Below are 288,358 nucleotides of genomic sequence, written 5' to 3'. Positions count from 1 at the left end.
AGGGGTAGACGTTCAGTCGGTAGTGCGCAGGAGTACATACGCAATTAATAACATCTTGCGAAACCTATTAGCGAGCCCGACACTGCTTTTACGTCCGTAAACGTAGTTTCTCCACCTCTTCAAAAAAAAAAAAAAAGGTTAGCGTCAAGATAACTGCCGCTAAATCCCACTTGCATTCAAATACAGTACGTTTGAAAAGTTTCTGTGCACTATGCTTTAAAATTATGATTCATTCTGTTAGGTTAGTTGCCCTGTGAGTTCGTTTGGCGTTGCTCAGTTATAAACCAAGACCTCAGTTGTTGGGTTGTGATTGAAGGTGCTTCGTTTCGTTTCGTGTTATTTCGTTTATCGGAATCAATGTTTATGAGAAACGTAACAGCTCTGTCAGTAGAGGGACCATTTTTCTAGAACGCATTTTTCTCTATGAACATGTCTTTCGTGAATTTAGTGAATCACAATTTTTCTGAAAAATTTCTAAATACTCCCGTTCCTCACCGGAATGCAGTTCGAACTCTTAGTGAAAAAAGTCGGGTATCAGGCTCTGTTAAAGACGCTGATCGAAGTGGAAGACCACCTAAACTAAACGAATAAATGCTGCTTAATATTTTAGATGCTATGGCCTTAAGTCCAACAAAGTTGACGCGTAAGTTAACACAGCAGCAACACATCGAACTTGTTACTGCATAAGCTGTAAGAAAAGAACTCAAACTTTTCCCCTACAAAGTCAATGATTTGATGTCAATTGATGTTCAAATTTCAATGGTTTGAACATTTTTTTTTTAACCAAAATTCCTTAGGTATCCTCCTCAACATTACGTTTTTACGGCTAAAATGTGATTTTATCTGGGAGGGTATATTAATTCACAAAATGCATGACTGTGGTTGACAACTAATTCCCATGAATTACAAGAACAAACTTTAACAAAGCGATAATTGGAGTCTGGGTCGGTGTGAGTAGAAACTGCATTTGTGGGTCCAATATTTTTAGAAAATACAGTTAATAGTAATCGTATGTGCTGTCTTAACAAAATTCATTAGTCAGTTAACGGAAGAGGAAATGAATCTCAGTCGGTTCCAACAAGATGACGTCACAGCACATACAACTAACAGGTCAATGACCTTTTTACGAAATATCTTTGGTGAACGAATTATTTCGAGAGGTTTTTGGCCTGTACGATCTTCCGATCTGTCTCTCCCAGGTGGGGGATGTCTGTCTCTATGGGGGGGGGGGGGGGCAGCGAAACAAGTATTGTATCGCAATAGACTACGCACGATTGACGGACTAAAACCGCAATAATGATATACGTACGAGACATTTCAATACAGCTACTGGTTATGGTGTTTGAAAATAATATGAAACGTGTGTAGTGTTATATTGATATTGGATGAGGTAATTTTCAACATCATTTATAAACTATTCCAGTTATTGTAATATCCGTTTCTATAAAATAATGAAATAAAAATTAAAAATGTTAATTATGATAGTTTCATCATTACACTTCCATAATTCCAATGTACAGCAACTTTCTAAACATACTAGAAGTATGTTATATTAATGTTAATAGAAGTAAAGATATAAAACATTTAAATTAAACTGAATAGTGAATATATTTTTTTTCTTAAATAGTGCTAAAGCTGCGTAAAAAAGTATTTTCTTAGTACATAACATCATAAAAATGTTCTAAATATTTTTTTTTAAATATTTATACGTATATAAACTGATTTTATTTATGTATATTCTACAGTATTTATAGTAATTAATACTTCTATACTTATATATTATTTATATTATCATTGAGACTAGTTGTATCACAGGAAAGTAAAACGTTACACCTTACCTAACTGGAACCATTAAAGTAAATAGAGAGAACGATCTTAGACCCCCCCAAAAAAAAAAAAAAAAAAAAAAAAAAAAACAGAAGAATACAGACTGAAATCCAACCAAGAACTGTATAAAGAAATAAAGGATACTTAAAAAACGAAAAAAGAAGGATAGTGAAATCCCTAGGTTCATGTTTACAGAATGGACGAACAGAGACTAATAAAAAGAAATATTCGTTAAACTCTGGTAACAAAAGAGCAACAAATGGGGTACCTACCTGCGTACCTACAACAAATGAAGAAAGAATTACACAACCTTGGAATTCATGAGCAGGAAATGAAAGAAAGAAAGCTATTTAGATAAAAAAACACGAAGTTTATTTTGAAACAGTGAGGAAGGAAAGAAAATGAGTCGGAAGCCAAAGTGAAATGGTCGAAATAGAGAGAGATCAAACAGACGAAATGAATGAAATAATTGGGAAAAAAGAAAAAGAAATCAGAAGAAATTATATTTGCTTAATCCGTAGTAATCACAAAAAAACACTGATTTTAAAAATAAGCATTAAAAATTATAAAAAAAAAGTGTTTCACTATTGTAAGAATTTTGACTTTGTGACGTCAATGTCAGATACAAAAAAAACTATTAACAACTTATTAACTCTTTCTTTCGGTATACACTATAAAAATTCTTAATTTAAAAAATGGATTAAAAGAATAATTTTTTTTAAAAGTAATAATAATTAATTGTTCAACATTAATTAATATTTAACTGTAATAATTATTCAATTATTAATTAATAAAAATATAAATTAATTATTTTAATTAAAATATTTAAACTGATTAAAATTTTTAGTTTTATTTTAATTTAAAATATGGAAAAACTACCCATATTAATAAAAACCGATTGTAGGAAACACAAAAGACGATGAATCAATTCCTTGAAAAAATTATTAAAAAAAATTCAATAAGTAAAGATTACTAGAAAGCGTTAGCTAAGGTTTTCTAGAATTTTGGAATATTTATTATTTTTCCCAGCAAACCTTTTTTTAAAGTTTCGCATGAGAATACTATGAACGTTTGATTTTAATTATGTTACAAATTGTTACGTTATAAAAATTCGAAGTAATGCAAATGATAAATAAATTTAAGAAATATCTCCAAATACTCGTATTTAGATTTTATCTTTGATTATTTGAAGGGCCAAAAAAAAAATCATTTCAAAGGTAACATCATTTTGAGTAACTATCTAAATCCTAAATATTTTATTATTCCTTTGATATCCTCTTTTTTTCCTAACGGAAAAAAAAAAGCCTATTAAATGTTTTTATTACAAAAGGATTTTGACAATGAGGTAGGTTGAGGACACGAGGCATTGAGAAGACCTAGTCCCGGCTATCCGGGTGGAGCTGCTGGGAACGGCATAGCTGAGCTCAATGTGGCCATTCAGGTGGTTAGAGGAAGAGGCAACCCCCCTCCTAAAGTGCTGAGTTATGCTAACAGCGGATCCGGCCTTGGGAGGGAGGGTTGACTGGAAGAAAGGAGGAGGGAGAAAGAGAAGATAGAAAAAGTAAAAAAGTAGGTAGGTTAATAAAGTACGAAATGAAGAGAACTGAAAACGAATAGATGAGAAGAGAAATTTGTAGCAGAAAATTGTAGAAGTAAACTCGTAGAGGTGTTATATTAGTGTGTACTGTATAATTTGGTGAAATGTTGGCAAATTGTAAAGGGAAACAAGGATTGAAATTTAAATTTTGATAGCCAAGAAAGGTTATAATAATTATTTTTGGATTAAAGGATTAGCATGTAGAACAAATAAATGAATGGAATATAGCGCATGAAATTTGTCAAATAATTTTAAATTTGGAAACAAAAATCATCCCTATGAGGTTCTTGGGATGCGAGTTCAAAAGTCTTATGTGGACACCACATGACTTCCTGCTATGCCAATTAAATTACATATACACTTTTTTTTAAAAGGAAAAGTACATACAATTTTGTTTCATTAATAAATAAATCAATTCATTTAAATTAAAAAAAAAAAAAATTAAAAAAAGGAGATGAAGTTGATTCGAACCGATGTATCTTCGCCTTGTAAATTCTAAATATTTCATTAATTAAAATTTTATTTAGTTATAACTCTGAAACCAATGAATGATAAGTACCACTTATCTCGTTAAAAAGGTCTCAATGAGGGCTTATTACTAGTTAAGAAAAAGTCCAAAATCCAAATCTTTTTTTAGATTTTGGGCTCTTTTGGACAATTCTGGTTCAATAGATTGCAATCAAAAGGAGAGGTGCGCAACGAGATGTTATAATAGTCCTAAATTCAAAATCTCAACATTGTACGGGTAATCGTTTTTGAGTTATTCGAGATAAATATATATACATACGTACGTACAAACGTCATGCCGAAAGTAATCAAAATGGATTCAACGATGATCAAAATGTATATTCCCGCTGAAATCTGAAAACCGAAATTTTTCGCAATCACGATGCTTCCTTTCCTTCGTAAAAGGAAGTAAAAAAGATTAACATAAAGATTTTTACTTTGTACAAAATAAAGGAAATATTGCGATAATGAAAAATTTCGGTTTTCAGATTTCAACGGAAATTTCCATTTGACCATCCCTGATTCCATTTTGACGATATTCGGTGTGACGTCTGTACGTACGTATGTGCGTATGTATCTTGCATAACTCAAAAACGATTAGACGTAGAATGTTGAAATTTTAGATTTAGGACTGTTGTAACATCTAGTTGTGCACTTCCCCTTTTGATAGGAATCGACTGAACCAAGTATCCAAAACAACCCAAAATAAAAAACAAATTAGATTTTGGATTTTTTCATAACTGCAGTAATAAGCTCACATTGAGATCTTTTCAACGATATATCATAAGTTGTACGTTTTTTCATTGGTTCAAGAGTTATAGCCTAATAAAATTTTAATTAATGAAATATTTGGATCTTATAAGGAGAATGCACAACGGTTCGAATCAGACTTCATCTCCTTTTTTTAACTTTTTTTTTTTTAAATTTAAATATATAGATTTACTAATAATTATTCACCTCTAATTGTAAAAAAAAAAAACTTTTACAATAAATAATAATTCATTAAAAATATATATATGAAAAAATATCAGAAGTTATTAATGAAATACGTAACATTTTATGAACTTTTCATATTAAAAATATGTGTATATGTAAATTAGTAAGCGTACAAGTAAGTCATGTTGTGTCCAGATTAGATTTGGTGAAACATCTGATAATTCGTTTTTATTTTCATTTTGTTGATGGTTACATCATAATAATTTAAAAAAAAAACATAGTATTAGATACAAATAAAATTTACATTTATTTAAAGAGTAATAAAGGGACTTTTACTCTATCCTAATATTTCGATAAAATTGTTGAATCAATAATTGTATAAATATTTGATGTTAATAAAAACTAATATTTCAGCAGTTGTATAACTGTCCACTTTATTAAAGAATTGTAGGATCACATCTCGCTTTCAAATGGAGTAACTATAACGAAGTGCGGTAAAAAAGTGTATATATAATTTAATAGGCGTACAAGAAAGTCATGTGGTGACATTCAGACTTTTTAATACAGAAACCTAACACCTGATTAGTATTTATTATTAATCAATAGAAGTAAAAACTATTTTTGCGCGCTTTTTTTCTTTTTTTTTTTGAATAATAATATTAAAAAATATTTAATCAAACTATAATTTTATTTAGGATAATAGAAGATTAAGAGATTTTAAAAGTCCAGTTTTGGAGAGAATTTTATTATTAATAAGAATTCTATCGTTTTTTCTTCCCAAAGCAGAAGCCAAGAGTTATTCAGAAAAGCAATTTCCAGCAATTTTCCTATCGAGAACAAAAGAACCACAATACTTAAGATAGATTATTTTATTTCAAGTAGAAAAATGTTGTTTACATTTGGTTTTATTTATCTATGTTTGTAGTATTGTTTTACTTCGTCAAAAGAAAGGAACCCCATAGTAATGGGAATATTCACTAAAACCTCTCCTCACTGACTACATCCTGACCACAGTACGGGAAAATACTCGCCTTGTGATGATTCCGGTCGCCCAACTATCCCCTCCGTTATTAGACCCTCTATGTCTGATTACATATCACAGCCATTAGCTTGGCCTCCATCAGGATATCACCGATGAAAATTCCTCGATAGACGTTTCCATCAGTGTTTTAATTCAACTTTACTATCGTCTTCACTGTAGGTTTGTTTCAAAAAAAAAAACTTCGTTCATCTACTCTAATTTGTAGCCAACTCAACTTATTAACCGTTTCACGAAAACGCGATCCCCGCACTCACACTAACACAACATGGAATGCCCACCTTACCCCACCATACGGCCCATCTTACGGTATTATCACAAAAATCTATGTTCTTGTGATCTCCAAACCCACAATTGCTGAACACACGCCTCAAAACCACTAGAATCGTGCGGTTTTTTCTTCGACTCTGAGGCCGGACCTTTTTTTTCTGTTTAGCCTCCGGGAATCATCGTCAGGTATTACATTAGAGGATGAATGAGAATGATATGTATGAGTGAAGTGTAGTCTTTTACGGGCTCAGATCGACCATTTCTGAGATGTGTGGTTAATTGAAACCCAACCACAAAGAAGACCGGTATCCAAGATCTATTATTCAAATCCGTACAAAAGTAACTGCCTTTACTAGGATTTGAACGTTGGAACTCTCGACTTAGAAATCAGCTGCTTTGCAAAGATACGTTCATCTTTAGACCAACCCGGTGGTTTCTGGGGCCGGACCTCTTAATATGAATACAACCCCAAGGGAATTGAGACAGGTTTATTCACCCCTATACTTCTTCCGCCATCTTTGTTCAATTGATCTTAACCAACATCGTGGATACTGCGTGCCACGATCGTTTGGACTACAGTATAATCGCAATGATGTTCTCTCTGGAAAAGCACACCGAATTCTCTCCGGATGCTTCCTTATACTGCAGAGACCTATCGCAAAGTAATACCGTGGGTTTTGAGGTATCTCCTCTCCATAATAATCTCATTGCGTAGGGGATCTTAGCGTCCGCGCGCACTGGTATGCCTTGAAAGAACTAGGATAACTCGTACCTCAGTTCCGCCGTATTTTCGGTACAGCTATCTCTGAAGATCAGGTATCAGTCTGTATGACCATCTGTCTTTCGTTGAGTGATCCCATTTTTCCTGCCTATAAGCGATGCTTCCTTATCCGCCTCACCCGTTTTTCTTTCCTCTTTCTTCCGAACGATTTTCGTTCTCTCTTTCCAGGAGCGAAAGTCTGGCCTTATAGCATAGCTAAATCTATATAAGGTTTTGTATTTAATATTATTTGTAAATGAAATAAAACCTCTTATATTTTTATCAATGGGATGTTACTACGTAACATGAGCCTAAGCTACGCTATTTCTGTATAATGAGAAGTTTATTAGAAGTATTTAAATGAATTTAAATAGTTTTAAAAAATGCTTACTTAAACTGTCTTACTTGTGGAAAAATTTTCTATTTATAAATAAGTAAATGAACTTTAAAATTATTTCTATATAAATACTAAAATATGAAAACCTCTAGAATTTTTTTAAAATTTAAATATGAACGTAATTAAAGGATATGTTTCTATTTTCTATTTTTGAGTGTAATCTTTTTTATTGAGTGTGTTCTTCTGCTTCGCTAGGCCGGCTCAACAATCAAGTATTACTCACCTCACGGGAGTATACTTGCGATTATAATGAGCCTCCCTGCCTACCGGCAGTACGTCTGGCATATTCCAGATCGATCTTTTCCTTATTTTCATCTTGCCTCTGCCTCGAATCTCTAAGGCCAGGGACACCGGGCTCGACTATGCCGTTTCCGGAGCCTGCCCAGCCGCCGGGTCTCGGTCGTTATGTTTTTTTTCTTAAAGTAACTTCTCCCGCTTTTTGTAATCCACTATCTCTGGGTGAATTATATTTCAACAAGTGAAAAATAATTTTCCTGCAACACATTTTTATATTTAATATCTTTCAACATTCATTAATCAAAAGACACATAAAATAAACGTAAGATTTAATCTACCCAGTTGGTCTAATGGTAAACTCGTCGTCGAAAATCATCTGATCTCGAAGTCGAAGTTCTCAGTTTCAAATCCTAATAGAATTAGTTGCTTTTATTCGGATTTGAATACTAGATCGTGGATACCGGTGTTCTTTGGTAGTTCGGTTTCAATTAACCACACGCCTCAGGAATGGTCAGCCGGAGTTTCTGCAAGGCTACACATTTTCCGGTAGAGTTACATTAAACTGATAAATTGCTAGTGTCATTAATTGTTGATGCGACTATAAATAAAAATATTTAAAAAAAACTTAAACTTTCAAATACCTTTTCTAATTGAAAGACATCCTGCTAAGAGAGAGATAAAATGCCAAGTATATTCTGAAAATTACTGAATATGTAAATCACATTTAATAAAAAATACATATTTAATGAAAAAAAATTGCGTTTTCTTTAATATCGATCGGTGTTAAAGGCATTTCTTTCTTAGAATCCGACATAATTAACAAAAGAATAAACAACAGTGTAACACAGATATATAGTTATCAATTGGTGTACTTTCAAATTAATCACTCTTTCTAACTATTGAATCGAATGAAAACAAAAATAAAATAAATAAAAAAATAACAGGTGATATATTAAAGAAAAATCCCTTTCGGCACGCCAGAAGGCGGAGGTATTTTTCACCGGTGCTAAGTAGCGGATACAAAAGATTTCCACCTTAAAATTTAGAAACGCTTCAAATTTACACAATACGACAATGCTTGCATGAGAAAAAAGTTTCACATGTTTAGCATACGACAAGCTCCTTCTTCTTACAATTTCAGCAACATTTTGGTCATCCCTTGTCGTAAGGATTAGTCATATCAAAAATTGTTTCAGACAAAGATTTTAGGTAATGTTTAGAGGACTAACGACCACTTTAAACCGATTCGATATTGTGCCTATTAAGGAAGGTATGATGTTGGTTCTTCAAAACCAAATTTTTTCAAACCAATGGGCCAGTGGTTGTGATATCAAAAAACTTTATTTACGTAAGTTTTAGGTCTTTATCCAAAAAATAGTAGAAATTTTAAAGGAATTCGATATTTTACTTCATAAGAAAGTTATAGCGATTTTTTTTTTTTCGAAAAAGCCCCCCATTATCATTCCCATGGTCCGACTTTGGCCGGTAACGAACTCGACCGAGATTTTTAAGAAACAATTTGAAAGTGATTGACCCAAAATTACTGAAGTTATCGTGTCCACAAGAAAAGGAAATATATATATATATATATGTGTGTGTGTGTGTGTGTGTGTATATATATAAACTTACAACTGACGATGGTTTCTGAGGGATGTGAAACGCGAAGATATGTCGAATAATGGTACCCATTTACAAGTCTTTAAAATTGGATAATTCATTTGGAAAAAAAAATTTAAATAAATAAATACATTACATAAAAAGTATATAAATAAAATAAATAGTAATAAATAAATAAATAATAAATAAAAATAAATAAATAAATTAATATTTATGAAAAATAAATAATTTACGTAAAAATAAAAAACAATAATTTAGTTTTAATTATTAAAGATCTTCTACTGATTTTGAATAAAAGTCCATTTAAACCATGACCGCGTTTATATTAAACATCGGACAGTTGTCTGAGCCCCAATTTAAGTTCGATAAACATTTTATAATGTTTGGGGCTCTTTTGCATCTATCACTCAAGTCCTGTATATGTAATCCCCATGTAAGGGATTTATCCAATAATAGTCCTAAATATCTTACATTGTCTTTATATTGTATTGGATTATCATCAGTTGTCAACGCAGGGCTTTGATGAGGAATTCTCTTCCTACAAAAGTGTACGCAACACGTTTTTTCTGGTGAGAATTGGAATCCGTTATTCCTTGCAACTTCATTTAAAGCATTGATCGCTCGTTGGAATTTGTACCTCACCATAGCAGTCTTGCTGGCACACACAATTGCCAGATCATCAACATAAACGCTTTTGCTGATTTCTGCTGGAATGGCTAATATCAATTTATTAATGGCAATGGTAAACAAGGGTACCGCTCAACGGCGAACCTTGTGGTATGCCATTTTCCAAATTTCTTACAGATGAATATTCGCTACTGACTCGTACTTGGAAAGTACGGTCATTCATGTAGTTGCTCAGTAAGACTGGCAGGTTGCCACGAATGCCCCATTCATGTATCTGGAGCATTATACCATGACGTCAGGACATATCGAAAGCCTTCTGAAGATCAAAGAAGACTCCGACACAATGTTTCCTTGTAATAAAGCTGTTATATAATGTCCTCTAAGCTGATCATTTGATCAGTGGTAGAATGGTATTGCCGAAAACCTGTTTGATACGGTGATATCAGGTTTTCTTTTTCCAAAACCCAGACGAGTCGATTATTAATAATTTTTTCCAGTATTTTTCCCATAGCACACGTCAAAGAAATAGGACGATAGCTATTGGGATCTGTTAAATTTTTATTTTTATTTGGTACTGGAACAACATGAACTTTTTTCCACTGCTGCGGGTACGTTCCATCCCGCCATATTTGATTATAAAGTTTTAACAATCTGCGTTTTGCAGTGGTATTCAGCTGCCTGATCATATTATAATGGATTTCATCCGGACCAGCAGCTGTGTTACCTGCTTTTTCCAACGCTTTCGCGAATTTTTCCATTTTAAATGGTACATTATATGAGTAATTATACTCAGTTCTAAAATTTAGTAGACCTTCGAGTTCTTCTTTTTTGGTTCGAAAACCTTCCTCGTAGTTGGCCGTTCTGCTGGCCTTTTCGAAGTGATTGGATAACAGCTCTGCAATTTCATATGGATTGTCTTTTATTTCATCTTCATCTTGAAGGCTAGTTATGGGAACAAAATCATTACGCCCACAAATCGCCTTCACTTTCCTCCAAACATCTGATGCAGTAGTAGTTTTGTCGATGGATGACACGTATTGCTGCCAGGATTGTTTTTTCGAGTCTATCAGAAGACGTTTTGCATACGCCCTGTATTTCTTAAAGGCAACAAGATTTTCTATACTAGGACGCTTCTTAAAGGGGTTATACGCCCTTTTCTTTCTTTTTATAGCTTCACTTATTTCATCGTTCCACCATGGAACGGGTTTCTTGGTAAGTTTCCCAGATGTTTTGGGAATATATCTCGATGCCGACTCAATTATTGCATTTGTTATGGCGTCGACATCGTCTCCGATAACTCCAGTTGTTTCTGGGAGTATCGTTCTAGCTGTGAAGCTCGTCCAGTCTACCTTTTCAAATAACCATCTTTTAGGGATGGGATATATTGTTCTTGTAACATCAGTTACAATTTGCACCGGGAAATGATCGCTTCCATGCAGATCGTCTATGACATGGAAGCTGTACCGAAAGAGATATGAAGCCCTATCTTTTGTGCTAGGTTTTGAAGGCTCATGATTTGTGTTTTGGCTTCTTGAATATTATTTGCCAAAAGAGCGAGTTCATCTGCAAATCCTAGGCAATTTAGTGCGATGGAGTTTTTCTTAGTACCCATTTTTATATTCTTGGGATTTATTTCATACCATTTTCTCATGACAAATTCGAGGGCGCAGTTAAAAAGGAGTGGTAAGAGGCCGTCTCCTTGCCTCAATCCAGTTTTTATGTAGAAGGGTTGAGAGAGTTCACCTCTGAATTTCACTCTGGACTGGGTATCGGTTAAAGTTAATTTTACCATGTTTACGAGTTTAGGGTGAAGGCCCAGGTTTCTCAGAATATTCAGCATGGATGGTCGGTGTATACAATCATAGGCCCTTTTAAAGTCGACGAAGGTGATTGTTAGTTGTTTTTTCCGTCTTTTATATAAGTCCATCATAAGTTTTAGGGATATTATTTGCTCCGGGCAACCTCTCCAATTATATTATTATATTCAATTATTTTTATTCTTTTGTCGTTTTACTAAGACAATAAGTTTAAATTTTAATTGATCTCAATTTTTATTAATTAAGTTTTTGTTTGTAAGAACTTTTATTTATTTATTTATTTTGTAGGAACGTTTATTTACTATTATTTATTTAAAAAATAATTTTAATTTTTATATTCCCTTTTTAGAAATATTATACAAAATGGCTCATACCTGCACACAGGTTATCCTTTATAGATATTATCTTTAGTAATTATATGTTTTAATCCCTTTTTTATTTCATATTTTGTACAAGGGAAATAAAGGTTGTTCATTCATTCATACTCACAATTTCAATTCACTTTGGCTTCACCAAATCTAGGATCATTGGGGATTATATATATTTCAATGACTGCGATTAGTTTTAAAAAAAACTTATTTTCGAATTTTTGATCCCGAAAAATTTTTAAATCGTATTTTAAGAATGATTATTTTAATTATATAAATAATTGTTTTAGTAGTTTTTATTTACATTCATTACTCTCTTTGAAATAATATTAATATACATTAAACTTACAATATTTGAGTACTAATAACGTATTCATATATTATTCATTTTGTTTTAAGTATAGTTTCACTCATTTAATGTTCATAAAATACATTTAATGTACATATATGCATGCGCACGTACACATACATCAAATACAATTATCATGGGTTATAGCGAAGTAGTGGAAATAAAAGGAACATATGAAAAATGTATGTTGTTTGGTAACACATTATACAACGATATGCGTTTTCCACTTCAGTTTAAATACTAAATTTGTCTAACGACTAATTTAATTATATAATTTAGCTAGTACGTATAAAAATAAATTATTTTAGACAAATTTACGATAATTATAAAAATTTAATGTTAATAAAAAATTATAATAATAATAAAATCCCTTTCGGCACGTCAGAAGGCGTAGGTAAATTTCACAGGTGCTAAGTAGGGAATACAAAAGATTTCCACCTTAAAATTAAGAAACGCTTCAAATTTACTCAATACGACAATGGTTGCATGTGAAAAAAGTTTTACATGTTTAGAATACGATAAGCCCCATTTTTTTTACAATTCCAGCAATATTTTGGTCATCCCTTGCCGTAAGGGTTGTCATATCAAAATTTTTTTTAATGCATAGGTTTTATGTAATGTTTAGAGGACTAATGACTACTTTAAACCGAATCGATACTGTGCCTATTAAGGAAGATATGATGTTTTTGTCTTCAAGACCAAATTTTTTCAAACCAATGGGCCAGTGGTTGGTGATATCAAAAAACTTTATTTTCATAAGTTTTAGGCCTTTATCCAAAAAAATAGTAGAAATTTAAACGAATACGGTATTTTACTTAATAAGAAAGTTATAGCAATATTATATTTTTTTCGAAAAAGACCCCCCCCCACCCATCACTCCGACCACCGCAAACACCATTGGTTAGATTTTGCCCATTAACGAAATCTACCGAGATTTTGATTGGCTCAAAATTACGGTAGTTATCGTGCCCACAAGAAACTAATATATATATATACAAAATACAGACCTTTTATATATATATTAAATTATTTTATTAAAATATATCTTTATTATCTTTAATATTATTTTTTTATTATTATTTATATATATATATATACAGACCTATTTCTAAAATGGTGGGTTGGCTATTCTTTTTCGGATTCTACTTGTAAAACTAATAAAAAAATATCCTTAGGAAAAATGGCAATTTCTCCTTCTTTCTCCCACTGTCCCCATTTTGTTATTTTTATACAAAAATTTATAACTCAAGTACGGTTAGACGAATCACATTAATGTTTGGTAAGCGTATTGGTAACAAAATTTTACATTTAGCAAAAAATCAGGACTTAAATACATTTGCAAATTACACAATGGCGGCCATGTTTATTTTTCAATCCGTTATATCTCCATTAGTTTTATCAAAATGTATGTTATTTATTAAAGTATTAACCCTTTTATTTTGAACAAAATGACATTTTATTTTTTTAAATCGGTTAACAAATAAATAGTCGAAATACGGCAGAAAATTGATGTAATTTTGTGTCTGTTTTCATGTCCTCCACTTTACGTTCAATTTCATTAAATATTAATTGCTTTTATTTATTGTTAATTCTAGTAAATTATTGTAAATTAATATTATATTAAGCAATAATTTTCTCACAACAATAGACATAATAATTATGACACAATATTATATAAATTTTCCGCCGTAACTCGGTTATTTGTGAACCGATTTTAAAAAATAAAATATCATTTTGTTCAAAATAAAATGCTTAATATTTTAGAAAAAAAAACATAAATTTTGACAAAACCAATATTATGGAGATATAACGGATTGAAAAATAAACATGGCCGCCATTTTGTTATTTGCGAAGATATTTAAGTCCTGATTTTTTGCTATTTTAAACCTTTATTGTGAAGACGCTTACCAAATATTAATGTGATTCGTTTATCCGAACTTGAGATATATATTTTTATATAAAATTAACAAATTAGCGGATTGTGGGAGAACGAAGGATAAATTTCCATTTTTCTTAAGGATTTTTTTTTTTTTTAGTTCTACAAGTAGAATCCGAAATAGTATAGTCTGCTCACCATTTATATATATATATATATATATATATATATATATATATATATATATATATATATATGTATATGAAAACTTTTGAACTCACGTTGGTTGTGGGCTCTGGGGAGGTGTGAAACGCGAAGATATGTCGAAATTTTCCGGTAATCGAATCATGGCACTCATTACAATAGACAGTTTTCTTATGAATCTACCAAAAATCAATAAATAAATTATTAAAATATTAAATATTAGTGTACTGTACTCATATACATAATTTACTGATGGCACATTTATGACTGTTACTTATTCTATCAGCTCATCAATTTGTACGACTTTTTATCCAAATAACTTAACTAATACATAAAAATTTGACTACATATAAATTATTTAATATGAATACAACAAAAAGTAGTGCGATTTCAATTCAATTTTTAAAAGAAATCAATATTTTTTTGTAAGATGACAACTTAAACTGTTTTTCAATTTTTAAAAAAAACCCGTAGAAAACAACGATTTGAATACGTATTAGTTTTTATTTAATCCGCTTTAGGAATATGAATTCCTCTTACTATTATTCTTGTTTTCGTCTCCAATCCTATATTTATATAACTATAAACATTGGATAAATCTTTTTGTATATTTAATATACGTAAAACTTAATCAGTGTACGTTTTACTCGGATATCCAGTTTTCCAATAGTAATTTTACTTTATACTGAAACAATTTAATACATTTAATATCTAAATGTATGTCCTTTTGTCCAATTCCTTTAAGAATTATGGCAGGAAATGAACGATAAAAAATAATTATTTTCTGTCATTTTCGTAATATATATTTATTACAACTATTTATAGATCTATAAATACTTTTTTTAACTAATATTAATGAATCATTTATTTAATGATGTTAAAAAACATTATCTTTAACTGAATTACATCATTCAATTAAAATTATCAGCTTTAATATTTTACTATTCACGAGAATAAGACTGGATTTTTTTTAAATTTATGATAAGGATAATATTAAAATATTTTAGTTTTTTCGATTATTTTTTAATAAGGTATATATGATGCATTTTGCGTGAGTGCTATCCAGTTTTAAATAAACTGGTATATAATAAAGACTATCTTAATTTCTAAGTGTGTTATTATTTAATAATAATGATTTAAATAAATGATCAATTATATAATTTCTTACAGAAAATAGAAAAGTAAAGACTATATAAAATAGGTAATGTTCATGAAGTCTTTGTAAACGATGATGGTTTAGAAAAGAAACTGTACTGAGAAAATAAAAATAAGCCTATCTATTGGGAAAAAAGCATCTGAAAAATTAAAAGGATTACTGACAGCAAGAAGAATCCTGTTTGAACTGAAACGAGTGTACATTTTTTTTTTTTTTTTGTTTGGGGGCAAAAAACGCCTGTGCGTTATCATCGCCCGGATTTTTCTTTAATAAAAAGATAAAATAACTCTAAAATAATAAAACTTATAAGGTTTAAAATTAATATAAATCATATAATAAAAATTTATTAAAACAAAAGTCAAAAAAGTCAAATAAAACTCAAAACTAATATCGCAGACGGAGTCTTTAAAATATAAAAGTTAAAATAATAGAAAAAAGAAACTATATAAAACTTACCTAATTCCGATAGATTGAGACGAGTATACAGAGCTGGCTATTTTTTCGTTTTACGCCCTCCCACTTTTTTCACATAAAAATGACTTAGTACTGTATGTTTTATAATAATCGATGAATAAACCATTAGAGAAATACCGTAGTAGTTTTATAACTCAATAAAAATAACCCAATAATATATTAGAAAAAAACACATTAACTTGCTGTTTTATACCGGTCATTTTAAATATTATCCATATTAACATATTTTATATATCAAAAATATAAGCATTATTGCTTATAATTGTAAATATAATCTAACCAAATTTAACCTATGCTCGCTTCGCTCGCTAACCTTGATTAACTAACAGTAATGTTTTGAATAATAAATTCAACAATTATTTATTATTTAAATAATCAAAATATTACTGTTAATTAGTCAAGGTTAGCAAGCGAAGCGAGCGTAGGTTAAGTTTGCTTAGATTATATTTATAATTTCTCTGCAAATAACTCCAAAACCCACTGATTTGAAAGAACTCTGCCTATCTCTTTTTGAAAATGAGGACTCGTCTACTTCTACCTTCATTCCTGGACCATCTACCTTTTTTTGGGTTTTTTTAATAATTATTCAGCACACACCTTTCTCAGGTATATTTTCCAATCCATTATTTCTTCGCTTAACATTAAGCGACGGTCGCTTTGCTCGCTAATCTTGACTAATATGTTTAAAATGATCGCTATAAAACAGCGTGTTAGTATATTTTCTTCAATGTTTTATTCATCATTATTATAAAACGTGCGATATTAAGTAATTTTTATGTGAAAAAATGAGATAAAATTGGAGGGCATAAAACGAAAACGTTCCCAGGGCTGTCTTTCTTCGATCCAGGAAGTTACCTCCCTGGATCTCCTCATTTAAAAGGGGGAGGTGATGTACAGAAGAACGGGTAAGGCGGATGGGTAGGCACCACTTGTTTGCAAGTGGAAGGAGAGATGGGATCAGTCAACGGAAGGGAAATTTAACCCACAGACTGATCCCAGACCTCCAGAGATGTCTGGTTCGCCAACAAAGGTAACTGGAGTATGAGCTCACTCAGTTCCTTACCAGTCACGGGTATTTCAAGGATATTTGTATGCGCGAAGACCCTCCGCGTAATATGATTATTACGGAGAGTAATAATAAGGTTGCCGTAGAACATACAGCTACACTTATGTTCTTATGCGACCGGTTCCTACAGGATAGGGAAATATACAGGAGGGGATTCGTCGTGCTTATCAAAGAAAATATTATTGGCGCTATGCTGCAGATCAAATGATCGTGGGACGTGGTGTCCACGATGTTGGTTAAGATAATACAGGCAAAGATGGCGGTAGAAGTTCAGGAGTAAGGAAATCCTCCTGAATCTTTAGTCGGGCTACGTTTACATCAAATCAGATCCGCTCATACGGTGGAGGTAACAAAAAATAATAAAAATTGAACTAAGGAGTAGGTCTGTCGAATGTTTTGTATGAAGTTTGACCTCAGGATATACATCAAATATATAAATAATTAAAAAAAGGAAGAGAAATTGCCTGCATAATTTTGAAATACAGTTCTGAAGAAAAATTGAGGAAATAAAACCGATGGATAAAATAAAGAAGAATTGGAAAGAATATGAGAGAACCAAATTTGGATAAAGTAAAGCGATGAATAGGAAAACATTTTTTTTATCGGTGTTGCGGAGAAATACCATTTAGTACTCCCACAAGGGGGAGAGTGTCGGACTCGCACGGGTTCGGCTAGATGTTATAATTAAGAGCTTATATGTGCCCGCACCCTACCAACTAAAGCTCTTCATTTACCGTTCCGCCCCACCCGAGGTCGAATCAGCAATTAAGCGTAGCTCAACCCCGCGGTGCCTTTGAGCTCGGGGGGGGGGGGGGTTCATACAAAACATCTTGGTTGGTTCATATTTTTCGTACAAATTCTATTCGATGAAAATTCATAGATGGAATAGAAAACCAAAAAAAAGAGAAGAGGAAGAAAAATAATGCTTAAAGAAATTTAGAAGGAAAAAATTATAAATAAATGATTGAAGATAATTAGGACCGGGAAAAATAGATAAAACTATCAGAAGACAAGTTTACCAAAGAAGAGAAGCTAAATAAATTATTAAAAAATTGTTATGACAAAATATTAAAAGCGTATTAAAACCATTCTGTATCTTCATCCATCATTCCCTTGCATATCCAGCAATATTTCTCACAACTTAATTAGGTATGTGGTTTGCTTTATTGTTAATAACTCTACAGTTTTACCAATGAGTTCATTTTAATGTATTTTTAAAATATGTCATTAAAAGAACTGGAAAAAATTAATTTTTGTAATCTTTTTAACTTAATAATCATCAACTGGTATACTACCTGGCGGAAGACCTACCCATTTCTGTCCTACGCCTTCCCCTTCGTCACCTTGTTGTTTCCAATCTTCATCTCGTTTATTAACTTAATTATTTCCTCCCTCACTTCTTTTTTTCTTCTAATAACCCATCCAATGCATATCAAGATTCCACTCCTTTTCTCCGCATCTCCTAACCAGTTTCTTTTTCTTTTGTATAATTCCCGCATAGTTGCTCTTTCTTCTTTAATCCTGTTCATTATTTCTTCATTTCTTTCTCGATTATCCATTCACTTATTTTCTCCATTCTTCTCCATATCGAAATCTCAAAAACCTTAATATAGTCTCTCCCTTTTTTTCTCATCGTTCATGTTTCACTTTCATACTACAAGATACTCCATACATAGAATTTGGCTAACCTCTTTCATAACTCTGTGTAGCAAAATTCTGTAAGTCCAGACTTTTGCTACACAGTAATTCCCTCTTCTTACCGAACGCTTCCTGTACAATCGCTGTCGTTCCTTTTGTTTTCTTTGCACTCATGCAGTTCTCTATTACCATAGTATCCAGATATCTGTAAATTTTTACTTTTTCTATTCTTCTGTCTCTTGTTTTCACCACTAAATACTCCTTGTTATTTACTTCCATTTCTTCAGCTTTTGCTGTGTCTATTTAACATTTATATATAAGTGTAAATAAATATATTTATATATTAGGAGAATAATCATCATCTTGGTGTTGTACCTTGATTAGATATAATTTTTCTAATCCAATATTAGTGCTAATTCATGAATAAATAAGGCTTTGTAATTTATATTTAATTTATTTTTATTTGAATATGTAACATATATAATACTATTTAACAAATAACCAAGAAACGGCAGAAAATTGATGTAATTTTGTGTCTGTTTTCATGTTCACCACTTTACGTTCAATTCCATTAAATATTAACATTTTTCAATTTATTGTTAATTCTAGTATTGTAAATTAGTATCATACTAAGTAATAATTTTCTCACAGCAATAGACATAATAATTATGACACAAAATTACATAAATTTTCTGCCGTAACTCGGTTATTTGTTAACCGATTTAAAAACATAAAATATAATTTTGTTCAAAATAAGAGTTTTAATATTTTAGAAAAACATGCATTTTGATAAAACTAATATTTATAAAAACATAACAGATTGAAAAATAAACATGGCCGCCATTTTGTAATTTGTGAAGGTATTTAAATCCTGATTTTTTTTTGCTAATTTTAAAACTTTATTATCAAAAGACTAACCGAATTTTAATGTGATTTTTTTATCCGAACTTGAGATACACATTTTTATATAAAAATAAGAAAATAGGGGACAGTGGGAATATGGGCCATTTATATAAATAGTGGGCCATTTTTCCCAAGAATATTTTTTGTTTAATTTTACAAGTGGAATCCGAAAAAGTATAGCCAGCCCACAACCATCTTAGAAATACTCTGTATTTATATATATATATATAAAATATTATTCTTTTGTAAGGTTTTATATGCAATATAACTGAACCGTATATATAAAGTTACGTTGAGTCCATGAAGAAAACTAACGACTGATGAATGAAGTGCGGAGCCGGCTTATATAGCGAGTACGAGTGTACCGCCAGAAGCTGAGTGCTGTATGGAGCCGAACGAAGCGTTAGGAGCTGTGTGCAATAAAGCCGTGTGAATCGTCAGAATCGAAAGGAGCCGAATGCATTCGAAAGGAGCTGTGTGAACTGATCGAAAGACCTTTAAATTTTAAAGTCCTTCTGAAATAAACTTTAAATAATATACAATGAAACCGAGTCTGAACAATATTTAATTTTTTAATTTAATTTTTCTTATTTCCTAAACACATTCTAAAGAAAAATTAATTATAAAAGTACGTAGTATCAACGTGCAAAAGCAGTAAAAAAAATTCGTTTATCTTTCGCTCATTTTGGGTGTCTTCGCATCAACAGAAAACATCAATAATTGTTATTTTAAAATAATTTTTCCAAATACCATTTCTTTACAATTGTAATAAAGGGAAGAAATACAGAAATTTACCTATTTTATATAATCTTAACGTATTGTTTAAACTTTTTCAATGATTTTTGTTTTCCGATTACTCTACATAATTTTGTTCTCTCAATATTCAATTAATATTATTATTTCAGTTTTAGTAAAAGTGAATTGAAAATTAATTTAGATGACATTTCTGTGCTATCATTATCAAATTTTAAATGTTTGTTGACTATTATTATTAGCATCTATAAATTTAATAACTTTTCAAGTACATAAGGTATGATTTAATTTATCAAGTTTTTTTTAAATTGTTACATCTTTTAATTATAAAAAGGTGTCATTTATTAATCTTATCTGTATATTTTCATTTATGTTAACGACATTAATAAAACTGCAAATGTGTTCTTGAAATATTTTTTGGCCAAAAAGGAGTGTAATATATGTATGATTGTTCTACCAAGCAGCTTAACGACTGAACCGATTTAGATTATGTCTCCGCGTTGGAATCCTTACGTTACCGGAAGTGTCATAGACTATATAAATTTGTATATATATTTTTTTTTGTGCTTGGTGATATCGCCGCATAAGCTTGAAACTTGTGCGTGGGATATGGAAATGGAATTTTTTAGCGTATAAAAAATGTCATCCCTGACCTAGATTCGAACCCGGGAGCTCTAGATGAAAGGCCGAGACCCTACCTCTCCGCCATGGAGATCGGTAATATTTAAATTAAATAAAAAATTATACAATATTCAAATACTATATACAAGATTGTCACCCGCACGCTCTTTAATTATCCTATATTAGTAATTTTATACATATATATATATATATATATAAATGAATTTTTGTTTGTCCCGTATTTGTTCCTATACCATTGATTCGATTGCGATGAAACTTTGGTGAGTTGTTGTGTGTACGCCTGTGGAGGTTTATCAATTAGTTCAGATCCGGTACGTGGCGCAGGGGTCGAAATATTTCGAAAAATTGTATTTATGGTCTGATTTGGCTCGTATTTAGAATATCTATCAGTTACGTGAAAATAAATATTTTTGCAAAACATGGACCCGCTAGGTGGCGCTGGGATCGTGATATTTCGAAAAATTGTATTTATGGTCAGACTTGGATCATATTCAGAGTATGTATTAGTTACGTGAAAAGAAATATTTTTGCAAAATATGTGCCCGTTAGGTGGTGCCGGGGTCGAGATATTTCGGAAAATTGTATTTGCGGTACGATTTGGCGCATATTCAGAATATCTATTATTTATGTGAAAAGAAATATTTTTTTGCAAAAAAGGGATGAAGGGAAATAGGAAAATGTCAAAGAGGGGAAGGGGTGAAGATTGGAAGAGGGGAAAAAGGGAAAGGTTAAATTTTGTTATGTTCAGCTTTTTAATTTTTTATCAAGCTCTCATTTGTTCGTTTAATCTATATATATATATATATATATATACTCAAATCTAGCGATAATGAAGCGTTACTGGGTGAGCTAGTTATCCTATATTAGAGAACAATGTTTTTTTTTTTTGGAATTCGTGTTTTTTAATGTTTAATATTTATCTCTTGTTTCCATATGAAAGTATATAATTGATTATTTACCTAGTTTTACTAATTACTAGCTTTTTCCCTTTTTTTTAGTTTAAAATAACTATTTCTAATTGAAATAAATATTAACTTCAAAAAACCGATTAGCGGGGGAAAAACGCTGTACTTAAAGGATAAGAAAAAAATTTTTGTCTACTTTATAAATTATGCTTTAGAAAATTTTGAAAAGTTTGGAATTGGTTAGTCGAATGAGTGTAAAAATTAGTCAAAACGGTTAATCTTCTTTATTTCAGGAACGAAATAAAAGTGTTTAAGTTAACAGAAAAGGGATTAAATAAAAAGCTAAGATTATTTTAAATTTTTACCGATATGAATCGAGTTCTAAACTACATAACACCGACAACGTTGTTACGGGACTATGCGAAACATTTTTTTTTTTTTTTTTTTATTAAATCTAAATTAATTTCAATACTATTCTTCGGAATAGTTATAATTAATTAAGAAATAAGTATACTTATGGAAATCGATACAAATAATATATCATTATTACACTACTCCACTTTTGTATAGCTTTATTAATTCAGGTTCCCTAGACAACTGCGTCACTTGTTTGTATAGTTCATGTAGCTAGTTACTCGTATATACGGTTTGCTTAGTTAGGTTTGTGTTGTTAACCAGAATTCATCAATATAATGGCAGCTGGGAGACTGTATCGAGGAACCGATAGGTTAAAATATAATTGGTTCGGCCTTCCCTTATTAGAGATAAGCAAGCTTTAACCCTCTACGTCACCCGGACATTGGAACTGTCAGCCTGAGGCTGGTCAAAGCAGTTAGTGAAGTGTAATAATTATTTAGCTTACTGTATATTGTCAGAAAATATTGACATTTTAAATAATATATAGAAAAAAAAATAATAAACTTCATTTACGCAGTCCTTTTAATCACGTCCTTTGCTAAAATCGATGGTAATATCTTTTTAATCGTATTTTAAATACTATATAATATAATATCTTATAAACCTTTATTTCAAATATATTAATAAATTTTTCAAATTTGTTAAAATCGTATTAAAAATTATGTAAGTCAATTTGTTAACTTTATTTTCACGAAATTATTCGACTGTTAAACAATAAAGGATAATAGAGATTCCATTGAAACATTATAATATTTTTATACATTGTTTACATTAAGTAGTTTTGTTAAAACGTTCAATGTTATAAAAAAAATTAAATTCTTGTTAAGCAAAAAGTTTGTTATACTTAATAAAAAAAAAAAAAAAACGGCAGTTATAATTTTCGATTTTGTAAACATATTTTTTAACCAAATCTTTATTTTTTATAATATGAACCCTCAGTTTATCTAACGGATTTTATACTATAAAAAAAATCATGGAAACTTTTTCAACATTTAATTTTAAAGTATTAAACAAAGTTTATTTAGATTATCGGAAGGTAAAATTTTTAGATACTAAACTTTTACATTAAAAATAATATTAGTAGGAAAATTCTACGGGGTGAAGGAGGGGATGAAAGAATCTCCTGTGGTGTTTCTCCTCCAAGAGGCAACATAAAGGAGGTAACAATAAACAAAAAATTATTTCTAATTATTTATTGTTTAGTCTAAAAGATAGACTAATCAGATTTGACCACGACGTTTTGGCCCCAATGTAATGTTAGGCGTTTATTTATGTATAGCTAATAGCCTTAGCACCATTAAAGTTTGTTTTACTTAAAATAAAAAACTACATAAATGCGTATCCGTTTTTAAAGTATATTTATAAAATAACGTTAAAATTAATGATAAACATTTTTTTTAATGGCTTTTATTCATATTACGTCCCCTATCGACGTGATTTTACATCCCCTACATGAGCAAATGGTTTAATTTATTATTTCTCAATATAACGAATAAATTATTTAGTTGCTTTACACTATTTGTTTTTCTTTCCTCTGCTCTCCTAGGCTGGATTTGCAGCCAAGTTTAGCTCAACTCAGGAGAGTGTTCTTTAACTCAAACGAGCCTTCCCGCCTACCGGCATTATGTCCAACACGGCAAGTCGGCTCGCCGGTTTGGATCCTGATTCTTCTATTCGCCTACCTCAAATGACCGGTGATGGGTGAATCGGGCCATAAAAAAATACTTTACACTATTTGTTCCAGTATTTTTTATGGCTGTAATGCATGTAAAACGTTGTAATATAAGACAAATAATAATAACTATTTTATTTTCAATAAAATCAAATATTACTATCAAAATTCATTTAGATTTCTTAACGATAGAGTTTAGATAACACTAAATTATTGAAATTAGGTATATGTTAGGATGCATCTTTCAGAGATTACCAGAGAAATACGTAATTAATTAATATAATGAGAACAAAAATAAATCATCAGTTTAATACCAACTTAAAAGAGACGAAAACTGCTATTCCCTACAAACGTATGGTACAACATATTATCCATTAAAAACACATAGAATTCCACTCATTGACATATTGACTCTAATTACTGTAATCAAATTTGGACAATTAAGCAGTCAAATATAGAAGACAAATATATCACATAACAATCGATATCATCACATCAACTCTCTTTATCTCTTTTTTCTGTTTACCCTCTGGAACTACCGTAAGGTATTACTTCAGAGGCTGAATGTGGATGATGTGTATGAATGTAAATGAAGTGTAATCTTGTACAGTCTCAGGTCGACTGTTCCTACGTGTGTTTAATCACATCATGTGTATAACACATATATTGAACAACATGAAAAGCTAATACGATTAACATAAATTTATCAAAGAACTCAAGTAATCATGAAATAAAGACACAGACCATCAAGCCTCATAATAAGCATGTCAACTGGTCAATCGACAGAAAAAACGCTTTGGATCATCCACCTCAAATATTCCTCCTCAAAAGGAGAATTTTTCTCGCATAATAAGTTCCAGCTTTCCTGTTATTATCAGATATTAAGTTATAAATCAATATAATCGTTATAGAGCAATATAATCCATCATACGATCTTTTGAAATTTTCAGTTTTTGAAAGGGACCAATAATTTTTCCCTTTTTCTTACCAGACTGTACGATAAGCTTACCTCCATTCTCTTATGATCTTTTCCAAGACTACACTAAAGAGTAGAGGAGGCAGTCCATCCCCCTGAATGGCTCCTGCCTTGATTCCAAAAAGAAAAAAGTTACTGGTTTTATTAATAAAGAAAATTTAGAGAACTAGTTGTTTAGTTTCATGAGTAAATAAAGTACATATTTTTTACTTAAAATATTATTTTTTTTTTTATAATTATTATTATAAATAAATAACGAAAATTTACCTTTAAAAGTTCAGCCGGATCGAAAATTGATACAATCTTTTCTTTCTCTCTAAAATAAAACGAGTTTATCTGAAAAATAAAATAAAATTAATAATTAAGGTGTAATCCTAAATAAAAATGTAGATTTATAACAATCTGTAAAGATTAAAATTGAAAAAGGGTTTTTCCCATAAAATATTTTTAAAAATAATCAAATAAAACCAATTTGAAAAAATCTACAAAGTAATAATAGTTTATAATACTATTAAATCATCTTAAATTTCGAGTGAATAAAATTTGTTTCAAGTAAATTAAATAATTATCAAAGCCTACTATTTTACACCGTTAACAAAAACGTCAACAATTTTACAAAATTTTTCTTTTTCAACCAATCCAGCAAGTACAGAATTAAAGAAACATTCTTACCTTTTCCTTTACATTAGAGCGCTTTCGGGCATAAGCCCATCCTCAGGAATGTTTTCTGATTTATCTTCATTTACATTTACACACGACTATTATTCAACACATTTACACTTTGGTTATTTTTGTAACTGGTTCTTGAGTAAAATACAAGAAATTTTAAACATTTACAGAACATACATTTGCTCAGTCAAGAATTTTAAAACATTTACTAAAATTTACAATTAAAAGTTAATACAGTACTCAAGATCGTATAAACATACGTAGTACATTATACAAAACAAATGAGTAGTGCCTTAACATAATGTAAAGCAACATATTGAAAGAAATTTTCAATAAAATTGGGTAAATTTTAGAAAAACTTTTTTTAATTTAATTGCAATTTTTAATAAATTTTAATAATGTTTTATTTTTTTTTAATTTTTGACTGAAGAAATATTTAAAATTTCTTGTATTTTACTCAAGAACCAAAGTTATAAAAAGTAACCAAAGTGTAAAGGTGTTGAATAGTAGTTATATGTGTAAATGTAAATGAAGATAAGTCAGAAAACATTCCTGAGGATGATGTTATGCCCTAAAGCGCTCTAATATAAAGGAAAAGATAAAAATGTTTCTTTAATGTGTACTTAGCAGATTGGCTGAAAAAATTCAATAAATATATATCCATTATATATATATATATATCCAGCTACTGCCTGTCTGGGTGTGTTTTATAGGCAAATACAATTACCACTACGGCTTGCCAGGCCTGACGTAGTTTCAATATAAGTATAAATGTACCGGTAAACATGTTGTCTGGAACAGACTCAGGTCGACCACACCTGAGACTTGTAGTTAATTGAAAGCCAACCATCAAAGAACACCGGTATCCACAGCCTAGTATTAAAATCCATATAAAAGCAACTGCTTTAACAAGGACTCGAACCTTTGAATACTCGACTTCAAAAATCAGCTGATTTTGCGATGACGAGTTTAACCACTAGAATAACCCAGCAGTATATATTTACACATATATATATATATATATATATGTGTGTGTGTGTGTGTGTGTGTGTGTGTGCGCGCGCGCGCGTGCGATATTATAATTTATCTTAGTTAGTTGTTGAAAAGGTGTAGGATTATATGACAGAAAAGCTGAAAAAAACATTAACAACTACAAATATTTCAGCATATGAATAATATTTTAAATAATGTGACGAACTTAAATATTAAGATGTAATTTTTTGGGGGAAAGGTGAAGACATTCCCCCAAGTTTTTCAAATGAAAAACTTAACAAGAAGAATTCTTAATGAAATAAGACTGTTAATGATTTTTATTTTACTTCTACGGTAAAGACAAGACTTTTATAAATTCAACAGAATTTAGATTTAAAAAGGGAAAAAAACTAAAATTATCATATAAAGAAATGTTGGTTTTATAGACAAACAAACAGAGAACTTAATTACAAAAAAAATAAATTCAAATTTATATGGAAGTTAAATAAAAAAACTTTACGGTCTATGGGGAGACTATCATCAATAAAAAGGATTGAACAGAAGAAAGATATAGAACTTAAATGGCTGGGTCAAGACTGTTCTGGACCGAAAGGAAAGATCATTTCGCATATGACCACTGGACGAACAATAGGGAATTGAAAAAAGTAGTTGGAGAGACGATCAACGAGATTATAACAAATTTTCAAAAACAAAAAAAATAAATATTGTTTTACATGGATGATTGTATATAAATATGCATTCTGTAGATTATTCAAATGTGAAAATTTATAAAAGCTACAATGTGTAATAATGTGAAGAGATATCAAAAATGTTTTTGATATCGTACAAATATTCATTCGATTTAAAAAAATAATAATACTTTTTATATTTACATGAACGATAAAATGTTATAAAAACTTCAAAAAAACAAATCTCGTTTGCTCTTTTTGCTATGAAAAAATTTATATTACAAACTGGAATTAAAAATCTAATACTGAAAAATAACTTCTATCCTCACGAAAATTAAAAATATGTGAACTGTATGTAAATATGTAATGTAGATACATTATACATTACTTAAAATACATTACTTTTTGTAGTATTTTTACAAAAAGGACAAAAAGTAATTTTTATTTTATCCGTTAAACCGAGAAACAGAAGGAATCAGCACTCAAAACACCATTAAATATTTATGTTTAAAAACATCTGATTTTAGATTATGTCATGAGGTAGACAAACCCTAGTGGTAGTGAAAAAAACATAACACTAATCAATAATTCACATGACACCCGTCAGTAATATTGTTTTAATTTTTTTATTTTAGTTCTTTCGATTAGATCTTTTTTGATCTCGTTGTATTTCTTTTCTTCTTTTCATTTTATTTCCGTTGTTTCCATTACTTTTAGGTAGATTTCTTAAGAAAGCTACTTATTGTAAGGATACCACGGAAAACCTCAACGTTTCGTCCAAGATGTAGGACTTTATCAAGACAAACCAGTAATGACCAAATGAATTGTATTAGAAAATTGTCTAACTTATATATATATATATATATATATATATATATATACATACATACATTTCACTTCCATGTGGAGATGATAACTGCCGTAATTTTTCGCCAATTACTTTCAAATTGATACATGAAATATAACAACCCAAAATCTCGGTCAAGTTCGTTAATAAGCAAAATGGGGATGGAAATGGGAGGTGGCTTTTTTGAAAAAACAAAATATCGTTATAACTTTCTTATTAATTAAAATATGGAATTCGTTTAAAGTTTCTACTATTCTTTGGATAAGAGCTTAAAACTTATTTAAGTAAAGTCTTTTGATATCACCGACCATTGTTCCACGGGTTGGAAAAGATGGGGATTCGAAGACAAAAGAAATCATACCTCCCTTAATAGACACAGCATCGAATCGATTTAAAGTGGTCATTAGTCTTCTAAACATTACCTAAAATCTTTGTATGAAAAAAATTTTTGATATGACCAATCCTTACCATAAGGGATGACCAAAATATTGCTGGAATTGTAAGAAGATCGGGGCTTGTCGTATGCTAAACATGTGAAACGTTTTTTTACATACAACCATTGTCTTATTGGGTAAATTTGAAGTTTTTCTTTACTTTAAGGTGAAAATCTTTTTTTATCCCCTATTTAGCACCGTTAAAATCTACCTTCGCCTTTCAGCGTGCGAAAGGGATTTTTTTATTTTCCGACATTACGGGTTTTTGGTGTTCTGTAATAAATTTTCTGGAGCTGTTCTTTGGTGGTTTTCTTTTTATCTAGTTTGAAATCCTTAATTGTTTTTTGAAACCCTATTCTATTTCTTATTATTTATTTCCAATTTTTACTTAGTTTTTCTAGTTCTTGAGTTTACTTCCCTGTAATACCCTATTTTTGTTTTTCTATCTTTCAAGAATTAAATAATTCTTTTGTAAGTCTGTCATTTATTCATAAATATGTCAAAAAACCCACTCTTCTTTCCGTATATTCGTTTCTAAGTCTTTTATTTCTTTGTTAGATTTCAGCCTATAATCTTCCTCTATTCTTTTGGGTTCAAAAACGTTCCTTGAGACTCTTCGTTTGTTCTTTTAATAAATTTCTTAAATTAAATTTTCCAAAACACTCGCTTGCATGTAAGGATTCTGAGCAAATTACTGTTTTGTAGTGTCGTAGTTAAGCTTTATAGCTTAAAAATTTATTTTTGTAAAGTACGCTGTCAGTATATAAATTATTTCTATTTTACAAATCCAACTTCTAATCCCTTCTTTTTCGAGAACAGTTGATATTATTATGTTCCCGAAATATTATAAATTTGGTAACCTTGTTTATATTTTGACCCTTTTCAAAGATAATTCTTCTACATGGTTATTTATTGGTTATAAATTCTGTTTTGTTCACAGGACTTTAATAATATAATTTTTTGCTGTTTTCTGCTAATAGATGTACCGATTATCATTGAAAATTTTATAAAATTTTACTTTCCATTCGCTATTATAACCTGCCTTCTAACCATAGAGCTATTTTATAATTTTTGTTATTAAAATAATATTTATTATAATACTTTCTGTTAAGAACACTACGATTTCTAAGTTGAGTACTCTTTACCTTTCTTAGCTTCATTCTTTGTTGACGCGTTTCAGAATAATCCATAGTCAAAACTTATTGTACTGGTACATTTACATTTCTTTTAGTCTTTATTTAACGTTTAGTCAACGCCCCTCCCTTTATTTGACGTCATGCTTAATCTGATCTTCTTGTTTATTTATTTTAAACCGTTATACTTATCTTTTAATTTTATTTTTCTATTTCCTGTTTTCAGTAAATTGAGGTTCTTGAAAAAGACATCCGCTTGATTATTTATCTCTTAGTTTATGATCGTTTTATTGTTATTTTTTGGCAAAGGCATGTGGACGCACCGCCTTATCGCGGATATAGAGCCGTGGGCCAGTCGGGGGTTTGGTGAGCTGAACTACAGGCTCACGCAATTCCTGACCGGCCATGGGGTCTTCCACGCCTACCTATGTGGTGGTGGACGGCGAATGACCCCTGCTACCCTGACTATGGCGATCCGGGACCCCGGAACATGTGGTGTTCAGGTGCTCGTAGTGGGAAGAATACCGCCTAGTTTGCTTAGCGATTATCGAACCGCTTCCGGGAAAAAGACAGAAAAAATGTTGATATTTCTAAATTTTCTAAAATGTTCATTCTTCTTCCTTTAATGCAATTGTGAATTAATTTCATTGATTCTTCCATTTTCACTGAAGTATATCCTATTATTAAATGCGTTGCATAATTAGAATCTTGTTATTCATCTAAAAGAGAGAGATCTAAAAGATCTCTTCCTATCTAGATCAGGTTTTGCAAGTAATAAGAAATCAAGAAAAGATATAGAAAAAAAAGAAACCGAATGACGGTTTAAATGACAGTATCTTGAAGACAAAGGAGAAAAGAAGAAGAAAAGTTCCCTTTCATCCGGGTTCCTCCTTCTCTCCAACAAATTCAATCAATTCAAACTGATAAGCTTTTCTTTTTCCTGTTTAGCCTCCGGTAATTACCTTTTAGATAATACTGCAGAGGATGAATGAGGATGATATGTATGAGTGTAAATGAAGTGTAATTTTGTACAGTCTCACTTCGGCCATTCCTGAGAAGTGTGGTTAATTGAAACCCAACCACTAAAGAAGACCGGTATCCACGATATGATATTCAAATCCGTGTAAAAGTAACTGACTTGAACGCTGTAACTCTCGACTTCCAAATCAGCTGATTTGGAAAGACGCGTTCACCACTAGACCAAACCGGTAGGTCCGAACTGATAAGCTATAATCAGCTAACCGTGCATCTCTCGACATACTTAACTATAAAGTTGAAGTGTGTATTCATACCGGAATATTATCGTTTCGATCCACGAAACGGCTTTCATAAAATAAAGCAAATTGCTCCAAAGAATATGAAAACAAACAGAGAATGAACACTTCCACCAGTAATTACTCTAAAAAGATTTTAAAAAGTCTATAATCTAGAAGGACCAAACTACATCCTTCCATCTTTCCAATCAGTAATTCTAATTAACCACCAATATTGAACTGATTTTGACAGAATGTTTGTGCACTTGTAACAATGTTTTTTTTTAAATTATTCTGGAACAACAGTTTGGTCAAGCATAAACCATATCCCAAAGTTTTTTATTAGAATTCAAAGCAGTGTTACAGTTATTTCTTTGATAGACCCTTCATATACTTATTCGTCTTATGTTTATTGTTCTCGAAAATTCCGAAATGTTCATCCGGAATAATTGTTTTTATTATAGGGGATGAAAACGTCAAACGAAGGTAAATCAGATAAATAGGGGAGATGATCCATATTAATAAAGTTACTTTAGTAAAAATGTCACGTATAATGAATGTGTGTGGACCAGAATGTCCATGTATAGTATCCAATTCTTTTCTGCTGATAATGGTCGTACATGACTCATGCGATCAAGTGAACGTTTTTAAGACATGCAAGTAAAATTCATCATTAATTGTCAGATTCGCGAAAAAATCATAATACATCATTCCACGACTATAAAAGAAATCGATGACCACCATGGTCTTGATTTTCTTATGAATTCTACGATTTTAGATGCGTAGCTTACAAACCTCTTTTCGTTCTTCACTCTGTGCTTTTGTTTCTTAGATGTATCCATAAATCCATGACGCACTTTCTGTCAATAAATTCGTAAGGTTTGCACAGTTCAACTTTGCAATAATAAACACGTCGTTTTACGATCAGAAAAAAATACTCTCCAGACCTCTCTACCTAACCACAATGTTGAGAAACGAAATTATGGTTTCAATCCAATGATGGAAAAATTTCACAAGAAAATCGGGAGACAAAGGAAAATAAAGGGATTCGCTTCAACAATGACACTGTCTCTAAATACAGTAAGAACCAGTGATTAATAGTTTTGAAGGGTTTTTGCATCCAACTTCCGCACGTTGAAATCATTTCCAAAAATTACTTGAAAATTTTCTTTACTGACTGAACTGCATATTAAGCGATAATTCATATTGTAATGAAGCGGTCAAAAATTAGTAAACCCACTGAATTCTTTCATCGACAAGAAACCTTGTCTCATACTGTCTTGTGCCATCATCATCAATTCCCCTCTCGCTTTAAAGTCACCGTTTAAAGCGGTGGACTTGTTTAGTTCTGCACTTCACAGCTGATGTAACATCTCTTCAACTTTTAGCTCGTTCTTTCCGAGTTCACAAGGAATTTCTTGTTAATTTCCTCTCATTTCAAAAGGACGCCTTTCCACAACGTAAAAAATATTTTTTCAACTAAAATTAAAACAAACCGCCATCGTATTCCTCATAAATTTGCAGTGGTCGACAAGGCTTCTTATTACTCTGCCACATGAGACATCTACACTATTGCTACTATCTCGTGTAACTACCATTATTAAAAAAAAAAATCAGTAGTGAGTAAACAAAGTTATGGATATGCGGCACATTTTTTTTTGGGGGGGGGAGGTCAGAGAACTGTCACACCCCTTTCGCTACGTATAGTTTGCAGGTAGTAGCTAGAGTTCTAAGGTTCAAATCCCAGTAAAGGCAGTTACTTTTATACTGATTTGAATACTAGATCGTGAATACCGGTCTTCTTTGGTGGTTGGGTTTTAATTAACCATATATCTCAGAAATGGTCGACCTGACACTGCACAAGACTACTACACTTCATTTACATTCTTACATATCATCCTCATTCATCTTGTAAAGTAGTAGTACCTTATGGTGATTTCGGAGGCTAAACAGAAAAAGTAAAAAGGTAAATTTGCATGAGTACACCGTATGAGGTATGTAGGATGAACCATTCTACAAGTATGAGGTATGAGGTATATAGGACGAAACACACAGTCTTGTGTTTTGCTGTTCATCTTTCAGCTTTGTTTCTCACACTTAATTTAGTATCCATTTTGTCTTTAATTATTCCAGGCGTAAAATTTAACACCAGTCCCATAAACCGAAAAGCATTTACAATATAGTTTATGAATTTATTTAACATTGTAATTCTTATTGCACAAAACATTTTTCTTTTGAATGAAATATAATTTTATGTTTGACAAATTTAGAAGAAACAATGAACGGCATAGACGAAGTACTACGCAAGAACTACCACATGAAAATATACAAGAACAAAACGAAAGTAATGAAATGCAGTAGAAATAACGAAGATGGACCACTGAATGTAAAAATAGACAAAAGATTACGGAGGTAGAAGAATTTTGTTATTTGGTAAGTAGAATTACTAAAGATGGACGAAACAAGAGCGATATAAAATGCCGAATAGCATAGGCGAAACGAGGCTTCAGTAAGAATAAAATTTGTTAACATCAAAAATTAATTTAAATGTCAGGAAAAGATTTTTGAAAGTGTACGAGTATGTTTGGAGCGTAGCTTTATATGGAAATGAAACTTGGACGATCGGAGGACCTGAAAAGAAAAGATTAGAAGCTTTTGGAAATGAGGTGTTATAGGAGAATATTAAAAATCAGATGAGTGGATAAAGTGACAAATGAAAAGGTATTGTGGCAAATTGATGAAGAAAGAAACATTTGGAAAAATATAGTTAAAAGAAGAGACAGACTTATAGGCCACATACTAAGGCATCCTGGAATAGTCGCTTTAATATTGGAGGGACAGGTAGAAGGAAAAATTGTGCAGGCAGGCAACGTTTAGAATATGTAAAACAAATTGTTAAAGATGTAGGATGTAGGGGGTATACCGAAATGAAACGACTAGCACTAGATAGGGAATCTTGGAGAACTGCATCAAACCAGTCAAATGACTGAAGACAAAAAAAATGTTTGAAAAAATTTCAATAACAAAATCATAATGAAATACGTTTTCATTTTGCTGTGTTTTTAATTTTATTGCATGTTGAATGTAGAAAAGGACATTTTTACAAAATTGTTTAATATAATTTTTAAATAAACCAATCTGCTTACAAAACCATCCCTACCGAAATATAACTGAATAATATTGCAGATCTCATAATTTGATATATTTTTTCCCTTTATTGACTGTTTGCTTTGAAATGAATTCTATTTATTTATTATACTAAACTTTTATATAAATAAATCGACAAATATTTTTTTTTTCATTTTATTGCTGTTATTATAATACTGTTTGTTTCAAATTCTAGAACAGATATTTTTAAGTTATAATCCGATTTATAAACCAATAATGACTTGGAAAATCTGCATAAATGATTTACATACTGATCAATATGAGTTAATTAATCTAGTTACTGCATATCCAATTTTATTGTTGTTACAGCGTCATTCATCCAACTGTTTGTTTTCTGTTACTCACCCCTTACCACATGTTTGAATATATAGGAGCGAGAACAATATCGTAAAAATTTTCGCATAAAATTAATAATGTTACAGTATATAATTTGTTATAATTTTTGTAATATGGAATCGTAAAATGTACTTAAATGAAGTTTAGAAAAAAAAATTTTTTTTTAATTTTTCTTTGATTCTACAAAAATTATTTCAGCATTACTATTTGTATTTATTATATATATTGTAATTTTACATATTATGTATATTTTATAAAATTAAGAAATGTAACAACTAAGCCGATAAGATTTAAAATAAGGAATTTTTGTCGATTTTTTTTTAACTTATATTAGTTTTGTCGTAGCAGTTTCTTAACAAATTTTACCAGTGTTTATCCTACCAGTCAATAAACAGATCACATAAAAGCTATGGACTTTCATTAACAAAAAGAAAAAAAATTAAAAAGTATTAAATATATAAGCATTAAGTATAAAAGAAATTTCTTAGTCCAGTTATTATAAAAAAAGTCCCAGATTCATATCTGACTGACTAAACTCCTCTGCACGGACAAAAAGCGGGTATTTGGTGTGGCGAGTATATCAGGTAGGCGAATTTTCATGACATTTTTTCACGACACAGTGAACACTGAGTGCTACATACAGATGATGCAACAATTTGTAAACGTTATATATGCAGATCGGCTGGCTACACGTGATTTTAGCAGGAAAATTCTACGGCTCATACAGCCAACAACACTATGACTTTCTTGGATCAGTGTTTTCATGGATAAGTGATTTCAAAGGGATTATGGCCCCCTCAGTCTGATTTATCCCCTCCTGACTTTTTCTTGTGGGGATATCTTAAAAATGCTGCTTACAAAACTCATCATTACCCCGTTCCCGAATTGCGGAGTGAAATTGAACGATGTGTCGCTGCAATTCCTCAACAAACTGTGCATTTGTTTAAGAGAATGCAATGTCGTATTCAATTATGTGAATCGCACATTGGAGGCCACTTTCAACAACTATTATAATTTACTCTTTTTCCCATAAGGTTGCATCACTTTTTGAACACTCTGTAGGTTATTTATTTATACATTTTTTATTTATATGTAGTGAGATTAATGAAGTCCAAAAGTGATAAAAATTCCTGGGAGGGTCATAAGAAAGCTACAGTTAAAATTTCGTGATGATTGGTTCAGTAGTTTTCGCGGTTATCGGAAAGAAATGAAAAAGACGTAATCTGTTTATACAGGAGTGAGATGAGATAATGTCATTCACAATAAATAATCGTTTACTTCAAACTATCGTAACGAATTATTAAGGTAATACAATACGGTAATCCTGTTTATTTGAAATAACTGCATTTTCTTCATTTTTATATACCACTGTACTGATTGAGAAATAGGTATAGTGATTTAAGTGGTTTTTATATCCAAATATAACATCCAATATTTCATAACCAGCTTCATAAAAACTTTCTTGTTTGTAACTCTTCCTTTCTACCTCTCTTACTACCATCGATTTTAAATTCTTTTCGTAGCGAATGCATTATCAATTTATTCTTTCATTCTTACATTCTCTGTCATAGGATTGAGGTTTCTTTTCCTTTAGTGCTTGTTACCCTATTCACTGAACATAATTCGATAGAATCATATCTCAAATTCTTTCGCACTTTTATTAAATTTATTTTGCTCTTGCAATCCATATTTCACCGTTGTAGATCAACACATTTTTCACAAAAGTTCTTTAACAATCTTTTCCTCTATATTAATTTATTTATATGAAAAACGTTTTCTTTTCAAAACCATACTTATCAGTTTATCATAATAATCACTTCTTTTGTTTGTTACTTCTTTAATCTGATGTTATGATATTAATTATATACTCATATATATGTACCTATGAGTTTATATATATTTTAACCGTAGTTTAATATGTAACAAGCTGTTTGTTTTAATTTTAGCTTCAAAAAATTTATGAAGCTATTTCGTTGACCTCATATTAAGTAGATTTGTATAAAAACATAGTTCTAGACATTCCCAGCTTAACCTCATGAAACCCTACAACAATGAGATATTTCTGATACACACACAACATAAATTTAAAATATATTTGTTTTTTGTCTTCAGTGATTTGACTGGTTTGATGCAGCTCTCCAAGATTCCCTATCTAATGCTAGTCGTTTCATTTCGGTATACCCCCTACATCCTACATCCCTAAAAATTTGTTTGTACATATTCTAAACGTTGCCTGCCTGCACAATATTTCCTTCTACCTGTCCCTCCAATATTAAAGCGACTATTCCAGGATACCTTAATATGTGGCCTATAGGTCTGTCTCTTCTTTTTAGTAAATTTTTCCAAATGCTTCTTTCTTCATCAATTTGCCGGAACACCTCTTCATTTGTCACTTTATCCACTCATCTGATTTTTAACATTTTCCTACAGCACCGTATTTGCGGTGCAAAAATAGATTGGAAAAAAAGTAGATTGGAAGAAAAGCTTCCAATCTTTTCTTCTCAGATACTCCGATTGTCCAAGTTTCACATCCATATAAAGTGACACTCCAGACATATACTTTCAAAAATCTTTTCCTGACATTTAAATTAATTTTTGATGTAAACAAATTATATTTCTGACTGAAGGCTCGTTTCGCCTGTGCTATTCGGCATTTTATATCTCTCCTGCTTCGTCCATCTTTAGTAATTCTACTTCCCAAATAACAAAATTCTTCTACCTCCATAATCTTTTCTCCTCCTATTTTCACATTCAGCCGTCCATCTTTGTTATTTCTACTACATTTCAATAATTTGGTTTTGTCCTTGTTTATTTTCATGCGATAGTTCTTGCGTAGTACTTCATCTATGCCGTTCATTGTTTCTTCTAAATTTGTCAAACATAAAATTATTTCTTTCAAAAGAAAAATGTTTTGTGCAATAAGAATTACAATGTTAAATAAATTCATAAATTATATTGTAAATGGTTTACGGTTTATGGGACTGGTGTTAAATTTTACGCCTGGTATTGGTTATTTATTAGATATTTTTTACTTTTCAATGCATTTTTATATTTGTTTATATATTATTCGCCGCCCCAAAACCGCGGTCGCGAATAGGTACCACCAAATTGTAAGTTCAATATTCCCTGTCCTTTCAAGAAAGAAGAATGAGGGAACGAGCCCAGCAGCCATCAGCCCAGCAGTCCCAAGCCCAGCAGTAACCTGCCCAGCATGGAAGAAAGAAGAAACCTACACTTTCCCCCGTTCAGCCCTTCGGGGCCTCGGGAATACTAAAGTTAACGGTATGTAACTTCGGTTACTACCAATTCTCGGAAAGTGCAGGCCAAAGAAGAATGAAGAGGTCATCGGAAGAAGAAGAGGGAGAAGAAGAAGATGAAGAAGAAGAAGGAAGACCCTCTACTCGTCCCAACATCACGGACTGGAGTCCGGAACAGAGCCCAGCAGAGATGCGTCCTGAAAGGCAGCCATAACAGAAGTGGATGAAGAGCTTCTACACAACCCTTCCTTTAAAACTTACATAAAAATTAACACAAATCAGCAATTGCGACTCCTCCGGAAAAGGGGGCGCATTGCTCCCTCCATATAGTTAGTGCCCCGTTGTGGCGTATTCCTGCTAGCCTATGAAGCGTTAGCACCGAAAGGACTTCAGTGGACGGCCTAAAGGGGAATTACGTCGCGGGAGGACAGGTTGCATAAGCCTAGCCTTCCGCGGACGGCCCATAAAATGGGTTCGATAACGCTGGTTTAACAACGGATTGGAATGCAATTAAATCCGTTCTTAAAATACTAAATATTAAATAAAACAAAACTTGAAAAATTAGACCCGTCACTTAAAATAAACCTTTTAAAAACACGCCCGATTAGAATCATCCAGCAGCAAGGGACTCTGTCTAGGTTCTGCGATCCGTAGGGAGAATCTATAAACTCCCGCCAACTTTGCATTCCATTCCATTATATATTATACTTTTTGTTTAAAAATTCTCAATTTGATTTTATTCTTATTTTTTACTTTTTAGAGGGTTTTTCTAATTTGTTTCCTTTTTTTATTAATATTAATATTAGTTAAATAAAAACTTTTTTTTTTAAATAATTTTTTTTATGTAATCAAATATATTTTTGTAATTTTTTTGTTTTTTTTTTGTATTTTTTTTTTCAGTCTAAAATCGCTCAAATTTGAAAAGGGAAGTGTTACTAAGAAGATAATAGGACATGGTTTTAAGTTTTATATACACATTTTACATGAGAATTAAGTCTAGAGGTAAAAAATTAATAAAAATATGCTATTTCAGTTTATTTTTTCTTGAATTATTTAACGATAATTTTTAAATATGAAATAAAATTTTGAAATAAAAAAAATATTACTGAACACATCTTGAAATTTACTATTGTTATAGAATGATTGGTTAAACTCATCGGAAAAAAATAGAACGTGACTAAAATCGCTTTCTTGTATAATAAAGATTTATAACATTATAAATCATATACTTACCATATTTCTATCGTTGATTAGCAATACTTTTTATATACTTATAAAACAATTATAATAATTTATTGCTTATAATTAATGTCCTACGAAATCAGTTTAATTTACGACATAATAGTAATATTACCAATAATGTATTCTATAATTGGTACCCAATAATTTTTAATATAAATAAAAATATTAATGGCATATATCAAGAGATAAATATTTGCATTTTCTTAATATAGTTCATGACAAAATTATAACATCATAACCCGTAGACAAAAAATTAACGGTAGCTGTAGAAAATTTACACGATAAAGAATTTTTTATCGTAACCCAGTAATAAGAAATTTACAATTGTTGTTGCAGAAATAGTTTATAATATATCATATTCGGTGACCTTAATTACTGGTTCACCCAATTCCTGACCGGTCATGATGTTTTTAAGACGTATTTCCATGCGAGAAGAAAGGTTGACGACGAGAACCGCCCTTACTGTGGATTCCTGGAGCATGTAATCTTTTCATGTCCGAGATGGTTAGTGGACAGGAGGAAGTGTGAAGACGTAACAGAAGTTATAACGGTGGAGAATATTATTACATGTATGCTTTCGAGAGTCGAATATTTTGAAGCTGTCTCCAAGTTTGTTATCGGGGTAATACAACGTAAGGATCAGGAGGCGAGGGGGTAAAAGACAGCTACCTATAGTTGCCGTTCGTTCAGGTTTGTCTGTATGAGCGGTGGCGATGAAGTTGGGGGACTGAGTCCCCTAAGCTGTGTGGGGTTTTACGAATGTGGAAAATATCAAGGAACCTGTGAAAAGACTCGAAACCGGTGGGGGAAGCCAGTAATGATGTACCCCCATTAGAGTGGGCCAGATATGAAAAGACCCGGAACAGGTAGGGGACGCAGGAAACGTTGTACCCTTATTAGAGTGGGCAAGGAAAACAGAAAGATCCAACCGGCGACCCGACCTGCCATGGGAAGGGTCGTTTGAATTAAAGGACACCTCTGTATCGTGCGATGCTTAGCTGAAGGGCCGATACAGGAAGACAAAAAAAACCTACTAAAATTAATGATAGTTGTCAGATTGTCATCCACCAAACATTTCCACAGTTCTATCTTGACCACAATTGAGTTAAAAAAGTTTAAAATGTATCCAGCAGCAAAAAATAGAGGAAATTTAAAATGCGAAAACTAGTGAAACAGTTTTTCTTATTTTTTGTATACTTATAAAAATGACTTAAATTGTTGATTTTAATACCTCGGGGGTTTAATGGGCTATTAAACCCCTCTGGGCTACAAAATTGAAGGAGGGGTGATTCAAAATTCAAAACTACTAAACCAGTTTATTCAGTATCATGCTTTCAGTACATTTAAGCAAAATATTCTTTTATTAAATTTATCGTAATTACCGTGTGAAATATTTTTGTATTCAAGGCTTACAACAGTTTCTATATTATGCAGGGGTTTATTTAGGATAGATGTAAGGGTCAACTCGAGTAATGGCGGCCGAATACATAGCTGTCCTGTATAGTAAACCAGAATATACGTCTAATTATTTGTTAATATAGTACTCGTTTAAATTCCAGTAACCTATAAATTTCAAATATAAATCTAAATATTATTGCTGTTGGGGCCGGGGCCACATGTCCTCAACCTGTCGCGGGACTGATCGCTCGGCGTTGTGTTATAATTGCAGGCAACCGGGTCATCAGCGGGCAACTTCTGGGAACCCGCGTGTATGCGTTATTTGTGGGAAGACGGTTCACCGGACGGATGAGTATGCTGCTCGCGAGTGAATTGATGTCCTGGTGTTTACAGGCTTTGTGGAAGGTGACTGTTGCCCAGTGTCTGGCTTTTCAGTTTCTCCTACGTGGGGACATTCCGGTTTACTGCAGTACCGTGAACGGTGGGGTAGCAAAGGGGTGCTGGACAGCCCCTTGTGGAGTCGGCGTCTGTCCACGCTTGGCTGGGTGGCCGTCGATGATGAAACACGGGAAATCTGGTGTACCGGATCTGATAAGACCGAGTCCGGGCAGGTGCGACCTGTATCGCGCTTGTTAGGAAAAGGCGCTTGAAAGACCGAGTCCCGGCGGAGGTGACCTTCGGGTTGGCTCCGTTTGAGGTAGGCAATGCAAGACCGAGTTCCGCCTTTCAGGGTGGGGTCTGGGCACTACTTTGTCAGACCTGGTGGCTTTGCACTGGGGTTAGAGGCAGGGCAAGGAAATTAAGATCTTACCGGCGGGCCTGCCTGTAATGCCGGACTTACAGCCGGTAGGCGGGTAGGCTCGTTAGAGTAATGGACATTCCCCCGGGCTGTGTTTATGCTTCACGTTGATCCAGCCCGGGAGAGGAGATGAAAAAAAATATATATATAAATCTAAGTAGTTTTTTTTTCATTCTGCTTTAAATTAATCAAGATACATAAATAGTGTAAGCAATATAATTAAACCACATAAACAGTCATTTTTTTTTGTATATGTTAAATAACTAATAAACAATGCTCCAAGATATAAAAAAAATACAAAAAAACAAAAAAAAATTACAAAAATATATTTGATTACATATAAAAAATTATTTTTAAAAAAAGCTTTTATTTAACTAATATTAATATTAACATTAATAAAAAAAGAAAACAAATTAGAAAAACCCTCTAAAAAGTAAAAAATAAGAACAAAAATTGTTCTCGTACATAAATTGTTATTATTAAATAGCTAAAATGTTAGCCTCCGTGGCGCGAGTGGTAGCGTCTCGGCCTTTCATCCGGAGGTCCCGGATTTCAAAACCCGGTCAAAAAATAAAAAAAGCTTCAATAAAATCAGAATGTTTCGGAACGGCGAACACACATCTAACCTTCCCTTGTGACAGTTTGGTAGATCAACCAAGCCGTATGAATTATTTTTTTAATATTATAGATTCGTCGTTACTATTTCTAGAACATCATTTCTATTGTTAGGTTAATTAAAAAATACCGTAACATAAAGATCAAAAGGTGTAACAAGGTAGAGATACAATATGAACACAAAAAAATGTAAAAGCAGTCGTTTTAATTCTCTTTCAACAAAGCTGCAACATATACAAGAAGACTTCCAAAATGTCGCATAAATAAATACATTTTTAAAACACAAAACGTAAAACTTTTTAAATTTCATATAAAACCTAATTGAACTCCATTTATATCCTTTTTTTATTGCTGAAACACTCGAAGGGCAATATTGATGTATAAAATAGGTTTTGGTTTAAAATATAAGTTTTGATTAAAACGGTAACGTATTCAAACGATTATGATAAAATTTATAATATTTTAAGTTATTTTATCAAACATACCCCGTTGGTGTGATTATTTAATTAATAATTTAAGAACCCACTTACTAATTCTTTTCTATATACGATCAAGCGCTTTCAGAATAATATTCTATCATCAGGAACTTAAAAAAATATTATAATCTTAATAAAATTAAAGTTCTTCGCCACGTAAATTTTTTTATGTAATAAATTGTAATTTTATATTAACTGTAGTATATATTATATATGTAATATTATATTATATGTAATATAATATAACAGGGGTTCTGTTATATTACATAAACAAATTTACATGACGAAAACATTTTAGTTTTATTAAGATTATAACAAACAAATTTTTAAGTTACTGATGATGATTTTATTCTGAAAGCGCTTGAACGTATATATAAAAGAATTGTGGTAAATGGGTTCTATAATTATTAATATTTTTAATATAAAAAAAAATTGATGTAGACACCACATGACTTCTTTACACGCCTATTAAATTACATATACACATTTTCTGCTGCACTTCAGTTAAATTTATTTCATTTGAAAGTGAGATACGATCCTCTAATTCTTTAATAAAGTGGGCAGTTACAATTGCTGAAATATTAGTTTTTATTAACATCAAATATTTATACAATATTTGTATATACAATTAATACACCAATTTTACATGAAATATTAGAATAGAGTACACGTCCTTTTATTACTCGTATTACTAGCTCAGTATTATTCGTATCTTCGTGAGTTGCTGTTTAACAAATGTTTTATATTTCTGGTATGTCGTATAAACAAAAGTTAATAATAATTAAACTATTCCGTTTAGTGAACTCCTGAATACTGGTTGCAAATGTTAATTTCGACCTTACGGTGTAAAATATTCAGATTTTAGTATTGGATTATTTGGTGAATAATCAAAAATGAAAAAGAAATAATCATACAGGAAAAAGAAACATAACACGAAGAAATATATCTCAAAATATGACAAGAAGATGAATATGAAGAGGAAGAAAATGATAAGAACAAGTGGAATATATGTATGAATGTAAATGAAGTGTAGTCTTGTACAGTCTCAGGTCGACCACTCCTGAGATGTGTAGTTAATTGAAACCAACCACTAAAGAACATCCGTATCTACGATCTAGTATTCAAATCGCAAACACTTGGATTAAAGTACAAAACAGTCAATAAACCAACGCTGTCGAAAATATATACGACCAATTATTTTTGAGTAATGAGCTTTATAAGTATAGTTATAAGTTACCTACAACAATTAGTATAAGTAATGACTTCAATCTTTAACAATAGTATTTTCCTAGCAGAAACATTAATTTTATTGTTTTCACTTTTTTACCCCACTGTAGCGAGGTTGGGGCGAAAGCCCCAAGTTAATAGTTATAATGGATTCAATTTGATTAAAAAAAATTATCATGCATTTATATTAGCATATATATTAATATTAAAGATGCTAGATGCATATAAAATACCTAAGAACAGCTGGAATTAATCATTGTTAACAGTCGTATATATTTTTATATCATAGAAATTAAAAGCATAATTTATATCCTTTATAGTGTTATAACTGTTGTAAATAAAAAGTGCTAAAAGTCCATCGTACACTTTTACATTTCTTGAATTTCATATTCAATGTATAATAGCCCCTAAGCTACGAATTTTAAATACAATTCGTATTATATATATATATGTGTGTGTGTGTAAAGAGAAGAGAGAAAGAGAGTGTGTGAGTGAGTGGTTTGTAGGATTGTTCTACCTTCACAAAGCAAAAATAAATCAGCTATAAAAAAATTCACATATTTGGTTTTATATTACTCGCATGCCGGATGTAATTTGATTACCAAGTATGAAATATCCATTGTATGTATGAATTATTCTACGTTGTTATTTAATAGATAGAATTTTAATTTATAATAAAACGTAAATTATTTAAATAATTTTGTCAGCGGTTATCTGACAAGTGCGGTTAAGTTAAAATGTTAGTTATTTAAAACCACATATTTAAAATTCAGATTAAAAGGGAATTAATTTTAAAAAGTTTATACATAGTGATATTTATAATCATAAATTATAAATGTTTAAATCCCGGACAGGCTTCATATTTTTCCTACCCTAAAAAGTTTATTTTTCATACAAAAAAAATGTATAGGAGTTGTAATTGGAAGTCAGTCAATAACTTCCGAGTGTAAATAAATAGATATTAAAAGCAGTACAACAGATTTTCTGTTATTATTACTTCCCCGTCTAGATAGCGCTATAGCTCATGAAGAGAAAGTGTTGTAATTGATTCAATTTGAGCATACGCGGTTTTCACCGGATCTTGACGTTTTGACATCTAAGGAACACAAAGGATTGAAATTTTCCGGATGTTAATTTTCGTATTTACATGTATGTGTTTAGTGTTATTTTATAAATTACCTTATATTTGCAGAACTGCTGGACCGATTTTGACCAAACATGATCAGATTACTTTTATATTTGTGGCATTTATGCCATTAAACTTTCAACCTAAGAGATCGAAGGAGTGAGACTGTAGAGCAAGGTCACCCTCAGTATCTCGAGATTTCGCCTAATTAAGGTCATATTTTTCTTAGGCACATTTGCTAACGATAAAAAAATAACAATATTTACAAAAAAGGAATTAAAGGTATTACAAAATCGCATCCTCACACCAAAAAATGCACTAAACTAGGGGCTAAGTGGGTAGCGTCAATAGTACCCTCTGTCACCACAAGGAGCGCTAAATCAAAACCATTACAATTATATATGGAAATGTTTTTAGTTTTAAAAGCCATCTTGACTAGCTATAAGTCTTGATTATCGATTTGGTCATTTTGACTTTTTTCATACGTATATTCCAGAATTTTATTGATAGAATAAAAATGTATTCTATCTATATTTTTTAAATAATTTATTTCATCATTGGCTATTCCAACAATTATTTCAACAGCCGATTCCAACAATTATGTTTTTTTATTGCATTTGAACAGCAATAACCATTTAAATAGTAAATGAAATATATGTATATGTCATTATATAACCATGTCTTATAAATTTCCCAATGAAAAATATTATTTTTTTTATGCGTTCTGCTGTGGAAACGCACGCGCTGCACAGTGAGAATATCATCAAAACGTTTTCCGAATAGAATTCGAGGCGACACAACCTTTGCTTCGATATTTTGGTGCTTACATAGCACTAGATACATAAAAATTACTTCTACATAAAAATGCAGTTCTGGGATCTTTTTTTCTAATTTTTCAGGTCAGATTTCATATAAAATCACTAAATTTACTCCTTAATTTGGATCCCAAGAATTATAGTCTGCCTTAATTTTACCCAAAGCGCCGAAATTAGTGCGAAATCTTTCGCCAACCGACACTCGCTAACAAAATGTTTCCAAACCTATGTTTATATCAACTTTCTCCTTTATTTTTGCCAGTAAAACTTCTCCTGAAAGTTTGTTGCACTCTTTGCGACTCGCTCTGAATATCAACAACATGAGCTAAAAACTTAATTTAATACCACTTCTGAGTCGGTATTTCTACTAGAATCTATGCAGAAAAAATTATTCCCAAACTTGTAAACGTAGTTACGACTTACATAAGTGTGGGTAAAAATCCTTATTAAGCCATCGGTTAAATTTTATTTTTATTTTTATTTTATTTCATACTAAAGATTCTATTATACAAGTATCAACGTTAAGAGAACCTTTTGATTACCAATTTCTCATTTTAAATAGACTTCAATACTAAATTTCATACAAACTTAAATAGGGTGTGCAGTTTATCATCTAACTACTGTGCAACAACGTAAGAGACACAAACGTAAAACGTTTTAATTTTTGCGACTGGCTTGTTAAAAAGATCGTATAGGCAGATAGACCCGATGCTAAATTTCATGTCAGACGAGGCACGGTTTCATTTATCTGGACATGTTAATTACCAAAAAAAAAACCAGGTATCAAATGACTAAAAATCCTATTCGTTTATTTGAGCGTCTACTTCAAAAACTGGTTTATGGTGTGCTGTCTGTAAAATCGTATTGTGAGGGCCATAATCTTTGACCGGACTGAGAATGCAGAAGTGGACCGTAAAATTTTTGAAGAATTCTTTGCTCAGTTAATAGATTGCAAAAAAGAGTACGGCTTCTTCCAGCAAGACGAAGCAACGTGTCACACATCAAATGATTTACTAGCACGCGTTCATGCAACCTTTACTGAAGAACAAGCTGTCATCAGAGAAGGCTGGCCTCCACATTTCCCAGATTTGTCGAATTGCATTTTTCCTTTGTAAGAAAAAGTATTACTACGGTCATTTGCCTTTTCCATAACAAAGAAAAAAATTTCTCTCCCTCCCTGACAAAAGAAAAAACTAACTACATATACCAATCTTATCAAAAAATATCATCTAAAAATAGACTTATCAAAGGATATTAAAAATTCCAAAGAAAATAAGATGACACGGGTATAAAGGGCCCTTTTGAAAGCATTTTAAAAGCACACAAACCATTTTGGGTACTGACTGACTTAATTTTAACGAAGGCGTAAAAATTAGGGCGAAATCTTTCGCCAGCTGATACTCGCTAGCAAAGCATGCAACTTTCGCTAGCAACTTTCTTTTTTTATTTTCATTAGTAAAACAATTTCCGAAAAGTTATTACATACTTCATGAATCACTCTGTATACAAATATCAATCTGGAACGTGATTGGTAGTAACGGCTTGGTTAAATAAATATATTGTTTAATGTAAAATTATTTTAACAAGGATTTGTTTTTTTTTTTATGCTCTAGTGGTGTTAAATAAAGTGCTTTCGATTAACCAAACAATAATGAAGTAGGGAAAATATATATATTGAACAGTAACATTTTTATTCAATTATTTATTTTTAATGAATTAGATGGAATCACAGATAATTGACATGTTTGATAAATAGATTTATATTTATGTACACAGCTATAATTTTTTTATAAAAAAAAATTATAAATGTCCCTTAAATTTATTATTTAATTATATATATATATATTTTTTTTTTTTTTAATCAGTATTAGTCATAATAATTCTTTTCTGATAAGTTTGAAACTTAATAACTAACTTCATAAAAATTGTACATTTTATTTTATTCCCCAATCTCTTTTGCTGATAACGGATAAAATTTCAGTTTGAAATTGATTTTTTTTTAAACTGTGAAGAACTAAATCAAATTTACACCCGTATAAAACACATAATTTTTTTAAAACTTTTTTATTAAAACGGATTATAACTAAACTTTTCAACTCTTAATTTAATTTGGAAGTTCTTCAACTAATCGTTTTTTGGTGTACCATTTTTAATTAGAAATATATTAAATTACCCGTCCAATTTATGTTGTTTTTTAAAATTATTTTTTACAGTTATTTTTTAATTAACGTGTAAAAAACGAGATGTTCGTTTATAATATATATTTAACAGTACGTAACTTCTTTATGTTCGTTTAAGACTTATTCTTTACAATGGACCGATTTCTATAGTTATTTATTAATTTTATTTTTCTAGTGGTTCTTCGTAACTTTTATTCAAATAATTTAAATGGAAATTTCTAGAACAAAAAATTATATCGTCTTTATAAACGATATGATGATATTCAGTTTTTTCGAAATCGTTGCTTACAATGATTTATGTAGCTTAATGATACATACTGTAACCTGATTTTATACTGATATCTATAAAAATGTAAATGTTCGTTTGTTTAAAATCTTAAATCTCCGAAAGTTCTCCATCGATTGCTTTGAAATTTTGACACAACGTTGCATTCGAATACGCGCGTGTTTTTATATACATACTATTGTATCATAGTATACTATTGTATACATAGTATGTATATACATACTATTGTTTTTATATACATACTTATGTATCTAAGATGTTAACACCTGTGACAGGTAAAAAAAACAAAAAAAAAACAGCGCTATATGTTGAACGTAAAAGCAACATACGCTATACTAAATATTTTACGATTCCATTTCAATGTTTCCGATATGTGGATTGTAGACTAAAAAACTACTGGACCGATTTACGCGCAGGGAAAAAGGAAGAAAGGGAAAATCGGAAAAGAGAAAAATCTAAAAAGGTAAAGGGAAGAAGAGGAAAATGGAAAAAAGAGAAAAGGGGAAAAGGAAAAACGGGAAAAGGAAATGAAAAGGGAAAAGGAGAAAAATAAATTTTGAGGGGGAACAGGAAAGAAAAATGGGTTGAAGGGAAGAAAAAGGAAAGGGAAATAGGAAGGAATATGGGTAAAGGGGAAAACGGGTGAAACGGAATTTGGTACAAATGAAAATCGGAAAAGAATAATGGAGAAAGGGGGAAAGGAAAAGGGGAAAAGAAAGGTAATAGGGTAAAGGGGAAAAAGGGAAAGGTTAAATTTTGTGAAGTTCCATAATGTTAATTTTGTTAATGTTTTATCAAACTTTCAATCGTGTTCATTTAATCTATATATATATATATATATATATATATATATATATATGTATTATATAAAAAAATGTAGCAATAGCGAAGCATTGCCGAGTCTGCTAGTAAAAAATATTTTCGTGCAAAATTTAAGATAATTCTATCGAAAATTTAAGTAAAAACGCTGGTAACGTATTACATGACTTTCCCATCTATTAATAATAAAAATTAAACAGAGTTTTTTAATAACCAAACAAAAAAAAGTATTCATATTTTTAAAGGCGGGGAAAAAAGATTAAGAAAAATCTTTCTCAGAATATTCATATGTAGAATAAGCTTAAAAAAGTTTATTAAGTTAATTTTTCTCTAAATCTATCTAAAGAAAATAAGAAAAAGAAATTTTCAAAAGATTTTCTACACTTATCCCGTGGTCTATAATTTTAAAAAAATATAGACGTCTCTTGATAGCTCTATATTTGAATCATACATTTTCAAAAAAATGTTTGAAAAATATCTGAACCGAAAGAAGATAGAGCAAAAGAACAAAAAACGTAAATTTTAATTTTTAAAGAGGTGTTGATTTTTTTAAAGTTTTGATTTCGTTTCGGCCACTATGGACCACGTTAAATGTCATTTCTCATGTTCCTTTTCCTCTCTTCCAAGAATTTTTTGTTTTCAGGAAGAACTCTATTTCCTCTCCTCTGACCATATATGATTTTCCTTTCTTTTTTTCGTGATCTGTTGGGTTGTTTTTTATACGTTTTTCTGCGTAGTATTAGTTCCTTTTTGAAGTTATAGGTCGTTTTGTATCTCTTTATATCAGTTATTCTGTGTTTTTCTGTTTTAAATAAAATTCAAAATTATCTTATATATTCTATCTTTTATTCATACTTCTAATATATTCAAAATATTGTAAACTTCTTTTCTTAAAGATTGCAATGATTTCCTCAGTATTTATTTATATATATTTTTTTTTTCAATACATTTATTTATATTATTTATAAATGCAGTGCAGATAACTAGTTTGTTTTAATAAAGTTCTCTCTAAAATGCCTGTGAAGAAAATCGAAAAACATCCTGATCACCGTAGAGGAAGTCACCCGCCTTGAGACGATCCCGGTCGCCACATCACCCCCTCCGTTCATAGCTGATGGGGTTTACCGGAGGTGGTCTTTTGGACCCTCTAAACTTGATAACACAACATAGTCATCAGTTTTACTTCTGTCAGGATGCCACCGATGCAAATACCTCCGCAGATATTTCCATCAGTGTATTTACACAACTTACTTTATCCTTCGTACGATCTCTTCCAACCACGACCATGTACCGTAACTTAAAACTTTCAACTAACAAATTAACAGATTTGCGGAAGCGAAATCCCGACACCTTCCTCTAAAACCGAAGGTTTCACACAGAAACTCTTCCTGTATCTAACTTCAATTAGATTATGCGCTCAGATCATTACTTGGTTGAGTCTTTAAATACAAAAAAAATTTTCTCATACCAACAATACAAGTGTTGATCCAACGACAATATTGTCCTACAATTCAATTTACTCAAAGTCTAAGTTAAAAATCAAGAAATAAATTCTTAAATTAAATAAGCCTCTAATGAAAACATACCCTATCTCTATTCGCCCTGGCCCGCTTTCAGGAGCGAGATCGATGCCTACACCCTCCCAAACCGCAGCTCCATTACAAAGTTCTCCACACATCAATCTCATACTAACAGGGAAACGTCTACCCTAAAATGTCTCTGAAGAAACTCGAAAGAGCTTTTTTGCGATGTCTCCACTCCCTTTACGATTTTTTTTTTTTAAATTAATGTTATAAATGCTCCCACACTTATATAAATAAGTATACTCGTATATATTTGGGCCAAATTTGAAGAAAATCGTTTCTGTCAATCCTGAGATATAAGGCCAAAAGCAGTGTAGCACATACATACCTATATGATCTGGTTGGACCCTACAACGTAATAATAACAATAGTATTAATAATACTAAAGCGTTCTGCCCAAAGGCAGGTTTTCACATGGCCGCCTCCATTCTGCTTGATTCTGTACCATCCGTTTCATTTTATAGTAACTTCCTTCCCTTTTTATATTGTTTATCATTTTCATTCGTCTCCGACCTCTTGCTTTCCTCCCCGTTACAATTCCTTCCAATGTCGTCACCAACAGGCAGTGACGTCTCAGCCAGTGTCCCAGCCAGCTGCATTTTCTTCTTTTTAATATTTCAATAATAATCACGAAATCTTGAGAAACTGAGGGTGACCTTGCTTTATAGCCTCATGGCCTCTTAGGTTGATAATTTAACGTTATCAATGCCCCATAAATAATACTAATTTGACCAAGTTTGATTAAAATCGGTCCAGTAGTTCTGGAGATATAAAATTTTTTAGAGTGCGACACCTTTCTTTTTCCTGTTTAGCCACCGGTAACTACCGTTTAGATAATACTTCAGAGGACGAATAAGGATGATATGTATGAGTGTGAATGAAGTGTAGTCTTGTACATTCTCAGTTCGACCATATCTGAGATGTGTCATTAATTGAAACCCAACCACCAAAGAACACCGGTATCCACGATCTAGTGTTCAAATAGAGTGCGACACTAAACACATACAAGCGCACGCGTACATATGAACATGCGGAAAATTTCCACCCTGTTCTTTGGGTTCCTTAGATGTCAAAACGTTAAGATCCGGTAAAAAACGCATATGCCCAAATTGGACCGATTAAAATACTTTCCCTTCTAACGCTATGGCTCTGCTATAGGGCTAGACGGAAAAGTAACAAGAAAATACACAACTCAAATGTTTTACTCTCCTACTGATATAATGTGATAAAATATACACAGAGTGTACCACAAAGTTCTCCCGGAACTTTCTTAACCTATTTTACTCGTGAAAATAGTGGAGAGTTCACATAAACATACATCCTAAAATGCTTCGTTTGAAAATTATGGGTAGGTAAATATTTTGCACTACAAAATATCAGTTATCCCGGTGAAAAGAGATCGTATTGAAATTTTTAGGACGTTAATTAAGCAGCAAAATTAATGATTTCTTACGGTTTTTAACCTGAAAAATCTAATAAAGGAGATCCCAGAACCGTATTTGCAATATTTTAGAGAAATTTGGGGTGAAAGACCAATAAATTGGGATAAAAGAACCTGTTTTTTTTTTTTTTTTTATGTTTGACGTACAATAATTTTGTTAAATAAGTAATAAATTCATAAAACTTTCAAATAAAACTGATAAAGAATTTAATCCTAGACAAAATGGTGTAAGATAAGATAATTTTCAATAAATATTAGAATTTACAGTTCAGTTTATAAAAATAAAGAAAATTTATAATTTAAAAAAAACTTTTTTCTGTAATTTTTAATAATAATTATAATTTAATTGTTATGTAATGACAGAGTAAGTTTTAATGTTGTTTCATATATAGAAATACCATAATTTGAAGGCAATAAAAAGAAATTTATTACATTTATAACAGTTTAATGATTTCATATTTTTGGATAATTGATATTTTTTATAACAAAATAAACAAATATTAATTTTGTTCTATCTCATTCATTATTTTATATATATATATATATATATATATATATATATATATATATATATATAATTATAACATTCCTACATGGGTTGCGTCTTTATTTAATAATAATTATCACAGAGTTTGTAAAAATAAATATTACTGAACAATTAATTTTTATTACAGTAATTATTTTTAGAAAAGATTGATAAGTACTGTCATATAAAAGGATGTATAAATTATATATCAGTAATCCTTCATTCACTTACAATGATTTTATTACTTTTATAATCGTTATTATTATCTTTTATACATTATACATCTTCATGGTTTGTTTAAAGATGTTTTAATTATTTTTGTAAGTAATTAAAGTTATACATCTTATTAATGATTTATCATCATTTTAAGTGAAAATAATTTTATAATTAAGGAAATAATCTTTTTTTTTAAATTACATCATAAATTTTATTAATAATAAAATAAATCTTTAATAATAAATCTAAGTTAAAATTATTTCGTTTCCTTATAATATTATTTCTTTTTTTCTAATAACTAGAGAAATAATATCACATGTAACTAAATCGAATGAAGTATTGGGATCGCAAAAAATTTCGGTCTTCAAATTTCATCTCCTTTTCCTTTTTTCAACTATGTTTTACTTCCTTGTACAAAGTAAAGGAAGTATTATGATCGCGAAAAATTTAGGTTTTCAGATTTCAACGGAAATATCCATTTTGACCATTCCTTAATACATTTTGATTACTTTCGGCGTGACGTCTGTACATATGTATCTCGCATAACTCAAAAACGATTAGCCGTAGGATGTTGAAATTTTGGATTTAGTACTGTTTTAACATAAAGTTGTGCACCTCCCTTTTTGATTGCAATCGAAATTAAAATTAACATTTTAATTAATGAAATATTTGGATCTTAAAGGGGTGGTATATCGGTTCGAATCAAATTTCATCTTTTTTATTTTTTTTAAATTTATTTTTTAACATTTTTTTTTTAATTAAATAATTGATTTATAAATAATTCTTAACCCGTGATTGTGAAAACATTATTACAATAAATAAATATTCAATAATAACAATGAAAAAAGAAAAAAAATGAAAAAAATCAGAAGTTATTAGTGAAATGAAATTTTATGCACTTTTAAAAATGTGTATATGTAATTTAATAAGCATTATTACATATGTAAATAGATTTGGTGAAACATCTGATTATTTAATATTAATTGAAAATTATAATTTACAGTCGTATTATTTTTTAATTTTCTAGTTTTATTTCTGTTTAATTTTATTTAATTATTCTGGAATTTCTGTTCAATTTTATTTACATTAAAGTTAATTACAGAGTGACTGAAAAAATAGATCCTCACAAGAACAACATATACACTGAGGCATACATGCTCGATGTTTAATAAATTGCAAAAAACTCTTAATCTTTTAGTTCATTGCTCCTCCGATATTTTCAGACAATAATCTCCCTATGTCGAAGTTGATCATCATTTTGTTTATTTGTTTTCTGTTGCCAATTATTTAATCGCTCTTTGGTTTGGTATATTTCTTCTGATCGTAATCAATGTACACGTTCTCTAGTTTTCAAATTTTTTTCCCTTTATATTCATAATCCTCTCTTAATCTTTTTATTCTTTCCTTGATCGTAACGTTTTCTTCTTCTTTGTATTTATCATCTTCTCTTAATCTTTTTGTTCTTTCTTTGGTTTTAACATTTTCTTCTACTTTATATTTATCATCTTCTCTTAATTTTGTTATTCTTCCCTTGTTGTTTTTTCTTCCTCTTCATATTCATCTTCTTGTCGTTTGAGATATATTTCTTCGTGTTATGTTTCTTTTTTCTGTATGATTGTTTCTTTTAATTTTTCATTATTCACCAAATAATCCAATAATAAAAAATAAATATTTTATACAGTTAGGTCAAAATTAACATTTGTAACCAGTATACAGGAGTTCACTAAACGGAATAGTTTAATTATTATTAACTTTTGTTTAGACTATGCACCAGAAATATAAAACTTTTGTTAAACAGCAACTCACGAAGATACGAATAATACTGAGCTAGTAATACGAGTAATAATGAGACTTTTAATCTACCCTAATATTTCATGTAAAATTATTGAATTAATTGTATAAATATTTGATGTTAATAAAAACCAATATTTCAGCAATTGTGTAACTGTTCACTTGAATAAAAAACTGGAGGATCGTATCTCACTTTCGAATAAAATAAGTTTAATTGAACTGCTGCAAAAAAAATGTATATATGTAATTTAATCGGCGTACAAGGAAGTAATGTGGTGTCCATATCAGATTTTATTTCTTTGTTATCAAGGTTGAATAGTTTATTAGATTGTTATTGGGTAGTGATATATTTTTATACAGGTATTTATACCTTAGAAGTTTCACTTATACAGGCTATCGTTGAAAAGCTCTCAATGAGGGCTTATCACTGCAGTTAAGAAAAAGTTCAAAATCCAAATGTTTTTGATTTTGGGCTTTTTGGACACTTTTGGTTCAGTCAATTGCAATCAAAACAGGAGATGCACAACTAGATGTTAAAACAGTTCTAAATACAAAATTTCAACATACTATGGCTAATCGTTTTTGTGTTATGTGAGATACATACATACGTACGTACAGACGTCACGCCGAAACTAGTCAAAATGTATTCAGAGATGGTCAAAATGGATATTTCCGTGGAAATCTAGAAACCGAAATTTTTCGCGGTCACAATACTTTCTTTATTTCGTACAAGGATATAAAAATAAACTTCTTGGTCAAAATTTAAAAAAAATATATATATATATTAAACTTTATTTAATTCTTGACTGCTAAAATTTTTTATTAAAATGTATACGAATGAGTATTAAAATACCAAATTAATATTTTTGCAAGATGGAGAAGCTTCAAAAATTAGAAACTTCAAAAAACATTTTTATGAGAATAATTAAAAATTCCATAGATTAAAAGTTTTCAATTAAAAGTACATCCCTCTGCCAGTAAATTATAAAAAAATTATTTTGGAAAAATAATTTAATAAGGTTAGAATACTTGTTCCTAATTTAATTTTTAAAAAAACAAAAAACTTTGTACTTTGTTAATCTCAAAGTTAGTAACTTCAGACTAGATAGCCTCTTTGAAAATTCTTGCTACCAGCCTTAACTCCACTGTACTGTTAGTAATGAGGTAATCAGATAGAGCTACTCTTCTTTCTTTTTGTGATTAGCCTCCGAAACCACCGTAAGGTATTACTTCAAAGGATGAATGAGGTTGATATATGTGAACGTAAATGAAGTGAAGTCTTGTGTAGGCTCAGGTCGACTATTCCTGAGATGTGAGGTTAATTAAAACCCAACCATCAAAGAACATCGGTATCCACGATATGGTATTCAAATCGGTATAAAAGTAACTGCCTTTATTAGGATTTAAACCTTAGAACTCTCGACTTCGAAATCAGCTGATTTGCGATGACTAGTTTACCATTAGACCAACCTGGTGGGTTAGATAGAACTATTGTGTATCAATATGTTTACGGTTTTCAAACTTAAATGTGTAATATTATTACATATATAATTTATTATACTATTTATTTTCTTTACTTTTTACTTTTTCTCTTTAACCTTTATTGCATAATTTGGAGAATTATATATCTTAAACTATTTTTCAAATTTTAGTAAAAAATTATGGTAAAAAAATCATTCAGTCGATCATCAGATCGACCCAGCATTACCAAAATTTTTAGTGAACATCGATATACACGTAAATACGTAATACAATAATGATATACGAGTGCATAAAGCAATATATGCAGTACGTTTGTATAAATTTACAGGAATGATTTCATGTAAACATTAATTTTCTGTTTTAAATTTTACTTTCCCGTCTATATTGTGCTATAGCAGAACTTTTTTCCCTTCTAGTTCTGCTGAAAGGGAAAATACTGTCATCGGTCCAATTTGGGCAGATACAATTTTCAGTGGATCTTAACGTTTTGACAGCTAAGGAACCTAAAAAACTTAAAAACTGAATGGAAATGTTTCGGAATTTAATGTTTGTATACACATGTATTCCGTGTTGACCTCTAAACCACCTTATACCTCCAGAACTACAGGACCAATACTACTGTGTGGTATTGATATCATTAAATTTTCCACAATTTAATTATCAGATTTTTTTTTAGATTTAAAAAAAACAGTTTTATTTTTTCTAATTAAACTTTTTTTTTCCAAAACTACAAACAAAAGTATACTTGCCAAACTCATAGCATAAAAATTTAACTGTTGTAATTTAAAATAATAATTCAGAAGCAGTTTACATTTATTTATCATTAAAACTGTTAAAATTCAGCTATTGTTAAAACAGGGTAAATTTTTCATATAAAAAAAATTGATTGCTTTAATTAGAAATAAATCTATTACTTGAAATATAAAGATTATGCGAATAAATTCTTTTAAAAATTATATTTCTTTGTTTTAATTATTTTAGAAAATAAAAAATTATTTTTATTATTAAAAATGATTTGCTAATATTACTACCTATTTATTCATGTTATGTAATTGCATAATATAAATTTTTGCCTATTTTATTGTTTTTCGATATCAAATTTTATTTACAATGAAATTTTATTTGATGTGTCATTATTTTATTTTTAATCTGTAACCTTATCGCAAAGAATGTGATATTTTTAATGTTGATTACATTATGAGTTATTCCATGAATCTCGTATTTCTTATACAAAGTTTTTTTTTTTAAAATACATTGCATTGTATAACTTGATCTCACATATTAGACGAAGTGACTGACGTCTTTTGGGGATTTCTATTTTTTTAGGAATATTTCCTAAATTACTTTTTTAATTATAAAAATATATATATTTGCTAATATCATAATACTGGATTCTGCTCAGTAAATAGGTTAGTAATTAATTTAATAAACTTTTATCAATTTTAATTGTGTGTTAAGCGGGCTAGTCGTTTAAACAAAAAGTAAACCAACTTTAATTTTTTATTTAAAATTTTAAAGTAGCCTTTTTTTTAAAAAAAAAAAATTGAAATAAATTTTGTTTCTTTATAAATATAATAATAATAAACTTATAGTATATTACAGTTAATAAATAAAATAAAAAAATAGTATTTTAAAAATGATGTAAAGGTGTAGCAGAGCTATAGCTTTAAAAGGGAAAGTATTGCAATAGGTTCAATTTGGGTATAAGCGGTTTTCATCGGATCTTGAGGTTTTAACACCTTCTGTAACCAAAAAAAACGGATAGAAAATTTCCGGATGTTCGTATGTATGTGTGCGTGTGTGTGTTCGGTGTCGCACCCTAAATCACTTTATATTTCCAGAACAACTGGACCGATTTTGACCAAAGTTGGTCACAGATCACTTCTATATATGGGGCATTGATGCCATTAAATTTTCAACTTAAAAGGTCAAGGGGGGTGAAGCTGTAAAAAAGATCACCCTCAGTATCTCGAGATTTTACCTAATTAAGGTCATATTTTTCTTAGGCGCATTTGTTAACAGTTAAAAAAATAATATTTGCAAAAAAAATTGTAGAATCGTACCCCACCCCAAAAAATGATGTAATTAAACTAGCGGCTAAGTGGGTAAACTGCATCAATAGTACCCCCTCTTACCACAAGGAACGCTGGTGTAGCACTAACTGACAGGTTAGTCACATCCCGGACGGACGTTGACTTTTTCACCGCGGTGAACCCAGACCGCGATGAACCCAGAAAGATGTGCGTAATACCTAAAATATTACGCGAATATTTTGCTGCGGGCCCAGCGACTCCTCTTGCTGGCTGTTATAGGCCGTTAAATACCCCATTAGTTCTAACATGGATTGTCTGTTTCCTCAAAAAATTAGCCACAATGATTCAACTTGTCCCCGTTGACATGTTCTGTAAGATAAGGATTATCCTTTCTTTCAAAACCATCACGTAGACCTGTTTAATGTCTAAGATTACTGCAAGGAGGTGCTCCTTAGAGGCCTCATAGACATCTATCGGTGTAGATATTAGCTGATCCGTGGGTTCTGTGAACCCGTATTGGTATGGGGAGAAGAACTTAATTCCGTCCAGATGCCATTTCAGTCTGTTATGTATTATCTTCTCCATCACCTTGCAAAGGATGCATGTTAAGGCAATCTAACGGTGGTTCTCTGCCGAAGTAAAGTCACGTTTGGGCTTAGTCACAATGGTGACCGTAGACATCCGGAAACATCCCTTCCTTAAGAACAGGAGATGTAAGAAGAGGTGGTGGAGTCCTTTATCCGTTGACTGCCGTTTGAAATAATATTTTATCAAGCCCTGGGCAAGAAGACTTTAGATTTACTTGACTATCCTATTTGCTAGATTCGCTCAAGGTTAAATGGGGGTTCAACTTTCGGTTGACGTTAATATTAAAAATTGTTATTAATATAATTATGAACAGTTTCTTCTAATTCAGTAGTTACATTTCCTTTAATTAAATTTAATATAAATCTTTCTTTTAATCTATTTGTCTTATAATTTATAAAAATAAAGTTTTCAAGAAATATTAACATCGTAGCTAATACACAAAATTGTTATAAAATTTAACGCTAGAAGTTTTATTAAATCAGCAGTAAATTATCTTTCCCAAACGTTTTACAATTATTATTTTATTATTTAAAAATACATTACATTTTGTTTATTTTCACCTCCTGAACGAAAATTAAAATTGGTAGTTAAAAGTTTAATTACTTCTTTGTTAAAGCATTTCTGCAAAATCTTTTGTTGTATGAAAATTTAATGTAAAATGATGATCGTTTTTAAATTGTTTTAATAAATAGTTCTTTCAACTATGTACGTTTAATACATCAGTTAATTTTATATTCTAAGAAGTAACAATAACATTTCTTTAATAGTATTTCTATTTTTATTTATAATTAACAATACTTCATTTTTATTTGTTTTTATAATGATCATTTTGATTTTTTTTTTTTTTTTTTTTTTTAACTCATGCTAATTTCAATTAAGAAAAATCTAATATATTTTAGAACGGTATTATTGAAAAATGATATTCTGTTCTAAATATCAATACTTATATGATATGAGTTAATATATTATATATACTTTTTTAATACAATTAAAATATATGTTTATAATCTGTTCACTCGGTACAGTGAATAGATTTATTAAACATCTTTAACCGACTTGAAAAATAGTCTAATAGCAATTAACTACTACTCTATATTCCATTTATTCCGGCTTGCACCCTGTTGTTCAGACTCTTGTTTTATCTCCTCGTTATTATTTGTAAAGGTAAATAAATACAATCCAGCCGGCCTCTGTGGCGCGAGTGGTAGCGTCTCGGCCTTTCACCCAGAGGTCCCAGGTTCGAATCCCGGTCAGGCATGGCATTTTCACACACGCTACAAATCATTCATGTCATCCTCTGAAGTAATGCTTAACTGTGGACTCGGAGGTTAAAAAAAAAAATAAATAAAATAAATACATAATCTGTATAATTCTTCTTACTCACTCATTGTAAAATAAATGAAGTTGTCAATATTCAGCTAGTCTTGTCAACAGTTGAGATTTTATACAAATAATAATGTAACAATGTCATTTTTCTTTATTATTCAATATTAACTCAGAGCTCATACAGTCAACATGACATTTCATTAACAATGTATTAAAATTATGGAATCATTAAAGATTATTTATAAGTATAAAATGATAAATGTCTTAATTTATTAGTTTTTAACCGGTTCCGAATAATAGAACCAGAATGATATGTTATTCGACGAACAACGTAACAGATACCAATGGATGATAGTAACGTGTGAAAAAACTGTCATACTTGATCGATACTCGAACCCAGAACAACTGGATGAAAGACAGACACGTTACCATTCCGCCTTAGATATCTCTTCTCTTTAAAATAATTAATTGATTAATATTTAAGTTGAAACACTTTTTTTTTTAAATTGTTTGAAAAAGAAATTAAATAGTATAAATTTAAAAAAAATAAAGATATATAAATAGGATATATTTATTCTGTTTTGTTCTACTGGCACGATGTTGTATATATATATATATATATATATATATATCTATATATATATATATATATATATATACACAACATCGTTGTTATATATATATATATATATATATACAACATCGTTGTTATATATATATATATATATATATATATAACTGTTTTATGAACATAAATATGTGTATGTGTTTTTGTGAAAAGTTATTATTTTAAATAATATCTATACTGCGTTGAGGTACCTTGTAGAATGAAGAATAAAAAAAACGTTGCGTTTGTGTGAGTGAGTTGGTCATGAGTCACGTCCCGTAAATCAGTACCGATTCACAACGCGACCATATCAATATACTACATAATCATTACTCGTATATTATTCACCATATAATTAATCATATAATTGCGGTATAATATTTATGAAATGTTATATCTTCTCAATTCTATTATAATCAAATCTCGATCTTGATCTTTTCAAATAATCACTCTTCCTTTTTTCGTATTCAATTTTTGAATTTAAGGTTCAATTATTGCAAAAGGTTTCGCGAATTAAAAGTAATTTTATTGTACATAAAACTGATGAGTTAGCAAGCTCCAGTGCCAAAATCGTGCTTCGATTACCTCCCTATCATTGTGTATTCAATCGAGTTAATTTGGGGACAAATAAAAGATTATATAGCGTCAGGAAATACTGCTTTTAAAATATCTGGTGTTACAATTTTATGCTTAAAGCCATCGATAAAAAAGGCCAGCAGGATTGGAAAAACTGTATAAAACATGTAACGGATTCTATTGAAATAAATTATTGGGAATCGGATAATATAATGTAAATCCGTATTTTTTCAATCAGACGACGAAAACTGAATTGAATTTATTATTTGTTTATTATCATAGATATTTAATCTAAAATATTAGTGAAATTTTATTGTTTGTAGGCAATTGACAATTTCATTACTCGTAAAAAACGCAAATAAAATGTCGTAATTTATTTTTAAAATATATATATAATATAAGTTTTATAAAATTTAATAGCGCGTGGTTACTGATAATTATCGTCGCGTAGTTTCTTTTAGCATCAGGATTTACGGGAGATGCTTGTGAATCGGCCGCCTGAACACTCGTACGCGCGGTCTGTTTACTTGAGCTCTCTCTAACTGAATAAGATATAAATTGGTTTTACTTTCTTAAAGAAGCTACTTTTAGCTAAACAAATAAGGAATATTCTTTCTTAAAAATTAAAAATGAATAAACTTTATCGTAATTAATTTGAAATAATCCTGTAAAGAATCTTTATATACAATAGCCACATAGTCAATTTATTTTAGTTTATAAAATACATTTTTTTTTTTTTTAATTTTTTTTCGTTAACTAATTATTTTACAATAGTAAGAATATTCATATGACACAATCCAATGCACCTTCTCAAGAAACCAAACAACTATTCAACAGATAAATAATTATAAATATATTCATTTTTTAATTATCACAAACTGGAAAATCCTTTTTTTTAGATAATTAGTAACACTTCATAAAAAGCAACAATCTAAAAAAGTCAATCGCTCGTCTAAATACGTAGCCAACAAGTTGTAGTTTTTGTACATCTTGAAAAAATGTTTTATAAGATAGACGAATTTTATGCAGTAGCTCATCTCATTTTATCATTATTAAAAATCTCACATTCCTTTTGATAAGATTATAGATTAGAAATAACATGACACATTTAGGATCAATAAAATATCCTATAAAACTAGAAAAATTTTTTATTACTTAGTTAAATAACAATACAACTAAATATATAATTCTAGTAAATAATTTTCGTTTTAACAAATATTTTCGCTTTAAACATTATTAAAACAAATAGATTTAATTTTTAAAAGATTCTAGAAAGAACATTAGGGTAATATTTATATATATATATATATATATATATAGATATATATATATTTTTTTTTATTTATTTTTTTTTTTTTTTGAGGCCACATTGGACCACTTTAGTCATCCATATTTCAGTTCCTCTTGAATTTCCCTATTAATCTGGCCTTTCAATTTTCCCAGTATTTCTTCATTCTATCAGATCGTTGCTTCCTGACCTCGTCTGTGACCTTCACTTTGTTGTACCTTTCTAATTTTTTAACGTTGAATCTATTGTTTTGAAGTGCGTAGTTAATTTTCATTTTATTACAGGCGTCCTCAACCCTCAAGTCAATTTCTTGAAGATCTGTTTAGATTTCTCTTAACATATTTTCCTCAGGTTTTTTTGTTAATATTCCTTGTGACCAGTTGTTTTAAAATTCGGTTTTCAGGCATTCTTAAAACGTGGAAAAATGGGAAATCCTTCGTTTTTGCATTGTACTGAGAATCGGGTTGACTTGTTGGTAGACTGTTGTTTCTTTTGCGGTAATTCGCCAGACTCCATTTTTTTGATAATAAAAGTTATCAAACAAGTTCTGATAATTCGCCTTTCTGTTTTAAGTAATTGGTCCGTTTTACTTTCATTCTTAATCTGAAAGATTAACTACTGTGTTATAACGGTTAAATTTAGATTTTATTGAGAGATATTTTTTATTGTGTTTGCCAAGTTAGACTTTGTGCTGTTTTAATTTTAGTTATTCTGTTTTTCTGTGTTTGTTTTTCCTTCAATCTGCAATAGGTGATTTCACCTATTGAAAAAGTATTTGAATTTTTTACGTATTTGAATTGTTCACTTATTTTTATTTCTTTATCGTTAACTTTGATTTTGCTTACACAGAGGGAATCCATTGCCATTATTTCTGTCTTTTCATAAGAAATTTTGAGCCCAATCCTTTGGGAAATTTTTCTAGAATGATGATTTGTTTTTTTAATCTCTTCCAAGCAAGGCCAAATCATCAGCAAATCCTAATATAATAGTTTTTATTGAATTTTTACCTGTTCCTATTATTGTTTTAACGGGATTTTCCTTTTGCTAAATTTTAATCATGTAGTCCAGTGTAATATTGAATAGCAGTGGGGAAAGTCCATCACCTTGTCTCAATCGGGAAGGGTTCAGATTTAACCTTGGACTGTGTATTTGTTAATGTTAATTCTATCATTTTCACCAATTTTGGGTCGAGCACATAATTTCGTTGGATCTCTCAAATTTGATTTATGAATACAATCATATGGCTTTTTAAAGTCAATGAAAGTTATAAATAATTGCTTTTTTGTTTATTTTTAAGTTTAAATTTATAGTAATAAAAATAAAAATATTTATTTTTTTATTTTAATTATTATTTTCTTAATGTGTACGTAACAAAATTTGTTCAACTTGTGAACAATAAACAACTTCCCACGGCCCAATGAGATAAGATAATATCTATGACACGTAAATGAAGTGTTGTCTTGTATAGACTCAGGCCGACCATTCCTGAGGTGTGTGGTTAATTAAACCCCAGCCACCAAAATAACCGGTATCTCCGGGATACACTCTGTCTAGTATTCAAATCTGTATAAAAGCAACCAATTTTTATTAGGATTCGAAACTGAGAACCTTCGACTTTGAAAATCAGCGGTTAAAAAAAATATATATATAATAAAATATAAATAATATAGAAGTAACTACCCGGGTGTCTAGCCAGGGAACTCCGCCACTGGAACCCCACTGTGTTCATTATCCTCATGCTTGTAAGAATAATACTGATGAATAAAAATTGAAGCCTGTACATTTTATAAAAACTATCAGTTTACTGTCATTTCTTCAGAACAACAGTTTGATCAGCAAACGACTCGAAAATTTGAGCACTTTGAAACGTGCAGTTTTCAGAATAGTCGGCTCCTATCTTAAATATAGTAGTTATAATAGTTTACTCGACAAATACAATAAGGAGATGACCGTACTTCGTTTTTCATTTTCATTTTTTTTTTGTTTTTTTATTTTATATTTTCCAGAAAAGTGATAGGAAGAAGGTACAACCAGTCACATTGTACACACACTAATAGTGGTAAAGGATGTGTTTGCTGCATCTTTCAAGATACTTTTCTGGTTAACCGAAAGTGAATTCAGAAAAAACAGAGACATTATTTTTAGAAAATTTAATTTCAAACACTGAAAGCTGTCTCCGAATTCGATTTGACAACGATTAGCCGATAGAAAATTTGTATCTACAAAACAAATCGAAGCATTCATTTATTAGTCTATCGTAAAAAAAATTCAATTAATTATCAACTAATTAAAATTATTATTGTATTCTTACCCCTATAACTTCATCATTTCTTCCACATACCCACCTAATTAAAATTTGGAAACATTTTTTTTTTTACCTCTGGGTCCATTGGGTTAGGTATGGCTTCAGAGGATGAGATTAATGAGTTTTAGTGTGTGAAAATGCCATGCCTGACCTGACGGGGATTCAAACCCGGGACCTCCGGGTGAAAAATTTATCCACAAATCTAAATAAGGAAAATTTAATTTTAAATTAAAACATACTTTTGTAAACACATATTCAGAAATGTATTCTAAACAAGGATAATTCTTTACCTAACCATACAAAAAAAATAATAATTTCTCGTTAAATGATTTAATTTTGCGTCCTTATAATAATCCCATTACAGAATATTTTGAAGTATTTTTCCTTTTAGAATTCATTTACATAAAAACAATTAATAAGAAATATTAGTTAAAATTTAGAAGAGTATTTTTATTTTTATTTTTTTATTATTCCGGAAAGCAAAGTTAAATAATATTAATTTTATTTATATGAGAATGTTCATTGTAAAAGTTTTTGACATACATTAACCAGACGGACTAATTAATCTGCCTATGTCTGAGGAGAGGAAAAAACAATAATGTACCAAGAGTTTAAAAAAAGTTTTATAAAACCAGTGAGATGTATTTGAAGCCATCTGAGTTTTTCACAAAAAGAACTTTATTTGTCATAAATCTAAGAAGATAATCAGAAAATATTTCTAGTTCTCCAAATAGAATTATTCTAAATATAAATTTTATTAACATTACGGCATCTCTAATAAACACTAATCTAAGTATAATTTGTTATTTCTCAGAAAAAATATAGACTATCTCTGTTGCTGTGTAGTCCCGGCATTTTGTGTGGCGGTTCCGATTTCGAATACCGGTCAGCCATGGCATCTTTTCATAAGATACCAATTTCAACCGAGCTAACGACCATAGCTGTCGATTCCCACTCTTTCATATAAAATAAAATAAAAATTAAAAAAACATTTTATTAAGATATTTTCTTCATACAGAGAGGATAATATATTGAATTATTTGACCGTTGGAGATATAGTCTATAAGAGTAATTCAAAAATTGCGCGCCGCGGCGCCCTGGGGAGCCGCAGCCTCTTAACAGGGCCGCCGCGTAATATTGTAAAATATTCATAATTAATTGCTTCATAATTAATTGAACCAAGACATTTATAATTATTAATTTAAAGTTAATAAATTAAAAAAATAATGAAGATACACGAGTTTTATTTATTTTTATCTCTGGCGCCATGGAAAAATTTTAATTGAAAATGGGCCCCGCGACTCGGAAAAGTTTGGAAACCACTGGTCTACAATTTTAAATGAATAAAAATTCAAGTACATTAATGAAACCGTTTATTTTAATATTATAAACTAAACAGTGCATAAAAAATCGTTTTCAGCTTTTGAAAACTAATTATCCTCTTTGGATTGATAACCCACCCTGAGATGGAAAAATTTATTCATCTTTTTTTTAACGTATTAATTAGTCTCTATTTTTTTTTAAGAAAAAAAAGAATAATTTTTATGAAAAGGTGGTTGAGAATTGTTAGTAAACTTATTAAATTTAGGTCAAATCATACTATAATTATTATTTCATTTACTTTATTAACAGAATCACAGCACAACACGACCACAATGATGATGTCTGTAACCATCCGAAGGTCTCACAGATAACTAAACTGATTTTCCTTGAATCAATTTCATTGTTCTAATTGTTTTATTGAGATCGGTAGTAAAAGGGAACAAAGTTATAGATTGGGGAGAGGGAAATAAAAGAGAAGGAAGGAAAGAACAGTCCCTAGAAAGCTCCACGTCATCAGGCCAATGAGATCCTTCATTATTCGCTGTAGAAAAACCTTCGCGATCTATTAATATTATAAATGTCGTGAATGAATAAAAAAATCTTTTTCTTCGTAAATGCGATCCGAAAATGTTTTAAATATTAGCTTATTACACGACTGTCCAAAAAGAATTGTAATTTATTTAGGGTGTATGTATTTATGTTTGTTTCTCCGTAGCAGCTCAACCGCCAAACCGATTTAGATGTATGACCCCGCATTCGAATCCTTACGTTACCGGGAATGTCACAGGCTATATATATATATATATATATATATATATATATATATATATATATATATATATATATATTGTGTGTGCGTTTAAATACAACATTTAAAAAACTTGAAAAACTATAATATGAACAAAATTATCACCCACACGCCTCTTTAATTATTCTATATTAGTAATTATCCAATACTAAAGAGCAATGTTTTTGTTTTTTTGGCAGTTGTGTTTTTTAATTTTTAATATTTATTTCTTGTAAACTGTTCTATAAAACATTCTCGATCTAACATGTTTCTTTTTTCAGATAAAAGCGGTCTCATTTCAAAACTCAGAGCAGTCAGGTGAAGTCCGCAAATAATCGTCTTGAGCTTTTGGAACAATCGTTACATAACGAAAAAAAATGTATTTCAGGCTTAGGGGTTCCAGAGTCCCTGTGCATCATCACCCTAGCCCATCCACTCCAGCGCGAACGAACTACGGCTCCGCAGGAGGCTGTCCATCCCTCCTTGCTCTCCGGTCTAATTCTTCACTTAGCAGATGGAATATTTAGGACTTTCTCAGGCTATTCTGTCTTCGCATCTGACTCCTTACTCTTATAAATACGGGTACCATACGAGAGATGGAATCCCATGTTTCCTCATAGTAAAGCATCTTCTCTATTATATTCTCTAGTATGAGAGGACTCAGATGTCTGTAATTATGCCTCAAGTGTTCCCAACGTAAACAGTAGAACACAACGTATTCCACGCCATCCAGGTCTCCGCAATATGGACACGTATTCACTCTCTTGAACTTGTCGAGATATTAGCGGAAACAGCCGTGGCCCGTCAGGAACTAACATCGAATGACTTAGTACTGAAATAATAATGTTTTTGAATTTTTTCTGTAAATTTGTTTATTAATGAAAAAAATAATTTCGATACTGCAGTAGGATATTGTTATAGCAACTTTATTTTGAAGGGCCCATCATGCTAAAATATTGGATATAACGACCGATGAGACTACAAGAAGGTAAAAAAGGAATTTGTGTTTTAACATAATATGTAAACTACATATTCTACAAATATATAGGTAGAATATAAGTTCTAGGGGCTGAAAATATTGTATACGGAAAAGACCGAAAAATTCATATTTCCCGCGTTTTCCTCGAGATTGTAAAGTCGTATGTATTGTTGTTTTAAAAATCTCGTTATAAATTAATATAGAAAGTTTGGGTTTAATATATATTACAGTTTTTAAAGATGTTTTATAGAAAATTATTCCAATCTAACTTCAGGTGTTTTTTTTTTCATTTGCCAAACTATAGCAATAATGACTTGAATCTTTTCATCTAGACTCTCTAATTAATTAATTTCCAATTCATTATATTATAAAAATGGTGCATTGTTAATATAGGATAAAATGAAAACAATAGACAAAATGTAAATGAATTGATTGAACTGCTACTAGGGGAAATAATATGGGTTACAAGAGTATACTATCCTTACATTCAGCTATCGATATAGAAGCTTCTGGAATTTTGAAATAATTTTTTTTTTTTAGCTTAGTTTGGTCAAAGAAATTTTAAGTACCATAATTTCGTGTAGAAATAACCCTAATTTTACAGCATCTTTTTTTATACGTATAACGATTAAACTAACTCAGAATGCAAAATAGTAGCCGTAACAGTGCAGAAATATGTACTTATTTGCCAATTTACAAACATTCCAGCAAAATACAATATATATATTGTAACACGATATTGACCAGGGTAACGGATCTTTTCCAATTAAGAAGAAGGAAAAAGAAAACAATCATGAAAAAAGAGTCTAGAAAGAACTAAAAGGGGTCCTTTTAATAATTCGTTCTTAGTAATATAGACAATGGCCCCCTCCAAAATTTGTTATTTGACCAGAAGAGTTACCGGACCGGAATAAAAATTTATAAAAAAATATAAGGACGCCGGCGATGAAAAGTTCAACTCTTCAACAATTAAAGAGATAAGGTGGATACTGGTTCTGCAGGCCAGGGGATATAAATACTGCCAGGGACCAGCGAAAATAGCGAGTAATTCAGTGAGGCTACGTTCGGAGCAATCGTGATAACAAGCGATAAGAGTGGGTAGTTTCGCAAACCCAAGTTCGATGCGGTTGCGGTGACAGCGTTAACAGTAAGCGTTTGTAACAACGAATGAAGAGAACGTAAGCAGCTTTTCTTCTTTTTGTTCTGCAACATTAGTTGAATGCAGAAAGTTCAATAAGTTATTGGTAAACAGTAGTGAAAGTGTCAGTATTCTACTAATTCATGAAGTTAGGGTAGTTTTACTGTTTTTTTTTTTTTGTTTTTTTTGTCTTCAGTCATTTGACTGGTTTGATGCAGCTCTCCAAGATTCCCTATCTAGTGCTAGTCGTTTCATTTCAGTATACCCTCTACATCCTACATCCCTAACATTTTTTTTTACATATTCCAAACGTGGCCTGCCTACACAATTTTTCCCTCTTACCTGTCCTTCCAATATTAAAGCGACTATTCCAGGTGCTGTAGGAGAATGTTAAAAATCAGATGGGTGGATAAAGTGACAAATGAAGAGGTATTGCGGCAAATAGATGAAGAAAGAAGCATTTGGAAAAATATAGTTAAAAGAAGAGACAGACTTATAGGCCACATACTAAGGCATCCTGTTTTATTGTAAACAGTAAAATTTATATGACCTTTAAACTTTTCTAGTGTTATCTTTGTGTTAATGCAATATCAGGTTCTAGTGGTCATTATAATGGTTTTACTAAATTAGACTGTATTCTGGTTTTTATAGTTTAACTAGCTTTAAAAAAATCTTTTCCTTTTTATTTGAATTGCTACTTTTTATGTTATATATCACTGTTTTTATATTGCCATTATTATTATGTTTTGAAGTTATACTTCTTTTGGTGAGTTAGGAGAAACTGATCAAAGTGTATTTTCAGCAAGTTACGGAAGTTGCGCACACCGATGTAACACACCATGAAGATTTGCGCAGGCCCAAGTGGATCAGTTTGCACGCACATTCGTGTAATGTCAAATTCAGTCAGTTGTTCAATGCAATTAAGTGATTAGCACGGGTTGTAAATATAACAAATATTGTGTCGTAATAGATATATATTTACATATGTTTTTATATATACGGATTTCTGAAGCTGGATATTTTAAACTGTGATATTGTTGTTCATATTCAAAAACTTTATTTATATTGCAGCGTATATTATTATTACTTTTTTTTGTGAAAATTGTGTATAAAGATTTGCGGTTTTATTTATGTAATATTTTTTATGAGTAAAATTATATTTTTTTAATGACAGAAAATAGTACACATCAGATAGATTCTTGATTTTGCAAAAATAATTTTAAATTTATCAAAAACAAAATTTTTGATAAAATACACTATTATAAAATAAAACTATTTGTATCATATTTTTCATATCATAAGCCGCTGATAACCCTCGGGCCTATTCAATCGTCATCCGAAGACTTAACAGAACTAAATTAATCGAAATATATTCGATGAACTTTGCTTTATATAAAACAAATAATTCAATACTTTTTAAACTGTATAAAATAAATATTAATTTAATTGTTATTTATTCAATATTTTATTCGTATTTAATGTCGTCTATCGATCGTTTGACTCGGTTCAAATTTGTTTAAATGCGTAAAACAATTCTCTTTTAATCACGCCACAAGTATAACTTCTTACGTGCGTATATAAGTACACACAAACTTTTTATTAAAATTGCTTTAAAAAAAATTGTATCTATCTATATAGTTATGTAACAACAATAGTGATAGCATATTCAACATAACAATATAATAATTAAAACAAAGCTTTCATTTGAAAAAATTACACTTAATATGAAGGATGAATCTGATGTGCTTTAACGAGTTTGTTAATATCAGGCTCGAATTTACGTAAACCAGCCGTAAGTCCCCGCGTTCGGTAACACTCAGTCAGTTTCTCTTTTTGATTAGCAATGTTGCTGCAGCACTAAATCCACATTCAGGTAAATACGACGATGGGAATGCTATCAGAAATCGTTGAACGATCAACCATAATTCAGTCTGCAATTGCGGGATTGGCTTTTGGAGCCAAAATTCATGGTAGTCATTCTTGAATTTTATTTTTATTTCTTCGTTTGTTGTCAGTTGTATAAGTTGTTGTAAATGGGATGATCCTGGTGTGTTGACATTTGAAAAAGAAGCCAATACTAAGTCTGTAGTAGGTATTTAATTTTAGTTTGAAATATCAGGAAAACATCTTTTTGCCTTTTTTTGTTATATTTTGCTTTTATGTTTTTAGGATAAATTATATTTATAAGAAATTTTTGTTTGTTAGTCTTTCGATGTTCACTGTTCAACAAAGATGAACTGCGAACACGCAACAATATATATATATATATATATATATATATATATATATATATGGATTCATTTAAAAAATTTCAACATATTTCGATTTTCCTTATACGATATTTCAAGCAACGTTAAAAAATTTATTGAAAAAAAATTATTCTATTGAAGTAAACAAAATAAAATTATTATGATTTAAAAACACTTATTATACAGTACTGAAGATAATAGAATAAAAGGACCGCCCATGAACGAAACTCGTTTTCGACAACAATAGTGATTCTCAAACTGTTCTACAATTCGACCCCCTGGAGTGAAGCAATAAATATCTATCATAAGAGGTAATTCTGAATGTTATGTACAAAATAATAAACACTTTACTAAAGTAACTTGAACAAAATATTAATTGAAAAATCAAGTATTTTGTGAAGGACCGGCAGATGGTAACTATTTGTACTTTTGCAGATTTGTGATAGTGTTAAATTAAATTGCTAATTAAATAATATATCCCTTTATCTACGAACAGAATTAACATAAAATAATTTAATGATTTAATTATTTCACTAGTCTGGCAAAACATTTCAATCACTTGTTTAGCAAGAAAATAATAAAAATCTATCGATTATATTTTACAGGAGTACGAGAGGAGAGAGAGAGAGTTCTTTTTATTATTTACTAGCAGACCCGGCAATGCTTCGCTATTGCTAGATTTGATTATATATAGATTACACAATTGAAACTTTGATAAAACATTAACAAAATGAACATAACGGAATTTCACAAAATTTAACCTTTCCCTTTTTCTCTTTTATTCTTTCTCCCTTTTACCCCTTTCCCATTCACCCCTTTCCTTTTTCCCTTTTCCTTTTCCCCATTTTACAATTTTATGTTTCCCATTTTCATTTTTACCACATTCCCTTTTCCTTCCCTGTTTCCCGATTTCCTCTCCATTTCCCTTTCCAACCCCCGTTTCTCTTTCCCTTCCTCTTTCCTCCTTTTCCCTTTCCATTTAATTTCCCTTTTTGTCTTTTTCCTCTTTTTTATTTTTCTTCATTTTCCTCTTCTTTACTTTTACCTTTTCCGATTTTTCCCTTTTTCCCCACTCGTAAATTGGTCCAGTATTTTTTAGTCTATAGCGGCCACACATATCAGAAACATTGAAATGAAATCGTAAAATATTTAGTATACCGTGTGTTGCTTTTACGCCCAACAGATAGCGCTATTTAAAAAAAAAAACATTTTTTACCTCACACAGGAGTGGCATTTTAGGTTTATAAATAGTAGGTACATAAAAACACGCGCGTATTCGAATTCAAGGTTGCGTCAAAGTTTCAAAGCAATCGGTGAAGAACTTTCGGAGATTTAAGATTTTGAACAAACGAACATTTACAGTTTTCTTTATATAGATAATAGGTTAGACAAAATAATAGGTTGATATCTAATATAATAGTTATTGTAATGGGTAAAATAATTAATTTTTGAAAAACACGTTATCTGATAGCGGTTCAAACCCGGGGACCTCCGAATAAAAATCAGAGACGCTATTGACTGACGTTAGCGACGCATATTGGTGATCATTATTATCATCATTAATTTCATTCTTAGGATGTAACGATATCCTTAGAATGATATTTTCATTATTTTCTGAAACTTCATTTTCTTCCATAATATATATATATGGATATGGATATATATATTTATTTATTTATAGTTATATATAAAACATAAATCTTAATTTTTCCTAGCAACTTTTACTAAGATTCGTATTCGTACAAACAATAATATATAAAAATTGAAATCTAAAGTAAATTAAAACAGGAGATAAATTAAAATAAAGTGATAATGGATAGATACAATGTATGAGGCACTTATCAAATTGTTCTCTTAAAAAAGACTTCCTATAAATTGTGGGATAGTCTCTCCTTTTTAGATGGCTTTATTTGATCGCATCCTTTCGAACTACTTCTTAGGAATGGCAACAAGCATTTATGTATCATTACATAATATGTATGTAATAAATATTAATAAATAAATATGTAATACACAAGTATTACATATTTATGTATCGTCGAATTCATATCATGACCGAATATGAGTGATTTCATAACCAAAATCTTATTAATGATAGTATAAACCCCACTGAGAAACTTGGATGATGAACAAAGGGTCACAAATCCTTATTGTTTAAACAAGAAGTTTTCTCCTGAACCTTAAAGATTCAGATTGCATTGTTTTTAGACTCCCACTTGAGAGTAGAGTAGTGAAATATAATAAAACAGTTCAATTGGTTAATTTTCCCACTGGAAATATCTTCATCATCTGTAAGAACCAAACACCTTCAAAAACAAAGAAAAATTTCAATTATTGAGCACAATCTGAGCGACCACACGGAAACAAGCGCCTTACCATCCCCTTAATTCCAGAAAGTCCTGTAAGAACCGTCCTTTAAATGAAGTGTTCCATTTACTATATCATATTCCTGAATGTCTTGAATCCTCTTCTTTAAGACAATAATTGTTTATTGATTTACTTATTCAAAAATAACAGGGTTACGCTTTGTAACAATTGCTGATGGATGATCATGAATTTTTTAGAATGTGAAAAATATCCCTGACTGGACTCGAACACAGAACCTCCGGATGGAAGGCGGAGATGCTACCACTCTGCTACGCAGTTCGATAGAGCAACATAATAAAATTTGAAACGGTAGCACTATCGGCTATAATTCCCTTGGATGGTATTTTACAAACGACAGGAAATCACCCAGTATTTTCACTTTCTAGACCCATTCTCTAATTCCACATTTGAAATAATAAAATTTAATTAAAAATTAAGGAAATAAAAATTTAATTTTATATGATTACTAGTTTGAGGTATTAATGTAACTACATTAGATTCCTTTTTTTAACCCGTAACTTACTTCCTAGCTTCACTAATAATTACCTCCAATACCAATCACAAAATGCTAAGATTGATTCTTATATAATCATTTAAGCTCCATTTAATTTGTTGAAAAATGAACTGTTGTGTAGCTACGTATATGAGGTTTCGTACTCGTATTTCTTATTTCTTCTAAGAAAAATATGTAGGATTTTCTTTCAGAGAAAATTAATACTAATCTAGGGAAAGTAAGAAAAATTTAAATCTCATAATTTCCATGTCATGGTCAAATTTTCCCTACTTTCTTTCAATGGAATGAAGCCACGCCCGCTATCTCGCTCTGAAAAAACAAAATCGACTTTTATTATCACAGAACTGACAGGGAGAATAGATCATTTCTTCGCTTCACGATCAATTTCTTTAGTAGCCAAAATCTTTGCTTAATTACCCCTAAAATAATTTAGGACGATAATATATGTATTACTCATTACTTTATATTGTATTAGTAAACTGTAATGCTTTATTTCTTTCAAAAATATTTTTAATTACAATAATATTACAAGTACTCAAAAAAGCAAGACCTGACAGAATGAAGTATTGGGATGCAATAAAGAAGAAAAAGAAAAGGCGAACCAGAGTTGACTAATGTGGTTCATTGTGACCTCAAAATAAAATATCACAAAAGGTTTGAAAAATTTTTAAAAACTTGCTTTATACATTTTAGTCATACATTAATCAAATTATGGGACCCCAAAAACCCCGCATAGCCGTTTTTCAGATTTTGAAATTTTTTATACACGTACCCTTAATTTACTCCCGTAAGGGGATATTTGCAAAAGTAATTGTAGAATATTGTATTGTCACCTGACCTTAGTAACTGTGCAAAATTTAAGTACTATAATCGGTCCAATTTGGACGTATATGCGGTTTTCACCGGATCTTGACGTTTTGACACCTAAGAAAACCGAAACACCAAAAAAGCTGGATGGAAATTTTTCCGATATTAATGTTCATGTGTTGGCCTCCAAATCACCTTATATCTCCAGAACTATTGTACCAATTTTACTAAACTTGATCAGATTATTTCCATATATAAGGCATTGATGCCATTAAATTTTCAACTTAAAGGTCAAGGGGATGAGGCTATAGAGCAAGGTCACCCTCAGAATCTCAAGATTTCGCCTGATTAAGGTCATATTTTTCTGAGGCACATTTGTTAACAATATTTGCAAAAAAAAATTTTTTTTGCAAAATCGCACCCCATCCTAAAAATGCTCTAAACTACTGCTACGTTCTGATGTTGCAGGTGAGCGGTAGAATTAAATAAATTAATAATAATATCTAAAGTGAAAAAAAGTAACTCGGTCTGGTTGGGTCTCGGACCCGATCGCCCGGTTGAGAGTGTATCTGGTGTGTTAAGCCTCGCGGCTACACCAGTCTGCTGACTGTTCAAACGAAATTTGTTCTATGTAAGTTGTGAAATTATATTATTTTAGTTAGTGCCGACCGTCGCCGTTAGGACCGCCTCGAATTAAATATGGTATGCGCGCGCAAGTTTAGTTAGAATCATTAAATTATATAAACGAAAAAATATTATATTTAAATAAACTGAAAAATATTTTTAATTAAGTTTTGTGCATTAGAAACAACCCACAGTTGTAGGAATTACCCGGAAAGCGGCTTTACCCGCGTGACGGAAAAGTCCTGTCAGTTAAAACTGGTTTGTCAGTTTCTTTTTTTTATTTATTTCCCCAAACTTAAGTAATATCTCCATTGATCAAAATAATGTTTACAGGTTTATTCCTGGTTTTTTTTTTTTTTTAAAAAAAACATTGACTAGTTATTATTCCCGTAAAATATGGTAACAAAGCACGAACAGGGATTTTTGGCCTAAGAGTTAAAACTTTTGCAGTAGTTTTAAGAAAGATAAAAAATATTTGTTGCATTTAAACTATTCTTTTCATTCTTGTTTAACGTTTCTATTGCTTAACAATGTTATTTTAATTTCACTGTAACTCCATCTTTGTTAGATGAAAGTTCCAACACTCTGTTCCTTATATTTATCTTAAAGAAATATATAAAAGCAAAAATCTTTAATTTAAAAAAAAAAAATTAGGATTTTATACTGAAATCGAAATTCAGGTGGGTCAGTTAATAAGCTATTAAAGTAACATAAATCGGTTTACGAGTCCCTAAGTTTAACATTTTACATGTAAAAAAACGGTAGCAGATCGATCTAAAAACAAAAATATTTTATACAATTCAAAACGTATAGTAGTAACAAATGATATTAGGAGTTTAAATATTGTAATTACTGCAGAATATAAACTTCAATTTGAAGTAAAGATCCGATTAAGTACCTATTCAGCTGCTTAAATTAAATAAATCTGATGTGGACACCACATGACTTCCTTGTTCGCCTATTAAATATGCACATTTTTTGTTGTACTTTTTTAAACTTATTTCATTTGAAAGTGAGATACGATCTTCCAATTCTTTAATAAAGAATTTTTTTGGTTATTATTTATTGTAATTTTTTTGTTTTACAATCACAGGTTAATAATTATTAATAAATCAATATATATCTTAAAAAAATTTTTTTTAAATAAAATTAAGCCGGATTCGAATAGATATGCCTTGTACGTGTAAAATCCAAATATTTCATTAATTAAAATTTTATTTGGTTATTACTTTGGAACAAATGAAAATAAGTACCACTTATGATATATAACGATATATCATAAGTGGTGAGAGCCTATTAATAATAAGCTCTCAACGAGGGCTTATTATTGCAGTTAAGAAAAATTCCAAAATCCAAATTGTTTGGATTTTGGGGTATTTTTAACACTTTTGGTTCAGTCGATTGCAATCAAAAGGGGAGGTGCACAACTAGATGTTACAACAGTCCTATATCCAAAATTTCAACACCCTACGGCTAATCATTTTTGAGTTATGCGAGATACATACATACGTACGTACAAACGTCACGCCGGAACTAGTCAAAATGGATTCAGGGATGGTCAAAATGGATATTTACGTTGAAATCTGAACGTTTAAATCTTTACTTCGTACAAGGAAGTAAAAAGATATAGGAAGAGCATGTATTTTTACGATCGTTTAAATTTTATTAAAAGACATTTGTTATGAAAGGGTAACTGTACCTCTTATGACGTCAGTAAAATGAAACTACATTGTAGTCAAACGTATTTAATAAATAGTGACGGTAATTTCACAGAAAATGTTGAAATTCAAAGCGGTATGTCTCATGACATGCTGTCATTGATGGGTAATTCAACCTGTATTTCAAGAAAATTTTTAAGTGGTTTTACCCGATACCAAAGAGGAATGTGGGGTAACAATATGATTGCGGATAAATGATACAATGGTAAGGAAGGAATGGTAAGGAATGGTGTAAAAGCTATAAAAGCTGTCAACCTTCAGTATAGTTTAACTGATCCAGCAAAGCAAGAACATGTTTTTACTATTTATTATTATTATACATGTTTTTATTAAATTACTATTATTATTTACTCTAAACAATTTTTATTATATTCAGAGGAGGAAGTAAAAACAGGCAAAATATTATCCGCTTGCTTTATGGTGCGCAAGCGTACTGCCGGGTTAATTATTTGCAATACGATTCTTTGTCAACGGATTTTTACAAATGAAGTGTCATTTTCTTAAAAATAAAATGCGTAATAAATTTTGTAATAAGTAAAAATTTTATCAAACAAATAATTACAAAGATATTGAAGATTAAATATTAAGATGGCCGCGATTTTCAAATTTTTGAAGTTGACGATTTCAAAATTTTTTATTCTGTAGAATAAGATTCTTGTTATAGATTTCCCAAATATAATTAAAATAGGTATTCCCGATTCGGAGAAATATTTTTTTTGTTGAAAATTACAAAATGGCGTTCAAAAGGAAAACAAAGCAAAATAGGATTTATGTCGATATGAACTGTTTTGTTCCTTTTGGTGACCTGAATCAGTACCTGAAGTTCGTGGAATACATCGCGGAGCAGTCCTTTCCTTCTTTTCCTGTTTAGCCTCTGTTAATTACCTTTCAGATAATACTTTAGAGGATGAATGAGAATGATATATATGAGTGTAGTCTTGTACAGTCCCAGTTCGACCGTTCCTGAGATGTGTGGTTAATTGAAACTCAACCATCAAAAATACCGGGTGTACACGATCTAGTATTAAAATCTGTGTAAAAATAACTGACTTTACTAGGACTTGAACGCTGGAACTCTCGACTTCCAAATCAGCTGATTTGAGAAGACGCGTTCACCACTAAACCAACCCGGTGGGTTGTCCCGGAGCAGTCCGGGACGTATAAAAAAAAATATTTAATTTAAAAACTTGGAGATGTATTGACAGAATTTCCTTGATTGTCTTTAGACAACAAGGTCTGACGTCATAAGCCTGATTATCACATCGAAGTAAGTTGGAGAAAATGTTTTAAACTAAAATTTTTTTCTTAAATTCCGTTGTCTCTAAACATCGTAGTACTTACGATTTTTTTTAATTTAGAAAGACTATTTTTGGTTCTGGCTAAATCTCCTTCAATGAATTATAATAAAAAAATATAATATTTTGTTCTTTAATTTCCACTTATTAATTCAGTTTTATTAAAAAAAAAAACAAAATACGCTGGATTTTTGCATTGGCCCTTTGTATAATAGTTATGATGTGTTAATCTGTCTGTTTTCAATTGTTATATAGCATGCAAAACGTACTGTTAAAATTATTTTCAAAAATTCAGTACTTTAAAATGAAGATCTACCACCGAATTAAAATTTCCACAGCTAGATTAGGTAATGTATATGAAGATCCTACTCTATTCGGAAAGAGTCTGACGTAATAAAAATTGTTTAGAGGAAATAAGTAGAATATATAGGTCGTATGATGTTAACATTGTAAACATAGGATACCATAAGGGAAAAAAAAAATTGGAAGGCATCGGATATCATAATGAAGAAATTTGTTACAATAATTTATTTCAAACGGTTTACAATTCAAGTGTTTTTACAGTAGAAAAAGATATAAAAAGAAGAAGAAGACCTCTAGATCAATCGTTAACAAAAAGAAATTAATTATCCTGGAAAACATAGTGTAAAAAATCATATGAATGATTTCCTTCAATAATTATTCCAATAAAACTAATTTACATTAGATAATCCTTGAAAAGAAGAATTACTAATTACTTAATATTTAAATATTAAGAAGTGTGATGTAAATAAAATAATATAATAGAAAGGGTAAACAAAAGAAGTAATTTAAACAATCAGATTTCAACTGATGTAAATATAATGCCAACATCATGTATACGCAATTGTTTTAAACTTAGATAAATACATTAACAGGACATGTGGATACTTGTTTACGGCGGGGAAAAGGGTGAAGTTTAGATAGTACGCGACATAAGTCACGAGAATGAAATGAAAAGAGACAGAAAGTGATAGAATGGGAGATTGATAGATAGGGAGGTAATTCATAGTGTACTGTATACGATTGGTGGTAAGTAGTACTGAGACGTATAACCTTCGGTCTGCATTCAGTTGGTGGCCAGTCGCCGTTCAGTTAACTTTAGTAACCTACTGACGTTAAATTCGATTACTTATTTAACAAAATTTATTCTTTCTTTAGTGCAGTTTATCATTTTAAGATATAGTTCAAAGAATCAAAAAACAAAAAAACAAAAATGGTAAGTTTTATATTAAATTATTTATTTCTTTTTAATTATTTATTTACAATTAACAATAAGAAAATTATTTTATTAAATTTATGATAAAATAGTCATGCAATGAAAAAAATTCAAATTTTTATTTAAGCGAAAATCAATATTATGTTTAAAATAATTTACAAAATAAAAAGTTCCTAATTTTGTAGCAAAGGTTTTTCAAAGGTTATTTAAAAAAAAAATCATAAGAATGACCCCCAAAAAGTAAATAAATATATATATTAAGTAATATAAAAGAAAAATTGATGTTAAAATGATTAGATTATTTTTTTTTACCTGTCTATACTAAAAGAAGAAGGTTCTCAATTTGACCCGTTGTTAGTTTTTTTTATGCATGCTCAAACCTTATTCGTGATCAAATGGTCCCATTTCGATGACTATTTTTTGTAGATTAATTTCCTCTTATAAACCTCTGTAATTTTGTTAATAATTAAAATTGTACATTAAAAAAAAAAAAAAAAAAATTTTATATGAAACTTAAAAATAATTGAAATTTTATTAACTTGGTTGCTTAGTGTTTTAGTGTAATTATTTATAGCTTGATGCTATTATAATACTCAAAAATGTGAGAAAATCAGTTTGGAAGAAACAAAAGCAATAAGTTTCCTAATTTTAAGAAATTTTTGTGACCCTCAATAGTAGTATTTTTACATTACTTATTACCATTTTTTATTTTTATCAAGACGCAGATTTCTCGTTTATGCATTTTTTGTGAGCAGATATTTTTTTATCCGAGAAGTGTACTTTTTATTTAAAATTTTTATTAAAATTTTAAATGAAAAACCAAACGATTTTTAAAAGACTGTCAACTTACATAAACAATTATTTTCTAAATAATGAATTTTTAAATGCGAGATGAAATGAAGGTTTTGTAAATTTGTTAATATTGCTGCTTTAATCTAATGGTTCACTGATAAATTTCATCCAGGTATTACATGAGAAGAATATTTTTTAAAAGGAAATTTGCATGTTCTTAAGTAGACAACTTTAGAAGATTTATTTACTTTGTCGCTATTATTATTTGTGTTTTAATTATGTCACGTAATGATATACAACTTGATTTATACATAGAAATAAGTTGGAGAAAATGTTTTTAAATCTTGAGATAAAAAAAAAATTAATTCATATTCTCTCATTTCACACAGCCTTACTCCAAGTTCTATAATAATAATAATTTTATTTTAATACTTTTATTTTATTTTTATTCAAGACGTAGGTTTTTCAACTGTTTTATCTTTAATGGTTTAATTTGCGTAGACCGATTTTTTAATATAAATTATAAATTAAAAATAAACCCAAACTAATTTGATTTCACAAGACGCACTCAAAATCTTTTAAAAATCCCTTCTTTCTCCCGCATTTTAATGTATTTACTGAACTTGGTTTTTTATTTTATACTTTTACATTTTTTTACTAAAAACTTGTAAACTGGAAGATATTTATTATAGATATATACATATATATTATGTATAAAAGAACATGTCCTGATTGATTAATTCATCAACGCTCAGCAAAAACTACCGAATATAAATTGATGAAAATTTATATACACGTTCTTCTTACGATGTAAGTGCACACTAAGAAAAGAGTTTTTGAAATTCCGAGTTTTAAATGGATAAAATAAAGCAACAATGAAATTTACAATTTTTTTTTCTCGGTAAAAAATATAAATATCAACTTGATTTTTGGTATGTGTAATCTTCATATAAATATCTAAAAACTAATTTCTAGACTTTTTGACATCCCGAGTTTAAAAAGTTAAAATGGATTTAGAATTTTTTTTTAAACCAGCTAGTTTTATTTATATTCTCGGAAATAGAATAGTAGATATAAACTTTATTTTTAGTGCGTGTGATCTGAATGTAAATATCTAAAAATTAATTTCTAGAATTTTTGAAAAACATTTTCCTCATTTCCGACTACAATATTTGAGATATTTATTAGATCTGGCCTGCAAATACTCTTCAGATAAATATCTAAAAACCATTTTCAGGTTTAAAAAAGCCTGAAAATTTTTATGAAAAAGCCTTGAAAAATCGAAAGTTTTTTAATTTTCGATTTTTTAAGGTGTACGACAAGGCGGTTCAACCGAAACAATCACTGTTACAATATATACAAAGCAAATGGCTGCATCTCTTTCCGGCAGGGCCAGCCGTAGGTTGTAGGCAAGGTAGAGAACTAAACGCTCCTAATTTTTGGTTTTGCCGCTCCCAAAGTTTGCCTCTGTAGGAGCGGAAAAACCTCCTAAACTAGAGCGCAAAAAAATAAACAACCCACAAAAATATTTCGATTACTTTAATCTAGAAAGTAATATTATTTACTATTTATCAGTACAATGATATCATTATTGTATCTTTATTATTATTGTATATTATTATTGTATCTTTTATTGTTTTAAAGGTATATTTATATTACCTATAAAAATAATAGGTACTATTATTTGTATCTTCGTTATCGTTAGCTCGTTAAAAATGTAAATTTTGTTTTTCAGTAAAACAATTTCCCGTATATCTGTATTAATCAATCTATATTAGTATTATTGTATTAATTTAATTATATGTCATTTTTCTGATTAATATGGTTCTTTTATAATACTGTTTTTTTTTTAAATTAAAAATTTTTTTGAAGCTTGGGGAACGGCATTTTTTGGGTTTGACTACGGTGGAAAAAACGCTAAGGCTAGCCCTATCTCCAGTTACTTGATTAATAAACATTAAAGTAATTAAAAAAAAAAATAATAATAATAAGAAACGAAGTACGGTCACTTTCTAAATCATTTCATTTATCATTTATAACTAATATTTTTAAGGTCGAGACAGACTGTTTTGAAACCCACATTTTTAGATCATTGAAAGTTAAGGCATGTACTTACCAAACTGTTGCTGTGAATAAATTACAATACAACTAATAGTTTTTATAAATCGAAGAGGCTGTATTATTATTATCTTCACAAGTATGAGTTTAATGAACACAGAAAGGTATAGGGGGCAGAGCCCCCTGGCTAGATGAGAAGGGCGAATAAAACGAGCCCTGACCGGTTAAAGATTCCCTGACCGCGACGAAATTTCAAGTAACCATATAGTGCGGGCGAAGCCGTAATGGGTATATTAGTATATATGCATATATAAAGTATCGTGAGTGATTTATAATCAAAAACTACTGAACATAAATTGCTGAAAATTTAATAAATGTTCTTCTTACGGTTAAACGCACAGTAAGAAAGGAATTCCGGTTTAAAGAGTAAAAACGAAGTAACAATGATATTTACTATTTCTTTAATTTCTTGATAACAAATGAAGATAACTAGATTTTTTATGTGTTTAATCTTCATGTAAATATCAAAAAACCAATTTCTTGATTTTTCGAAATTCGACCTTGAAAGGGTTGAAAAAAGGTAAAATATTTTAGAACAATCAATGCAAATTTTTCCCATTTTCGACTGTACTAAACGAGATACTCCCTAGATTTGGGCTTCCAAACACTCTTCAGATAAATATATAAAAATCATTTTCGTGTTCTTGGAATTTCGACTTTTTAAGAGTGCGAGGGGCTCAACCAAAACTGCCACTGCTACTGCGCGTGCGACGCGACTGGCTGTACCTGTCTCCGATTACTTGACTAAAAACATTAAAAAATGAAAACTTGACCATAACGGGAAACGCAAGTAACCATATAACGCAGGCGTATCCGTGACGGGGATGCAAGAATATATATACAGAGTGTTTCTAAAATGGTTGGCTGGCTATACTTTTTCTGATTCTACTTGTAAAACTAAACAAAAAATATCTTAAGGAAAAATGGCAATTTCTCCTTCGTCATCCCACTGTCCGCCATTTTGTTATTTTTTATAAAAATGTATATCTTAAGTTTGGATTGAGGAATCACATTAATATTTTGTAAGCGTCTTGGTAATAAAGTTTTAAAATTAGCAAACAATCAGGACTAAAATAACTTCGCAAATTACTAAATTAATGGTGGACATGTTTATTTTTCAATCCGTTATATTTCCAAAAATATTAGTTTTATAAAAATTTATATTATTTACTAAAATATTAAGCCTTTTATTTTGAACACAATGATATTTTATTTTTGAAAATCGGTTCGAGTTATGGCAGAAAATTGATATAATTGATGTGTCTGTTTTCATGTCCTCCACTTTGCGTTCAATTCGATTAAACATTAATTGTTTTTATTTATTGTTAATTCTAGTATATTAAATTAGTATTAAATTAAGTAATAATTTTCCCACAATAATATGCCTAATAATTATGACACAAAATTACTACATCAATTTTCTCCCATAACTTAACTATTTGTTAACCGATTATAAAAAATAAAATGTCGTTTTGTTCAAAATAAAAGGCTTAATATTTTAGCAAATAAAATAAATTTTTAAAAAAGTAATATTTATGGAGATATAACGGTTTGAAAGATAAACATGGCCGCCATTTTGTAATTTTCGAAGGTATTTAAGTCCTGATTACTAATTTTAAAACTATATTACCAAGACGGTTCCCAAATATTAATTTGATTCCTCTATCCGAACTTGAGATATAAATTATTATATGAAAATAACAAAATGGCGGGCAGGGGGAGAACGAAGGAGAAAATGCCATTTTTCCTTAAGATATTTTTTGTTTAGTTTTACAAATAGAATCTGAAAAAGTATAGCTAGCCCACCATTTTAGAAACACTCTGTATATATATTCTAGCATCCCCGTCACGGCTACGTTAAGTGAAATAAATAATCAATTTCCTTATTCAAAATGACATACGAAATTGTCCAAAATTTAATATTATTAACAGTATATGTTTTAATATACGTTAAATACACATTTTTATTTTGTCAGAATTATGGTTCTTTAAAATTGTATAATTTCCTAAAAGTAGACCAACGTTTAGAGAAAAAAAAATCTTTTTGTATTGAAATCGATTTTTAATAGATAAATTAAAAAAATTACAAAACTTGGTTTTTATAATACCGAAATCTTTTAAAATTGTGTTTTACAAAATTATTACAGATCAAAACACAGCTGTTTTCTTTCACTGAGTAAACGATAGAAATAATATATTTTAATATAAATTGATTTAAATTATGATTAATAACACTTTATCAACGTCGAAAAGTAATTAAAAAAAAACTATTAACACAGTTGTAGTACTTTCCCGGAACAAGGCTTTTGCCGGGTACAGAGAAAGTCCTACAACTGTGGGTTGTTCTGATGCACGGCTTACACACACAACTTAATTAAAAATATTTATCATTTTATTTAAATATAATATTTTTTCGTTTATTTAATTCAATAATTCTAACTAAAGCGCGCGCGTGCATGCCGTATTTAATTCGCGGGGTGTGGCAGTACTCGTGGCGACGGTTGGAACTAACTAAACTAGTGTAATTTCACAACTTATATTGAACAAATTTCGCTTTTACGGTCGGCAGATTGGTGTAGCCGCGAGCTTAAGACACCAGGTACTGAGTCGACCAGGCGATCGAGTTCAAAATCGATCCTCACCGAGTTACTTTTTACGCTTTAAATAAGCTATTATTTACTTTTAAAAAATTAGGGTTCAAGTACAGAGATAGAAGAACGATTGCTAACATTTACAGGAACCAAACGTCAACAGTAATAATTGAAGAACATGAGAAAGAAGCCGTAATAAAAAAGGGAGTCCGACAAGGATGTTCCCTATCCCCGTTACTATTTAATATTTACATAGAACTAGCAGTTAATGATGTTAAAGAACAATTTAGATCCCAAGAAACAGTACAAGGTGAAAAGATAAAAATGCTATGATTTGCCGATGATATAGTAATTCTAGCTGAGAGTAAAAAAGATTTAGTTGAAACAATGAACGGCACGGATGATATCCTACGCAAGAGATCTACCGCATGAAAATAAACAACAACAAAACGAAAATAATGAAATGTAGTAGAAATAATGAAGATTAATGTGAAAATAGGAAGAGAAAAGATTATGGAGGTAGAAGAATTTTGTTATTTGGGAAGTAGAATTACTAAAGATGGAAGAAGCAGGAGCGATATAAAATGCCCTAATTGCACAGACGAAACGAGCCTTCAGTCAGAAATATAATTTGTTTGCATCAAAAATTAATTTAAACGTCAGAAAAAAATTTTTTAAATTATATGTTTGGAGCGTACCTTTATATGAAAGTGAAACTTGGACGATCGGAATACCTGAGAAGAAAAGATTAGAAGCTTTTGAAATGCGGTGCTATAGGAAAATGTTAAAAATCAGACGGGTGGATGAATGTGACAAATGAAGAGGTGTTGCGGCAAATTGATGAAGAAAGAAGCAATTGGAAAAATATAGTTAAAAGAAGAGAAACACGTATAGGTCACATATTAAGGCAACCTGGGATAGTCGCTTTAATACTGGAGGGAAAACTTGTACAGGCAGGCAACGTTTGGAGTATGTATAACAAATTGTTAGGGATGTAGCATGTAGGGGATACACCGAAATGAAACGACTAGCACTAGATAGGGAATGGTAGACAGCTGCATCAAACCAGTCAAATGACTGAAGACAAAAAAATTATTTATTTATTATTCTACCGCTTACCTATGACATCATAACGTAGCAGTCGACTACAACAGCATTTATTGGTGTGGAGTTCCGATTTTGCAAAAGTTGTTTTTCTAAATATTGTTATTTTTTGATCGTTAACAAATGTGCATAAGAAAAATATAAATTTAATTAGGCGAAATCTCGAGATACTGAAGATGACCTTGCTGTACAGTCTCACTCCCTTGACTTTTTAACTTGAAAATATAACGGCATTAATGTCCAATATGTAATCTGACCCATTTTGGTCAAACTCGGTCGAGTAGTTCTGGAGATATAAGATGATTTAGAGGCCAACAGTTTCATACGAACATTAACATCCGGGTAATGTCTATTTGGTATTTCGGTTTTTTGGGTTCCTTAGATGTCATAACATCAAATTCCGGTGAAAACCGCGTATGCCCAAATTGGACTGATTAAAATACTTTCCCTTCTAGAGCTGTAGTTCTGCTATAGCGGTATCTACACGAGAAAGTAAAAATGATGTAATATGTTTTTATTATTAAATTATAATTTTTTTGACCACAGTATGTATCATTATACTGATAAAGAAATAAAGAATAAAATATAATAATCGTCTAAATAATAAATTATTAATTATATTAAACTATTATGTAAAAAAATTACATAATATATATTAGAAAATAAATTTATTATAAAAAAATCTGTCGTAAAGATTATTTTATTTATATTTTTTTTATTTATACATTTTACATCTCAGTATTAAAAAAAAAATTACGAATTTATATTTTCGAAAACTAACTTTTAATTTCGAATGATTATCAAAAGTATCAACTGCTTTTAACTACCCTACGAGAGTAATAAGAGAGAAAATGATACTTAAAATGATGCCTCCGGTAACTACCGTTTAGATAATACTTCAGAGGATGAATGAGGATTATATGTATGAGTGTGAATGAAGTGTAGTCTTATACATTCTCAGTTCGACCATACCTGAGATGTGTGGTTAATTGAAACCCAACCACCAAAGAACACCGGTATCCACGATCTAGTATTCAAGTCCGTGTAAAAATAGCTGGCTTTTCTAGGACTTGAACGCTGGAAATCTCGACTTCCAAATCAGCTGATTTGGGAAGACGCGTTCACCACTAGACCAACCCGGTGGGTTGCTTTTAACTACCCTACCCGATACTACTATTCTCTCTCTTTTCTGTTTAGTCTCCGGAACCACCGTAAGGTATTCCCTTTAGAAGATGAAGGAACATGATATGTATGAATGTAAATGAAGTGTAGTCTTGTACAATCTGAGGTCGACCGTTCCTGAGATGTGTGGTTAATTGAAACCCAACCACCAAAGAACACCGGTATCCACGATCTAGTATTCAAGTCCGTGTAAAAATAGCTGGCTTTTCTAGGACTTGAACGCTGAAAATCTCGACTTCCAAATCAGCTGATTTGGGAAGACGCGTTCACCACTAGACCAACCCGGTGGGTTGCTTTTAACTACCCTACCCGATACTACTATTCTCTCTCTTTTCTGTTTAGTCTCCGGAACCACCGTAAGGTATTCCCTTTAGAAGATGAAGGAACATGATATGTATGAATGTAAATGAAGTGTAGTCTTGTACAATCTGAGGTCGACCGTTCCTGAGATGTGTGGTTAATTGAAACCCAACCACCATTGAACACCGGTATCCACCATATAGTATTCAAATCCGTCTAAAAGTAACTGCCTTTGACTAAGATTTGAACCGTAGGACTCTCGACTATGAAATCAGCTTATTTGCGATAACGAGTTCACCACTAGACCAACCCGATGGGTTAGGTACTACTGTATTATACTAATATTAGAAATCTTAGAGAAAATTAATAACAATTTAGCGTAACCGAACGTAATATGAATAACATATTAGATCATAAAATTATCTCCAAACTAGAACTTGAATCTCGGTCCTCCTTTATACCATTTAATATAATTTTTTCTGGTAAATATTTATATGTAGCTTGTAAACCCAATTTTAACACACCAAAAATGTTAATTTTAAATATTTTAAGTGCTAGCTTATACTGGTTCGTTTACCATGGTTTATCAGGTATTTGGGTCAAGGAGTAATGAGTAGCAAAACGCCTACTTGCGAGTATTTCTTTTTTTACTTTAACTGTATATATTTCTTTAGTTCAGTAATACGTGCAACATCTTAGAGTCTATAGATTGTCAAGTTTATCCAAGCGCAATTTCCGTTCTGATATTAGGAAAAAGTAGGAGTAGGTAATAATCAAATTTTTATGGTGAAGGATATAATTACGCTTAGAGTTGTGTTTACTGTTTTCTCCTACATACTTTTATCATTTCCTCTTCTTTGTACCTCTACTTACTAATAATTAATCCAACCCTATATACTGGAATTCATTTTCTAATTATTAAAATAAACGCTTCAATAAGTCTGAAAAATTAGTTGAAATGATTCAGTCTGGAACCTTGAAATATCTATTATTTAAACAAACAATATCAAGTATTAAAATACTGATTACGTTGTCACTGTTTGATTTTAAAAATAGAAGGCCTGTATGCCACACTTTATCGAACGATTGGAATATATCAAAAAAAGCTGTAGAGAATAAATTGTTTCTTTAGTTAGAAAACTTAAAAAAAAATAATAAATATTCCTAAATTCCAGATATCTTGTATGATGCTCACTACCAGGTGATTCAAAAAGGTCTTTTCAATTTTAAAGGCATATAAAAATTTATTGGGATAACTTACAGATTCGGTTGAGGTCTCATTTCATAGCAAAATACATCAAAATTTGACTGAAGTAATTCATTAGTACCGAATTTTCCCACCAGTGCTGTCACAGTGTTGTTAAAAACGGATACATTTATTGATGCGAAACGTGCACGCTGTGCGTTTAGGTTTCAAGATTTGCAGTTAACAAATACAGTTCAACGTAATTTTTGTAAAGAGTACAGTACAGAGATTTTCCTAGAGAGAATGCAGTGGGAAGTACGATAGGCATAAAATTTACTCTTGGTACCAAACGTTTGAGACAGGTTGTTCTTCTTCCATACAGGACACCCGTTCTTCTTCCAGGAAGCAACCATAAATGATATCGTGTATCTTAACCGTTTAAAAATTTTCTAATTCCTCAGTTAGAGAACGATGACCAAATTGGACGCCACTACTATCAGCAAGATGGGGCACCAACCAGCTAGAAGTCCGAGATTTTCTTAATATTCGATTCCAGGTCGGGGGATTGGTCGTGAAGATCCAATTGCACGGCCACCTCGCTCCTCAGATTAAAATTTTTTCTTGTGGGGTTTAATTAAAGATCGGGTTTATGTACCATTTTTGCCTGCTGATCTTGTCGAGCTAAGACTTCGAATTAACGCCGCAGCTGCAGAGGTAATGTCCGATTTGCTTGCAACAATCTGAAATGAATTCGCCTTTAGGTGGGAAGTATGTCGTATTACAAATAGAAGGCATATCGAACCAAAGTGCTCGTGCGAAGAATACTGGCTTGTCACCTGCGTACATGCTACCTTACACCAACGCTTCTACAGGTTGATGGGATGCGTTCAGCATCTTTTCTCGGATGGTGCTTCGAACCAAAGATGATGAGTAACGGAAGAGGGGTTTCTAGCGGGAGATATCGGAGAGCCTCAGCTCAGGGCCGGTATGCCCTGGTGTGCTGGCTCTGATGATCAGCTGGGGACTACAAGTACGAAGCGTGACGCTTTCTGCTTGACGACGATCATCTGGACCTGACGTCATTTAGGGGAGGGAGTCAAGACCAAAGTTCCGGTGGGGGATCTCTTTAGGAACTACCCATTTGAGGTATAAGTCACTCAAAAGACCGAGACTCAGCCCCTGAGGTGGGGATGAAGGTTACGGCATTGCTGAATATGGAGTCCCCTCGCTGGGGGTTAGAGGTAGGCATAACGTAAAAGATCCAACCGACGGGCACATCCGGCAAAGCAGGTCGTGCTTTGCCGGATGTTCAGCTGGTGGGCGGGAAGGCCCGTTAGAATTAAAGGACACTCCCTTGGACTGCGTTATACTTAACTGTGGATCCAGCTCAGAGGAGAGGGTATATTAAAATATAATCTATGAAAAATATACCCACCGGGTTGGTCTAGTGGTGAACTCGTGATCGCAAATCAGCTGATTTCAAAGTCGAGAGTTCTGAGGTTCAAATACTAGTAAAGGCAGTTACTTTTATTCGGATTTGAATACTAGATCGTGGATACCGGTGTTCGTTGGTAGTTGAGTTTCACATCTCAGGAATGGTCGACCTGAGAACGTACAAGACTACAACACTTCATTTACATTCATACATATCATCCTTTGAAGTAATATCTTACGTTGGTTCCGGAAGCTAAACAGAAAAAGAAACTATGAAAAATGTAAACTGACCTCTATTTTGGTTAGAAATGTTATAACCCAAATGTTTTACGAGAATCGTACATACAAATTTTTTTTAATGTCTTTTACGAGTAATATGGTGTGTCACAGCCCTCCCTATCTATCATTTCCATTTAAAATTTTTAAGATGCTCTTCCAAGGTGAGCTGCAGTTGTAGTGGTGGTTGTTTTCTGAATTTCATTTATCTATATTAAACTGTTGAAAAGTTATTTACGTGTTGTCACATTTTGTTTATATGTATTCTGTGAACATAAATTCCGTATTTAACTACCATAGAATGAATTTATCGCTGTAAAAATAAAAAAAAAATTTTAAACAAAGGTAAAAGTTCTGATTAGATATTACATCAGAAATTATTATTAAATTACATAAGTATAATAAATGTACAAACGCATAATTGTATAAAGTTTGTTAATTTAATAAAAATAGTAGTTTTAACAGAAGACCACACGTACAGCGCTTACAATGTTCTTACACATGTTAAATGCAATACCCAAAATGGTGTTATGCCGACAGTTCACAAATTCATAAAGAACAAATACATTAATTCTATTACAGGGTAACTAATACAATTAGGAGTGATGTGGTTTCCCTCTTCATCCGTTACCAGCTATAATTAATCCCAACGATAAAATTATTAGTTTGCTTTCATTCGTTCACTGACCTTTTGTAAGATTTCAACATGGTTTACGCTGTTGGAATTAGGTAGGTACCGGAGTCCATACGTGGATCAAATCAGGGGTATGAACTAACGTTAAGTTCATTAAGGCAACTAGGAGTAAATCTCGTTATTGCGTACAACATTTTTGTGGCATATTATTTATTAATTCAATTTGCCTCAAATATTATGAGATATTTACATGGAATTGACTCTGTAAAGTGTAAAACTAGGCGCGGGGTTCGGCTTCCGCGTACTCGGCTAGCTAGTTCAGAGGGCAACGATGTAGGGTATTCAAGATATCCGTATGAGGCCTGTAGCGAAGGCAAAAGCTGAGTTTAAAAATCACCGATTTAAATCTCTACTGAGGTATTTACATCGGTGGCAATCCAACTCAATCCAATGTGGCAATATCCAATTCAAGGTGCACTTTCAATATGCTGCTAAAAAGGTTTGTTCCGCTTTCTTCGGTGTACGGATAGCAGTTCATCCCGACTGGGGGCTTAATTTCAGAACCCAGCTTCTCCCAATCCAGTTGAGAACCCAGCGTCTCCTATTGTTACCTGTAATTGGAGCATATAGGACTACCTCTCGACTGGTAGAAATCCAGATTATAATAATTATAAATTGAAATTTAAAGAACAGTTCTGTATAAAATATACATGAATTATTTAAAATATAAAAACTAACAGTTAAATCTACAGTATTTTTTTAACATTAGAAAAATATATATTTCTGACATCATCACTAAGATTAGTGTGAAATAGTATGAGATAAACTGTATTTTACAAGAAAATTTATTTTAAAAGATTTAAATATGATTTTATAGGATTACATTCATTACTACTTTTATGGCAATTAGTTACAAATGAACTTTAATTAAACGTAAAATTTCATTTTCTCGAAGCATAAAATAATATTAAAAAAATAAATATATGTATGCAATGCAAATTATATTACTGTATAATCCGAAAAGCATTAAAACACGTGTATTTTTTTGTCTTATAGAATCTGTATGAGAACAAGGACACATTTGTTGGTGATGGGAATGTAAAATGATAATTATACTCTTCGTAATTATAATTTTAAATAACATAATTTCTTGAATACATTAATTTTATGGGATCTCGTTTTAATCAATTTATTACACATCTAAATATTTACAATAAAGATAGCTGTCATTTTATTTGGTATGATTTATAACTTAGACCGATAGTGAAAATAAGCTTATTAAAATACGAAATCCGTACAAATTATAGCAATTCCAAGATAAATAAATTCATGTTATTTCCGTTCAAAAGAATTTAGTACGTATATAATTTGGCAGAGTTTAATGTCTTACTTTCTACTATGAATTTCTAATTTAGAAAATTTCTTTTTATTTACATTCATCAAAACGTCTTTGATTTATGTTTGTTTCTTTATTTATTTAATTCATTCATTTATAATGTATCGGTAACGAAGTAGTAGAACTTAATAATTTTAATGTGCTTTGTTCATTTTTCTTTATACTTTATTTATACCTATTCTTTCTCAGATAATTTTATTATTAACAAAAAAAAATTGTGAATTTTTTTGTAAGATATAATTGATAAACCATTTAGTACAGTTATTTACTTTTAGTGTAGATCTGGCTAACCTACCGGGTAGGTCTAGTGGTGAACGCGTCTTCCCAAATCAGCTGATTCGGAAGTCGAGAGTTCCAGCGTTTAAGTCATAGTAAAGCCAGTTATTTTTACACGTATTTGAATACTAGATCGTGAATACCAGTGTTCTGTGGTGGTTGGGTTTCAATTAATCACACATCTCAGTAATGGTCGAACCGAGAATGTACAAGACTACACTTCATTTACACTCATACATATCATCCTCATTCATCCTCTGAAGAATTATCTAAACGGTAGTTACCGGAGGCTAAACAAGAAAAAGAAAAAAGTGTACATCTGGATGAAATGTTTATAATTTAGTTTTGATACTTCCTCACGCCATCCTATTCTGGTGGAAGTGTTTTTCTTTATAAATCTGGCTAAAACAAACTTTGAAGAATTTATTTCTGCTGGATAATGCAATATTATTAATCAGTAATGTGGTGATTCAATACTGGGTAAAAATATATACAGATATCCCAAAAGTTTGTGGGCTGTATCCATTATTTAAAAAGGGGATATTTGGCTATCCTTTGAATGAGTCTCGTTGTCTCCTAACGGCCCCTTCATACCCATTATCCTCAACCATTTTTTCTCGTAATTAAGTTATACGTTTACAAATTGGACGTTCCAATACTGTTATTATCCTTACTATATTGAGGATGTCAGTATCTGAGAAACCTGTAAATTTCCAGTGTTATCTAAACTTTCTTTTTCCTGTTTAGCCTCCGGTAATTACCGTTCAGATAATGCTTCAGAATTTAAATGAGGATGATATGTATGAGTGTAAATGAAGTGTACTCTTGTACAATCTCAGTTCGACCACTCCTGAGATGTACGGTTAATTGAAATCCTACCACCAAAGAACACCGGTATCCACGATCTAGTATTCAAATCCGTGTAAAAATAACTGACTTTACTAGGAATTGAACGCTGGAACTCTCGATTTCCAAATCAGCATTTTAGGAAGACGCGTTCACCACTACACCAACCCGGTGGGTTAGTGTTATCTAAACTGAGCTGCCTTTAAATTAACCGTTTTTACTTTCCCGGCTTCAGATTTATTATTGCTGCTGCAGAAAAGATATTAAGGGAAAGTATTGCGATCGACCGAAGTTTTGATTTTCGGGAATTTTGCAAATATCAACGTTTCAAGGCCGTCTTATCCAAAAAATAAATTATCGAAGATACATGTGTTGTCCTGTATTTTGATTAATATCTCACCAAAAATGCTTCAAAAATTGTATGTAGATGGAGCATCGATGATAATAAATTTTAGAAAAAATTTTAAAATGGGGAGGGATAATCTTTGCTAGTTTGAATTTTTATATAATGTATGTAGACAATTGAACTTTACGATGAACGTAAAATTAAAATGAGTGTTATCTGAAGTTGTAAAGTTTTGAATAAACCGAATTTACGGGTGGGAAAATATTTAATATTATTTCTAAGCTTTTAAGTTTTTGCTTTGTTTCTAGAAAACCCATCCATCTAAATAGTTAAAATTTGGCAACATATATATCCTAGCTTTGAGCTTATTTTCGACTCCACTGGATAAGGGGAATCACAGGACCCATTCTTTTTTTTAAAAGTAAACTTACAATTTTTCAGCCTGCATTTACATTTTATTTATAATTAATGTAGATAGAGGTAACTTTTTCAAAGAAAGGGCAATTTTTAAATTGTTTATATCTGTTTTTTTTCGCTGTTATTAAAAATACTATATCAAATTTGTGGCAAGCTAGTGAGTCAAACAATATTCAAAATCTTTTATTTAAGTTTTTATTTATTTATTTTAGCAATTGTCGTTTAAATACTGTCTCATTTTAATTATAAAAATGTCGTCATTCGGTCAAGGAGTCAACTTAAACTTGACATGTTTTTATTAAGATTTTTCTCTTTATTATACTTTAAATAATGTATAATTTAAGGTTAAAACGTCATTATATCAATGAAGTCAAATTTATACAAATTTCTTTATACTAAACATTTGTTTTTTGCTGCAGGGTTTAATTTACAGTCGATTTCAATTTCCGGAACAATGAGTAAATTCGAATACCAAAATCAAAGATGACATTGCACAGAGAGGTTTCCATTGAAATCCCTCAAATAACTGTATATGTATATGTCATTGTAAAAGACCGAAACTAGAGAATATCAATATGCTCCGGTGAATGTCGACACATACCAAATACGTCTAGAAAGACCGAAATATTTGTTTATTTGAACCTTCACCGGTATATGTCGACAAATACAGATAAGTTCTGGTGGGGTTCGAAACGATAACTGCAAAAAAAAATTGCCAACACCAATTTCTGACGTAAGTAGATTACGAGAAACTCTCGTAAAAAAGGAAGTTTAAATTTAACGTAAACTACGCTTGCTTTGCTCGCTAACTTCATCTAATTAACAAAGATATACAAATTCTATATGTTATTCTCCAACACTGAATCAAATTCACCGCATTTATAAAAAAATTTAATCAAATTTTCAGCTTTTTATAAATTGAATGGGCTAATCAGGATATACAGAACATGTTAATTGCACGGATGAACGATAACGATAAAAATGAATGGTCAGATGGTTTGTCCTTTGTTCAATTTTTTTATAAAAATATTTTTGTTCAACTTTCACATCAGGGCATGCTGAATGCGGTGATTTTGATTAATCGCCTCCAATGTTCGAGAATTACATGTACGAGTATAATTTGTATATTTAACTTTAATTAGACGAAGTTAGCGGATGAAGCGAACGTAGATAATGCTGGCTTAAATTTAAGCTTCCTTTTTTTACGAGAGTTTCTCATAATCTGCTTACCTTATAGATTGGTAACGGGTGATTTTTTTTAAAATCTAGTTACCGACTCTACCCCGACCAGAGCTTATCTGTGTTTGTCGACATACACCGGCGATGGTCTGAATAATCAAATATTTGGTTCTTTCACCAACTATTTGATATATGCGACGTTCACCGGAAATTATTGACATTTGCCAGATATCGGTCTTTCATGGTAACATATACATATCTTATACAGTATACATAATTATATACAAAAATGAATCCAAAGAACACATCAAAGTCGAACGTTCAGGACATAAAAAATAAATAAAACACCAAAAAATAGTCGTATAAATCACACAAAGAATAACTAATCAAAGAAACAAATTAAAAAACCAACAAAAATAAGAAGCGAAAGCGAAATGAAGAATTTTGACGATGCACAACACCCTAGGTAAGCTGATTCACCTCGAACTAACAGATCTAACACATGCATTGGCTTTAGGTGCTTAAAGTCCTTCTGTTATCTAGGAGATAACCATGAGCCAGTTCATATATTTATTCAGTCTCATTTTGTATCTTTTTCTGAATCGCCGTACCTCCTCTTGAACAGTTAGTTGTTTTTGCAATTGTTTTCTAAATATTACAGTATTTAAATCATTAATATTTTAAAAACCTATGGCGTACTTGAAATAAAAATCTATCAAAGATATAGTTTGGATAGTTATAACACTTTACGGCGGCTTCTTTTCTTATTCTCAAAAACCCGATTAATTTTATTGGTTCTTTATAAACATAATATCCAAAATATCTGTCGAATGAAATGAAGTTTCTCCTAATTTCTCCTAAAATACATACACAAATGGAATGCTTCTATAAGTTTTTATTTGGAATTGCATCCCGTATTTACGAGTACAAATTTTAAACATTTTCATTTTCTCATTTTGTTATAAAAAAAATTCAGCAAAAGGTAAGATAATACTTAAGAGGTAAATAAACATTTTTGAACACCGTTGAGTTTTCTTTGAGCATAATTATAGTATTTACAAAAAAGAAAAAAAAGGTTTAACTCAAATCCGGAAAAAAGTACTAGATTTATTTGGTTTTACAAATAAATAATATAATTAAATCATTTTAATTAAGATATATGTGTTTGCATATTTATTAATTTGTAATAATATTACGTTGATATTGATATTTGATTCATTAATATCAAAGTGAATTGGAAAACACACAGACGTAACTCAGATATTCTATATTAATACACGGCGAAATCATATTACTGATTCTATTCAAATAACTTCGTTACCCTATTAATTGGTATCAGTTAAGTGGATGTTAGTGTTGAATTTCAATATGCCTTCAATTACTCTGTTTGTGGGTGTGGGTTTTGTTGTAAATAACTTAAAGGACTTAGAGAATATAGCTATAGTTCAGCATTATATTACCAAATTTGACAAGAGAATGAGAGAGACTAACGTAATAGTTTCACTTTGAATCAAATGTCTTACATCAAAACATTTTGTTTAATTGAAAATACTCAGAACATGAGACACGAGATATTAATTGATATAAAACAATTTCTGGGTTTCATTCTGTATTCAGGTTTTAATTTTATTACCATTTCATTAAAAATATTTCTCTTAAGTTCTTTAAGTACTTCAGAAAAAGGGAATATTTTCTTTCCTTCTTTAAATGACAGTTTATAAAAAAAATACAAGTATCATGATATTAAAATTCGTAAAAATATACTCTACTATCTAAATAATATGATTATTAATTTTTACAAGAATAATTCAGTTTTAGTGCAATTTTTTATTACAGAGTGAACCACGAAAAAGTAGCCCCATCAACGTATCTGTGCAGACAACTGACGGTCGGAGCAATGATGGGAGGGGTGGGAGAAACGACCACATGTCTCCCGTTAGCGGAGTTCGAACGTAGAAATGTACGAACATGTACGAACCTTTGTTCCAATCTTTTATGCCAATGTCCACTGCAAACTTATGATGTTAATGTTTTCAATATTCCATATTCTAAGGGGCTACTTTTTCATGACTTACCCTGCATTAACTCTCAATTTGATTTAATTCTTATTTTTTACTTTTTTAGAGGGTTTTTCTAATTTGTTTCCTTTTTTTATTAATGTTAATATTAATTAAATAAAAGTTTTAAAAAAATAATTTTTTATATGTAATCAAATATATTATTGTATTTTTTTTTTGTTTTTTTGTATTTTTTACTTTTAATCTTAATGAACAATAAACTTTTTACATCCAAAAAACTATTCTTAATAATATTTATATCTGAATATTATTGTTTGTTCAAGTTTGTTTGTTTATTAAGATAAAAAGTAAAAATATTTATTTTTACACGTCGAAGTTACATACGTGTACCAAATTTCAATCATTTTCATACGATAGTTCATGAGAAATGAAAATTTTCAAATAAATGCATGAATTTAACGTAGGGATATTGCGTGAGGGCGTGGGGGTGGGTCATATCAAATTACGATACCGTAGTGCTGTATTGTCTTCGAAGTTACACACGTTTACCAAATTTCATTGATTTTCATACGATAGATCAAAAGATGTAGCATTTGCAAGATTTGATTATAACTAAAGCAAGTTTAATAAAATCTTATAAAAATTACATGTCTTTAACAGTCCGTATTAATTATTTAAGTACAAACACATGAAATAAGATAAATAGATTAAATATATTTAAAAAAATACCCACCTTCGTGGTTGAATAGGTAGCGTCTCGGCATTTCGTGTGAAGATCCCGGGTTCGAATCCCGGTCACGCATGGCATCTTTTGATACGTTACAAATTTACACCGGGCTAATGACTATAGCTGTTGATGTTTATTCTTTCGTAACAAATAAATAAAAATATAACTACAAAGTAAGAATTACAATTCAGAAGCCGTTATTGAAAATTATTTTTATCGCATATTTATGTACATGTTGAACGGGATGCAAATAAAGCGAATTTTTTTATTTTGTTTTAATACAATACAATTTCAAAATTTATCAACAGAATAATATTCATAACAGAAATTCTTTTAATTTCTTTTTAATTAAATTGGTGGAAAGATTTTTCACTCAAATAGTTCGTCAATTTATTAAAAATGGAAAAGGAAGTATAATAAATCCCTTCTCATAAGCCGAAGTAATGTGTTGAAAATAGTTCCGTTGATTGGTTTCATATAATTGGGAATTGTTATTTTTTAAGAAAAAGTGACCGTTCCTTTTAAAAAATATTGCACATTCATAAATATAAGCACAAGAATACGTTAACACATTTAATTATCTAAATATAGTTCTTAATCGTTCATAACTTTGGGCACCAGATAATGATCTGACAGCCTATTTCTATATTTTAAAAAATCATTGAAATTTTTTTAGGAAGCCACAAGTGACATTATACTTTATACCAAGATATATGTACGCGTAATAAATATGTAATAATGATGAAAAACTGAGCGTTTTATTAATCCGATTCAGAACAAAACAGTATTACTTGAATTTTGTTATAAACGAAATCAATTTCATCAACCCACTAGTACATGTCATGTAATATAATACCAAAAATTTCCGCTTTCTGAGTATTAAAAATACTATAATTGTCTTTAATGGGAGTTCCATCACACGATCAGCATTTTTAAGACTAAAAAAGAAACACTAAAAAAAAAAAAATATTATATATGTCTAAATAAAAGTGTTTGATTCATTTTTTAGTTTTGGTGTTTTAAGTTTAATGATAAATATATATATAAAACTTTAAGCATTTATAATTTTTAAATTAATTTCTTTCAAAAATTTATGAATATTTAATTGGAAAAAATATAATAAATAATCCTAAATTGAAGAGTTTGTTAACTCACTCTATATTGCTTTGCGTTTTTTCCTACATCCAAACATGGTCTTATTTTTATGAAAATACAAGTACTTCCATTTACATTTCCTAAAATTTATTTTCATATGTGTAAGATGTTTAGTAGATCAATATTTTAAACATATCAAACAAAAAAAAAAGAAAAGTAATAATCTTTAAAAACTGCTGTGAAATATTTCCCTTACTTTTCGAAGGGTTGTTTTTAACTTGGGCTGCTTTAAAAAAAAATCGAAATTTAAAACAAAAATATATTCTTTATATTAACTTTTTTGAGAGGTTTTTAAAAGTTGTTTTTTTAATTTAATTCTATTTTTTCAACAGATATTTAGAATAATTTAGTAAATATATTACTTGGAATTACAGTTAAACAACGAATGGAATTAATATATAAGATATAATAACACCTTTATTTTATTAAAGTTATTTTTTTCTGTTTAATTTTAAAAAGAATTATTATTTAATTATATTTTTTAAATCCAAAATTTGCATTTAGATAAAACTTACCGATTACGAAATCCCAAATGAGCAGAGGTATTTTTAACGTAAGAGTTCCAAACATACTGAATTTTTATTGCCACACCAGAAAAAGAATATTTATAAGAAAAAATCAATACGTATTAGAAATTAAAAAAATTATTTTTGATATCTATGAATTAAATTTAAAAGAAACCAAATTTAATATTATAATTTAATTTAGGACCATTTTATATTAAGTAACAATCATGTGTGACCTAGATAGTTTATAAATAATCTAGACAAATAATCTAGAAAACGAGTTTTTGTTTTACAAGTAGTCTACAGTAGTACGTAATATTTCACGCATCGAGATAAACGGTTAAAAATGTCATTAATAGATTTTAATAGTAAAAAATATTATTGATAAAATATGCTAATAATACAAATGATATTCGATATGATCTGCAATATGACATAATAACAAATCCAATAATTTAAACAGTAGACTATTCAATAATAGTCCAATTTATAATTATGTAAAAAATAAAAGTAAATCTATATAACCTCGTACATACAGTAATACATAAACCTTTATGTACAAAAAGATATAGGAAAATAAAGTTCTTAAATAATAAAAACAATTATAAAAATTAAAAAATCCCTTTCGGCACGCCGGATGACGGAGGTAGATTTCACCGGTGCTAAGTAGAGGATAAAAAAATGTCCACCTTAAATTTAAGAAAAACTTCAAATCTGCTCAATACGACAATGGTTGCATGTGAAAAAAGTTTTACGTGTTTAGCATACAACAAGTCCCATCTTACAATTCGAGCAACATTTTGGTCATCCCTTACTGTAAGGGTTGGTCATATCAAAAATTGTTTCATACGAACGTTTTAGGTAATTTTTAGAGGATTAACTACTTTAAACCGATTCGATACTGTACCTGTTAAGGGAGGTATAATTGTTTTTTTGTCTTCAAAACCCCATTTTTTCCACCCCCTGGGCCAGTGGTTTGTTATATCAAAAAACATTACGTAGATAAGTTATAATCCCTTAACCAAAGAATAGTAGGAACTTTAAACGAATTCGATATTTTATTTAATAAGAAATTTATAGCAGTATTTTGCTTTTTCGAAAAAGCGACCCCATTTCCACCCCCATAATTCGATTTTGGCCGTTAACGAACTCGATCGAGATTTTGGGTCAAATTATTTTTAGGGAACAATTTGAAAGTGATTGGGGGAAAATTACGGCAGTTATCGTATCCACAAGAAAAGTGTAATATATATATGCATATAAACTTTACACTAATACATATATATATATAGTTTATATATGCATATAAACTTTTGAGCTGACGGTGGTTTTGGGATCTGGGGGTTGTGAAACGCGAAGATATGTCAAAATTTTACGGAAGTCAAATCATGGTACCCATTACAATAGATATCTTTCTTATGAAATCTACCTAAAATCACGTCTGCCAAAAAATAAATAAATTGAATTAAAAAAAAAAAAACAATGTATGGAAAGAAAGATTAAACATCCTTATGCAGTATTTAATTAAATAATATAATGGGGGACAACTTTCAGACAATTTTAATTTGTTTAAATATATTTTTAATGTTGTAGAAATATCTTCCATCGCATTTTGTATTATACTAGCAAATACCCCGTTTAAATTTTGAAAATTGGACGATTGTTTGCAGAGGGATTGTTAAGACAGAAACCCATTGCACCTCCCAAAACAGCGCCCCAAGGTCACCCCGCTTGTTACCACATTTGATTGGTCTAGCCTCACACGAGATGATCGTATCACCTCACACGAAGTCTCCACGGATAACCCATTATTATTGAACAGAATTTTTTTAATATTATTTTATTTAACATAAATTTATTGTATTATTTTAAAAATATTTTCATTCGATTGATTTGAATCATTTAGTTCAAACTCAGCTAAAAAAGCGATAGTGGTTTACAGTTCATTAATTTAATTTATTAAAATTTGAGCTTCAACCGGTAAACCACTATTACTACGACACATATTTTTATACTTCTTTTTGGGCACTCGTGTAAAAAAAAAATAAATAAAAATAAAAATTCAACATTTTTTTATTCACAATATCTGTGTGACGTAAATTTTCCGAACGAACTCAGGCTGACCATTCCTGAGACATACGGTTAATTGAAACCCAATTAAAAAATAACACCGGTATCCACTATCTAGTATTCTAATTCCAATGAAAACAACTATTTTTATTTGGATTTGAACCTGAGAACTCTCGACTCCAAAATCAGCTGAAGATTTACGACGACGAGTTTATAACTAGTTCAAACCGATTAATTCAACATTTATTCGATGAAAAATGGGTTTAAGTACATAAAAATTGTTGGAACATTATAAAAATCAATAATTTTTAATTGGAGAGAGAAAACATAAAGCTTTTTAAAAATTAATATTTTAGAATATTAATATTTCAATTTTACTTCCTCAGCGAATATAGTTAGAATAGCTATATAAAGGGGAAATGTACGGTGATAATGCAAAAAATGGGGTTTTTTTCCAAATATTTACGTTTTGTGATCCAACTTGTTCATCTAGAGCAAAAAAAAATGTATATACGTACGTGTGTCGCACTGGTTATTTTTAGGGTTGACACAAAAAATTTTCTTCAAATTTGGCTCTAATATTTCTATATATGAGCCATCTATCATATATATTTTATCAAAAACATCGCGGAAAAACCAATTTAGAATTTTTTCAAAAGCATTAACTTTTGTTGTTAAAAAATATTTTTTTATATTTCTCTTCATTACTTAAAGTATGTATATTATTATATTCTATTCCCAAAATGAAATGCAATCTTTTTTTCATTTCTTTCATAAAAGCATTACAAAAGTTGTATCATTCTGAAGAAAGTTCCACCTCCGTATTATACATATTCAACATTGGTAATTTACCTATAAATAGAGTATATGAAATGAGGGATCTTGTTTGATGATAAACTTCTCCTCTTAGTAAAACACGTGGAGATGATAGTCAATAAATCTAGGTGAAACGTCGGTCTCTTACAATGGATGGCACGTAAGTGGTGGAAGAATCCCATTTACGGATGAAGTGTCGGGCTCGCAACAGGTTCCGCAAAATGTTATTAATTACGTATGTGTGCTGCGCCCTACCGACTAAACCTCCAACCTTGGCTGCCCTCCTCTTCCCGGTACCGCTCTTGTAGGATTTCGTCAGGAAGGGAGGTAATACGCTGTCAGGCGCAGGGAACAGAGTGCTTCCAGCCTCATTGCTCTTTGGTGACGCCCTCTAGTTACTCAACCGGACCTAGTTGCCTGCCCCCCCCGCACACTCCTACGCCTCGTGAGAATACATGACTCCTCCCACAATTTGAGGTTATTCATGATTGTCTTCGTATAGGCTGCAGCCGCCTTCCAATGTTTCTCATTTCCTAACATTATGCTCTGTTAGCATAATGTTATGCTCAGGAAAATGTTGTTTCTGTCAAGCGTATGTAGTAGCTCTTCTCTCGCTGTTTAATATCTCTGGCAAAGGAAAAATGTATGATAAGGAGTCTCCTCCTCATCACAGACCGAATAGTTATCTGCGCTGTCATGGCCAAACCTGAAGAGGCAGGCCCTGAACTTCCCCATGGCCCGCCAGAAACTGCGTGAAGCAGTAATCCAACGAGCCATTAGGCCTTTCGCGCCAGTGCCTGACATCCTTTACCAACCCATGCCTTCCTTTTGTACTCTCAACCCAGCGCTCCTGCCATTCGTTCGAGTATTTCGTCCATGAGTGTCTGAGACTCTGCTTTCTTTTCCATGGGGAACAGGGGCCCCTTCTCACGTAGTCTCATCCTACATCTAATGAGAAGTAAAGACAAGCGTGAACAAATTAATTGTAAGATCTCATCTTGAATATTCTACAGTCATCTGAATCGATAGCGAGAATACACATCTATTATTCTGAGAGTGTACAGCAGAAGTTTGTCTCGTGAATTAAGAAGAAGGTTTTATTTCCCGCCATCTCTCACAAAAGAATGTATCCGTCAACAACTCGATTTTTATCTTTTTGCTAATAGAAGACGTTTCTGGGATGACCTACATTTTTATCGTCTGCTCCTCGGCAAAACAGATCAAGGATTAAGTATTTTCATACGAGTGCCTCAGTCAATCCATAAAGCATTATAAAATTTCTCAATCTCATTTAAAAACTGATTTATCACCTAATGAAAGTTATATAACAGTAACAAATGAACTCGAAACTGATTTGACTTCTTGATTGATTGACTTCTTTGGTTCCAATGAAGTTCAAGTAGATCCTACGAAAACTGATAAGGGGAAAAAAGAATGTAAGTACTTCTTAAACTTTAATTTATTTCATCAATTGTAATTATAATTTCTAATTTGTATCTCATTACATATGTTCCGCATACAATACTGCAAAGGATTATTGTATTATTGCGGTATTGTACAATTTTTCCCGATTACGAAAATGAATATATTATTTTCCCGTCTACATAGCGCTATAGCAGAGCTATAGCTCTAGAAGGGAAAGTATTTTAATCGGTCCAATTTGGGCATATGCGGTTTTTACCGGATCTTGACATTTTCACACCTAAGGAACCCTGAAAACCAAAAATACCGAATGGAAATTTTCCAGATTTTAATATTCGTATGAATGTGTGTTCGGTGTTGGCCTCTAAATCACCTTACATCTCCAAAACTATTGGACTGACTTAATCGAACTTCACGATCAAATTACCGTCAGAATTCTTCTATGATGCCATTAAATTTTCAACATAAAAGATCAAGGAGGTACTGTATAAAAATGTTACCTTTAAAGGTTACCCTCAAGATTTCACCTATTTAAGGTAATATTTTTCTTAGGCATATTTGTTAATGGTTAAAAAATAACAGTATTTTCAAAAATGTATTTTCTTGCAAAATCGCAACCATCCCCAAAGAATGCTGTTATAATCGTGTGCTATGTTGTGACATCATAGGTTAGTGGTATATTAAATAAATGAATAATATTTAAAGTTTAAAACAGTAGCTCGGTCTGGTTGGGTCTCAAAGCAATCTGCCTATTGACTTGGTATTTGGTGCGCTAAGCCTCACTGCTCCACCAGTCTGCCAACCGTATAAACAAAATATGTTGTATGTAAGTTGTGAAATTGCATTAGTTTGGAAGTACCGACCGTCGCCGCTAGTACCGCCACATCCGCGCGAATTAAATACGACATGCGCACGGGCTTTAGTAGAATCATTGAATTAAATAAACTAAAAGGTATTACATTTAAGTAAAATGATAGATATATAAAATATATGTTGTGTGTGTAGATCTTTCTCGCGTGACCGGAAATTCCTACAACTGTGTTGTCACAATTTTTTTTTAATATAATTTTCATGAGATAAAAATTGTATATATTAATAAACACAACCTTTTTACAATAGATGTATTTTTCCATGTTCATATTTTTTTTTAAGAAAAAGATATGACATTATTCATTATTCATATTCATACAATACAGGGTTATCATAAAAGAATGGTGCGGTTTCAGTAGTTCATAGGAAGATTGTAGGGAAATTTCTAGGTGTTATATTGGTATCCCTGAAAGCCTCAAAAACCAAAAGTTTGTTTATCAGCTGTTGTAACCACAACGTCAGTTCTTGTATTGTTGTTGCGGTGAGTTTAGTGAGTTATTATGTTCTCGGATGAAGACAAAGCAAAGTGTGTTTTATTGATATCTGAATTAAAATCCGTAATTTTAGTTCAACGTACGTTCCGATGTAAATTCGGAAGAGAGCCACCACACAAAAATAACATAAAACGTTGGTTCAAACAATTCGAAGAAACTGGATCAGTTAAGAACAGAAATCAACCGGCAGACCAAGTCTACCAGACGAAACGGTTCAACTAATTAGACGATCGGCAATTAGAAGTTCTGGGAAGGCCATCTCCCGTCGAAGCGTCGAATTAGGTATTCCAAAATCAACAGTTCACAAAGTTTTACATAAAAAACTGAAATTACACGCTTATAAAATCCAGATAATGCAGGAATTGAAACCCGATGATGGCGTAAAACGTTACAATTTTGCTGTTGAAATGTCGGACAGAATAAGTAAAAACGAATCATTTTTAGAGAATATAATTTTTACAGACGAAGCTAATCCATTCATGCGAATGGATGTGTTAACAGACACAATTCACGAATATGGGTCTCTGAAACCTACACGCAATTATTGAGAAATAACGCGATTCGCCTAGAGTTAATGTTTGGTGTGGTGTGATGAAAAATCGTGTAATAGGGCTTTTCCTCTTCGCTGAAAAAACAATTAATGGAGTTGTGTATCTTGACATGTTAACCGATTATTGCTTTCCTCAGCCGGATGAACTCGAAAACATTCATCGACTTCATTTCCAACAAGATGGTTCTCTCCCGCACTTCAACGCATCGGTCACGGACGCTTTGAACGGAAAATTTGGAGATCGATGGATAGGCCGGCAAGGACCCGTACTTTCGCCTCCAAGGAATCCAGACCTGACACTTTGCGACTTTTTCTTGTGGGGGTACATCAAAAGCGTTGTTTATACACAAAAAATTCGCGAACTTAACCGCTTAAAAAACAGGATTAATGAAGCAATGACAACCATTAACGAAGAAATGTTAACTAATGTTTGGAGAGAAATTGAGTATCGTGTGAACATTTATCGAGCGACTAAGGGCGCACATATTGAAATTTATTAATTATGTAAAAAAAAATGTTTGAGACGACAAATTTGAAAAATAAAAAACAATTGCTGTAAGTAATTCTGTTTTAATTTTAACCATGTTCAAAACCGCACCAATCTTTTATGATAACCCTGTATTATAAAAAATTTAATCAGAAAAGCGATAAAATATGTTCAGTTGTTTATTAAAATATGTACTAATTAATTTCATTATGAAAAAAAAAACTATTAGTTATGGATATTATAAACTATAATCACTCATTGTTGATAGTTATATAAAAAAAATTTAATTAAAATACTACATGATTTTTTTTTTTTACTATGATAAAAATTAAGATTAAAAATATTATTGGCTATTAAACGTGCAAATTGATAACTCATACTATAAAATTTTAATGTACTTATTTTTTAGATTAGATAAAACTTTAATTTACCTTCCCTCGTAACAGCTATAAGAAAAAGTATGACGATCGATTAAATGTTGGGTGTAGCTGTTTTTGGAATCTCGACGTTTTATTAACTCCTCTTACCGAAAAGGACAAAAAATCAGAAATTTCAGGAAGGGTATATATATGTGAGTATGTTGGGGAGGCTGTATTTTGATAAATATTTCTGAACCGCATGAAAATTAAAACGTAAAATTTGAATAAAATATTTCTACACATCGGTCATTAATGCTGTTAAACTTTGAAAATAATCTGACAAAGGAAGTAGAGGGTAGACAATTTTAAAATTTCAACTTTTTTGGGGAGCATGGTACGAAAATGAGATTCGGTAGTTAACTGTGCCGAACTGTTAACTCCGAATACAGTTAACTGTATTCTAGCTGTTAACAGTATTGAAATAGTTTAATTATTTTATTAGCTTATATATTATAGAGTTTGTGATATTTATTTCCAAAACTGATTACTAAAAATTCATTGAAGTTGGAAAATTTATTCCTCAATGTGAATTCTAACTTCTATTAAATTTTGGCACGATTCGATAAGGGATAAAACCGTACCCAAAATAATTGTTTTGTTTTTTTTTAAATTTAGCTTAATATTTATAAACTAGCTGACCCGGCAATGCTTCGCCATTTCTTGATTTGAGTATATATATATATATATATATATATATATATATATATATATATACTTTATATATATATATATATATATATAAAGATTAAATAACCACAAATGAAAGTTTGATAAAACATTAAAAAACTGAACCCGGAACTTCAAAAAATTTAACCTTTCTCTTTTTCTCTTCTTCCCTTTTTCCCATTATTTGCAAAAATTTTTATTTTCACGTAACTAATATATATACTATATATGAGCCAAATCAGACATAATACATCGATAAATACAATTTTTCGAATAATCTCGACCCCAGCGCCTCCTGGCGGGTGCATTTTTTGTAGAAATATTTCTTTACATGTAACTTATATATATATATATATATATATATATATTTTAATATGAGCCAAATCAGACCATAAATACAATTTTTCGAATAATCTTGACCCCAGCGCCATCTGGTGGGTGCATTTTTTGCAAAAATATTTCTTTTCACGTAACTTATATATATATTCTGAATTAGACCCAAATCAGAAAATGAATACAATTTTTCAAATTATCTCGACCCCAGCGCCACCTAGCGGGTCCAAAATAATTCAAAAACCTTCGCGGGCGTGCGCACAGCAACTCACCAAAGTTTCATCGCAATCGGATGAATGATATAGGAACGCATACGGGACAAACAGACAAAGATTATGCTAAAATATTTCTAAGCAATTAAATCTGTCTTACGAGCTTTTGAGGTTTTAACACGTTTAGCGCCACGGCCGCCAATTGACGCTACTATGCAGTTATATTAGGGCCGTCGGCACCATATGGTGGGCATAAGTCATACGGAATGCATTTTACTTATGCTGACTTTCAGTTCAGCTGTTAATCTTTTTGTGGTGTGTTAGTTGAATGCTTAATGTTATAAAATTGTTTGTGGTCCCAAGGTTTTTCCGTTATTTTTGTAACGGCTAATATTGAAATCCCGGTTCCGTCTCATTCAAAGAGACAACGATTTAATGTTAAAAAAAAATTATCTGCGGAAGAACAAAAACATATTTTAGAAAATGCGAGTAAGAACAGTGAATTTAGCGCCGAAAGTAAGTCTGAACATGAATATTTAGATGACAGTGATGTCGATTCTGATAGTGCAAGTGATTCTAGTGAAGACTGACGTCATACTGACATTCAACTGTGCAAACTGTTCACAGAAATACTGAAATCGATTACGATGATATCTAGTAACTGAAAATGACATCGGTGCAAATTTACCTGTACAAAAAACATTCGATCTAAAACAAATACGAAAGTGGTGAGTAATGTCGTGTGGGTGACCCGTCCGCCAGAATTAAAAATAAAATGCTTTTTTTTTAAATCCTGGCGCCTTCGTATTCCCGTTTTAATTGATGGTAAGCCAATTAATTATTTTCAGCTACTAGTCGATACATTTTTTAACTTGACTGTAAATGAAATGAATAATTAATTATACAGAAGTGTTAGAACAAAAATTAATCACCTGAATCTCGTTTGTCGTGGAAGCCTATAACAAAAGACGAATTTCGCGTGTTTCTGGGACTTTCTTTACGCATGGGGAACATAAATTTAACAAAATAAAATATTATTTGTGTACCCATCGTTTAATATTCCCGGCTTTCCGTAATTATATGGGCCGGAATAGTTTACGGTAATTATAAGAGCTCTTCATTTTCGTAATAATGAACAAGCGGCAGGTAATCGTATTCATAAGATTCAACTTTTAATTGATTTTTTTAATAAAAAAATGACTAATTTGTACTATTCTGAAAAAGAATTGTGTTTAGATAAGTCTATGGTTTTGTGGCGTGGGCGCCTAATTTTTCGATAGAATTATCTGGTGTGGACACTACATGACTTCCTTGTACGCCTATTAAATTACATATAAACATTTTTTTTTTTTAAATGAAAAGTACATAAAATTTTGTTTAATTAACAACTTCCAAAAAAACCATTTTTGGGGATTTTAGGCTGTGGACACTTTTGGTTCAGTCGATTGCAATCAAAAAGGGAGGTGCACAACAAGATGTTGCAACAGTCCTAAATCCAAAATTTCACAATGCTACGGCTAATCGTTTTTGAGTTATGTGAGATACATACTTATGTAGAAACGTCTCGACGAAACTAGTGAAAATGAATTCTGGGATGGTCAAATTGAATATTTCCATTGAAATCTGAAAACCGAAATTTTTCGCGATCACAATGTTTCCTTTACTTCGTATAAGGAAGTCATAAAAGTTGAAAAGATAATGATTCAATGAGTGCGTACGTAGTACGTTGGCAAAAACTGTAATGAATTGTGAGTTTCTATCACTATGTGAGCTGACTTTGAACTAAATGGTTTGAATCAATAGAATGAACAATATTACGCAAATTTTTTACAATTAAATTTACGTTAAATAATATTAAATAAATTTAAAAAATTTCTGTTTTCAAAAAAGATTCTGGCTAGACGGGCGGGCTAGAAATTTTAATATTTTCGTTTCGAAATATTTAATCTAAATGAAATCTGCTCTTTGAAGAATAATAACTCATGCGTTAATAAACTACCTAATGTTAAATTTTTAATAAAGAATAAAAGTATGGAAAAATTTTAATAAAGATAAGAAAACTAAAAATATTATACGAGTCCATAAAATAACGTAATGTTAAACTATAAATAAAGGATATTAGGTACGTATATATTTTTCTAATATATATAAAACCACATTAAGTAAAAAGAAAAAACACACAAACAGCATGATACAGAATTACATAACGAAAATTATTATTTTCACTGTAAAATAAAATGTAATTTAATAAGTTTGTAGTTTTCCTCCTATCTCGTGTTTACAACCACAATATTATATTTAGCGCAGAAATTCCTTTACGTATTATGAAACCAATAAATACGTTTACGTAATAATAAAAATCTGATCTAAAAGGGAACTTTTATTTCTAAAGACTCCAATTGTAATCACCGTATGATAAGAGCTAAAATTTAGCTCTACACACATAACAAATACACACAGATAAGAAGTGGCAATATACAGACACCCTGTTAAAAAAATGTTGGATGTATCATTAGAAGTAGACGATAGAAAATTATTTAATAGATACCTCAAACAAATCGTACAAAAAAGATACGTAAAAATATTAGAAACAAATTACGAACAAAAAAAAAATTATAATAAATACTACATATTCACCTCCATAAATAATAATTCTAATAATATTTTTTTTTTGTCTTCAGTCATTTGACTGGTTTGATGCAGCTCTCCACTAGATTCCCTATCTAGTGCTGGTCATTTCATTTCAGTATACCCTCTACATCCTACATCCCTAACAATTTGTTTTACATATTCCAAACGTGGGCTGCCTACACAATTTTTCCCTACTACCTGTCCTTCCAATATTAAAGCGACTATTCCAGGATGCCTTAGTATGTGGCCTATAAGTCTGTCTCTTCTTTTAACTATATTTTTCCAAATGCTTCTTTCTTCATCTATTTGCCGCAATACCTCTTTATTTGTCACTTTATCCTTCCATCTGATTTTTAACATTCTCCTGTAGCACCGCATTTCAAAAGCTTCTAATCTTTTCTTCTCAGATATTCCGATCGTCCAAGTTTCACTTCCATATAAAGCGACACTCCAAACATACACTTTCAAAAATCTTTTTCTGACATTTAAATTAATTTTTAATGTAAATAAATTATATTTCTTACTGAAGGCTCGTTTAGCTTGTGCTATTCGGCATTTTATATCGGTCCTGCTTCGTCCATCTTTAGTAATTCTACTTCCCAAATAACAAAATTCTTCTACCTCCGTAATCTTTTCTGCTCCTATTTTCACATTCAGTGGTCCATCTTTGTTATTTCTACTACATTTCATTACTTTTGTTTTGTTCTTGTTTATTTTCATGCGATAGTTCGCAACAATAATAATTATATTTATAATTATTTTTAAAAAGGTTATAAAAATGTTAAATTAATTTAATACCATATACAGAGTGTTTCTTTAATTGTGGACTGGCTATACTTTTTCGGATTCTACCTGTAAAACTAAACAAAAAATATCCTTTGGAAAAACGGCAATTTCTCCTTTCTTTTTCACCTGTCCAGAAGTTTGTTATTTTTATATAAAAATTATATATCTGTTTTCATATTCTCCACTATACGTTCAATTCGATGAAATATTAATTGTTTTTATTCGTTGTTAATTCTAGTATTGTAAATTAGTAACAAATTAAGTAATAATTTACTCAGAATAATAGACTTAATAATTATGACATACTACAACATCAATTTTCTTCCACAACTCGACTATTTGTTAACCGATTTAAAAAAATAAAATATCTTTTTCTTCAAAATAAGATTCTTAATATGTTAGCAAATAACATAAATTTTTATAAAACTAATATTTATGGAGATATGGATTGAAAAATATTTAAGTCCTGATTTTTTTGCTAATTTTAAAACTTTTTACTAAGACGCTTACCAAATATTAATGTGATTTGTCATATAAATTTTTATATAAAAATAACAAAATGGCTGATAGCGGGAGAACAAAGGAGAAATTGCCATTTTTTCTAACGATATTTTTTGTTTAGTTTTAGAAGTAGAATTCAAAAAAGTTTACCCAGCTCATCATTTTAGAATATACAACATATGGTAAACACAAATAAATTTTTAATTTTTCAAATTTAAAACACAAAATAATAATGAAATAAATGGTATGTATGAAATTAACAGCAAATATGTGGTAAAAATTATAGCGGACTAACAGTAAAATAACTGATATTAAAAAAAGTATATTCTTAATTTTTAAAACCACGCTATTCCTAAAAAAAAACCCCAAAACGAAAAAAAGTTGTACTAAAATGTAAAAAAACAGTTTTTTTCAAGAGAATTACTTACAGAAAATTCCTTTAAATCAACTTCTACTTATGCACAGCTTAAAAAAGCGTGAGGCGCGCTCACATATATAACCACTTTATAATAATTAGATAGATTGTAGATTTCACCATTGTATGATGTGAGGAAATGAGTTTAATTAAGGTTAAAATATTTGAAGACACAGTTAAACCATTGCTAAGTTGAAGCATGTAAAAAGAATTAAATGTAACATGAAAAGAAAATAGTGATTTTTCTACTAAAATCAAATATAGCACCACAATCATTCACTAATTTTTTTTCTTTTAACCTCCGAGACAATCGTTGGGTATTGTTTCAGAGGATGAGTTGAATGATTTATAATGTGTGTGAAAAAGCCATGCATGACCGGGATTCGAACCCGGGAACTCCAGATGAAAGGCCGAGACGTTAGAACTCGCGCCACGGAGGCTGACACACTAATAAATATTGAACTTCAAAAATAGACCTCTAGTAATTTAAAAAATATATAAAAGATTTTTAACATAAGTAGAAAAATAATTTTGGGGAAATCATTACATATCAAAGATAAAAATAATTATGAAAAAATAAAAGAAAAAATTTACACATTAAAGAATTGGATTTTGAATAACATTCAAGTACATATAAATATTTTACTACGTAAACACTAAAGCACAAAAACACAAACTCACTTACAAAACTAGGAAAAATAAAATATGGCAGAAATAACGAATGAACACAAAGTCTCCCAAAATAAAAAAAAGCTGACAACATAGTTATAGAACTTTCCCGGAACACGGCTTTAGCCGCGTGACGGGAAAGTCCTACAAGTATAGTTTGTTTCTAAAGCACGGCTTACACCACACACGCGCTCGTATTGTGTTTGGTTTGCGCGCGCAAACACAAACACACACACAATTTAAATATAATATTTTTTCGTTTATTTAATTCAATGATTCTAACTAAAGCGCGCGCGCATGCCGTATTTAATTCGCGCGCGTGTGGCGGTACTAACTAAACTACTGTAATTTCACAACTTACATAGAACAAATTTCTGTTACACCGTCGGCAGACTGGTGTAGCTGCAAGGCTTAACGCAGCAGTTACCGAGTCGACCGGGCGATCGAGTTTGAGACCCAGCCAGTCCGAGTTACTTTTTACACTTTAAATGTTATTCATTTATTTAATTCTACCGCTCAGCTGTGACGCCAAAAAATAGCATTTTAGAGCATTTTTTGGAATGGGGTGAGATTTCGTAAAATTTTTTTTGAAAACATTCTTATTTTTTAATTGTTAACAAATGTGTTTAAGAAAAATATGAGGTTAATTAGAGGAAATCAAGAGATACTGATGGTGCCCTTGCTCTACAGTATTCTTACCCCTTTGACCTTTTAAGTTGAAAATTTAATGGCATCAATCCCTCTATATAGAGAAGTAATTTGACTAAGTTTTGTCAAAATCGGTCCTGTAGATCTATAGATATAAGGTGATTTAGTGTGCGACACCGAACACACATACGAACATTAACATCCGGAAAATTTCCATCCGGTTTTTTCGGTTCCTTAGGTGTCAAAACGGTCAAGATCCGGTGAAAACCGCATATACCCAAATTGGACTGATACAATGTTTTCCTTTGTAGAGCTACAGTTCTGTTATAGCGCTATCTAGACGGGAAAGTAAAGGAAATCAGATTTAAAACATAACCTAAAACATATAATTCATGTTTCGTTCTGCTCAGTGCTGTCAACTGAGATAAAAGTTATCAAACGATTGCTGTTAGTTCAGAGCAAATGAGAAACATATGCTTTTCAATGTTAATTGCACATATAACTGTTACACAGAACTTCAAAAACAGCCGGTTACAATGTGTCATGTTGATACACATTGCCTATAGGAAAAGATGACACTCTGTATCATAATGATACACATGGCAATCATAGAAAAAATACTAAAACATACTTATGGCGTAGTAGACAAATTACAGCAATATTGGTTGTCGGCGTAAGTGTTAAATTAGTAAAGATATTCTTCACTAATGTCCTCAACCAATGATAAATAAAATTTTGGCACATAATCTTACAGTTGTGTTTGTGAAACATTATTTTTCAATGGCGTTACTGTATACGTGACTGAAATATAAATACATTAATAAAGTACTGGTATTACAAATAATAATCGTAATATAATCTGAGGTATAATCTTATATAGTCCATTACATATTACACAAATAAATAATAAATTCATCGTTTAAGTTGATAAATTAATTTATTATTATAAGCACGAGGTATCCTCGTACTGTTCACGAGTTATTAATATTACACAATCCTATCGTAAGTACTGGTACGAATAATAACAGACATACAGAAGACATACCAAAGAGTAAAAAAATAAAAAATAATTTTATTACAACAAAATTGTCTTAGCTAAAAAAATTGAAATAAAATTGTAAACTTTACTACCATTGGTTATTTATTCTTGTATTTTGTGAAATAAACGATACATGAAAATAAGCCAAAAAAGTGTTCAAAAACGAAAAAAATCTTTTTTTTATTTTTTTTCTGCTCTTCCACTTTAAAAATCAATAACCAGGAATTTTTTTTGTTTGTTCTTCGTTTACTATGTTAAATGGAAGAACCAAAAAAAAAAAATTCCACTGAAAAAGGCACAACCAATAAAAAAATTTATTTTTTGTTGTTGGGGTATGAATTATAATGAAATTTTATTGTAATGTTAATACTAAAGATTTATTATTTAACTTTTAATAATATTAAAAGTTTAGATAAACTAAAAAAGTTTTGAAAATTTCAACAAAATTAATATTTTTAAAATTTTATCGGCATCTACACCCAAAATATTCCACCGAAGTATTTTTTTATTTTTTTTTTTTTGTATCGCTGTATAACTACTCTGCCTAGGAAGACAATAAGCAAATTCGGTTAAAAAATATTCAATAAATATAAAGATTTTTTTTCGATTATTGTGGTAGGATGAATTTTGAGGAGTTTTTTAAAAATGGTATGATAAGCATTCCCTCATGTAACCTCAATTTGAGGTTACGTTGATAATGTGTTTACTGAATAATCGAACGTGTATGTAGTGCATTGTACTCTGAAAATCAATGCGTTTCTGACTGTGAAATAGCGAAGGCGTTGGAAACGAAAATTTAGTCTTCTTATGCAGCACTGCGTAAGTTTTTTTTTTTTATTGTTAAGTTAATAAGTTTAATTTTAATATAAAGTGGGGTTATGTTTGCAAAATTTTGAAAAAAATTAGTCCCCAAATAACCTGGAGATATTGACCTCAAACTTTTACAAACAAATTTCCTTCATATACATGAGTATCTCTGTATAAAATTTTATCAAAATCGATTTATCCAATCAAAAGTTATTAAGCTTTAAACACGCCAACACGCGTACATAGTACATTTTTTTGCTATTACCATACTTTGTTTCTTATAGCATAGCTTGAATGCTCTGATACCAGGAAAATAGAAGATTGATATATCAACTATTATTTACAATATCTCTACATCAATTAAAATATTTTCTTCACATTTTGTTTGGTTGCAGACATTCGTAATTCATTTAACAATCCATTTAACTAAAATTTGACATTGACAAATAAATAAGTAAACAAATAAAAGAATTTATTAATATTTATATAGATTTAGTTTAGAATCATGAAAATTTTCTGACGTATTTTTATTTAATTTTGTTTTGAATAAAAATCAAATTTCTTAAACTTTATAAAATCAATTTACTCCCACCTAATTTTTTCCCGAATTTTCGAAGAAAAGTACGATATTACTTTCGATCGCACTGTGGGATTGGGAAGTAAAATTGATAGATTTGTTTACGTTTTGAGGTATGAGGAATACAAAAATTCCATTTATGTATAAAATTTTGTGGCTTGAAAATCTCCAAAACTACCCGATCAATTTCATTGAAATTTAAATACGCTTTAATAATAATATATCTAAAAGTTGTGCTTCTGAAAATCTGAAGAAGATAGTTTGAGTCGTTTTTGAGATACTCTCATTTTAAGTTCAACAACAGTTAACTTCAATTTGAGGTTATGTTGACTTTAGTCTTGGATCTTTTTCGGTAAGCAGGTACCACTAATTTTCTCAAAAATAACAATAAAAACGCGCATTTTTAGCTTTTATGTAACAATAAACAAACAAACCAAATAATATTTTTACCGAAAAAGACCAATTTTTAACATTAACAATCAATCTTGGATTATTAGTCTTCTATAAACATATTTTTTTTGGTATTTCTACTAGTCGATTTTATTCAAAATATACCTGAGAGAAGTCGGTACTTTTATGGAAAATGCACGCCACCAAAAATGAGATTTTTTTTTTTTAAATGATACAAAATAATATATACTATAATTATTACGTAAAATTAAGCAGGAGAAATGATGGTAAAATGATAAAGCTTAAGAAGTCTTGACAAGGTCAAGGTCGATGATGTCAGTTTCTTATCGGCTGACGGCATTTGTTTATCTTTGTTAGTAATATGTTTGTAATAAAATTATAAGTTTATAATATATAAAATTATAAATGTAATTTAACCAAACTTTACCTTCTTCTTCTTTTTCCTGCCTCCGGTATTTACCGTTCAGATATTACTTCAGAGGATGAATGAGGATCATATGTATGAGTATAAATGAAGTGTTGTCTTGTGTAGTCTCAGTTCGACCATTTCTGAGATGTGTAGTTAATTGAAACCCAACCACCAAAGAACACCGGTATCCACGATCTGGTATTCAAATCCGTATAAAAATAACTGACTTTACTAGGAATTGAACGCTGGAACAAAACTTAACCTACGCTTGCTTCGCTCACTACCCTTGACTAGCGAGCGTAGCTTAATTTTGGTTAGATTACATTATATAAACCCACCGGGTGGGTCTAGAGGTTAACGCTTCTTCGCAAATCAGCTGATTTCAAAGTTGAGAGATCCAGAGTTCAAATCCTAGTAAAGGCATTTTTATACGGATTTGAATACTAGATCGTGGATACCGGTATTCTTTGGTAGTTGGGTTTCAATTAACCACACATCTCAGATATGGTCGACCTGAAACGGTACAAGACTACATTTCACGTACACTCATACAAATCATCCTCTGAACTAATACCTGACAATGATTCCCGGAGGCTAAACAGGGAAAAAAAATTATATTTAATATTGGTTAGATTATATTTGTTATTGTATTTTGTATACTATGTATTGCAATCGTGCATAAAACACACACACACACACATATATATATATATATATATATATATATATACACACACATCAAAAAGTGTTTAATAATTATTCCAATTTTGTGCTACATTTACATTGTATTGTATTTTTATAAGCTTTTATTTAACTTGCTTTAGGAATAATCAAATCTTGCAAACCCAACGGGTTGGTCTAGTGGTGAACGCGTCTTCCCAAATCAGCTGATTTGAAAGTCAAGAGTTCCAGTGTTCAAGTCCTAGTAAAGCCAGTTATTTTTACACGGATTTGAATACTAGATCGTGGATACCGGTGTTCTTTGGTGGTTGGATTCCAATTAACCACACATCTTAGGAGTGGTCGAACTGAGAATGTACAAGACTACACTTCATTTTCACTCATACATATCATCCTCATTCATCCAGTGAAGAATTATCAATACGGTAGTTACCGGAGGCTAAACAGGAAAAAAGAAGGAATCAAATCTTGCAACTGCTATATCTTTTGATCTATCGCATGAAAATCAATGAAATTTGGTACACGTATGTAACTTCAATGACATTGCAATAGTACGGTGTTAGAATTTGGATATGAACCCCCCCCCCCCCACAACCACTACCACTACGCTAAATTCATGCATGTTGCTTAAAATTTTTATTTCTCATCAACTATCGTATGAAAATCAATGAAATTTGATACACGTATGTAACTTCGATTACAATACAGCACTACGGTGTGTAAACTGCGCCACGCTTTTATTTAACTATATATTTTCATTACTTTTAATTTTAAAATTTAATAATTATTACATTTTTTATTTATTAGTTATTTATATAGTTTATTTTTTTACTTTTCAGTGCATTTTTATATTTGTTAATATATTTATATTTTTTTGTTTAAAATTCTCAATTTGATTTAATTCTTATTTTTTTTTACTTTTTAGAGGGTTTTTCTAATTTGTTTCATTTTTTTATTAATGTTAATACTAATATTAGTTAAATAAAAACTTTTTTTTAAAATAATTTTTTATATGTAATCAAATATATTTTTGTAATTTTTTTTTTGTTTTTTTTTTATATCATTAATAATAAATATTGCATTAAAAATTATATTTTTTGTATTTATCATTTTACCATCATTTCTTATGTCGCAATTCTTATGTTGGTGGGCATAGATCACTTGCCAGATACACGCATATTTACTAGCAATAAAAATGACGATGTTATTAGCAGATTTTTAAGAAAACAACGCTATTAAATATATTACTAAGTGATTCTCGGGCAGTTATAAAGCCAAGGAAAAAATTAGTAATCGATGAGAATATGATTCCTCAGAGATGAAAGTTTATTTTTCAATAGTATATTCCCCAAAAAAGTATTCCTACACAGGTACTCGTTTGGAAGTCACAATGAATACGTATGTAGATTAATAATCATTCCATAGAGCTGATACTAGGAAACCTGTGTCATTATTATAAGACGGCAAATGAGTGAAACTGATTTGAAATAGTAGAGTAGTTTGGTACATCGATGTACCGAAACGCTTATCAAACTTAATATGCAGCGGCACTCTGGTGTACCCAAGCGACTTTCACAAATTTATTGTTTCGGCTCAGAGGTGTGTCGATCTGTTGTGAACGTATTAATTACTTTCAAGATTGTATAAGAAGAAGAATAGGAATATTTTTATAAATCTTGTGCCAATTGAAAGCTATTAGTAAAAATCGGTTTAATAATTTATTAAAAAATTCAGTTCTATGAGAAGATAATAAATTCATTAGATTATTCTCACATCATTTATTTTACGTATATAACTTTTTGTTTTATGATTCTTTAGGTTCTTGTCTTTCAATAAGTCCTTTGTATTTTGTTTTTCTTATTTTTTCTCTAATAGTAATAAACTAGTAAATAAGTGAAACAAACCAGTTTTACATATATATATATATATATATATATATATATGTGAAGTTAAATTAACTTTTAAGTTAAAAAGAAAAAAGTATTAATAACCTAGCAGTTTATAGATTTTCAATATGCAATTTTACATGTCATTACAGCAAGTTGGTAAACATTAAAATAGAATAAACAGGAAATTCTGGACATAAAATCTTTTTCTGTAGATTCTTATTTGTTCTCTTTTTTAAAATGTTAGAAAAAAAACTAGAAATAGTATATACTTCAACGACGTAAATATATGCTTCGAGTTAGTTTTCAAAATAATATATGTTTGGACACTTGTTTAGAATAATAAAGTAAGATAAAAGCCAAATGGTTATTATAATAAATATATATTAAAAAAAAACTTACTGAAAATAACTACTATAAGACTAAAAAAATAAATACAAACTAACGTAAATATTTTTAAATAAAAATATATTATAACTTCTTCTCAAAATAATTCAAACTCTTTCAAGATTTCTGAATAAAATAAAAATTATCTAAATATTTCTTTACGGTAAATATATTTTTAATTTTTTAACAATTATGTTATATAACTGAGGAAAAGTATTTTAAAAGTCAAAAGATATCTTTTACCCTGAAATTTTTGCAATTTTTCACAATATGAGTTTTTAATAAAATGAAATACTAAAATCTAAGAAAAATATATATATATTTGAATTTTTTTATGAAAAAGATATATAATTTTAATTACATAAAATGCTGATCAAAATGTTATATCGTATATGCGTATGTTCTTTATATATTTACATAAAGAATAATTCAAAAAATATGTCACATAATTTATAGACTATTCCTATCATAAAAATAATTTAAAAAAAAAAATTATAAATATAGGTTTGAAAACGCCTTGTTTTTGAGTTATGCCTAGTGAAATATTTTGCGAAGATTTCGCTCTAAAGGTCATAAAATAAATAAATAAAAGCAATAAATGAGTCAAATAAAACTATCAAAAATAATGAGGTTTTTTTATTTATTTTTTGTAATAAATGATGACTTGTTAAATACTTCATGATTATTGATTAATAATTAGTAATAAAAAAAAATTTTTTATTACTACTTATAACGATAATAATCTAAATACTTTTATAGCTTGTTCTTTCTAGTTCTTTACTGATGAATTATATATTTTTTTTTTTAATAATAATAAAAATTATTATTTTTTAATTAATAAAAAGTATTTAAATAAGGATGTTACTTAATACGTGATTCTAAATTTTGTACGAATATAATTTTTTTGTAATGCTTTCTATTTATGTATTAATGATTTGGATGCGCGCGCGCGCGTGTGTGTATATAACTAAGCTCTGTTTGATTGTATACCATAAGAACGGTTCAATCAGCAATTATGAAACTTTTTACGGTAGATTGACCAGTACAGGAATTGGATCTTTAACCCACCGGGTTGGTCTAGTGGTGAACACGTCTTCCCAAATCAGCTGATTTGGAAGCCGAGAGTTCCAGCGTTCAAGTCCTTGTAAAGCCAGTTATTTTTACACGGATTTGAATACTAGATCGTGGATACCGGTGTTCTTTGGTGGTTGGGTTTCAATTAACCACACATCTCAGGAATGGTCGAACTGAGAATGTACAAGACTACACTTCATTTACACTCATACATATCACATCCTCATTCATCCTCTGAAGTATTATCTAAACGGTAGTACCGAAGGCTAAACAGAAAAAAGAGAGGCATTGGATCTAATATATATATATATATATATATATATATATATATATATATATATATTGTCGAGTGTTCGCGGTTCGACCAGGATATTGAGAGATTATCAGACGTAAAAATTATAATTTATTTCCATAAAGACATATAAACAAAATAAATAACAATAATAATGCTAACACTGATGATAGTAATAGTAATAATAATAATGATGATCACAATACCTCATGTATATCTTATATATTATATAAAAATAAATGTTTGCTTGTTTGTCTCGTACGCGTTTCTATGCCATTCATCTGATTGCGATAAAACTTTCGTGAGTTGTTGTGGGCACGCCCTGAATGGTCGTGAGTTAGTTTGAACCTGCTAGGTGGCGCTGGGGTGGAGATATTTTGGAAAGTTGTATTTATGGTCCGATTTGGTTCACATTAAGAATATATATTAATTACGTGAAAAAAAATATTATGACAAAAAAGGAGCTGCTAGGTGGCGCTGGTGTCGATATATTTCGAAAAATTGTAAAAAGGGAATTAGGAAAATAAGGAAAAAATACAAAAAAAACTACAAAAATATATTTGATTACGTATAATTTTTTTTTTTTTTAAAAAAGCTTTTATTTAACTAATATATTAATATTAACATTAATAAAAAAAGGAAACAAATTAGAAAACCCTCTAAAAATTAGAAAATAAGAATTAAATCAAATTGAGAATTTTAAACAAAAAAATATAATATGTTAACAAATATAAAAATGCACTGAAAAGTAAAAAATACATTATATAAATATCTAATAAATAACCAATAAATAAATGTAATAATTATTAAATTTTAAAATTAAAATGTTCAGGAGGTACAAAACAAAACACAGATCCTTCTGGAATTTTTCAAAGCTAAAATTGTTTTTTGGTTACAGAGGATCATGCAAAATCGGACCCGATTAGAATATTTTTCCTTATATAATACCGGTGTAATTGTATAGATTAAAAATTATCAAGAAAAACACTATTCACGTACTATATAACAAATTTTTTTACATGTAACCTATTTTGTTAATCTTTCTAATTTTTTAAAAGTGTAAAGTATTTTTAACAGGATTTTAAAATTAATTCAATTCAGAAACAAAACACTTTTCATATTTTACCCTATACTTGTTTAGCGCTTTCGCTGATATATTTGCTTCTAAGAACATATTTTTGTACAAAAAAGAAATAAAATCTATCTGAAAAACTATTTTAACAAGTAAATTTAGTGACTGAAATAATTAGTATTATTTTTATAATTTAAAATTATTTTTATTCGAAAAACTTCATTCTTAAGAAAAAGATTACTACAAAATAGCTAAACAAAATAATAGACAAAATCATTAAGTTAGGTAATTAATTTTTTACAAAATATATTTATCTTACTCTTTCACACAAAAACTAGTCAACCGGTTGAGTTGAAATTTTTCATGAACGTAGTTTTTGTACTTGGAACTATTGCTTAAGAAATGTTTCATAGTTTCAAGATGGTGGCCGTTTTAATGGCTTACGGTAATAACCGGATTATGTTCCTAGCCAATATTCAACTTTACTATGGCTAAACTCTGAATTCATTTATCAAATCGAATTCGGAGACAAGCAAGTAAATTAGGTAATAAATGTAAATGAAGTTATTTGTAAATTAAATTTAAATTAACTTGACTTTAAACCAACTTGTTTTAAATTAAAGTTTCTACAAAAATAGTCTCTGTCTTATACAACATCTCTTTTTGTTATCGAGAAAAATCAATCAAATTTACCCCTTAAATTAAGTTTCAGAAATTTTAGTAAGGCTTTATTTTTTTACCCCTAAAGTAAAAATCAAAGCGAAATATTTCGCAAGATAAAGCTCGAAAACAAAGAGTTTCCGAACCCATGTTTATTTGAGTACGTAGATATTTTAACAATTTTTTTTTTTTAGGTATTAATAATTCCTGTACAGTAAAAATTTTATTACACAAAATCTATTTATTTTTTGTTTAAGTGAATCATTTCTAAAATCTCATCCTTTATTATGTAACATAAGGACATTCAAATATTAAAGGATTTATCACTGAAATAGAGATAGCTAATTACAAAGTTTATTTTTAACATTTGAATTTGAATTAAACTATTATTAGTTTTACAGTTATTTTAGTTTTAGTTTACAGTTGTTTCTGATGCACGGCTTACACACACAACTTAATTTCAAATATTTATCATTTTATTTAAATATAATATTTTTTCGTTTATTTAATTCAATAATTCTGAATAAACCCCGCGTGCATACCGCATTTAATTCGCGCGGGTGAGGCGATCCTAACGGCGACGGTCGGCGCTAACTAAACTAATGTAATTTCAGAACTTACGTAGAACAAATTTCGCTTATACGGTCGGCAACTGGTGTAGCCCCGAGTCTTAACGCACCATATACCTAATCAAGCGGGTGATCGAGTTCAAGGCCCAGCCAGATCCAGTTACTTTTTTACACTTTAAATATTATTCATTTATTTAATTCTACCGCTCAACTGTGATGTCACAGCATAGCTATAGTTTAGAGAATTTTTTCGGGTGGCGTGCAATTTTCCAAATTTTTTTTTTTGCAAATATTGTTATTTTTAATTGTTAACAAATGTGCCTAAGAAAAATATGACTTTAATTAGGCAAAATCTCGAGATACTGAAGATGACTTTGCTCTACCGTTTCACCTCCTTGATCCTCAAGTTGAAAATTTAATGGCATCAATGTCTCATACATAGAAGTAAACTGACCAAGTTTAGTAAAACTGGTACAATAGTTCTGGAGATATGAGTGATGATTTATAGGCCAACACCGAACATACACACGTACATACGAACATTAATATCCAGAAAATTTCCATCCTGGTTTTGGGTTCTTAAGGTGTCACAACATCCAGGTCCGGAGAAAACCGCTCATACTCAAATTGGACCGATTACAATACTTTCCCTTATAGAGCTATTGTTTTGCTTTTTTCTGATTTATAAATCTTTTCTAAAAAATATATTTCTGAAAATTCAAAATTTTCAGTTAGGTGTTTTCGTATTATATTAAAATTCATAAAAATTAGAATAGATAAATTAAGAATATAGAATTATATTTTTTAAATGAATTAAACATTTAAACATTATTCGTTATTAATCATACATTTAAGAGAAAATAAATAATAAATGTTTTTTTTTAATAATTTATTCATCGCACAGGGAATTGCAAATTGTACAGTTAAATAATAATAATAATTTTCCATAGAGCAACAAAAAATAATATATTATGTCCTTCACCTTGGATGTAATTTAAACAGGAAATAAAAATAATATGTGTTCAACTTAACAATAGGTTTCATTATAATTACATTACGAATTGAAAACCGCATAAACTTCGTTTAGTGTAAGACAAAACTTGATTAGAGGATGTTAAATCGTCAAATAAAATTTAGATATTTAGAAACTGAACAAATAATTCTAAGAAAACTCTTTTATTATTAATAATATATATTATATATAAATTTATAAAATTTAATAATTTAATTTGCTTCGCTTATAAAAATTACTAATAGATTACTTAGTTACCTATTAAAGTAAAGCATTTTCCTACTCTAAACGACCTTTAGCTGCGTACTCATTTGACAGAAATTGTAAAATGAGATTTTTATGAATATTTACAAAGTATTTATATATTTCCGTTCATTTCCACAAAAGAGACAGAGCATTAAACAGAAGATGTATATATATTAACGGGAGATAATTGTACGTATATATGGAAAAAGTGTTAATAAAGCAGAAATATGATGACTTAAAAATTAAAAATATTTTTTAAAAAAGCTTTTAACTAATATTAACATTAATAAAAAAAGGAAACAAATTAGAAAACCCCTCTAAAAAGTAAAAAATAAGAATTAATTCAAATTGAGAATTTTAAATAAAAAAATATAATATATAAACAAATATAAAAATGCATTGAAAAATAAAAAATAAATTATATAAGTATCTAATAAATAACCAATAAATAAAAAAGAAATATATGTAATAATTATTCAATTTTAAAATTAAAAGTAATGAAAATATTTAGTTAAATAAAAGCATGGCGCAGTTTTTATAACAATCTTTTCGTATAAATATTTATAGACATTTGCCGTATTTTAAAATATATTTTTTGTTTAATGAGGTTGTTTAGTATATGTATATACTTTTTTTATCTGTAATAAAATAACTCAAGTTTTAATCCTTTGATGGTTCAAATTTGCACCGAGATGACCTTTAAGAGTTAATAAGATTAAAAATAAAAATTAAATTTAGAAATCTTGCACAAAGTTATTACATTTTGACGGTAATCTGAAAAATTATTAATTATTTTATCATTATTATAATTGTAATCGTAATTATGAATTCGTTAAATAAAAATTCATAATTAATTAAAATGAAACTTTTAGCGGAAAGAGAGCGTTCAATTTGGTTTAGATTATTGGCAGAGTTCGTTTTTTCTAATTTGTTTCCTTTTTTTATTAATGTTAATATTAATATTAGTTAAATAAAAGCTTTGTTAAAAAGTAATTTTTTATATGTAATTTTATATTTTTGTAATTCTTTTTTTTGTTTTTTTGTATTTTTTTTAAGACTAAAAAAAAGTAAAAATATTTATTTTTACACATCCGTGTAAAAGTTACATACAAGTACCATAGTTACATAAGTTACATACGTGTACCAAATTTCAGTAATTTTCATGCGATAGTTCATGAGAAATGACAATTTTCAACTAAATGCATGAATTTAGCGTAGGGGTAGGGCGTGGGGCGTGGGGGTTGGTCATACAAATTCCGACACCGTAGTGCTGTATTGTCATCGAAGTTACATACGTGTACCAAATTTCATTGATTTTCATACGATAGATCAAAAGATATAGCAGTTGCAAAATTTGATTATAACTAAAGCAAGTTAAATAAAAACTTATAAAAAAGCTCTAAATAACTTTTCAATTGTTAAATACAGAAAAATGAGTTTTAGCACTTCCTCCAAATTGGTAGGGGAATCTAAAAAAAAATTCTTTAACGTAAGCAATTAATAAAATTCTAATAAGTCAAAAATCAGGGCGAAAACTACTTCCAATATCGAAAGAAAACATTTTTACCCCAATTTTTACGTTGACTGTAGAATGAAACTATATTGATATTATTTTTATCCAAATTATTTAAAAAATATTAGTGATTTTATTTTTTTGCATTGATAATTTTTTTAAAAATTGTCCTATAAACTATATATTTTAATAATATTCGAGAAAATTTTTGTGAAGATCTAAAGAATTTCGTTTAAAAATGCGCTTTGTTTTAGATTTAGTAAAACTTTTTCCGGTAGATTATTAATAAGTAAATAAAATTTAATGACAATTTTTTTAAATAGTCTTCTTTGGAGAAAAATAATTAGTTTTTAGTGAACTAATATTAATTAAAGTAAGTTTGAACGAAAGAAAAAGTTATCGAAAATTGACTTTTATTTAATCCTAAATTTGGTAGAAATTGCAGTCATTTTAAATTAGACCAAAATTTTCTTTTTATTAAAAAAGTATAATAATTTTTTAATGAAAACATAACTACTCAAAATAAACGAAAATAAAATAAAAATTGTGATATTTCACACTGGTAGATATATAAATTGTTCAAATTGCTCTTCTCCATCGCTATTTACGTAATGCGTCCTTCAATCATTGAGTGGCTTGGAATTGTTTCATTTATCTTCAGTAGCGTTACAAGATCTTCATCCGTAACTCTTTTTTTGGTTTAGAAAGTGTTTTTGTAATATTCACAATCTTCAGTTAGCATAATTACGTAAATTAAGAAATCCACAAAAAAACTCCATCAGTTTTCTGTTAGGTAATTCAAAAATACGTTTTACACTGTAATATGCACTCCTTTTATTTCTTTCAATTCTTTAGGCTTAAATATTATTTAGCTTAATTTTTTTTTTCAATTTAATGCTGATTAGCTGTTTTCAGCATGAAATATAAAAAATTTCAGTAATAATTTAAGCAGTAAATTATTAATTTATTAATTACTTTAGCTGTAAATTAGTTTTGAATATGAGAGTTTCATAATTTTTTTTTACGTAAATTATCCAACTAAGAACTTTAAAAAATATGGATATGGAAATTAATAGAAAGAAAACAAAATATTTATTCTTATATTAAAGATAAGGAGAGGATGGAGAAGTGATAAGTCGTGCTGTATGGTTCAAAAACATGGACGATGATGGCAGTAGAAAAGGACGAATTAAGAAGATAAGAAAGAGAAGTATCTACCTAAAAGGACATACGGACCCGTAAGGGAAACAGATAAGTGGAAAGATAAGGAAGAACAAACAATTGAAGCAGCTGTATGGAGACCCGCACGTTGTTGTCGTGATAAAGGGGAATCGTTGGGCGGCGGCTGAAAATCAACGCAGTATATTTTAAGAAACAAAATATTTCATGGAAAACCTGGAGAAAGAAGAAAAAAAGGAAGAGGTTTTGGAGGAGTTACAGGAGATTCTTCGGAGATCTTCGTCTTTAGAAAGATGTAGATTAGAAGTTGTAGGGGAAAGGTGTAAGAGAGCTGATAGGAGAATATGGTACAGAAGGCCAGACTCTTTAAGGCTGCATGGTAAAGAATGAAGAAGTAAAACAACTTTAATGACCATTATTCTACTGGTTTTTAATTAACTTTTCATTATTTTTTACACCACTGCCCAAAAAGGAGTGTAATGTATTTGGGGTGAATGTACCCTAAATACATGCTATATTAGTAATTATCCTATATTAGAGAGCAATGCTTGTCGGCAGTTTTTTTTTGTTGACAATCATCTTTTTAAATTGTTTAATATTTATCTCTTGTTTATTTAATTTAAGTAGTTATATTGTTTCTACAATTTCTGTGCAATCTCAAAAAGACGTTTAGTTTAGTTTAAAATTAAAAGTTTTTTCTGTTTTATTTTAAATGTATCGGAAATTCTTAACTTTTTATTTGCTTTCAGTTAAATTTTATTTAAATAAATTTTATCAGAATTAAATTCTTCATAAATTCGATTTATAGGAAATTAAAAAAAAAACAGATTTATTTCAAACCTAAAAAGATGTATTTTACGATTTTAATTTTTTGGGTTTTATAAATATTTTCTTGGAAACTTCAAAGGATATAATTCTGGAATGCACGTTTTTATGTTTAAGTTAAAGAAAATTTATCAAAAACCATTAATTTTATCGCAAAATTCATGTCCGAATTCAGTATAGCTTCAACCGAATAGAAACAAAGCGAAATTTTTCTCTAACCGTAATCCATAAATAAAACTTATCTTTTTTTTGTTTTCCGTAGGAAATGTGAATATCTGCTTGAACCAAACGCCCAGTATCCCTCACATACTGGGTGTATGGATTTCACCGCCTATGCGGTGAGATCCACTAAAAACCCACTCCCTCACGTAGGGCTAGAATTAACGTAAAGGCATAACATCAGCACCACAGGCACACCTCTAATTCACACCAATATTTTCATAACACATTCGCAACTATATACACTCAATATTTACAATTAATAATATATACAACTCAGAATTTACACTATAGCTATGCCGGCCTCAGACAACAGGAACGCGTCTCGCGGGAGCCATTGGTGACGACAATGCCGAGGCACCCCATCACCCCCCCCCCCCCGTCACCCGCCCCCGAAGGCCGTCCTCCTGGATTAGTTTAAACTGTAGTACCCTTATAAAATACCAGGCATACGCAGTCCTACCCTCACAGGGGGAGAGCATTAACCGCATGACTCCCCCCCCCCCCCACGACAAGTTCAACCACCATGCAGTATCTCCTGCCTCCCACTGGGGCACAAAAAGAAGGAGCACTTCACCATACACACATCAACAAAGTACTGGCAAGCTCCAAGCTCCTGTTTCCAATCCTGTACAGGATTTACATGATAATTTCAATCGATATTTACAATTAATAATATTAATATAATAAAATATTAACTTATCTGGACCTATCTATTGTTTATATCATTTTTTTTTCATTATTTTAATTTAAGGAATATTCATGTAAAATTTATCAGGAAAACTCAATATATTCAAGGAAATTGTGGAGGAATGTAAATGATATTTACGGAGAAGGAAAAATACGAAAATCAACGCAACAAGAGAGAGAGAGAGAGAGAGAGAAATAAACAATTGAATAGAAAGAGAGATATATTTAAACTTGTTGTACATTCTAACTACTCAAACTTTAATTGTTACTCAAATTGAGAGAGCTGCGTAGTAAAAGTTTGCTTTTAGAATCGTTAATGAAATAATGATACTAACGAACCGCTTTCCGTCTCTCTTTTCTTCTCCTTTTATAAAACATCCTTTTTCACTTTTATTCAACCACCGTACGTATTTATCTTTAGGCGTGACGTATTACTAAGTTAAAGTTTCCTACATATTATATGGAATTCCTGAAATATTAGTACTAATGTACTATTGTTATCAACGAATTAAAAATGAATGACTCAATTTTCTCACTCATATATTTCACCTCGTTTATTTCAACTCTCTTAATATTCTTCTCCCTCCAGCATTATAATTAAATTTTGACTCTTAAATTAAATGTAAAAAAAAAATTATAAAAGCTCCTAACTGCCATACACCATTTTTATGACTGGTTATTAAACAAAAAAAAATGTTTAACTCTCAGAAAGATTTTTAATGATGAAAAATTTTCCAACCATAAATTATTTATCACAAAAACCATTCTCATTAAATACGTGTTAAAATAACTCAGTGACTGTAAGTAATTTATATTTTTTAAAGCTTGTTCCTTTTAAGATTTTTTATTTTTATTTAAAAAAAGAAAAAAAGAGTTGACAATATAATAAGCCTTAGTAAAAATATAATATAGCTAGGTTACTTTCTACTTAAGAATAATAATAATAATAATAATGAGTTTTTTCTCGCTAAATATTAATGAGGTTCATTAAAAAGAATTAATAAACAATGCCTCTAATGAGATTTTTTAAGACAAGAATTAAACAAAATTATTTAGTACAAGACGCTAAATACGAAGGTCTTTCAATAAATAGAGACTATATGAAACAGCGGAAAATTATGCAATAGAATAAACTGTCTGACATTCAATTTGGCAATCCTGTTATAGAAAATATCTTCTTTTTTTTGTCTTCAGTCATTTGACTGGTTTGATGCAGCTCTCCAAGATTCCTTATCTAGTGCTAGTTGTTTCATTTCGGTATACCCCCTACATCCTACATCCCTAACAATTTGTTTTACATATTCCAAACGTTGCCTACCTACACAATATTTTCGTTCTACCTGACCCTTAAATATTAAAGCGACTATCTAGGATGCCTTAGTATGTGGCCTATATGTCTGTCTCTTCTCTTAGCAATATTTTTCCAAATGCTTCTTTCTTCATCTATTTGCCGCAACACCTCTTCATTTGTCACTTCATCAACCCATCTGATTTTTAACATTCTCCTGTAGCACCGCATTTCAAAAGCTTCTAATCTTTTCTTCTCAGATACACCGATCGTCCAAGTTTCACTTACATATAAAGCGACACTCCAAACATATACTTTCAAAAATCTTTTCCTGGCGTTTAAATTAATTTTTGATGTAAACAAATTATATTTCTGATTGAAGGATCGTTTTTCCTGTGCTATTCGGCATTTTATATCGTTCCTGCTTAGTTCATCTTTAGTAATTCTACTTCCCAAATAACAAAATTCTTCTACCTCCATAATCTTTTGTCCTCCTATTTTCACATTCAGTGATCCATCTTTGTTATTTCTACTACATTTCATTACTCTCGTTTTGTTCTTGTTTATTTTCATGCGGTAGTTCTTGCGTAGGGCTTCATCCATGCTGTTCATTGTTTCTTCTAAATCCTTTTTACTCTCGGCTAGAATTGCTATATCATCAGCAAATCGAAGCAGCTTTATCTTTTCACCTTGTACTGTTACTCCGAATCTAAATTGTTCTTTCACATCATTAACTGCTAGTTCCATGTAAAGATTAAAAAGTAACGAGAAACATCCTTGTCAGACTCCCTTTCATATTACGGCTTCTTTCTTATGTTCTTATGTTCTCAGAAAATCTCATCGGTTCAAAAAGAATTTCCATTATTATAACCTCTTGTTTATTTAGAAATGTTAACTCTTTCTGTACCGTGGAAGAACAGCCCTGTAATGATATTTTTATTTTGTTAAGGTGTATAACTGACTAAAATTTATTCATAAAAATTAAAAACAGTATGATATAAAATGTATTTACAACGCAAGTCTGTAGAAGTGAATCGAGTAATTTATATTTGGCTGGATTGCCACTGATTTTCATGGTAAAGGAAGACTAATGAAAGTTGCGAGAAACGCTTTAGCAAAGTCGCATTGATGATCTTATTTGTAAGGAAAATTTCGTAGATATTTGGGAATATTTAGTAATGATGTCAGCATGGTCCATTCCATTGTACATGATAAGCTGAATTACCGCAAATGTGTTCAAGATAACTTCCGAAACAGATGTCTCAGAATCACAAAGCCTCCCGAATTCATATTAGTAAGAAATTAAACGTAGGTATTAAAAGCGGAAATTAATTCTTTATTAGATCTCACTGGTTTACATGGCATTTCTCCCGCCTATTCGGTCGCCCTAAAGCATACGACCAAATACCTGTGCCACAAACGGCTACTGAGCCTCGAACAGTTTAGCGAACAGTATCCTAAGTAGCTCCTAGAGCTTACGTAACAGCGTGAGCAGACTAAGCGTGGTGCCATACACCACCGGCTTACGTGTCCCAACCGCTCACTTGTCATATACGAGGTGTGTGAGTAAAGTAATGAGACTGACTTTTTACTTACCAAAGTTTTTATTTTTTTCAAACCACAATATTATCCCCTTCAAAGTAGTTCCCTTGAGCAGCTGTACACCGGCGGAGTCGTTGATCCCACTCCTGGTAGCAGCGCTGGAAGGGTTCAATTGGTAGGGCTTTTAACTGGTCGGTCACAGTCTTTTGAATGTTCTCAAGAGTTCTAAAATGACGTCCTTTTAAGGCAAATTTCAATTTCGGGAAAATAAAAAAGTCACAAGGACTCAAATCAGGTGAATAGGGGGGGGGGGATTGAGGAATCGTAGGAATGCGTTTTGAGATCAAAAATTCGCTGATGAAAATGGCTGTGTGACACGGGGCATTGTCATGATGAAGCATCCACTCATCTGTAATGTCTGGTCTCACGCGTCATTTTTTCCTGAGCCTCTCAAGGACACCTTTGTAAAACACTTGGTTGATAGTTTATCCTGGAGGAACAAATTCTTTATGCACGATACCCCAACTGTCAAAAAAGCAAATCAGCACGGTTTTGTTCTTTGATTTGCTCAATCAACAATTTTTAGGTCGAGGAGATGACTAAGTGTCATCAATACATTTAAATTTAAAAAAAAGTTAAAAAAAAAATGAAGTCGGATTTGAACCAATGTGCCTTCCTCTTGTAAGATCCAAATATTTCATTAATTAAAACTTTATTTAGCGTAACTCTGAAACTGATGAAAATAAGTATCACTTATGATATAACGTTGAAAATCTCTCAATGTGGGCTTATTACTGCAGTTAAGAAAAATCCAGAATCCAAATTTTTAGGGATTTTGGGCTTTTTTGGTTCAGTCGATTGCAATCAAAAGGAGCAGTGCACCACTAGATGTTACAAAAATCCTAAATTCAAAAATTTCAACATCCTACAGCTAATCGTTTTGGAGTTATGCGAGATACTACGTACAGACGTCACGCCGAAACTAGTCAAAATGGATTCAAGGAAGATCAAAATGGATATTTCCGTTGAAATCTGAAAACCGAAATTTTTCTCGATCACAATACTTTCTTTACTTCGAACAAGGAAGTAAAATTAACATTAGCAAAAAAAATAAAAAATTGTCAAACGAAAATGTAATAAATACAACGCGACTTCATAAAAGTATGAAAAAAGAATTACAAAGAAACTGCGTGATAAGAATACAAACCAACTTGCGCTAAGTTATTTGGAATGCATTATTATTTATTATTTTTTACCATAGGTTTTCAAATTAATTTTCTTGAATTCTAATATATAAAATTCTTTGAATATTTGAATGACATCACACTATAAGGAATCTTAATAAAGTACGGAAATATAAAAAAAAAGTTCAACAATTACATTTAGAAAAATGAAATACCTTGAAACAAACTATTTTTGGAACACATCTAACTTCCGCATTAAGCCCTTATAGTGTTGTCACATGTGACTATAAAAGACATTGACAAAAAACTCCGAGCTATAAAAATCCTAACCTGAAAAATGGGCATTTAATGTTTTTAACATTTTGTTTTAAAAGTGTTTTACAGTCTTTTAAATAACTGCTCAACAATGAAAAAATAACATTTAATGCACCTATTTCAAAATGTTTTTTGAGTATGAAATGACCATACTCCAAGCCTCCATAGGGGGGGGGGGGGGCGCAAATCAAACATTTCACATAGTATCTCAAATATTAAATGACCACCTATTTTGGTTAGAATTGTCGTAGTCCAAATAATTTATTTTAAAATTCTTGATTATCAAAATTTGTTAAAACTGTTTATCACAACCCGACTCTTTCCATTTAAAATTGTTGAGCTGCCATCGTCCATGGTGGTTTTCTGAGGCTTCGTGAATTTTATACCAAAAAATAGATCGTTTTGAGATAGGAGCATTTGCTAAATTTAATTTTTCTGTACTTAACTGTTGACTTTTGACTATTTTCTACGTTTTTTAAAATATCATCATAATTAAATTAAATAATTAGGAAATAATTAATTTTATTATTTTCTGCATCTTTTATAGTTATTATAATTATTTCTAAGTATTTAATTTAAATGGAATATGTTCTTTATAAAATAATAATTATCTTCCAGGAAAAATTCAGAAAAATATAAATAAATTAAAAATATTACATATATCTATAAAATAGAATGTAATGTAAAGCTATAAATAACAGTGGTACAGGTGTATTCTAATATAAAACCACATTAAGTAAAAAAAAAAAAACAGTGTGATATAGAATTACACAAGGCAAATTATTATTTTAACTGTGAAATTAATTTAATAAATTGGTATTTTGTTCTGTTTACCTCATGTTTACATCTACGATATTATATTCAACAGAGAAATGTCTTTATGTAATATGAAACCAATAATTTCGCTTCGAAATTACGTAAAAATAAGAATAGAATCTATAAGGAAATACTCTTTCTAAAGATTACAAATCCAATTATTATCGCCTAATGATAAAGAATAAAACTTTACTTAGCTTCTGAAAAATTCAAAAGCCTAATCAGGTTTGAAATCACTAACTTCGTGGAAATTATAATAATTAATAAATTTATATATATATATATATATATATATATATATATATATGTATAAACCTTTTTATAAAAAGACTTTAGAATGTTTACTACCTATTAAAATGAATCTATACATAAAATGATTTTAAAATATTTTGGAAACTAAAAACAGAATAAATATATAAAATAGATGAAAGAGGAACTTTTAAAACCTAAGGATTAAAGAAAAGGAATGTTTGGCAATAATGTAGTTCTGAGAAATAATTCATAATCCATCGGTTTGTCGATCAAGGAAAAATCAAAGGAAAGTGGACGGAAGAAAAATGGTGCACTTCGAGGAAATAAAGGAAACTTGGAAAAGAAGGAACAAGAAATGATATAGTCGTGGTAGCCTAGTAGCCTACCGCTCTGAAAAAATTATAATTTAAGCAAATAAAGTGCTTAAAATGCATTTATAATCAGGCCATTACTATTCAAATTTTATTATATCAATTGCTATGATTATGGATTACGACCTTTAGTTAAAAAAAATAAAAAAATTTAAAAATAACTTTTTAAAAGAGATCACATACATTTTTATTATATTTTATGAATAATTTAAAAAAATATTTTCTGGTATAGTACTGCATACATTGAATTATTACTAATCACAAAAAAAAAACAACCGGATGTCTACTATCAAGTAAATTGAAAGAGCTTTTATTTCACATAATGCAAGTTCAATTGAGCTAAATAATGCAAATTCAGTTTAATTAAAATGCTTCCATTTTTATCAGTAGTTTGTTTGTAACATGAAAAAAACAACATAAATTACTAAAATAAAATTTCAATATTTTTTATCAAAACTAATTATTTACTTCTTTTTTTTATTATTTTTATTTAAAAAATAACGAGGATGATACTTAAGATCTGTATGTATATTTTTTGATATTTAAATCACACACTTTACAAAAGTATGGTTTTATCATTTGTTATTCCACATTTCAAAGATATTGCTAAACATTGTTAAAAGCCGAAAAAAAGGGAAAATATGGGAAAAAACCAGTTCAGTTTCAGATTTACGAAGGGAACTAGAGAGGCGATACTAGCGCTGAGAGTGTTATTGGAAAGAAGAATTGGGGTTAAAAGGAAGACCATTTTGACTTTTGTAGATTTACAAAAAGCCTTTGACAAGGTGGATTGGGAATTTCTATTTCAAACAATGAGGGAAATAAAGCTCGACTGGATGGATAGAAGATTAATTCTGGATCTAAATAAAATGCAGAAAACGGAGATTGAAATCAACGGCTTAAAGAAAGAGTCCAAAATAAGAAGGGGAGTTAGGCAAGGTTGCCCACTGTCACAATTTCTGTTTAATTTGTTTATTGAAAAAGCTACTGTAGAAATAAAAGAAAAAACAAAAGGAATCAGAATTAATTGATAATCCATACATTGTATTCGCTTTGCACATGATACTGTGTTACTGGCGGAATCGGCAAGAGGAATGGAGATTATGTTAGAAACACTATTTAAAGTACTAACAAAACTTAAATTGAAAATTAATGAGGAGAAGAAAAAGATTATGATTGTAGGAAGGTACAAAGGTTGATATTAAATTAGACTGTTGTAGAGAAGGTTGACAGTTTTTGTTATTTGGGAAGCACCGTCACTAGCCATAATAAATGTGCCACGTAAGTAAAAAATGAATAGCGCTGGCAAAACGAGCTTTCCAGGATAAAAAGAATATACTGACTGATAATCATATGAGTATGCAAATAAGGAAACGGTTGACTAAAACTTACGTCTGGAGTGTTCTAACTTACGGGTGTGAAACATGGATGCTTGGTAAAGCAGAAAGAAGAAGACTGGAAGCAATGGAAATGTACATTTGAAGGAGAATAACAAGATCAAGCTGGATGGATAGGAAAAGAAATTATCAAGTGTTAGCAGAAGTGAGTGAGAGGAGGTCCTTGATAAACGTTATACGAAGAAGAAGAGCGAAATTGATAGGACATGACCAGTTCTTGAAATATATTTGAGGGCAAGGTTTTGCTTAAAAAACCTTGAGGTAGATCGAGAGCAACCATCATTAATAATGTTAAAGAAGAGATGGGTCTTGGTTCATATAACGACTTGAAGAGAGAAGCGGAAATGAGAGTGACGTGGCTAAATCTACAAGGCGTAGCCTTTAGGAATGATGATGATGATGATGACTTTACAAAATGGATATTTTTTTTTAAATATTTCTTAAACAGAGATTAAATTGCCTACATACGAGTAGATGAGTGGAATATATATATATATATATATATATATATATATATATATATTGGCATCATATCGTAATATTGAATTATTGTAATAATATAATGATATAATCCATTATACTATAATTTTCTCGTATTTTTATGTGAAATTTTAAATTATTTAGAAAATAACCAGATACATTACAGAAAATAACCAGTTGCATTCTAGAGATATTTCAGTGTTTTATATTCCTTGTTTAGCCTTATCAATACTAAGAGTTTTCGTTTTTACGTTTCTTACAATCGGATTTTATTTTATTCCGACATATTTTTTTCGGGGGGGGGGGGGGGGTTATCCAAATTTCAAAGCAAAAAAAAAATAAAAAAAACTTATAAAAAATAATAACGATTTCAAAAGTTCATAAAATATCCTAGAAGTAAAAAATAATTCAGTTTCTGTTATTTATTTTTTTATGTCAAATTCAAATTAAGTTGGTAGATGTTTTTAGTTTGACTCCAAACTTACTAAAATTTTAAAAACTTAAAGAAAAATTTTAATAGTTATATATTTTATTTGTAAGATTTTTTCTTTTTAAATTTCCAACAAATAGAAAGGGTGAACAAAAATAATAGCAGGATTTTAAAGTTACTTCATATCTCCCAACTTACAGTAATAAATCACAAATAAATTGAATGAGTAACATTTGCAGTTTTCCGTACAAATTTTCAATAAGAGCACAATATTAACTGATAAGATATTTTGTCCCATACATTAAAACCTGCATTTCTGTAGTAATAAAAGCGACATCTACTTCAAATAGGATAAATCAGAAGGTAGCAAAGGCATATACAGAAGATCTATTACAAAATCCCAAAGGAAAAAATCACGTAGGGTCAAATCAAGTTATCTTGGAAGCTTCTCCAAACAAGCTGTATCATTGGGTCCATGCCGACCGATCCAGCGATTAGGGAAAACGTCATTCAACCAAACAAATACAAATTAATGCTGGTTTGAAGGCTCACAATCTAATTGCCAGATAAACTCTCTGGTCCATCTTGTTGTAAAGAATCTTGTTGTCCATTTATGCAGAATATACAAATAAGTAACTCCTGTTACGCTTGCTTCAACGAAAAAGAAATTTCCTGTAACTTTCCGTCAGTAATATTACAAAGAAAATTTTAATTTTGTGGAGTTCATTTCACATTTTAAGAGTTCGTAGCATTTTTACTCATCCCAGATACGTACATTATGTTTTTTTTTAAATTTTCCACTAACATAAAATGTCCAAATTATACGATCAAGAAAATGGACATCTTCATGCTGCAACATTTCAATTGTGAAATCGGCAAATACAGCGTAGTCGTTAAGCTTATAAGCTTGTAACAGTTATAAACGGTATGAACGCACATGTAAGCATTTCCTTAAAATAGTTCACGCTGACATTGCTAGTTTTCGGCCGACCTTCCTAACAAATATTTTAGGACTATGCAGGAAAGATTCCCTGACACGTTCAATATTTTCTTCAGACACCTTCGATCGTCCCGTATTCTGCTCTTTTCCCAGACATCCGCTCGTTTCAAACCGATTACGTCATCTACCAATGATACACATCGTTTACAGAATCATAATTAAACTTTTTGCAAAAAGCACGTCAAAATGTTTCTTACAACTACAGATTCATATTTAGCAGATTGCTAAGCATAGAAGGTTTTCTTTTGAGAAGTCTCCATATTTGTTAATGAAGTTGTCAAGCGGAAAGATAGGAAATCAATGTAGGGCCATACCCGTAACTGAAACTGACTTTTTTCCATTTTGCTTCTAGCCTTAAATCAAAATTATACAACTGATTCAAGAGATATTATAACAAATTAAAACCCCGATTTTATTTTTTGTACACTCGGTTTATAATAGAACGAATCATTATCTTAAAAAAGATAAGTAATATATTTTCAAGCATAAAACATATATGCATGACAACTGCAAGAAATCATTTGCACTTAAAAAATATTTTAATAAAAAAAAACCACAAATAATTTATTCGAAATTGTTTGTTTATTCGAAATTAAAGTTATTATTTTTTTTTAGTCTCCCCTTTATTTTATTAATTTCGGCGTTTTACGAAGTCTTTTCAAAGTCTTTTGCCATTTTTAAACCCACTTGACGTGTATTTCAAAGAAAAAATGATTTTTTGGTCTAAAAAGTGATCTTTACAGATACCCGTTTTGTTTTAGTCAAATCATTATATTATTCGTCCACATTTTATAAAAGCATCAGTACGCAGATGCACAAAAATTCTATCTGGGATATCCGAAATAGAGTTATCCTGCTAACAGTACAATGAAGAGAATAGTGTACCACATTAGGACGTCTTAGGTAAAAAGATCTGATGTGGACACCACATGACTTCCTACTTCCCCTATCAAATTACATATAAACATTTTTAAAGTACATAAGATTTTATTTCACTAATAACTTTTGATTTCTTTTCATATATTTTTTATCGTTAATATTGAATTATTATTTATTGTAAAATATTTTTTTACAATCATAGGTTAATTATTAATAAATCAATTTATTTAGATGAAAAAAAAGGAAAAGAAGTCGAACTCGAACCGATGTGTCTTCCCCTGGTAAAATCAAAATATTTCATTAATTAAAATTTGATTTGACAATAACTCCGGAACCAAGGAAAATAATTACCCTTATGATATATCGTTGAGAAGTTCTCAATGAGGGCTTATTCCTGCAGTTAAGAAAAAGTTCAAAATCCAAATGTTTTGGGTTTTGGACTTTTTTGGACATTTTTGGTGAATTCGATTGTAATCAAAAGGGGGGATGCACAACTAGATGTTACAACAGTCTAAATCCAAAATTTCAACATACTACGGCTAATCGTTTCTGAGTTATGCAAGATACATAGCTGCGTATAGATGTCACGCCGAAACTAATCAAAATGGATATTTCCGTTGAAATCTGAAAACCGAAATTTTTCGCGATCACAATACTTCCGTTACTCCATACAAGCAAGTAAAAAACCAATCGTCAATCCAATTTTTCTAAATTTTGACGATTTCAGATGCGATGAATTCATTTCACTTCTTTCTATTTAAATTATTGTTAAGCATTTCGCCAAACACCAGTGTTTTGTAACATAATAGTTCATTTTCATTTCATCCTTATTCATTTTTCTCATTAATTGTTAAAATGATTTATTCGTCGTAATTAGCAAGAACCCAATTGCAATCCATTCCAACCCTGCACATCAACTGAGCTTTCTAAATTCTGGCATTACACCAGAACACATTAAGTCTTACTTGAGCAGTTAATATAAATCGTTGGTACATATATCAATAAAATCTGTGCAAACGTTTTGGAATAAAAACGGGAAACATACGATTAAACATACAATAATATGCTGAGGTAATGGGAAAATAAAAATAAAAATATCTATATGGTTAAAGATTAATATAAATATAGTAATTTGTATTATATTGTTAATTATATGTTAATTATCATAGAATGTCAATCATATAAATTTTATCTTATATTTCTACGAAACTTTTATATTAAATTATGTAACCCATAACAAAAGTTAAATAAACATAACATTAAGCGATAAAATATTATGTAATTTTAGATAAATGCATAATTAATAAATTTTTAAAAACCAATATATGCGCTTTCCAAAATCGTAAGTTTATCAACTTTTTAATTATAAAAATAATAATTTGATAAAAACACATTATATTTTTTTTTAAAGAGCGGGCATCAGCATCTACGGGTCATTAGACCGGTGGAAATTGATAGCGTATGAAAAGATGCCATGCCTGAACGGGAATAGAACCCGAGAAATAAATGAAAATTTCAATACACTCTATGTACGTCATATTTATGTATCTTTATAAATAAAAGACAATTACCTCGTCGTCCCGCCAGATAGCCGAACTCAGTCTTTTAGGCGCCATGCCTCTAATGAGGGGACCCCAAAGGATCCCCCCCCCACCACTGGGACTCGATCTTTATGCCTTGCCTCTAATGGGAAACCTCCGAAAGGATCGCCCACCGGGACTAGGTCTTACTTTCCCCCACAACGGTACTGCAAGGAAGTCCCCACCCGATAATCGTAAGCGGGAAGACCGAGGCCTCCCTATGTATGTTTGAATAAATTTAAAAAGTTTGAAAAAAAAAGATTATATTATATACAAATTTTTCACCCGCACGTTCTTTATTTACCCTGTATTAGTAATTGTTCTATATTAAAGAGCTATGTTTTATTTTTTGGCATCCTGATTCCATAGGGGAAGACACATTCCGTGTGGCAGTTTCGGTCGCCACGCCACCCCCTCCGTACTTAGCCCTTATGGGTTTTACCGGAGGTCATCTTCAGAATCTTGGCAAAAGGCATCTCTCAGCCTCAGTCAGGATGCCACCGATGCGAATACCACATGTGATATTCCCGTCGGTGAACTACTAGGAAATAAACTCTTTAGAACAAAACAAATTTACGTCGAGTCTTTAACAAGACTGAGTGACATGAAGGAAACGAAATTAAAAACTCAACTACCTACCCGATAGGTTTATTTTTATTTATTTTATAATCTTTTTAACCTCCGGGACTACCGTTAGATATTGCTTCAGAGAATGAGATGAACTAAAATTTTTTAGCGTGTTAAAAATGCCATGCCTGACCGGGATTCGAACCCGGGACTTCCTGATGAAAAAGGATAGGTTAGAAGTTGAGTTCAACAACCAACCATAACATAAAAAAAAAAACAAGAAAAAAATAAAACTTAATAATCAAAACACTATGAAAACATCAAACCTTATAACACAAGATCAACAAAACCAAAATCCAGAAATGACCAGGCGGAACCCTAAATTTCCGTTCTCTTGCTAGGTATCCCATGGAATTTTCAACGATTACCCAATCGTCCCGGTTTTTACCAATTCTCATGGAGATCTATGTCGAGCCAACAAATAATCTCTGTGCGCATAAGTATTTTGCGCATTCGTAAATTACATAGTATGCGTCATCTACTTATCTACAATCTGGACACACACCTCTGGCCTGGAATCCTCCAGGCCAAATCACTGGAGTCTGCCTCGGAAGATGCCATGACCAGAAAGAAATTCCGTCATACACTTGTTAGGGTGAGCCCAAGAGGCGCCCCGCAAACCAAAAACATCTGGGAAGAGATCATGCATATAACGACCACCCACCCACCCTTTCCTTCATCCATCTGGCCTGTCATAACGCATTGCCATGCCGTTCTATCTCGGGGATTTTTGCCGAAGTCAATTAACATGATTTCTTAGCAACATAACGCTGCTTCTTTTCAATGCAATTAAATTTATCAGTTTCACGTCTTTGTTTGTCCGTTACCATTAATAATATTAGGTGTTGAGCCCTTAATAATATAGCTTTTAATTTTTATCCTTTCCGCTCAAGCAGGCGCCGCATATAGCATAATTGCCTCGCACACGCCCTTATACAGGTTACTCATAGTCTTAAAATAAAGACCCCAATCAGGATACCACTCGTCGAATACCAAAGAAGGCACGAGGTGTTTTTGGCAGTCGTGATTTTTAATTTTTTATAAATTTAAAACTTGTCTTAAATTTATAGAAACATTAATTTTTTTATGTTTTTAATGAAGTAACCAAAAAAACCTTGAACCTTGAAAACCTGAGAACCTTAATTCCTGGGAAAACACTTGAGAAATGAGGTAATACTTATGTATAATTTTCCATAATTTCTACTGCCTTTCTTCAAGCAAATTAAAATTCAAAACATTTAAAGCAAAAATAAAAATTTGTAATTCGTAATAAAATGCATTAGAAGATGATTTCAAATATACCGTTCTTTAAAGACTTTTTTTTAATAAGAATGTTATTTGTAATTAGATTAATGTACGTCAAGCATTTATTATTATTATTATTATTATTATTGTAACTACTTGAAGCATCTCAGCTTCTAATACGTTAAATGAAGATGAGGAAGGAAAATTACTTAATTTTCTACTAAAATTTAATAAACTTATATCACAAAATGTTAAGAGAAAATCACACTTATTATAGCGGTTGTGAGAGTTACAAGACCATATTCTCACACCTCTGCTTCATCCGTCTTGATTTTCCTTATCCTGCAAAAGATCTTAACAGACATTTTAATTAAGTGTAATACATTATAATTCTTAGTATATCTTTTCATGTCTGTTCATTTACCAAATATTTCTTCTACCCTATACTAAAATTGATAAAAATAGAAATTATACCTGAATATTGAATTTTAATGACCACAAAATGAAAAAAAAAAACATTTTATTTTTTTTTGTTGACAATTTACTTTATATTTAAACTGGAATCTTTGATATACATATCAAAATTTTGTAGCTTAAAAATTCTAAGATTGACCAGGATTTGAAACCGAAACCTTCTAGTTAAATTGCTGAAACATAATCACTGCACCGTTCGACAAAGTTGTACGGATGTTAATTAAAACCCTTATGAAAAAAAAACAATTAACAAACCAGAATGAGAGTAATAAAATATAACTTCATAAAAGTAAAAAAGAATACATAGGAACTATATGATAATAATGCAGACGAAAGTGTGCTGAGACTATCTGAGATGCATTAATATTTATTATTATTATTTGTTTTATTATAACTCACAATGTTTTTTTTCAATTTTCAATCTGTTGTTTTTGTTTCTCCTAAAATTTTGAATCCTTAATTTAACACACTTCCTGACATTGTCTAATGATGAAAGTTTGCACATTTACTAAGTTCGGATACAATACAAAATTCTACCATTACTTTTGCAAACATACTCCCGTACGGGGGTAAATTAAGGATGGAAATTAACAGTGCGGGTGTAAAGAATCTTTTGAAATAAAAATTAATCTACTAATTTAACTCGTGCAATGTATGATAATAATTTGATTAAAACTAAAAGAAAGTTTTTAAACATTTTTGTAATATAATTTATCTTAGTTTTCCAAACTAATTTTCTCGAATTCTTACTTAAAATTCTTTGAATACTTAATGAAATTAGGATACAAAGGGGTAATAAGAGTATGCAAATTCTTTAAAAAAATCTTTCAACAGTTAAACAAAGAAAAATTTAATTTAATATATCCTTCTACCTCAAAATGATCTATTTTTCGGTATCAGATCACAACTTCAAAAGCCCTTAGGGGCCCCTCATGGATAGTTACTCAAAAAATCTTAAGTAAAAAGAGTAGGGTTGCCACGTAATTTTAAAGAGCATTAGAAAACAGACAACTGACTTAATCACTTCAGATTATTTTAACTCTAACCAAAATTTCAGTCTAAAAATGTTTTTCATGGTTACTTTTAAAAATGGTTTTTAAATGTTTTAAAGTAACTGTTCAACACTGATACACTAAACAAAATTGTATCAATAACTCCTACCTCAAAACGATTAATTTTTCGTGTGAGATAACCATAACCTCACGACTCCATGGGGAAAACATTTTAGAAGTAACTTAAGTAAACGTAAAGCATTTTACTTTTTTTTTTCAATTCCTTTAAAATGAGACATCATAATCGTACACTTTCCCTTTAACAATTTTGAGTTACTCTCCTTGTGGGAGTTTGAGAATGTGGTGGTTTGTTGAATTTCAAATTTCTGTGTTTTAGTGTTGAAAAGTTATTAACAGTTGTCATACTTTGTTAACAATACTTACCCACATAACAATAGAAACAACGTTGTAATAATTTGCATATATCAATTCAGAATAAAACTTTAAAAAATCTGGTTTGGGTATCACATAACTTCCTTGTACGCTATTAAATTGCATATACACATTTCTTTTTTTTTTAAATGAAACGTACATAAAATTTTATTTCATTAATAACTTCTAATATTTTTTCATTTTTTGTTATTATTATTATTGAATTACTATTTATCGTAATTTTTTTTACAATCAGAGGTTAATAATTATTAATAAATAAAATATATTTAAATTAAAAAAAGGAGATAAAGTCTGATTGCGACCGATGTGCCTTGCCTTGTAAGATCCAAATATTTCATTAATTAAAATTTTGTTTGGCTATAACTCTGGAACCAATGAAAATAAGTAGCGCTTATGATATATTGTTGAAAATCTCTCAATGAGGGCTAATAAGCCCTCCAGTTAAGAAAAGTCCAAAATCTAAATTTTGGACTTTTTCTGATACTTTTGGTTTAGTCGATTCCAGTCAAAAAGGAAAGTACACAATTAGATGTTAGAGCAGTCCTAAATCCAAAATTTCGACATCCTACGGCTAATCGTTTTTGAGTTATGCGAGATACATACATACATACGTATGTGCGTGCAGACGTCACGCCGAAATTAGTTAAAATGAATATTTCCGTTGAAATTTGAAAACCGAAATTTTTCCCGACCACAATACTTGCTTTACTTCGTACAAGAAAGTAAAAATGATCATAAAAATAAAGAATTCATGGCTATATAAAAAAAAAGAATAAGAGACTGAAATGAGATTTTACTTGAAGTGTATTATATAGTTTTGTTTTTGAAACTAGATGTGAAATACCAGCTGTAAAAAAATATATCTGGGTTTTAATTTGTTATAGTATTTCTTGGAAGAGGTATATACAGTGTTGATTTAAGACTAGAATTAAAGAGCAAAAATAGTTTGATTTAGTTCGACGCGTGACCGTGGATTGATTTCTTAATTTTCCGCGTGATAGCGCCACTAGCAGAGACGACTCGAACACAAAGTCTTGTGTATTTTTCCGTTTATTACATGTAAATCTACAATTACAGTTCAACGTGCGTTCCCTAGAAAATTTCATTTTGATCCTCCAAGTAAAAATAACATTCGTAAATGGCATAATCGGTTTGAAAATACCGGTTGTCTGTCCGTGTAAAAGGAAGAGTATGGGACCACAAAGAATGTCTGAAGACAATGTTAAATGTGTACGGAATGTTTCCTGCATACTCTTAAAAAAAATTTCTTACTAAGGCCGGCCGCAAACAAGCAATGCCGGTGAAACAATGTGGAATGTTTTATGGAACCGTTTATACATGCGTTCTCACCGTTTACACTTGTAACAGACTTTAATGTCTATCGGCTACGCTATGAGTATCGACTAAACAATGGAACATTTCAGTATAAAGATGTCGATTTGCTTGATCGTATTGTGTTTAGTGGACAGTTATCAATTCATCTCAGCACAGAGATAACGTCCGTTTATACTCGTACAATGCGAAAGGAGCTCCCAAAAAAAAGTTTTCTGTGCAATATCCCGACGGGAAGTTTACAAGCCGTTCTTTTTCGTTGAAGCAAACTTAATAGGAATTTTTCATGCCGGTAAACAACTGATGGTTTTGTTCCTTCCTCAACTGCAAGATGAACGAGAGAATTTTACTTGACAAGTTGGTGAGCCTTCTCACTGGCTTAACTCTGCACAGGATCGGTTGTATGTCGTTTCCTTCGACCGCTGGATCGATCGGCATGTTAACTTGCTTGTTAGCATTAACTTGCTGGTAAGTTACCTATACGAAATACAAGGAAATATTATAATTGTGAATAATTTCGGTTTTCAGATTTCAACGGAAATATCCATTTTTTCTATCCTTGAAACCATTTTGACTAGTTTCGACGTGACGTCTGTACGTACGTATTTGTCTCGCATAACTTAAAAACGATTAGCCGTAGGATGTTGAAATTTTGGATTATAACATCTAGTTGTGCACCTCCCCTTTTGATTGCAATCGAATGGACCAAAATTGTCCAAAAAAGCCCAAAATCCAAACCATCTGGATTTTTCACTTTTTCTTTACTGCAGTAATAAGGCTTAAAATTGAGAGATTTTCAACGATATAACATAAGCGATACTTATTTTCGTTGGTTCCAGAGTTATAGCCAAATAAAATCTTAATTAAAATATTTGGATCTTACAAGAAGGCACATCGGTTCGAATCAGACTTCATTTCCTTGTTATTTTTTAGCTTTTTTTTAATTTAAATATATTGATTTATTAATAATTATTAACCTCGTATTGTATAAAAAGTTTTACAATATATAATAATTCAATAACAATAAAAAAAATATATATGAAAAAAAAACAGAAGTTATTAGTGAAATGAAATTTTACGTACTTTTAAAAATGTGTAAATGTAATTTAATAGGCGTACTAGGAAGACAAGTGGTGTTCATAACAGATTTTTTTTGTTATCTTACCGTCAAATCAAACGTAATGGTATTTAACTTTAATAAAATATTGAATTTTTTTCCATTAATTATATGTATTATTTATTAAATATTTTTACTTTATACAGAGAATGTAAAAATTCCTTTTTTCTGAAAAGAACGTTTTAGATCATTTTCATCGTCAAATAAACTTTCAACAAAATTAGTGAATAAAAATAAATAAAATTTTTAATTTTTTAATTGAGAATTCGGTAAATAAAATTATACTGATTGATGTTTCTCCTAGCTTAACGATTATTTTTTTATAATCTTGACTTGATAAATTCTTTAGAATAAAATCTATCAAAAAAGCATTACATCTAAAAAAAAAAGATATAACATACAACAATTTAGAATAAATTTAGAAAAAAAATTTTTTTCGTGCAAAAAAACAAATTTTTATTCTGACGTGTCATGTCAAAGATCGGTTAGTGAACAATTAATAAATATGTTGTTAGCGATATATAGCTCTAATCTGGACAGCATTTAATTAAATGATTTAATGAATGTTATTATAATTTAATTAAGAAAGTATGCAGCGGGAGAATCAGATCTGATTAAAAAAAGAATGACTAATTTAGTCGTGTGTATCCTGTTACGATGTTTCATCGTCATATATGGTAACATTATGTAAAGTCGATTAACTATATGAAAATCGATCATTTATTAACTCTTCGATGATTCTAGCTAGAATATTTGAAGTCATCTTTAATGAATCATAATCAAATATCGAGGAAGTAAGTTTACAGTAGTAAATAATTTTTAATATTCATCACATAATTAAAAATGTAATTAATATAAATGAAAAATTGATTATATCTTCATGTTATCAGAGTTCAAGTAAACAAACCGTGCGTACGAGTATCAGACAGCCGATTCACAAGCATCTTCTGTAAATCCTGATGCGTTTCAGCAACCACGCGCTATTATATTTTAAATTATTATATATATTTTAAATTTAAATAAATTAAGACATTTTATTTGAGTTTTTAAGAGTTGTTAAATTGTCCACAAATATCAAATTTAATTTCGTTTTCGTCATCTGAGTGCGACAAATCTCGCCAGTCAGTATTAAGAGATTCAACGGGAAGCTCAATTTTGTTTTCTATTATATTATCCAATCCCCCAATAATTTGGTTCAATAATATCCGTTACATTTTAACATAATTTTTCCATTCCTGCTGGCCTGTTTTATGTATGGCTATTAAGCATAAATTTTACATAAAAAATTAAAAGCTTAAATATTAAATTAAAAAGCAGTATACAAGTAGTTAACGTAAAAGCAGTATTTTCTGACGCTACGTAACATTTGATTTTTCCCTAAAATAACTCGATCGAGTTAAGTATAAAATGATAGGGAGGTAATCGAAACACGGTGTTGCCAATGGATCTTGTTAACTCATTAATTTTAAACGCGTTAAAATTACTTTTAATACGTAAAAACGTTTGCAGTAATTGTACCTTAAGTTCATCCTCTTGAAAAATCACTACTTCTCAATTAAGTCATATTTAGTTATCAATCTTTTTCCAAGACACGGCCGGAATTATTTCCTTTTACATGAATGATAAGGGGCGTTGTCTAAGACTATAACCGAATTATCTTTTAGAGAAGATAACACATCGCTATACTATTTCTCAATATATAAAATTCTTGTACTCATTACGAATCTCGTTTTAATCGAAATCGTCAACTTTTTCTTTAATTGACCTGCTGGGTTTTGTTTTCTTAGGAGACCGTAATTCATTAGTAGATTTATACTCGCGAATCACATTGTACACTGAAGCAGCAGAATCTCCACTTATGTTTATAGTTTTGTTAACGACATTTAAAATCAACACCGATGGATTGCTCTGTAATTTGCTTTTTTAAGTATTTAAAATGATTTCAAATGCGGCTTATTCCGCGGCCGCAAAAAATAATTTTTCGCGGTCTTTTTTTTTTTTGAAAAGATAACAAAAATTGTTCACTATTATCAGCTAAATCGGTACCACACAGTGTCAAAATAATGGATAACTCAAGTCGTACAGACACAAATCTGGGAATACAACTTACATTCTAGTAAACTTAAAAAAATTTCATTTATTTATTTTAAATAATATAAAGTAAATAAATAAATAACAGAAACACAAAAATTGAACACGAAAACAAAAGCGTAATCATATGAAAATAACAAGGATTTTAATAAAACTGAGAAGACATAATAAGGGTATATAATTTTTTGATTACATTGACTACTACATGGCAAATTAGTTACACGAAGAATATACACGAGTAACGATTGTAGTATGAACATAGATATGGCCGCGTTGTGAATCGGAACTGATAGAAGGGACATGACTGAGCAGAAACATCATGAAATCACTAACACACGTAACATTTGTTTATTCTTCACTCTACGAGCTAACTGAATACAGTATAAAATAATATTTTGACGAGATATAAAAACCTATAACTTTTAAAACAAAAAGTATATAGGTTTATAGAAAAACATTGTTTATAAAAATCTTAAGCAGTAATTAAAAGGTGTACTGGGTCAGGATATGTAAAGGTGAGTTTGTTCACCCGCTACAGAACAGAGACACATTAACATTATATTCTGCGTTTCTTGTAAAACTGTATAAACCTACTACAGAATTAATATCTCCTACTAAATTATAACTTACGTATTACTAAACTAGGCCTCAGCTAGAGGAAGATAGACAAGAATACAATTTTTTTTTTATTCCAGAACTGTAAATTATGTGTAATAATCTGTTTCTATCGGTATAATTGCATTAATATTTTTAAGATATTTACTGTGAGACGAGAAAAATACTGTAGCAAATAAATTTATAAGACACATTACTTTACTTTTCTGGCATCATAGCTCTACAGAAGGAAAAGTACGGTAATCAGTCAAAAAATGGAGTATGAGTTTTTTAATTTTTCTACGTTTCATGACCCAGGCCTCAAAAAACAAAAGAAGTGTTTTTTGAGGCCTTGAAGGGGGGTGATATTCATACGTACGTTAGCGTGTTTGAAGCTTAATAACTTTTGACTGAATAAACCGATTTTGATCAAATTTGGCACAGAGACTCTTGTATATGGGGCAATTTGTAGGGTAAAGGTTTGGCTTCAATTTCTTCAGGGGGTAAGGTAGATCGTTTTTGGGGTCAATTTTCTAAAAATTTGACAACCTAACTCCATTTTATATTAAGCATAGTACATGCTTTTCTTATAATTTTTGCAACCAAAATCTCCCCTTCCCCAAAAATCGAAATAAAACAATCTTTTTATTTATTGCATATTTAACCGAATCTTTCTTTATAACTTCCTAAGCAAAGTAGTAGTGCAAGTGGACCAAAAGAAATTTTGGAGGCAGTATTGAGTGTAGAAAAGCCGATCAAAGTTAAAAATATCGATTGTTTTTTTTAAACTTTTCACGAATCATTATTTTTCTATTATATGAATATAAGTATACCCATTGTCAGAAAAGTATTAGACTTTGTCAGCTTTCTTTCTTCACTGATTTAAAATAAACAAAAAATACAAGGCATTTGTTCCTAAAATTTAACACAGTACGGAGTAAAATTGCAGTGTTTGGGATTTGTTTGATTGAAATTATTATAATACTTTTCTAAAAGAAAAAAGCTGACAAAATGTTGCATAACCTTTCCATCTTTGCCGTTGATAGATTTTTATATGAAAAATATACCGTAGGTTTTTTAAATACTAATGAGTTAATTATCCAAATTTAGAATACAATCGAAAAAAATCTGATGTGGACACAACATAACTTCCTTGTAAAGGAAGTTAAATTAAATTACATATATACATTTTTTTTGCACTTTTTTAAACTTATTTCATTTGATCTTCCAGTTCTTTAATAAAGATTTTTTTTTGTTATTGAATTATAATTCATCGTAATTTTTTTTACAATCACAGGTTAATAATTGTTAATAAATAAATCAATAGATTTAAATTAAAATAAAAAGGAATGAAATCGGATTCTAACCGATTTGCCTTCCCCTTGTAAGATCCAAATATTTCATTAACTAAACTTTTATTTGCCTTTAACTCTGGAACCAATGAAAATAATTACCACTAATGATATATCGCTGAAAAGCTCTCAATGAAGATTTATTACCGCAGTTAAGAAAAAGACTAAAATCCAAATGTTTTGGATTTTGGGCTTTTTTGGACATTTTTGGTGAAGTCGATTGTAATCAAAAGGGGAGATCCACAACTAGATGTTACAACAGTCCTAAATCTAAAATTTCAACATTCTACGGCTAATATTTTTTTTAGTTATGCGATATACATACGTACGTACAGACGTCATGCCGAAACTAGTCAAAATGGATTCAGGTATGGTCAAAATGAATATTTCCGTTGAAATCTGAAAACCGGAATTTTTTTAGATTACAATATTGCCTTGTACTTCGTATTGGAAACTTACCAGCAAGTTAGTCTGCTTTTAGCGAGCCTGTGTGTTTTTTCTTCTTTTAATTTTTTGTTATAATTCAGAAATATTGGTAAATATTTTCTTATTGCTTCGAAAGTGTTTTTTTATTTCATTTTTTATTCTACATTAATCTTTTCTAATTCCATTTAACTGAAGATTATGATTAACTACCGAAATGCGAACTAATTTATTTATTTTTTATTTTATTAATTTTAATTTTATTTCCCTTGTACAAAATATGACAAAAAAAAATTATAATATATAATTAGCAAACAGAATACCTGTGCACAGTTATCAGCCATTTCATATAATATTTCTAAAAAGGGAATATAAAAATTAAAATTATATTTAAAATAAATAGGAACAATTTAAAGATCCTACCCAAACAACTTACTTATTAAAGATTGAGATCGATTTAAACTTATGTTGAAAAAGATACTAAGACGAAAAGAAAAAAATTGAACATAACAGTAGTTTAACAAATGAACACTCGCACCCATGCATTAAAATACAACATTCTAGATTAAGTAATATCAAAAAGGTACAAGAATAAGAAGATAATGTAAATATTTATATTGCAGTATACTTTTATGCTTAGTATATTTTATAAATTGGAATAAAATGAATATTGTCATATTGTTAACAATGTTTTGTAACAATACAAAATAATCCTGAATAATCTTAGTATTAATATTATGAGTACAAGTATAAATATGAATTTACCCTTAATAAGTTTGCCTTCCTTAGTTTTAATTAGCTCCGTTATAGGATTTTATATAAAAAGTTAAATCATTGTTCTGATTGGATTAGAAAATTAACTATGTATGATTTAGACAGGATGACAAAAACATGTTTAGAATAGTGATTCATGTATATTATTCATCATTATCCACTCGTCTATTTCTTTAGGATTCTTTTAGGATTCTGTTACACATAAATTTAGCTGGAATAAGATTTAGCAGAAATATACATGACGTGTCTTTTGCAGACTGTTAGGTCATTTCAGGAAATTATAAAGGTGATATTGTAACAAGACCGGTATAGCGAGCCTGAGTAACGTATTCCTACCAATTATTATGAAAGTAATATAATGTATAATACTTGGAGAATCCGAAAAGGGACAAAAAGGAGAACCCTTTTTGTAATGTATAGGTCCGTTTAACAATTGTCCTGTTATACTGCCCGCTGATAAACAACACTTCTTATACAGTGAGAAGAGACCAGATTTGGAATACATGAAAAGAAAAACCTAGGTCTACTGTTCTCATGCTTCGACTAGGGTCCGGTTCGACAGGTAAAGAGGCTAACAGTGTAAATAGCCCAGTAATACCAGTTAAAAAAAAAAGACCACCAGACCCCCCCAAACCCTCCGCGGACCATTATATTTTGTAGGGCTAGACCAGCAGCTGCATCAAGTTCAAATTTATATATAATAGGGGGGCATCTTATTCAAAATTGTCACCACCCCGGCGCACGGGCGCACGAAAAACAACCTGCGTTATGTATATCTCGCCTGCCTGCCCTTACGGCGGGCAGACATCTAATCCTTAATAGAGGTATATCGCGCTCAGAATAGTAAATCCTAAACCATACTTCTACTGACTGAGATAGTTGTGGGGCGCAACGCCCAGAGCAATCCTTCCAACCACATTTCCTTAATTCAAACCAAGTTAAATTGAATTGAATTAAGTAAATAATTAAGTGTAGGTCCAAAAATCGCCTCCGATGTCCTTTCCTTATGAGAGGACGCCCCCTTAAATGAAGGATTTCAGCCAATCCTTGGCTGAAATAGAGCGCGTCACGGAAGATAAGCTTATCAGCACATCGTTCCGTCGGGCCCCTACCGACAAACCCTCCATTGGATCGGAACGCAATCCAAACTTCACAAAACGAATAAACGTCAGCCCATTAGAATCACCCAGCAGCAAAGGACGTAAGTCCGTATACTGCGAAATGTAGGAGGGTATTGCACCATCCGACATCCTTGCGTTCCGTTCCGTTAAAAAATAATTCTATTAGAACCAGTCTACGATGCATTACGACGTCAGTCCCGCAAGGATATTTCTGCGAGGAGTTCAGGATATTTCTGTGTGGGTTCGGCGGAGTTCTGCGAACTAGTCCAGCGAGACGTACGACGATGGTCCAGCGAGGAGAGTCCTGTAAATCCCTTAAATAGAGTCCCTTAGTAAATCTAAGTGTACAAGAAATACTATCGGTGAGTTACAATAAAACTATAAGTGAAAAAAATAATGCAATAGACTTCATTGATAAATTGTTAGGATAGACAGCAAAGGTATTTGCAAGTGAACACTATACGATTGTTTGTTAAAACAAGACTAGTGGTTAAAAAGGGTTAAAACTAGCGGTTTCTTTTGTTAGTAGGTCTAATATTCTACTTGTCTACCTGGAATAAATTCCGTACAATTATTTATTTTTAACTCAATCTTTTGTATAATCTGTATTTATTATTTACTAATGACATTTATAATTATCTGATGTGTAATATTTCGATTGTTACCCTTTGTTGATTACACCCTGTTTTTATATCATTCTTACCGTTTTGATTATGTATTATGTCATATACTTTATTATATATTTGTATGTTTGATTCGTGGTTATTGATATGAAATATTATTATCGTTTACTACTATTATCCTAATTATTATTGTTATTGTAACTGCTATATTAATATTTTTGTTCATTAATTGTTTTATTATTGTCACTTATTATTATTATTATTGTATTTATCGCCATTTTATTCTTATTAATTTGTCTAGTTGTAATTATGAACATTTTAAACTAATAAAGTAATTATATAAACATTCTAAATTTTCAACCTCTCAATATCCTGATCAAGCCGCGAAACACGCGACAATACAGATGGCTTCAGATTACATGATGAATCCGGTATTAAAAATGTTTATATTTTTGTTAATATATAAAACAATCCTTTTGACGTAGAGGTATCATTATATTTATAAAAAAAAAAATAAAGCAATTTATAATAATTAAAATTATTTAGTATTAAATAAATAAGAGATTAAGATGGTACGAATACAGTTAAAACGTGGTGGACGACATATGTTAAAATTCAGTACCCAACCGTTACTGACGACCACAATTAGTCGTAGTGTTTGTCCCTGCCAACATGTCTGACAATCAAAATGATTTATAAGCATTTATGTTTATGTCCACGTGCTTCCATGTCGTTCCGCTTCCACTATAATTCCCTAGATAATTTCCACCTGACTTCCTCAGTTCTATCATGTATTCACCTTGTTTTGTATTTATATGCTAAAACTATTAACCTCGTTGTAAATTACAAATTAGTTGTGGGAAAATAATAAATTAACCGGTTGAATATATAATTATTTATTCATTAAAATGTTTAAATCTTTATTATAAAAAATTCAATACTAATTAAACACGCCAAAATTAAATAAAAAGTACATATGAATAGAGAATTCAATATAAACGATTAATTTTCGTCTTTTTTTTAAATTAAATGAAAGATATTAGGCATTTATTTATTTGTTTATAAAATTTAAATAATTTTTCACTTCCCGGCAAATGTAACTAGAAAATTATTATTAAATTAATTTTTTTTAATATTGTCATAATTTTTATATCGAGTACAACTACCTACTACGTTTTTTAGCTTCGTCATAATTAAACCAAATGTTGACGCTTTTCGGATAAATTTTATTTTTTAAAATTGAATCTATCCGTGACTATGCAATAAAGCATGTTTTGAAAATAATAATTTGAATAAAACAAAAAGTAAAAAAATTCGAATTTTATTTAGAAAAACTTATTTATCTTATATCATTTTGTTAAAAATTAATTCTTTAAAAGTTTTCTTTAAATGTTTTTCGTGTTTATTCCATATTTATCAACGTTATTGTTCGTCAAACATAAAAAATCTGATATGGGCATCATATGACTTCCTTATACGCCTATTAAGTTACATATAACATTTTGTTTTAAATGAAAAGTACATGAAATTTTATTTCATTAATAACTTTAGATATTTTTTCATAATTTTCATTTTTATTGTTATTATTGAATTAATATTTATCGTAAAAATTAAAAGAATCAGAGGTTAATAAATTATTAATAAATCAATGTAATTAAATTTAAAAAAAGAAAATAAAGTCTGATTCGAACCGATGTGCCTTCTCCTTGTAAGATCCAAATATTTCATTAATTAAAATTTCATTTGGCTGTAACTCCGGAACCAATGAAAATAAGTACCACTTATGATATAATGTTGAAAAGCTCTTAACGAGGGCTTATTACTGCAGATAAGAAAAAGTCCAAAATCTAAATCTGTTTTGGATTTTGGGCTTTTTTGGTCCAGTCGATTGCAATCAATAGAGGAGGTACACAACTAGATGTTAGAACAGTCCTATATACAAAACTTCAACATCCTACTGCTATTCGCATTTGAGTTATGAGAGATACATACGTACGTACAAACGTCCCGCCGAAACTTGACAAAATGGATTCACAGATGATCAAAATGAATATTTCCGTTGAAATCTGAAAACTGAAATTTTTTGCGATCACAATACTTCTTTTACTTCATACAAGGAAATAAAAACAAGTTTTTTTCATCCCAATTAATTGGTTTCATCCCAGATTTCTCAAAAACTACTGCAGATACGGTTCTGGCATCTATTTTATTCAATTTTCAAGTCAAAAATTATAAGAAATATCTCATTTTTTTCCCTTAATTAACGTCCTAAAATTTCAGTACGACCTCATTTTACCGGGATAGCTGAAATCGGAGCAAACTCTATCATTAGCCGTAACTCACAAAGGACATATGTTTATTATTTGAACCTTTTCCATTATTTTAACGAGTAAAATATGTTACGAAAGTCCGGGAAAACGTAGTGATACACTCTGTATATAAAAAATAGTATTAATTATCTAATAATACAGATAAGTTTAAAAATTCATTGAAAACTAAAATTAAATAATATATTCTTAATTATTTTTACGATTTGAACTCGGAGGCTGGGGGTAGGACAAATTAAAGTTAGTAATTGATGATATTTGTTTGTTTTAATTCGATAAAAATGTAATATTAATGTATTTATTTCAGAAAATAATTACCAGTTTACATAAAAAGTAAATAAATAAAAGTTAAAGTGTTAACATTTTTTACGACAAAGTATAGATTGCACAAACCAGCATAACCAGGTTGTCTACCAGAGTTTGGATAAACTCAGCATCATTTATTAGCCTTGACATACTAATACCATAATATAAGCTTTACTTTAAAAAAAAAAAATCTAGCACTCTAGTGAAATATAGGCATACAACGTGTATAAACTGATATGCGCGCGCGTGTAACATACCTGCATAAATCAATAAAATTGACCTTGATGTTAAATTAAATAAAAATATTATTATCTTGATTTTATTAGTTTTTTTACATGCTTTATTTATAGTCTCATCAACGATAATAGTCTGTAGCTACATAATTACATTTATAATTGCATAATCATAAATAATTAAACAATAAATACCAAACACAATAAGCAATAAACATTAAACTAGAACAATAATAATAAATGGGTAATAAAATATTGACTATATTGTCTATTTTAACTTTTTCTTTAATTTGATACAGATACCACGAATGTTAAAATTGAAGAAAAGCTAAAAAAAATAATTTTTAAAACGTTTTTAAGTAGGGTTTTTAAAATTTTATTTTTATAGTTTTCTATAAAAATAATTTTATAGTTTTAATTGACTACAGGTACAGAAAATACATACAGCAAATACTCTCTTTAAGAGCTGTTGTTAAGGAAATATTTTTTGTAATGAACTAATTCTACGAAAGACTGATTAGTTTTTCAGAATTCCTCTATCAATTAATACAGTTTTAAGTTTTTTATTATAAAATGAAAAGGTTGAAATTTCCTTATTACCACTGGGAAATATGTACCTTCTATTACTTTTTAATCAATGGACTTGACATTATTTCAGGTGTTATTACATAACTGTAAACGCTGATTTAGTCCTTTCTTTGAATTTTATAAATAATTATCTTTTCCGCCTACATAATAAGGACAGACCGACAATTCAACAGCAGAATATACCTTCCTTTGATTCGTATAACAGGTAATGTAATAACCAGTTAGACGATGCGTAATCATCTATATTGCAGTTCTCATTAAGAAATTCTTGGAATTTCGTACTTTGTATAACAACTTCGTAGGTAGTCCATGACTAACTGTATCAAATAATTTTTTAGTATCTTGCTTTGTGATTTATTTATTTTTTTTAAATTAAAATAATTTTGTTTGTTTTTTAGATAATAAATAACTTTTCCGGATGCAGATTTTAACTTAGAAAATATATAAATATATATATATTCTTTTTTAGTTTTAAAAACGTATATTATTTTTCTTTTAATAAAATTTCTTTAAAAAGGAAAAATATCGTAACCTCGTCGAATTTGTTACCAGTTTTAATTATTTATTTATTTTTTCTTTTTTTAGGCATATTGGATCATTTTAGTCAACTCTGGTTCGTCTTTTCTTTTAATTTTTCTTCTTGATTGCTTCCCAATACTTCTTCATTCTATCAGATCTTACTTTTTTGAGTTCTTCTGAACAAACCCTGTTATTGTTTTCTTTTTTTTATATTTTAAATCTGAAGTTTCCTTCTTTTAATATTTTTACATTGTCAGTTTTGTTTCATAAATCTTCTGTTGTGATTTCTAGTTCTTGCATATGTTGTTTAATTTCGGTTATCCAGGTCGGTGTTTTGGACATTTTCCAGTACTTCTCGACCAGTTTCGAGCCTGCTCGGTTCTGTTCTTATTATGTGTCCAAAGAAGGGGATTCTTTTCTTTTTAAATTAGTCTAGAGCTGGTTCTTCGTCTTTATATATCTCTTGGTTTGGTATGAGTCTCCATTCTCCCCCAACAGTAAGTCATATTTTATTTATCCATGTTCTTAAAATTCTTCTTTCTATTCTTTGCATCTCTACTGACTAGGAAATATTGAATTTTAGTTTGAAGAGTGTTTCGCTTCCATATGATATTGTAGGTCTGATTACAGTTTTTTTAATGTCTGAGTTTGGTATCTATTGAGATACATCTTTTGTTATATGTTGTTTTGGTGGTATTTTGCGCATATTTGAGCTTTTGTATTCTTTTTTCCAGTTTATTTTTTTCTTTGAGATCAAGTGTGATATTTTCTCCTAAATATTTAAACCGTTCAACCAGCTCAACTTTGTGTCCGTTTATGATTATGTGGTTCAATACCAGGGAATTTATGGCCATTATCATTTCTTTTCATATGATATCTTTTGATATCTGATATCTTTTCATATGATATTCTTAAGCCTATTTTTCCTGCTAGTTCTTCCATTGAAGTTCCTTGGATTCTAGCTTCCGCGATGTTATTGGCTAGAAACGCTAGGTACTTTGCAAATTCTAGACAGTTTACTTTGATATGGTTACATGTTTCCTTGCTTCAATTATTACGTGTGGTGGGTCTTTTTTGTACCACTCTCTCGTTACATATTCTAGGACGCAGTTGAAGAGCAGTGGGATAGTTCATCTCCTTGTCTTAAACCTGTTTTGGTTAGGAATGGTTCTGATATTTCTCCTCTGAATTTTATTTTGGAGTATGTATCAGTTAAAGTTAGTTCTATCATTTTTACAGTTTTGGATGTAATTCTAGGTTTCTTAGTATTTTCAGCATTGATAGTCGATGAATACTGTCGTAGGCTTTTTGGAAATCTATGAATGATGTTAGTAGTTTTCGTTTCATTTTGTGTACCTCCGTTACTAATTTGAGAGTGACTATTTGTTCAGGACAGCCTCTCCACGATTTAAATCCCCCCTGATATTCTTCCGGTTCATTTTCGAGTTGATCTTTTATTTCATTCACGATTATTCTTGAGAATATTTTATATGTACAATCTAATAGTGAAATTCCTGTCTAGTCTTCGGGGTTAGTTTTGTTCCCTTTCTTGTGTAGTAGGTGTATGAGTGCAGTAGTCCAGTGTTTAGGTAATTTTTCTACTTTCCAGATTTTTTGGAGATTTTCTAGAAGTGATTGTTTATTCTCCTTTCAAAGTTCTACCACTGTCTGGTCTTCCCCGCTTGCTTTGTGATTTTTCATTTCTTTTAATGCTTGTTTTAGTTCTTTTAGTGTAGGTGGGTTTATTTCGTTTTGGTTTGATTTTATAAGTGTGTTTGTGTTACCTGTTTTATTGTAATATATATATGTAATTTATTTATTTAAAAAAAAACTAAAACGTGTTATAATTTATGAAATATATATATATATAATTAGATATTAATACAATAAAGGAAAATTTTCGTGAGATAGTCTATCTAAATTATAGGGCAATACTAAATTTTACTAATGTGGGGAAGATTCAAAACCAGAGTCTATTTATTACTATTGAATAATACAAACAATAATGATAATAATAAAATAAGTAAATATAATAGCAGTAAAATAATAAATATTAAGCTTTCACAATATTTTATATTTCCGTTGGAAATAACATAATTGATTTTAGTTTAGTTTTCTGCCCTTATCACTCACTAACATTCGTAGTTGACGCGTTTCGGAGTATCTTCATCTCAAAACTACTTTTAACACTCGAGTGTTAGTGCTATGAAGGGCATAAAATAATACTCAAATTAAATATAACATAATAATAATAATTTATTATTATTATTACCATAACAAAATTGAGAAACAACCTGACATCTACGCATTAATCAAATACAAGTGTACATTAAAAGGAAATGTACTATCACATCTTATTATTAAGAATTTAGTCTAACAATGAGAAGCAACCATCTTGAATGAGATGATATAAAGATATGTAGAATAGAACTCTGTGTTGAAGTTAATTTGAAATCAGAAGAAGAAGAAGAAGTCGGTTTGAAGTAGTCATCTAGCTATTGAATTATAGGTAGACTACCAGTCAGTCGTACGTTTGGCATAAAGCCAACCGTATGATAAAGAGAAACAAAAAGAGAACGGGGAAATTAAACGGAGTGGGGGGAAACGATAGAAAGAGGAATCGGTTGAATATAGGGGAAATATTGAATAAAAGAGAGAGCCGATGAAGACAGCAATACTACAGAGAGGTAACAATAGAACGAGAGAGATAGGAATATTAGAAGAGAGTGAAAAAGGGGGAGGAGAGATAAAGAGAGCGATGAAATGGGAGAGTTATAGAGCAACAGGAGAGGTAGTAACTCTTCAATTGATTAATGAATGGAACTGTCTGTCAACCGGAGAGAAGTGAGCGGTGCCTAGTATGTCCCAGTTCGTTAATCGTAGTTAGTGGGAATAACATCATGGTCGTATGGCGGGTCTGTTACTGTAAATATGGTAAGTTTTCGTTTTAAATTAACGCTACTGTCATAATAATTTTAAATTCAGTAATTATAAAACGATATTTTAATGAAAGATTATATGTTTTTCAACCAAAATCCAATGAACATCTAAAACAACTCACTAAAACTGCTGTAATAGTTAAATTTATGGATTTTTTAAATAATTTATAACTTATTATTTATTACCATAAATTTTTAATCAACTTCAAAAAAGGAGAGAATTTTCAATTCAAACCGCACTTTTGATTGAACTATATCATTACTTTTCCAGCTGTAGCTCAATTTCTGTTTTACAACTATAGTTATAAAGGGAGAGTAAGGTTGTTCTAAAATTTCGATGTCGGATTTTTTGTTAATGGATATTCATATTTTGAGATTCATTTTTGAATCCAAAATATGTAAAAATCCATAGACATTTCCGGAATACGTGTATGTAAACGTGTGTTGATTTGTGTTTTGATAAATATCTCCGGTCTGGTACAACATATATTTTTCGAAAATGACTCAAAAAAAAATTGTTGGTATTAAATTTTGGAAAAAATTAACAAAGGGGGAGAGGTAGTTCTCGGCAGTTTGAATTTTTTATAGTGGTGTAGAAACCTGAGCTTTAATATGAAGAAAGTACTTTTTAATTTTTCTTAAAATTCCAAAATCAATCGGAATAAGGGGTAAAAGTATATTCAGCCCTAATCACACTATATTTATCATCAATAACACTACGTTAAACTATATATTTAGTACAAATAACTGGCTACATATTTCAGTTTTGGCCTGATTTTTTGATCCCATCGAATAAGGGGGCATTACAGCACTCACATTCCCCCCTTGACAGGAAGTCCCAGAAAGTGTTTTCCAAACTTAAGGGACTAATTGAAGACGATAAAGTTTCATATAGATAAATCAAATATTTCGCTTCCCCTCTGTTAGCCATTTTCTTTTCTTTAAATCTCACTTTTTACAAATAGCCCATTTTGATGGATCTTTTTTATATTCAGTTTCACTTTTTTCCATGTAACTAAGCGGATAATGTTTTAAATAAAAAATTACACGGCCTGCATTGGCAATTTAAAAATACTATTACTTTTTTGTCGCAAATTTATGTTTTAATTTACTTGAAAAATATTTATTTTTTGTGTGGTAAACTTTCTTTTTTTATAAAGTAATCCTATGTTAAATAAAAAATATAACTAAATATGGTAAAATAAATTAATTTTTTTTTTTAAAGTCGAGCTTAAAGTAATTAATAATACTGGATAATAATCTATGAATAATACTTTACAAAGTTTTGTTTATCTTTTTTTTAAACAATGCCAAATTAATGAGTTAATAAGTTGTCAACTGTTTTAAACTTGACACTGCATTTAAGAAGGTAAAATTAAAGACAAATTTGACAAATATTTTTTTTTAATTCTAATAGATCAATAAATATTGAAAAGTACAAAACAATTTTTACATATATGGATTTTAAGGTTTGATTACACTGATAGATAAAATAAAACTTTTTTTGTTTCTTTAAGTGTGATACCATTTCTTGAATTGCTTTTATGCATACATTACAGATCTGTAAATACAATTTTTCTATCATCCTTAGTTTTCAATAAATTACGCTTCAAAAAAATTAAGGAAAAATATAGTTAAAATCTGTAAAATTTATAATTTTGCATTGTCATACCTGTTTTAGAATGATTTCGTTGATGCTTTTCTTTTATAATTAGCCTCGGGCACATCCCGAATTAATGTCCAACAGGAATCGGCTACCATATTAGTATTCCATTTCCCATTATAGCGGCTTTCCATCACCGAAATGTCGTGGTGGAAACGTTCACCGTGTTCATCATTTACTTCTCCGAGGTTGTCCGGGATAAAATCAAGATGTGAGTGGAGGAAACGTATTTTGAAAGACACATTACATCCCACAGCTCTCTATGAAGTAAGAAGTTGATTAACAATATCGTGATAATTGTTGGATTTTATTTGCGGAGAAAACGTTTGCAAACTTCTTTAAATGAAGCCTGAGCTGCACTTTCTACATTATTTAACATCAAGAATCATCATCATCTTTGACCAACTATTTTATTTCAGGACCAACAAATATCCCTTCTTAATTTTTTCTCCAGTTACATTCGGAAATTTCTCTGATGTACAAAAATCAGGGACTATCCTTCTTCATTGCTTTTACAAAATTTTTCATTAATTCTAGCTTGATATGGAGAGGGCTAAAAATATGTTTTTGGGTTCAACTAAGAGCTCATGAATAATATTTTTCCCATCTGGAATTAAGTTGTGTCGTTTCTTCCACTCTTTCGTAACATAATATTTATCCCTGACTCGGCTGTCCCATTCGCAAAGAAAACACATATACTTTCTTTTTTTTTGTTTAACCTCCGGGGCCGCAGTTAATCATTACTGTACAGAGGATGAGATGAATGATTTCTAGCGTGCCAAATGCCATGCCTGACCGGGAACCCGGTCAGGCATGGCATTTTTCACACATATACTTAGTATTACCTAACGGCACTTACAAAATAGCAATAACTTTCAAATCACCGCATATGTTCCAGCTATGTTTTTTTATAATTTATTTTTTCAAAAATGTTTTTCTTCACATCGTATGTTTCTTTTAAATTAATTAACCATAAGCGATTGGTATCGAAGGATATTTGTTACCGTTTAAATTACACTATTAGAACCACCTTTAAACTACACTTGGATGAATCTATGAAAAGGCGCCAGTCCTCAGGTTTATGAAATTGTCCTAAGCGCAACATATACTCATCAATATTTGTGCAATAAACCGAATTATTTTCATCAATAAAGTACTGAGAAAATACTTTTTGTCGGCTTTGAAAGCCCGAAATTTTTGTATTTTTTAAAAAGTAAATTCCAACTTTGCAGTATTGATCCTAATAGTTCAGCTTGATTTTTTGATAAATTTAAATCCCTACCAATTATTTATAGCTTAAAAATTATGTTAACTAAGTTAAATAATAAAAAATGAGCTAACAAAATACAATATAGGAGCTTAAAATACTAACTATACGTTTAAAAATGAATAAAATCCTTTAATTAAAATTTACAAATTTTTCAAAAATGGTGGGTGATAGAAAGATTTTGAGTTCATATTCGTTTTTAGCATCAAAAAACAGTTTAAAATCATGTATCGCATGTTAGGAAACAAAAATTATGTTTTCAGTGCACTACCATCGCAGTATCGAATATTCAATAATATTCTATTTTAATTTTAGTTTGTCCCTTCAGTTGGTGCTGCGATCAAATTGAGAAAAATATTTCGTAATTTTGTGTTATTATTGTGTTACAAAAAATCGCGAAAACAGTTTTTTTAATAAATAAGAGGCTAATAAATCAGATGGAAATGTAAACAAAGGAAAACCAATCATATCAATGCAAGATGGCCGCTATCAAACACAACGACCAATCACAAAGAGCCCGTATGGCCGTTGCTAATGTAAACAAAATCACAACTGATTAAGTAACAAGTAGGCAGCACTGCGATCGCGTTTAGAATTGTGCGCGCATTGAGAAATATTATATTATTATTTATTGAAATAACGTTTTAAAGTGTAATTAAAAAATATACATTGTGCGAATTTGTAAGGTACAGTATTGAAGTGAAAATGTTTTTTTAATTTATTTATGTGTTGTTGATCTTGGGATGGTTAAGGTTCACAATTGGGTCCGGTAGGCAGCGTGTGGGTAGGCAGAGCTGCGATCGCGTTTTAGAAGTTTTTTTTTTAATTTTTGGTTTATCAGTCAAACCCGCTAGTTGGTGCTGCGATCGGATTCTAGGATTTTTTTTTTATTTTGTTGCTTTTTGAACAGTAGCTTAGTGTTGTTCTTACATTAAAATTCGTATTTTTAACGAACTACTGTGTTTAGAGAATAGTTTGAATTAAATCCGATAGGTAGTGCTGTCCTGACAATTGGATTTATTTACATTCTGAATTTTATAAAGTTAAAGGTGAAATTTTATAAGGTTCCGTAATGTTTTGTAAGTTTCTTAATGTTCAGTATTAATTGTAATGATTTTGCAGCCACAACACTTTTCGTTAAAAAATTATTTTCCACTGAATACTGCGATTAGAGAGTGGTGTGAATTAAATCCGATAGGTAGTGCTGTTGTTTTGCCATTTGGATTTATTTACAGTTTGACTTTTATAAAGTGAAAGGTTAAATTTTGTTAAATTGCTAATATTCAGTTTTTAAGGTTTTATGAAACTTTCAATTGTTGTCATTTAATCTGTATGTATACTCAGATCTAGCAATAGCGAAGCATTGCCGAGTCTGCTAGAATTGCGTGCTTATTGAGAATATTATATTATATTATTATTTATTGAAATAACGTTTTAAAGTTTAATTAAAAAATGTACATTGTGCAAATTTGTAAGGTGCAGTATTGAAGTGAGTATTTTACATGATTTTACATGATTTTTCATCAATTTTAATGATGTATACACGTGCACTCAATAACAATCAACCTAACCTACAAATTTAAATTGTCAGTTCTCATTTGATTCTATGCAAATTTTGAAGTATTGAACGGCTCTTTGAAAATAAAAATTTAAGTTTGTAAAATAAAATATAACATTTATAAAATTAAAATATAAGTTACTTATAATATAGTTTAAAATATATTTAAAAAATTGAATTAAAAAAGTTTTCTAAAATTAAAAATAATTTGCAATTATCTAAAATTTGGTAAACAGATGTTAAAATAAATAATGAGGAAAATGATAAAAATTTCTACTAAAATTTTAACTACGTTGCTTTTTTACAGTGCTTTAATTTTTTTATTAATTGATTAACCGTTATATGGTTATGAAACATCAAAATTATTAAATTAAAAAAAAAATTTGTAGGAGGTACTTTTTTGGAATGATGTTAAGTGAAAATTAGTAATAATGTGGATGAAAATTTATTAATTTTTTACGACGTTTTGATTTTTTAATTCAATTTTCATCGGACATCTCAATATTTAGTGAAAATAAATATTAACCATACTACACATAATTAATCAATAAATCCATTACAATAATACAGCAATCACAAACTGATAATATCATACTAATAGTATATTTTAATGAAATTTAGAACACATTCCTGCTAATTTTAACTTAAGTTACTTATATTTATGTGTGTGCATTTATTACAGAATAATGCCGTGTCAGGACAACGTCTGTCGGGTCCGCTAGTATATATATATATATATATTTTTTCATGTGTACGTTGCAATCTCTCTTAAACTAATGAACAATAAGCAACCCCATGGCTAAATGAGATGAGAATGACATGTATAACATGTAAATGAGGTATAGTCTTGTATAGTCCTGAGACGTGTGGTTAATTGATCCTCAACAAAAAAGTATACCGGTATCTACTATTAAGAATTCAAATCCGTATAAAAGCGATTAACTTTTACTAGGATTCGAATTTCAGAATATATTTTATTTTTTTATACAGGTGTCCGACGAAGAAACTGAGAAACATTCAGGACACGTTCTACTCGTGAAAATAATGAAAAGAATTCAGATAAACATTCAGAAACGCTTTGTTTTTAAGTTAAGTTTATAGGTTCGTTTTACTGTGTAAAACGAAACTATATATCGTTTTACACAGTGAAACTGTATATTTATAAGCATGGTCATTTCCATTTACTTAACTGTAATATTTTAATCTTAAAAGAAAATAAAATATGAAAAGTTATAATTAGTTGCCTCTAGTAAAAATACAATTTCTTTAAAATAAAAGTAGTTATATCCATATACGAAACGTATTATGAAGACTGTTATTTGTGTTCAAGGCAATAAGACAGTTTTTTTATTAAAAAAATAATCCATAGTAGAAATGTGACTAAAATTATATAGGATGATTAAATGTTAAGTGAATTCCTACTGTACGTCCACAACAAAGATTTCATGAAATTTTAGATCGATATCCACCACCATTTCTCTCTTTCTTTCTATATAACATATTCTCTCTCTATCTCTTTCTCTTTTCCTCCTTCTTTGAAAGTATCATCGTGGGAGAATGATTTTTTTATACCTAATATCTACACCTAACCTAAGAAAATAATTTTAAAAAGGTGCCAATTGTGGGTTTTTTTTTATGCACGGCTTACACACACAACTTAATTTAAATATTTATCATTTTATTTAAATATAATATTTTTTCGTTTATTTAATTCAATGATTCTAGCTAAATCGCGCGTGCATACCGAATTTAATTCGCTCGGGTGTGGCGGTACTAGCGGCGACGGTCGGCACTAACTAAACTAATGTAATTTCGCAACTTACATAGAACAAATTTCGCTTGTACGGTCGGCAGCTGATGTAGCCGCGAAACTTAACGCACCAGGTACCGAATCAAATAAGCAATCGAGTTCGAGACCCGGCCAGACCGAGTTACTTTTTAAATATTATTAATTTATTTAATTCTACCACTCTCCTGTGACGTCACAACATAGTAGCAGTAGTTTACAGCATTTTTTACAACGTATATTTTATTTATCAATTTGAAAGTGATTCGCGCAAAATTACGGCAGTTATCGTGTCCAAAAGAAAATGAAATATACGTATATATATATATATAATATACGTACATATATATATAAACTTTTGAACTCACCGTGGTTTTGGGGTCTGGTAAATGTGGAAATCGAAGATATGTCGAAAGTTTTCGGAAGTCGAATCATGGTACTCACTACAATAGGTAGCGTCTTATGAAATCTACCTAAAATCAAGATAAAATCAAATAGATACCAATCCCCGAACACACACGCGCTCGCTTTCTCACACTCTCTCTCTCTCACACACACACACACACACACACACACACACACACACACACACACACACACACACACACAAATAATCAACATTCACGCAGAATTGCGGGCATATTTTTATTTTTATTTTTTTTGACTTTGGATAAAACTGGGTACCCAAAATTTCTATCCGTAACAGGTTATATTAGTTTATTATACACATATTCCCAATTGCAACATCTGGAAAAATAAGATTGTTACGGAGAAGTTGTGTAATACTCTTTAGGTGGTATTCTTCAGGACTATTTATCTTAATAAGTAATTCATTAATTTTGTCTTATTTGCTTTGAAGATGTTCAAACTGTTTTTCTTTATGTATCTTTTTTTTTCTTTAATGATAGCCGTTAATGCACAAGTGCGAAGTATATTACGTAAACTTCGCAAGAGTGCATTAATGACCATTTTAGAGACTACGTTTGAGAAAATATTGGGATTATTGATTTAAATCAATTATAGAATACATTGTTTACGGAGTATTTTTTTTAAGTTTTCAAAAAATACATTAAACAATATTTTGCGGTAATAGGTTTTTAGTCATATCTTCTACCTTTTTTTTAATATCGATCGGCGTTAGACATTTCTTCCTCAGAATCCGATATAATTAACAAAAGGATACAATAGATTAACAAAAGTGTAATATAGAAACTTATTTATCTATTGATGTACTTTCAAATTAACCTCTGCTTGCCTATTAATGTAGGTATGTTTTTTTTGTCTTCGAAACCCCATTTTTTCAACTCCCTGGGCCCTGGGTTGGTGATATAAAAAAAATTACTTAGATACATTTTAGGCCCTTATGCAAATAATAGTAGGAACTTTAAACGAATTCGATATTTTACTTAATAAGAAAGTTATAGCGATATTTTGTTTTTTCGAAAAAGCCCCCATTTCCATTCCCATGGTCCGATTTTGCCCGTTAACAAATTCGACCGAGATTTTGGGACGAGTTATCTTTAAGGAACAATTTCATAGTGATTGGCACAAAATTACAGCAGTTATCGTGTCCACATAAAAGTGAGATATACATATAAACTTCTGAGCTGACGGTGGTCTGGAGGAATGTGAAACGCGAAGATATGTCGAAATTTTCCGGAAGCGAATCATGGTATCCACTACAATACGTGTAGCTTTCTTATGGAATCTACCTAAAAACAGCTGATGCATTAAACAATACCCAGTTCTGACTGGTCAGTGTTAGAAATGAGTTGGATTTTGATTGGTTAACACCTATATCATAATGAAAATCTGTTTCATAATGATTATTATTATAGCTGCGTAATTCAAACGTTAGAATTGCTGCGTAGAAAAAAATTGTCATAATTGACATCGTAATACCATTTCAATTTTAATGAAAAGAAATACGTTTTTTATTAGTATAATATTTTTAAGATGAATTTATTTTTAATTAGTAGAAGACAAGAAAAATCATACAGAGATCTTTTAAGTGTCAATTATATTTAGAAAATAGTTCTTTGTATTAATTCATTAAATTAGTTATATATTTTTTAAAAAATTGGTGTTTGCTGATCAGTTAAAAACACATGATAATAATAAAAATAATAACTAATTGTCTTTAATAATTTTATAAATAATGTTATAAAATTAATCTCAATATCAAAAATGTAAATATTAGTTAATAATTTATGGTTTTGTCAAAAATTAGAAGTTATTTAAAGAACACAACTGAAATAAGTTTAAAACTGTTCCTTACAAAGTAATTTGATTTGAAAATGGGGTTTTATTTCAATATTTCATCCAGCTTCATATTTCATCGCATTTAAGTAACATATCAATATTATTTATAAACAAATTGGACAACCAAAATTTTATTTATTAGAAGGAAATACAAGTTTTCCTGCAGAATATAAAATTAATTGAAATTACAATAAAACTTGATATAGTTAGAGTTTTAAATTTCAAGGAAAGTAATTAAATCACCGGGTTGGTGTAGTGGTGAACTCATCACAAATCAGCTGATTTCGAAGTCGAGAGTTCTAAGGTTGAAATCCTGGTAAAGTCAGTTAATTTAACACAGATTTGAATACTAAATCATGGATACCGGTGTTCTTTGGTGGTTGGATTTCAATTAACCACACTACTAAGGAACGGTCGACCTGAGACTGTACAAGACTACACTTGATTTACATTCATACATATCATCCTCTGAAGTAATACCTTACGGTGGTTCCGAAGGATGAACAGAAAAAGGCAGAGAATAAAAAAATCCCAAAAGGGAATAAATTTAAGTATCTAAGGTTAAAGTAGAAAGAAATAAAGCACAGAATATTAAGGAATGGATTAATTAAAATAATAAGTAGATGTACACCGTTTGATAAAGAAATTTAAGATGAAAGGAAAAATGTATAAAGCTCTGGTATGGCCAATAATTATTTCTTTCTTTGTTTTGTAACTAAGTGAAAAAGAAGTATTAGGTAAAGAAATTAATGATGAAGAAGGTAGAGGTATTAAAATATATTTATAAAATTAAAAGAAGGAAAAAATTAAGAAATTAATACATTAGAGGAACGGAAAAAGTGACTTTATAGTCAGAAAGCTCCAGGAATATAGGGTGAGATTTTCCGGATATGCGGAGAAAAAACAGAAAGAATTTTGTTGGAAAATACGAATTAGAAGTTGGAAGTAATAGGGAATAAAAAATGAAAAACCAAATTAAGATAAAAAATAACATAGCAAAGAACCTCATAGTTAGAGAGTGCCCAAGGGGGGGGGGGGGTTAATCGAAGTAAGGATCCTTCACAACAAACAGAGGATTACAAATTTAAAAAATGGACCCAATATGCCATGGGGTTGGGTGAAGACAAAAAAATGAAAACTACCGACAACTCTGAAGTAGCAGTATTAGTGTGTATCAACTGTCGATAGGATAATTAATAGCATTGCAGGAATTAGATACAAAGATAAGGAACTGGTTTAGATAAAAAAACCATAAAAATCATTTCTAAGACTAAGAAACAGAGAAAAAGTGATAAAAAAAATAATAAACTACACGAATTTTTCAAAAGGACTATTCATAATTTTGTAATAAAAGGTATTGTTGCATGACTGAACAAATCCATTTAACGATATTGATGTATTTATAGCTTTCAACCATTAGTATCTTTTTTCAACCCCTTATACATAATTAACTGTTTTTACGAAGCGTTTATCGGGTCATTCTTTAATAGAATTAGAAAATTTATTATCTACAATTACGTTTAACACGCGTCGTGTTTTAATATCAGTCTAATCGTGGAAGAAAAGGAGGAGAGTTAAAAATTCAAGAAAAAATATGAGATAATACAGAAACAAATACTTTTGTTATCATTACTATATTATCGTTGGAAAAGATCAAAACAACGACACATTTGGGTACAGACAGTTGTGAAAATAAGACTAGAGAAAGATTATTTTTTAAATTTATTATCCAAAAAAGGAAAAAAGCTGCCAACACAGGTGTTTCTGATGCACGGCTTACACACACAACTTAATTTATAATTTTATTTAAATATAATATTTTTTCGTTTATTTAATTCAATTATTTTAAATAAAGCGCGCGCGCATACCGTATTTAATACGCGCGGGTGTGGCGGTACTAACGGCGATGGTCGGCACTAAATAAACTATTGTAGTCTCACAATTTATATTGAACAAATTTTGCTTGTACAGTCGGCAGACTGGTGTAGCCGCGAGGCTTAACGAACCAGGTACCGAGCCAACCGGGCGATCGAGTTCGAGACCCAACCAGATCGAGGTACTTTTTTAGACTTTAAATATTATTCATTTATTTAATTCTACCGTAATAGAAAGTAAAAGAAAGAATCTATAAATTTATTCGTACATTAGCAGCTATTAGTCATAATTAAATCAGGAGGATGCTTTATATGTTCACTAATTAATTGTTCCACGTTAAGTTTTTTCATTTCTCGATAACTTCAATTACTGTAATTTTATTTAATAAAACAATTACGCTACGATTTATTAAAAAATAAAATAAATAAAAATAAACCGAAATAATAAAACCAGCCTAAAATAAACCGCTGTTTCTGTCGGGACAAAACTATTCAACCGCTAGAAGTACTGCTAACCGACTTGGGCAGCCATCTTCACACACAGAGTCGGTTAGAAAACCGCTAGGAAACGTTAACCGCTGATTGCAACCGCAATAATCTTTTTTTTTTCTATTGCGGATCAATTGAATGATATACGGATTCCATTATCAATTCGTTAAACCTTTTGGTCAAATCGGCTGTGTATGTAAACGACCTAATTGTATGTTTCGGTTTACTATGCCAGAATCTAAACGAAAAAAAATCCCTTTCGGCACACCGGAAGGCGGTGGTAGATTTCATTGGTGCTAAGTGAGGGATAAAAAATATTTCCATCTTAAAGTTAAGAAAAACTTCCAAAAGTTTTACATGTTTAGCATTCGACAAGCCCCATCTTCTTACAATTAACAACATTTTGGTTTTCCCTTGCCGTTAGAGTTATTCATATCAAAAATTGTTACAAACTACCACTTTAAACCGATTCGATACGGTGCCTATTAAGGGAGGTATGATTTTTTTCGTTTTTGAAACCCCATTTTTTTCCACCCCCGGGTCAATAATTGGTTATATCAAAAACCTTTACTTACATTAGGCACTTATCCAAAGAATAGTAAGAACTTTAAACGAATTCGATATTTTACTTAATAAAAAAGTTATAGCGATATTTTGTTTTTTCTATATTTTGGTTTTGGTCACCCCTTGCCGTAAGGGTTGGTCATATCAAAAATTGTTTCAGACAAAAGTTTTAGGTAATGTTTACAGGACTAACGACCACTTTAAACCGATTCGATGCTGTGCCTATTAATGTAGGTATGTTTTTTTTTGTCTTCGAAACCCCATTTTTTCAACTCCCTGGGCCCTGGGTTGGTGATATAAAAAAAATTACTTAGATACATTTTAGGCCCTTATCCAAATAATAGTAGGAACTTTAAACGAATTTTATATTTTACTTAATAAGAAAGTTACAGCATTATTTAGTTTTTTCGAAAAGGCCCCCTATTTTCACCCCCGTGGTCCGATTTTGCTCATTAACGAACTCAACCGAGATTTTGGGTCATTATATCTTATGTATCATCAATATGAAAGTGATATATATTTCAGTTTATATATATATATATATGTATATGTAAAACTTTTGAACTGACGGTGGTTTTGGGGTCCGTGGGATATAAAACGCGAAGATACGTTTAATTTTCTGGAATTTCGAACCTAAAATAATAGATTGGTTCAGCACGGTTACAGATTGACCCAGCTGATCATTCCTGAAATCGTCCTGCCTTCATTGATTGTTGTTACTTGTACAGCTAAAAAATGTTTGAATTTTTGTGCGCTTGGTATACCCATATGTAATAATATGTTTGGTTAAATGAGGAAGACAAAGTGAAAGTACTTCGCATCTCACATTTTTAGTAAATCGGTCATCGGATTCTTATAATTTTGAAAATGGTTGTAACAATATTAGTGACTTACATCTTATGTGATCGTCTACAAACATTTTGGTTTTACACCGACCGCATAAACAAAGAAACATATACACAGAATTTTGTACGTAGAAACAAAGAAACTTTCATGACACGTTCTACTGGTAAGAATAATGAAAAAAGTTAATATAAAAATAGGTCTGGAAACGCTTTGTTCTCAAGATACGGCTAGCAAAAGATTTCGTCCGGATTTCAGCTTTTCTAATAAAAAGAAGCCGTTCTATAATTTTCGTGCCAAGTTGGTGGTTTCTTATGTAATTTGAGGTGGGAAATAGGAGAAAATAGGTCCCAGAATTGTAACTCCACAGTTTTTACGATATTCGACGTAAAACACAATTCGGTGTCGAAAAACAAGCTTTTTTTAGGTTTCTAGTAAAATAGTTTGGTAAATGAATAATAAATGCGGGAGATTTAGTAAGAAAACTTGTTTAGAATATAGTTTTGAGAAAATTAATTAAGAACATAGGTAATAAAAATTAAATAAAAACTTCCAAAAATCGGTTTTTTATTGAAGCAAAACAAATAAAAAATTGACAGAAAATCGTATTATACTTTCTGTGCCTAATAATTCACTCATTTAAAGCAATATTTTTTAGCATTCTTCGGTGTATCAGCGTTCGTAACGTGTTCGATTTCTGTTGAAAGCCAAGTAAATCATCGTTTTAATCATGAACATCGACTGGTTTAACATTAAGCGTAGCCCAAGCACTAATACAAGGCGAATTTCATGTCGCACTGGCTTTTCACAAAAAATAAAGTGTGGCATCTCCTACGGAAAGAAAATCTTTATCCTTTCCGCCTGAAAAGGTTCAAAATTTGCGACCAACAGATTACTCCCAGGGATGAAACTTGTGTCATCTTTTAGACAACTCTAATAAGGTAAATTCAATTTTATTTACTGATTAAGCCATTTTTATGAGAAACGGAGTCTTTAATTTTTAAAAATACATTCATTTAGAGAGAAGATAATCCACATGGTACTGTGGAAACTAAGTTTCAACGTAGATTTAACATTAATGTTTAGTGTGCTATTATTTATGACAAAATTTTGGGACCGTTTGTTTTCATTAAAGCCTTATGAGAAATGGATACGTTCATTTTTTTTTAAATAATTTCCCGTCTTTTTTGAAGTATTACTTTACAAACTAGATTGCCATTGGTTTTACTGCGCGATGGTACAAAGCCACTCTTTTCCTTTAGTAGCTAAAAATCATTTGACTGCTAATTTCTTAAACTAGATTAGACATGGCGGCCCAATCAATTGTCTACCACCATCATCTGACTTAATGCCATAAAATTATTTCATTTGGGGCCATATGAAAATGAATATACCAAAAAAAAGTTAATTCTAAAGAATATTACTCATTAAAATACGAAATACTATTGAATTTAAACGAAACGATCCTCGGATGATGAGGAAAGCCATCGTACATTTTATGGTCGGGCAGAGTGCTGTGTACATTATGAAGAGTGGAATTTCTAACAATTACTATAACTATGGTTTGTTATTCCGTTACCATTTATCATTTCATGTATTTTATTATTTTGTTTTGCTATATTAAGAAGAATTTTTATCGAACAGAAAGAATAAAAAGATTTTCTATTTTTCGTCTCTTTTGCTTCAATAAAAAACTATCTTAAAAGTTTTTATTTTTATCGGCTGTTTTTACATTAATTTTCTTGCAATTAAATTCTCTACCAATTTTATTATTAAATCTTTCGTTTTTATTAGTCATTTAACAAAGCTATTTCATTACAAACCTAAAAAAAACTTGTTTTTCGACACCGAATTTTGTGTTTTACATCGTATATCATAAAAACTACTGGAATTACAGTTCTGAAACCTGTTTTATCCTACTTCATAGCTCAAATTATATAAGAAACTACCAAGTTCTCTCCTTAATTTGGGTTCAAAAGATTACAGTAGGGCTTCTTTTTATTAGAAGAGCTGAAATCCGGGCGAAATTTTTCGCTAACCGTAACTCGAAAACAAAGAGTTTCCAGATTTATGTTTATAGAACCTTTTTCATTATTTTAAGCAGTAGAACATATCCTGAAATTTTTTTCGTTTCTTCATGAGTCACCTTTATATTTTGTCTGATTTTCGAACCCTTCAGATAAGGAGTATTACGGTACCCAATTTTTTTTTCCGATAACAACTGTTTAATTTTTTTAGCGTTGTTGAACTATATTGCACCAAATTAGGTTAATTTAACCTCTTAATTAGGTTAACCCAGCCTACCTTGACCGGCGACTAAAGGTAGGCTGGGTGCATTGTCGGATCCGCATGCGTGATCCTGAGGACCGATGCTTTAGATGTTGGGGCCTGGGGTATATGTCGTTTGGATGCACTATCCCTGACCGCACCAAACCGTGCTTCAACTGTGGTCAGGAATGTCATCAGCAGGCTCTATGTCCTACTTCGCGTAATGGGTTTTTCCTCTTGCTCGCTTGTCGGATCCTTCGGCTGAAGGATAGAGCTGCTGGAACGACGAGAGAATAAGGGACAGCTCTGCTGAGCTGCCATTCGTTTGCGCTTGCACAGGTGGATGGCAGAGATGTGGCACGGAGACTCTCTTGTCCTCTTGTGGGGGGAATGGAAAAGACTGTAGTCCTGCGGGAATGCCCTTTTGGGTGTTTCTGATAGAAGCAAGAAGGCATCAAGACCGAGCCCGGCTCCTAGGGTTGGAGAACTGAAACATCATAGTCGAGTCTCGTAACCCTACACCTGGGGTTAGAATCAAGCGATAATATAAAATCCGACCGGCGAGCCAACCTGTCCTGCCGGTAGACGGGGATGCTCGTTAGAGTAAATGGACATCCCCCGGTCAGAGTCCGGTCCGGGGGAGGGGGGAAAATTACGTTAACTTAATAAGTAAGTAAATTTAATAAGTTTATCGGATTAATAAATTAATCCGATAAATAAACTTTCAAGCCCCCTTCCTCCCTCTCCAAAAAACAAGCTGATGGGACCCGTTATTATATCAATTTTGTAAACTTTAATTTTCACGACTGAAAATCTAACTGTATTTAGTATTAATCTAAATGACATGGATTTAAAAAAATAAATAAATAACCGTACTCATGAAACTAGACTTAAAAATTTTATAATTTTCGATACTTTATCGGGTTTTCAAGTTGGTTTCTTTTAAAATAAATAATTACTGTACCTTTAAGTTCTCCCATATTATTGTAAGCAGAAATGTAAAATTAATGTTTTATCAAATGCGGGTGACAATAATTTGAACTTAATCAGCTTTTACGACAGCTGTTACGTAATTTATTTTAAATATTATAATAAAGATACGGTCATTTTATATGGAATTTAATTACCATGTTACCAGAGTAAATTTATTGTCGGGGTTCAATTCTAATGTTCAAGATTAACTACAGATTTTTAATTAAACTGATTATATAATTAGGAAAAAATAATAATATTGATTAAAAGGTACTTAACATTACAAATTAAAAAAAAATCTATATTATGTTTGTGTGTGTGTGTGTGTGTGTGCACATGTTTTATGATAATGAGAGACAGACTGATAAAGATGATAAACAATACATAAATAAAACATCCGATAGTTCACTGTACGATTTAGATGAAAAAACATTACTCGTTTTTTAAATATTAAAAAGCCGATAAATATTCATAAACGCCCTTTAAAATTAAAATAATTACAAGAACAATCTCAAAATAATGAAAAAAAATATTTTTATTTCGTTTAAATAATCTAAATATTGATAAAGAAAAATGTGTCCTGCTGGTTTTATTGATTAAATGTACCATTAAAATTAATGACTAAAAAAAAGCTCTACTGTATAAAAATATATAAGTAAAAAAAGAGTATTTACATTACAGAATAAATATTTGTTTAACATACTATTAACAAGAAAGATCTCCATGATTTCGTAACTAAATAATAAAATATGCATTTAATTAAACTTAACTTTTTTAATTAAAAGCCAAAGTGAACAAACAAAAAAAAACCGTGAGTTTATTGTATAACTACTTTTGTTTGAATGTGAACATCCATTGTTGCTCAGCAAACATTTAAATTATATTCTACCTCCATTCAGGTACGATCGATCATGTTAGTTTTACATTTCCTGTAACATTATCGATTCTTTCTCATTTTCTCTTTCTCCCATACAGTCTCTTTCTCTCACACACTTTCTCAAATTTCAAATATTGTAATAATTGAAGTTTTAATGTAGATTATATTTTTAATGTTGTCCTGGGAAAAACCAGAAGAGTCTAACCATGGGTTGTTGAATATGGAGGAAAGTCTTGTTTCGTGGCTAACAAGAAGCTACAGATAAAAGACCTTTCTAGATGTTTTTTTTTAGGATTATATTACAAATAGTAGTCTATTGAGAAAAAATTTACAAAATCTAAGAGAGAATCATCGATGCTATACCAACTGTATCATATGATAGAATAAATCACAGCTGGATGGAAATTACAATATTATTTAGGTCCTTTACAAAGTCGTAGAAGAAACTTAGTTAAATAAGATTCCATCTGTAGTTTTTCTGCATATTTTTTTAGACCGAAAAAGAACTCTGGGGTTTCAACAACGAATACAGTTTTTATTTTTCAGCACTCAGTAGTGTTTTATGCGTAATCTTGAAGAGACAACAATGAAATTTTAATTTACACATTTTCAGTCAGATTGTAGCTACGTTAGATTGTTGCACAAGCCAATCGGTTATAATCCCAGGCTTCAGTTACCATGCCATCGCTACGAGAGAAAGTACAGTGCGAATACTGTTTCGCAGAAAAAAATCTATGACTTTTGTAACAAAGAAATTATAAGCAAGTTTATCGTAAAAATTCTCAGAGTGACAAAACCTTAGAATGCTGTTCATACCAGTTATTTATATAACTGGTATGAACAGCATTCTCAAAACGGAAGCGTTTCAAAAGGGCATTCACCGAATAGGCCTAAAACAATTGCCGTAAACAGAGAAGTCCAAAAAGTTCAGTTCGTAGTTTTAGTCATCAACTAAATATTTCTAAAAGTACTGTCCACGATGTTGTTCGGCTATTATTTCATGAAATTAAACTTAATGATGAACCACAAAGAGTTCAATTTGTAACACCACATGCACCTCCACATCATGAAGAAGTTTTGTTGATTCCGCTCGACGACAAGTTTCCAAAAGACCGAATAGAAAGTGAAGATCCCAACGCTTGCTCACAACGAAGTCCCGATTTGACCCCGATGGATTTATTTTTTTTGGAAATACGTAAAAGACATCGTATACCAAGAAAAAATCCAGTCACTCAAAGGCCGGCCATCTGCACCAAAGAATAACAGCAGCCGCCGTGGAAACAATTCCTGAAGATATGTTCGCCAGAATGTTGCGTGTGGTGGATTATCGGTTTGACTTCTGCGGGGTGTTCATATTGAATCACATCCTACCTTACTGAAGGCCATTAGTATGTGTGTCCCGGAATGTACCGATCACTAGCGGAACTTCCCGATTCATTAGTACATATCTCTTGGTGATAGGTGTATATTTGTTATATTATTATACATCGATATACCATATATATATAGATATATATGCAAAATTTATATCGATATATCGAATTTTTGGGAAAATTTAGTACTTTTTAACCGGATCCGAATTTTCCGACGAAAATCGCAAATATCTCGAAAACGGACGGTTCTAACGTTGTGAAAATTTTGTTCGACCCCCTCGATGATAACCGTATCCGCAACCAGTGGTAGGTACCCATCGGATGATAATATTTTCAAGTGCCCCCAGGGCGCCGTACGTAAATTGGGTGCGATGGGGTGCCACCATAATATCTCGGCAACCGCTCGTCCGATTTTCACGATTTAATCGGCGTATGTATCAGCAGGTCGATCACTAACTGTTTAATGCATCGGGTACACTTTTCATCGACCGGATCTGTGTTATCCGAAAATTAAATCGTTCAGCACTATTTTTGATTGCACTCACCCAACGTAAAACGTACCGATCCGATCTTTCGCTAAATATACTCAAACTTGTGCGCTAGCGCAGCTGTAAAGTATAAACTAATGAAGACTAAAAAGTAGAAAATAAAAAATATGTAAAAAAAACTACTCTTAAATTAAACGCAGTAAAAAGTAATTTTAGGACGGTATCTCAGAATGGATTTGACAACAAGCTTTGATGGTGATGCGTAAGATTATGTTAACGTCATAGCTTCAGATTAAAGACTTGATGTTTTTGTGTATTTTTTCATATGCGTGAGGTGCCAAGGCATCCCACTCTTTAGGCCATTCATCTCGCATATGAAAAAATTGGCACAAACATTAATTTTTTTATTTGAAGCTATGACTTTTACTTAATTTTACATATCATCATCAAAGGTTGTTGTCAAATCCATTCTGAAATACCGTCCTAAAATTATTTTTTACCTTTTAGTGCGTTTAATTTAATAGTGGTGCTAAAATTTTTTTTTTTTTACATATTCTTTATTTATTTGTGATTTTTTTCTTCACAAAATAATTAATTATAAGTAAAACTTAGGCACCGGAATGTACCAATCATTCTTCGATTCGTTAGTATCGATTTCTAGAGTTAAATTTCTAATTTAACTTTCGTTATATCAATTTTCATCATTCAAAACAAGATTAATTTACTCAAGAGGTAATCAATTTTGGACACCTAATAATCCCATTCCGAGACCCCGCTCACCAGGGTAACCCACCCGAAGGGCCTAGATGCGGAGGCGTGTGTAGGCACGCCCTGCAGCTAGTTAAGAGATACAACATTTTGTATTTCCAAGTAATAAAACATACACATTTGTAGTTCTAAATTAAAGTAAATTTAATTTACAACCGTGAAGTTCTTTTTTGGCCACCCGGTATATTATGCATTTTAATGTGTTTAAATCCTTTTGTTTAGGTAATTATAAAATCAAGGATAACTTTTTCGATGATATTTTGAGGTAATCATTTTAATAGTTTTGGGCAAGACATAAAATTGCATCCCCTTAAGATTAATTCAAAAGTACTGAAATGTGTTAAGAAGTACCAAGGTAATAAAAAAAAAACCTGAGAATTGATTAACCAAATGTGGAGTCATAGAGGCTACCGCATCGTTTTGGTGAGGCAAAACGATGCCTCGTATAACGAGGCACAAAAATTACCTCGTTTCACACGAGGCAATTTAAACGATACAAAACCCTTAGAATGAATTGAAATTCAAGAAAAAATGGAATGGCCACGTGAATAATAGGGAAGCTTTAATGGTGTATAAGGTTTTAAGATGTATAAGGGAAGTAAGAGAAAAATAAGAAGAAGAAGGAACTAACTCTACAATGAGCATCATTACTCTAACAGATAGGGACTGTTGTGTTTTTTACATTATATTTATTGTATCTTTGATATAAAATAATAGAATTTTCATGAAATATTTTGTATGTGTATTTTTTTCTTATTACATTACACTACTTTTATTTCTCACATTCTAACAGCGTCTAAATATGAACGATTTTTAAGTTTGGTAGTGTTAATCTATTCAATATTATTTATAGAACAGCCTGCTCTATTTGGAATAAACTACGTTACTTTAATCAACTACATTTTGTGTTTGAAGAATAACAATAGTGTTTCTATTAACCGTAATCATACAACACATAATTAATGACAAGCAATAAATCTTAGTTCACTTAAAAAAATAATTTAAATTCATTAAAATTTACAAAGAATTTTTTTTACATTACATCACGAGTAATTTTTTTTTATTCCCATCACAAAAAACACAAAGTAATTAATACAATTACCAAACAATAACTGAAACACCAGAAAAAAGAAAATTGAATTATTTTTATGTAAATAATTTGCATAAAATGAGTGACATTTTACTCATATGTTTTTTAAATTGATTTTTTTAAAGTTTTGGTACCTGAATATATTAAAAATTTAATTTAGTATAAATTGATCTAATTTAATTATTTTTCTCCATTTTATAAACAGAAATAATTTTTTGAGGTTTCTAAATAGCTTCGATTTTGTTGTGTTAAAATTCTTGAACTAAATGAATAAACTTATTCTTGATCCAGTGGTATACTAAAATGAATTCATATTAAAAAAAAACTGATTTGATTGTAACGCTGAAAAATAGAAATACGTAAATCAAGTTGTTAAAAACTGGGAACTGGACGTAGAAGGGTTAACAAAAATTGTTGGGCAAGAGGAGTGACTCGAGCAAAAATCGATTATCGTCGTGATCGACATTTTATAGTATTTATTCAAAATTGAACGAATACTATAAAAAGCCGTTTACAAAAATACACTGTTCTTCTAATATCATATGTTTTGCAAGTCGTTTCTTTTTATTAAATTGTTTATTATAATCCAACACCCGAGGCTCTTTTCTAGATGCTTTAGCAATTGTTTTCTGAGTTCTGAAGCGCCAACCCAATGCCTTAATTCCGAAAAGAATATTGTCGAAAAGGCGTGCTACTACGACCCTGGCTGGTAGGGGCGGCAGAAGAACCCACGTCCTGGTTAAGGACGTGGATACCCTCACGTCACAGGACGAGTTTCTTCGGGAGCTAGGCAAGACGATAGGTGAGTCGGTCGCTATTGATGTCCTGTCAGTGCAGCCGGCTTACGGTCCACTCACGTAGTTACACTGGCAGTACCGTCAATCCTGGTGGAAAAATTACTGTCTTATGGTCAAGTTCAGATTGGGTGGGTGGTCTCTCGAGTGGTGTGGTGTACATCCGACGATCTGTGCTTCAGATGTTGGAGTTCAGGCCACAGTGCCAAATTCTGTTTTGACGCAAACAGAAGCGGCCACGTTTTTACATGTGGTAAGGCTGGCCATTTACGCAAGGACTGCCAGCAGGACCCTAGGTGCTTATCTTGCAAGTCACATAATCATGCGCTTCAGGGTCAGGGATATAAGATGGCTACATCGGCAACTGGAACTACTTCTTCGTAGGAACATCATGGTGTCTCTGATGGACAACCCCATCCGGGAGGGAGTCCCGGATCCCCCGCTTACGATGATCGGATGGGAACTCCCTTCCAGTACTATTGGCGGGAAAGTAAGACCTAGTCCCGGTGGGGATCATTTGGGGTCTCCTCAGTAGAGGCATGGCGCCTAAAAGACCGAGTCCCGGCTATCTGGTGAGAACTTTGTTCCCGACGAGGTACTTAGAGGCTATGGCACCCCTCGGAGCCGAGTTTATGTTAAGTTGCGGATCCAGCTCCGCGGGGGCGGGAAAAAAAAGGAGGAAAAAATGCTTCAATTCCTAACCTAGGAGGCCATTCTATTGGGGTTACCATACCCGATGTTGAATCGCCTTCGTTTTAAGATGTCAATAACCCATCTTTTTACCCTCGTTCATCCTACTACATAACGACAACCTACACACCATCATATTTCCGAGATAAGGTTTCACGGATGTAGGATTTTGCTTCTGAGTATAATTATATTTATTTTACAATGATTAATCGATCCAAGCATCAGAATTTTCTTTAGAAAAATATTTTGCTAAAATTAACAGAAATCAAAAATCCGCTGTTTGATAAATTGCAAGTTCTAAGAAGGAACATTTTTTAACAAAAAAAGTTCAAAAACGTTAAACAAATATCTGATGACATGATCCTGGAAAGAGTTATTTAATTGTATGTCCTCTATATTATAGAAATTTTTATTCTTGATTTACCGTAAGTTAAATTTTTCATGCATGCAAAATTTTGGATGCAAATATCTCAGATAAATTCTACAGTAGATAGGTGAATTATTTTTTATAAATCTATTTTTATTATCGTATAAAGTAGAATAGGGTTTTTATTTATTCGGGATGAACAATAAAACTATTCGATCAATCGCCACCAAATATTTACTAAGGTTTCTTGGCATAACTGAGAAGGTTTTTTTAGATATATTTAATCTCGAAAAAATATTAAAAAAACAACGTTAAAAAGATAATGTTTCAATGCGTTCATGTGCAAATGTAGTATGTTGGCACAAACTTTAAAGAATTGAATTAATGAATTATAAACTGTGAGCCTCTATCACTGTGAGCTGGGTTTTAACTGAATGATTTAAATCAATCGAATAAATAATATTACAAAAATTATAAAATTAAATTTACGTTCAATAATATTAAACAAATATAAAAAATTGTGTTTAATAATAATAGGGTTTCCGTGGGGAATGCGTGTAAGGCTAGAGTAGTGAGGTAATGCAAGCACCTCGTAAGAAGCTAGATCAATCATCACCATCAACTGGTAACAAACGGAGTACCCCTGGGCACTGTTTTAGGAGGTGCAACGGGTTGCTTTATAATATCTCTGCAAACAATCTAATTTTAAAAATTCAGATGGGGTATTTATTAGTAGGTTGAAGGCTAACTTTTGCAAGCATCAGTTACACACTCGATCAAACAGATCATGGTTATTCAGAAATGTTGTTATATCTTTGCAACCGATCTTCCGAATTTCAAATTTCAAATATTATTTGCTTTATTTGTAAATATAAAGTTCGTCTGTTTGTTTGTTCTCGCATCACGCGAGAAGCAACCGACCGATTACTTTCAAATTTATAGGATACATTGATGTTATCCCGGGGAAGGTTTTAAGCCATAAATCGAGGCCCTCGAACTCTTGAAGGTTAAGCTATTAAAAATATTCATTTTTCTTCATCCCTAACGAGGGTGAAGTTGTGAATTAAAGATATTCATAAAGGAAAAGAAAGATTAATTCTTTTACTTCATTATTATGTTTCACCCACCACGGCAAAGAAATCATTTATGATTTTTTCGACGTTAAAGATATGTCTACTTTAGTTACTGTTAATCTACCTGTTATAATTTAGTTTCTTTTTCAGGTTTCTAAAAGCCTTAATTCTTTAATTGTTACTTATCAGTATTATTCTTCCAACCACGAAGATAACGAACAGTTCGGGGGGGTCTAGGGAGCAGAGATCTCTGATTAGACAGGAATGGCGAACGAAGCGAGCTCTGTGACACTGGGGAAAGCCTCGTGGCCCCGAGGAGTCCCTGAGTTGGCTCCGGGATTCGCCGGGACCGACTAGTTAGCTTATAAATCGTTTTCGTAAAGATGAATTTATTTATTAATTGAAACTCAGTTTAAAAATTATTAAAGATACTGTTTTTTTTATATTAAAAAATGTTAACCTTTTAGGAAAAAATTTATAACAAATTTTATTCATATTATTAATTTATATATTTTCTTGCGTAGAAACTTTCTAAATTTTATTAGTAAACAATTAAATTACTTTAACGTTGTAGCGTTTATTTAAGTAAGAGCAATTTACATTAAATGTTAGTCTATTTTTGCCCAAGGAGTATCATTCAGTCTCCTATTTAAAAAAAAAAATATATATATATATATATATATATATACAAATATATTTTAAGTATTAAACAATATAATGGTTTAGATTTAATTTAAATAACTTGAAGTTATGTTTTAGGTAAATGCTGCTCTCACTTACAATTGTACACTACAGTTAATCTACTTCTAGAAGAAAAAATAAAACCGTAAAAAATATAAAGTAAAATGAAACACAACAGTAGTAATACCACGCTATTCGCAAGGGAAATGTTGCAAATATTTACTAACAAATAGTAAAAATACACAATAACGCGACTTAACCTAATCGAAAAGAATTTGTTTTTTCTTTACGATATACAGCAAAAAAATATTTAATGTTTTTGATATTTAAAATAAGTTGATTTTTTTATTTTTATTATTATTATCTCTTGGTATGCGTGAAAAACAGAAAGTAATCATAATGGTTTTGTAATTTTTGTTACAATATTTACTTTAAGAACTTTATTTCAAAGAGAAAGGAATTAATAATATTCACTTTCGTTAAAACAGATATCAAAAGAACTACTACTTCGTTCTTCATAGTACATTGAGAAAGAACCGTGATATCATTCGGAATCCAGTTTTAATTAATTACTTAACCTTATCTTCTGTTTAAATTAAATTAAAAAACTTTTTGTGAAAGATTTGCTTTTACAAGAATAGTATTACTCTGTTAATAAGTTTAAAAAAGTGAACCGCTAATTAGATGAAACTGAATATTCTGCCTTCTAGTTTAACTGTGCTTAAATGTTATATTAATGGGTTCAAAATTGTTTCTTTATTCTTTATTAAAATCATTTATTGTTATTAATTGTATTTATTTTCATTGCTGCAGCAGCAGCAGCGGCATTACTATAAGGAAAATTATAACGATCGGAAAAAAATTTGGATATCGGGGGATATTTGCAAATGTCGACGCTTCACTTAGTCAAAAAAAAAATTTACAGATTTTTGGAAGATGTATGTCTTTGCGTACATTCACGTGTTGACCTGTATTTTGATTTATATTTTTAGAACTGGCTTCAAATAAATTCTTTGAAAATACCTCAAAAAAGTTCTGATTAAATTTTGGAAAAATTAAAAACGGGAAAGCGATTGTTTTTCCCAATTTGATTTCTTGACTATTTATATAATAGTAGTAGAAAATTGAGGATGGTAGAACTTTTGTTACTTAAAATTCCAAAGTTTGAAATTTATCGGATTTAGTAGGGGAATACGCAATACTATTTCTAAACAATTTTTGACTCAATCTCGAAAACCCGTTGACCAAAGAGGTTGAAATTTGGTACAAATATTTAAATATATATATCCCAGCTTTGACCTAATTTTCCCTCTCGTTGGACTAGGGGGTTTCACGGTACCCTAATTTTGTTTTGTTTTGTTTTTTTTTCTAGTAAGCTACAATTTTGTAGCTTAAAACAAATTGTTAGGGATGTAGGATGTAGAGGGTATACTGAAATGAAACGACTAGCACTAGATAGGGAATCTTGGAGAGCTGCATCAAACCAGTCAAATGACTGAAGACAAAAAAAAAAAAAATTTTGTTTAGTCTTGTTGAATAACAATTCACCAAATCGAGCCGAATTATTGTTACAAACATATTGTAACAGGACTAGTATAACGGATCAGGGTAACGAATTTCTTCCAATTTAGAAGAAAGAAAGAGAAAATAATAATGAAAAGAAGAATCCAGAAGAAACTAAAACGGATTTTTTTTCTTAGAATAACGGGTCTGTTTAACAACTTGTTCTTTGTAATAGTGGTACCTCCAAAAGCTGTTCGACTAGAAGAGTTACTGGACCGAAATAAGAATTTATAGAAAAACGTAAGGGCGCGGATGATGGAAAATCATTATGCTTCAATAATTAAAGGGTAAGGCGAGGGTACTGGATCTGCAGGCCAGGAGGATATAAATGCTGCCAGGGAGCAGCGGAGAGAGTCAGTAGTTCTGCGAGGCCATGTTCGGCATAGTCGAGATAATAAAAGAGCAATTTCGCAAGCTTCCGTTCGACGCGGTTGGGGTGACGGTGATATCAGTAAACATGTGATAACAAGGAGTGAAGAGTACGTCGCGAGAATTCCAGCGTGAACAGTGGGGAATGCTGGAAATTTGTTCAGTGAGTTATTGGTAAATAGTATAAAAATATTGGGTTGTAACACATTTAAAACAGATTTTGACGTACGAAACCTCAGGTTGCAACAACCCTGAGAAAAATGATAGCCATTTAATAATTTCCATAGCTAATTTCAAAAGCGGCATACAATTAATACCTATTGAATAATTACTTAATAGTGGAACATTAAAATAAAGTACATTACTCCAGGAGCCTATAATGATAGCCATTAATAATACTCGAGTGTGAACTGAGTTACGTAAACTTTGCAAGAGTACATTAATGGCCATTATAGAGAGTTGCAAACCGTATTTTTTTCTACTGCTGAGAAAATATTGGGATTATTGATTTAAATCAATGATGGAATACGTTTTTTACGGAATATTTCTTTTTAATATTTAAAAAATAGATTAAACAATACATTTTTTTGGCAATAGGTTATTAGTCATAAGTTCTGCCTTTTCTTTAATATCGATCGGTATTAACGATACTTCTTGCTCAGAACCCGACAGAATTAATAAAAGGATAAAGAGGGTAATATAGAAACTTAGTTATCTATTACCAGGTTCAAATTAACCTCTGCTTGCTAACTATTAAATCGAATTATAATCAAAGTAAAAAAAAAAAAAAAAAAGAAACAGCTGATACATTAAACAATGCTCACTTCTGATTGGACAGTGTTTGAAAAGAGTTGGATTTCAATTGGTTGAACGCCTCTCTCTTTTTCTGTTTAGACTCCGGAATCACCGTAAGGTAAGTACTTCAGAGGATGATATGTATGAAAAAAATGAAAAATAAAAATAAATCGTAAATAAACCCAACATAATGTAAACTAAACGGAAATAATAATCAAAATAATAAAGAAACAGATAAACCCAAAATAGGAATAAAAAAATAAATTAAATAATTACTAAAAGTAAGAAAATAAAATAGCCTTGTAAATAATTTTAAAGCGTTACTAAAAGGCTGAAGCAAACCAAAACCCCCACCTTAAAAGGACTCTTGCGAAATTGAATATAACGTAAAACTTTACGTTCAAACAAAGTAAAAAGAGTAACCCCCAGAAGAATAAAAATAAATTTAAAAAAGTACTAACTATAAACATTTACTAACTGTAAAATACACAATTAAATTCTAAATTTAAAGCACTTAAATCTGCCAAATTATCAAATAAACTATTACATTACTAAAAATCCTTTCGCACCAATTAGAATATAATTAAAAAAGATAGAAACCAACCTGGTTCATGAACTCAGATCGTGTGAAATTTTAAAGGTCAAACAGATCTTATACTGTAAAATCTACCCCACAGAAATTTTAAACCCAACATTCAGGTCACAAACAAATGTCCAGATTTATAACGCTGTTATCCCTAAGGTATCTTAATCGTAAAATAAAAAAAAGGATCAAAACTACATAAATAAATGTAAAAAAAAAATAAAGATTAAAATTTTATCTATCACCCCAACAAAATTTAATATCAAAATAATCTAAAGATAAACTAAAAAAAAATAAGATCTACAGGTATCGTCCCTCTTCATCATCTAAGCTTTTTAACTTAAAAAAATTCAAAATAAATAAATAAAGTATAATTCTTGTCAAATCATTTATTCCAGACCTCAATTAAAAGACTGTTTATTATGCAACCTTAACACAGTCAAAAGTGAAGTATAGTCTTGTACAGTCTCAGGTCGACCATTCCTGAGATGTATGGTTAATTGAAACCCAACCATCAAAGAACACCGGTATCCACGATCTCGTATTAAAATCCGTATAAAAGTAATTACCTTTACTAGAATTTGAACCTTAAAACTTTCGACTTCAGAATTAGTTGGTTTACGATGACGAGTTAACCACTAGATCATTATATCATAATGAAAATCTGTTTCTTGGTGATTATTATTTTAGCCGCGTAATTAAAAAGTTTTAATACAGCCGTAGAAAAAAATTGTTATAATTAACATTGTGATACCGTTTCAGTTTTAATGAAAAGAAATACTTTTTTTTTATTAGTATAATATTTTAAAGATGAATTTATTTTTAAAAGGTAGAAGTCAAGAAAAATCATAGACAGATCTTTTAATTGTTCATTTTTCAATAGATTTTTGTATTATTTAATTTATTATCTGATTAGTTAGTGATTGAAAAGATAGGCTTTTGATTAATTGACCATCTGTATCATAATGAAAATCTGTTTCATAATGATCCTCATTATGATGGAGGTTCCGACCATCTAATTCACACGTTATAATATAGCCATAGAATAAAATTTATCAAATGATTCTACATCAAAACGATTTATTTTTTTATGTGTGAATATTACTCGCGGTTATTAAAGGTCTCTTTCGAAAAATAAACTGTGAAGAATATTAAAAAACCTCTTTTTGGTTAGGGTTTTCATAACTCGAAGTTTTTTAAATCAATTTTTACTTCCTTGTACGAAATAAAGGAAGTATTGTGATCGCGAAAAATTTCGGTTTCGGAAATATCCATTTTGACAATTTTTGAATCCATTTTGACTAGTTTTGGCGTGACGTCTGTACGTATATATGTAGGTACGTATAAAAACGATTAGCTGTAGGATGTTGAAATTCTGAATTTAGAACTGTTGTAACATCTAGTTGTGCACCATCCCTTCTAATTGCAATCGACTGAACCAAAAGTGTCCAAAAAAGCCCAAAACCCCCAAAAAATTGGATTTTGATTTGTTTTTTACTCACTGAGTGCTTTTCAACAGTACAAAAATAAGTGGTACTTATTTTCATTGGTTTTAGAGTTATAGCAGAATATTTTTTTTTTTAATGCTTTTATTTACAGTCGCATAACAATTAGTCATTAGTGACTAAAGTAACACTATCATGTAACGTTACATAAAACAACAACAAAAAAAAAGAAACAGGAATAATAAAGAATAAACACAGACAAGTAACAACAACAAATACAAACTAAAATAAATAAATCAGATAAAAATCACTAAATCGTATTCTTCATTCCACTGTAGGAGAGAAACCGCAACAGATGTTTTATACCTTCTTTCTGATTTAATAGAAATTTTATATCTGAATCGAGGTCTAAGTTTTGTCGGATGTTCCAAAGATTAGGCAATCAAAGAGCAGATGGTGCACGGACCATTTGACACCGCAAGCCTCACAGATCTTCTTAGGAGAGCCAAATAGATGAGTGTGGGTAAGCCTGGTGTGTCCAATCCTTAACCGAGTTAAGATGACTTGGTCTCTTCTGTTGCTCGGGGAAAGAGGTTTCTCGAACACATTCTCCCGGACCTTATGTAATTCCGTGGGAGGACTCAGCAACCAGAACCTATTCCACTGAGCTCGCAATTTTACACGGTCTGATCTCATGAAGTCTCTCTCTCATGTCGATTGTACTCGGATGTCATTTATTGCGGCTCTTTTGGCAGCCTCATCGGCCCGTTCGTTCCCGAGGATGCTACAATGGCCAGGAACCCGTACCAGTACAACAGTCTTATTTATCCTTGAAAGGATATCATGAATAATCTGGACGATGGATTCAGAAAGGCTGCAGCTCAAGCTCTCAAGTACACTGCTAGAGTCGGTAATTACTAGGAAGCTGTCATCACTACAGGTCTCGATAACTTTCAAGGCGGAGTAAATTGCACAGTCTTCGCAAAAAACACAGAAGAACAGACACTAAGTTTATATAATATATAAAAGGCAGGGAGTACAATAGAACAGCCACATCTGTAAGCCGAGACAGAGCCGGCTGTGTAGATGAGAGTGTACCCATTGCACTTCTTTGTCATGTTGTTAAATTGGTCTGGAGACCTAGGGAAATTAGGACTGGAAACCTAATTAAAATAAAATTTTAATTAATGAATTATATTGATCTTAGGGGAAGACACGTCGGTTCGAATCAGAATTCATTTCCTTTTTTTAACTTTTTTTTTAAATTTAAATATATTGATTTATTAATAATTAACATCCCGTTGTAAAAAAAAAAGTATGATTAATAATTCAATAATATGAAAAAATATCAGAAGTTTTTAAAGAAATAAAATTTTATGTACTTCTCATTTTAAGAAAAATGTGCAAATGTAATTTAATAGGCGAACAAGGAAGTCATGTGCTGTCCATATCAGATTTTTTTTTAATTTTTCAATTCCTCAGTTACAATGTTAAAATGTTTGAGATACCCAGGAATATTTGCTAGATTTCATTTTTTTATTTATCTGTTGAAAAGTTATTTAAGAGTTGTCATATTTATTAATACTCTGTATGTACGAGGAAGAGTGTGTGTAAAAATACTGCACTATGATACAAACACAAAAAGATCATTTGCAAATATTGAAGTTAGTCTTCTGTAATCAGGGTTAAACATATTAATACAACACAGCTGAAACTGAGACGGCAAACTAACGAGAAGATAAACTCCAACTCCTAAAGATATAATAATTCCGTAGTTTATGTTGTACCATTTAAAAGTTATTCTAGTTCACTTGCTCTACTCTTTATCTTAATTATTTATTTCCTCTTCTGTGTAAATTATCTAAATTAAATTTGATAACCGATTTGCAATTAATATAAATTCCACAAGTTTTTGTAGAACATACTTAAACTGCAATGTAAATACATAAATATTTTACACAATAATAACCAGCATTAATACATTTTTATTAGTAAATTAATAAATTTATTTATAATATCGAATATATATTTTTTAAATATTAAATTAACTAATAATAAATTTGATTCTAGTTATCCATTAGTTTGGTCATTGATGTAGTAATAATTTGTAATATTGAAGGACAGTATGATTTATTAGGTCTAGATCACCGGTTCTCAAAGTGTACACTATAACACCCAAGGGTGATGCTAAAGGGTTGCAGGCAGAGCTAAATGAAGATTGATCTCCGTTAATCTTTATTACACAATCAATTATTAATTACGAAAATTATCAATTACTATTAATAAGTGTGTATGAATTAATTAGAAAATCTTACAACATTATTTCTGAAAAAGCAAATGAATATAAAAATAAAAAAGGATCACATAAATATGTCTGCGGAAACGCTTCATTTTTGAGGTATAAATAGCGAAAAATTTCGTCTTTTTTTCTATTCCAAAAAAGAAAGTCATATTAAAATTCTAGAAACTTAAATTAAAGGGTAAATTTCATAGTTACATACGCTTTTTGAACTGAAATGTTTTAATCAATTTTAGAACAGTATTTTTTGTAATTTTTGAAAAATACAAATAATTGTGCGGCAAAACACAATTTTTTTTTGTTTTGACTTAAAATACTTCGTTAAACTCGCATTAAACAAATGATCTTTTGTAAATAAATTCATAGAGAATTTATTTCTAAGAAAATATGAATTTTTTTCTTTACTTTCACTTGTTTGGAAATTCTATCCATTTCTTCGTGAGTTATCTTTTTATAGATAGTAGCTTCAAAAAATGTAAATTACTCGTATTTTTCCCAATATAAACAGCTAACTAGTTTAAGAAGGTTTTTTTTTTACTTTATTATATTTTTTTATTCCGTTTAAATGTAAACATGTATATGTGTGAAAAACTGCTTGCGTTACCTTCTTAGTAAACTAATATCGATTGAAAAAACAACCAAAATGTATAAATAGTAAGTAGACTCATATTATGTATAATTTGCAGTTCATTTAACCTCTGATTATTCTATAAAAGGTTAATATTCTCAAAAAAATACAAAACTCAAATTTTACAGACGACGGTGTCAAATTAAAAACAATTACTTGCAATCTTTTAATCTGACATTGACTTCAAAAAAAATCAAATAAAAAATTAAATAATGGAAAAAAATTTTTTAGCTCAGTTTTTAAGTTTATTTTATTTTTAATTTAAAATGTAGATATATCTGTAAAACCAATGCATAAATGAAATACTACTCGTAAGAAACGCAAAGGCAAGATATATCTCTCTCTCTCTTTCTCTCTCTCTCTCCCTCTCTCTTTCTGTTTAGCCTGCGGAACCACCGTAAGGTATTTTTTTTATTTACTGCGGACCCGGAGGTTAAACAGAAATAAAAATATTTGTTGTGCAAATACTGCATAGAGGATGAGATGAATGATTTGTAGCGTGTGAAAAATGTCATGCCTGACCGGGATCCGAACCCGGGACCTCCGGGTGAAAGGCCGAGACGCTACCACTCGCGCCACGCAGGCCGGCACCGTAAGGTATTTTTTTTTTTTTGTTTAACCTCCGAGTCCACAGTTAAGTATTACTTCAGAGGATGAGATGAATGATTTGTAGCGTGTGTGAAAAATGCCATGCCTGACCGGGATTCGAACCCGGGACCTCCGGGAGAAAGGCCGAGACGCTACCACTCGCGCCACGGAGGCCGGCAACCTAGGAAAATACCTTACGGTAATGTATTACTTGAAAGGATAAATGTAGATGATATGTATGAACGTAAATGAGCTATAGTCTTGTACAGTCTCTGGTCAATCATTCATGAGATGTGTGGTTAATTGAAACCCAACCACCAAAGAACACCGATATCCACGATCTAGTATTCAAATGCGTATAAAAGTAACTTTTATCTTTACTAAGATTTGAACCTTAGAACTCTTGACTTCGAAATCAGCTGATTTGAAAGGCAAGATACCTGCATTTTTATTAATTAATACTTTAAAAAAAAGGAAAAGGACCAAAGAAGTAGAATAAAATAAACCAAAAACACATAACCACTAAATAAAGGAAATCCTTTATCTGCTATAAAAATAACAGATGGGGAACAATGAAATTACTTATCTCCCCATGTCCAATCATGATCATGAATCACTTTATTATGAGATGATGAATATATCATTTTTTTACTCTTAGTTTTCAAATATTTTTACTTTCCCGCCTAGTAGCACTATAGCTCTAGAAGGGAAAGTATTGTAATCGGTTCAATTTGGGCATATGCGGTTTTCATCGGATCTAAGAACCTAAGGAAAACCGGATCTAAGGAACCCAAAAAACAGGATGGGAATTTTCCGGAGGTTAATATTCATATGTACGTGTGTACAGTGTTGGCCTCTAAATCACGTTATGTCTCCAAAACTACTCGACCTATTTTGACCAAATTTGGTCAGATTACTTCTATATTTAGGGCATTAATGCCATTAAAATTTCAACGTAAAAGCTCAAGGGGGTGAGGCTGTACATCAAGATCACCCTCAGTATCTCAAGATTCGCTTAATTAAAGTGATATTTTTCTTAAATACATTTGTTAACAATTAAAAAATAACAATATTTGCAAAAAAAAAATGTTTTCAAAATCACACCCATACCCCGTAAAATTATCTAAATTAATGTTATGTTGTGGCGTCACAGGAGAGCAGTAAAATTTAATAAATGAATAATATTTAAAGTGTAAAAAAGTAACCCGGTGTGGTTGGGTCTCGAACTCGGTATCTGTTGCGTTAAGTCTCGCAGCTACACCAGTCTGCCGACCGTACTAGCAAAATTTGTTCTATGTAATAAGTTATGAAATTACATGAGTGCCGACCGTCGCCGCTGGTACCGCAACACCCGCACGAAGTAAATACGGTATGCGCGCACGGTATGTTCTTTAGTTAGAACCTTTGGATTAAATAAACGAAAAAAGTATTACATTTAAATAAAATTATAAACATTTTGAATTAAGTTGACGTGAAAATTCTTATAATATTAATCATTAGATGTTATCATTACGCTAATAAACTCCAATGCTAAATTAAAAATTGTAATTTTTTTTATTACACATCGTCTTACGATGAAGTATTTACTTAGACTTTTCCTACTATAGGATTGGGAGGGCCACTCGACAACCCTTCAACTGATTAAAATAATCGACAGTCTTGTCGGAGGCCTAAATAGAAAAGCGGTAACTGGAACCGTTTTTCTAGATGTGGCTAAAGCCTTTGACAAAGTTTGGCATAGCGGTTTGCTGTATAAACTCGCGCATACGACGATTCCCTGTCGCTATGTCAGATTGATACGGTCTTATTTACTAGACCGACAATTTGTTGTACGCGTAGGGGAAACAATCTCCTCCACCAGAGACGTAGCCGCTGGAGTCCCCCAAATAGCAGTGCTTTCACCGTTCTTGTACACGGCCTACGTCAACGATATGCCGCTGTCGGAAGGAGTCAAAACAGCTCTATACGCAGACGACACGGCATATTATTATGAATCCGGAAGTGTAGATTACGCGATCGAGAGACTCCAACGGCAACTGGATCTATTAGAGCCGTGGCTCGATATGTGGAGTGTTGGGTAAAGTTAACAAAAAATACACAGCTAGTATTTGCCAAAAGAAATTGGACTTTATTGAAAGTGTAACAATTGAACTTATGTTATAATCATAACCTTAAAACATAAAAGGAAATTATGAAATTAACATAACTTAATGATACTTAACATATCAGTTGAATCAACATATAAATAATGATGTTAAATACAAAATGCATGAATAAACGTTTTTCAAATACACAATGTAACAGAGCCTGAAAATAAGAGAACATAAAACACCTTAATTTCAAATTAGATACTTAAAACATAACATCAATAGAAAGTGGAACTGGAAAACAGTTGCACTACTAACATATACTGTACTATGAAGATTAGCAATGAACAGATTTCATTAGGTTAGAAAACATTAATTACAATAATTTCAGTATAGAAGGCGTTAATTACAATATAATCACATTAAAATAAGTAATAATATAAATGGAGTTTATTTTGATAGATAAGCATTCTTGAAAATACAAAAATCAAAGTCCTAAAACATACCAGCACATCAGGAGTAATTTGCTTTAGGTTAATTTACGAGAAGTATTATGAATACAGTGCATAAGTAGCAAAGAATTAATCTCGGCGATCAACAAGTTACACAAATAAATTATAGAGTTAATTACAATAACAAATCGTAATAATTAAACATGTGAAATAGGTAAGCCACCTATCATGATTGCACTTAAGTGAATAAATGGTTTTCTAATAGCTAAACTTGAAATCGAAAGGCATAAGGTATGATGAACTGAATGTTCCACAAATTTCAATGATAAAATCACTGTTATAAAATCACTATTATTAACGTAATAATGAAAATTGAACTTGCCTGTAGCACACAAATAATATCAAGAGACGAAGTTATGAATGCAGATACGTGAATACATATAGTAATCCTGGGCGTAGTCCGCACTGGTGTATCAGAAATACAGAGGTGTGATGTGGTTTAGTGGTAGAATAATACGTAGCTTCTCAGATGTGTAGCGACGAGTTTGGAGATTCTGCTGGGATGAGAATATTATCACGAAGTTTGCAGGAGAATATGGCCATAGGCGACTGTACTGGAGAAATGTTGGATCTACTCTGCCGAAAAGATGGCGTGAAAGAAAAAAAGGGGAAACCAGATCCAGATAGTGGACAGGAGAGAGTGTGTGTAAAAAACAAGAGATGCGTGCATGTATTAGTATGGGAACGAAAGAATAACGGGTGTATGAAAAGGGTAGCCAAAAATAATTCGAGAGAAGACTACACGTGGTCACTAAGGATGACTGAGGGAAACAGTCTGGCAGGCGCCAGAAGTGTCGAACACGAGAACAAATACTCAAAACAGGAACAAATGACAAGCCCAAAAATGCGAAACATAGTAAAATTTAACATCCCTGTAACAAACAATAGGACCCAACCATAGCTTAGAATTCATTGAAAATAACGGAAACTTTACGCTAAACGGCGTAAAAATGGAGAATCAAGGTCAGCGGTGAAAAATCGGTGACAGTGATGCTCACATACAAGATACGTGCTCAAGCCAGGCAGCTGGAAATCTCAGGAGAGAAAATCCCCTTTGGAGATTTTCGCAATAGAAAGATACAGCAGCAAGGGACATTGTCCAAGCTCTGCGATCTGTAGGAAGAAATATTGAAACTCCCGCCATTCTTACGTTCCGTTCCCCTATAGGATTGCACGGCGCAAACGTTTTCCAATAATGAAGAAATAAATGATTTTGAAAATAATTTTTGATCTTTAAAACTAAAATTTTTAATTTCCAGGTAAAATAATTTTACCTGGATCAATTATATTGTCAGACTGTTGGAGAGTTTATAATGACATTTAACCGTTACCAAAACATTATCACGACAGCACTGTCAACAGTACATATAATTTTGTTGATCTTGAGACTGGTGGTCACACACAAGGAATCAGAAGTACTGTACTTGGCGTTTAGCAAAACACAGAAATAAAAAAATAGTGCGGCACAAATCATAATCTACTCTAGTTTTATGTCTGCAAGTTCTTGTATTGGCGACGTAATCAAGATAAGAATCTGTTTGAACCGATACTTTCAGATATTCTTGCCTGTTGGCTATCCAAATAGTAATGGCAGTATTGTTTTGATTATTTAAATAATAAATTCAGTAATTAGTGATTATAGTCGAATTATTTTAATACCCGTCTTCTGCAGAAAAAATTTGAAGACTTGCAGTCCTATAGTGCAAACCCACCGGGTTGGTCTAGCGGTGAACGCGTCTTCCCAAATCAGCTGATTTGGAAGTCGAGAGTTCAGCGTTCAAGTCCTAGTAAATGCAATTACTTTTATACGGATTTGAATAATAGATCGTGGATACCGCTGATCTTTGGTGGTTGGGTTTCAATTAATCACACATCTCAGGAACGCTTGAATTGAAACTGTAGAAAACTACACTTCATTTACACTCATACATATGATCCTCATTCATCCTCTGAAGTATTATCTGAACGGTAATTCCCGGAGGCTAGACAGGAAAAAGAAAAGTTCTATAGTGGAAAAGATCCATTTATTTTAAAAACTTAGATCACCTGAAAATATTTAATACCAACTTTTTTTTTATGTAATAAAAAATAGAATCATCGAAGTCAGCCCATTTGGTGAAAAGGTTTTATATAAAAATATTTTTTTTAATTAAAAAAGAAATGGATCAGATTGATCAAACTGAGAATCGGTTGCTGTTTTTGAAGGCTATTAAAAATGTACATCACTCTATAACAGTAAAGATAAACCTAACAGATATGAAATTATTTACAAAAAAAGAAATTCATTCCCGCCATGTTTGCAATTAACAGAAACGTAATGTCGGCTCATTTTTTCCATGAATATTATATATTTTTTTTAACTTTAACATAATTAAACATGAATTCCTATCACTTTCCGTAAAACAAAAAAACAAAAAATTATTCTTTTTCTTATTACGTTGATACTTCATTTATTTTTAAATATGATCAAAATAAAATTGTACTTTTCTTTTAAATTAGTCTACATAATGGTTAATAGAAGAAGAACGGTTAATAGATTATAAATATAAATGTAGATCCATGAAAGAAAAAACTTTTAGAAAATATTTTATTAAATTACAATATTGATCGTGAATGATCCCTTTATTATTTTTTAATTTATAAATTATAATTTAGAAGATAATTTTAGGAAAATAAATACTAAAAAAAAACATATACTATAGTTATAAAATTTAACATCAGCCTTTCATCTGTTTCAATTTCAAGTTCGAGTCTCGGTGGTCAGGGTAAAAATTAATGTGGCCGCCATTTTGAAATTTTTGAAGGTGACGTTTTCAAAATATTTTATTTCGTAGAATAAGACACGAATCATAGATTTCCCAAATTTAATTAAAGTAGGCTCACCCGTTCCTAAGAAATTTTTTTTTTTGTTGAAAATCACAAAATGGCGTCCAGAAGGAAAACAAAGCAAAATAGGACTTATATCGATATGAACCTTTTGCTCATTTTGGTGTCTGAATCAGTACCTGAAATTAAGGAAATATATCCCAGAACATTCTGTATATTATTATGATATAAGTAGATTTATAGAACTCCATAGTATAACATTATTTAAATGTAAGCCATACTATTTACTAGGTTGATTCGGAAAAATTTCGTCCTGACACTGAGATGGCGCATATGCGGGCCAGATGACTCCGATATTTGTTAAGTATGACTCTTTAATTGGCGTGCTGCGAAGTTTCCAACCCATGCGTTTTGTTGCTTGTTTGTGGTGATCGAGAAAAGCAAATAAGTTTGATACTTTCTGAAGAATAGATAAAATTTAAGTTCAAGCTGTTATAAAGTAGTTGTTTTAAATGGTTTAACCCCAACAGACGTAAAAAATGTGTTAATTTCCACTTAAAGAATTCTTTCTTTTTGTTTTCGATCGTAAAAAAATGGGCTGCTGAATTTAAACACGGTCGTTAATCCAATTAAAGATAATAAATTCTCGGGGTTCAAAAACCGCTACAATCGAGGAAATCGTCACAAAAATTCAGAATGCCGCTTACATATAAATTACGATTGCCGATTGAAGGTACGCGTGCGTGTTATTAGAAACATCTGAAAAGCCGTTCATTTTACATGATGTTTCGGGTATGCAAAGCTTTAATTCCTATGGTTGAACGGTGCCGCGTTTGTTAACGTTGACTGAAAAAAACGCATTTGACTGAACACATCTCGAGAGTGTTTAGACTTACTTAAAACCGATTCTGATGAGTTTCTTCGACGTTTTATAAAACTAGATGAACACAGATTCACCATTGCACCCCATAAACCGAACAGCAGCAAAAACAAGGGGTAGCAGATGAAGAAAGAGCGCCATAGAGAACGAAAACGAATCTATCTGCAGAAAAAGTCATGTCTACGGATTTTTTAATTCTTGTGGTGTGGTAGTCATAGATAAATTGGAAAAAGGCAGGACCATCAATGCGGAGTATTATTTGTCATTACCGAAGCGATTGAAGGGTGCTGTTCAGGTTAAACGTTCAGATTCGGCCAAAAAGAAAGTGCTCTTTAACCACTACAATGTGCCAATTACACACGTCTCAGGTTGTTGCTGCAAACTACGTGTCTTACCTTGAAAGTGCTTCCAAATCTGCCGTTCTCGCCGGTTTTGGCTTCCAGAGATTACTTTCCCATCGCAAATCTGAAGAAATATCTCGCTCGACAAAGGTTCACATTAAATTATGAGGTCAAAGCTGAGATAACCGCTTATTTTGCAGAGTTGGACAAATTGCATTATACTAGGATATTAGATAGTAGGAAAGTCGTTGGTCTAAATGTATCAAACTGCAAGGAGAGTACGTTATAAAATTAAAAAAAAAAATTCTAAAAATTTTGTGTTTTCTTTATCAGACCGAGAACTTTCCGAAAAGTCCTCGTATATTCAGAATTCATAAAGAAACAACTATATTAAATTTTTTACGTATTATAATACAAAAACTTCAAATTCTCGGACAAATTTAAATTTAAGAATATAGCAGGAAACAGGAAATTTAAACGGGAAATTTTAAAAGTAGTATTGGCAGCTCTGAGAAGCTGGTAGAAAGAGTGGCACCCTTCTGTATAACCTACCTACCATTTAGTAATCATGGTCTAGTAGGTCGATACACAACGTGCGTTTGTCGTAGAGGCATTTTACAAGAGTGGTAACAGTGTGAATGCTTCTCAACGGGAATTCCGACGTAATTACAACTTAGAACGTCATGGTCGCGTTTCATCTTGCCACGCCAAGGGTAAGGTAGATTAGGAGGTCAACGAACCCCAGAAAACAAGTTTCATTCTTACAAAATTCAAGTTATACAAGAACTGAAAAAATTAGACAACGTGGTCCCATGAATTCCCATTGAAGTGTTTCAGAGTGTGATGCAAAATCTAAGCATCGCATCCAGGAATGCATACATTCGAATGGACATTGTTTTTAGACATTTTTTGTTTTGGGACACTTAATAGCAGGTCATTTATTTTTTGTTTTCAAAAATAAAATTTGTAAATTTTTTTTTTACTTCCTTGTACGAAGTAAAGGAAGTATTGCGATCGCAAAAAATTTCGGTTTTCCGATTTCAACGGAAATATCCATTTCACTATCCGTGAATCCATTTTGACTAGTTTTGGCGTGACGTCTGTACGTGGTATCTCGCATAACTAAAAAACGATTAGCTGTAGGATGTTGAAATTTTGGATTTAGGACTGTTGTAACATCTAGCTGTGCACTTTTCCTTTTGATTGCAATCGACTGAACCAAAAATGTCCAGAAAAGTCCAAAATCCCAAAAACATTTTTATTCTGGACTTTTTGTTTTAACTCCAGTAAAAATCCCTCATTGAGAGCTTTTCAAGGTTATATTATAAGTGGTACTTATCTTCATCGATTCCAGAGTTATAGCCAAATAAAATTTTAATTAATGAAATATTTGGATTTTACACAAGGGAAACGCATATCGATTCGAATCCTACTTTTCTTTTAATTTAAATATATTGATTTATTAATAATTTAATTCAATAATAACAATAAAAAAATAAAAAATATCAGAAGTTATTAATGAAGTAAAATTTTATGTACTTTTCATTTTAAAAAAATGTGAATATGTAATTTAATAGACGTACAAGGAAGTCAAGTCGTGTCCACATCAGATTTTTACTTTTGTGAAAGTTACTACAAAATTTCCCCTTTCCTTGTGCCACACGATATTAACTTACTGGAGAATTTCTTTCTAAATTGTGAGATAATATTCAAATGTTGACCCTTACCCTAAACTCAGTGCCAATAAGATAACACAGAAATATGTATAAAAAAAAATAAAAAATCATCTATTTTTCTACAACAATATAACTTATAGTAATTAAATACATAAATTATTTCGTTATGTTGCAGGCTGAACTTACACAGGATCAAAAGCAGTTGGTTAAAACAACATGGGAAATTATTGACAAAGAGAAGGAGGTCGTTGGAATTAATTTTTTCCGAGAGTATGTATAAATATTAATTACTATAATGATTGCATCTATAGAGTATTTCAGAAAGTTTCTCTCATCCTTTACAAAATTTATTCTGCTTTAAAGGATAAAAAATGCTATAATAAAACTCTATAGATACTAAATGTTGATGAAAATCAGTGGTGTTTTATATGCATTCTTACACGAAAGATTGAAGAAAATGGGTTCCAGAATATACCTCCAGAGTTTTTCAAGGAAATTATTGTTAAACGTAAAAATTAAAGTTAAAAAACACACTTTTTTTCACTTTGGCAAAAATATATTGTACAAAATTGCCAATAGGTTAAAAATATTAAAAAATTTGGAGAGAAATTACTTTCGAGAAAATTGATGTAATTAAAGTCAATAAAATTTTTAAGACCAGTTTTATTGAAAACCAAGCAAAAAAAAAATCTTAGATTACAAATAAGTTGAAAGGAAGCCTCTAATGTCAAAATAATTTTATCACAAAATTGAACCATAAGAAAAATAAGCTTTTCAAAATGTTATACATTTTTTATTGACTTATTGGTCAATATATAATCTTATATTCACCATCTTACGTCTCTATTGACTTTTATCTTTTTTTTTGAGGTGGAGGAACCCCATTTACGGGTGCCGAAGCGATGTCGGACTTGCTAACAGGTTCCGAAAGCTGTTACAGAAAATGCGTATGTATTCCTGCGCACTACCGACTAAACCTTCACCCCTGGCGACCCACCTCCTGGGAAACCGCTAATAAAGCATTACTTCAATGTGTGTAAGCGCCCTTACACACATTCGGTCTCCACAAGCAAACATCATCCGTACCAGACCACTACACGCACACGCTGTACATCACAAATACCTAAAGAGGAAAACATTCAGAAAAAATAAATCATAAATTATAAAACAAATCACATCTGTTTTCTCAGAATTAAATTTTCTAAAAATGTTGTTTTACGTGTTCATTATTGGCAATTTAACAAAATAAATTTATTCCAAACCTAAAAAAAAGCGTTCCTTTCAATTCCATTTTTTTGATTTTAAAATAATTTTTTTGGAAACAATTGGAGATACAATTTTTAAATACATTTTTTTAGTGTCTCATGTAAGATTACGTAGAACACCATTAATTTTTCGAATGTAGAGTTATTCGAAGTAAAGTTTGCGTCCAATTTAGCCAATAAATCATGTCTGTAAAGTTTAACTATGGCATTTTTTGACCTTTAGGACGGAAAACAGGGTAAAATCTTTTGCTAGGCGCAAATAGAAAATAAAGGTAGTTCCATACCTATATATATATATATATATATATATATATATATATATATATATACATATATATATTACTTATTTATAATTTGTGAACATAAAGACTAGAAAACATGGCAAAAAGAAACGAAAAAATTTAATAAAGTAAAAGAACATACTTCAAGATAATAGAGAAGGATTTGAGAAAGTGTGGGTAAAAATTTCATACTGCTCTCGGTAAAACATAAAGAAAAAATAATAATTCTAAAAAATTACTATTTTCAACTTACTATGACGTAGTCAAAAAAAATTTGTCCTTCATCCTCGGAAACGCTAAGATCGAAACACGTTGAAAGAGCTTACATTTACAAATTTATTTGTGAGAATAATAATTAATTGAAACTTAGAATACTTAGGAAAATCTAAAAAAAAAGATTTATATTAGAATAAAGAAGTATTTTTTCATTATAAGTATGGACAACCATAGAAATTGGGATAAACTCAAAATTGCCTCCAAACCGTTCAAAAAATTAATTTATTATTATATGCTTTTCTTTAACTTGGTTCAATAATGTTTTTTTAACAATGGTTCGTGTCTCAAAGATTGTAACCTTTATTAAACTCAGTTTCCGATATCATACAATGGTGAAATTTCCATTGTTAATTTTTTATATTTCTTTATTTTATATATATATATAATACAAGGGGAACATCTTGAGAAAGGGAGCTGAATCGACAAGATGTAGCTATCGATCTGATTGGTTTGGTTGTTGTTTAATACAACTGTACTCTAATCATCTGATTTAGTTATAAAGAACTTCGATCACTTATAATAATAGAAAATAATTTTCTATGTTATAATACAGAATAAAAATACATATAAATACCCTTTTTTGTTTGTTAAAGAATTAAGATAACTAAAAGTAAAAACTTAAAATAGTGGTAGAATTAACGTTTTAGGAAGAGATTTTATAACTTTTTCCCCTAATGTGTACATTTCAATTTGTTCAATCAATGAACAATAAGCAAACCTCTCTTCAGCCCAGTGAGATGAGGATTATATGTATGACATATAAATGCGGTGTAGTCTTGTACAGAATCAGGCCGATCGTAACTGAGACGTGTGGTTTATTGAACCCCAACCATCAAAGTACACCGCTATCCACTGTCCAATATTCAAATTCGTATAAAAGCAATTAACCTTAACTAGGATTTGAACCTCAGACCTTCAACTTCTAAAATCAGTTGTTAAACTGATTTGCGAGTACGTATTTAAATACAGGTCCAACTCGGTGGGCTATTTTATAACATAAGAGAATTGAATCTGTACATATTAATTTCAAACAATTCAGTTCTTTGGAGGAAATAAAAAAAAAAATTTTTTTTTCTTCTTTAAAAAAAAGCCAACAAAACAAAACGTACTGAAAAGTAAGAAATAGTTTTTTTTTATAAGAAAATTACATTTATAAAAATTTTCTATTTATCCATGGCTAAAATAAAAGCGTAGGCGCGTTCTAATTACAACGTCGTTGTGTATAAGAACGCGAGCCCACGTTTTTCTTTTTAGTCATGTATAAATAAAACATTTTTTTAAAAGTAATTTTTTTTCAGTGATGGAAGATAAAAGAGCCTTTTAGAATTTATTTTTTAATATAAAATACTTTTGATGAGCTTTAAAGAAATATATATTTATTGGTAACAAAATTACTGTATTTTTGTATCTTAAACAAGATAAATAAATTAAATAAAATTAATTATTAAATCAATTAAATTTAAACAAAAAAATTAATATTTTATAAATTGTATACCCCAATATCTAAATGTAAGAATCCACAGTAAACTTAGTATTTAACGTATGGAAACGTAAATCGGAAGTTAATGTTACATAGAGTTATCAGTATTATCAGTTATACCTAAACCTTTAGTAAAAACCTTGAATTTTAAATATGAAAAATAGTATTAAATAACAATAAAAATGATTATCAAACGGGTTTTAAAAGAAATTTGTAAACCTAAGATTTTAGATAAAATGTAAGTACATTAGAATCTAAAGATTAACGAATTCAGAACGGCTTTCGTCTAGTGTCAGTTTGTATTAAATATATTGTATAAGTAAACAGTTGCAACATTTTAACTCAGCAAAATAAAGTCATTTGCATAGCTTTGTTAAAGTTTATACACATTTATAAACCGAATTTTAAACCACGCTTCCAAATTAATTAAATTATTTTATGTAAATTTAAGTTATATTTATATAGGTGGACCTAAGAAGATAAAATTATATCATTTACTTTTTTGTTTAAATCAAACATTTACCTGAGCGTAACGTTTTGACCACGTATTTCTTATATATATATATCATAAGTGTATATAAAACTATTCCGCGTAAACATCAACAGAGATACAAATTAATTAGTACGAACGAGTTACTAGGTAATTAAAGGTTAGTGAGCCAGATTATAAAAAAAAAATGTCTGCTGAGATTTTGTGAACAAACCAGTGACCGTAATTTATTGTAATTTCCAACATTTTTACACATAGTACATTATCACCCCTTTTAATTAAAAATAAATACGGTAGCATGCCAAAGAGTTATTCATTTATATTTGCCTACAAAATACGTAATTTAACTTACAAAATTCTCAAGGGAATAAACAAGCTGTAATATGAGTTTATATGCTAATTTACTTTTTTTTTCGTTTTGTTTTTGTGATACAAATATTTGTACAAAATAAAGGTTTAGATTTTTACGTTGACATAAACTTATTAACTTTGATTAAATATCCTCACGATCAAACGAATAACACGGGTACACTTTATAATCTAAAATGAATGTACTATAATACAGATGGCACGGGGAAACGGGAAATTTTGAAAGTAGTTGTAGCAGCCCTGAGAAGCTGGTAGAAAAGTGGGAGTGTCATCCTTTAGTCCACAACTACCTGTCATTTAATAAACACGGACCAATGGGTCGGTACACTACGCGCATTTGCAATGAAGGCATTTTACAAGAATGGTTACAGTATGAGTGATGTTCAACGGGAATTCCGACGACATTACAATTTAAGATGTCATAGTTGCGTTCCATCTTGCCACGCTATCAAGACACGGTTGAGAATTTCGAGGTGACGGATTCAGCTATAAGAAAGAAGCTACCAGGAGGTCAACGAACACCAGAAAACATTGAAGCAGTTCGGACCTCAATCGGAAGTTACCCATGACGATCTGAAAGGAAACGCGCAGCAGTGCTGAACCTAAACCGAACAACTCCACAGCCTAGCCGGATACTCCACAGTGATTTGAAGTTCACCCTAACAATATTCAAGATGCACAGGAACTGAAACCATCAGATTAAGTGGTGCGACAACAATTCTGTGATAAAACGATTGAAAGGATTAATGACGACCCCGATTTTGTTGAAACTTTTCATCTCGGATGAGGCTGATTTCCATATCAGCGGGTATGTAAACAAGCAGAATTGCAGGTATCGGGCGGCTGAAAACCCTCGTCAATTTCATGAACGACCATTACTTAGCCAAAAGGTTACAGTTTTGTATGCCATATCAATGTGAGATGTGATCGGGCCTTAACTTCTTTGAGGATGAGAGAAGGAATGCAACGACAGTAACGTCTGAACGATATGTTGATATGGTCAAAACCTTTGTAGTAGAATGACTTCAGAACTTTCCTGATCTTCATAATCATTTATTTCAGCAAGATGGAGCCACGGTCCATACTGCCAGAGCGTCAATGGCAGCCGTTCGACAGCTCTTTGGTAACCACGTAATTTCACGGTTTGGCGACATTCATTAGCCCTCAAAAATCACCATATTTTACGGTGTGCGATTTTTTCTTGTGGGGCCACTCCAAAAGTAAAGTGTATACCAGTCTCCCGACGACAATCGCCGAGTTGAAAACGAGAATTCAAGAAGAAATCGCTGCAATTCCCATGGAAGTGTTTCAAAGTGCCATGCGAAATCTCAGCATTCGCTTCCATACGTTCAAATGGCCATCATCTTACGAACATTGGTTTTAGAAATAGAAATTTTTTTGTTGAAATACTTCATGGCATGTAATTTACTTTTTGTTTTCAATAACAGAACTTGTAAGTTCATTTTCTTTACTTTTGTGAGAGTTACTTCAAGATTTCCCGTTTCCTTTTGCCACACTGTACTTCTTTAGTAAGAAGATTGATTACCTCACATATTTTCTGCGTAGATATTAACTTATCTCCGCTTTATTTTTAGTATTTTACAGCAGTAATTAAAATAGTTGCAAAATGACATCGTTTTTTTGGGGGTGGTCCGGGGTGGTCGGGGTTTTTTTTTGGGGGGGGGGGGGTAAAATGTATTCTTCCAAATCTGAGGTCGGATTTGGAGGGGATAAAAAAAATTTTTGGGGGGGAGAATATGCGGTATGGATCGCGTAGATCCAAGAGGGATTTGTGAGTGGGGTTACGGATATGGAGTTATAAGAGTTATAAGGAAAAGAAGTTCCCCGGCCAAATCAGAAACGCTGTGGGACTTACAAAAAATTCTGTACTTACCAGCTCAGGAAAATTTTCAGTCCTTATTTACCAGAAAGATGATGACATTCCTCCTGCAGTAACTTGTCAGTCGACTTGGAATAATACTCACCAAGTAATAGGTTATGTAGAACCAACTTCAATGTATTTCTTATGGCAAATACAAACCCCGAAGAAAAAAATCAAAAAAGCGGTATTAATCCATGTCCAAAATTCACGAAAATTCACAGGCACGTTCACAATTCACTAGCCAACAATGTACAACCAACAAACCAAATAAAAAACACCAAAAAACCGAACTAAATTTCAAAAATCGCAGAGCGGAACAACAATAGGTCTACACCCTATGAGTACTCCAACTTGACTTTGTATTTGTATATTGTATTTTAACTCGACTCAAATTTGTATTTGCATAATGCAAATACAAAGTACAAATTCTTTTGTATTTAGTTTCCATGGACCTTACTCAAACCATTTTAAAATGGTTTAAAAATAAAATCTGAATTAAATTTTCTACAAGTTTTGTTTAAAACTTGTAACCATTATACGTTATTAATATCTGTTAAATACAGATATAATAAATATATTTATTACCCACTTAACAAGGTCATTTTACGCCAAATATAAAATAATAATTTTTTTTCTACAACAGAATTTTTTCTTTAATTATATTTTGAATGGGTAATACATACATAAAAAAAGTTTTAAAAATATTTGTAGAGAATTTAATTTTGGGTAAAATGGTATGAATAAAGTCCACGAAAACTAAATACAAACGAATCTGTATTTGCATTATGGAAATACAGATTCTTACATAAAACATTAAATAGCGGTTTATTCGACCCAAATCTTTTGTCTTTTACCGTAAATTTCTCGAAAACTAATAAAAATACAGTTCTGAGACAAATTTATTTCAGATTTTGATATGAAACTTCTAAATTTACTTCTTAATTTGGGTCCCAAGACTTATAGTCTGGCTTAATTTTACCGAAGAGCAGAATTTAGAGCGAAATATTTCACCAGCCGACACTTTCCAACGAAGCATTTCCGAACCTTTATTTATATGAACTTTCTTGTTTATTTTGATCAGTAGAACATGCCCAGAAAGTTGTTATACTCTTCTTGTATGACTTTATAAAACACAAAGTTTGTGCTCCATATCGAAAATTTGGTTTGTCACTTACCTATAAAAACTTGTACGATAAAATTTCTGTTAATAGCTGTTATTTGATAGAAATTGGATTAATTTGTACACACGAAATACCATAATAAAATTCAGTAATTTTTTTATGAAAAAACCCGTAAAGCTATTTCTTACTGAAACTGATGTAAGGAAAAAAGTTGACAACATATTTTATGGACTTTCCCGGAACTTTAGCTGCATGACGGGACACTACTACTGTGGGTCGTTTCTGATACACGGCTTTCATACACATACACACAGTACTTAATTAAAAATATTTCATTTTATTTAAATATAATTTTTTTTTGTTTATTTAATTCAATGACAAAAGCCCGGGCGCATACCGTATTTAATTCGTGCGGGTGTGGCGGTACTAGCGGCGATGATCGGTACTAATTAAACTAACGTAATTTCACAACTTACACAGTACAAATTTTGCTTTTACGGTCAGCAGCTGGTGTAGCCACGAGGCTTAACGCACCAGGTACCGAGTCGACCGGGTGATCGAATTCAAGACCCAGCCAGACCGAATTACTTTTTTACACTTTAAATATTATTCATTTATTTAACTCTACTGCTCTCCCTGTGACGTCAAAACATAGCAGTAGTTTAGAGGATTTTTTTAGGGTGGAGTGTTAACAGTACAAGGTGAAAAGATAAAGATGCTACGATTTGCTGATGATATAGTAATTCTAGCTGAGAGTAAAAAGGATTAAGAAGAAACAATGAACGGCATGGATGAAGTCCTACGCAAGAACTACCGCATGAAAAAAACAAGAACAAAACGAAAGTAATGAAATGTAGTAGAAATAACAAAGATGGATCACAGAATGTGAAAATAGGAGGAGAAAAGATTATGGAGGTAGAAGAATTATGTTATTTGGGAAGTAGAATTACTAAAGATGGACTAAGCAGGAGCGATATAAAATGCCGAATAGCACAAGTGAAACGAGCCTTCAGTCAGAAATATAATTTGTTTACATCAAAAATTAATTTAAATATCAGGAAAAGATTTTTAAAAGTATATGTTTGGAGCGTAGCTTTATATGGAAGTGAAACTTGGACGATCGGAGTATCTAAGAAGATAAGATTAGAAGCTTTTGAAATGCGGTGCTACAGGATAATGTTAAAAATCAAATGGGTGGATAAAGTGACAAATGAACAGGTGTTGCGGCAAATAGATGAAGAAAGAAGCATTTGAAAAAATATAGCTAAAAGAAGAGACAGACTTATAGTCCACATATTAAGGCATCCTGGAATAGTCGCTTTAATATTGGAGGGACAGGTAGAAATAAAATATTGTGTAGGCAGGCCACGCTTGGAATATGTAAAACAAATTGTTAGGGATGTAGGATGTAGAGGGTATACCGAAATGAAACGACTAGCACTTGTTAGGGAATCTCGGAGAGCTACATCAAACCAGTCAAATGACTGAAGACAAAAAAAAGGGAGTGCTATTTAGCAAAAAATATTTTTTGTAAATATAATTATTTTTTAATTATTAACATAGTGCCTAAGAAAACCATAACCTTAATTAGGTGATATCTCTAGATACTGAGGGTGACCTTGCTTTACCTCCTTACTCCCACGACCTTTTAAGTTAACAATTTAATGACATCAATGTCCCATATACAGAAGTAATCTGACCAAGTTTGGTCAAAATCGGTCCAGTAGTTCTGGAGATATAAGGTGATTTATAAACCAACATCGAACATACACGTACAAACGAACATTAACATCCGTAAAATTTCCATCCAGTTTTTTTGGGTTTCTTAGGTGTCAAAACGTCAAGATCTGGTGAAAACCGCATATACCCAAATTGGACCGATTACAATACTTTCCCATCTAGAGCTATAGCCCTGTTATATCAGTAGGCGGGAAAGTAAAAATGTTTTTATACAAAAAATGTTACTGTAAAATGCATCATGTTCTCTGAATACGCTTTACTATTCACCCAATAACAGCGTAATCTAAATAAATTAACTCTAAATCTACTCTCAGATTTCAGATTAAATATTGATTCAACAGATGTATCACAAACAGATCGATCCATCGATCGGTTCTTGTGGTTTAAGTAAACATCGATGTATACGTAGACACAGATATTCTGTTTATACGTAAAAATATGTAAAAAAAAATAATTACTTGTTATCTTTTATATAAAATAGTTATAAACTGATAACGTTATTTGAAGATTTTAAAGTACTTTTAAAAATTATCTTTTTAATGTTATCTAAAACAAAGCGATTTCAGGTAAGAGTTAGACTTGTACGTCTACTCAAAATAAACCGTAGATCTTTTTATATCTACATAAGAAGCTTGTAAAATAAACTAATTTATCAATCGAATTAAGTACAATAACAATGGAAAACTATGTTATGTCTTATTTAACTAAAATATTACTTTGTACTAAAAAAATTAATTAATTATTCTTATAATAATTAAGAGCAGATTATTTTATTCTGAAACAAGTAAAAAAAAATTTTTTAGGAAAGAGTTGGATAATATAAAAGATAAAATTGGTACACTATTTAATACAGCTTAATCTGTTGGAACAAAAGGATATGAAAAAATAAGAAACATTAAGGAACGTGAAGAAGAAAATATCAGTTTTAATTAAAGATACTTAAGACTTGAATCATAAATTTTATTATTAAATAAACAAAGAAATGTGAATGACCTTAGATATAATAGAAATAAATAATTGTGCTATGTATATATAATATACATATATATGTATATAGATATGTTACAAAAAAAAAACACGTTATATTTTTCAAGGTTTATATGATTACTTTTAATGTCTAAAATATTTAAATTTTCAGTAATTTTTTACTCTCCATAAACTAAACTTCGTTTCTAATTTTTCAGCATAAACTCAGGACATTATCGTAAGATACAGTAATTTAATTACGTATTTATGTACAAATTAAGAATGTTAATTTAATACATATGTCTTGAGCATTACTTTGCTGTTTTATTGAATTTTGTGAAAAATAATTATTTAAGACTTCAAGAAAAAAAAGTCCCCTCAATTAGATTAGTAAATATATATACATATACTAGTCGAAAACTTGATGTTTATTTAAAATCACAAGGCAATTATCACTTTCATCATGTGGAAAAAGTGTTGACAAATATGGTGTGGCCATGGTTTTAATTTTTTTTACATTACCGTTTAATGTAACTTTTAACCGTTTAATGTAACATTTTGCAACTTAACTTTTAAATTTTCATCTACAAGTCTATTATTTTCGATTTCCTGCTTTCACAATTGATTTTTATCGTTTTGATATGACTTAAAATAATCTTCTGTTATACCATAACATTTATCATAAAACTCTTTTGATACCCACGAATCAATATTAAGTAACAATTTCTTATAAACATGCGTACCGGTAATAATTTTAGTTAATTCATCATTATTATTAGCTTAATCTCATAAATAACTGCGGCTCGGATGTGAGCCTCGGATATCTTTATATATATATATTTCTTGTGTGCGTGTGTATGAAAATGAACTCCTCCTAAACGGCTGGACTCATTTTGATGAAATTTTTTGTGTGTGTTCAAGGGGATTCGAGAATGATTTAGATTCACAATTTGGTCCACTGGAAAATGTTTTTTTAATTAATTTTTTATTTATAAGTAGTTGTTGATTTTGGAATGTTTTACATTGGATCCGGCAGACTGCACTACCATCGTAGTATCGAATATTCAATAATATTCTATTTTAATTTTAGTTTGTCCCTTCAGCTGGTGCTGCGATCAAATTGAGAAAAACATTTCGTAATTTTGTGTTATTATTGTGTTACAAAAAATCGCGAGAAAACAGTTTTTTTAATAAATAAGAGGCTAATAAATCAGATGGAAATGTAAAAAAGGAACACCAAATCATATCAATGCAAGATGGCCGCTATCAAACACAACGACCAATCACAAAGAGCCCGTATGGCCGTTGCCAATGTAAACAAAATCACAACTGATTAAGTAACAAGTAGGCAGCACTGCGATCGCGTTTAGAATTGTGCGCGCATTGAGAAATATTATATTATTATTTATTGAAATAACGTTTTAAAGTGTAATTAAAAAATATACATTGTGCGAATTTGTAAGGTACATTATTGAAGTGAAAATGTTTTTTTAATTTATTTATGTGTTGTTGATCTTGGGATGGTTAAGGTTCACAATTGGGTCCGGTAGGTAGCGTGTGGGTCCGGTAGGCAGAGCTGCGATCGCGTTTTAGAAGTTTTTTTTTTAATTTTTGGTTTATCAGTCAAACCCGCTAGTTGGTGCTGCGATCGGATTCTAGGAATTTTTTTTATTTTGTTGCTTTTTCAACAGTAGCTTAGTGTTGTTCTTACATTAAAATTCGTATTTTTAACGAACTACTGTGTTTAGAGAATAGTTTGAATTAAATCCGATAGGTAGTGCTGTCCTGACAATTGGATTTATTTACATTCTGAATTTTTTAAAGTTAAAGGTGAAATTTTATAAGGTTCCGTAATGTTTTGTAAGTTTCTTAATGTTCAGTATTAATTGTAATGATTTTGCAGCCACAACACTTTTCGTTAAAAAATTATTTTCCACTGAATACTGCGATTAGAGAGTGGTGTGAATTAAATCCGATAGGTAGTGCTGTTGTTTTGCCATTTGGATTTATTTACAGTTTGACTTTTATAAAGTGAAAGGTTAAATTTTGTTAAATTGCTAATGTTCAGTTTTTAAGGTTTTATGAAACTTTCAATTGTTGTCATTTAATCTGTATCTATACTCAAATCTAGCAATACCGAAGCATTGCCGAGTCTGCTAGAATTGCGTGCTTATTGAGAATATTATATTATATTATTATTTATTGAAATAACGTTTTAAAGTTTAATTTAAAAATGTACATTGTGCAAATTTGTAAGGTGCAGTATTGAAGTGAGTATTTTACATGATTTTTCATGTATTTTACTGATGTATACACGTGCATTCAATAACAATCAACTTAACCTAAAATTTAAATTGTCAGTTCTCATTTGATTCTATGCAACTTATTGAACGGCTCTTTGAAAATAAAAATTTAGGGTTTGTAAAATAAATTAATCATTTATAAAAAAAATATAAGTTACTTATAATATAGTTTAAAGTATATTTAAAAAATTGAATTTATAATGTTTTAGCTGATTAATTTTATAAAAAATTTCTAAAATTATTTTTAATTTACAATTATCTAAAATTTGGTAAAATAGATGTTAAAATAAAGAATGAGAAAAATGATATAAATTTCTACTAAAATTTTAACTACGTTGCTTTTTTACAGTGCTTTATTTTTTTTTATTAATTGATTAATTAAGCTGTTACACGGTTATGAAACATCAAAATTATTAAATAAATAAAAAATATGTAGGAGGTACTTTTTTGGAATGATGTTAAGTGAAAATTAGTAGTAATGTGGATGAAAATTTATTAATTACACTAATTATTAATTTTACGACGTTTCGATTTTTTAATTCAATTTTCATCGGACATCTCAATATTTAGTGAAAATAAATATTAACCATACTACACATAATTAATCAATAAACCCATTACAATAATACAACAATCACAAACTGATAATATCATACTAATAGTCATTTTAATGAAATTTAGAACACATTCCTGCTAATTTTAACTTAATTAAGTTACTTATATTTATGTGTGCATTTATTACAGAATAATGCCGCGTCAGGACAACGTCTGTCGGGTCCGCTAGTATTACTGTAAAATTCAGTTAATTCTTTTGTTTCTTTATAATGAAACCAATTTTTAAACAGTTTCCCATCATCTTTACATAAATTTATCGCGTAGTAAATCCCGTATTCATATGTATAATTAATTTAAAATTACCAATAAATAGCATAAGAATAATTATCTTTTATTTGTTCATAACATACATCTATTAAATTCATTCTAAAATCAAAAATCCTACAAATACACATATAAATAAAAGCAAAACTTTTAATCAATAAGTCAAAATATGTTATTCTGGATGACAAAACCAAAAAAATATTAACAATTAAGTGACATACATGAAGGCCATACCAAAATTTATATAATTACATAATAGGCCTTACTAAATGTATACATAAAAATAACACACCGATAAGACCATTAATATATTTTACCACGTTTTCGCTGAAAGTAATGATGACCGAATGATGTAGATCATCGTAGTTTTTCTTATATTTACAGGATGAAGGAGCAGATTTATTGAAAAATTCATAGTGAAAGGTGGATTTGAGGTGAATTGATATATGTGAATTTTGCTCGCGCTAGTATCTCGAGAACGGTGGCCGCTAGACGTTCAAAGGTGAAGCCTTTCAAAATCGCATCAGAATTGGCCTAGGACGCACCGTTTTTGAGATACGCCCTTTCCTTTACTTAATGAAAGATATGCCTTAGAAATCCCGTTTCTTACGTATGATATAAATAAAATAACATCAGCTGTCAATCATTAGCTATCACAACTATAAAAAATTTTAAATTGTATCTAATCACAATAGGAAAGCCGATAAAAATTAAACCAATGACAAAACACATTCATTCTTCCGTATATCAGATTACACCTAACATCACAGTTTCCAATGATTACTTCAGTAATTATTTCATGAAAATATGATGACTCTTAATGCTGTTATTCATTGAAGGATTAGCATTTGATGTTTAGGGGGCTAACCACTTAAGAATTTTTTTTTCATACTATCTCAAAAATGTTGCCCTAATATATAAATATATAATATTTTTTTAATTATTTAGAAAATGTTGATTTTAGAAGTCAGTACCAAATTAAAATCTAGTACCTACATATACCAGCGATGAAGCGCATCATCTTGTTGCCAAATAATGTTGTGCGGTTCTTATTGTCGTCGAACAGTAGTTACATACTCACACTTTGCAGTTCGTAATATACAGAACTGTTTCTGTTGTCGGTCGTCTTCTTCGCTGCTAGCGGAAGGTACAGGAAATACTTTATGAGTTTGTACATATGTAAAACTGTTTGAGTTTTAAACTGTTTTAAAACTGTTTGCGCAGAGAGGGGTTTCCATTGAAATGCCTTAAAGATCTGTATATGTATATATATCTTATATACTATATATATAAATATATAATAGACATAAATATGTACGTTTGAAAATGAGTAAGGAACATTGATAACATTAAGGCATATAAAGCAAAGAAAAGACAAAAAAATTGTGTTATCAATTACACAAAGAATTACTAATCATACAAAGAAACAGTGAAACAGATCAAAGAACCAACAAAGTAAATGGCGAAACAAATTGAAGAATTTTGACGATGCACAACATTCTAGGGAAGCTGATTCACCTCAAATCTCGGAGAGCTTATATATCTAATATGCAGTCACTTTACGCGCCTATCGTCCTCGCTGTTATCCAGGTTAACCGCGAGCCAGTTTACATGTATGTTCAGTATCATTTTTTATCTTGTTCCGAATCTCCTCTCTAACGTTTGGCAAATATATTTATATACATTTTTTTTTTCCGTTTCAATCTGTACTTGTAAACAATAAGCAGCCCCATGGTCCAATGAGATGAGGATGATATGCACGTAGTCTTGTACAGTCTCACGTCGACCGTTCTTGAGTTGTGTGGTTAATTTTCTTCAACCATCAAAGTACACCGGTATCCACTGTCTAGTATTCAGATCTTATTCAAAGTAACTTATCTTTACTTGGTGGATGATAATGAAAATTAATTTTTTTACCGTGTGAAAGATTTTATTTGTCCAGGACTCAAACCCAGAACCTCCGGATGAAAGGCAGATACCCTACCACTCCACCAAAAAGATCGAAAATATTTAACTTTATTTTGTTATGTTAAAAAATGTTAAGAAAGGAAAATTGATTATTTAGAAGTTGTTTTAAAAAAATAAAAGAAGAAAACTTTTTATTTTTCTTCGGGTTCAGTTGAGACGTTATTTATTTATTTTCTCAAAATTAAATTCTCTTCAAAGTTGTATAAAAACATTTTCTACCATGATTTGTTAGGAAATGTTTTTTTTTACTGCCAATTTAACAAAGTTATTTTATGCCAAACCTAAAAAAAAACTGTACTTTGTCAATATTTTTCATGTTTTAAAATAATTTTCTAAAAATTACCCGGTTCTGAAACCTGTTTATTAATTTTTTTCAGGTCCTAAACCATATGACACTTCAAATTTGCCTCTTAAGCTCAGAAAATTTCAGGACGATATAATTTTATCCTTGGGACTAATCAATACGAAATTTTTCGCAAGCTACAACTTAAAAACGCAGCGGAATATATTTAAAAGAAAGTGTTTCTTTACTTTCACTTGTAGAACATCTCTTGAAATGTTTTCCATTTATTCGTGAAACAACACTGTATAACCTCATATCTTTATAATATTCGTGCAAATTAAATATTTTAGGATAAAATAAATAACATGTATTCCCGTATACCAGAGAATCTTAATTACTCAAACACTTGAAACAGGGAGAGCTGATATACGCGTATCTTGGACTGATACGCAAAATTTTTATTGGCAAATGGTAATACAAATAGATGAACACTAAATCATGTTCTTAGATAATCGGTAACAAGTAGAATAAAATAGGTGACACTTCTTCCAAGATGACAATTAAATTATTTTTGTCAGAAGTTCAACCCCCCCCCCCCGCCCACAATTCCTTAAGCTACCCTTTCTTTCTTTTTTCCTGTTTAGCCTCCGGTAACTACCGTTTAGATAATTCTTCAGAGAATGATATGTATGAGTGTAAATGAAGTGTAGTCTTGTACATTCTCAGTTCGACCATTCCTGAGATGTGTGGTTAATTGAAACCCAACCACCAAAGAACACCGGTATCCACGATCTAGTATTCAAATCCGTGTAAAAATATCTGGCTTTACTAGGACTTGAACGCTGTAACTCTCGACTTCCAAATCAGCTGATTTTGAAAGACGCGTTAACCACTAGACCAACCCGGTGGGTTTCACCTACCCTTGTGGTTTATCGTATTTAACTGTAATAAATTTTTTATACGGATTTGAATACTAGATCGTGGATACCGGTGTTCTTTGGTAGTTGTATTTCAATTAACCACACATCTAAGAAATAGTCGACCTTCACTTACACTCATACATATCATCCTCTGGGAGGCTAAACAGGAAGAAAAAAAAAGACTAATAAATTAAAACGTAAAAGAAGTTTTATAATGCATTTGTAATTAAAAGAATTAATAAATAAAATAACCTAAAACGTAGGAATTTAATAATAATAATAATAATAATAATAATAAAAAAAGGTGAATAAAAGAAAATCATCGTCGTAAAATGAGAGAAAATAGTTTTAACAATAACATGAAATATTAAACTCTGTAGAAGTAAATTACCAACATTTTAAACTGATAAAAAGCATGAATTCTGCTAATTTCAACAATTTACAAACAGAATTAATTTATAACATTTACAGGATTTTTTTTATAAAACTTTCCAACGTTAATGACATAAAATTTATAATTTTTTAAGATGTTTTTTTTTAATAATAATAATAAAGATAATATATAACGTTGGTAGTAATTTTTAACAACTTTTTAATTTTTTGATTCTGTATCTTTGTTATTTTACTGAATAAATTTAAGTGTTCCTTGCAGTGTTATTTTTTTGTTACTGTAAAAGGGTGGTATAAAAAAGTTAATAAATGAATAAAATGATTATATATATATATATATATATATATGTTTGTGTATGTGTGTCTGTACAGTAAAAAGAGTAGTTTTTAATTTACACCTTAATTTTTTTAAATAATGTTTTAAAAATTATAACTGCTCAGTCAAGTATTTTATTTTTTTATCTAAATAATTTTATTTATTACATTATATATGATTATTCAAAAACATTTCATGTAGAATAAAAAAAAAAGAATAAAAGAGGTTTTTTTTAGTTTTTTATCAGAATTTATTTGATCATATACCAAGCGATTCAGTAGGAAAGGGAAATAATCTGGCGGCTGATTCTAAAGCTTGAAATACGGGAAAGGATACATACAAAAATATGTCCAAAATCGGAGAACGCTTTGTTATCTATTTACGGCTAGCAAAAAATTTCGCCCGGATTTCAGTTCCCCCGGGTGAAATGAGTTCATACTGAAATTTTTAAGGTATATAAGAGGTAAACTTTATAAGGGGTTTCTTATTTGGGCAGGTAAATGTGATATCAGTTACTTCTAGTTGTCTATTTGGTCTTGTTAAAGACTTGGACTTTGTTTGTTTTTTAATGAGATATATGTAGTAGGTAGTAGTATACCGATGAGAATATCACACGTGGCATTCTGACTGCGTCAAGAACAAGGCTGAGAGATGCCTTCAGCGGAGGTTTTGAAGATGACCTCCGGGAAAGTCCATCAGGGCTAGGTACGGAGGGGGCGGCGTGGCGACCGAAACCGTCACATATAGGGTGTCTTCCCCTATGGGGTCAGAATGATGGTTTCTCATGTTTTTTTTATTTGAAAGGTTGAATAAAACAGGTCCCAGAACTGTATCTTCCATAGTTTTCATGATATTCAACATAAAATAGAAAGATTCGATGGACTATAAACACGCTTTTTAGGTTTGAAGTAAAATAACTTTCTTATATGATTTTTAAATGCATAAATTTTATTACGAAAACGTGTTGAGAATTTAATTTTGAGAATATTGACGTAATAAAATTTTTTATAAATAAAAATTAAAACGAGTTCGTCGGCGCGTAGACACACTACGGAAGCGAAGCTTCTTACGCAATATTATATGAATTATTAATAGCACTATATTAATAATAATAATAATACTAGAATAATAATATATAATAATATATTAATAATATTAGAAATACGAACTAACAATGAAATTCAATCGGTTAAAACGTATCTGCGATTGAAATTTAAATATGAACATGATCAAAAACCATTCATAAAAGAGTAACAGTATCATTCTTTGACACGATTTTTGAATGAACTGTTGTCAGCTAACAAGTGACGCTCGTTTCTTTCTCAGTTGACTCCCCATCCCGAAGCCTACGTTGACAAGCTTCGCTTCAAAAAAAATCTGATTTGGACACCACATGACTTCCTTATACGCCTGTTAAATTACATTTATACTTTTTATTTTATCTCATTACTTAATTTTTAATTTTAATTTTAATTTTTTACTTTTTATTTCATTAAAAACTTCTGATACGAGTATTTTCCTTCTTTTTTTTTATTATTGAATTATTATTCATCGTAAACGTTTTTTACATTGAGAGGTTAATAATTATTAATAAATCAGTATATTTAAATTAAAAGAGAAAGTTAAAAAAAAAGGAAATGAAGTCTGATTCGAACTGATGTGCCTTCCCCTGGTAAGACCAAATATTTCATTAATTAAAATTTTATTTGGCTATAACTCTGGAACCGATGTACCACTTATAATATATCTTGAAAATCTCCCAATGAGACCTTATTACTGCAGTTAAGAAAAAGTCCAACATCCAGATTTTGTTGAATTTTGGGTTTTTTTGGACAGTTTTGATTCAGTCGATTGCAATCAAAATGGGAGGTGTCCTAAATCCAAAATTTCAACATCCTATGGCTAATCGTTTTTTAGTTATACAAGAGATACGTACGTACAGACGTCACGCTGAAACTAGTCAAAATGGATTCAGGGATGGTCAAAATGGAATTTTCGTTTAAATCTGGAAACCGAAATTTTTCGCGATTACAATACTTCCTTTACTTCATACAAGGAAGTAAAAAATAAAGTTTTATTATAAAAACAAAACAGAACTAACTAAACTTAACAAAAAATATCATAAATCTGTAAAAATTAGAAAAAGCTGTTTTTAGTACAATAAATTTAGACTTTTGAGAGTTCAATTACTTTTAATTAATTTAAAAAAATTGTTACTTAATTACTTTTTACTTTTAATTTACTTTTATAAAATATTCACTGTAGTTTTTACTGTATTAATATACAATAAATATTCGAAAATTTCACCACGGGAAACATCGATGCACTTCTCGTTTCCTTATAATTTCTGTCGCCAACCTAATGATATCTGCACTCCTTGATAAAGACAGCAGCATTGAGAATGTGAGCGATCAGTTAATCACGTGTGTCTACTTTTTGGTTTACTTGTTTATGTATAAAGAGACACGAATATAAAGAAATTTGTTTACATGAGCTAAGACTCTCACATATGCGGGAATATATGTACAGATATATATAATTATCTTACTCTTATATTTTACAATTAATATTTTCGTAAATGTAAAGATTATATACATTTGTATTTATGCTGTAAATGATGTGTATAAAATCCAAGCTAAAAAGAAATCTAAATTATGAAAAATATAATTTAATATTACGTACTAAAATTATTTTATTCGGCTAGGCAATTGGTGTAACCGGTTAGTAGAAGGGGAATTTTTAAGAAGGGATAGCGCCCTCTTGAATATTTATGAAATTCCATATCGAATAACTTATAGTCTGGGTCAAGATCAGATGAATCTGAAAATTTTATTCAAAACGATTGACTTCTACATAAATGATATCCTAACGTAGAAACTTTAAATCTGATTTCACGCCATATGATAAATATTCTTGGATATTTTGTATTATATTTATGCTTTATATTTTTATCCATTCTGTATTTATTTATTTGTTTTCAAAAATTGTGAATTAAATTCTCATTTCTCATATTTTTATTTATAATCTACCTCAAAAAAAAGAAGTTCTCAATCGAAAAATATTTTTCACGTATGTTCAACCTTTATTTAACTTAATAATAGTTCTCGATGATTATTTTTACTTTCCCGTCCTGATAGCGCTTAGGAGCTCTAGAAAGTATTGTAATCGGTCCAATTAGAGCATACGCGGTTTTCATCGGATCTTGATGTATTGACACCTAAGGAACCCAAAAAACCGGATGGAAATTTTCCGGTTGTTAAGTTAAGTGTGTGTTCGGTGTTGGCCTCTAAATCACCTTATATCCAGAACTACTAGACCGATTTTGGCCAAACATTGTCAGATTTCATCTATATTTGGGGCAATGACGCCATTACATTTTCAACTTAAAAAGTCAAGGTGATGAAGCTTGAAGGTCAAGGTGGTGAAGGGTGAGCAAGGTCACCCTTAGTATCTTGAGATTTGACCCACCGGGTTGGTCTAGTGGTGAACGCGTCTTCCCAAATCAGATGATTTGGAAGCCGAGAGTTCCAGCGTTCAAATCCTAGTAAAGCCAGTTCTTTTTACACGAATTTGAATACTAGGTCGTGGATACCGGTGTTCTTTGGTGGTTGGGTTTCAATTAACCACACTTCTCAGGAATAGTCGAACTGAGAATGTACAAGACTACACTTCATTTACACTCATACATATCATCCTCATTCATCCTCTGAAGTATTATCTAAACGGTAGTTACCGGAGGCTAAACAGGAAAAAGAGAGAGAGTATCTTGAGATTTAGCCTAATTTAAGGTCATATTTTTCTTAGGCACGTTTGTTAACGATTAAAAAATAAGAGTATTTGAAAAAAAACTTTTGCAAAATCGCACCCCCATCTCAAAAAAAATGCTCTAAACTACTGCTGTATTGTTTCGTCACAGGTGAACGGTAGAATTAAATAAATTAATAAAATTTAAAGTGTAAAAAAATTAATTTGGTCTGACTGGGTCTGAACTCGATCGCTCGATTGAATCGTTACCTGGTGCGTAAAATGCCTCGCGGTTACACTAGTCTGCAGACCGTACAAGCAAAATTTGTTCTATGTAAGTTGTGAAATTACATTAGTTTAGTTAGTTCCGGCCGTAGCCGCTAGTACCGGCACACCCGCGCGAATTAAATACGGTATGCGCGCGCGCTTTAGTTTGAATCATTGTATTAAATGAAAAAGTATTATACTTAAATAAAATGATAAAAATATTTTTAATTGAATTTGTGTGTGTGTGTGTGTGTGTGTGTGTGTGTGTGTGTGTGTGTGTGTGTGTGTGTGTGTGTGTGTGTTTAGCGTTTAATTAGAAACTAATTATTAATTAATCTATTAAATTAGAACCAATTAAATGATTTATTATTCTAATTTAAAAATACATTGTATTTATTACATAACTATAAATTATAATTAATTTTTTTTTTTAATTACAGAATGTTTCAGGCGTTACCGGAATATTTAACGTTTTTCCAGAGTTATAGCACGACAGGAGCAAGCGCTGAATCATTGTTAGCGAATGAGAAATTTGCAAAAGATCACATTGTCGGGAACGTAATGAAAGCAATCGGGAAATTGGTGAATAACATTGATAATCCTGACATTATAGAATCCGTCCTAGTTCAGCTTGGTAAAAATCACAAAAAAAGAAACGTCGTCAAACCACATTTCGAGGTTAGCTATTGTAATAATAACAATAAAGTGTTGTGTAGTGTGTATGAGAGCGCGCGAGGTGTGTGTATGTAGCACTTTGTAGTAGTAGAAAATGAAATATATAAAATAAATGCAACCCATTTTGTAAACATTAAAAAAATAATAATAATAAAATCAGACCTGGATACCAACCGAGCATAGCCATTAGTTTTAACAGATTAAATTGATATGCTTAAGATTTTTATAAGTAACCGTAGGTTAAACTTTTCTACACACTTTACGCAGAAAAAACTTTTCCCAGAAATGCATATATAGAAAAAAAATTCCATAGTATTTTCGTTTCATGACGAAATAATATTTTGATAAACATTACTTTTTTTTTAAACTACTTACAGATTATAAGAAAGTAAAATCAATCAAAGAAATGTTAAAACAAACATCCACGTTAAAATCGAATTTATTAAATTATGTCAATATTTCCAAATAAAATTATTATTATAAAAAAAATTGTAAACTTTTTTTTGAGATCATCAATTGTAGGAATTTAGGGGACTTCACAAATGTTTGGAAGACAGATTTTTTCAGTATTTTTTCTACCCAATTTCATTTATAGATTGATAGACAAAGGGTATAAACAACGGATAATAAACAAAGGGTATAGACAAAGGGTTATAGATTAATAGACGTTGGGTTCCAACGGGTTGTTCAAGTGGTGAACGCATCTTCCCAAATCAGCTGATTTGGAAGTCGAGAGTTCCAGCGTTCAAGTCCTAGTAAAGGCAGTTATTTTTATACGGATTTGAATACTAGATCGTGGATACCGATGTTCTTTGGCGGTTGGGTTTCAAATTAACCAAAAATCTCAGGAATGGTCGAACTGAGACTGTACTAGACTACACTTACATTCATATATATCCTCATTCATCCTCTGAAGTAATACCTGAATGGTATTTCCCGGATGCTAAACAGGAAAAGAAAGAAGACAAAGAGTATGGAAATTGATAAAATATGAATTTAACATCTTTTACTTTCCCGTCTAGATAACGCTAAAGCAGATCTATAACTCTAGAAGGAAAAGTATCTGTCCAATTTGGACATAAGCGGTTTTCACCGGATCTTGACGTTTTGACATCTAAGGACGCAAAAAACCAAAAAATAAGATGGAAATTTTCTGGATGTTAATGTTAATTGTGTGCTCGGTGTTAGCCTCTAAATCAGCTTATATATCCAGAACTACTGGACCGATTTTGACCAAACTTGATCAGATTACTTCTATATATGAGACGATGATGCCGTTAAATTTTTTAATTAAAAAGGTCAAGGGGATGAGGCTGTAGAGCAAGGTCACCCTCAACATCTCGACATTTCGCCTAAGTAAGGTCATATTTTTCTTAGGCGCATATGTTAATGATTAAAGACTAACAATATTTGCCAAAAAATTTTTTTTGCTAAATCGCACCCCCCCCCCCCCCACAAATGCTCTAAACTACTGCTACGTTTGACGTCACAGTTGAATCGTAGAATTAAATATTATTCATGTTTTCTTATTATAATTTTTACTTTTAACTTATTATCTTTTTTTACATTTTTTCATTTTAATTATTATCGGTCTGGGTGGATCTCGAGCTTGATCGCCCGGTTTTATCGGTACTTGAAGCGTTAAGCCTTGCAGCTATACCATTCTGCTGACGGTACAAGCGAAATTTGTTCCATATAAGTTGTGAAATTACATTAGTTTAGTTAATGCCATACCCGCGCGAATTAAATACGGTATGCGCGCGCGCTTTAGTTAGAATCATTGAATTACATAAACGAAAAAATATTATATTTAAGTAAAATTATAAATATTTTTAATTAAATTGTGTGTCTAGTGTGTGTAAACCGTGCATCAGAAACAACCCACAAGTTGTAGCTTTTGTTCTTAAAAAAATACTATGTTGTCAGCTTTTTTTTATTTGTTATATAATCAACATTCAATCCATATTTATTTATATAAAAACAGTTAATAAAATGAACTGTTAACTAGCGAAGTCTCAAAAACTATTACAAAAAAAATATATGATTTTTAATAATTAAATAATATTTTTATTCTGATCAGTACGTAATATTACATTACGTAGATCATGTCATTATGTATTGATATGCTATTCCACAGATAAGAAAATTAACTGATCTAGTATTTGCCTGGATGGATGAAGGAAAACCATGGTAAAACCTTGATCAGCGCGGCATTAAAATTAAGCAGTCGACAATTTTGTGCCAATTTTCAATAATAAAAACAAATATAAAATTTAAAAAAAATTACTAAAAAAAATAAATCGAATTAAAAAAGAAAACAATCTATGGAAATATTGTACTAAGCATCGTTACGCAGTAATTGATAAAATGAAATAATGGGTGACCAGTCAATTTTCAGACAGTTTTAAATTGTTTAAATATAATTTTTCATGTTGTAGAAATAACAGGCATTTAAGGTTATCTAATGATTAAATTCTTACCAGGTCTTACATCGATAAGAAAATATTTAACTGCACAAGGAAACTCTTTAAAACAGAGTAATTACTATTCAGAGCTGTTTAATATAGCACATTTACTATTCAGACCACATCCTGTCTATTCATTAGGCCCATTATTTTAGTTATCATTCAGAAAAATTCACAATTAGACAACTTATGGATACAACATATTTAACGTACTGAGCCAAATGAGGAAACTGTTAACCCTTTCAATTTATTAATTTAATTAGCGTATACCGATCTAAACTTACACATTTCTCAAGCGATTGAGTTCCTCGAGAGACTTTTCATCGTGCGGATCATACATCCCAACCTCGTAGGGGGCCTCCGTGACGCGAGTGGAAGCGTCTCGGCTTTTCATCCGGAGGTCCCGGGTTCGAATCCCGGTCAATCATGGCATCACCACTCACGCTACAAATCATTCATGCTCTGAAACATGCCTTACGGTGGACCCGAAGGTTAAAGAAAAAAAACCTCGTAGGGGGAAACCTTGTGACGTCACCGGTCGCCACACCACCCTCTCCGTTCCAAGCCCTGAGGGGCTTTACCGGAGGTCGTCTTTAGACCCTCTAACTGATTACATCTCACAGTCATCAGCCAGGCCTCGGTCGGGATACCACCGATGTAAATGCCTCGGCAGACATTTGCATCAGTAAAATGTAAATCAAATTTTGCCTTCACGTAGGTCTCAAACGAACATCTTTACATCCAACTTAAACATGAGTCCCTCAAACTAACTGACCGATACCGCGGAAGCATGGATCCCGCGCCAAGTCCCAATTTGACAGCACCGTTCGTGAATGTGAATGCCTCACAAAACGATCGAGTTGAAAGTTAAATCCGTACTACACTCATACCAATCAAAATTATGTTTTCCGCAACATAGAAATTCAGACCTTCACCCAAATAGTCGACCAAATTAAATCAGCTAACAAGGGGAACGTAACTTCATTCCGGTCCGAGCAGGACCCGGGGACAAACCCCGCCCACCCACTCCCGATTCCATCTTGAAATCTCGCATTTCATACAGCAATCTTCTGGGATCCAAATAAATATTGGCTAAATTTTCCGATTGTCTCACGCGTGCTAAGTAGGCCTGGCCCTCGGCAAAGATGCGAGTGCTCAGATCTACGACGCCTCTATCTAGGGTAGCCCCTTGTACGCCGTCACAGCTCAGCACAATATTAGTGGCAGCATACGCCGTTCTATTTTGTCCTGTCCCCCTGAGCATCAAATTCTACAGTAGTGGGCACGATCCTCAACCCGATGCCGACAGCATTATCTCTAATCGTATTGTCAAACTTCACAACGACCGTTTGTGGGAGCTCGCCGGGCTCAAAGTCGGCTCGATTTTTCTGAGCATGTCAGTTAATTTTTTTTTTATGGTTTGATTCCATCATGATTTTGTATTATACTAGTAAATATTCCGTTTATATGTAATTATAACGTGTTTAAAAATATTAAATAATATGTTAACTTAAAAAATATTTTTAATCTTTTTTAGATATTACAACTAATAGGCCAAACCTTGCAAGCCCAATGACCATGGCATGGCATAGATCAGTGCGATTATATCCTTACCATTTCAAATAGCATAACATTGGTAGCCCTGTGGTGAATTCAATGTCAAGGCTAAGAATTCTCTCATGGTTCTTTCATAATAACGTTAACAAAGCAGTTAGCAAAACTGTGTTTTTTCGTTTTATGGAATGATATTTCATTTTCTCAGCTGATTGTGTCATAAGTTTTCAGTTACTTGACAATTAATAAAAATTTTCAAGTAACTGTAGTTGATGAAAATTGCTTGTTTGTGGATAATGTAATTTTATAAAATTCTAGCCCTGTACTAACTGAAATAGGTTCGTTGTTATTATCTACAGAACTTTCATTTCAATTTTTAAAGGAGAACATTTTGCTTTTAAATCCTAAAAATACTAATTATATTTAATTCCAAATTCAACAGAATAGTTATTTTCTATAAATATGTATCATAATTGATTTATATCAAAAAGATTAAAAAAATTTTAAAGTTTGATAATTGATTGAAATTTAAATTGGAAAAGCCACGTTAAATTTGTTCTCTGTGTATATTAGGTGGCATAACCCAAAAATGGTGCAGCCATTCAAAAGAAACACAACATTCTGTACCAGTTTACTAAGAAGAGTATAGAATGGATTGGTTTCTTGTTGCCCTTTTCCTGAACCAAAAATACTTTCTGCACACCAGCATTTAAGCTTTTTATAACGCAAGTGGTATTAACCTTACAAGTGATACTTCACTCTGTTTGCCACTCCAACAGAAAAAGAAACTTTGATGTGTATCACTTGTACCTAAAACACACTTCATGGGTTCACAGCCACAAGAAAGACAGTGACAGACAGTCATAGTAAGAAAAACTGTAAGTAGTTCCATAATAAGTGAAACAACAAATTTAAATATTCCTTTCTGTGGGAACATGACATTGTGTACCTCTACTCAGTTATTTATTAAGATATAATTAACCATTTATTAAGGTATCAAAAATGTATAACTTAACTACCTTAAAAGTGGAATATTTTGAATATACCCAATTTAAAGTTGCAGAAAAGGCCTACCCATATTACGATAAACCCCTATCCGTGATAATGTCATGAGATATTTTAACGAATGAAAAATTATTATTTACTATCTTTATTTTTATGAGACTTGTCATATTGAAAACTAACAGCATCCCTCCAATGGGAATTAATTATAACTATTTTTAGGGATCAAAGGCCAATAAATAATTCAGTCACTAGACTTTTTTTGCAGCCATTGTACAAGAAAAAACAGGAGTCCTCAATCTGGTCTATACGACCAAATCTATCAAATACCAAGGAATATGATGGTTGCTTAGGTGCTGGTATTCTCAGCATTGAGATACTAGTGGGTCAGGATAGATTTTCATTTATAGAACTAATAATTGGTAAAAAGGAAAAGGGGTGAATGATATGAAATGAGTATCTGCCTATTAAGATACATTAAGATAGTTCAACACATTTCTAATAGACAAAAAGAATTAATTTTTTTTCTGAGCTGTCTGTCAAGTAACTGATTTGATTCTGTTCTTCATTCTTTTCTTTTCTGTTTGATCTTATAATGTCAACATATTTATGAGATCCTACATCCTCAATTATCTGTTTTACATCTTTAAGTTTTGTCTTTCTCCACAGTTTATACCTCATATAAATCCCTTTATTACCAATTTTACTAACCCAGGATATCTTAATACATGGTCATCAACCTAAGTTACTCTCTTTTTAAGATTTTAACTCAAACAGCTCTTCTCTTTTTATTGTCTTACGACCTATCATATTAAATTTTACCATTATTTGAATTTTGACATTTTTCTGTGTAAAACCATATTTCAAATACCACATTCTTATTATCAAACAAACTGTAATACATCAGGGGTGAATTTATGAATAACAGCACTATTTATGTGTGAAATAAAAAAAAATGTAACATCTTAATAAACTGAAATCCAGACTTAAAAAGTGTATTATTGTTTTATACTACATTTTTGGATGACTTCTTTAATCATAATACTGCCGCTTTATTAAAATCTATGAGTTGTTGGTAACATCTCTACCTTTCATCTGAAAGGATCTGGAATCAAACATCAGTCACACTTTTGTGTTTTTAACACAAAATCTTTTCAGTTATCTTTTCTTTTGTGAGAAAGTTAACTAACTGAATTCTTGCGTTTCCTTATATTCCATTTCTATCATTACTACACAATTCTTGTACAATTTATAAATAAATGTTAAATATCAAATTTTAAACTTAATTTTTTTCTTTAATTTCAGAATGTAAAAGTAATTTTAGCAAAAGTATTTAAAGAATATCTGGGTAAGGAATGGAACAAAGATGTGGAACAAGCGTGGACAGAATTCATCAATTTAGTTTTCAACACTATTTATAAAGGATTATAAAAATTATACTGCTGTTTTATTATTTTAATCATAGATAATCATATTTTATTTCAGTAAAAATTTAACAAATTAATGTTAATGAATATTATATGCAGATCATCTCAGCATTTATATTAAAAATATGCCTACTACAATAATTAGAGAACAATTACAGCACAAAGGTTTACAAAAAATAAAATCACAAAATCTCTTAAATATCAACTAAATTTTAATAAAACAATGAAAATATTGATTAACATTTAATCTGCAATTTTTATTGAAATACGTGAATATTACTATCAACTTCACAATTTTTATTAGATAAATAACAAATGTAATTATGTTTAGTATGTTGTAATGAATGTTCGGTGGTGGAAATTGCTACTTTTCTTTTCATGATTATTTATAGTTAACAAAATAAATAAAACATATGGATGCACTTACTATAAATACCGACTACCTCTAATGCTATCTTTACAAATATATATTATTTATAATTATCTTCCAATATTAATACTTTCATTATTACATTATTTAAAAATAGATTATATATACATATATATAATACAATATTGTGTGTAATATATAATTATTATATATTACTACCTATTTTATTATTTTAAATACTTACAAAAATAAGATTAGTTTAATTTTGTAGATGAAAATATATAATATATAAAATACAAATGGTTTTTTTAATTTAATTGTTTAAGTATTTGTTTATTTTTAAACCTTCTAATTCTATTACTATTCCTATTTATCACATGACCTGTAACCTGCTATACATGTATATTATTGAGGATTATGAAATGATAGGTGTAAAAATCACAAAATCAAAACCAGATGATCTATAAACAAGCATATTAACCATTATAGTAATTATACAGTAAATTGGTAGTGAAATTTGATCGATGGTTAGTGTTTATAAGCAATAGTTACAAATAGACAAGATAAGATTCCTGAGATCTCTGGGAACATCTACAAAATTAGATAGAAAATGATTTGAATATATATCAGGAACTGAATATAAATTATTTAATTGAAAGTAAAAGAATACAGAGGAAAGTGTTTTGAACATAAATAATAGAAGAATTTTTAAATATACAAGTATTTCTTGAAGGGCAGAAAAAGTTAAACGTTATTTGATGAAGAAATGACAAGAGTAGTTTGTTTATACTTATAAAGAAGATTTTTCCAAAACAGGTATTTACCTAATAATAGAAGAGTGTAATTCTATTAGTTCAACATTCAGCATGCAGAATGATTTTGGTAGTTAGTATACCAGGTGTGTAAATATGAAACTGGAATTTTTGTACAGAAAATACACATTTATTATATGAAAATGATAAAAAATATTTTATTTGAAATACTGTCCATCACTAGCTATACATTTTTCCCATCTCTCTGACAGTTTATGAACACCAAGCCAAAAAAACTGTTGCTCTTTGAGTTATAAAGTCATTTTCATACATTTTCATAACAAGTGAAGCACTGCTCAGCAAGTGCGTGTCCATCGATGCAAATAAATAGTAGTTGGACATAGCAAAGTCTGGTGAGTAAGCCCATGCAAAAGTATTTCCCAAATAATCGCCTCAATCGTCAAAGAAAATGGCACCAATAATGGGATTTGATGGTAACTACAATGACAGCTAGGGCCATCTATGGGCAAATTCCGGTTTCATATTTAACACCTGGTAAATACTCTACTGAAAACACGATTTCCCTTAATTTTGACAAAATTGTTGTCATATCATTTAAAAAAAAAACAAGTGATTATGAAATATTGTTATATATCACTGTTGATTATACAAAGAAGATGCAGCATCAGCTTTTAATGTGTATTTTTATTCCAAATTTCTATGCTAAGATTAAATCTAAGGCAGATTCATACAGCAAAGAAAACCTCAAAATAGTATATATATATATGTCCTACCAGGATATTTTTTATGATCTCAGGCAAGTTCCATGTTTTTTTGAGAACATCCTTATGATATAAAAATGTTCAATCCTCAGATAATCTCAAGAATATATGTATATGATATATGGGAAATTCTTGGGATCAGATATTTATAGTCAATAGGATGTACTGAAATGTTATCTAGAATCTGATTAGAATAATTGTAATTCATCTTCAGATTATGACACTCATTCTACATAAAATATTCATGGGACCATAAATGTACGCTATTGTGAAAAGTATAAATGTATCATATTTATCAGGTTATGTAAATGAATATCCTGATGGAATGTCAGTTTATATATGTACATTAGTATACAAATTAATCTGAACACAGATATTATTTAATAAAAAAGAAATTTTATTTAGAAAAAAATCATACCTGTGTAATTTGTGAATATTTTATATTAATCTGTCCTCCTTTAATCTTAACTACTTCACATACACGATTTGGCATCGATTCAACAAGTGTGGTACACTTCTTTTTATTTCTTCATCATTACTCATATTACTGCTGTAATTTGTTTTGAAGTTGGTTACAACCCTTTCCTTCAGAATCTTGATACATCCATCACTTTTCAACATACCATCTACAGGAAAAGGGCCTTCAAATGTAAAAAAAAAACCCAAAAAACTTTTTTCTGGGGATGTTGGGATTGTTGGATATGAGCCAGTGATGCATCAAAGCCAGTGCTTTGATGCACAAGAGCCTTTTTTTTTTACCTGCTTTTTAGCTGGGCGACAAGTTTTCTGTCCAGCTGTAAAAAAATGGCATCTAACTGCTGTCACAAGTAAATCTGTTCCACTGGCTGCTAATTCTTTATTTAATTTTACATAAAATAATTTTGGATCAGTTAACTTTTTCTCACTAATAACCAACCCTGTGTTGGAGTACTTTCTCTTTTATGGCCACATTTGCCTTTACTTTTCTTTACCATTTTCTTTAAATTGTTTTAAAATAGCATTTACTATCCCTAGTTTAAAACCACATTCAGAAGCTATTTGTTGTGTCATGTGTGCTCAGAAAGAGAAACAATTTGAGAACGCTTTGAACTGAAAGAGAATGCTTTTTTTTGAGTTATGTCCATTATTATATATTCAAGACACACAGAATAAAAAATGTAAAAGTATGATTTTGTAATATAAAATGAAATAAACTTTCACATAACTTTTTGTTGAAGTTCTACCAACACCTACCAAAATATCTGATTGGTATGGTTTTGGGCTTAAAATGTTCAAAAACATCTAGATGTAGGCATTACAGATATTAGAATAATAAAAAAATTATATTAAAAACTTTTTTTTTTACAATAAAAAACGCACAATTATAAGAAAAAAACAATTTTTTTTTAAGTAGTATCTGTAACTCAGCCAAAAATTATTTTTTTATTTCTTCTCTACCTACTTTGTGCGCTAATGTTTACTCATTACAAAACTTATCTATGTTTTAATTTCTGATAATTCCTAAATAATTATCACTTCCAACATCAGCCACCAGATTATGAATCCATGATACCCCGACTTTGTTCAGTAATACCTTGACTTTGGCCAGCTCTCCTTACCTTAAAACTGATTAAAACATTTTGTAATTTTTTTTTTTACTCAATAAATATGTATAATTACAACACAAAATTTCATTTATTTTTCATTTTTTTACAATTTTTTGAAAATCACCGTTTTTGAGGTATACAAACCCCCTTTAATCAATTCTATCAGTTTAAACTCTCATAAATGTGGATTATTCACACAATTCAGAAATCCTGGAAATAATTCCAGTTTTAAAAATTACTTTCATTAACATTTACAAACATAAATCCAATAAACAAAATCAAATTATGATGATCACATTAAGGAGAATTATGTTGATCACATGATTTCTGGATATGTTTTCAAGTTCAGAGAAATATGTCAGTTTTAGAAATAAATTGTAAAAAATTTTAATTTCACATTTAAAAAATTACACGTAAGTAAAAAAAAAGTCAATGAACAAGTAAATTTTAAGTGCAGTAGCAACCTTGGGAGATAAGTTTTGTTTAAATTATTAAAAAAAAATAATCTTTTTAAAGTGAATATATAATTAAATGTATTTTCATTATATACCAACAGATTAAACAGAATAATTCATTCTGTTTGAATGACTATGATAGCAAACTATAATTTTAAAGTTTTAATTAATCCTTTCTAAAAAAAATCCGCTCAGAAGTAGAGATCTCTTCAAAAGTACTCAACATTAATTATAAAAAAGAAAATGCAGTAGATGTAAAATTAAATATTAATTTTAACAAAATAAATTTGTTGAATGTAAAACACATTTACTTTTATTTCCATGAAGTAAAAAAAATCTACACCAAGTAACAGTATCAGCAGTATTATATATGCACACACACACACTCAGAGAGAGAGAGAGAGAGAAATTATTGATTTCTTTTTATTTGTTAGGTTTCGAAAGATCTATGAAAACATAATCAAATAAGAAATAAATTTGCATATTTATAAAAATATAAAAAATGTATATAACTATTACAAAGAAGAAAGCTTGATGAAAAGAGAAGAAAAGAGAAAGAAAAGAAGAGGAAAACATACAAGTAAATTATTGGCATTATATGATAGTATAATTACTAATATATTATATTACCATAAATTATATTGATATGTAATTTATTTTTATCTCAAATTTATTGGCAAGGCAAACTACTAGTAAAACATTAAAAAAATCCTGCTTCATATTACTGAATATTCTACTTAAATCTATACTATACTCCCACAACTTCAAACATAAAAAATGCTTCATTTATCTGCAGTTATAAACTGCTTTTTCTGCTTCATCAAAGGCAAAGGCCTATTTTATGGTCAGTGCTCCCCAATAAAACTCATCTGTGCATGAAAAAATAATACATTCACAGCCACATATACATATACACAAAATACTAATTTTAAAAAACTGATACGTAATAAAATTAAATATATTTAAGAAATATAGTATATTGTATAGTTACGCGACCTACTGTTTAAGGGAAAGTAGCCCATGCTAGTTGGGTCAAATTTTTCCCTTGAAGCAAAAAAAACAACTTTAGTGATGAAAAATTTTAGGAGGATGAAATTTTCAGGATTTTATTATTTACATATAAATTATTATATACTTATGTGGGCCTATTTTCTGTTTGTATCTCCATACTAGATGGACCACTTCGAATGAAATTTGACACAATGATTTCTGTTTATAGATCACTGATGCCACTTAATATTTGTCACAATTGGTCAAGAAGGTGAGGAGAATAGAAAAACTTTCATTCAGAAAATAGTATAATTTTTTTTTACATAATTCTTTAATTACTTACTTACATTCTTTAATTTTCCTCTTAAGAAGTGGTCTGTTGAAGGTGAAGCTATCTTTTTTCCTCTATATATTCATCTGTTATTTATATATTTATTTCTTATATATATTTATTATACACGTATACAAAGTATCCAAAACATGACGCAACCTTATGAAAAAATGAGTAAGTTACAATAGCTATTGAAAGTGACTTCAATTATGCAATTCACATGATTGAATATGATGTTGCATGTTCATAAGCACATGTTGTAACATTTGTTAAGGAATTACAACAACACATCGTTCAATTTCACTCTGCAATTTAGAAATGGTGTAGGATGAGTTTTGCAAGCAGTATCCTTAAGATATCCCTACAGGAAAAAGTCAGGAGGGGATAGATCAGGAGACCAAGGGGCTACAACCCCTTTGAAATCTCTTGTCCATGAAAACACTGATCCAAGAAAATCATAGTGTTGTTGGCTGTAGCTGCAGCATTGTCCTGCTGGAACCATGTGAACTCCAGGTGGTCTGCAGGTATAGTGTTTACAAATTGTTGCACCATCTGTATGTAGCGATCAGTGTTCACTGTGCCAGGAAAGAATGTCATGAAGATTTGCCTACATGATATTCCTGCCACACCAATCACCCGCTTTTTGTCTGTGCAGAGGAGACTCGTGCAGCTGATGTGGATTTCCATACACCAAATGTGTGAATTCTGTCCATTCAGGTATCCATCAAGGTGGAACCATGCTTTGTCAGACCGAAACCAATCATCGAGTTCATTCTCATCTGGTGTTATAGTTGTCATGAACCACTGACAGAAAGCTACAAGGTTTCCAGTGTCTGCAGGTAATAATTCGTGAACAACACAAATTCTGCACGGATGCATCTTTAAACACTTGCACAATGCCATGTAAGCACTACAAACAGAGAGACCAGACTGGCTAGATAGGCATCACACAGACTTCTTGGGACTAACAGAATATGCAACTTGCACATTAATCAACTTTTCTATGTTAGCACTTTCAGTCGACCACTTTTTGCTGTATCTGCCATATTCCCAATCTCTTGCAACTTGTTGTATATCTGCTTGATAGAGGACTTGTTTGCTGCATCCACACCATAATTTTCTGTGAAGTCATTCTGGATCTGGGCATAATTTGCACATCTAATGTATTGGGAGACAATGAATATCCCTGCTGCATTATGTAACCCATTTTTTCTCGATTAAACCTGCAACAAAAGAAGGAAACATTTTTCCATAATGTTGCATCACTTTTTGCACACTGTATATTAGAGGTTGGCATTTCTGTTGTTTCTGCCAACAAAAATAAACTGTTGGAAAAAAACAATTGTTCATATAAATTGTTGGGGAAAAAAGCTGAATTATTAATCTACTAATGTTCATGACTTATTTTTTCATTACATTGCTAAAAAATGTTCCATACATTTTCCAGTACACTGTTTTGTGTTTAAAAACAACAGTTTCATTTTAATATTTTTCTCAATGCATTGGCTGCAGGCTGTAGCATATTTCAATTGACCCCCAGCAAATACCATAAATCATTTTATCAGAAGATTTTTATGACCCTTTATTCTGCACTTTAATATTACAGTATTTTCATGAATAAGATATACTGGTTTTTGAAACTGTTTGATCTTAGCGATTAGCTTACAACATATTTAATATTGATAAAACAACAATTTTCTGGGCAAATGACCTGTTTCAGCAAATGGCAGTTATTCACCATATCTCTTTTCATTAACTTAATATTTGATAGAGTAAGCTGACAATTCTGTTTGGTGATTCAATGTGTTTGCTATGCAGTATTACTATTGGGCAAAAAAAAAACGAACTTATGAAAGTGAAACAACAGTTCTTTTTTCTGAGAAATAACAATTTAGTCAAACTGTTTAATATTTTCATCACTAAAATACAACAAAAATATATTACTGGCCAACCAAAGTAAGGTCCTGATTTAATTTGACTTTGTGACATTTCAACTGTTCATTCAGTTTTTATGTAGTTTTTGTTAAATGAGCTTTTAATCTATAAAATCTTACAGTTCCTTCCCAATAGGTGGAATATAATATGTGAAATGATATTTCAACAAATTTCTGTTTCAAAATGTCAAGTAGTACAACCTGGCAAGAGCTGTATTTCATCTGAAAATAAGCCCTATCTGTGTATTAATTATGAGAAAAACATAGCAGGATTTCCTCATACATAATACGAGTACTTTGTAAATGTTAAGTTTGTTTATTGTATGTACTGTAGTTAAAAAATAATAATAACACAATAAAAAAATACCTTGGTTTGTAGTGGAAGCATCCAGTAACAGCAACAGTTCTGAATCAGTGATATCCACTGACCCTGAAAAAAATACTTAAAATTTGCTAATACATTAAGATTATTTTTGGCGCAGGACTAAATCTTATATAATCAATAAATCCATTTTGTACTTCATTTTAATTTTCATTTTATTAATTCAGTTTCATAGTAAATATCAATTAATTAATTCAGAACATAATGAACCAAATGTATACTGTTTATAGAACTGACAAATATAATTTTTATTAGATTACATCAATTTGTATATTATTTATACATCTGAATTTGAGTTATCTATTTTTTTTAGTTATTACTTTTTTTTAGTTTTTTTAGTATTGTTTAACACTCCGTGGTAATACTAGTTTATATCTGTAACATCGCATGGTTCTTTACTATGTCAGGTTTTACAGTGAACATTATATATTTATTTATTTTCAGAGATTATAGTTTTAATATTTTATTTATCTCCACAGAGTAATATTCTATTAAATCTATTGATGCACATACCAAAACATATTATTTTATTTCACACATAAACAAAGACACTCAGCAGATAAAGGTATCGTAATCTTAATTTGTGTTTTAATTTTTTTATGTTTTAATTTTATTTGGATTGGAATAATCATATTTCTAATATACTTGGTTTACATGAATGATACTCTTTAGTCTAAAACTGGGCAAGCAAATGGCTAAATTATAATTGTTGGGCTTAAGGACTGCATATATCCTTAAGTAATGATAATAAAAGATAAAAATAAACTTTCTTTTTTTATCAAGACATTCATTTTTATATGTAATTTATTCATACACAGTATGTTTGATTATTTAGCTGTTGACTGTACCGTATAATTTTACAATTAATTAACATATGTCATTTTATTTTAAAACCTAAAAACATTGGTTAAAAACTTTGTACCATGCATTTAACAGAAAGTATAGTTAAATATTTTCAAAATAGTGATCATTCTTTTTTTTTACAAAAAAGAATATTTAGGAACAATTATGGCTTTATAGTCTGCAGTACTTTGTGGATTAAACTTTCATTTGATAATTTGCCTACTACATAAAGTTCCTTTTTCATTTCAGTATAAAATTTTTTATTAATTCTACATAGAACTCTATAGACAATTCCACCTTCAACTCTGTGCATAAAATGCAATCAAATTATATTCTGTCAAGCTTAAACTTTCATTCGATCATTTTCCTACTACATGAAGTTTCTTTTACATTTCAATAAAAGACATTTTTTTCTACACACAACTTTATGCCTAAACATATTTATGTTGAGCTAATGTTTATTGCAAACCATTTATGTACTAGATCTCAACGAAAGATGTGATATGAACAAAATATATCACACTTATTTTTAAATAGTATTCTTAACAGTTTTTCCTAACTTACTAAATTCATCCTGTAGAATTCATTGTAGGATAAAAACAATATGTCTCATGTTAAAAAGGGATCCCTACAGAAAAAATGGAATCACCCAAGTAACCCCCATTGTAACTCAATTTATTTTCAATATATTATTATTATTCAATATATTAGTGTATACTCTTATATAATATATAACTATATAGTTTAATAGTACAGAGTAATATTTGTATATATATATACAAACATTACTCTGTATATTATATATACTGTTATATTATATGCGAGCAATACTGTATTATATCATCGACATACATACCTCTCTCTTTCTCTCTCGTGTATAATACATATATCATCTGATCAGCTATCAGTCGGACTACTCACAAGTCTGAAGTCTGAGTATTTTTAGAGTAGTTACTGTGGGAATTTGTTGTGTTCTAATAGAAAAAAATAATGCTAATTGAAAAACTATTTTGCACATAAGATTACATTTTTATTCAGGATTCTTAAACACAGTTCATATAATCTAATTTACTTGATTAAAGTTAATTACACTACGATCAGTTTAGATTGACTCACTTGCTAGACACTTCACGGGTATTTCAGAAAGACCATTCCCTTAGAATGAGGATAAATAAGTGATATGGACAAATTCTATACTATTCTAATTGTCATGCAACTAAAGTAAATTGCACATAACAATTGGAAAACGGTTTTCATGTTCTGGTGTCATTTCAGTACCCATTCCTTTATGTTGCATCAACTTTTATTGTTTGCAGAGATTGAGCATATATTTATTGAGATTTATAAATATAAATATTTGATTTTTATATAAATATTTCAAACACCTGAAAGACAATTTTCACTAACAAGTTTCTCCAATTCTGCAATTCTCTACTTGCCAACAGTATCATATTTAATACAAAAGTCTAGGATTTTACACAATCAAAAGGCCCCCAGTCCTTGGTAATTGGTTATATTCTTGAGAATATGAAAGATTTACAATCCACTTACCCATAAAATTTCTTAGAAAATTATCCTTCAATATTTGAATATCAGTAGCTACTGGTAAAACTACAAAAAAAGATTAAAATTCATGGTTACCACATTATTATTCATGGAATGAAAGAATTAGTCCACAAAAAATGTTTAATGCATAATAAGCCATTGGTTTTGATCTTTTCTTGATAAAAATAAGTTTAGGTAATTGGATTGTTTTTATTTCAGTGACAAGGATAGATATGAGAGCAGTTAAAGTAGACAACTGGACAAATAGTATGAAGTAAGGAATGTCCTCACTGTTTTCACAAACAATCATTGTATTTAATTAAAATTGGTGTTTGAAATCCACTCTTCCACTACTGGGTTCATCATTACTTTTTTTTTTAATTTGTCACACTTAACAAATTGAAAATTTGCCAAATGTTTGAAAATCATTCATTCACAATGAAATTTGAAACACTGAAAACATTCAATGATCTGATCAAATTTAACTTCTTTTTCTTTAGTAAAGGATAAAATAAACATAATAAATTAAGAAAAAATAATTAAAAATTAAAACAAATTTAAAACCATTTATTAATTTAATTATAAAGCATCTTGTTGAAAGGTGGTTTTTACTTAAATAAATTTAGTAATAGCCACTTATTAAGAGCTTATTCTAAGTACTTATTATCTTTTTTTTTTAATTTATGACTATAATTCAAAACATAACTTTAAAAAAATACCAAATACTTATCTTTAAAAGAAGAATTTTTATCATCAGCTGATGTCTTTTATCTGAATTGTTACTTTACATTTTTAAAGTTGTTACTATTAAGTTTTACATTAGGATTTGGATTGTGTAAGTGGTTATTTTAAAAGAAAAAGTTTTAATTGGTTTTAAGATATTTGCTATGTTTAATACTATAAGGCTGGGACACAGCCAATTAATAAGAAATAGTGTATATCTTGCTGGATCAAAATTTTACAGTTCTGAAGTAAGTAGACTGTTTTAATTTAATGTTGAAATGTCAGGGGAATTGCAGAATACAGAAAGAAGTTGAAAACTTTATACAAATACAAAAGTAAATGACTATTTTGCATTAAGTTTTAATTTTTTCCATTAAAAAATTCTTAAATGGGATTAAACCGTACATTTTATGAAATGTATACTTATTTCTTAAACACTTGCTATACCTTTGTATTGCTGAGTAGCTGTCCAAATTGGTGGTACCAGGTTAAATTCCTAACAAGAGGTATCTTTGAAGGTATAGATACCACTGTTTTCCTATTGAACTGATATAATTTAGCAGTAAAAATTGATCTAATAGACTAAAATCTGGTAATAATTTCTTAACTTGTATCCGATCTGATTCTTTTTTTTATAAAATTTATTTTCATTTTAGAATGAATCTTTTATCAAAAAGAAAACATTGATAAAAGAAAAATTCTATTAGTGCTTCACTCTTTTGCTGTAGTTTGGCGGAAGACCACATTGATTCCACTTGCTGGGTATGAGCTCCCACCTGTGGATTTACAAAATTCTCTGCTTCATTCTGAATATGGAATACCTTGATAAGATGCCCACATTTCTGATATCTTTGTGCCTGGTCTAATACTGCACTAATCCCACCAAACTCCCATTGCTGTAAACATTGTACTTGTCTGGAGAAACAGGATTCATCTAGTTGAACCGCCTATTACTGGATTCTGTATCACTGTCTGTGCAGGCTTCCTACAGGCAGTTCCCAGCCTGTCGCATTAGAACTCACCCCTAATTCTTTTGTACAATAAGTGGTGGTAATGTGTCAAATGGTAATTAAATAGTCTGTAACAAAACATTCTTCCTGAGACTGATTTTGTCCTGCAGCTGGTTTTGCTACAGCCCCATCTTATCATTTTTATCAGAAAGAAGTAATGTTTCTGCCAGTTATTGTAATACTGAAGGTTATGAAGAGTCTCATTCAATTGCAAAAATTCAACACCTTTCCTCTATGTAAAAAGAGGAATATCTGTAAAAGTATGCAATGTGGTTAACATGAGCATTTAAACACAAGCAATTACTCTTATGTAATGTAAAAAAAAAACCAGAAAAGTCCAAAAATATTTCTAGAGATAAAAAGTTTTTTTTTACATGATTCTGAAGTTTTGATACTAAGTAAAAAAAGACTGTAAAAATATATAGTTTTTACTAAGAAAGGCTATCTTGTACAAAAAGACACTGTAATATTAATCAATTCATAAATGGGAAATTACTGTTCATTCAGACCAAGAAACACAAATTTATTAATTTGTAGATGATCCTCCCTCTGGTTAACTTTCCTAAAGTAACTGGGGAAAATACTTCTCCCCAGATCATTTGCACAGAGATGATCATTTTGGTGAATTTGTCATTTGGCTATGCCTGTATATATAAGGGCATTCTTTGGATGCCTGAAAGTATTTTACAAAATAACACATTAACATGCAAAATATCATGCATTAAATGAACAAAACTCATCCAATATTTTAGATATGGAGTCATTACTCCATGTCTGATTAAGAGAAGCAGCACTACTCACAGGAAATTAAGAGTTGATTGAATGTTTCTAAATAATTGTATCATGAAAAGTCAGTGTAATGGAAAATACACCTTGTATCACAGAAATATATCTATAGTTATATCACATAGTCTGTTTTGCTAGGTTATTAATCTCAGATTTAATTTCAGATAAGTCCAAAAGATGTACAAAGATTACAAAGATCATGGAAGGAAGCTGAAAAGAAAGCAGATAAAATTGCAAAAACTTTCTTCAAAGGGTAAATTATCAAAAAAATTTCTTGATAAATTTTAAAATTTATTACTACATACATTACATTCTTTGATTGTTGCTTTGTAGACTGGTAATGCAGTGCTGCTATCTTAGCTACAGGTTATAATGCAATTTCACTTCCTGAAATAGAAGTTTGATGTGAAATCTGTCCTTTACAGTATATAAACTGATTTTTAAATGGTAATATGCTTCTGTATATCTACTCAGAAATTTCTTCAGTAAATATAGACCAGATTTTAGTGCAAATTAATCCATCTAAGTTGGATTTATGTATTTTAGTGGGCTCTAATCAATAAATTAATGGTATGATACTTTTTATCAGTTTGAATTGAAAAAGTATAGTTGCTCAACTATCTGAAATTCTTCTACAGCAACTGAACTACCAGAAATATTAATTTATTTACTTAACAAAAAATTATAATTACTATAATTAAATTAAAATTATTATAATTATAATAAATATTATTAAATTAATAATACTAATATAAAAATTATATTAAATTTACATTTAAATTTACATCGTTTTTAAATTTACATTTAAAATGTAAATGTAAATTTAAATCTACATTTGTTAGTAAAAAAAATAAATTTATTAGACTAATAAAATTAGTCAGCTATGACACTAACCAGGGTGGCTTTGGAGGTGATACTGATGGACAAGTTGTCTTATTGCAAAAAGTCTTAAAGGTAAAAGTGAAATGGTGCAAGTCACCTGTAAAATATCTACTTTTGGGGAAAAGTATAGGTCGCATAGTGGGTGGGAGTGAGATGAGATACATTTTCACACATTAAAGAAAATGTGTGAAAATACACAAATTTCCTTATGTATGCATGCATGCATGAATATGTTCACGTGTGCATGCATGTATTGACACTAGAATGGCTAATATATGTCCAAACTCCATACAATCACAGAAACCCTTATTACCCTATTTGGTTAATATTGGTAATAATAGTAATAGGTGTGAAGGAGACAAAAATAGAAAAAAAATTGACTGATAAGTGAATTGGTGAAATACTAATCTATCCTTATACTAAGGATAAATTGAAATAAGATTGTGATCTCGCCCTGAGGTAGATAATCCCCACATCCGGAATACATCTATGTTCCACGTCCAGGGCGGCAACAGCTGTAATGAACGGGGTTCCATGTAAATTCCTCGGTTATGCTTTTTTAAGTTTGACCTGTTTTCAACTTCAGGTCACTAAACGAACTGGATTTTTCACCTACCTGCAGGAAGTGGAATAATAAACGATTTGGAAATGGACTCATACCACTCTTAGAGCTGGCGATGTGGTGGCCAGGGTCAATGTTATTGCAGGTGTAACAGAGACCCTTCCGTTGTCCACATGCCCCCTGCGATGGCAAGCATGTAGCAATGGTGCCCATGTGTATGTCTGTGCATGGGAGCTCTGAAAGCTTCGGTGAGTAGGAGCCTGGAGTCAGTGCAGAGACTGCGCATCCGCTCTCTGCCAGGACATATGCCGGTTCCACCAGAGTACCGGATCGGACCTCCAAGGTTAGTAGCCCTGGAGTGGGGGTGTACCCTGGCGGGGCTAGCCGTTCATGAATATTGAACAATCAAACATGGCAGAGGGTGCACGTAAACACCCTCGTTTAGAATCCTCTGATTCGCCACAAGTGAAGAGGAAAAAGAGGAGAGTGACAAAATCAAGAAAGATGCTGATAGAATCAGTAAAGATTTACGTAAAAGCTTATTTGGCTATAGTGTACCTAAGCCAAGATTTTTAATTATTACAAAGGAGAATGGAAACTTCCAAAAAGTTAGACCATTCTTAATCGCAAGAGAAATTACAAATTGTGCTGGTGGTCCCGTTAAAGAAATCCGAAAGACTTTTAATGGATTGCACGTCGAACTCACCAACGTGCAAAGTCAGAAAGTCCAGGCATTGAAGATCGGTGAATTCGCAGGTTCTGTTCAACCGCATAGCACACTGAACTCATCCAGAGTTGTTGTTTGTCGCGATCTTCTTAATTGTACAGAATAAGAAATTGTACAAGAAATGTCGAGTCAGGGAGTGACTCAGTGTCGCAGACTAACCATGCGAAGAAACGGTGAAGTTGTTCCTTTGGCCTCGCATGTTTTAACATTTAATAGGCTGAATCTTCCTGAAAAGGTATGAGCTGGCATCCATCAGCTTGATGTACGAGCATTTATTCTGCAGCTGATGAGATGTTTTAGTGTCAACAATTCGGACACAGCAGCTAGATGTGAAGCGCAGGAAATATGCATATGTGGAGAGAAAACACATGAGGGGAACCCATGTAAAGATCCTCCAACCTCCGTTAACTGTAAAGGGCATCACAATTGTCGTTCAAGAAACTGCCCTACATATAAATTAGAAACAGCGATTCAGGAAGTTAAAACGCTTCAGAAGGTCAGTTATCCTGAAGCAAAGAAGATTGTTAATCAACGTACATCACGACCATCGACTTCTTAGCAGAAGCAGCGGCTGCCCCTTCCACATCTAAAATTAATGTGGAGCAGTTGCTTAACACAAGTCTTGCGACAATGATTGAAAGAATCATTGATTCAAAGATTGGGTGGACTCATCAGAGAAAACAAATTAAAGATGAGAAGGCTCATCCCTGGACTGGCGCCGTTGACATCAGAGACGCACCAGCACAGTTAAACCTGCAATTAAGCCACCAACTGAAGTAAGAATAAAAAATCTTGATCAGTTTCAAAGAGAAACGGATCACTCAGTCGTCTAGTCACAAGCTTAAAGAAATTGTGACAAGAAAATCTGAATCTATGGAAATGGAGGTGCAAGTTATTATTGAGAAACCACCAACGTAGAGAATATAAAACCTGGACCAATAGACCCTCCAAAAGCACAAAGATCAGCTTCGGTGAGAGCATCTATTTCAGCTTCACCCAGTACTGCAGTAGAGATAGTCCAGCTCATCCGCCACAGAGAGTGGATCGCTTGTTAGTTTAGATTTCCTAGCAAAGATGCTAACAGCACTGACGAAACTTTCATCAACTGACGTCAGCTGCAGAACGTCACTGGCATCCGAAAGAGAGAAAGACGATGCCATGTTTGAGGCCTCAGATACGCTGTCATCAGAGGTTGAGGCCGTCAGAAGAATGGAGAAACTGTGCAAGAAAGGATGGCCGAAAGGAAAGCCTAGAAAGTAATATTCTGGATTCGAAGTTAGAACTTAAATTTTTGAACATTTTTGATTCATAGAAATGTGAATAATTGAAACTTTATTAAATTTTTTTTGAAGTGGGATGGGTAGTCGATGCCCCTAAAACACTCAAAGAGAAAGATTGTGATCTTGATTATTCATTTTCGAAGAAAAAAAATTAAATTGATAGGTTTCCACTTGCTTTTTGATTATTAAGAAATATTTGTATGAAGAAAACGTATTATTCGCCATAGTTTAGATGGTATGAGGATGTATGTGAACTAAAAATTCAGTTGAGTATTTCCTGAAAGTTGCATTTAGTGGTTGCAAATAAGTTACCACTTAACATTCTTGACCAGTTCTTGAAGTGTGTGCTGAAAAAACATGAAACTACAGTAGTATTAATCCTTCCAAATTATGATCAAGGATATTTATTGGTGGGAAAGCCATTTTCCCACCAAAATGAATACAAATCTGTGCATTTTATCTGAATGATCGATCCCCTACCCAACCCCCATACTTTTAAATTTGATGTTTTTCAATGTTCAAAATTTTATTTGTATTTATAATTACTGTTTTAGATTGTTTGAAAAGCACCCAGACTATGCAAAGCTGTTTTCAAAATGGGGAGAATGCCCAGAGGATTTGATTGATAATGAAGAGTTCATAAAAGAACATGGTATTGGAAATGTACTGGTAGCAGTTGGAGGATTCATAAAAAAAATGGATGATCCATGTGAAGCTAATCAAATGGCAAAAGCAGTTGGAAAACTCCACATTAAATATTGTTTAAAGCCAGAGCACTTCAATGTAAGAAATTTGTATTAAGTATTTAAAAATCCAAATATCTAAGATTAATGTAGTAATTAGTCTGCTTAGGTGAAGTAATGATAGCAAATGCCTAAACATGCTGAATGTTGGATTTCATTGCCAGCATAAATTGCAATCAGCATTATTGCCTAACGAAAAATTGGTTGAAAAGTTTCTTCACACATTACACTATTAAATATTAAAATAGTCAAAATTTGATCAGTTCTGAAGCTCTGGTGCAAACATAAAATACATTCCCTTAACCAATTCCCTTCTAAGCTGTCTACCCTTTTACGCTTGTTTCCTATAGGTGTCTACTATTTATGGCCCTTGTCCATTCTGGCCAAATGACTAGCTCATTCCCACTGATCATGTTCAAACATGTATTTTCCTAATGTTATAAATAAGACCAGCAATAAACTTAAAGTAAGGCTGGTTATTTCTTTTTAAGACCAGTATAGTCATGAAAGGGGAAAATGCACCTCATCATATTTGTGGGGTAAGTCATTTGCTACAATTGGTGCTATAGCACCAATTTACTTCTGATTTTGCTGTCAGTACAACAGTCATCTGTGTGAACTTCAGGTATCAAGAGTTGAGTGGGGGTCGGTCCCCTTGCCTTTATTGGAAAAAAAACTCTTGCATTAAATTTCAATAAAGCTGTTTTTTTATCTTTTCCATATCTATTGTAAGACAATAAATGAAAAAGCTTTGCCAAAAAGTTTTAAATCTATATTCTCAGGCCTCTGAATTAACTGAGATGGTCTGTTAAAAGCTTCTTGATTGTATTAAAAAGATCTGTCAAACTACAAATTCTTTGCCTCCTGCATTAACAATTGAGTTTCCTGTGTAAGTCTTTTTTAGAAATTTAGATTACTCTTGATCTTTCTGATTAAATCTGATTAAATTTCTTGTTTCTAGCATATATTTTATTATAAAAATATAATTTATTATTATAAATATCAATAAAATGTTTTTTTTTTTTATAGAATGCTAAACCAATATTTTTGAAGTCAGTGAAAAAAGTTATGGGCAAATGTATAGACTGCGAAACTGGATTAGCATGGGAAAAGGCAGCAAATATAATTTTTGATGGTTTAATAAAAGGATTGAAATAAAGATGTGAAGCTTGCAAAAAATTTTATGTTGAATGTTTTACATTGTTCATTTAGTAAATAAAAATTTATTTAAAGTCTTTTTTTTCAAAATGGAGGACTTTTTTAGTTAGTAATGTTTGATCTTTTTTTTTCACTATTGGATCTCAATTGATTTTTTTTTTTCACTATTGGATCTCAATTAAAATGCTTACTGTACATTTTTTCTGTCCGTAAGTTTTTGGGAACAAAAGTTTTACTAAGGCTATTCTCAAAATTATAAGGTATTGCACACTCTAAAGAGATCATTTCTGTAATGAGTATTAAAAATTTACTTTAAAGTAATAATTCTTCAAAGGATACCCTAATGAACTGAAATATGGTTTTATTCCTTTTATGGTTTTCGCTTTTATTTAGCCAGGAGCCAGTATCCTGCTCATTTAACATCAATCATAACAGAATTTTTAATAATTTTAAAATGTAATAATAAATTTTATAAATGTAATAAATATTTTTAAAAATTCAAAAGTTCATAAAATTCTTTTTTATATGGGATATTGGGAACATTTTATTAAAATGCATACAAGAAGTTCTTTTTATTAAATGGCCTGTCAGTTATTTTTTGTTAAATGGTCTATCAAGCTGGGACCTGGAATCTCTGGTTCCTGGCAAACCCTGATGCCAACTCAAAAGAACAAAACAAGTTCTTTTTATATACAAACACCGTTTTTTACAAGTTCAAAAGGTGGGGGGATACAAGAGTAATTTTATTAAATTTTTTTTTATATGGGAACAATATATAAATGGGTACAATATGGCCTGTTCAACAATTTTTTTATAAGGGAACCTAAAAATATGGCCTGTCTCTTTTACTAAACATTTTTTTATATGGGAACAATATAAGGTGGGGGGGGGGGGAGGATACAAGAGTTCTTTATAAAATTTTTAATGCAAATTTTTAGGGAACCTAAATATGGCCTATTTGTGTTCCCTGAACATATAATATGGCCTGTTAGACATGGAAATATAAAATATCCTCAAGGTAGAATCCCAAAAAGTCTTCAGATGTGATTTTTACAGATTTATTTTATATAGAATCAGACATATATGGGCCTTGTTAACAAGACATGGTAGTTATGGTAGTTAGTTAGGTAGTTATGGTGTCTGCACTGTATATATATATATATATATATATATATATTATACCATCCTCATGGTGGTATTATATAGAAAAAAGGTAGAATATATAATATCCTCAAGGTAGAATCCCAAAAAGTCTTCTTCAGATGACAGATGAATGTGTGATCAGGGTAATAATCACACATAATCCCTAATAATCCCTAATCACACATTCCCTGTGTTAAAAATCAATGTCATCTGTCATTTGAAGACTAATTCTACCTTGACACTTTTTTCTATATTATATATTCTACCTTGACTTTTTTCTATATATACACACATATATATATCACACATAATCCCTAATAAGCCCAAGGTAGAATAAATATATATCCTCAAGGTAGAATCCCAAAAAGTCTTCAAATGACAGATGACATTGATTTAACATTCTACAGGGAATGTGTGATTAGGGTAATAATAATCACACATAATCCCTAATAATCATCCCTAATCACACACATCATTCCCTGTAGAATGTTAGATGACATGATGATATATTAATATCATATAATGTGATTAGGGTAATAATAATCACACATTCCCTAATAATCATCCCTAATCACACACATCATTCCCTGTAGAATGTTAGATGACATGATGATATATTAATATCATATAATATCATATGTTAGATGATATTATATTCTACCTTGAGACTGTTTTTCTTATATTCTCTACCTTGAGACTTTTCTATATATACACCATGAAGGGTAATCACACATATAGATATATATCTACCTTATATATATATCTATAATATATATATATAATATAAGGTACATTTTATATAAGGTAGATATATATCTAATATATAATATCCTCAAGGTAGAATCCCAAAAAGTCTTCAAATGACAGGTGAAATTGATTTTAACATTCTACAGGGAATTGTTATTATCCTCATGGTGTATATATAGAAAAAAGTCTCAAGGTAGAATATATAATATAGAAAAAAGTCTCAAGGTAGAATCCCAAAAAGTCTTCAAATGTCATTGTGTGATTAGGGATTATTAGGGATTATGTGTGATTATTTTACAGATTTATTATGTTATGTTCATTATGCAGTGAATCCATCACAGCACAAATATTGTTACAAAACACTAAATTATTTTTTTCAGAATATCAATCTTGAAACTCTTCCTGATAATAATGAAAGAAATATATTTCATATCAGTTTGGGAAGAGGATTCTGCTTCAAAAGTAGAACCTTCTTGCTCTTCTTCAGAATTCAATGGCTACCTCATATTCTGATTAATTTTCCTAAAGTTAAATCCTCACCACGAGGCACTCTCCTAATAGCAGATGGTGTACGTTTGGATATTAGCTATTCTTTTGTTTCTGTAACACAGAAATAATAGTTCAATGATCTTGTAGTTCATGCCACATATTGATATGGTAAAACTCATGTGCTAATTATCCCTAGCCCAGACAGTGAGATGTTTCAGACAGGTTGAACAGTAGATGTGATGGGATCAATTCTAACTTTGATCTCAAACCTTAATGCCGGAATTTACTTCATAGCATTTTTTAATTAGTGCAGTCAAACTTAATAGTTGTTCTTCAAGCATCGAATCCCTACACTTGTAACTATTTAGCTATTTGATTCAAACATTTTAATCACACCAGACGAAATAAAGTGGTAAGAAGTAAACAGGTTATAGCACATTTAAAAAAATTTTTAATCAATCTTAAAACTTACATGAAATTTTATTTATAAAAGAAGCATTGAAGTTAGCTTATTTGATTCAAACATTTTAATAACACCAGATGAAATAAAGTGGTAAGAAGTAAACAGGTTATAGCACATTTAAAAAAATTTTTAATCAATCTTAAAACTTACATGAAATTTTATTTATAAAAGAAGCATTAGTAAACACAATATCTTTAAAAATTTATATTCAGTCAAATTCAGTGATGAAGTTTGTTATACCACTAAAAATTATTAATACTTCAGACATCTTTAACTATACAGCTATCACCACTTGAATGATTAAAAACATTAAAAAAGTTACATTTTAAAGTTTATTACAAATATAATAAATTTTATTATCAGTACGATTAGTCTCTCTTGACACCTTTTGCTAATGCTTTAAATAGAAGTGTTGTTACTTTTTTCCATCCCTCAGCAACTACAGAATTCCATTTATCACCAAGATTATATTCTAGAGACTTTAAAAATATTTTTCTTGCATCCTGTAATAAATCAATGAAAAGTTTCACAAAATGTATATAATTAAATAGTATATAATTAAATAAATGTATATTAATACTAATTTTTAGTATAAAGTTTCACAAAATGTATATAATTAAATAGTATATAATTAAATAAATGTATATTAATACTAATTTATAGTATATATAATGCCAAAAACTAATATTTTTATTATCATAGCTTTGTCTTTGGTAGTTTCCATTTAATGCTGCCAAACTCCTTTGGCCTCAGTATAAGTTCTCTTATGTAGGTAGTGGGGTAGGTTTTTCTGGAGTTAACTAGTTATGTTCTGCCTTTACAGAACAGAAAAATTATACCATTACTGATTTCAGCTTTGTTATTTAAATGTAAAGAGGACAAGACTAGAAGAGGACAGTTCTTTGTGGGAGTGATTTTTCAATACTTTGTAGGGTAAAACAAAGAACAAAATTTAAAAATTTGCTAAAATATGTAGGAAAAGTATTATAGTAACACTTAAAGCTGCTAAATCCAAATATACTGTTAAAATAAATAAGAACATTTCATTTCTTATTTAAGATCTAATAGAAAAATTAATGAAAATGGAAGAGGCGATTGATAAATTCTAATAAAAGTTCCAATAACAAGCAGCAGGCTGGTTTTTCAGTTACCAAAGGTAAGTGGGAAAGTTGATAGAATATTTTTGCATGCTTCAAAAAATTATGCCCATGAGCTGTGAACTTACCTTAAACTGCTCAGGTTTTACACAATGTTTTTTGTGTACTTTATGAATTTTTTTTAATCCCATCTCTGCTTCACAAGGATCATCAATTTTTCTCACAAATTCTAGAACTGCAGGCATAAATTTTCCAGCAGCATGTTTCTTCTTAAATGATTTATTTGCTAGGATTGCTTCAGGACATGATCCATACTTCTTAAAATGTTTTGCATACGATGGATATTCCTTAAACAAGCTAGAAAAATAAAAAATGAAAGAATCATGAAAGAAAACAATTACTAATCAAATCAGAAAAGTTATCTGTAGAAAATTAATGTTATTCCAAATTACAACAAAGATTATGATCAAGGGGACCCTACAAAAATTAATTTTTTTTGGGGGGCGATAAATTCACTCACCCAGAAAACAAAAAACAAAACAAAAACAATAATAAGGAATAATAACTCAATCTAAGTTTGGAACAATAGTGTTCTGTAGTATGTCTGCTGTGGCTGTTGAATATGACGTAATATAATATAGCAGAATCAACCACAAATAAAGAACATGAAACAGGTGATTGCAAACTTTCAGTAATATTACTATTGTTGATGGCTATAGAGCAAACAAGGTGGCACCTTAATACACTTCCTTGAGGCACTCCATTCCCAAAGAATGGAGTGAGAATCTCCAACTCGCAAACATTATTACTCACAAACATTAAGTATTGGTCCTTGACTCTGTTCAAGGGTGTGTTACTACACCAAGCCATGTCATATACCTTAATATCAAAGATTGCAGATGATGTGCAGGTGGAGTATTGAATAGCTGCTTCCAGTGACACTAAATGGTCAATGTTAGATCTTCCCTTGCAGAAACCACATGTTCTATATGGTCAGTACCATGGCTCTGTTACGTACCATGGGGAAGACTTGTGCAGAGATTACACTATTATAAATACACAATAGGTGCTGAATTGGGAAGGTGTGAGCCTGAGTACTGAATACAGAGACAAATGTCAGAAGGAGTTTAATTCACCAACTGATGGGTCATTATGACCTTAACCCACCGGCTTGGTCTAGTAGTGAACGCATCTTCCTAAAAGTTGAGAGTTCCAGCATACAAGTCCTAGTAAATTCAGTTATTTTTATATGCATTTGTACTAGATCGTGGATACCGGTGTTCTTTGGCGGTTGGGTTTCAATTAACTACACATCTCAGGAATAGTCGAATTGAGACTGTACAAGATTATATTTCATTTACACTCACATCGTCATTCATCCTCGTACCAGAGGCTAAACATGAAAAAGAAGTAAAGAAAGGGTCATTATGACCCTAAGATAACCAAAACAAATGTACCGACGACAAATGTTTGTAGTCTATCACAATATAAACAAGTTGTAAATTTGTGCCAACTGTAAATTTGTGGTGTTTGCATTGTTAAAATTACATTTTTTGTAATGTAAACAGAGATTGGTGTAATCCATAGACTATAATTAGATTTAGAATTAAAACAAATAACATGGACATAAATACACCTAAAGAAATATAAATATATAAATGATTTTTATACATTCACACAAAAATTATACACCCAAACTATTGATTTATGTAAACTACATCCTAAGGTCAAGAAGTTCCACTAAAAAACTGTTCCATTAAAAATTCAGGCAGAAGCCTTACAGAATTCAGAATTTTGATAGTTTATAAATTTAAAATATCAGAATTTTGTTTGATAGTAATATTAATCTAATGTAATAATCTTAAATATTATAAATAATTCTAATCAAATAATCCTAATAGATTTAAGAAGGGTGGAAGCTGTATGCAACACTGTCTGGAAAATAAGTTTCTCATTTCTGAATTTTCCCTACTGCCAAAAATTTAAGAAAATTGATTATGTTAATTTAAAAATATTTTGATATATAATAAACTGAACATCATAGAAAATAACGATTTACACAGCAGCATAAGCAATCTAAATAAATAATGAAAATAAAAATTTATAATCTTCATAAATTATTTTTATTATTAAAATAATTTTTTGGGGGGGATGGGGGAGAACAGTATTTTGAATACTGTTATAATGTTTTTACTGTTCAAGTAAATGTTATAATGATCCGGTAAATTCAACGAACATTAAATTTAATTATAAATAATTGCTTAAATTTAACTTGCCTGTTAAAAATAACATTATTGAAAATATTGCTATTGATTCTGAGTTAACATTTAGAATTGACGATAATGACAAAGATTATGCATTAGTTTATGCATTACATTGCATAAGAGCCACGTGTGTTGCCTATCCTAGTTTCCAGGAAAAGCCACCATGAGAAAGAATGTAATGCAGCTGCAACATGTTTTTCTTTCTTTATTCTTAAGACTCCTGGACTCATTCGATGAACATCGTCCTATTATAGACTCAGTCCTGGACAGTATAATAAAATTGATCATTCTAATAATCCTGTAGTAGCTGCTCTCATGGGGTAGTCCTGCATTAGTGTATTTGACTACTATTGCATTGTCCTATTCAATTCATCATGAACATGTGCACAATGATAACAGTTTGTTTACTATTACATGTATATTACGGTACCTTATGTATTAACGCCACCGCAGCTACAGCTTTATTTAAAAACAAAGTAGTCAATCGGATTTCAGTGGAAAATGGGCCGGATATAGAGTTTAACATTAGTCTTTTTATTAATTTTAATAAATGATTATTTTTATATTTTATATAATTTAACCAAACAACCTACACTCGCTTTGCTTGCTAACCTTGACTAATTAACAGGAGTTTTGATTATTTAAATAAATAATTGCAATAATTACTTAATTTATAAAATAAATACTCAAAAAATTACGGTGTTAATTAGTCAAGGTTAGCGAGCGAAGTGAGTGTAGGTTAAGTTTGGTTAAATTAATATTTATAAAATAAATAAATATAAAAATAACAATTTATTAAAATTAATAAAGAGACCGCTCATTTTCCACCGAAATCCAATTGACTACTTTGTTTTTAAATAAAGCTGTAGCTGCGGTAGCGTTAATACTTAAGTACCTATACTAGTAATTAATTTTATAAATGTTATAAATTATCACTCTTGTATAAATAAGAAACCACTAAATAAGAGGAAAATATATAATTTGGAATTATTATACTATGAAGAACTGACTATGTGGATTAGTGTTTCTGAGATCACATTTGGATTACTTTGCCAGTGAGCTTTTGGAGAATATATGAAAAATTTAAACCAGAAAAAATGAATATTTGAGTACAGGCTACAATAATATATACTATAGGATCACAACTAGTGCTTTAACAGGATAATTCGAAAAGTTTTTTGGCCGATCTTTCATTCTTTAGATTTTTGTCAAAGTACTTTACATCAAGGCTCTCCTAAGAATCAAAATACAAAAATTTGTTCTACTTTCCTTGCATAGCTACTGAAATATTCATGTAATGTATTTTTTTTCTTTTATTTTATAATAAATTATGTAATTCAAAGCATTAAACATTATCAACAAACTTACGCTTTAAAAAATTCCATACTAAAACATTCAGGATTTTTATCTATTACACAAATTGTTTTAAAAAGTGCTTCTTTTTCACAGTTTGAAAGGCCCTGAAACAAAGGAATATTTTGTTATTCCAAAAGACAATTTTAATATATTCAATTAGACTTAGGATACATTTTATATATTACACAAGTTTAGAAACATTAAAGTAATGTACAGATGTTCTTTATTGATAGCAGCAATCTGGCAACTTAGCAAAGTATAGTTATTTAATTTCATTTTGATTTTATAACTATGAATTTTAGTTCCAAATTACATTTTACCATAAAAATTAATGTTATTAAAATTAAGTTTTACAGTAAAAATTTATGCTGTTATAACATCAGTTGCTAACTTGATAAAAAAAAAAACATTATTAAATAATTACAAAATTAAATTAAATCATATAAAAATTTATTTTAAATACCTTATCACATGAATAATTTAATTTTTTTATGTCATAATTAAATATTGAATTTCTCAGAAATGGAGTTTTAAATCTTCTTAAAACTGTAAACATAATTAAAAATTCAAATTAAAAATACTTCACATAAAGTCAAACAAAAAATACTGATAACCAATTAACAATAAACATGTAATAATAAGAATTCACAGCTGAAGTCTTTTCTTATTTTTTAAAAATTATTTTTATAAAAACACTCCTTTTTCAACAAAAACAAATTTTCTATGCAAAATATAATTAAAGAGAATTCAGGAAATAATTTCTACCTTGTTTAATAAATAAAGTTTATAAAAGCATTTTTTTACAGAAGTAAAAGAAAGCTACACAAAATTCCCAGTAGTTACCATATATGTCAACAAAATAATATCACAATTTTTTTTTATAAATAATTAATTACTACTTTGTTTTTATAAAAAATACTTGTAAATGTTTTAGCATATTTAACAAAGTAAACAAAAAAATTTAATAACTAAACTGGTATTATTAAAATAAAATAAGTACAAATTTGTGTAATTTAATTTAATAAATTGTTTGAAATTAAATGGTTTATGGTGAACTGAAATAAGAAATAGATTTAAATATTAAAGAAGGTAAAAATAGAATTTAGTTAAAACTAAATGGAAATGAAATGTTTAGAATATGCAGATAATACAAGAGTAGTTATAAAAAATATTAAGCATCGCAATATTAGCACTATATCAAAAATATTATTATTCAAGAGGAAAAAGATGATTTATCATAAGCTACAACAAAATAGAGCATGTTAAATTAAATTTGTATTACATCTTATACATGTATGTGATATTCTGTCAAAGTACGAGGTCATTCAAGTATTTGAAAAATACAAATATTTTGGCACAACTTTTAATATTGGAAGGAGTACCAGATATTTTGGTGTACTATTTATATATTTAGAGATAGATATATGCATATATGATATATTTAAAGGATGTATATCAGTCACCAGAATGTAACACCCCACTAAGTGATAGGATAACCAAATCAAACTGAAAAATGCAATGATACAAAATGAGTTTGTAGAAGTAGTCATCAGTTGACCACTCTATTCAGAGTTGCACATCTCGCTCAGTTACCTAATTCTCACAGCATTTTTTGTCATGAACCCTTGTGTAACCTCTGTTATTGTTGTGCTATTCCTTTATAGCTGAACACATTTTTCCTCAATATTTCATAACTTTTTCTGTTTGCAGATCAATGGTATCATTGGAATTAATGAAAAAATTGAAAAACATTGTTTTTTGATCAAATCTTTGTTTTCCAATTTTTCAGGTAACACATTTAGCAAAGCTCTTTATTTTATTATATATATATGTAAATGAATATTTAATTTATTAAATTAAGTAGCCAATCTATCACTAAATAGTTTTAAACTGAATACTAACTACATTAAAACATGTCATTAACAACAATGCAATCACTAACTCCAAGAAGGAACTACATAATCAGCCCGATAAAAATTATCTGAAATAACCAATTCCACAAAATCTGAAAGTAAATTGTTAAATTTTTGAGGTGAAATTTTTATTATTATTTATTGTGAGTGACGTTTACAAAATATTGTTGCACTAGTAACAATATTTATACTGTTTTAAATTTAATAAATTTTAAATTTAATATGCTCTATTTAAAAACTGTTTACAGGTTCTATTTTTACTTTTAATGTGGAAATTTATGGTACTCTTTAAATTTATTTTGGTAAATTGTGCAGTAAACATGGAACGATCTCAGTTTGAGTATATAACAGATCATTTATCTGCACATGAATGCAGAAGATTAGTTGCTGCAATCCAATATCGTTCACATCAGTTAAATAAAAAAGCACTTGATTCAGCAGGTAAATATTTTAAAATCATTAACACAGCTGTAGTTATATAGTTTTTAACTTAATTGTTAAAATATGAAAAATCAAAAACGTTTTAAGGTTTTTTCTTCATTGAATCAAAAAATCAAATTTATATATATATATATATATATATCATTATTACACTTCATGATAGATTCTTATACTTTTATAATATATTTCTTGACAGATATATTAGAAGAGCATAAACTCCAAATAGGTTCTTTAAACTTATCCTCCCAGATTTTAAAAATATTTTAGAAAATACTGCTGTGACTCTTACTTTACTACTTCCCTGACTACTGATAATAAAAAATAGTTTCAGATCCTGCAAAACTGTTTATCCTCTTTAAGAAATACTATGATCTGTTTAACACAGAAATTTGATATTGTTGATCTTCCAAGTATTATTAATTTTAGTGGTAATATTATCTTAGAGGTGACAAGTTAGATTCCCTGTTATCACTGATGATGAGGTTGGTTCAGTTATTTGGAGGATAAAATAAGTCCAGGATAATACAGGCTTGTATAACATATCTCATTCGTCATTAAAGTTGTCTATGACATTGACAAGTCTATTTTGGCAGTTAATTTCAGTTGCAGCTTAAGGATTAGTATTTTTTCTTAGTCTAGAAGCAAGCAGCTACTATTCCTACTTAAGAAGGATAGTAATAATGTACCTAGTTTCTGTTATGGGGGCTTTACGTAAAAATGTTGTAAAGGATGTCATTAAGTATTTATTTAACTATGTTTATAATTTATCTCTCCTGGGCCATTCTAATACACCCAATCTCTTAAGCAGGAAGTATCTGTTGGTCCTGCTGTTGAGAGGCAAGGTCGAGTTGATGTTTATTTTGACTTCCAAAAGGCTTTTGATAAAATTCTTCACTATTTGTTGTTACATAAATTATCTTCTAACTTAGCAATGGTACTATTTGTTGGATTCAATCCTACTTGCAGGAGAGATCATTCAAAATATTTTTTCAAGGAGCAATTTCTAGGAAATTTGCAGCAGGCTTCAGAATTCAACAGGATTACAATCTTGGGTTTCTTTTATTTATAATTTCTACAAATGATTTTGTGGAAGTAACCACATGTGATTACCAGTTGTTTGCATATTATGTCAAAATATATTCTTCAGTTAAGAGTGCAGGAATATGTTCAGGAAAATTCCAAGAACATATTGCACATGGTAGTTACCACACTCATCACACAAATTACAGTGTCCTCAGTACCCTTTCGAAAATGAAACCCATACTGATTCTCCATCAATAAGCCTTGCGAGGTCTCGTTTGTATGCAGCTACAGAACCTTTTCAAAAACCTTACCAATAACCAGCAATAATGTCAAGGGATTATACAACGAACTAACAGAGGCATCCTTGTTGCCACCTTTAAACAAAAATTTTACAATCCCTTTCTTTCAACACACAGGAAAGTATCCTCCAAACAAAAATTTTTGAAACTCGTGTGGCCACTCATACACTCCCCCAACCAAGCAAACAAGAATCTCCGCCATTATTCCACCAAAGCCTGGGGCCTTACTCCTACCTAAACTACAGATAGCTTGACGTACCTCAGCCTCTGTAATCTCCAAGGACACTACACCCCCGCAAAACTGAGCGACCTCACGCCGCACCTGCAGATGGTATGCAGTCTCTCCAGCTTCACTGTCATCGGACAGTAAATTGTCCAGCAATCTGTGTAAAATTTTAGATGTGTAACCTGGTCAAGAAAGCAGACAGAAGAAAACATCCTTTCGTCATTTATGTCCGAAGACCCTATATACTACTTCCCAGGGATCCTTGTTCCCTTGCTCATGCACAAAGGAACGCTAGGAATTTTTCTTTGCAGTCTGGACTTCATAGAAATATTGAGATCTCAAATCTTTATATTCAGCAACAAGAACTGCCCACTATTTTGGATCATCATCATGCTGAGACACTCTCTGAAAATGGCAGTCAGTCCTCTTTAAGGCTGAAAATTCCCTACACTACAACAGTGCAAGCCTCTCTCAATCAGAATTTCAGGGAATTGAACACTCAGCAGCATCAATGAAAGCCGTCGACAAACCTACTGTCAGTCATCCAAATTCAAGAAATCAAGTCTCTGCTCCAAAACCTGAAGCCTGGCTGAAAGGAAGACTAACAAATTTTCTCCAATCTGCATGCCTCTACAGGAAACGACCCTGCTGAACTGGAACATTACATCATTAGTGCTCACTCAAGCCAAAAGCAATTTCATAAGCAATCAATCGATGATCACTTGAGCAATCATCAACCACCTTTCAATAATAAACATTGGCGGGAATAAACCTATCAACACCTATCTACCATACCTATGTAGGTGGCAACTCTCCAGATACAATATATACTGTAGACTATATTGAGCTAAAAAGCCCTTTAAAGCTTTAAAGTCATCACCATCATCGGTAAAACCATTATACCACAATAGTGACTTAGCATTCACATTTACACCAATAAGGATTGTACTAGTGCCAGAGAATCATAGGAATTTATCCAGACCTCAAGTAGACAATCAGCAGGATCTCTATACTGAAAATATGAACTTTCAACATAGAGATGCAAGTTCTGAACATCCAAACTGACAACATGATGATTATCTGAGAGCTGCTGAATTGAAAACACAATCAAGTTCCCTTCTGCACACAACAGCACAGACACACTATCAAAGCCACAATATTATCTCTTCCAACAAGAAAAACCTGGCAGTTCATCAGACACATTTGGATGCAGCGACGAAACAGCATCCAACCCTCTACATAAAGCAATCTCATCAAGCTCACTGTGAATCACCTATGCATTTCATTGCCCAATTTTAATTTTAACTATCTAACAATAATGAATTGTAATACATCTCAACGGCTCTCAAATAACAGCCACAATCATAACTATTCACAGAGTGCTTGTGATCCTTTTGAAGATGTCTACAATTTGCACAAGTCAGACCCTCTGACTTTGCCCCTTCACGTTTATCACTTATCACATTTATCCCCCACAATGAGCACACGTTGCCACCAAATGTTCATAGAACTGGCTCTGTGTCCATACTGGCAGCATATGAAGCATCGCTGAACATCTAAGTACTCCTTGACCCTACAAGAAGAAAAATCAATAAACAAGCTGCCCTCAGCAATTAACAGTTTCGAAAGATCAGGACTCACATCAAATACATTGTCGTAGCACTCTGCCTTGCACCTACCTGTTTCAAATAACAATCAACATTCAACCTTAAAGGCTGCTTCTGTCATTTGAGTAATTTGCTCTTTAATGAGTCAACAACTCCTCCTCTAACAAACATCAATCGATGTCATAAACTATAACCCTGGGACACCTCTTCCTCTTACGGGCGACTTTCATGTCAGATTTATCACCCTTGAGTGAGTCAAGGACTTTCACTGTCCTTTGTCATCAATGATAACAACTAGACCCTTTTTGGTTTCTCTTATACTATAAATTCTCAGGTTCGACCTCTTCTGATGAAAGACGACCTGGAATTTGTCCTTCATTTCTGTTAACAGTAGCAGCTGGTTACAGTACAATTTCACGGGAGGCAGTTTTGGTGATTGCAAGCCTGAATCAATAGATTTGATTGCATCTATTATTAACAGCATTATGTTGCTAAGAAGTCCAGTGAGTTGACTTCAGAGAAAGTGTGGGAAATTGAACGACATGGCAGGCCAGATGGGATGAGACAGAGAGTGGGCGTTATAATCCATGATCTCTTCCCAGATGTTGTTTGTTTGCAGGACACCTCTTGGGTACACCCAAACAAGTACGTGATGCAATTTCTTTCTGGGCATGGCACTTTCAGGGGCAGAGTGCAGTGACTCAACCTGGTGGACTCCAGTATGTGTCCACAATGTGGACAGTTGGACGATGCCTACCGTGTTCTTTATGTATGCCCTAAGTATGAGCTAATGTGCACGGAGATTATTTGTCAGGTCGATGTTAGATCTGTGTGTAAATTGCGAGGGACTGGGCTGAGTGGGTGATCTCATTCAGAATTTCATCATTTACTTGGCAAGGGAAAGGATTGCCAAAGAAGTTTAGAGTTCTGCTTGGATTTGCCTTATCCTACATTTTGTTTTTTTTTGACTTGTCTTACAGTTTATGTTGCTTTTGGTTTTATGTTTTGTTATTGTTTCTTGTTTTCGTGTTGTTTTGTACTAATGTTGTGTGTTGTACTCAACTTTTTCCTATTTCAGGTAGATAGTGATTTCAGTTCCTTCTAGTAGTCTACTCAGCCTTGTTAAAGACTTGAGCTTGTGTTTTATTTTAAAGAATTAACTAGTAGGTAGTAGTACACCGGTGGCATCCTGACTGAGACAAGAACAAGGCTGAGAGATGCCTTTTGCCAAGGTTTTGAGGATGACCTCCAGTAAAGCCCATCAAGGCTAGGTACAGAGAGGCTGGCATGGCAACCAAAATCATCACATGGAGGTTGTCTGACCCTGAGGGGTCAGGATGTGTGTGATGTTCAAAATTGTAATAAATATAAATCTAGTACTGTAAGTAACTGCATCTTTGATCAGGTGTCTCTGAACAACAATCAACATTATTGTGATGACCTAGACAATCCTTTTTAGTAATTCAGTTGATTTTAGAAAAAAGCTTTATAGAGTTTTTGGCTATTAGGTGAAATTTACCTAAACACAATGATTGCTTAATTTGATTTTAGTTTTATTACTGAAGTAGTTTGCTCTTGGATTTGAACATTAAAATAAATGAATTTCAGTCGTAGAATTATGAATTTTTATGCTGCTACATGAAAAATAAACCAAAGTGATACCTATTTTCTCTCATTCAAAATTCATTCTTTTATCTCACACTGGATGGCTGTTTTCTGTTCGCTGTGTATGGGTTGTTTGGCTAGAAGGGAATTTGGGAGACCACCAAAAAACAGGGGAAAATTTACAATTTTTTTTATTTTACTGATTGTAATAACAGAGAATGAGGGATAAATTTTTTTTTACACTTCGAGTAAAGATATCCTGAAAACTGCAAATTAAGTGCATACTATGTTGTATATTTATAATGTGTAATGTTTTCACAATTTAAAATAATGTTACTGCATATTTTAAAAAAATATTAAGATTATGAAATCACAGAATTTTTTTAATAAAAGTGACAGTAAGATTTCAACAATATCTTTACTATTTTCAGTTTTTCACTGCTGTTTTTTTTCAACATCTGGTCAGATAAACATTTTCATAGCTAGACTACACAATTTTATCATAGAACTACTTAAAAGTCCCTTCATTCAAACAAGAAAGTTTTGCTGAGAAATTTTAATGACTAAACAGTTATTAAAAAAAGTCTGAAATTTCATTAGTTGTAAATAAATAATAAAATATTAATTCGCAATTGCCACTGATGTGACAATTTTTTTTTTTTTTGCTTTCTGATTTTGTATATAAAAAATAGAAAAAGTTTCTGGTTAATCGATTTACAATATTAGTTAATGAGGTAAATGAATTTACTGAATAGAATTGCTTAACAGAGTATTAAGTAGGCAACTTCCCGTGTACTGAGTTTCTAATTTAACGTAAGTTCATTTAATGTACGCACTCATTATATTACTTTTCAATATAAAAATATACCTATCGTGCATCACTTTGTTTAAATATACTAAAACTTTTATAATAAAAGTGTTTAATTCATTAAAAGACTGTAACTTGTAATATAACTAAGACACATATTACTCATGTTAGTCACATTTATAGGTACGAATATGTATCACTTAAAGGAACTCATTTTGAACTAAATAAAACAATCAGAAACAAGATTATATTATTCAGTCTCCATAAACCCTAAGACATTCAGAATAATTAACTACCAAAATATAAAACCTATGGTATGGCTGTTAACAATTGTTATGTGCTTGGGTGATTATTACTATGCCAAAACTTGACATGTATGTATTTTTTTGATCATATAAAAGATTCATGCAAAGCTTTTAAGACTGAGAGAAAAAGAAATCATTATTTTATAAAATATGAAAATAAGTACCGCTTACTGATTACCACTTAAGTACCAATTTCCATGTAGGAGCAGTAGCATCTCTGCCTTTCAACCAGGCATTCTTTAGATAAAAATTCATTATCATCCATCAGCAGGTATTATAGGGCATCAGCCTGTGTTTGTCAAAAAGTAAATAAACTATTAATCAAAACAGATATATCACAAAAACAATATGTGAAGGCAAAATACATTGTAGCATTAAGCTATATAAATATATACCTTATTATTCTTAATATGTAATATATACCTCTTAGATATTTAAACATATATCTTCAGTTAGAATAGATTCAACAGATAAACAGTAGTAGACCTGGTAAAAATAAACAACAGTATGTATCGGACAAACAGAATAAAGATGTAATAAACACATAAAAGCACTTCACAGCAACATTGAATCAACAGTAACCAACAATCTCATAGAAAAAAATTTACAACACATCAGCAATATAACATTAACCTAAATTACTGTACATAATATAAAGAAGCTACTGCTGCTATTAGCACTTCAAAAATATTTACCACAAAAATGACAAAACAAAATATTAACACACATAATTCAAATCTAATATGCTTTTTAACCAAATCCTAAGAATATAACAATAAGAATCCCTATGAATAATGTAAACTGATACTAGATGATAAACAATAATGCTAATCAATATTAATAAAAATAATCACAGATGTAGCTAAACACAGAAGCAGTTCTTATACTACATCTGTATTCTTAGTTTTAAAAAATCTATGTAAAGTAAATTATTCTATTATCACTAGTTCTAAGATTGTAAACTTTTAATAACACAAGTTATAACCGGTAGAAGGGAAAATATTTTATATATACCTTGAGCTCATGTAAACATTTTTTCCCAAAATGTAGGGAAACAAGATCTCTTTCCTTAAAAACCTAAAAGAATTATTATACAAATAATATACAAATAAAATTTTTCTTTAAAATAACTTTATTGCAAAGTATTTTTTTAGTGTCTCTTGGATAATAAACTGGGCAAATATATTTGAATATTTAAAACACATTGCATTTGTCCATTTTATAATTTACATAATTACTTAATCAGATAGGATAAGAAGAAGTTCAAAAGAAAAGGTTTAAATCATTAAAAATTAATATAGTCATATTTTATGTAGTATAGTAGTGAATTTTTAAGAATATCTAATTTATTTGTCATGGTTTTGTAGAAAATGCGATTCCAGATGAAATAAAGTGTGTTGATTTATTATTAGAATGGAACAGTACCGAAAAAAAAGGTAGAAGTCAGACACATCAACTAGTTTGTTTGCGTTTAAGGCAATTAGGACATCCTGAATTAGCTATTTGGTTATCAAATAACGTATACAAAAAACTTGAACAACAAATTGCACATCCAGAATCCATTTCAGAAGAGAGAACATCAGAAAAAAATGAAATTATTGAAATAATCAGGTAATAAATGAAATTGTATTCAATAATCATAAGTAATTAAAAACAAATTTTGAATACATACAGTAGAAATTACTGACCAGAACCCGGAAAAAAAATTTGGTAGAATCCAGATTTTATCAAAAATTTTGTGGGAAAAAAAATATTAGTTAGCCTGTATAATTTGCAACAAAATTCTATTAAAAACATTTCAGGGGAGGTTTTGGTTCTCTTTTTATGAAAATCTTTGTGGATTTTATCAAAATTTTGTATTATGATTTTTCATCTTTATAAGAATATACACAAAGTGTCGGAAATTTGTATAAGTCTTTGTTTTTATGACTATTGGGTAGAACTTTTCAAAGAATTTCTCCTTCCTTCAAAAATAATTATTTGATGACAAAACATGATAATGCTTTAAAATTATTAAACATAAGATAACTCGATTTCAAACTAATGGAAACATCCACAGGAGCTTTCAAAACTAATCGATAGTAAATAACTAAACAACTGAATATCAATAACTGAAGTACTTAGATCCGTAAAATGCTTTAGAAGAAAAAATTCCGGTATATTGAAGATGAGAATTTTTGCTTTTAAAAATATATATCTATTTGAGGGACAAAGTTTAAAAAGGAATTTATGGATAATTTTTGGCATAGGAAAATACTTTACTTTTCGGACAGGTGTAATAAGTTTCTCAAAGGCTGTCTGTATAGCATAAATCTTTATTATCTTCTATATGTAAACCACAAATCAACCAACATTAGATTAACACAGATTAAAAAAATATAAAAAGGCCACCGAGCCACAACTTTAGCTTTTGTCAATTTCCCCTCCTCCAGAGAGAACAGTTTCACAAATTCTTAGGACGCTATCCCTCTGCGCTCTGATGGCTACCAGAATGTTCCAATATTCTGGGAGTTACCCGCAGTCCCAACTCCCGTGATATTTATTTAAAGAAAAAGAAGTTAAAGTTAAGGAAAGGAGGTGGAAGAGGAAGAAGAAAAGCCTACCCCTAGAGGAACTACCCCACTATTTACAAATATTAACAATCACCTTGATATTCTATACATACACAATAAAGGACAACATCTTAATTTTGCTCTAAAATTATGAAATATATAATCTTGTAACAATGATACAATATATTTATGAATAGGCACAATTAAAAATTAAAACATGTTTCAGTTACATTCTAAATGCATATCTGCCTAACTTGAATAAAGCATAAGGATGAAAACAACAGCACTAATCACAGAAGGTGATGTCAAAGAGTAACTGAAAATGTTGTCACAAATATTGAAAATGTTTTAACCATATTAAATTTGGTGTATCTGTTTAAAATTATGAACTTAAATTTAACAAGAAATAAATATTAAAATTTAAAAAAACATGACTGCCAAAAAAAAAACATTACTCTTTAAAAATAGGGAAATTTTTTTTCTGATTTTTTTTTTTTTTTTAAATTTATTTAAACATTTATAAATCATATATAAATATGAATGTATATATCCTATGACATTCTCCCGGTAATGTAATGATTTCAACATGTCATACATTTAAATTGGTTCAGCCGTTTAGCTGCTACAGTTGAACGAACAAACATACATACACACACCCTAAATACATTACACTCCTTTTTGGGCAGCTGTATAAATAAGGTTCATTTCTAAGTATATCAGTTAATTTTTGCTTGGATAGGTTCCATCATGATTTTGTATTATATTAGCAAATACCTCGTTTGAATTTTGAAAATCAGATGATTATTTGCAGAGATATTAAAAGAGGGAACCCCATACATATATACATATATACATACATATATATATATATATATATATATATATATATATATATATATATCGACACTTAACACTCCTGGTAAGACAAGGATTCCAACACAGGGCCATACATCTAAATTGGTTCAGCTGTTGATTTGCTATGGTGGAACAAACTAACATAGAGTGGTGCATGAAATGATCCAACATTTAGTTTTGTTAAAAAAATATTTATTTTAATCACAATACAAAAAAGTAAAATACAATGTGTTTACATATACCTAAAGATTATGTTCTGCTTATCACATGTTCAATATGACCACCATCACGTCCAACAACGAACTCCTATATTGTTAGCAACTCAACAACATGTATCCTCAGTTATCTTGTTACACGCCTCTATGATCATTATTTGCAGTTCCATCACTTTACAACAATGTTTATGGAAAATCTTTTCCTTTAGAAATCCCCAAAGAAAATAAATCACACGGACTCAAATCAGGACTCTTCATGGGCCAGTTCTGTCCACATGCAAAACGATTAGAAAATCAGTTTGAAATGACGTTTGTGTTAAAAGTTTCATGCAGAAAGTCTAAAACAACATTAGCTGGGTATGGTCTGGCTCCACCCTGCATGAACCACTTGTTTTCTAATTGAAACTCTTTGGCAAGAAGCTGAGGAACAGAATTATTACAAAACATGTTTAGATAACATTCACTGTTCATTGTCTGTTCAAAAAAGAATGTCCCTGTTACCCATGACTTAAGATAGCAGCTGACACTGTAATTCTTGGAGCTTGATGCACCTTTTCATGAAGCACATGTGGATTTTCAGAATCCCAAAAACACACATTTTGTTAACACCCATCTAGATGAAAACCAAACATTGTTCAACAACATGTCTTGGTTCACAGTCCATTCAGCAAATGCCAACCCTTCCCTAAATTAACCATTAATTTAGGCAAGACTGTTACTTCGTATAGATACAAATGCAAATCAGTTTTTAAAATTTGCTCTACAGAGTCTAGAAATCCCAACTTGTGCTGCTGCTTTTCTTGTTATTTTGCCGGCCTCCTCAGTAACTCTGCTCTAACAGCTTCAACATTCTGAGAAGAATGAACATTGGCGGGCCGTTTACACTTACTCCTCAAATATTGAACCATCATTATTACATGGATACAGGAACTAAACAATTGTATAAATTAGCGATCTCAGTGCCATAGTGGTAGTATCTCCGCCTTTCATCTAGAGATCCAGGGTTCAAATTCCAGTCAGGTATGGAATTTTTCATATATCACAAAACTCAATTTTCATATTCCATGCAGAAGCTCTTCAGCTTGTGCAACGATGAACCAAGTGCATTGAAATGCAAGGAGACTATGTTGAAAAATTATGTACATGTAAGTTTCCTATTTATATTGCAATAAAATTAACTACATTGCGGATAATAATTGACTTACCCTCGTATTTTTAAAATATTGTATAAAAATTTGACATAATTACAGAAATAGAAAATGAACCCATAGGTGTAAACCTTTTGTTTTTTTTAATTTTTTTCTCATATTGAAAATAATTTTGGAGACAAATAGTCCTTACAATGGAGATCAATGCATTTGCATACTCTGAGGTTTCTTTAAGTTGTTTTTTTTTTTATTTCTTTTGTTTTATCAACTGATGTATGTTTGTTAACTGGTATATTAGGTTATGTATTTGTAATATTATAATGTACCATTTTAGTGTAAGTAAACTTTACTAGAATTTAGCTTATTTATGACTAACCATTTTGAACACAATGTTTATATTCAAAATTCATTTTTATTCTACGAATTTTAGCTATAAAATATCCAGGTACTGTTTTGTAATTATTTTATGTAACTTCAGTAATCCAGTAAGTTTTTTTTTTTGGGGGGGGGGGGGGTGATTGTACATATAGATACAATCTTGAGTGATAACCTAATTTATAAATAGATATTAAATTCTTTACAATTTTTAAATATTTGTTGCGTCTTTTATCACTCAAAAATCATTTTCAAGTTCATTGTACTTATTTCTACACATAATGATTGATTTAGTAATTATAATATACATCATTTCAGTATGGCAATGAAGTTGTGTTACAAGTTTTTTGATTGTTAAAGGTTTTCTAAATTTTTAACGTTTTTTTTTATCTTTATGTAATTATAGAATTATGTACCAACTGATAATGCAGGATCCTGTGAAAGTCAACTATTGGTATTTGTTTTTTTTAGGTTTTTCTCTTACTGTGTTTGGTGGTTAAATTTCTTAAGATAATAAAAACAATTATATAAAACACAGAGTTATTATTTGTCGAAAATGAATAGTAACCAATTGGGAAGAGTTAGGTTTTTTATGTGGCTTTTTACTAGCACAAGGTGAGACTCCATGTGAAATCTCATGGCAATCAAGTTAACAACATCCCTTGAATGTGTATATAAATTTTTAAACAATGTAAAATTATTATAAAGAAATCTCATCAAACAAGCATCTTCTGACATTTAAACTTTTATTGAATGGTTACAGACTCTTAAGCTTAGGATGTAGATTTTAGTTTTGCTGTAATAAGACATAACAAATAAGTAGGCAATGCTATATTAAAGAATTACTATAATTATTTATCACTTTTTAAAATGAGAATGTGATCTTAAAATATATAACAGATAAATGCTGTCTGAATTTTGTACTTGTGTTTAACTAATTGTAAGTTTAATGTTGTTGAGAAAAGAGATCATAATAATACTTCAACTACAGCTGACAATATCATTCTAATTTTAATAAAACTTATTTAAAAAATGACCCTGGCATTTCTTGACGAGTATAGAAATCAATCTGAATAATGTTATAATCTAAAAAGCAAAAGCGGTAAATTGCTTTACTTAACTTTAATATTTTTGATTTTAGTGAGGAATCATGGTCAATTTTTATATCAATTGAACACATCATTTTAATGACTATATTTATTTTAACATTACAAAATCTACTATATCCTTGTCTGAAAATTGTTTGCTTCTTTGGAATTTCACGTATGTAAACAAAATATAAACAATATTCTATTCATAGGTGTATGTAGTTTTAGTTTAATTTCACTTAATCTGTTACTTATAAACAATATCATACTCAAAAGAGTTTATAATGTCCAAAATGAATGTTTTCTAAAAATCTTAAGTTAAAAGATAAAAGTGTTAATTTAATGTAATTACACCAAAAAAAATGATAGGTTAATAATTCATTTTATGCCGAATTAAAATGACATGAGTCAATATAAATTTTGTTTTAGGTTGTTGTAAGAATTGTGTAATTTTTCTGTAGTTTTGAAAGCAATACAGTAACTTCATTTTTTGGTAAATACTAAACAAATATGTATGATTGTTCTTGGGTTGATTTTAAATTATTGTTACTTAAAAAACCAATTTCTTCATGAAAAGTCCATAAAAATTTTTAATTGAATCTGTATTTTGTGAGAAGTAATTATAGCCAGTTGAATAGTAAGATAAATTAACTCTACAAAAGGATGAATGTCGATGACAATCTGTTTTACATACTTAAAAAGCTTTTAAAATTACATTCAATCTTTACATTTACTTACTTATACTAATTTTAATTATTATTTATACAACACTTGGAATGGATTTTGATAATATATTATCAAAATTTTATATATATATAAAATTATTATCACAGAAGGAAGATCAAAAGAGTAGCAACATTCAAATATCTTGGAGAAATGATCACCCAGAACATAAAAGGGCTGTCCAAAAAGTAACTTACATTTTGAAATAAAAAAAAGAAATTTTATTATATACATTTGAAAGGGACAATCTTAAATTATTTTTCTACAGAGTAACCATTTAAATTGAGGCACTTATAACAATGCACAAGCTTTTCAATTTCTTCTCTGTAGAAATCTGGCACCCGTCCGTCTTGCACAAAACTTGTGATAACCAAGCTTCCCAGATACAGTAAACTTCGTGAAATTTGGGGTTAATGAAGCAAGAGTTCCATAATCATATGTGGCAATTTTCATGAATGAATTTTATCGTTGATTTTCATCAGTTCATCAGTCGCAAGGCTAGGCCGACCACTGTAGTCCTCATCATGAACATTGGTGCAGCCATTTTTAAACTAAATGCATCACTGCCTCACTCCACATTTACTCATTATTACATCAGCAAAGTTGCTAATGAATTTCAATTGATTTGAGGTTTTTGCCAGTAAAAACCTAATCACTGAATGCACCTCAAAACTCACAGGATTTTCTATTGAAACGCACATTTTAATAATTCACAATAAAAACAAAGTAGAAAAATCACAGTCCACACGGTACGACAGCTTGATTCATGCTGAGTGTAGTAGAAACAATTTGATGCCAAGATGGCAGCTCTATCCCCAACCATCTCCTCACTAGGCACAAACATAAGTTACTTTCTTGACCGCCCTCATATTACAGAATGAAGGGATGAAAATAACAGCAGATAGAATGGAGAAAGTTCATTATAACTATGATTCTCATTATTCACTATCCATTATCCATCATGTGACGGTAAGATCTGTAACTTAAAATTGATCTGGAGAAATGCAAAACTTCTACGTTATAAGAGAGTGATTCAACCAGCGATCTTATACAGTTCAAATATTTGAATACCTTCTCTAAAACAAACATCAGAAAGTTGAGAAATGATTTTAAGAAGAATTTATGGACCAAAACTAGAAGATTGGATTTAAAAATTAAGATAGACAAATATTTTATCAAAATCTGGAGAAATTCACTTCTTCAGAATGGTCAATGACAAGACTAAAACAAATTTTTAATATTTTTGAAACAGAAAGAAGACAAAAACAAAATAATTAAAAGACAGAAAAGAATCTTAAAACTTAAATTGATAGGAAAAAAGACAAATTTTGAACTGAGATAATTCAGGAAAACAATTGAAACAGAATATCCATAAAAATAAAACATTAATAATAATAAACTTAAAAAGGCTTGAACTGAGAAGAGAAAACAGCAACTTGGTCAGAGAATTTTGGAAGAGAAAAAGTCTTAATGCTGTTTAATGTGGTTCTCAGTTGGTCTATACAAAAAAATGTACATCACCTGAAAGAGTGCAGTTTCCTATTCTATCTAGCACCATACAGTAATTATATAGAATTCAAAATTTAAGTTTTTAGCTTAACAAAAATAAATGTATTTTAGGAGTATTATAGTTATAAAGAAATATTATTTTTTCTCATCTAACATATTTACATCTCACACATTTATCTTATTCTGAAGATCTTAAATCACTGTTTTAAGATATTCATAGGCCAGGCTACTGACATCCAAAACAACTTATATAATCAACCTACATCTGCAAAACATAATCTTTTGGTTGTAGGCAATCTGATATGAATCGTTAGTTTTCTCTGAAAGCACTACAGCCATTCTCAAGAATAACCAGTATCCCAGGAAAGGCACTTACTAATACATACAATCATAATAGATCGTTACAGGAACTATTGTGTGAATATTACAAAAAAATCAAGCAATTTCTAGTTTCCTTCTAGTTTCAGAAAATATTCTGAAGCACACTAGTAAGTCATACCTAATGAAAAGCAAGTGATATTCATTCCAAGGGACACCATCACTATTCAAATGGTTATAATAAACCTAACTTCTATCAGTGACAACAGCTTTTATTAGTGCTTCTAATATCTATGCTGCTTTACATGCATCCCAACAAAGTAAGACTGGGGTAAATATGTAAATAGACAGATTAATATACCATTGTTTGAACAATGGATTATATTCTCTATAAATATAGACACAACAAAATTATTTTTTTATCCAGAATCTCTGGAATAAGGGACTTGCTGTAGAAGTTAATAATAGACAAATGTACTCAGTATTAAATTAAAACTTATGCAATCATTTAAACAAATTAGCTGCAAATGAAATAACACCATATGGTACTGTCACAAGCAACATCAATCAGCTGATGGCATTATTAACATTTAACTTTAAATTTCATTATTATTGTTACATCACAGAAGAAGAACAATTATATCCGAGAAACTAAAATTTGGTTTGTACAATAAATAGAGGTAAGAAGCAATTAAATAAAAAGTTTGATTGTTGATATCCATGAAAGAATGTTTTTTTTAAATTAACTATCTTGCACTTCTTTATATATGAAAATAATTTAAAAAACCTGTAACTGTATCTCAACCGCATTTGCTTTATATTAAGCTTTTTTAGACTACCTTTTGAAGCAATGAGTGGTGTGTTGTTGGATGTGAGAATGCAGTTTGCATTAGGGTTTGAAATACCTGTTATGCAATATTATGAGAAGAATGTGTACGATTTAAACTATGTTCATTTAGAATATTGTTTCTGATGTATTTGATATTTATAGATAAAATTTGTAAATGTAAACAAACACATTGATTTACCTTGAATCAATAAATTTTTTAATGAGATTTATTTGTTTTAGGTCTAAAGAAAAAGAGATCAGATGATGATACCAAAAAACAAATTGAAGAAACAATACCACTAGTTAATGTATCAGAAGATACAACCAGTGAATGTGAATCTATGGACATGCAAAATTCTGAAACTAAAGTATAAAGTTCTAGAATGAACAGTATTTTATGTATGAATATGAATTATAAATTAATAAGAAATAACTAAAACATAGTTACACAGTAATTGTAACTACCATTTTTATGTAAATAAATTGCAAAATAGATATAGAAAGAAGAAACCTACATTGTACATAGTAATGAGAATGAGATTCAAAAACATGGTACTTTCTAAAATTACACAACATTGTCATATTTTTCCACATTGTCATTGTTTGGTTTTAACTAGCATATGCAGATTTGTGAAGTTTTATTATATAGTCTTTTAATTGGTTATCTCTTTCCTAAAGCAAAACTTGCATGTTCAGCAAGAACTGGAGTTAAAGATGTGATTTAACTGGAATGTTATCCTTAATTTTTTCCAAATTCCACTGAATGAGTTCTAAAAATTTAGTAAGCACAAGTGAAATGGTTACAAATTAGCTTAATTTGATACTCCCTCCAGTTCAAGTGAAGGAATTTTGTCTTACTATAATCTGTAATGTTAGCTTTATATTAATGAAAGAAAGTTAAAAAAAAGTATTCCAATTTTTGGAAAAATTAAAAAAAAAAATTGATAACCGCACATATTTAAAATTGAAGAGTTGACAATAGAGATAAATCATTACTACTCCATTTTTGGAGTAGCCAAGTGAAATTTTATTTTATTAATAATTAAAGGAGAATTAGATGAATTTTATCACTACACTTTTTAAAGCAGTACAATGTCTTTTAACTCTGTCAGTAGTTTTTTTTTATGGAGCAACTTCTTGGATACTCTTGTCGAAGAAAGCTTTAAGTAAAGAAGACTAGGTAAAATAAATTTTATCATTACTATTAGGTCAAAATACCTGTTGTTACCTAAAAGAATAAAGAATTATTTTTTATGGTTATAATTAATTCTTTTGGTTATCATTTTTTGTGTTTATAGTTATAAGCATTTTTAATATTAAATTCAAAATATTATTTAATACACATTACTGTGATGGGAATAACAAGGGTAGTTAGAACATGACATGAAATGTCATTTAAAACATTATACAATAAACAACATAAAATTCTGTGCAAAATGTATTAAGATAAAAAGGAATTGTGAATGAAAACAGCAAAATTTAAACAAATTCACAGGATGTTGAGTAAACTTAAAGGACCGATTGAGGACATAAAAAATAAGTGCATCTGGACCACACCCTATTTTCATTTTCCTGGCTGTCTGCTATTTTATTTTATTTTTTCAATAAAAATTTACATCTAAGAACAGATCAAGATATTTTAATGAAATTTAGTGTCCAACATCTACAAAATAAAAGTTGGCAAATGTCAAAACTTTTTTATCATTAATAGCTCCATAAATATAAATTTTATCAAATTATGTTTTATTAGATATGTTAAGTGTTTTAGTGACTTTTTTTACCGATCACAATAATTATAAATAATTATAGTCTGACAATTTTGTGCCCATTTTTATTTCAACAACTGAATTAAAAACATCTCTTTATTAGAAATAAAATTGTATGCACAAGATTGTGACTGCATAATTTTTTCGATCCACTTTTACAAAGATATTTATTTGTTCATATGAAATTTTTTGAACTTTTTCTACATCCAGTTTGGCCAACATCTCTCTCTCATGTACACACACACACACTCTTTTGACATCAAGAGTCCTTGTATATAGTTGCTTTTATATAGACTTTAATGCTTAATGCTTGATTGTGGATACCAATGTTCTTTGGTGGTTGTATTTCAACCACAGCATAAAACTTTATTATAGTTTGAGAAAAAATGAGGACAATGGTTTTTTTTTACACATAAAATGTTCATACTTATGTTGAATTGAAAAAAGGGATCCATTCACTTTCAAGAATTTTTAAGGAAAAGAGACTTTGGCCATTTATTTTTTATTTGTATGTATATATATATATATATATATATATATATAATATTGAATATTGATGTACTTATCACACTTGGATTTTCTTGTTTATTTGACAAGAAATATCTACTTCTTTATGATTATTTATTCTATTTATACTTCTTTGTAATTTACAAAAGCATAGAAATTTTAGTATGATTATTTATTCTTTTCATTTCATAAACTATTTATACTTCTTAGTAATTTACAAAAGCATAGAAATTTTAGAATGGAAAAAGATCACAATATAGTAACAGGAATTCTTTTTAATATCAAGAAATAAAAACAGTAAAAAAAAATGTATAAGTTTACAGTAATTTATTGATAAAAATACACATATTATTTGACTTCCTTAACTTGAAGACCTGCAAAAAAAATAAAAAAGAAACATTTAAAATACTGAAAATTAATGACACTAAAAACTACACTTTAATAAGAATTTTCCTCTTGTCATTCTTTATGGTACTGTTTGTCACATGAAATGATCAATAACAAGTAATAAGAAAATAAAAGTTAACAGTCTACAACTGTTACTTTTACTTTGAAAATTGAGTATTATAACAGAGAATATGTAGATTTTAATTTCCATTTTTTCTTAATCATAAAACAGGTAAGCATGTTAAACAAAACTGAAAACAAAGTAAGCTACAAGAGGCTATAATCAATACTTTATAAAATCTTGTTCTCAATAATACTCAAAATCTTGTTACAGACTTTAACATGCAGAAATAAATACAGATTCTGATAGTTAAATTAATTATGAAGAATAAATAGCAGAAGTTTGTGAATAAAATAAGAAATATGTGGGAAAAAGCACACTGAAATGAAAAAGATCCAAATTAAATATCTGAATAAACAATGGATACAAGCTCAGGAGTTCATGAATTGATAAAGTTAAAAAGGGAAATAATTAATGCAGCAGAGGGACTTAAAGGTAGAAACTTATGAATAACAAGAAATATACAAAAACTTTTGGATGAAAGCAGAAAATTCAGACGTAAGATTCTATAGACATAGAAATCTAGAAAAACGTAGACAAAACAAATTACCTGATTTGTGATGAGATGCTAAACTAACATATTTGATTCACACTGTCTGTGTGGAGGGTTGAATATACTACACATAAAATGAGACAAAAAAAAAGAGCTTTTAAATTGTGTAACTGTAACTAACAAAGACAATAAGATAAAAAGGAATATCAGGATCATTTAATATCTTGTGAAAAAAAGGCAGAAAGAATCATTATAAAATTTTAAGAACATGTGCTAGAAAATGTTTTATATGAAGACTGGTCAAGTTTCAGAAAGAGCACATTAATGCTCTGTACTCCTTAAGGGCCATGTTAGTCCTAGAAATTAATTCTTGAAGGTAGACTTAAGAAAATATAATTGATTAATCAAAATTTTTTTTTTTTACTAGCTTATATATAAATATTTATAGTGTATCACAAAGTACTCCCAGGACTTTCATAACCTACTTATATTCAATTGAAAATTTGAATAACTTAATGAAAATAATGGAAAAAGTTCATATAAACTTCACCCCGAGTGAAGTGAGGACGTACTGAAATTTTTAGGGCGTTAATTAAGGTGCAAAATTAGTGATTTCTTATGGTTTGACCTGAAAAAATCGAATAAATTAGGTCTCAGAACTGTATCTGCAGTAATTTTTTTTAAAATCTGGAATGAAATCCAATAAATTGGGGTAAAAAAACTTTTTTTTATGTATGTTTAATGTACAACTTTGTTAAATGGGTAATAAACACACTTTTAAACAAATAATTTAGGTTTGATTTTTCCAAAAAATCTTTTTTTATTCATCAATATTGATTGTTTCATCTTTAAAGTACTTCCTTCTGATATAATATATTTGTACCACTGCTTTTTCCGATCTTTGATAGACCACTGGAAAGCAATTTTTTGGTATGGCAATTAGCTCCTTCAGCGAATCTGTCTGTCACTTCAATGGCAAAAGGTTATCCTTTACTGGTTCCTTTAACTGGTCAAACCATGAATTCTAAATTCTACTTTAAAGTAATTAACATCTGATGTGTCACATTTGTCAAATCCGGCCTGAGTATCGTGATCTGGGTGGTTGGACTCTCTTGCATGACAATGCCCTGGCATACATGGCAACAGGTTTAACACATTATTACGCTGCAAGTTAAATCACAATCTTATACCACACCTACCCTATTCACCCGACTTGGCTACAGCAGACTATTTTCTGTTCCCAAAACTCAAGTTGAAGATGAAAGGCCGCTTTTTCGATAACATTCTGGCCATCCATAAGGCTTGCATTGAGCAGTTGAAGGCAATCCCACAAAGTGATTTCCCCAGAGCATAGACTGGCGCTGCAACTAGTGTATAACTAGAGAAGGGTTCTATGTACAGGGCTGATGTGAGTAAATTCGTTTATCTTTAAATCCGTATTTTTATTTAATTTAGTTCAGGATCTTTTCAGACATACGGTGTAAAAATTTACGAACAAGCAGTGAAATATGAGCAGATACATTCTCATGGATCAATTGCCATGAATTGTTTTGCCACTACTCTGAGCATTTCCTTTGGATTGTTTCTTGCAAACTGCATAGAACTTCCAGGTAGTACTTCTTGACTGTAAATGGTGGCAAGAACTCGTGATACATTACACCATTGAAATCAAAGAACAAAGGAAGAGAACCTTCACATTCGATCAGACTTAACAAGTTTTTCAGTGCTGGCTCTTCAGAAAAATTTAATTGAGACTATTGGGCCTTAGTTTCGATATCATACACATACACCCGTGTTTTATCACCAGCTATGACCCGTTTCAGCAGTTTTGGATTGTCGTTCTCTTCATTGAGGAACTCCTGAGCAATATCCATTCAGTATCAGTTTTTGTAGAAATTCAACAATTTTGGCTGCTATATATTTCATGTCCAAAAAAAAATTGCTTGACATAAGCAAATGGTATGCCAACATCATTAGCTATCTCTCTGATAATGATTTGGCGATTGTCCATAATCATTTCTTAATTTTTTTGACATTGTGATTGGGTATTGATGTGTCTGATGTACTGGGATGTCCAGGGTGCTATCATCTTCATAGCCCTCTTGAAAACATATGCACCACTTGTAAAAACTTGTTTTATTCATAGAAAAATCATGAAAAGCAACACTCAACATTTCCGATGCAGAGCTGCACTTATTCCATTCTTAAAGCAAAATCTAATGCAAGTGCCTTGTTCCATTTTTTCCAGAAGTTAAAAATCGCAGACCATACAAAAACACACACAGTCTTTTCAAAGGCAAACAATAAACTAAGCATCCAATATGGCTACCGATGTAAATATACATTAGAGACAAGTGTGTTAACACAAGTGTGTTAATCGTCAAAAAATTGACGATTGAACTTACACAGCACAGAAAATTTTAAAATTGAATGTATTTTTTGATCAAACACATGTAGTCTATCTTCATTACATTTTAACTTTTAACTTATATGTAGAAGTAATAAAAAGTAATTAAAAATAAGGTCTGAGTGAAGTAACCACCCAAAGAGAGCAATCTAATTTCTACAGATTGCAATGTTCATTTGACACAAACTGAAAATGAGCTGGAAAAAAATTGAACAGCATTTTTATTAGTAGATTAGATGTTGAGGAGTTGTTTGCTTTTACGCAAATAATATACTAGGATTACACTCGTAAATCCTGAAAATAAAGAAGACATCCAGGTATAGTTAATTTGGTGATTCAAAGATGTAAGTGGTAACATTTTAGAAGAAGATAAAGATGGGTTGTACAAAACAGGTAATTGAAAATGTAAAAATGATTAACACAACAGAAAAAATAAGAATGTGGAAAGAGTATAGAGCAGCAACATCCTGGTTTCCAAAGATAGAAAAAACAGCATAGTTCAGCTTAGTTCCATTTGGGTTTGTTCATAGCAGTTTCAGTAATGGCATAAGTATTAACAGTAATTTTTTACTTCTTTCAGATCACAGATCTTCTGTGTATTAAAAATCTGGCCACCACCAATTAAACAATAACAGAAAATAATTCAATTACATATAATTATGAAATCAATTGTACCTTTGATATTAAGGTTAAGAAAAAAAATATATTTATGTAATACCTGGAGGTAATGACTGTTTTAATTTTTCAGCCTTCTCCTTGTCTGTAATAACTAAGGTGTATAAAAACCTTGAGCACCGAACCTTGAATTTGGTATTTTCTGGGTTCTTCTTTATTTTTACAGCTGAAAGAAAACAGCATATATAAACACCAACAAAATATCAAATCTATAGCACTAAAATAAGAAGTATTTAATTTATAAAACAAAAGTGAAAAATCACTAGATTGTGGTTCTTATGCAAGTGTTTTCCAACCTTTTTTTTCTTTCAAAAAGTAAACATTTTTCCACAATGTATACATTTAATTTATAAAAAATTTTGTTCAAATCTCGTACTTGAATTTACTTTTATTACTCATCAGGTTTGAAAGCATAAATACACATATATGTGCAGTAGTTCTACTTAGATTAGTGTCAGCACTTCTTATAGTACGGTGGAAGAATTAGTACAATTCAAGATGTCGTAACTTGCAAGAACTCAGTTGCAAAGATCCAGCAATTCACCCCCACCCTACGTGTCAACTGAGTTTTTAAACTTTAATGAATAAATTTATTATATTTTAAACAGCATTGATTTTCAAATATTTAACTTTATGACCCAGGGACCCCAAAAAACAAAAAAAAATACAGGGGGAAATTCATATGTGCATAGATATATTTAAAAATTAATAACTTTTGGCTGGATAAACCACAGATTTTTCATGAAATTTTGTACTCATATATATGTTATATATGTTGTATATATATATATATATAATATTGATGATTTTTGTACTCATATATAAGGAGCAATTAATTAATAAAATTATGGAGTCAATACCTCCAGGAGTGAAGGTTGGGGTCAATTTGGACCCCCAATCCCCCATTTATTAATTGCATATTTTTTAACCATCATTTTTAATGTCTTCCTTCACATAATAGTAATGCAAGCAACCCTAAAAAAATTCTTTGAAGACAATATTAGGAGTGTGTGGGAGGTGACCAAAGTTTAAAAATGTCAATTTTTAAAATTTTTCATATCTTTTTGTTTATTAAACTTTTAGTATTAATATTACAATAAAATTTCATCATAATTCACTCACTACTAATTTTTTATTGGGATATTTTTTTTGTGAATTTAAAAAAAATTTTCCATGTAACACAGTAAACAAAGAAAAAAAAATCTTCTTGGAAGGTGATTTTGGAGGAGCGGAGCAGAAAAAATAACAATTTTTTTTTTTTTTAATTATTAATTTTATAATAAAACTTCATCATAAACTATTATTCCCCCCCCCCATCCACAAAAAAAATCATAAGTAACTTTTTTTTATTTATAATTACTTTTCCACTTTATAAAAATAAATAACTAAGACAGCAAGGTATTAATAAAATTTTGTCGTCATTTTTTTTTTAATGCGTAAGTAGTCTATTTCTTAATCAAGTTAATTTACATATTTCATAATACTTAGATTGTGCCACAATTTTTGCTTTATAAATTTAAATCAAAAGATTTGTTAACTGTCATTTTTATTTTATTAAAAAAAAACTATTTACTGCTTTTACAGTAGTTACAAAGATCAAATCTACTAAAAGAGCAGAATGATGGGCCGTTTTATATATTTAAGAATCATTTTGATAAATTGTATTAAATAACAATTAAAACTAAAACATTGACTTAAAATAGGGTTTTCTTTTACTAGCTGTTATATATTTAAATTACAAAAATGAACTGAATTGTTCTGTGCAGAAATTTTTTTTTTCCTAAATTGCTGATGATAGTTATTATATAGAAGTCAAAACAAAGAATATGGTACCTGTAAAAGAAGAATTTACACAATCTGTTAACTCATGTACCACAGTATAACATTTAGTGGGTCTGTTATTTCCATTAAATTATAATAAATTATAAATAATAGTTTGAATTATTTGCTAAAAAAATAAAAAATCCACTGCCTTCAGAGCATAACCCACGGCTAATTACAGACAAAAAAAGAGTTGTTTCAAAGTAAACAGAACACTTTTTAAGACTATGTAAGAACAGTCTACCACATTGGTCCAGTGGTGAATGCGTCTTCCCAAATCAACTGATTTGGAAGTCGAGAGTTCCAGTGTTCAAGTCCTAATAAAGGCAATTATATAGATTTGAATACTATATTGTGGATACCAGTGTTTCTTTGGTGGTTGGGTATTCCTGAGATATGTGGTTTAATTAACCACTTATCTCAGGAGTGGTCAAACTGAGACTGTACAAGACTACACTTCATTTACATTCATACATATCACCGTCTGAAGTAATACCTGAACAGTAATTCCAGGAGGCTAAAGAGGAAAAAGAAAAAGGAGTGTGTAAGTACAAAATATACATACAGTTGATAAATTATTATGGTGTACCATTTTTCTGCAAGCTGACTACAACACGAAGAGACAATTTACATTTAATAGGTGTCTTATCTTAACATATCTGAACAATTACAAGATATAATTTTTTGTAACTTTTTACAATGGTTCCATATTCATCAAATATTTATTTTTAAACCATTTCTTTAACTATACTTTACAACTCCTAAAATTTATAGTAAATGCTTTTATGATATTTACAACTTCTTTTATGATTAGTAATGTTTCCACATGCATAAAAATAAATAAATATATATATATATATATTGAACCTAAATATTTTACTTTTATTTGCATAAGTATAAACTATAATCCAAGCAAAATTTTTCATTATTATAACTATATAAGATTGTTTTTACTTTAAAAGCGGCCACACAAGTACAGTATTGTTTAATAAAGCAAAGTTGAGGGAAAGGAAAGTGAGTATCACGTTTGACTACAGATAGTATTATGAAATAAATACATGATAATACACAAATATCAGGCCTTGAATAAAGCTGAAAAACTTGAAAAGTTATTATTATCAAAAAACAACCATTATTTATTAATAAGACTACAATACATGTACAGCATACAAAAAAAAAAAAATTGATTAATTAAAACTCGAGGCATTTTGAAAAAAACCAGGGTTGAGAAAAACTTGGATTTTTAACTGTTTGCTGGGTTTAACTGAGCTTCCTTTTGGGTTTTAAGCAGCAATGAAATTTTACTCTTAATAACTTCATGAATATTTAGCACCCACAAATGTCTAAAGTACTTCATAAGAAATATTTCTTGAAAACTTGTGGTACTATATTGTTAGGCCTATTAAAATGAGTACACTGGACAAGTTTAAGATTGGTTAAGGGGCAAATGCTCATTATTTGTGCATATTTTGAAAATTCATAATTTGGTTCTGATTTAAATATCAAAGTTAAAATTTTGATTGTAGTGTGTTCTTATATGGATGTATGTATACTTTGTAGAAAAATTGCATTTTTATCCCAAGCTCTACCAGAAATCGAGCCCCAAACTTTAAAAAAAATTAATTTTTTGAAAATTTATTAAAAAAAGTAAACGCTTATCAATGTTCTTATTCTAGTTATACTATGGTAGCAGACATAATAATAAATCATCTTACAAATTTCACCTCTTCAATACAAATTTAAGCTCTAAAAACTGGAATTTGTTAAATTTTTATAAACTTTGAAGATCATTTTCACCTATTAAGGCTTTTAATTTAAAGGACTTAAATTCAAAAGAATTTGATGAAAAAAATGGTGTATGTAGCAATGTTTTAGCATAATCCAGTCCAAAGATAATGAAGTTTACACTAGTGTCTGAAAAGTAAAAAATTAGCATGCACTCCTAAACAAAAATGGCCACCACTCACAAGCAGGTTAGAGTAAGAATATAAACGACCTATTTCGGACTGCCAATGTATATGAGAAAAACATAAAAAAGATTACAAAAAATTAACAATTTTGAAGCAACCAAATAAATTTTAGTTGCATGAATTTATATGAATAAAAAAGCCACCTTTTCTTGTCCTGCAAGTACTACATAACTTGGAAGGAAATTCTTCACCTATGGTCAAAATTGGGAAACAATTTAGGAAAGGAAAAAGCCAAAAAATTGGTGAACTTGTAAAATTTTCTCCAAATGAAACAAGACTTAATTTTTGTTATGTATATTCCCCAACAAAATTTTAACACAAATGTTTCCAGTATACCTATGGACAGGCTTATAATTTTTATTGTTACTAATTACTAAAATTTTATGAGCATTACAAATTTTTCAGAGTAAACACATTGTACAATAATTAAGATGTAATTGTCGTCTATAAGAACCTAATTATAACATTCTTTTTACACTAAAATGTGAAAAGGTGAGCTAAAAAAATGTGGGTTTTTGGAAGATGTCGTTGAAAATAACCCACCTGCTTTTTTTGGTGGGTTAAATTATTACAAAACCCTAGTTAAAACAAAACTGAACATAGTGTTCAAAATATAATACCGCTGATAATGGAGAAAATTAACTACCTACTTTGGAAAGAGAATAAGGTTACATAAATAAGTAAATTCACAACAATAAGAATCAAAGAATCCCAAAAAGAACACAGACTACAAACAAAGGTGTTTGTAGCTGTGTTATTGTGAAAGAAAAGGAAATCATAGCAGCAAAAAAAATTTCAAGATATTCTACTAGAAATGTGATAGAATCACAAAAAGTTTCTATAATTAAAATTAATTACACTTTCAATATGTAGTTACCCAATTCAGTAATTTTGCTGAGTGGACCTGTCCTGAAATTTTGAATAGAAAATGGTCAGGTATATTTGTTTAAAAGTGTGATTGTTGGATCTCATGTTACCTTGTACTAATAATTAAAATCAGCATTTTCTTTAACATGTAGTTTATAAAAATTGCACCTATGAAAAAATACTAAAAATAGATCATATAATCTTACAGTGTGAAATTTGGAAAAGCTACTTCACTGCACAGACTGTAGAAACATAAAAAATATAATTACAATATAGATCTTAGAACTCAATAATTTTTTGGCAGCAAATTTTAGTGTACTCACAAATTTGATCAATGTAGTTATCACAATAAGCAGTAAATACTACTAATCTACATACATACTTTACCAGCTAAAACTAGCCAATAAAGAATATATACTTTTTAAATATGTTAAACGTCACTTAATTAGAGTAGATGAAATGGTAGGTGAAAAAATATTACATTCCAGCTGGGAATCTAGATTATACCTGAAATAGCTACCGAAGATGTTTTTACAGCAATACAGATAATCAGGAGACAGATTTAAAACAATATATTTATAACCAAAACAGGAAATGTAGGGTACTTTCCTGTTTTATAAAGCACAATTACATGAGATACCACCATATAAATAATTATGCTGCAAAATTTCATACAGTTTACTTTCTTTTTTTTTGCCACTTACAAAAAGGCAAATCAGAATTACTTATTAATCACTATTTACTACTAAACTACTTATTAATCAGGCATCCACAATTTTATATTTTTGTCAAATCTGATGCATCAATTATCTAATGAGTAATAAAATTTAGCTAAAACAATCAGACACAATTGGTAAATTGTAACATATGTACATCAATACAGTATTATTAGAGATTTAAAGTTATGTCTACTTTTTCATACAATTTTTTGCAAAAGAATTTAATACATGTAAAAAAATTGCTTTAAAACACACAGATTAGCTTTATCAATGTTAAATATACCCTATTTTTTTCCAGATTTTTATGTTGAAATGTTTGTAAATAGTTGGGACTGACCATACTACAATTAGTCTATCATGAAATACTTTGCCATGGTAGATATTATTCAGTTGAAACCACATGTTATCTCAGGGCTAATTAGAGAAATAAGTGTATTTGTTTTACAATAGAATTAAGGATGTTAAAAAAATGTTTGACTTTGGTAAGGCTTTAATTGTAGAACAGAGATAGTAATTTTAATCTATTTTCGTTAATTAGGCATACCTATTCTGCCCATTAAGTTAAGAATTAGGAACAAACCCATTCAAAGGTAAAGAAACACTACTACATAAAAAGTAGCAATACATTAGGTATTTCATAAAAGCAGAGCTTAATTGTTAGCTGTACATCAGAGGTTCCTTGGAAAGCATAAAATCTACATGCAACAATCAGAATGCTAAGAATACATCATTTGTACAGTCAACTGTTTCAAAAAAATCTTTTTTTTAAATGAATAAATTATTAAACTTACACTTGGCGTCTTTCCTCCTTGCCTTCAGAAGGAAGTCTTTAATTTCTTTTATTTCACGAGGCTGAAACAAAAATCACACCTAATAAAATCTAATTATCCTTTCTTTAATAAACTATTGCTATTTGTAGAATAATAAATCAAACACAAAAAATATACAACTGTATGTTCCAAAACTATGGCTACTCTTATAAAATAGAGCCAACTCTCAGGAACAATCACAGCTTTACAATTTAATACTTATCCAGTACGGTAAGTAAAAAACTGTAATTACCGAGATAAATTACTTTACCACAGGTGTAACGCTAACAAACATATACCAGTTTGTCTGCTGACTCCATGTGGAAACTGTGAAAAATCTAATATTAATTACCTAACAATTAATATAAACTACAATCAAAATGCACAAGATTTCAGTTCATAACTACCAGAGAAGATTTAACACTAAGAATTAAACTTTAAATCATACTTCACTTATCAACATTAACTGAATCCGCTATATTTTAAAATACATGGAATAGAAGCATCATAGCAAAACTTAAGCAGAATGTAGGTTAAATGCAAAATATGTGTCTAAATTGTATTTATCTGATTCTTTTATACGTCAGGTAAGGTCAGGATTTATAAACACAAATAAGGTTATCTTTCAGTCTCTGTGAGACAACTTAATTCTAATTACAATATTTTGGTTTAGCACTTCAGACAGTGATGTTACCTTACACGGTCAACAGATAAATATATATTTATTTAAAAATAAATAAAACAAATAACAGTTAACACGGGTCGTTTCGTTTAAGTAGCACATGTAGCCACTTCCTTAAATATCTAAGTTTCCATAGTCACGAAAATATAATGTATGTGTGTAACAAGACCAAATAAAATAACCGAAATATTTTGGGGCGAATTCTTTTCCCATTATATTTGAAAAAAAAAATTAAAATAGCCGTCATAGATTGCATGAACATTTATTCTGCATCTTTTTAAGTTGACTTTTTCTTCCTTTTTCTAAAATATTTTAATTGGTCGATGAAGATTAATAAATAATATAATACCACTTAAAAAATAATTATATAAAGCTACCAATGTGGAGGAAAATTTCAAACTTACCATGTTTTGTGAAGACGATTACTACTCGTCTGTAACAAAAAGAAGTTTCATTAATGAACAGATCTAAATAATTAAATTAAATTAATAGTAATAAAAAGAAAAAAATATGTTGTTAAACTTAGTACAGCATGAAACAAACAATAAACATTAAAACTTCTAAACAACGTTAACCTCATACATACCAAACTAAACACGAGGCAGATCTTTCACGGAAGTGAACGATGACGGAGTCAGGTTCCTGTGAGTTACAAAACTTTAGATATCGAACAGTAGAGTTCGCATAGTACACTGGCGGAGGTTTAAAAATTATTAACAGCACTTAGTAGTAATGTACCGTATTTATCGAATATAAATACAGATATTTATCGCTGAAAATAGTTACATGTATTTCAGAAAATATAATAGCAAATTCAGGATTAAAAATAATAATAATAACTCTGAAAACCCTACTTTATTATTTTGATAGCTCACTAATGATTCAAAAATATATCCTCAGTTTTAAAAACAAATACTGAATATATTTCAAAAAAAAATTACATATTACTTTTAGGCTAATAATGTAATAAATACTGTTTCATTTACTATGTAATATTATATTAGACTAAAAGTCAGCAGTTTTTTTTTTTTTTTTTTTTTTTTTTAAGACATATCAGTAAGGTAACTGATTTGATAAAACGATGTTACTATCCATTGATTTTTCTTCTGCGTTAATATTTTAATATTAACATATTTACTTTATCCAACATTTTTGATTATTGTTGAATATGTTTGTCTTTGTCTACAGCTTTTACCATCCTTCTATTACCAACTTAACTAAACCTGGATATCTTAATACATCAACCTAGTTCATCCCTCCTCCTCTATGGATCATGAGACCTTGCCATTGGTGAGGGAGCTTGAGTGCTCAGGGATACAGACTAGCTGGACCGAAGGTGCAACCATATCGGAGAGGTATCTGTTGAGAGCCAGACTAAGGAATGAATCCTGAAAGAGGGCAGCAGCTCTTTCAGTAGTTGTTAGGGGCGTTAATGACTTAAACGCCCATATCAACATCACTCAGTCCTCTGAGTACTGCGCAGCTGAAAGCAATGGAAAACTGCAGCTCCTTTTTTTCCAAGAAAATGTGGCTCTCTGCATTTTCATATAGCAATGATGGAGGCGCCTTCCTTGGTAAAATATTCCGGAGGTAAACTAGTCCCCCGTTCGGATCTCCAGGTGGGGACTACTAAGGAAGGGGTCACCAGAAAATTAAAAAATAACATTCTACGAGTCGGAGCGTGGAATGTTAGAAGTTTAAAAAAGGTTGGTAGGCTAGAAAATTTAAAAAGGGAAATGGACAGGATAAATATGGATGTAGTAGGAATTAGTGAGGTTCGGTGGGAAGAGGAAGGCGACTTTTGGTCAGGTGATTTTAGAATAATTAACTCAGCATCAAATAATAGGCAGGCAGGAGTAGGTTTCATAATGAACAAGAAGATAGGGAAGAGAGTAGAGTATTTCAAAACGCATAGCGATAGAATCATTGTAATAAGGATAAAATCAAAACCTAAACCGACAACGATTGTTAACGTCTATATGCCTACAAGCACCCATGATGATGATGATGAGGTAGAGTGTATATACAAAGAGATTGATGAAGCAATTAAACACGTAAAAGGAGATGAAAATTTAATAATAGTTGGAGATTGGAATGCAAGCATTGGAAAAGGCAAGGAAGGAAATATAGTGGGTGAATACGGGCTGGGCAAAAGGAATGAAAGAGGGGACCGACTTATAGAGTTTTGCACGTTTATATCATGGTTAAGCAAAGATTTAGAAATCAACTCGTTGACTG

The 288,358-nt window shown here is 30.4% G+C and overlaps 4 protein-coding genes across 7 annotated transcripts; 2 read left to right on the top strand and 2 right to left on the bottom strand.

Annotated features, from left to right (window-relative positions):
* Positions 1-79,377: 79,377 nt before the first annotated feature.
* On the top strand, positions 79,378-230,344 carry LOC142330167 (neuroglobin-like). 3 transcript variants are annotated; one of them, XM_075375273.1, is made up of 4 exons: positions 79,378-79,571; positions 201,770-201,864; positions 222,975-223,212; positions 229,536-230,344. In XM_075375273.1, the coding sequence occupies exons 1-4, from the start codon at positions 79,569-79,571 to the stop codon at positions 229,659-229,661; spliced, it is 462 nt and encodes a 153-aa protein (XP_075231388.1). In that variant the 5' UTR covers positions 79,378-79,568; the 3' UTR covers positions 229,662-230,344. The 3 variants fall into 3 exon arrangements, with proteins under 3 accessions (XP_075231388.1, XP_075231387.1, XP_075231389.1); XM_075375272.1 differs by lacking the exon at positions 79,378-79,571 and adding an exon at positions 154,733-154,774; XM_075375274.1 differs by lacking the exon at positions 79,378-79,571 and adding an exon at positions 161,118-161,250.
* A 10,073-nt stretch (positions 230,345-240,417) lies between these two features.
* LOC142330415 (uncharacterized) lies at positions 240,418-247,610 on the top strand. Its single transcript, XM_075375646.1, has 4 exons — positions 240,418-240,598; positions 242,311-242,399; positions 246,152-246,380; positions 247,370-247,610. Exons 1-4 carry the CDS (start codon positions 240,515-240,517, stop codon positions 247,496-247,498), a joined length of 531 nt encoding a protein of 176 aa, XP_075231761.1. The 5' UTR covers positions 240,418-240,514; the 3' UTR covers positions 247,499-247,610.
* Positions 247,611-250,408: 2,798 nt separating this feature from the next.
* LOC142330116 (uncharacterized) lies at positions 250,409-264,061 on the bottom strand. 2 transcript variants are annotated; one of them, XM_075375195.1, is made up of 6 exons: positions 263,708-264,061; positions 263,474-263,573; positions 255,521-255,603; positions 255,070-255,161; positions 251,566-251,794; positions 250,409-250,843 (listed from the first exon to the last, which is right to left on the bottom strand). In XM_075375195.1, the coding sequence occupies exons 2-6, from the start codon at positions 263,547-263,549 to the stop codon at positions 250,709-250,711; spliced, it is 615 nt and encodes a 204-aa protein (XP_075231310.1). In that variant the 5' UTR covers positions 263,550-263,573; positions 263,708-264,061; the 3' UTR covers positions 250,409-250,708. The 2 variants fall into 2 exon arrangements, with proteins under 2 accessions (XP_075231310.1, XP_075231311.1); XM_075375196.1 differs by lacking the exon at positions 263,474-263,573.
* Positions 264,062-275,479: 11,418 nt separating this feature from the next.
* On the bottom strand, positions 275,480-286,804 carry RpL38 (ribosomal protein L38). Its single transcript, XM_075375465.1, has 5 exons — positions 286,707-286,804; positions 286,525-286,553; positions 285,421-285,481; positions 279,296-279,418; positions 275,480-275,543 (listed from the first exon to the last, which is right to left on the bottom strand). The coding sequence occupies exons 2-5, from the start codon at positions 286,525-286,527 to the stop codon at positions 275,518-275,520; spliced, it is 213 nt and encodes a 70-aa protein (XP_075231580.1). The 5' UTR covers positions 286,528-286,553; positions 286,707-286,804; the 3' UTR covers positions 275,480-275,517.
* Between the last annotated feature and the right edge of the window lie 1,554 nt (positions 286,805-288,358).

This window comes from Lycorma delicatula, chromosome 9 (genome assembly GCF_047948215.1).
Source record: "Lycorma delicatula isolate Av1 chromosome 9, ASM4794821v1, whole genome shotgun sequence".
NCBI classification, from domain to species: Eukaryota; Metazoa; Arthropoda; class Insecta; order Hemiptera; family Fulgoridae; genus Lycorma; species Lycorma delicatula.
The sequence above is the reverse complement of the archived record's forward strand: the minus strand, read 5'-3'. Positions and strand labels throughout refer to the sequence as shown.

What these genes read in the sequence shown, in the direction of transcription:
- LOC142330167 (XM_075375272.1), top strand. Translation starts at nt 154,748, where the DNA reads ATGGCTTCAGATTACATGATGAATCCG. An exon ending in CAGATTACATGATGAATCCG is followed by an intron (nt 154,775 to 201,769) that starts GTATTAAAAATG and finishes GTTATGTTGCAG; the next exon opens with GCTGAACTTACACAGGATCA. An exon ending in GGAATTAATTTTTTCCGAGA is followed by an intron (nt 201,865 to 222,974) that starts GTATGTATAAAT and finishes TTTTAATTACAG; the next exon opens with AATGTTTCAGGCGTTACCGG.
- LOC142330415 (XM_075375646.1), top strand. Translation starts at nt 240,515, where the DNA reads ATGTTTAATACTATAAGGCTGGGACACAGCCAATTAATAAGAAATAGT. An exon ending in CAAAATTTTACAGTTCTGAA is followed by an intron (nt 240,599 to 242,310) that starts GTAAGTAGACTG and finishes ATTTAATTTCAG; the next exon opens with ATAAGTCCAAAAGATGTACA. An exon ending in GCAAAAACTTTCTTCAAAGG is followed by an intron (nt 242,400 to 246,151) that starts GTAAATTATCAA and finishes TTACTGTTTTAG; the next exon opens with ATTGTTTGAAAAGCACCCAG.
- RpL38 (XM_075375465.1), bottom strand. An exon ending in AAGGAGGAAAGACGCCAAGT is followed by an intron (nt 279,419 to 285,420) that starts GTAAGTTTAATA and finishes GTTTTCTTTCAG; the next exon opens with CTGTAAAAATAAAGAAGAAC. An exon ending in AAAACAGTCATTACCTCCAG is followed by an intron (nt 275,544 to 279,295) that starts GTATTACATAAA and finishes TTTTTTTTGCAG; the next exon opens with GTCTTCAAGTTAAGGAAGTC.
- LOC142330116 (XM_075375195.1), bottom strand. Translation starts at nt 263,549, where the DNA reads ATGGATGATAATGAATTTTTATCTAAAGAATGCCTGGTTGAAAGGCAG. An exon ending in TAAATTATTCATGTGATAAG is followed by an intron (nt 255,162 to 255,520) that starts GTATTTAAAATA and finishes CCTTTGTTTCAG; the next exon opens with GGCCTTTCAAACTGTGAAAA. An exon ending in AGTATGGAATTTTTTAAAGC is followed by an intron (nt 251,795 to 255,069) that starts GTAAGTTTGTTG and finishes TTATTTTTCTAG; the next exon opens with CTTGTTTAAGGAATATCCAT.